Here is a 235166-nt window from a genome sequence, read left to right as displayed (position 1 = left end):
ACCACCTCTCTAGTGACAGTGATCGCATTCAGGCTCTCAACTCCTACCATCCTTCTATCTTTAATACCCAGCAAACTATTTGCATCCTCCTCCATGAAGACCGAGGCAAAAAACTTATTTAAGGCCTCAGCCATTTCCTCATCCCCCACCACTAAATCCCCCCTCTCATCCTCTAAGGGTCTAACATATTGTGTCCGCTGGTTGGCTGCGTTGGGCGTCAGTATTTTTACTGCAAAGCAACACTTGGGAACTTGCCAGTTTATTAGCTCAGGGGTGACATTTGATTTTTCTTACTACCTCGTCAGGCAACCATGGCGCTGCGCGTGGAAGGAGACATTTTGCCATCTTATGACAAGACGTGTAAATTGGTGAATCATCTTCAGTTGCAGTAAAAATCAGAAGCAGCGCAAAGCAAACAGCTGATGTGCCATTGCCCCTTTCGCACAAAGGCAAACTTACTCCCTGAGCGGCGAAACCAAATAGTTATTAAGTGAAGTGAGGCTAAAGGAATGGGGATAATTGGACTCAGGTTTGCTAACGCAATGCTGTTCGCATTTTAAAGTCTTCCAGACTGTTCTTATTGTTGCATAAAACTTCCATGTATTATTTATTGATTAAGGGGTGGTCAATTTTGGGAAGCGGTGAACTATGTCTGCTGAGGGAGCGAGAGACACAATAAACTCAAGCTAACAGCGGCTGTTTCCATAATAAATGTGGACTTAGGAATTTCTAAATTGATGCGGAACTATAACAGAATGTGACATTGTGAAGTACGATTTTACAAACAGGAAGGGTGCACAGAATCAAGATTGACCATGGAATTTTCCAGTAATTGTGCATTAATTGTTAGTCATACCTCTTTGGCTCAATGTCAGTTCTTGTCACAGAATTGTTACTGTGCAGAAGGGGGCATTTGGCCCATCGTGTCTGCGTCACCTCTTTGAATCAGCGTTCTGACTTAGCGCCATTCTCCGGGGCGGTACAGTGGTTATCACAGCGCCACGGTTCAATTCCGGCCTCGGGTCACTGTCTGTGTGGAGTTTGCACATTCTCCCCGTGTCTGGGTGGGTTTCCTCCGGGTGCTCCGGTTTCCTCCAAAGATGTGCGTGTTTGGTCGATTGGCCGCGCTAAATTGACCGTCGGGGGGGGCAACAGGATAGATATGTGGGGTTACAGGAATGGGGCCTGGGTGGGACTGTGGACGTTGCAGACCTGATGGGCCGAATGGCCTCCTTCTGCACTGTAGTGATTCTGTGATTCCTGCCTCTTCCTAGTGACCCTGCACACTGTTTCTATTCAAATAATCATCTAAAGCTCTCGTGAATGTTTTGATTGAACCTGCCTCCGTCACACTCCCAGGCAGTGCATTCCAGACCCAAATCGCTCACTCTGTGAGAAAGGCTTCTCTCATATCACATTTGCTTCTTTTGCAAATCACATTGAGCCAGTGCCCCTCTCGTTCTTGAGCTTTTGACAGTCTTCATTGTTGTGCATAGACCGCTCAGTAATGAATGCATTTCTACCTAAAACCAGGCCCAGGAAGCCAATGCATATCTAACCCTTGAATGAACTCCAATATTTGGATTCAGACGATGGTTATTGCATGCAAAGATAGTTCTTGTGGTTTGTAAAACCATCTCAATCCTTCAACCACTGTCGAGTGGCTGTTTTCTGCTGATAAAAACTGCCCGAGGCCCTTGATTAAATCTGTAATCTCAAACCCAGGTATTTATTAATCTATGCAAAACCTTTGATTAGATTACAGTTTCTAATAACAGCAATCTGCATTTACCGTATCGAAGGGACTTCACAAGAAGCAGAATCAGACAAGAATTGACACTGAGCCAAAGAAAGAGATATTAAGATTATTGACTCGAGGCTTGGTCCAAGTGGTAGGTTGTAAGAGGCTTCTTAAAAGGAGGGACATAGAGGGAGAGAGGCCTAAGGAGGGAACTCCTGAGCTAATGATCTAGACAAATGAAGGCATAACCATCCATGTTAGAGGTGGAAGCAGTGTTTGTTGCACAAGAGGCTACAGCTGGAAAAATGCAAAGATCTTGTAGGGTTGAAGGGGCTGGAGAAAGTTTAGCAATAGGAAGGGGGGGGCATTAAGGAGGCATGGTTAGTAAGTTTGCAGGTGACACTAAGATTGGTGCCATAGTGGACAATGAAGAACGTCATCTTCAGTTGCAGTAGGATCTTGATCAACTGGGCCAGTGGGCTGACAAATGGCAGATGGAGTTTACTTTAGACAAATGCGAGATGATGCGTTTTGGTAGATTGAACCAGGGCAGAACTTACTCAGTTAATGGTAGGGCGTTGGGGAGAGTTACAGAACAAAGAGATCTAGGGGTACATGTTCATAGCTCCTTGAAAGTATAGTCACAGGTGGACAGAGTGGTGGGTTTCATTGGTCAGAACATTGAATACAGGAGTTGGGACGTCTTTTTGAAGTTATACAAGACATTGCTAAGGCCACACTTGGAATACTGTGTGCAATTCTGGTTACCTTATTATAGAAAGGGTATTATTGAACTAGAAAGAGTGCAGAAAAGATTTACTAGGGTGCTACCGGGACTTGATGGTTTGAGTTATGAGGAGAGGCTGGATAGACTGGGACCTTTTTCTCTGGAGCGTAGGAAGCTGAGGGATGATCTTATAGAGGTCTATAAAATAATGAGGGGCACAGATCAGCTAGATAGTCAGTATCTTTTCCCAATATCTAATATCTTGTACAACTTCGACAAGACATCCCAACTCCTGTATTTAGTGTTCTGACCAATGAAACCAAGCATGCCGAATGCCATCTTCACCACTCTATCCACCTGTGAATCCACTTTCAAGGAGCTGTGAACCTGTACCCCTAGATCTCTTTGTTCTATAACTCTCCCCAATGCCCTACCATTAACTGAGTAAGTTCTGTCCTGGTTCGATCTACCAAAATGCATCACCTCGCTTTTATTTAAATTAAATTCCATCTGCCATTCATCAGCCCAATGGCCCAATTGATCAAGCTCCCGTTGCCATCCAGGATAATCTTCTTCACTGTCCATTATGCCACCAATCTTGGTGTCATCTGCAAACTTACTAACCATGCCTACTAAATTTTCATCCAAATCATTAATATAATTGACAAATAACAGTAGATCCAACACCAATCCCTGAGACACATCGCTGGTCACAAGCCTCCAGTTTGAAAAACAACCCCCTACAACCACCCTCAGTCTTCTGTTGCCAAGCCAATTTTGTATCCAGTTGGATACCTCACCCTAGATCCCATGAGATTTGACCTTATGCAACAACCTACCATGTGGTACCTTGTCAAAGGCACCGTGGTAAACAAGAAGCCATTGTAGATCAGTGGGCACGGGCGTGTCATTTGACCAGGGTGGTGTGGATTGGCATATGGAGGGACAACAGTGATTTGGATAATGTCAGGGTTATGGAGGGTGGAAGATGGGTATCTGGTTAGGAAAACATCAGAATAATCAGTTCAGGAGCTAACAAAAATGTGATTGAGAGTTTCAACAATGGATGGGCTAGGTGGTCATGATGTGGAGATGCCGGTGTTGGACTGGGGTAAACACAGTAAAAAGTCTCACAACACCAGGTTAAAGTCCAACCAATTTATTTGATAGTAAACTCACTAGCTGTCTGAGGCCAGAACTCTCCATTCACCTAACAAAGGGGCAAACCCCGAAAGCTTGTGAGTTTACTATCAAATAAATTGGTTGGACTTTAACCTGGTGTTGTCAGACTTCTTACTGGGTTAGGTGGAGCAGGGACTTGTGGTTATGTGAGCAAAGGTAGGTGGTCTTTATGAAGGAGGGGATATGGGATCAGAACTCAGCTCTGTCAAATTGGACACTGAGGTTGCAAACATCCTGGAGACATTGACTAGGCAGTCAGCTGACAAAGGGGCAAACTCCAAAAGCTAGTGGATTTACTATCAAATAAACTTGTTGGACTTTAACCTGGTGTTGTGAGACTTCTTACTGTGTTTACCCCAGTCCAACGCCGGCATCTCCACATCATGACAATGATTGGGGACAGGAGGGAAAGGGATGGAATCAGTTGAGCGGGAACAAGGTTTTGTGTTGTGTGCTGAAGACCATGCCTTTGGCCTTCCCAGTGTTTAACTGAATAAATCCATGTTACTCACCTCAACTACTCCCTGCAGAGTGAGTTCTATATTCTCACCACTCTGGAGAAAAGAGATTTCTTCTGAATTCCCTATCTGATTCTTGGTGACTATCTTAAAAACTCAGTGATATCTAGTTTTACTTTTCCCGACATCTTTTTCCATAATAACGGGACAAGGGTGACTTATAAAGGTATTTGGAACTTCTTCAACTTTTTTCTTGTGAGTTGCTCCTAGACAATGGTCTGGGGACCCGAGTTCCAATCCCTTATGGTGGAATTTGAATTCAATAAAAATCTGGAATTAAAGTCTAATAATGATCATTAAAATGTTGTTGATTGTCGGAAAAACTCATCCGGTTCACTACTGCCCTTTAGGAGAGGAAATCTGCCGTCCTTACCTGGTCTGGCCTACATGTGACTCCAGAGCCACAGCAATGTGGCTGACTCTTAAATGCCCTCTGAAATGGTCTTGCAAGCCACTCAGATCAAGGACAATTCCATTAGCTACGAGGAGAGGTTGGAGAAACTTGGCTTGCTTTCACTGGAACGACGGAGATTGACCTGATAGAAGTCTACAAAATTGAGGAGCATGGACAGAGTGGGTAGTCAGAAGTTCTTTCCCAGGGTGTAAGAGTCAATTTTTAGGGCGCATAGGTTTAAAGGTGCAAGGGGCAAGGTTTAAAGGAGATGTACGGGGCAAGTTTTTTACACAGAGGGTGGTGGCTGCCTGAAACTCGCTTCCAGGGGCAGTAGTGGAAGTGGATATGATAGTGACTTTTAAGGGGCGTCTCGACAAACACACGAATTGGATGTAAATAGAGGGGTATGGTCCCTGGTAAAGGTGGAGGGTTTTAGCTCGGTCGGGCAGCATGTTCGGTACAGGCTTGGAGGGCCGAAGAGCCTGTTCCTGTGCTGGAATTTTCTTCCTTCTTTGTTTGCCCTTTGTAATAAATACTAGCCCAGCCAGTGATGCCCATATCCCATCAATTAATTTTTTAAAAAGTGGTGTTACGCATCATGCCACATTTTGATATTTCTCATCAATATTTTGCCTCTTTTCAGACTGTCCGAGATTGTGGAAATGCTCAGTCAGCAAAAGATCGAGGAACATGTGAAGGGCCTAAAGTTTGAGATAGACTTCAACTCTGAAGAAGATGAAGAAGATCTTCCCCCTGTTTTCTACCAGATCCGATGAAAGCATAGGAGTTTTGGGACTTGTGCCCTGCCCCTCTCACCCAGGCACTTACCCAGTTTCTGATAACCTTATAGAAATCTCTGTGTTGTTGGCCTATCACCAATGCAAAGCTTGGATAATTTTGAATGTTAGTGGGCTTTCTGAAGGTAATAATCCAGCAAAGCACCACAGCTCACTGTCATCAGGCAGACACTTTAATAATCATCAAAAAGTGATGCAGACTGCAGACAAAGTCAGAAACCTTTAGGCTTTAGGTTGCCCTGAACTCGGGTGGCTTTTGCCAATCCCTTTTAAACATGACCCCGACTGTTGCTGTTTTCATTCCAGGACCTAAATCTGAACGCAACCCAGGCTGAGGGGATGAATCCTGGCTCGGGTCACTGTCTGTGTGGAGTTTGCACATTCTCCTCGTGTCTGCGTGGGTTTCTTCTGGGTATTCCGGTTTCCTTCCAAAGATGCGCGGGTTAGGTTGATTGGCCATGCTAAGAAATTGCCCCTTAGTGTCCAGGGATGTGTAGGTTAGAGGGATTAGTGGGTAAAATATGTAGGGATGTGGGGGTGGGGCCTGGGTGGGAATGTGTTCGGTGCAGACTCGATGGGCTGAAGGGCCTCGTTCTGCACTGTAGGGTTCTATGATTCTATGATATACCCACTGTATTTTCCTTTCTGCTCATTGCAAAGATGCCACACAGTGTGAATTGGGACAGTCATAACTCCGTTCTGATTTGGTCACCTATCAATCTTAACTCGTGTCAACCTAATTCAGTAATAATTGGTACTAAATGGCCAGGCTTGCTCCGAGGCCTTTACATTTCCACCCATTGCCTATCCACCCACCATATGAATATGGGAAACGTGACATAATCATAATGTCAAATTTATTTATTACTGATGTGGAGATGCCGGTTTTGGACTGGGGTGAGCACAGTAAGAAGTCTCACAACACCCAGGTTAAAATCCAACAGGTTTATTTGGAATCACGAGCTTTCGGAGCGCTGCACTTTCATCTGGGGAGTGGACCATCAGGTCCGCAAGCTCGTGATTCCAAATAAACCCGTTGGACTTTAACCTGGTGTTGTTGTTTATTAGTGTCACAGAAGTCAGTGTGAAAATCCCCTAGTTGCCTCACTCCGGCACTTCTCCCAGTACACTGAGTGAGAATTTTAGCGTGGCCGACGCACCTAACCAGCATGTCATTCAGACTGTGGGAGGAAGCCCACGCAGATGTGGGGAGAACGTGTGGGAATCAAACCAGGTCCTGGTGCGGTGAGGCAGCAGTGCTAACCATTGTGCTGCTCCAACTCATCCAAAATCAGGATTAAAACGTAGCTAACTTCATCTGCACCTGGTCCATGTCTGAAGAATAATTGATGTGGAGATGCCGGCGTTGGATTGGGGTAAACACAGTAATAAGTCTCACAACACCGGGTTAAAGTTCAGGTCAAAATCCAGGTTAAAATCCCACTCAGTGTGGCGACTCGGGGATTTTTACTGTAACTTCTGTGACCCTAATAAATAACGACACCAGGTTAAAATCCAATAGGTTTATTTGGAATCACGAGCTTTCAGACCTGATGGTCCACTCACCTGATAAGGGGCAGTGCTCCAAAAGCTAGTAGCTACCAAATAAACCTGTTGGACTTTAACCTGGCATTGTGAGACTTCTTACGGTGAAGAATACTTCACAGTGGAAATCAGTAGTGAAAAATGACCAATTCCTCACTACAGTTATCTTTTCCCTGTAAACTGAAACATTTTTAATACAAATGTATTAATAAATAAATGTAAGGCTTCTGACTGGAAATGGCAAAATAGCCTTTCACAATTTGGACTCAGAAATAATAACCCAACACCCGCCCCCATACTATTAACAAATGAAAAGGGAAACTGGGAATTGTTCAGCTGTAGAGAAATGTCACCCAAGGAGAAAAACAAACTCCCAAGTAGGTTTGGACCCCGAGGTTGTTTTCAGAAAAGGAATTTTATCATTTACCTGATAGATTTTAAACAAGGGAACCTTGTTGTGAAGTATGTGCCAGTGGGGAGGCCTGACTGTATTTAAACAGAGTAACCGTGCTTTTAAAAACTCCCTGTGTCGTAGCGAGTGTTAGGGATACACTCGTTACAGGTTCATTTTTACAGTACGCTGAAGCGAATGCAGCTTCAGTATCTCGTTATGTTTTGGTCTCTACTGGGAACAGCCCCTTGATTTTGGGTCACTTTCTTCTACGTGTTCAATACATCACATTTTCCGACGAGGGGAGCGATACCTTGTGGGAGCTGCATCAGTAACATTAAAGATGTGATAGGCTTTGGAATGGAGTCTGGGATTTAGTTATGTTCCCAATGGATTCACACTCCTGAATTAACACAAAGCAATTCAATGATTAACGTGACTATTCCAGGACAGGTTAAGGCTATGACAAGTTTCCACTCTTTATGAACTCTCCTCACATTTTCTGTACACTGATCCCAGTTTGCAAATAGTAATTTACACCAGCCAGGATCACAGCAACAGGTAAACCAATTCTCCCAAAAGAATTCTAAGTGTCGGATTCATGTAAAAACTGGAGTAAATTCTGCCATTTTTTTCAGTGGGAGTTTCAAAATGAATCTCCCACTCTGTGTGCTGCAGAATGCCCAAGCATGATTCGCTCCAGACACCAGTGGGCAGGGCCTATACCCACTGGAGAGGCTGGCAGCATAGCGCTGAGTGCGCTATTGCGCATGCGCCGATCTGTCAGCACCAAGGTCAGCGCATGCGCAGTGGCCCCAATTGTTGGCCAGCTGGATCACTGACCAGCCTCATGGCCAGCATTGCAGGGGCCGTGTGCCCCCCCCCCCACCAACAGCCTGATTGCAAGCTCCCTAGATGTGTCTGCATCCAGCCTTGACACCCCCTCCCCCACCCCCGCCGGCCTGCCTCAACTTCCTGCCATTTCCACCCCCCCCCACACCCCCAGGTAGCCCTGAACTCCCAATTCCCGTCAACTGGCAGTCCCGAACAACCCCCCACCCCCCCCCCCCCCCCAACCTCAGTGGCCGGTCCCAGTCATTAGTCTCCCTCCCTCCAACACCAATCCCGACAGCAGAGTGGCAGCAAGACTCCCTACCCACACCAATCATCCCCAGAGGCTCACTGCATTAGGCCCTGCCCCTTGCCCAGTGGGCAATACCAAGATGCCCCCTGGACACTGGCACTTTGCCCCTTGGGCAGTAAGGGGGGGGGGTTCAGTGAGCAGTTAGAGGGGGGTTCAGTGGGCAGTGCCAAGATGGCAATGCCCAGGTGCCAACCACCCAACTCCTGGCACTCTGGGGTCTTCGATTGCGCCCCCCCCCCCCCTTCCACTCTAGCGAGATTGGGCTCACCCGCTCCCTACAGTTGGCAGAGCTATAGTTAAACCCCACTGGAGTGAACCATACCTGGCGGGGCAGGGGAAGAGGTTAGTGGGCCTGGAGACTCCAGTCCCAGGCCGGCTAATAGGATTTAAATGGCATGTAAATGAGCTGCTGCATACATTATGCAGCTCCGCGCCATTCTCATCAGCAATCCAGCGCTGGGCGACTCGGAGGCCCGGACACCCAGCATGAATTGGCCACCACTAGATCCCCTGGCCCGCTGTGTTAAAAAAAAGCAGCACTGCGGGCCTGGAGAATCACCTCCCTCAAACACTGGAAGTAAAGAGCATTTTAACCTTTTCCCTTGCCTGGAAATCATACAGTAAATAATCGTGCCCACGGCTGCAACAGCCCACAGTTAATTGAGACAACCTTGTTTGGTAACAGATGCTAATTGTTTGCAAAGTGAGGGCCAATTGAGGTTGAGCTTTGGCTGAAGTTCTGCTTGGAATCAAACTGAAGCGTAGAGAGGGTCAGATCACAAACTAGAAAATAGTCATGAAGACAAAGTCTGCAGGGTGCATGGAAAGGACTGCACAGCCTTCATAGAATTGTGGTGATTTATCGATGCTGGAATTTGACGTCTAAATAAACAAAAAGTTGTCAAACAAAACCATTGAAGAATCTTGTGTTTATTTTAAGGCATTGTATAAAATATAAAAATGTATGTTGACAAACTACATGGCTATATACATTTTGGCTTATATCAAAAAGTGATACAAAAATGAGATTAATACGTGCCTCAAGTTAGAGGCACAGGAGTCAATGTCCATCGTGTTTACTTTAAACGTAACTAATTGTGTCCTTGCAAATAATTGGTTTCCTACTTCTGCTTTTCATCAAAGCAATAAACTTATCAAAGTCTGTTGATGCTTCATGCGTCTGGGGTAGGTTAGAGTGAGAACGATTCAGATAAGAGAGCTTTGGCATGTAATTACCCAAATTTGTCGGACAAGAGAGTCTCTTTGATAGCATGTGCGCATGGCTGCTGTCTCTGCTGCTTTGGTGCTTCGGGTCTGTGCCCTTTGACCTGTCAGACCTCGAGATGTTGGCCAGTTTGCGCCTGACGTTCCCAGAGAGGTTCAGGATGAATTCGTGAGGCTTCCCCAACCATCTGCCGGAGTGCTCCTTGGTCTTTGGTTCTGTCATCTCATCAACCTCCTCTGGTAGGTCCATCCAGTTTTCCACCAGATCTGCAAAACAGTTGTCCCCCAGTACCAGGGGCTGCCTATTCCTGCTCTGGGAGAGCAAATTCACCGTCCAGTCATTGGGATCCGTGTAATCAAAAATCTTCCAGGAGCACTGTTCCAGATAAACATCGGAAGTGGATTTTGGTCTTACTTTTTTGTTTAGTCCCAGGCCGATTTTATTCCTCAAGATCCCAGCGGGAGGGAGTCTATTCTCCCTCAAACACGGAGAGCTTCCTACCCGGGCAGCCTTTGTCAAGGTGGGGCCTGAGGCCTCTGAGTAACCAGAGTCAAACTCTAAGCTTCTCTCGCTGCTGGGTGATGCGAATACTGATGGGCTGCTTTCCTCCTCACTTCTGGGAGACACCAGGCAACATGCAGAGTCGTAGGTGTCCGATTCGGAGACATCCGAAGTAAAACTATGTGAACTCCTCCCCTTGGCGGGGGGCAAGGGCACCTCCTCCTCCTTCAGGTTCAAGCTACTGATGCTGTGGATCTGTTTTAGGTCTTGCAATGCCTGCATCATACACTGCATTTGATCTCGAAGACAAGCCCCTGCCTCTTTCATATTTATCTGGTTCAAAATACAAGAAAACAATAAGTAAATCAAATTGATTGCCAGTAATCATTTTTCTAGCATTGTTTAATACTAACTATCAAAGTATAAAATCCCTATGGGAAGGCCTCTGATTTGTTGAAAGCTAATTTCTAAATTCGGTTCACTGTCTGTATATGGCTGGGAATGTGCATAAAGGCTCATGTTATGGTGGTAACATTTTGGCAAGGATAGAAGCTTGGTTGGTTAACAGGAGACAGAGTAGGCATAAATCGGTATTTTTCCAGGTTGGCAAGATGTAACGAGTGGTGTGCCACAGGGATCAGTGCTGGAACCTCAACGTTTGCCAAATTTGCTGCAATAGGTTGAGTGGGTGGACAAGGATTTGGCAAGTGGAATATAAGGTGAGAAACTGTGAAATTGTGCATTTCGGCAGGAACAATAAAACTGTATATCAAAATGGAGAGAGATTGCAGAGCTCTGATGCAGAGGGATCTGGGTGTCCCAGTGCATGGGTGACAAAAGGCTAGTATGCAAGTAGAGCAAGTAATTAGGAAAGCTAATAGGATGTTATCATTTATTGAGAGGGGATTGAAAACCAAAGTAGGGAAGTTATGCTTCAGTTGTTAATGTCTATTTATTGGTCACAAGTAATCTTACATTAACACTGCAATTAAGTTGCTGTGAAAATCCCCTAGTCGCCACACTCCAGCACCTATTCGGGTACACGGAGGGAGAATTTGGCATGGCAAATTCACCTAATCGGCACATCTTTTGGAATGTGGGAGAATACTGGAGTACCCAGAGGAAACCCACGCAGACACAGGGAGAATGTGCCAACTCCACACAGACAGTGACCCAAGCCAGGAATCGAACCTGGGTTCCTGGCACTGTAAGGCACCAGTGCTAACCACTGTGCCACCATGCCACCCTTATAGGGTATTAGTGAGACCACCTTTACAGTACTGTGTACAGTATTGGTTACTTTATTTAAGAAAGTACGTAAACGTGTTGGAAGCAGTTCAGAGAGAATTGACACCTGGAATGGGTGGGTTGTCTTACGAGGAAAGATTTGGACAGCTAAGCTCATGTCCGCTGGAGTTTACAAGAGAAAGCGGTGACTTGACTGAAACATACAAGATCCTGAGGGATCTTGATAGGGTGGATGTGGAGAGGATGTTTCCTCTTGTGGCAGAATCTAGAATTAGGAGCTACAGTTTTAATGTAAGGGGTCAACCATTTAAGACAGAGAGGAGGCATTTTTTTTCCCACTCAGAGGGTCATGAGTCCCTGGAACTCTGTTCCTGAAAAGAAACAGTCTTTGTACATTTAAGTCAGATGTGGATAGAATCTTACTAAGCAAGTGGGTGATAGATTATCAGGGGTAGGTGAGATGCAGGTTTGAGGTTATCATCAGATCAGCCATGGTCTTATTAAATGGCAGAGCAGGCACGAGGGGTTGAATGGCCTACTGCTCCTTATTCATATGTTCACTATGAGATGTGTATTCCTCTTATGTGAATGTCTATCTCTGTACACTGTCTACATGCACTGCAAGTGTAGCACATACTTGTGTACATCTTTTGCATGTGGGTCAATGTCAGTATATATGTCAATACTTGTACCTGTGCAAACATGGAACATGAAATCAGGTGCATAAGATAGAGCAGTAACCAAGAATTCCAAATGGAAATTCAGGATAGACCCCTTTACCCAAAGAGTGGGGAGAATGAGGAACTCACTACCCCAGGGAATGGTTGACGTGAATTGGACAGATGCATTCAAGGGCAAGCTAGATAAGTATATGATGGAGAAGGGTTACGATGACAGATTGAGATAAGGAAAGATGGAAGAAGGCTTGAGAATTATATAAACACTGGCATAGACTCGTTGGGCCAAATGGCCTCTTTCTGTGCCATATATCCAATGTATGTTTCCATCTTTGTGCAAAGAGAAGTTTGAAACTGTCCCCCCATGTAAAGCAGCAGATGCTAGTTCAATAATTTAAAATCTGAGATTGAAAAATTCTTGCTAGACAATTGTATAAAAGGATATGGAACCATAGCAAATGGATCACAAATTATGGCATAGTGGCACAGTGGGTGGCACTGCTGTCTCACAATGCCAGGGACCCGGTTTCAATTCCAGCCTCAGGTGACTGTGGAGTTTGCACGTTCTCCATGTATCTACGTGGGTTCAGCCTGGGTGCTCTGGTTTCCTCCCACAGTCCAAAGATGTGCATGTTAGGGACAATTTAGCATGGCCAATCAACCTTAGTGTCAGGGGATTAGCAGGATAAATACATGGGGTTAGGGGGCTGGGACTTGAGCGGAATTGTGGACAGTGCAGGCTCGATGGGCCAAATGGCCTCCTTCTGCACTGTCAATTCTATGATCAGCCATCACCTTAGTGATCGGCTCGAGGAGTTGAACAGCCTATTCCCCTTCCAGAGTTCCTCCGTACACCTGGCATTGCCCAATTTTACTCCCATACCAATCTGCCTGCCAATTCACTAAAACCCACAATAATTACCATTACTGTCTGAGCCCCAGTATCATGACGATCTAGTTAGATCCAGACTTTGTAGTGTCCTGATGTCTGTGGGACTTCCATTGAGTGCAACCAGCTAAACAGATTATCAGCGAGCATATGCGAGTGGGCCCATTTCCTCAGCCAGGTATCAAGGGAAGGAAGGATGGAGTAAAATCTATAACACATCAAAAATAACTTTTCAGAAATATTCCCTATGAGATGGATTAAAGTGGATTTTAATCTCTTCCCCTTGTTATTATTCTTAAAATAAATATTTTGAGATTAAATTAAGAGGTGGCCATGAGCAGTTCAGCATGTCTGTGAGGCCTCAATAACACTGATTTACAAATCTAGAACTTGTATACCACCATGGACAGCACGATGGCACAGTGGTTGGCACTCTGCCTCACAGCATCAGGGATCCAGGTTCAATTCCCGGCTTGGGTCCCTGTGTAGAGTTTGCATGTTCTCCCCCTGTCTGTGTGGGATTCCTCTAGGTGCTCCAGTTTCCTCTCACAGTCCAAAGATATGCGGGTCAGGTGGATTGGTCATGCTAAATTGCCCCTTGGTGTCAGGGGGAACGAGCTAGGGTAAATGCATGAGATTATGGGGTTAGAGCCTAGGTGGGATTGTGGTACAGACTAGACGGGCCAAATGACCTCCTTCTGCACTGTAGGATTCTAAAAGCTACTCTGGGTATATAGGTGTGCCTTTTAATAAAGATGTATTGCATTCATTTAACTGCCCCCCTACACCAGCCAATATCAAATATAGAGTTAACTTCCTCTGGACTCATGCTTAATCCAGTCTAAGCCTGGGGTGCCATGTGCAGTGTGGTAGACTTGGCAAAGTGTCCACCCGGCTCCCTCTGCTGACTCAATAGGGAAATGCATTTTTGCCCTGTCGGATTGAGCCACACAGAGCAGCAAGATCCCAGCTTCCAGCCCACTCATATCCGTGCTCATTACAGTTTAATGATTTCCAGAACAGACAGCCACTCGGCCCATCACTGCTTCTAGATGACGAGCCCAAACATGATCCACACCAACCCTGATCCAACATCCAGAGCTGGAGAAAAAGAAAGTGATGGTACAATTGAGAAGATGGGGGGGGGGGGGGTGAAAGACAGAACTTTCTCCTCCCTCCCGCCAAAAGAAATCTTCCCCCAACCAATCCTGGAGAGTTAGTGTTGATCGAGGCTGTAATTGCAAATTCCCCATGAATGGGTGGACTTGGAGGTAATGATTGAGCCCTCCCCCCCCCCCCTTTCCAAAAGGCCACACGGGCACCCTCATTGTTTCCAAGAAGAGATGAGTAAGGAAAGGGTCAGAGTCTCTCCCTCTAAGACATTCCATTCTATCTGCACAGACGCTGCGGGCAGGTAAGAACATGTTAACTATGGAGAACACCTGGGCACACTTACTGCTCACCTGGCCTGCTTGGTGCTATACATTTCATAAAGGGAGACTGTGCATTCTCTCTCTCTTTAGTAACTTTCCAAATTCACCCCCACCCCCCCCAATTAAAAGGGGGAGAGGGGGGGTCCACATTGGCTTGATATGTGTAATGCCAGGGGTCAGATAAATGCTTTAATCCGCAGCCTCTCTGCCTCCTCTCCAACTCGCATTTGCCCCCTATGTATCTCTCGCTCTCTCATCGTCCGGCACCACAGCTCCTTTATAAAACCACAGAACTGAACAAAAATAAATAAAAACGTAGTTCCATGTCACTGGTGGTTAGGTGCCAGGGACTGACAAATATGCTAAAATGTCTAAAAATTACATGGAATTGGCAATAATAGAGAATTCAAAATCTGGCACAAGGGATTTTATTTTTCTTAATAATAATCATAGTTCCCAAGGACGAGACTGGATCTCTGAGCTGTGTCATCTCTTTAAACAAAACAAAAAGTAACTCTAAAAGGACGAGCTGTGAACGCTACATTCAACATTAAATCTCCGCTGAAAGTGTTCCCTTTCTTTCTCGGTAACTCACCATTTCTTTGCGGAGATGACAAATGAAATCATCCAGTTTGGCGTCCTGCATCACCGATGCCTTGTGTGTAGCCGCCCCTCTCCCAGCTCTTGTACCCTGAGTAGTCTCAGCCCTCCCCCTACATTTGGGAAAAAAAAAATTTTTTGCTGCGGCTTCGATTCTTTTCAATCCTCCCCTTGGCTTGGGCTTGTCGGATTTCTCCCTCTCAATTTTTGTTTCAAATTTTGGCATACGCTGGTGTATATTTTATACAGGGAGGGTCCCCTCCTCCTCCCCTGTTTAAGGAAAGCAACCTATCGGCACCCAGCTCCGTCTCTCGGAGTGAGACACGGGCCAATCGCCCGGCTCTGTAACCTTATCCCAGAATCTATCGCCAAGATTCACAACGTGGGGGAAAATTGGCACTCCGCCAAGTGTCACAATTAAGGGGCCCATGCACTCAATATTTGCATTCAGTAAATGCCGTTTTGTGAACGTTAATATATCATATTGTAACGTTGCAGTTAAGCGCGTTGGAACTTTTCAGCAAGTTTGCAATGATCTGCTTGCTCTTTCTGCATTTGTGAGCCTGCGTTGTAAATTACAGGGACAAATCTGCGTTGGAAAGTGGCACGATGTGGAGATGCCGGCTTTGGACGGGGGTAAACACAGTAAGAAGTCTCACAACACCAGGTTAAGGTCGAACAGGTTTATTTGGTAGCAAAAGCCACCAAATGAACTGTCAAATGCTACCAAATAAACCTGTTGGACTTTAACCTGGTGTTGTGAGACTTCTTACTGCGCCCACAGAGTTCAGCTCTTCCACAGCCCTTGATTTCGAGTAACGTGTTCTCGCTGTTAATCTGTTTTCTCAGTCTGTGGGGAGGGGAGGAGGAGGGGGATGTTTGTCCAGATTCTGGGTGAAGACCCCTCTATTTGTCACTCCCTCACTGCCCTCCGAATGGAAACCCCAGGAATGGGCGGTTGACCCTAGGAATGGAGGAAGAAATTGTATTGTTTGCACAATCTCCTTATAGTTAGGGCAATATGGTGTGCAGGGGTGTTTATAGATATTGGGGGGAGGGTGCTGAGGACTATAATTTGTCAGCAGTTGCCCTGGTTGGTATCAGTGTTGCTTCTCAAGTAAGAAGTCTCACAACACCAGGTTAAAGACAAACAGGTTTATTTGGAGTCTCAAGCTTTAGGAGCACTGCTCCTTCATCAGGTGAATCAGGTAAGTCTCCAAAAGCTTGTGATTCTAAATAACCCGGGCGGCACAGTAGCACAGTGGTTAGCACTGCTGCTTCACAGCTCCAGGGTTCCAGGTTCGATTCCTAGCTCGGGTAACTGTCTGTGTGGAGTTTGCACATTCTCCTCGTGTCTGTGTGGGTTTCCTCCGGGTACTCTGGTTTCCTCCCACAGTCCAAAGATGTGCGGGTTAGGTTGATTGGCCATGCTAAGAAATTGCCCCTTAGTGTCCAGGGATGTGTAGGTTAGAGGGATTAGTGGGTAGGGCCTGGGTAGGATTGTGTTCGGTGCAGACTTGATGGGCCAAAGGGCCTCTTTCTGCACTGTAGGGTTCTATGGTTCTGACCCTGTTGGACTGTAACCTAGTGTTGTGAGACTTCTTACTGTGCTCATCCCAGTCCAATCACGGCCTCTTAAGTGAGAAGGCATTGTGTTCAACCCACTGGGGGATTTGGTTATGCAAACCAATGAGGACTGAGGGAGTGCTGCACTGTCAGAGGTGTACTCTTTGGAATGAGGTTCATCTATCCTCTCGGCTGGATGCCAGGAAGCAGTTGAATGCTCCCGGTATCCTGGTCAATATCTATTCCTTGAACTCAGTCTTTTGGCTAACATCAAGCATCAGATCAAGCCCAAGATAGGGTGTAATGCCTTATCTTCTCAGCTTGGATGAAACTCTGATGAAGATTCATCCAGACTCGAAACCTTGGCCCTATTCTGTCTCCACAGATGTTGTTGGACCTGTTGAGACTTTCCAGTTTATCTGCTTTTGTTTTAGATTCCAGCATCCGCAGTATTTTGTCTTCAGCTTGGATCTTGTTTGTCTCTCTTGTGGGGACCATGAATTGGATTCAATTTGAATTTGAATTTGGTTTTTGGAGTAAGCAAGAAATGATTTTGAGTTTGCCCACTCCACTCTGAGCATTGCCTCTGGAACTTTAAGATTGGGGTGGCACGGTGCCAGGAACCCAGCTTCAATTGCCAGCTTGGATCACTCTCTGTGTGGAGTTTACACATTCTCCCTGTGTCTGCATGGGTTTCCTCCGGGCGCTCCGGTTTCCTCCCGCAGTTCCAAGATGTGCAGGTTAGGTTGATTGGCCATGCTAAATTGCCCCTTAGTGTCCCAGGATGTGTAGGTTAGGGGGATTAGTGGAGCAAATATGTGGGGTTACAGGGTTAGGGTCTGGCTGGGATTATTGTTGGTGCAGACTCAATGGGCCGAATGGCCTCCTTCTGCTCTGTAGGATTCTATGATGGAGTAAAAAAAAACTATTCCTTGATCAAAAGAAATTACCCAATCATTATCACATTGCTGATTGTGAGAGCTTGCTGTGCATAAATTAGCTGCCACATTTCCTCCATTACAACACTCAATCTGAAGTGAAGAGACCACACATCAAAAGTGCATCATTGGCTGTAAAGCATTTGGGGCCCCTGAGATCATGAAAGGCATTTTATAAATGCAAGATTTTCTTCATTATCTGTATTTTTTTTTAAATTTCAAGACTGGTGGGCATCCCTAACAAGGCTAGCATTTGTTGCCCATCCCTCATTGCCCTTGAACCGAGTGACTCACTCAGCCATTTCAGGGGGGACAGTTAAGAGTCAACCACATTGCTGTGAGTCTGGAGTGACATGTAGGCCAAACCAGGTCAGGTTGGCAGATTTCCTTCCCTAAAGGGGCAGTGGTGAAGTAGATGGATTTTTATAACAATGTTTTCATGGCCATCATTAGATTTTAATTCCAGATTCATACTGAATTCAATTTTCACCATCTGCCATGGTGGGATTTGAACTAGGGTCCCCAGGGCATAATCCTAGATTACTAGTGGCAATACTGCTACACCAGCACTCCCCACATATGCTGACATTCTAATAGCGTGGCCCACCAGTCAAAGCAATCCATTCAATTGAAGACAGAATACCATTGTAATTTAAAATGATAATTTTAATACATTTTATTCAATTTAATCTCCAAGGCTGATGTTAATCGATGGGAGGCTGCAGGATAGAATGGTTACTTTAAGGCTGGTTATCTGTAGCCCATTACAAACTTGAAGGCTACTGTGTCCTCAGTGCAGGAAGCTGAGGTTTAATTTGTATCTTAGTGAGATGTGCTCAGTGGAGTTATCACTGAGGATGCACAGTTTTTACTTGGTGTGAGGACTAGCCAGGCATTTGCATTGTATGTAAATCTGAACATTTGTACTGTCTTAGACAGGATTTTAGTGGTCTCATGATGCAGGAGCAGATATACTAACCAAAGCAATTTAACCAGGAACTCATGGCATGGTGGCACAGTGGTTTGCACTGCTGCCTCACAGCGCCAGAGACCCGGGTTCAATTCCAGTCTCGGGTTACTCTCTGTGTGGAGTTTGCACGTTGTCCCCGTGTCTGTGTGGGTTTCCTCCAGGTGCTCTGGTTTCCTCTCACAGTTCTAAGTTAGGTGGATATGTAAATGCTAAATGTGCGAGGTTACGGGGATTGAACAGAGGGGGGATGGGTCCTGGGTAACTGTGGGCTGAATGGCCTCCTTTTGCACTGTAGGGCTAACTTTTGGAACTGCAGCTGGAGACTTCAGGACTTGGGACTAGGGTTCGGGTTTGAATTCTAATTGTGGCAGAGGCTAATGGAATGCTCTGCTCCTCCTGCTAGTTCTGGTCATGGTTGGGGACTAAGTGGGTGACAATATCTTGGACTCAGAGCTGGGAGATCTCAGAGATAATGATTGAAACAGTGTCACATACCCTTGGTAGCAAGTGTAGAGTATGCAGCCACAGACAAGTGAAATGAATAGGTGAGTTTGATGGTGACAGACACAGACAATGTGAAAAAAATAGTTTGAGGGAATTAGCAACAACTAATTATATAGCACCTTTAATGGAGTTAAATCTCTCAGTGCAATTCACAGGAGTGTCACCAAACAAAATTTGACACCAGACTGCATAATGGATACCTGCATCTGAGGGAAGGTAGCCAAATATTTGGTCAAGGAGATGGTTCTTGAAGGAAAGAGAAGCAGAGAAATAGGCGTTAACAGAAAAGTGTCTGGAGAATTTATTGTGGCATTTCCAGGCATGCAGCCACAGGAAAGATATTTTATTTAATGCAGTAAAAAGCAATGTACTGCAGCTGCTGGAAATCTGAAATGGAAACAGTTTTGGGGCAGCACAGTGGCACAGTGGTTAGCACTGCTGCTTCACAGCACCAAGGACCCGGGTTTGATTCCAGCCTTGGGTGGATGTGAAGTCTGCACTTTCTCCCCGTATCTGTGTGGGTTTCCCCCGGGTATCTGGCTTCCTCCCACAGTCCAAAGATTACAGTGATCGACGTAGAATCTTACAGTGCAGATGGAGGCCACTCTGCCCATTGAGTCTGCACTGACCGCAACCCCATCCAGGCCCTATCCCGATAACCACTCGTATTTATCCTAGCTAGTCCCCCTGACACTAAGGGACAATTTAGCACGACCAAACCACCTAACCCGCACTGTGGGAGGAAACCGGAGCACCCGGAAGAAACTGACGCAGACACGGGGAGAACATGAAAACGCCACACAGACAGTGACCCTGTGCAGGTTAGGTGGATTGGCCATGCTCAATTGCCCCTTAGTGTCAGAGGGTAAAGACGAGGATAGGTTTGGAGAAAGGGATTGATGTCAGTGCACACTTAATGGGCCAAATGGCTTCCATGTGTACTGTAGGGATTATGTGAAAGTGCTGGAAACATTCATCAGGCTGCCAGCATCAGTGGGCAGAGAAACAAAGTTAATGTTACAAATCCCATTTGATTTCTCCAGAACTCAGCATATTTTAGATATGCCCATATCAATGTCTGTGCAAAGACATGTACATAAAATACACTGATCCATCTGCCCTAAAGCCAGGCCAAATGTGAAACAGGATTAGATAAACTATGGCATGGTGACACAGTGGTTAGCACTGCTGCCTCACAGGGCCAGGACCCTGGTTCATTTCCAGCCTTGGGTGACTGTCTGTGTAGAGTTTGCACATTCTCCCCATATCTGCGTGGGATTCCTCTGGGCGCTCGTTTCCTCCCACAGTCCAAAGGTATGAAGGTTAGGTGGATTGGCCATGCTGAATTACCCCTTAGTGTCCCAAGATGTGTAAGTTAGGGCAATTAGTAGGGTTACTGGGATAGGGTAGGATGCTGTCAGAGAGTCAGTGCAGACTTGATGGGCTAAATGGCCTCCTTCTGCACTGTAGGGATTCTATGAAGTATATACATTCTACCAGGGCACCGAGATATAATTCATTCACAGATTCTATCCTTGTTTTCATGTTTGCATGATAAATTTCTATGTCAATATTTAGCATGGAAATTGCCTATGTAAACTTGTCACGCAGTAATTACACCCCACAGTGCTGTTATTTTGGAAAATGCATGTGATCAGAAAACAACCTGTTCCCATTGCTGTCCTGAGGTGGAAATGATCTCAGTTCAGGGATTTTCCCTCAAAATGTTAACTTGTATTCTCCACCATTTATGCTAATTCCATTAGCCAGCCTATTCCCCAGGCGGGTTTCAGCAGAGCTGAGTCAGATTCAATTTGCTGGGATAAAAGCAAAGTACTAGGGATGCTGGAAATCTGAAATGAAAACAGAAAATACAAGGCTGGGGGTTTCAGCAGGTCTAGCAGCATCCATGGAGAGAGAGACAAAGTTGAGGGAAATGTTAACTGCTAAATAATAGCAAAATACTGTGGATGCTGAAATCTGAAACACAAAACATAAAATGCTGGAAAATCTCAGCAGGTCTGGCAGAAATCTGTGGAGAGAGAAACAGAGTTTGAACAGAATTAAATCAATTTATTATTGTCACATGTATTGGGATACAGTGAAAAATATTGTTTCCTGCACAGACAAAACGTACCATTCATAGAGTACATAGGGCAAAAGGAAAGGATAGGGTGCGGAATTTCGTGTTGCAGTTACAGATACGGTGAGGAGACATAATGGAAACATTAGCTCTGCTAAATAAAAGCAAAATACTACGGATGCTAGAATCTGAAACAAATACAGAAAATGCCAGAAGATTCAAAACTTTGACTCTATTCTCTCTCCGCAGATGCCGTCAGACCTGCTAAGATTTTCCAGCATTTTCTGTTTTTTTATTCATTCATGGGACATGGTCACCTCTGACTGGCCAGCATTTATTGCCCATCTCCAGTTGCCCTTGAAGGGCAGTTAAGAATCAACCACATTGCTGTGGTTTTGGAATCACATGTAGGCCAGACCGGGTAAGGGCAGCAGATTTCCTTCCCTAAAGGATATTAGTGAACCAAATGGGTTTTTCTGACAATCGACACAACACATCAGTAGATTCTTAATTCCAGATAATTGTTACTGAATTCAAATTCCACCAGCTACCATGACAGGATTCATCATAGAATCGCTACAGTGCAGAAGGAGGCCATTTGGCCCATCGAGTCTGCACAATCCCATCCAGGCCCTGTCCCCCTCACCCCACATACCCTGCTAATCCTCCTTATACTAGGGTCAATCGACCTAACACGCACATCTTTGGACTGTGGGAGGAAACCGGGGCACCCGGAGGAAACCCACGGAGACATGGGGAGGATGTGTAAACTCCACACAGACTGTCACCAGACCCTGGAATGAAAACCCTGGCGCTGTGAGGCAGCGGTGCTAACCATCCGTGCCACCCCTTTGAAGCCGGGTCCCCCAGAATATTAGCTGGAATAGTAGTCCAGTGAAAGATTCCACCAGGCCATCGCCTCCCCTTTTTGTTAATTCTGTTTGGCTCTGCTGCCAGATCTGCTTGAGTCCTCTCCACACCCCGGCCAGCCAGCAGGCATTTTCTGTTCTAATTCGCTGGGACACTTCCCCCAGATCTTGCCAACTTAGACTGCCTTAAGTCGCGTGGTCGCAGGCTGAGACACGTGCTGAGGTGGAAATGTTACAACTTGAAACTCTCATTTCGACACATTTTCACATCCCACAGCCCTGGGAGCCCCCGGGACATTTAATACTTTATTATCAGCGTTGTACCCCTTAGGGAGAGGAATGGGGAGGAGGGTTGATGCTTTTCGTCACCCTGTTCTAAGATCACACACTTATAACAATAAAGGAAAGAGAAGCTCCCTCCCCCCTAAGCCCCCAGGGGGACTTGTCTATGAGAGTCGAATTCGTACTGTTGAATGATTTCCTCATTAACGGAAGAACAGAGAGAATTTTTAACTCCGAAGGTGTAAAGTCGAACCACTTTGTGGGACTCGACCCCCGGGGCTGGGGGCAACAGCAGAGACAAGACTTTAATGTTGCTACCCCGAAATTCACCCAGTCTGCAATTTCACCCCGCGGGAGGGAACGAGCTTGATTTTTGTTTTGCAATGTTGGACCACAAATTGTTTAAACCCCCTCCCCACACACCCCGAATCCGGCCACTCATGAAGCAGCAAATTGCCACCCCCCCTCAAATCCCCATCTCTCTTTGTCTGGGGCAGTGTAAAACTGACATTCAGTTGAACTCCCAGTTATTTCAAACTCCTGTCTCTCTCTCTCTGCGTGGCACGTCGTTCTCCTCCTGCAAGCAAATTTTACGAAGAGCATCCAGACCAGATGCCCGTTTCCAATGTCGCTTGGTTTCCCCCTGGTGCCCAATCTATCTTGCTACAGGTTCTACATCATTGCTACAGGTTCAGCAGAGAGAATTTAATTGGATCTCCCCCGTGTGTAGCTTTTTCTCTTCGCCATCAGTGTTTTGAGTACAGTCTCGGAGAGGAGTACCCGTATTTGATTTCTCTTTTCTTGAAGACTTGCTTTATTATCAGACCACCCTGTTATTTTTAATTGATGGACTACTTTCTTTGTCACATTTATTGTTGACTTGGGCTATTAAGCCTTTTAACTCGACGCAGGAGTAATCCAACACCTTTGTTTTTTCAGACTAAGCGTTTATCTAGTGACATGAAATATAATCAAAATCAGATTAAAAATCGCATTGTCGGGGCGGGGTGGAATTGTGATTTAATGAGATCAGTGATCTGATCTGATATGCTGTTGTTTCAGAACCAACAACCGTGCTAAGGGGGTGTGTATTCGCTTTGCAATGTTGTCCTCGGGTCAGTAATACACAACGCCCAATCGCCCCTTTTTTTCTTAAGGTTAGGAAATAACGAGGTGTTGGAAAATATGTCCACACGAGCGTTGTCACAACGGGTTGGGGGAATCATTGCATGGGGTATTTTCACATTCTTTGCTCTCAATTTTTCTTCAACCCTTTTCTCGGTTAGGTGCATTGACCCGAACAGGCGCTGGGATGTGGTGACTAGGGGTTTTTCACAGTAACTTAATTGCAGTGTTAATGTAAGCCTTATATGTGACTAATAAACTTTTACTTTAAACCCTCTCAGCCACCCACCCCCCCAATTTTCTCCATTCCTTCATGGAAGTACTGATTGTGGGGATCCCACAACCTTCCATAGAATCCCTACAATGCAGAAGAAGGTCATTTGGCCCATTAGAAAGGATAGCAGGACTAGAGGACACAACCTCAAGATAAGAGAGGGGCAGTTTAGATCGGAGTTGAGGAGGGACTTCTTCACTCAAAGGGTGGTGAATCTCTGGAATTCTCTGCCCATTGAAGTAGTGGAGGCTACCTCGCTAAATATATTTATGTCACGGGTAGATAGGTTTCTGATAGACAGGGGGATTAAGGGTTATGGGGAGAAAGCGGGAAAGTGGAACTGATCCCCTTCAGATCAGCCATGATCTTATTGAATGGCGGGGCAGGCTCGAAGGGCTAGGTGGCCTACTCCTGCTCCTATTTCTTATGTTCTTATGAAATCTGCACCAACTCTCTGACAAGAGTATCTCATCCAGATTCTATTCCCGTAACCGTACATATTTATCCCAATTATTTCCCTAACCTATACGGGGGGGGTGTGTCATAGTAGCACAGTGGTTAGCACATCTGCTTCACAGTGCCAGGGACCGAGGTTCGATTCCCAGCTTGGGTCAATGTCTGTGTGGAGTTTGCATGTTCTCCACGTGTCTGCATGGGTTTCCTCAAGGTGCTCTGATTTCCTCCCATAATCTGAAAGATGTGCTGGCTAGGTGTATTGACCCAAACAGGCGCTGTACTGTGGCAACTAAGAGAATGTCACAATAACTTAATTGCAGTGTTAATGTAAGTCTTGTAATTAATAAATTACCTAATGGCACAGTGGTTACCACCTTCTTCCTTCAGAAAAAAGATACAGAAGTCTGAGGTCACATACCAACCAACTCAAGAACAGCTTCTTCTCTGCTGCCATCAGCCTTTTGAATGGACCTACCTTTAAGCTGATCTTTCTCTACATCTTACCTATGACTGTAACATTACATTCTGCACTATCTTCTTTCCTTCTCTAGGAACAGTATGTTTTTTCTGTATAGCGCGCACGAAACAATACTTTTCACTGTATGTTAATACATATGACAATAATGTCAAATCAAATCAAACTGCTGCCTCACAGGGTCAGGGACCCTGGTTCAATTCCCGGCTTGGGTCACCGTTTGTGTGGAGTTTGCACATTCTCCCCATGTCTGCATGGGTTTCCTCTGGGCGCTCCCACAGTCCATAAATGTTCAGGTGAGGTTGGTTGGTTGTGCTAAATTGCCCCTTAGTGTCAGGGGGATTAGCAGGGTAAATGTGTGGGATTTATGAGAATTGGGATTGTGGTCAGTGCAGACATGATGGGCCAAATGGCCTCCTTCTGCACTGTGAGGATTCTATGATTTTCCCCACCAAAAAATGTTGAAGCTAGATCAGGTAAAGATACTAGAACGGACAGATTTTTGCAAGATGAAGGTATTGAGGGACATTTCTACAGCAATAAACGAGTTAGACATTGAAGGGAGTGGGTGGGGGTGGATACGGGGGGGGAAGCATGTTAAAATGATAAGAAGCACTATATAAATGCCTGAAGCTGAAATGAGAGTTCCGTATGCACTGTTAAAGCAGCAACATGAGATGTTAATGCTTGTCTTCCTTTCGCATTATGTCAGCAGGCAGGATACAGAAGTATCAGTAAATCAGTTAGATCTCCACAAGATAAATAAAGGCAAAGAGGTCACTCAACTCATCTTTGCTCATCAGTCTAAAAAAAACTGTGCAAACTGCCCCCCCAGCCCCCCACCCCCCACCTCCCACCTCTGATTACAGCATCCAGCTGCTTCTTAAAAGATGCCAAGCCTACCAGGAAGTCTGTTCCAAGCATCGATTACTCTTTGTCTGATAATGTGTTCAAAACTTACCTTTTTGCCAGCTTGAAGCTATGTCACTGTGTCTGACTATCTTGGTCTAATTTGTTCTGGAGTTCTGGTTTTCAGTTTCTTAGCTTGTTTTACATCTATGATACATCTGTAACATTACAAAGCTGGATAGGACATCACAGCTGTCTGAGTGTAATGATGCACTTACACAAACTTCATTAGAAACACACAATGATTTGTTAATAAGAATTGAACAGCAGCCAGCATTGCTGCACCTAGTTCCCTACATGTCCACTGCCAAAGAGAGGACCCCATCCCCTGGGGTAATTACCCACACTGAGTCTCAACTGCTTATCCAGGCCATGTGAGTCTGACTCTGCTATGCTGCTCTTCAAGGGACAATCACAAATACAGAAAGAATGTTTCCAATGGTGGAGGAGTCCAGGACAAGGAGTCATAGTTCGAGGGATAAGGGATAAATCTTTTAGGACTCATGTGAGGAGGACTTTCTCCATCCAGAGAGTGGCGAATTGGTGGAATTCACTATCACAGAAAGTAGCTGAGGCCAAAATTTGCATGATTTCAAGAAGGGATTAGATATAGCTCTTGGGGCTAAAGAGATCAAGAGATGGGGGCAAGGAGACATCCTGTACAACTGTAGCAAAATTATTCTAATTTAATCTCCATTCCCCTTGCAATAAACAACAACATTCCATTTGCCTTCCTAATTGCTTGCTGTACCTGCATAGCTCACTTTTTGTGATTCCTGCAGCAGGGCGCCCAGATCCCTCTGTGCCTCAGAGTTCTACAATCTCTCATCGTTTACCCGTGCTCGATGAAGATAATATAGATCAGTGGGTTCTCAAAGTCTGGCCTGTGGGGTACTCCAGGTGCTAAATGCATGTCACTGGCACGCTCGCCACAGGCAAGGCAATGCTAGAGAACAGGCCAGAACCCTTATCCTTGACGCTGACACAATCTCCAATAATAAAACTGGCTCCCACTTGTGCAGCATTAGTCATCATTAGATTGAGCAACAACTATGTCGTTTTATAAGCAAGATTTATGCCACTGCTGATTTTGTTTGATTAATATAGATGTATGAGATTTCTCAGAAGATCATTGTGATGATTTTATTGTGCATATTAGAACATGTTCTCTTGTAGTTTTAGTGTTTAAAATATTAAAATGTCTATACTTTCATTTTGAATTGATAATTTACTGATGATATTTAATTTAAATATGAATGCATTTGCATTTATGACTTTTAGAAACAACAAGACAGTGAAATATTTCCAGTTTTCATTCATTCCAATGTGTCTTTCTGCAGTGGCAAGCAAGAGCAGGTGAGGTGGTGCCAATTAATGGCCCACAGGGTCTTTGTTACTGTCATAGAGTCATAGAGGTTTACAGCATGGAAGCAGACCCGTCGGCCCTACTTGTCCATGCCGTTCTGTCTAAGTGGTCCATGGAAAAAAAATATTTGAGAACCACAAGGCCAGGTGGACTTGTGTCTCTTGTTGTCACATTTTGTATGAAGTAATGTCTCCATTACTCGCTTTTAAGATTGGAAATCCCATGACTCTCTCTCTCTCTCTCTATTTGTTTTATTACAATCCCTCCCCCGTTAAGGATCAATCTCAAGACTCTTGTCTTCCATCACCTCAAACACTTTTATATGTCTCCCTCGCGACTCTGTGATTAAGACCGGACAAAGCACTCAATGTAACAGGGAGCGGGGCAAACAAAGAGGCAATTTCTCCTGAACCACCCCTCCAACTGAGTGCCACAATGGGCCCTGTCAGTAAGCAATAGCTACTGACAGAATGGCTGGTGGATAACTGTGCTTGGGACATAAAAAGCAGAATGGAGGTTCCTTTTTCTACTTCTTAATAGACTCTTTGAAAGGTTTTGATGAGTCAATCATTGCACAGTTAAACTTTCTCTTTAGCTGGCTATGTAGAACAGACCGCAGTAATTCCACAATCGCCTAAAGGTGCCATTAATTTAAAAGTAGTAGTGACAGTGTCGACAATATTGACAATACCAGGAATGTATTCTTCAGGTAAATCTGTATGAACTGTTCAGGATATATGAGCAGAGTGAATCATCTGATGTCAAATCTGCGCTCAGAATTAATCACAGAATAGTTACAGCAGAGAAGGAGGTCATTTAGTCCTTTGTGTTGCACTGGTTCTCCGAAGGAGCAATTCACTTAGAGTCACACCCCGGCCTTCTCCTCATAGCCCTGCACGATCTTCCATTTCAGATAATAATGCAATTGACTCTTGAAGGCCTCGATTGAACCTACATCCACCACACTCTCAAGCAGTGCATTCCAGACCTTACACACTCGCCGTGTGTAAAAGTTATTCCTCACGTTGCCACTGCTTCTGTAGCCAATGATATTAAATCTGCGCCTTGTTGTTCTCCATCCTTCCACCAATGGAAACAGCTTCTCCTAATCTACTCTGACAAGACCCCTCTGGTATACCTCAATCAAAACTCCTCTCATCCTTCTCTTCTCCGAGGAAAACATTGAAACTAGAAGCAGGAGGAGGCCATTCAGCCCTTCGAGTCTGCTCCACTATTCATTTTGATCATGGTTTATCATTTAATTCAATATCCTGATTCCCTCTTCCCCCCCATATCCCTAGATCCCTTCAGCCCAAGAACTATATCTAATTTCTTCTTGAAATCAGATAACGTTTTGGCCTCAACTACTTTCTGTGGTAGTGAATTCCACACATTCACCACCCTCTGGATGAAGAAATTTCTCCTTACCTCAGCTCTAAAAGATGTACCCCTTATCCTCAAATAATGACCCCTAGTTCTGGACTCCCCCACCATTGGGAACATTCTTTCTGAATCTACCCTGTCTAACCCTGTTAGAATTTTATAAGTTTCTATGAGATCCCCTCTCATTCTTCTAAACTCCTAACCAATTTAGTCTCTCCTCATTTGATAGACCTGCCATCCCAGGAATCAGCCTGATAAATCTTCGCTGTGCTCCCTCTATAGCAATGCCATCCTTCCTCAGATAGGGACACCAAAACTGCACACAATATTCCAGGTGTAACTTCACCAATGTCTATACAATTGCAGCAAAACATCCCCTATTCCTATACTCAAATCTTCTCGCCTGCCGTACCTGGGAACTTACTTTCAGCGACTGATGCACAAGAACTCCAAGATCTCAATGAGTGTCCATCTCTTTTAATTTACACCTGTTCAAATAATAATCTGTCTTCCAATTATTGCTACCTCACATTTATCCACATTGTTCTGCATTTGCCATGCAGACACTCACACACTCAGCCTGTCCAAATCAGCATCTCTGCATCCTCCTCACATCCTCCAAACATCCCCAATCTGTCTCCGATAATGAATGTCCCTGGAATTATTTGTGTGAGTCTTTGCTGCGCTCTCTCTAATGCCGTCACATCTAAACATGCTAAAAGCTGGGAACGGTGGCCTAATGGTTCAGTAACTGGGCCAGTAATCCAGCGGCCTGGGTTAATGTTCGAAAGAGATGGGTTCAAATCCCATCATGGCACCCTTTGGATTCCAAATTCAATTAATAAATAAAAATCCGGAATCTAAAATAATCAGTAACAGTGATCAAGAAACTACCACACTGTCAAAACCCACCTTGTTTACTAATGTCCTTCAGGGAAGAAAATCTGCCATCCTTACCCGGTCTAACCTACACGTGACTCCAGATCCAAAGGAATAGGATTCCCTAGCAAGACATGCAGTCACATTAGGGATGGGCTACAATTGTTAGTCTTGTCAGTGATTCATACATCCCATGAATGAATAAAATTTTAAAATATTCTCTGCACCAAGGATTCTCTGTATTAAAGGATCTCCATATTAGAGGGTATGAGGCAAGTTCCCTCTGACCAGAGGTTCCAGCTGCAGAAAGATGTGTGGAAATCATGGAATCCTACAGTGCAGAAAGAGGCTATTCAGCCCATTGAGTCTGTTACTGACCACAATCCCACCCAGGCCCTACCCCCATATCTCTACATATTTTACCTGCTGATCCCTCTAACCTACACATCTCAGAACACTAAGGGGCAATTTTAGCCTAACCTGCACATCAACCTAACCTGCACATCTTTGGACTGTGGGAGGAAACTGGAGCACCCAGAAAAAAGCCTTGCAGACACAGGGAGAACATGCAAACTCCACACAGACAGTGACCTGAGCCAGGAATTGAACCCAGGTCCCTGGAGCTGTGAAGCAGCAGTGCTGACCACTGTGCTATTGTGCCACCCATATGTTTATTTAAAAATTCACCGTCAGACTTTGAATATCATGCCAGTAGTACTCAAAATTATTTTTAAAAGGGCATAGGAGATTCAAAAATGCCCTATTGGAAAGCCTATTTTCCAGGGGATTATCACTGGCCTGAAAGAGGGGCCAGCTGCTTCTTTTCTCTTCCAAAAGCATCAATCTTGCTGAAGTCTGCATCCACAGGAGGCTGCAACCTCCTGATATTTCATCCAATTGACCTGAGCTGAAACTGAATATCTGCTATTCCAGCAGGAGAGGCATGGTGGCACAGTGGTTAGCACTGCTGCTTCTCAATGCCAGAAATCCGGATTCAATTCCAGCCGCGGGCCACTGTCTGTGTGGCGTTTGCACATTCTCCCCGTGTCTACGTGGGTTTCCTCTGGATGGTCCGGTTTCCTCCTACAGTCCAAAGATGTGCGGGTTAGGTTGATTGCCCGTACTAGATTGCCCCTTAGCATTAGGGGAAATACACGGGGGATAGGGCATGGTGGGATTGTTATTGGTTATGCTTGATGGGCCGAGTGGCCTCTTTCTGCACTGTAGGAACTCTATGATTCTATGAATTGAGCTCAACACTATCAAAATTCCTACTGGTGAAACCTTCAACCACATTTGCAGTGCTGTGGGCTGGTGTGGCAGTCCTCTCCTGTGCTCCCTTACTCACACAAATATAAATTCCAAATTATTTTACCATCACCTTTTACCAGTCTCCCTTAGCTCACCCTCCCCCAGTGTATTGTGTTGAAAACATTCACATTTGCAGCTCACACAGCAATGGGCATGCTTACTCTAATGGTGAAAAATCCTCATCAAAACCCCCACAACAGATCCAATCAAAATTTCAAATCAAACTGGATGGAGCTTGAGCTATCTGCAGTCTTTGTGCTTATAAAGTAAAGAACATAGAACATAGAACATTACAGCGCAGAAGAGGCCCTTCAGCCCACGATGTTGCGCCGACCAATTAAGAAAAAAGCAATGACCCTCTAACCTAAACCAATCCCTTTCCATCCATAAACCTATCCACGGATCTCTTAAACGCCCCCAAACTAGGCACATCTACAACTGCAGCAGGCAGGGCATTCCATTCCCCCACCACCCTCTGGGTAAAGAACCTACCTCTGACATCCGTCCTATAACTACCACCCCTTAATTTAAAGCTATATTGCTCAGTAGAAGCTTGTAGCCTAGACACAGACATAACTCAGTAGGTTATAAGGGAGCAGGGAATTCCTGCCTTACCACCTCCCTGAAATAACATTGGTATGGCACAACACATTGCAACATTACCAACACTACATTCTGCATCAAACCAGACATAGCAGCCAGGGTGGTCTCATTCAACTAACAGATATTCACAAGATAGAGAGGGTAGATTTAAACGCCACTGATGAGCTCCGACAGAGTCTAGGGGAGTACCATGAGAATTATGACACAAGCCTAAAACCCCTACCAGAGGAATTAAACAAGGTTTATATAAAGTTGACTATAGCCCACACAACCATCAGCAAAGCAATACAGCAAACCCAAGAGGTGAAAAGGAAAATTAAAGAAATTAAGGCCACCACATGGTGGGATAATCTTTGGAACTGGGGCCCAAACATTCAAATACATCCATTTGTTCGTCTAATGTCACACCTGACAGTATTATTGATCTTGTTCACCCAGATATCTCTCATCATCCTCACAGTCCATTTCTGCTGAAAAAGAGGATCACCTGGAGGCAGGACATAGGGTTCACCCTTGATCACGGTCCCCTCTAATTCAGTTGATCAACGTTTATAAGAAACCTGCTGGAGTGCTAATTGCACTAATGGATAACTGGAAATCTTAATATCGGAATGTACCTCAGATTTGTGAATATTTTATTGTAATGTTGTGTTTAGAATGTTTGATTGTTTGTAATTGGCTTATTGTAATGATTTTGTTTTAGAATGAGTGGTTGTTTGCAATTCATGGTTAACAGTAGAGTGTTTGCTATCTGTGGCTTCTGAAATTAAATGTGTTGTAGGGGTTTGTTATTACTGTGCATGCCAATGCCTGAGCTTTACTTGACTGTTGAGTGACTGGGAATTCCTGAAAAATATTGGACCTGAGTCTGTGATCCATAATGCTTCACGTTCAAGATCAAAAGGAGGGACTGTGGCCAAATGGGCCACCTAAAATGGCGGTTTACAAGAGCATGCTGGGATAACTGGATAAGCACTGAAACAGATAGGCTGCAGCCTCAAAATAAATTGGACAGAAATAAACAGGTTGCTGCTGTAGGCGTTGGAATACATAGGATATAGGCCATCTCAAGGACAAAGGACATTTTCTAGAACATAAAACACTACAGCACAAACAGACCCTTCGGCCCATGAGTTGCGCCGATCATATCCCTACCTACCAGGCCTATCTGTAACCCTCAATCAAATTAAATCCCATGTACTCATCCAGCAGTCTCTTAAAAGACCCCAATGAGTTCGTCTCCAACACCACCGACAGCAGCCAATTCCACTCACTCACCACCCTCTGAGTGAAAAGCTTACCCCTGACTGGGTAGTTTACCAGACGCAGGAGTGCCATAACCCCTTATTTAGGAGGGAGTATGCGACCTATGTGTTTCAGCACCTTCAGGCATGGCCACTGGGTACATGCCCAGAGATCGGTGTGGCAGCAAGATGATCAAGCCCTGATCGATTGATTGGCAATGGCCAAAAAGGGCGCGAAGCCAACAAAGTGTAAAAGGTGCTGCACAACAGAAAAATCTCTCTTTCTCTCCCCAACGAATGAACCACAATAACAATGACCATCACTAGTCATAAATAAGGCTTACATTAACACTGCAATGAAGTTACTGTGAAATTCCCTTATTTGCCACACTCCAGTCCCTGTTCAGGTCAATACACCTAACCAGCACATCTTTCAGAACATGGGAGGAAACCAGAGCATCCGGAGGAAACCCACGCAGGCACAGTGAGAATGTGCAAACTCCACACAGTGACCCAAGCTGGGAATCAAACCCAGGTCCCTAGCGCTGTGAAGCAGCAGTGCTAACCACTGTGCTGCATCATTGTGGAGGAATGGGATTCAATATGGAAGGAGATATGTAGACATGGTGGGAAGACGGTGTTTCCAGGTGCAGGATGAAATCTTGGCCCAGGAATTACCTAGTTTCTCTCTCTTCAGGTGTGGATTCCCTCACCGCTCAATCCGCCAGCATCAACCACTGCTCAAAGGATTGTCACATTCCTGCAAATTTCTTCTTTTCCTTTTCCAAAGTCCGAGAATTCATCATTGGCTCCCAAATCCCTGTCCAATTCTTCCAGAACTTGATGTTTGGATCCCTCCAACCATTGTTCTGTCCCTGTCATAATACTAAAGCGATCTTACCAAAGTTACAAATAACATCCTAAGTGACAAAGGTACATTTTTAAGCTTAGTTGTATCAAAGTAAGCTTACATCAACACTGCAATGAAGTTACTGTGGAAATCTCCTAGTTGCCACACTTCAATGCCTGTTCAGGTACACTGAGGGAAAATTTAGAATGGGCAATAGTTAGCACTGTTGCCTCACAGCGCTAGGGACATGGGCTTGACTCCTGGGCCACTGTCTGTGCGCAGTTTGCACGTTCTCCCCGTGTCTGCATAGGTTTCCTCCCACACTAGTAAATACATGTTATAAGGGGTGCAAGGAAGGGATAGCATCTCTCACAGGCAAGCTCACCACACCCTTTGAAGTAGCTCATACATCCTTGGCTGGGGTGATCTGTGTGTGGATACTAGGTGGTGATCTGATTGGGTGATGGGAGCTGTGCCTATATGTGACCGGGAGATGTCGCTGTTTGCCTCCGAAGGGCTACAGTATGGGTATTTGGGCGCGCGAGGGCGCTGCAGCGTGACTACGTGGAATGCCGGCAACATGGGCGGTCTGGCCACGCCCTCAGAGCCTCAGCCCCGCCCCCAGACACAGCTCCTCCCCTATCTCCGCCCCCGGAGCCTCGGCCGCACCCCCCAGACGCAGTTCCGCTTCTGTCAACGTTCGCACTGAGCTTCAGCCCCGCCCCTCAGACGCCGCTCCGCCCCTATCACCGCCCGCACGGAGCCTCAGCCCCACCCTCACGCGCAGCCGCGGCTCCGCCCTTCCGCAATTAGTCTCCGCCCTTGGGCTATAGCCCCGCCCTGCTGTGGGCGGCTCCGATACTCTCAGCGTCTCTCTCTGTAAAGCAGCGCCTTAACAATGTCGCACCAGACGGGGATACCTGGTAAGAGCCACCAGCAATGCCGCCAGTGCCACATGAATTTAAGGGACGATCAGTTTCTATGAGGCGTTGGGTGCGGAACGAGTGCTCGGGTTGATTTAAATTGTGACCGTTTTTTTCAGCCGTTTGTGTTGCTGGGGAAACCCGGCTCCTGAGTCCCTCAGCCCGGGCCGGAAGTTCCGCCCCTGTACCGCGCCGATTGGTGAAATGTGACTTCCGGACTGTGGGGCGGCTGCTGATTGGTCGGTTCTAACGTCAATCACAATCAGTGCCGTTGTAGTGTTCCTGGGGTGTGGGGGCAGAGGGATAGGAGCCACAGAATGGGTTTTAAACCTTAATTTACCCTCTCCTGGCTTTGTAAGGGATTAAAACACAACAACACAATAGTGTCAGGAATGCTCCCCTCACCTCAGGTCATTCCCTTGTGTGTTTGAACTTTGCTCAGTGTCTCCATTTTGATGCAAAATTAAACCCCTCTCAGATCGGATTTTACTGGGAAATTTTGATTGCAGCAGTGGCTTTTATAGACAAAGAAACCTGCAACTGGCATATCACAAGTGGTAGGATACTGGAAGTGAATATCAGATCCATCAGTGCCTGTAAAGCCCAAAGAAATGTCCCCCCTCCCCCCCCCCCCCCCGTTAGAATGGGGTGGGGGAGGGGATTGTATCATTTGTCATTAGGTTTGGAAGGACACAAAAGCTCCTTCAGAGTCGTATGTCTATGGTGCCTATTGTCCATAATAGGGAGTGTTGAGGCAAATAGTGTGGACGCATTAGAGGGCGGGGGGGGAGGTGAGTTAGATACTCATGATGGAGAAACGAATAAATGGTAATGCTGTATCAGGATTAATGAAGAGTGGGTGGGAGGAAACTCTTGTGTAACACAAATATCGACATGGACATACTGAACCAAGTGGCCTTTTTTTTGGTGCAGTCTGCTGTGATGATAGACAGTTTAGGTAACACATCATGTGCTGTTAATACACAATATTTCCCAGGTGAGTTAAACTTGTTTTAAGAATTGCAAACAATCCAACCAAATCAAACAGTCCCTGTTGTAATTTGTGCTTTTTATAAACTTTCTTTATCCCGTGGCAGCATGGAAGCTCTCTTGTTTACCCAACTGCCAGTCTACACATGGACAGCATGTATTGGCTCCAGATGTCTGAGTGTAGGTTAAAGTTCAGCCTTTTAAATAATTTGTGATAACATTCATGAACTTGTTTGTTAACTGTAGAATTTATTGAATCAAGAAAGTGTTGATGCTGCAGTGCCATTAGCAGGGTTCAGATTATGAAACTTTGAATTGAAGCTATCTAGCTTTTGTGGCTTTGACTGCAGTTTCAATTGTGTCTCCTTTCGAGTGACCTGGCTTGGTCGCACTCCACCAGTAATGTTTTCGTGTGCAGTTTGTCTTAAGGACGTATCAAAGAGAAGGTTGGTCCTTCTGGACTAAAGGACAGAAGGGAAAGAAAGAGATGTCTTTGTTGCTCTTCTGAACCGCCTGGTTAAAATGGCTAAAGTATCATTAACGGTGTGATGGAGTCACTTACAGCACAGAAGGAGACTTTTGGCCCATTGAATCCATGCTGGCTCTCCCATTCACCCTCTCTATCATGTAACCCTGCAAGTCTTTTTCCTTCAAGCGCTTATCCAGTTTCATTTTCAAATCATGAACTGTGTCTGCCACCACCAGCCCTATGAGTAGCGAGTTTCTGTCTACCCTTCTGGATGCAGATCTGGTTAACCATACTAGTATCTCAGTAGCTCATGTATTGCAGTTTTGACTCCTAGTAGTATCAAGTATTTGGTGTTCATACAGCATCCTGTTTCCACTGTGTGCAACTATATTAAAACACAATTGGAATAATCTTGTAGAGGTATCCATCAGAAACTTCAGACATCTCCAGTAATCAATGACCATCTACCTCATTATATTAAAACGGAAGGAATGATCTCGCCATAGTCATTCCACTGTGTCTGTGTTACATTGCTACGGTATGGCTGTTTTGTCAATAATGATGTGAATGTAGTTATGTGGCCTGCTGTCATATTATGCAAGGATTGAAATTAATCCCTTCACATGTATATCCCAAGCTCACGTTACCCTTTTGTTTGTACTCTGATTCCACCACGTAGAGTGTGATTAATTGCGAAAGTGGGAAGGCATCAGGTGGGTGCCGCTCGGAAGCCCTCACAAGATAGACTTTGAATAAATATTCATGAATGAGCATTATGTTACCTGTCCACAACGCAAATGGGCTCTTAGCTAAAATATTAATTATTTGATAGAATCCACTTGCTCCCCATGCAGTGTTAGTCACCAGCAGTGTGGAGCAACAGTCACCATCTTTTTTGTCATTTCCTGTTGAGAGAAACTTTCAGCAGAAGATTGCACTACATGCTGTACTTAATAATGAATAAGAAATGCAGCATGCATGAATAATACAAGGATGCAGTCGGATTTAGTGAGACTGTCAAGTTGCCTTGAAAGTGCATTAGTTCTGATTAATTTGATTATATATATTTTTTGGTTGTGGAGGGGTGGTGGTGGTTTTTTCAAACAGAAATTTGATATGCTTTTACTCATATTTTAAATCTATTTATATGGTCATTGCTTTGAAGGTTTTAAGTTTTGTTTTTAAACAATTTTTCTGTGAATTGGGTTGTGTAATCATGCTTAAAAATAAAATACTGGTTCATCAAAACAGTTGGCAATCATACACAAGATACAAAGTCAGATTTTAAAAATGTAGCAGCATCTCAGTTAATTCAGTGAAGTAATGCTGGCTTCACCTCGGGTAGAATGGTTCTTAATCAGAATTTATGGCAGGTTTGTTTTTGAAATGGAACTTAGGCAGTATTCAAAGTGTAAAAAGAATGTTAGGTTTGCCTAAAATTAAAACAGAAAATGTTGGAAATTCTTAGCAGCCTCTGTGGAGAAAAACAGTTAACATTTCAGGTTGAGGATGACTTTAAACAAGAGGAATGACCAAAAAGGGAAGGTCCGTGATAGAGTAGAGGCAGGAGAGATTAAATGACAAAGGGTTTTGTGGGAATGGATAAAGAAACTAATATTGCGTCCATAAAAGCAGATTAATGCAGATGCTGAAATCTGAAACCAAAAGAGAAAATGCTGCAAAATCTCAGCAGGTCTGTCAGCATCTGTAAGGATGTTTCGAGTCCAGATGACCCTTTGTCAAAGCTTTGAGGAGAAGATTGCACTACATGCTGTACTTAATAATGAATAAAAAATGTCTTTGACAAAGGGTCATCTTGACTTGAAAGGTCAGCTCTTTTCTTTTTTTACAGATGCTGTCAGACCAGATTTTCCAGCATTTTCTCTAATAATGTGTCCAGATGAGGTGTGAATAGCTGGATAACAGCAATCCAAATGCAAAGTGAAAGAATAAAGAAAGAAATGAGAAAAATTGAACCAACAAAATGTTGAGTCCGGAAATCTGTAGAATACCGAATTGAAAGATAACATGCTGTGAGTCAGTTCTGGTGAAACCTTTGTATCAAGTTACTCACAATACAACACATCGAATGTGAGGAACCTCAATCTGAGATCTAAAGTAGTAAAGAGTTTGAGAAATCACCAATCAATGAACAAGCAGATGGACTGACGTCCTAAATAGTGTTGTCTTGTACTGTGATTTTAAAAGTTTATTTATTAGTCACAAGTCGGCTTACATTAACACTGCAATGAACTTACTGTGAAATTTCCCTAGTCACTACACTCTGATACCTGGAGAAAGCTAGCACGAGGGGGCATAGCTTTAAATTAAGGGGTGGTAGTTATAGGACGGATGTCAGGTGTAGGTTCTTTACCCAGAGGGTGGTGAGGGATTGGAATGCCCTGCCTGCTGCAGTTGTAAATGCGCCTAGTTTGGGGGCGTTTAAGAGATCCGTGGATAGGTTTATGGATGGAAAGGGTTTGGTTTAGGTTAGAGGGTCATTGCTTTTTAACTGGTCGGCGCAACATCGTGGGCCGAAGGGCCTGTTCTGCGCTGTAATGTTCTATGGTCAGGTACACTGAGGGACAAGGCCAATGCATCTAACCAACACCTCTTTTGGGCTGTGGGAGGAAACCAGAGCACCCAGAGGAAATCTACACAGACATAGGGAGAACGTGAAAACTCCACACAGACTGACCCAGGGAATCGAACCTGGGTCCCTGATGCTATGAGGCAGCAGTGCTAACCATTGTGCCACCATGCTGCGACTTTCCTTCGGCTGGCCCTAACACAACAATAAAGGCAAGCAGAGAGAGGAAAAAAAGCACAAGACATGTTTTCGAGCTGACTATGATGTAGCTGAAGCTGAGAGGGGAGGTGTAACCATTGTCACAAGACTAAATTAGATTGTTTCCAGAGGCAGCAGGGTATTAAATTCAAAAGTGAATGTGGTTGAGTTCAGTCCTTTCAGGCACCAACTGGAGCATTACCACTTAGCGCACTTGCTCTGAAGCAAGATATCAGAGAGAAAGAATGAAGCTTCTAATTAACATGTTAACCATTTTTACTGAATGGTTTTGTACCTCAGTGAAAAAAATGACCATTTTAGTGATTTCGTTAGGGACCTAAAGAAATGCGTCAGAAGTTGCAGTATTTTGTTTTCGGAATTGGGGAATTATTGTATAGAGAGCATCTTGTATTTTCTTTTATTTAACCATGTCTTCTCAGCTCTCACTGTTAAATGATGCATATGGATGCTAGAGTGATGATTTCATACTCCGGATATGATCCAGGAAGGAGAACAAACACTGTCCACAGTGCAGTCTGCTTAATTATTAACATGTATAAAGAGCTAGCTCTCCCGATATCTTTTATGTTTGGATGTTGTAAATCAATGATACTACCTCACCAATACCAAGGATCTCTGTTTATGCAAAGTCTTGTGTTTGTTCCACCGCCAAATTGTTATCTTTATTCAAATGTTACCAGCCAGATGCAGCAAGTGGTACGGCACCTGGAAATGTCAAACTTACTGTGAAATTATACGTGAAGAACCTTAATTAACTATCAGGATTTCTCAAAGGGACTGTAGTATAAAATTTACTTGACTGGAAATAATTATTTTAATTGTTCAGTCAAGCAGTTTTTGATTTTGTTTATTCATAATATTTGCCTACTCTCGCTCTTTACAACATATTTGGAGCCATGAAATTGTAAAATCAATCTGTGTGCAAGAGGTACATTTGAAGATTAGGCTTGCTATTTTTAGTGTATGCATCACTGCTCTCTTCTTGAAAATGAGCACTTAAAGATTGCAGCACGTACACCATTTTACACTCATCATTGATAATCTGTTCATTTCTCTTACTGTGAAGCTTCTGGGTGGTCTTCTTGACAAACCGCACAGTGAGTTGCTTGTGTACCTGAGTTTTGTCCCATAATTTCAACTGAGACGTAGACATACTACTGGTTTCTAAGCCATTGGTTTCTGTGTGGGCAAATGATTTTATAAAGCCTCTAAGTTTCTCCAGTTTGTCACTGTAACTTAGACGACTGATACTAGGGATGAGCCTCCTGACTCTTATTACCACAATCCCAAAGCTTTAATGTCTCTTGTCTTATGGAGACCGAATCAGGACATATTCAAGCATTGGAGAAGGAAACAAATGGCTTAAGAAACATTCATATGGATATATTATGGAAGCCATGATGTGGAGATGCCGGTGTTGGACTGGCGTAAGCACAGTAAGAAGTCTCACAACGTCAGTAGTCCAACAGGTTTATTTGGCAGCACAAGCTTTCGGAGTCTTGCCCCTTCAGGTGAGTAAAGAGTTGTGTTCACAAACAGGGCATATATAGACACAAACTCAATTTACAAGATAATGGTTGGAATCTTTGTAGAAACTTGATGTCTGTGTCGATATGCTCAATCTTCTTGGAGATCCTCTCCACTTGGAGCTGGCAGTTTGCAGTGTTGATGGTAGCCATGATGTGGAGATGCCAGCATTGGACTGGGATAAGCACAGTAAGTCTCACAACAGCAGGTTAAAGTCCAACAAGTCCAAACCTGTTGGACTTTAATGTGGTGTTGTGAGATTTCTTACTGTTTTATGGAGGCAGGGTATAGAAGAAGTTATTGTGAAATACTATAAATTAAACTGGAAAAGATAACCAGGTTTTTAGATCAGTTGGATACTGGTCAGTGATGCAGTGTGACGCCAGGTTCAGTTCCCATACCACGTTATTCTCAACCTTGCCCCTCTCCTGAGGTTTGGTGACCCTCAGGTTAAATCACCACCGGTCATAGCCTATAAGTCATCTAGGACTGTAGCGACTTTAAAGTAACTTCACCATCAGGTTGAACAGTTCAAGAGGTGACTCATCGCCTTTGTAAGGGCATTAGACAGTAAATGTTGCCAGCCTGAAATGCCCATGCACAAAAAGTCTTTGGCAACAGCAGTTAATGTATTATTTTTCCTGTCATATGTGTAAGATTGTCATCTGCAATATTCTATTTACCCAAGAAGAAAATAATTAACTTTTACATTTTTTTTCCATCCTCAAGATATCCAAAACATGCACACCCAATGTCGTACTCCTGAAATATAGCCATTAGTATAATTTATGTAGGCTTTTTGGTTGCTATTGTTTATTGTGTTTAATGTACAATGAATGTTTTAATTCAGATTTTCTTCTTCTACTGTGGAGCAATAGTCCTGATAAGAATACAACACTTTGTACGGCTGGCCATAAGATGTTTACCTGAGAGTACAGTGCTATAAATAAGCACGATATAGGACAGTAATCATATGGTGTACATCTTTATATTTTTGTGAATCCACATTTTTGCTACGATTGTGTTCCTCCCAATTATAACAACACAATTGTAAAGGAGTGCTTAAATGTTAAGATAAGTTTGTGCTGTTGGCCCAATTGCTTGATGGAATCGCTGTCCTATTCTGTTGAGGCGTTTTTTTACTACTCTGAAATATGAATTATGTAGGCATAGTGCACTTCTGAAACTAGGAGTGGTAGTGTTTAAATTGCAGATTACAAGATTTTAAGTGTATTATCGGCATTTAGTATTGACAGTTGCAGAACAGGTGGTGTGGTTACTGACAGGGTCAATGAATACTTCTTTCAGAACAAAGCACTTTATTTACCTGTAATGTGTACATATGTGAAATTTTATATTTGTTAACAGTTTAGATATTAAATGTCCTGAGTGCAGCACAATGATGGAATGAGTTGAGCTCGCGGGCAAATTTTGCTGTTGGAGACAAGGATCCATTTAAGTTTTCAAAGAAAGGGAGAGTAAGTGAGTCGTGAATGGCACTGGACATTGTGCAATCTTCCGCAAACATCCCCACTTCTGATTTTATGGTGAAGGGAGGGTCATTAACGAAACTGATGGTTGGAGCTCAAATACTACGCTGAGGAACTCTTGGTAATGTCTCAGGGTTGAGATGATTGCCTCCAACAACCACAGTCATCTTCCTACGTGCTGTGTGTATGACTGCAACCAATAGGAGGTTTTCCCTGATTCCCACTGACTCCAGTTTAATTAGAGCTCTTTGATGCCAGTCAAATGCTGCCTTGATTTCAAGGGCAATCAGTCTCACCTCATCTCTGGAGTTAAGCTCTTCTGTCCATGTTTGGACCAGGGCTGTATTGAGGTCAGGAGCTGAGTGACATTGAGTTTGGCTTCCCCAAGTTCCGATGATAGCACTGTCTTCAACGCTTTCCACACTTTGCTAATGAGTAAGATTAGACTGATAGGGTGGTAATTAGCCATGTTAGATTTGACCTGCATTTTGCAGAGGGGACGTACCCAGGCAGTTTTCCATACCAGTGTTGTAGCTATTACCAGAACAGCTTGACTAGGGGTGCAGTTAGTTCTGGAGCACAACTCTTCGGTATTGTTATTGGAATGCAGTTGAGACCCATTGCCATTGCATATCCACTGCCTTCAGCCATTTCTTGATATCTCATAGAGTGAATCGAATTGCCTGAAAATTGACATCTGTGATACTGTGAGAACTGCTCTGGAGGAGGCTATCCAGTAGGGTAACTACTAAAAAAATTAAGTGTAATAATAAGATGTCTGTCTGCAGTTAATGTATGTACCCTGAATGTCCACTGGCCCAGATTAAGGATTATAATAATGTGCTATTTTCTATAGTAAGTAATGATACATCAACACCCTAAACAGCTTGTGAATATAAAACCAAGGGTTGTGACAGCATTAGGAATAAATGAGCTAATTGAATGCCTATTGTATGAGTGTGTTATTCTGCAGTTCCCTGTCTTGCTAGTGGCTAAATCAGATTAATGCAGAGGCTTTAGAGGCATCTACATTTATAGTTATGCTTATAGCAAAGGAAGTTGCCATGTGTCTTCTGTTCTGTGGCAAGCATGTGAAAACCCTTGTGTTGTGCAAAACCCTTACAGCCACAGAATTTTGGAATCAGCTATGTATTCCTTATTGGTTGATTCGGATCAATCTAGTTTTGTCCCTTCGTTCAAAACATACACACAATAAATATTAAAACAGATGTTTAAAAAACGAATATAACTGGCATCAGACCATAATATCAAGAAAAAGAAACAAAGCTATCACAATATATTTGCCCAAGAAGTAACTTTAATGTTAATAACTGAAGTAGCACATTTTTCTACACGTTACAGATGTGAAACAAAAGTCACACACAATTAGATACACACAAACTGTAAAATAATCAAAAACTTATTGGCCATTTCATACACAAAATGTGAAACCTTACAATTTTCTGCATTGTTTAATTTTGCTGTAAACATGATGTTCATCTCAATCATAGAATCATGGCAACAAGGTCAGGCCACCCTCAAACCTGTTCCATCCTTTAATATGATCATCCTGATCTGTATCTTAACTCCATTCATTTGTCCTGGCTCTATATTCATTGAATCCCTACAGTGCAGAAGGAGGCCATTTGGCCCATCGAGCCTGCACCAACACTTACCCAGGCTTACCCCATTACCCCATGTGTTTACTCCACTAATCCCTCTAACTCATATATCTTGGGACACTAAGGGCAATTCAGCCAATCCACCTAACCTGCACATCTTTCGACTGTGGGAGGAAATCCTTGCAGACACGGCGGGAATGTGCAAACTCCCCACAGACAGTTACCCAAGGCTGGAATTGAACCTGGCACTGAGGCAGCAGTGCTAAGCACTATGCCATCATGCCACCCAAATATTACTGTATACCTTTGCCATATCACTCACTCACTGCAAACAACCTCTCAAGACCTCATCAAAGGTTCCTGTATCAGCTGAAAGGAGAAGGGGGATAAAAGCAAATTACTGCAGATGCTGGAATCTGAAACCAAAAGAGAAAATGCTGTAAAATCTCAGCAGGTCTGACAGCATCTGTAAGAGAAAAGAGCTGATGTTTCGAGTCCAGATGACCCTTTCTCAAAGCTGATCCTTCGTCAAGGAGAAGGGAGTTTGTTGCGGGTGACTGTTTTTAATTTATTCCATTGTGGGGAATGGAGCTTATGTACCACACCCCTAGTTCCCAAACATTTTTTTGGCCACAGACTGTTATTCAGAGTTCAGCCCTTTTGCACACCCCTACAGGTACTTTCTTTTTTAACTGCTCCTGTAATGATAGCATGTAGTATAAATCATCATAATTTCACATTACAGGTAAATATATGTCTATAATTTTTTTACTTGCCATTAATAAGATGGATAGGTTTGATTGTTGGAACATTAGCACTAAAGTTGGGAGAAATGGGTGTCACAGACTGTTTTCAACACATACGTGGACACCACTTAGATTTCATTCTAATGAATGCCAGAAGTTCCCTTTCACAAAGGTACGTACATTGTGGTGAACAGCATCAAAACCCTGACAGGTGAAGTTACTCTGGACCAAAATATCTGCTTTTCTTGAAACTCTTGAAATTCTATTAGTTGTGTATCAGAGAAATTTTCATGTTCTTTTACAGCCAACTCTTATGACTTGGAAATTGCAGGAAAATTTGAGAAGGCATAGCATATCCAGTTCCTTGTGTTGTCCATCAGGAACAATGGTGGACAAAATACTTACTTAACCTCTATACCAATTTGGTGATGTGTTGCTCAATGTCACCTTTAACATTACCGTGCAAAATTAGCTAGTTGTCAGGAATTCATGCAGACTTGGAAATATTTCAGTGTAATTTTCCTTCACGCACCGAGCCCAAAATTCCAGCTTTTTATTGTGGCCTCATTTCTTTTCCTGGACATTGAATATTGTTGTATGCTGTTGGATGTACAAATACATTTAGGTCATTTAGACAAAATATCTGAACCAAGTAGCCCAGACACAAGAGCCAGGATGTGGCATGCAGACTGGCAGAGAGGGGGAATGGGTGATCCGTGAAGTGTAACATCATCTCAGTGTGTGTAGAATCTGTGATCTGCCACAATAAACTAGCAAACGTCAGGGGCAAGTTTTTCACTTGTGATTATTTATCAAACTTCGCTGGATTCCGGGGAAGTGCCGGAAGATTGGAAAACGGCTAATGTTATGCTGCTGTTTAAAAAAGGTAGCAGGCAACAGATTGATGTGTTTGTTTTCTGTTTTGTTACATATGGCACAAAAAATGTATAGTCAGAGGATGAGTATTTATAGTTAACCATTCTCACAGCCCATGAGATGGGCCTCTTGGAGTATGAGCTCCCTGATACAGGTAACGATTGCCTGCTCAATCAAGAAGTCTCACTTGTGTATATTATGAGGAGTGTCAGGTCTACTGGCACTCTGGATTCTGACCTTTTTAGCTGAAGCACCCTTAAGAGTGGAATTGAGTTTGTAAATAAAGGGAATCTGTTGAAGGGACACTGGCCTCTCAGGAGTTATTTCAGGCAGGCAGGGTTCTTAGTGGTAAGTGCCTCCCTGCATATCAGCAATGCACCCACAATGTATTTGAGGCAATGTAAAACAGAAAATGCAGGAAAAAAACTCAGCAGGTCCAGCAGCACCTGTGGAGAGAGAAACAGAGTTAATGTTTTGCATCCATCTACCTTTTTAAGAGCTAACTAAAATGCTATGTGTTTTGAGAAAATGAAATGGAGGAGAGTGGGAAGAAGAACGACCTTGAGGTCTGGGTCCATAGGACTCTTAAATCGGCCTCGCAGGTGGAGGATGTGGTCAAGAAGGTCTATGGTGTACTAGCCTTCATTAATCAAGGGATTGAGTTTAGGAGTCAGGAGATAATGCTGCAACTTTATAAGACCCTTGTCAGACCCCACTTGGAGTACTGTGCACAGTTCTGGTTGCCTTACAAGATGATGAATGGGATGGATAGGATAGAGGTGGAGAGACTCTTCCCGCTCAAAAAAGACAGTAGGACTAGGGGGCACAGCCTCAAGATAAAGGGGGGGCGGTTTAGAACGGAGTTGAGGAGGAACTTCTTCACTCAAAGGGTGGTGAATCTCTGGAATTCTCTGCCCGTTGAAGTGGTGGAGGCTGCCTCGCTAAATATTTTTAAGAAGCGGGTTGATGGGTTTTTGATAAGAGAGGGGATTAAGGGTTATGGGGAGAGGGCGGGAAAGTGGAACTGAGCCACGACAGATCAGCCATGATCTTATTGAATGGCGGGGCAGGCTCGAAGGGCCAGATGGCCTACTCCTGCTCCTATTTCTTATGTTCTTATGTTCTTATGTAGAAGGATGTGGAAGCTATTGAAAGGGTGTAGAGGAGATTTACAAGGATGTTGCCTGGATAGGGTGGCATACTTATGAGGAGAGGTTGAGGGAGCTAGGTCTTTTCTCCCTGGAAAGACGAAGGATGAGCAGTGACCTGATAGAGGTTTATAAGATGTTGAGAGGTATCGATAGGGTGGATTCTCAGAGGCTGTTTTCCAGGGCTGAAATGGTCGCTATGAGAGGACACAGGTTTAAGGTGCTGGGTAGTAGGTACAGAGATGTCAGGGGCAAGTTTTTCACTTTCACAAACTTCGCTGGATTCCGGGGAAGTGCCGGAAGATTGGAAAACGGCTAATGTTACACTGCTCTAAAAAAGGTAGCAGGCAAAAGGCAGGGAATTATAGGCCAGTTAGTTTAACGTCTTGTTGGAAAAATGCTTGAATCCGTCATCAAAGAAGAAATAGCGAGGCACCTTGAGAAGAATTGTTTGATAGAGCAGATGCAGCACGGATTCGTTAAGGGGAAGTCGTGTTTGACAAATTTATTGGAATTCTATGAGGCTGTGACTAGTGCGGTAGACAGAGGGGAACCGGTGAATGTAGTGTTTCTCGATTTTCAAAAGGCGTTAGATAAGGTGCCGCACAAAAGGTTGCTTCAGAAGGTTAGGGGGCATGGAGTTGGGGGTAAGGTGTTAGCGTGGATAGAGGATTGGTTGCCTAATAGGAGGCAGAGAGTTGGTATCAATGGGTGCTATTCTGATTGGCAGTTGGTAACTAGTGGAGTGCCGCAGGGATCGGTGCTGGGGCCTCAGCTATTTACCATTTATATAGATGATCTGGAGGAGGGGGCTGAGTGTAGGGTGACGAAATTTGCTGATGACACAAAGATGAGTGGAAAAGCAAATTGTGCGGAGGGTGTGGAAAGTCTGCAGAGGGATCTGGATAGGCTAAGCGAGTGGGCGAGGACCTGGCAGATGGAGTACAATGTTAGCAAGTGTGAGGTTATCCACTTTGGCAAGAATAATAGTCGGAGGGATTACTATTTAAAGGGCGAAAAGCTGCAGCATGCTACGGTGCAGAGGGACCTGGGGGTCCTTGTGCATGAGTCGCAAAAACCCAGTCTGCAGGTGCAGTAGGTGATCAAGAAAGCAAATGGAATGCTGGCCTTTATAGCGAGGGGGATAGAATATAAAAGCAGAGAGGTCTTGCTGCAACTGTACAGGGCACTGGTGAGGCCACAGCTGGAGTACTGTGTGCAGTTTTCGTTGCTGCACTTGCGCAAGGATATTTTGGCCTTGGAGGGAGTGCAGAGGACGTTCACTAGGCTGATACCAGAGATGAGGGGGTTGGACTATGAAGAGAGATTAAATAGACTGGGTCTGAACTCGTTGGAGTTTCGAAGGATGAGGGGGGATCTATGGAGACATATAAGATAATGAAAGGGATGGACAGGGTAGAGGTAAAGAGATTCTTCCCACTCAGAAAGGACAGCAGGACTAGAGGGCACAGCCTCCAGATAAGGGAGGGGCAGTTTAGAACGGAGTTGAGGAGGGACTTCTTCACTCAAAGGGTGGTGAATCTCTGGAATTCTCTGCCCGTTGAAGTGGTGGAGGCTACCTCGCTAAATATATTTAAGACACGGGTAGATAGGTTTTTGGTAGGCAAGGGAATTAAGGGATATGGGGAGAAAGCAGGAAAGTGGAACTGAGCCACTTCAGATCAGCCATGATCTTATTGAATGGCGGGGCAGGCTCGAAGGACTAGATGGCCTACTCCTGCTCCTAATAAGAGAGAGAAAAAGGATAAAAAATACAAACTAACAAAGAAAACTATCACAAAATGGCAGCAGAGATTGCAATCTAAAATTGGTGAGCGAGTGTTGAATCCAGAAGATTGAAATGTCAGTTTGGAAGATGAGCTGCTGTTCTGCAAACTTACGTTGAGCTTCAGAATCGTATAGTAATTTTGGCCTATCGAGTCTGCACCAACCACAATCACATCTAAGCTCTATTTCCATAACCCCATTCATTTATCCTGCTCGTCCCCCTGACACTAAGGGGCAATTTAGCATGGCCAATCCACCCAACCTATGCTTTGGACTGTGGGAGGAAACCCATGCAGACACAGGGAGAATGTGAAAACTCCGCGCAACAGTGATCCAACCTGGGAATCGAAACAGGGTCCCTGGTGCTGTTAGGCAGAAGTGCTGACCATTGTGCCACCATGCAGCCCCTTCACTGGAACACTGCAGAAGGCCAAGGGAAGAAAGATCAGAGTAGGAATAAGGTGGAGAATTAAAATAACAGATGACAATAACAGAATACAAGCTCATGCTTGCAGACCGAACAGAGTTTTTCTGCAAATGGTTACCCAATTGCATTTGGTCTCCCCTCCCCAAGCAGAGGAAACCACATTGATTACAGTATATTAAACTGAAAGATGTACAAGTAAATTGCTGTTTCACCTGGAAGAATGTTTGGGACCTTGGAGAATGGTGAATCAGCGCTCAATTGGAGGAAGCTCTGAGGGGTGATGAGGGCACAGAATGTTCTTAGGGTGGGGGACTTCAATGTCCATCACTAAGAGTAGCTCAGTGGTACCACTGCTGACCAAGCTGGCTGAGTCTTGAAGGACACAGCTGCAAGACTGGTTCTATGGCAGGTGATGAGGTAATCAACAAGAGGAAAAAACGTACTTTGTCTCATCCTCACCAATTTACCTTTCACAGGTGCATCTGCCCACGACAATAGAGGTAGGATTGATTGCCACACAACCTCTTGGTTACAAATTCCCATCTTCACATCGAGGGTAACCTCCAACATGTGTGGTACTATCAACATGCCAAATGGGATAAATGTCAAGCAAATCTAGCAGCTCAAAGCTGAGCATCCATAAGGCACCGTGGGCCATCAGCAGCAGGAGAATTGTCTTCAACCACAGTCTGTAACCTATGGCCTGCTGTATCCTCCACTCTCCCATTACCATGAAGCCAGGGAATCAACTCTGGTTCAGTGAAGACTGCAGGAGGGCATGTGAGGAGCATCACCCGGCATACCTAAAAATAAGGTATCAACCTGGTGAAGCTGCAGCACATGATTTCTTGCATTCCAAACATTGGAAGTAGTATGCAGTGAAGTGAGAATGACTGTCCTTTACTTCAAGGCTGTATTTGGCTCGGTATAGTATCAAGGAGCTCTGAAGTCAGTGGAAATCAATGGGTGGCCCAGTGGTTAGCACTGTTGCCTCTCAGCGCCAGGGTCTTAGGTTCATTTCAGGCCTTGGGTCATTGTCTCTGTGGAGTTTGCACATTCTCCCCGTCTGTGCGTGGATTTTCTCCGAATGCTCTGGTTTCCTCCCACAGTCCAAACGTGCATGGGTTAGGTTGATTGGTCGTGCTAAGTTGATTCTAGTGTCAAGGCGCTTAGCAGGGTAAATGCTTGAGGTCGCAGGAATAGGGCTTGGTGGGATTGTGATCGGTGCTGACTCAATGGGTCGAATGGCCTCCTTCTGTACTGTAAGAATTCTATGATTCTATGAATCAGAGGTACATCTCTCTGCTGGTTGGAGTCATAGCTGGCACAAAAGAAGATGGTTTTAGCTATTTGAGGTTGATCATCTCAGTCCCAGGACATCACTGCAGGATTTCCTCAGAGTAATTGATGTCCAATGCCCAACCATCTTTAGCTGTTTCATCACTTATCTTCCCCCTCTCATAAGTTCAGAAGTCAGAACTTTTGCTGAATATCGATGAGACAACTGAACACTTAGAAAATGTCAACCAGATTGGACGTGGATTTATGAAAGGGAAATGTTGACAAACCAGTTGGAGTTTTTTGAGGACGTAACTAGTAGAACAGACAAAGGTGAACTAGTGGATGTGGTGTATTTGGATTTTCAGAAAACTTTTGATAAAGTCCCACACAACAGGTTAGTGTGAAAAATGAAAGAGCATTGGATTCAGGATTTAGCATGGATTGGGAATTGGTTAACAGACAGGAAGCAGAAAATAGCAATAAATGGGTATTTTTCAAAGTGGCTGGCAGTGACTGGTGGATTCCTGCAAGAATCAGTGCTAGGACCTCAGCTTTTCACAATATACATCAATGATTTAGACGAGGGAACCAAATGTAATATTTCCAAGTTGGCTGACAACACAAAACTTAGTGTGAATGTGAGTGGTGACGAGGATATTAAGAGGCTTCAAGGTGACAAGTTAAATAAGTGGGCAAATAAATGACAAATGCAGTATAATGGGAATAAATGTGAAGTTACCCACTTCAGATGCAGAATGGTCTATTCCTGCTCCTATTTTCTATGTTTCTATGCTGCACTGCAGCAACACCCCAAGGCAACTTTGACAGTACCTTCCAAACCACCAGCCTCCAACATCTAGAAGGACAAGTGCATGCAAACAACAACACCTGCAAGTTCCCCTCTAAGTCACAAAACATCCTGATTTGGAAATATATGTTCCTTCATGTTACTGGGTCAAAATCAGTGACACTCCCTTCCTAACAGGTGGTATAGTGGTTGGCACTGCTGCCTCAGTGCCAGGAACCCAAGTTTGATTCTGGCCTTGGGTGACTGTAAGTAGTTTGCATATTCTCCCTATGTCTGTGTGGGTTTCCTCTGGGTGCTCCTGTTTCCCCTCTCAGTCCAAAGATGTGTCAGTTAAGTGGATTGGCCATGCTAAATGGCCTCTTCTGATTAGGAAATCTAGAACAAGGGGACACACTTTCAGGATAAGAGACTGATCATTTAGGGCTGAAATGAGAAATTTCTTAGCTTGGATTGTAGGTACACCATCATTGAATATATTTAGGCCTGTGATAGACAGATTTTTGGTTCTTCAGGAAATCGAAGGATATGAGGAGAAGACAGAAAAGTAATGTTGAAGCCCAAGATCAGTCATAATTGTATTGAACAGTGGAGCAGACTCAATGGGCCGTTTGGTCTTCTCTTGCTCCTATTTATTATGTTCTTGTGCAGTGAAATAAAAATGCCTATTTATATCTCTGATTCATCAGTGGAAATTGTTTTTTTGAAAAGCCTTAACAACTTGGGAAGAAGACAAATAAATTGCCAGTCAGTGTTACATGATAACATTACTGGTTCAAAAGGTAATTTAAATCCCTGACGCACTCTGCCAGAATCTCGTCCCCCCACCACCCCTCCCCCCCAACCTTTAGTAACCCCAGTTCATCCAAAGCTCTGGTGTTTGTGACCTATCCCACACCATGTCCCATTCACACATCAGCCCCATGCTTACAGATCTACATTAGCTCACAGTCCCCCAAAGACTCAAATTTAAAATTCTCATCCTTCTGTTCAGATCACGTCAAGGCCACATCACTATCCATCATCATTCTGACCTCCAGTCTCACACCCCTTTTGAGAGCTCTGCATTCTTCTAATTCTGTCCTCTTGTATACCCAAAAATTTATTTGCCCAATCGTTGAGAGTCATCTTGGCTGTCTGCTCTGGAGTGCTTTCCCTAGCCTCTGTCTCAGTATCACCCTTTCCTTCTTTAAGACCTACCTTGAACCCTCTTCCTTGACCAAGCTTTAAGTTGTATTTCCTAATTTTTTTTTGTCTTGGTGTCAATTTTTATCTCTTTATCCTTCCATGAAGCACCTTGGATTTTTTTTTCAACCTGGAAAGTAGTATTTAAATGCAGGTTGTTGCAAGAGTTATGTTTCTTATGTTTTCTAATTAAAATAAAGAGAATCCTGAAAGAGCTGCATGCTGCACAGCTAGGTGAAATATATATATATATCATAAATGATCACTCAAGCTCTTCCATTGGCCTTGCCATTCCCAGCTAAATTTGGGGATTATGTTCACCCATGTTGGTGTCAGGTTCTGCTGATCACATGCACACACAGTATCTAATACTGGAGTCTTACAGAACATCAGTGCTTTCTGTGTACTTCACAGTTTCCACAACGCAGACTGACGTAGCATAGTACTCTCTGTCAAGCTTAGCTTGGTTGTCAAGTTTTGCTGCAGTTTGTGGAGTTTTGTTTAATCAACATGTTTCTGGTTCTCCTAGCCACCAGGGAATTGAAGGACTTCTTTGCAAAGGCCCGCAATGGATCTATTCGCATTATGAAGGTTATCATCAAAGATGGTAAGTTTTGTCTCAGACTGTGAGTTTTTATTTGTTATTCCTACTATACTGTGGTCAAATGTTCATTTGTAATTAAAATGGGGGTATGTGTATTCTTTGTGGAAAGAATCTGCACAGCTGCTATATTTATATAGACGGGGATATTGTATACAAAGTACAGTAAGAGACGGAGCTCGTGCTGAAGTTTTAAAAAAAAGCTACTGTGTTGGCCTTTGAGTCAAGTTTACAACAACAATAATGTATTTTTGAGTTGCATTTAACAGCAATTTAATATACATTTTTAAAGTGTGTCCCCCCCTCACCCCCTCCATTTCTCACTTATCAGACATTTTATATTACTCTTGCCTAAACCTTCAGTCTGCTGATAGCTTTTCACAGTTTTCCCGACTGGCTACTTTATGACACAGTATCTGTAAGTTTTCTCGCTCCACTGCAGAAACTCCTTTGAATCTTAAGTATGAAGTGAGCTTGTGACCCTCCATCCCCAGTTACATAAAATCTTGGTTACTCTAGAAGTTGTTGATTAACATGACTGGCTGAGACGAGAACCTGTATTCATATCTAGTAGACAGTTGGAATTGACATTGTCTCTGTAAATGTGTTTGAGCACTGTAACCCACACCCACGATAAGTTGCAGCTTACATGATAAAACTCTCACAATTAGACTATAAATGGAAACAAATGGTCAGTCTCATTTCAGATGGCTGATGTACCGGTGCAAGAGGGAATGTTGCTCTGACAATAATGTAAAGGCACATTGGATATGGTGCACAAAGGGTGGTTTAGCCAAGACCTGTCTAACTTATGTTAAATTTAGATTACGAATACTTGATCTGACATCCACAACGCAATCAACACAAAATATTTACTTTTAAAGAATACATCTGATTTCTTAAAGAACTTCATTTTCAAATGTTGCAATGCTCCCATTTAACACCCATTTTCTCTCGTTTTGTGATGGGGTTTGTGAGTTTTGATGATGATGAGGAGGAGTTCAGCAAATAAAATGGCAATTGAATTTAATATCTGGCGTATCATTATCCCTTATTACACCAGAAATCATAGAAGCAGAATTAAGTCCATCGAGTCTGCTCCGCCATTCAGTCATGGCTGATTTTTTTTTCATCCCCATTCTCCTGCCTTTTTCCCATAACCCCTGATCATATCAGGTACATGAAGGTCAAATTCTATTTGTTGACTTTTGAGGGAGGCGGGGTGTTGGAATTCATAGTTACTTGTCCTCGTCTTAAAAAGTTGTACCAAATGGTGTAACATATTTCCCACTGTGCTGTGCATGAAAAGTCAGGATGTGGATTTGCAATTTTCCAAACATTCAGATTGGATTGATCATGCACAGAACTGCTTACGATCAGCCACCTACCCAAATCGTCCTGGATTGCCTGTGCCATCACTTGGTGAGTAGAGTGGCATTGACAGATGCCCTAACTAGTTCATCAGTCTAAATTTCATCTAAGGGATTGTATAGTACAGGGCAAAGTCTAATAAGGAGGGAATCAAAGTCTGATATTTCTTGCTTTAAAATGTATTCCTCTCTTCTGTTCACTTATCTGGTCTGATATTTTTGATTTGTTTTATATACACATAACCTGGACAGATTATCTGATTATAACAGTCAGAATATTCTACAGGATTTTTTTTCATCAATGCCTAGCTTCTTGTTACGTAGAAAACATAGACTCAGAACAGAATGTGCTTCGCTGGGATTTATTTCCTGTATGGTGAAATGTCTGTATGAGGTAACTCAGAATTAGGTATGGGGGGGGAGCGGGGGAGATTGGGAGGAGAGGGTTGGGAAGGAGCGTGTGTGAATATATAGTGATGTCAGTCGACTTCAGCAACATGATGGGACCTGTCACTTTGCTCTGAAAGTGATGACAGCTGCAGGCTGTGCTTAAAATAGTGCATCCAGCCAATGGGTATGGCTGGACTGGACTCAGCTGATGGAACAACATCATGAGTTGCTGCAAAGAATGAAAACATGCTACTGGTACTGAAGATGTTACACTGTAAATATGAAAAGCATGGATAAAGTATCAGTTACAGATTTCCGTGCACATACAACATGTCATGGGATGCATCCAGAGACAGTTGTCTTGTTTAGTATCAAAATCTCTTCTTCACTATCATAATATTGTTCTCAGGAGTCCAGCATTTTGTGCACCCATCAGCTTGAAAATTCAGGGCTACGATATCATTTTGGCATCTCATCTTGTTGCCTCCATTATAAAGATGTGCAGGTTAGGTGGATTAGCCATGCTAACTTGTCCCTTAGTGTCCCAAGGTGTTAGGTTAGGGGGATTTGTGGGGTAAATGTGTAGGGTTACAGCGGTGGGACAGGGGTTGCACCTGGGTGGGATGTTTTGTCAGTCAGTGTAGACTTGATGAGCCAAATGGCCTCCTGCACTGTAGGTTTTTATGACTCTGTATACCTCTGGAACCTGTTATTGTCTACTGTTGTCTTGAAAATCTTCAGAGCTATTGACAGGGCCTGGAATGTTGGTGTAGCACCACCATGACATCTCGCCAAAACTGTGTTACTGGCTGTTTCTTCTTCTTCCATTGCTCTATCTATGTTGTATTTGCTGACTCATCCTTTGGCTCCTTATCCACAAATTCATTGATTCCTAAAGGTCCCAATTCTCTCATCACCAATCTCCAGTATATCCATCCTCTTTCTGATAGATTCACTCCAAATTCGTCATCTTATTTTGGATCAACAACCTTTTCAAAGTTTAACGCCTTTAGTCCTTTCATAATGCCATGGCAAAATCACAAGCCTGTAGCTTTCTCTGCACTCAGCAGCTGACCAGTCTGGTTCCTTTTGATGCTTCTGAGACATGGGACTGTGTGTGTGGTGGTAGGGTTATGTATAATCGGGTTGGTGCCCACCCCAACACATTCTTCTACACCCTTGAGCTCACCCCCTCATATGGGAACGAGGGAGTTATGGGGGGTTGTTGATGGGCTGGTGCCAAATTCAGCAGCCCGTCCACCATATTTAAGTAAATAATTGCAGGTTAATTAGGCTTATTCTCAAGCTAGTTGACCCCAATAATGTGCTGTCCATGTCTCTGAATGTTGGCTTGGGCAGTCAGGCAGAAGTGGGCAGCTAGTTATTTTAAACAAATTCTTCAGAGTAAAAAGGAGGGGGCGGGAGGTTCTATATGCAGGTTGTAGGATGTCTCCCCTTTCTTCCTACCTGCCTGCTGCTTTAAATCCATCACCTTTCCCAAGCCCCTGAACTAACTCTGTTTCCACTGTTACATCTGGCATAAATTATTGGGTGACCACAACTCAAGGGGGAGGGAGATGCGACTTGTTCCTTTTAACTTTTGTTTTCTGAACTCTCAATGCACCATTCTACACTTTCATCCTCTCCCTCACTTGGTCACTGTGTTGGATTACCATCAGTCCCAAGTGGCAAACTGTTCAAAATAGTAGAAGCACTTGTGATGCAAGGGAAAATGTAAGTTGGATCCAAAGTTGGCTCATTGATAAGGAGCACAGGTCAAAGTAATGCACTACAGGCATTTTTGTAGTTAGAGGTGTGTTTTTAGTAGAGATCTTCAGGTAATTGGTTCATTGTTGCTCATGGCATTTTCAATGATTTAAGCTAAAATGAAGGAGCATAATTAAGAAGTTTGCAGATGATGCAAAAAATTGACTGTGTGGTTGATGGTGAGGAAGAAAGCTGTGGACTGCAATGTCAGATAGGTAGAAAAGTAGCAAATGGAGTTCAGTCTGGCGAAATGTAAGGGATTGCATTTGGGAGAGCAGACAAGGCAAGGAAATGCACATTAAATTGTAGGATGCTGAGAAGAGAACAGAGGTACTTTGGAACCCTGAAGGTAGCAGGACAGGTACAGAAGTTGGCTCTGAAGGCATGCAGGCAACTTTATTGGTCAAGGCATAGATTATAAGAACAAGGAGGTTATGCTAGAATTGTACAAAATGTTAGTTAAGCTGGAGTAGTTTGTACAATTTTTGTCACCACGTTATAGAAAGAACGTGGTTCCACGAGAGAGGGTACAGAGAAGGTTTACAAGCAGGACTGGAGAATTTTAATCAGAAGGACAGATTAAATGGTCTGGAGTTGTTTTCTTTGGATCAGATGAAGCTGAGGGGAGATTTGAGTGAAGTCTATTAAATTATAAAGGACTTAAATGGACTGGAAGGACCTATTTCCCTTAGCAGATAAATCTATAAGTTGAATAGAAGTAAAGTAATTGGCCTTAGCCACCAGTCTAGAATGCAAAGAAATAAATATTTGTATTCATATAGTATCTTTCACAATCTCCAAACATTTCAAAGCACTTTACAACCAATGAAATATTGTTTGAAGTATAGTCATAGTGGTGCTGTTGGAAATGCAGCATGATGTGGATGTGCTGGCGTTGGACTGGGGTAAACACAGTAAAAAGTCTGACAACACCAGGTTTTAGTCCAACCGATTTATTTGATAGTAAACTCACAAGCTTTCAAGGGGACTCTCTCTTCGAAAGCTTGTGAGCTTACGAAATGCAGCAGCCAGTTTGCATGCAGCAAGCTCCCAGAAACAGCAATCTGATAATGAGTGGAGAATTTGTTTTAATGATATTGATTGAGGAATAAGTATTGAGCAGCACACCTGGATGAAATTCCCTGATGCTCTCCATATAGTGCCACAAAATCTTTTCATCCATCTGAAAGGGGTGATTGGGCCTCATCACAAAGTTGGCAACTCTGATAATGCAGCATTCCCTCACTTCTACACTCGTTGATCTTGGTAACTGGTCACGTGGTATCTTTTTATGCAATGTGCTGCCTGGAAGCTGGACAAAAAGTATTTCATTGTATTTAAATCTGATTTAGTTTCCATGATTGAGTGAACTTTGTCTACGTTCACCATAAAGGTTTTGGGCTCAGGTTTTCTAGTTTTGAATATGTAAGTATTCAATTAAATACTTGTTTAAATATCAGCCAGCTTTTCCTATTTGGATTTGAGAGAAATTGCCAAGAAATGCTATATTATTAAGCTGTGTGTTCACCCACTAGTTTGCATAACAGCACCAGCACCATATTAAACTGTGCACATCCACTAATCTAACAGCACCATGTTAAGCATTGTTTATCCATTGGTCTGTAACAGAACTATGCATTTGCTAACATCAACCATGACATACTTAATCTATGAAGAGAATCCACATTTTGTTGGTTGCATTGAGTGAGGTATCTAGTATTATAAGTTAAAAGTAAAGTTTATTTATTAGTCACAAGTAAGGCTTACATTAACACTGTAATGAAGTTACTGTGAAATTCCTCTAGTCGCCAAGCTCCAGTGCCTATTTGGGTCAATGCACCTAATCATTATGTGATCAAACGGAAAATAAAATATCTTTGTCTTACAGATTGGAAAACCAGACCGATCTGGTTTTTAATGGCATCCTCCCTGCACTTAATATTGGTGTCATTTCTGATAACAATCACAATACCACAGAAAGGCATTCAAAATTCTCTGAACTATAACTAAAGCTTGGGCTTTAAAGCACGCACAAAATTCTCTGAGTTCTTTTTACCTAGATGGTAACTAGGATACTATAAAATTGGGAAATTCTAATTTTAGTCACAGTCTCACGGGGGAAAATGGGCATGAATTTTGGAACAACATCAAGTTCAGAACTCACCAATCAGGTTACCTACTCACCACATCAGTGAAACAGCCATTATCAGAGTCAGAAATGATATCCAATCCAATGATCCAAATATGCAATTTCTAAGTAAATGTATATAAAATTTATTTATTTAGTGTCACAAGTAGGCTTACATTAACACTGCAATGAAGTTATTATGAAAATCCCCTTGTTGCTACACTCCAGCGCCTGTTTTGAGTACACTGAGGGAGAATTTAGCATGGCTAACGCACCTAACCAGCATGTCTTTCAGACTGTAGGTGGAACACTGGGAAGAAACCCACGTAGACACGGGGAGAACATGCAGACTCCGCACAGAATAATCCAAACTGGGAATTGAATCTGGGTCTCTGGTGCTGTGAGGCAGCAGTGCTAACCACTGTGCCACCATGCTGCCCAAAATAAGATATTGATTCACTAAATTCAACTGTATATAGTATATAACAACCATATTATCAGCTTTTAATGAAAGGTATACTTTGAATATACTGGCTTCTGATGCCAGATTTTGGATAGCTCCTGGTTCCACTCCAATGAGATTTCATTAGTTGAGGCTATTTGTCTTGGTCTTGTGCCTGCAGAAAGCATTGGAAAATGTTAATGTGCATGAGCAGTTAACATCATGTTGAATTCATAGAACCATTGAATCATAGAATCCCCACAGTGCAGAAGGAGGCCATTCGACCTATCAAGCCTGCACCGACAACAATTCCACTCAGGCCCTATTGCCATAATCCCACCTATTTACCCTGCTAGTGTCCCTGACACTAAGGAGCAATTTAGCATGGCCAATCAACACAACCTGGACTGTTAGAGATTATATAGAACATAGAACATTACAGCGCAGAACAGGCCCTTCGGCCCACGATGTTGCGCCGACCAGTTTTTTTAAAAAAAAAACACTGACCCACTAATCTAAACCAATCCCTTTTCGTCCATAAACCTATCCATAGATCTCTTAAACGCCCCCAAACTAGGCGCATTTACAACCGCAGCAGGCAGGGCATTCCAATCCCTCACCACCCTCTGGGTAAAGAACCTACCCCTGACATCCGTCCTATAACTACCACCCCTTAATTTAAAGCCATGCCCCCTCGTGCTAGCATTCTCCATCCGAGGAAAAAGGCTATCACTATCCACCCTATCTAAACCTCTAATAATCTTATATGTTTCAATAAGATCCCCTCTTAGCCTCCTTCTTTCCAGCGAAAACAACCCCAAATCCCTCAGTCTCTCCTCATATGACCTCCCCTCCATACCAGGCAACATCCTGGTAAACCTCCTCTGCACCCTCTCCAAAGCCTCAACATCCTTCCTGTAATGTGGGGACCAGAACTGCACACAGTACTCCAAGTGCGGCCGCACCAGAGTTGTGTACAGTTGCAACATGACGCTGCGACTCCTAAATTCAATCCCCCTACCAATAAACGCCAAGACACCGTATGCCTTCTTAACTACCTTATCTACTTGATTCCCAACCTTCAGGGATCTATGTACACATACACGTAGATCCCTCTGCTCCTCCACACTATTCAAAGTCCTCCCGTTAGCCCTATACTGAACACATCTGTTACTCCTACCGAAATGAATTACCTCACACTTCTCCACATTAAACTCCATCCGCCACCTCGCGGCCCAGCTCTGCAACCTGTCTAAGTCACCCTGCAAACTATGACACCCTTCCTCACAGTCTACCACACCACCGACTTTGGTGTCATCAGCAAACGTACTAATCCACCCAACTATACCCTCATCCAGATCATTAATAAAAATTACAAACAGCAGTGGCCCCAAAACAGATCCCCTGATTTGGAAACAAATGAAACACAATGAAAAACTGGTTTCCTTTATACCTGTTCACTTTGGTTTTGAAGATTTCGGTGGTAGTTAGTTGCATATGAAGGACCACAAAATTTCAAAGTCAGCTTGTTTGTGACTTGCTAGTTCAGCAGTTTAGCCTTCTAAGGTTATTTGTAAGGAGGGCATGATTCCAACTGTGTTTGAGATGGGCAAGTTCTAATGAGAACAATCTGTTTCTTTCTTTGAACAAGCTCTTCTAAAATGGCGGTCATTTTCAAAAAAATGATAAAGGTCAGATTAATTCTTCCTCTTGTATCTTATGCTGATGATCCAAATTTGTGAACTTGTAGCAGAACCTCAGGACTTGAACACACACAAGTAGGTAGTTGTTCCAATTGGATTTCAGGGTTAAACTTGAGTCTCTTTCTTGTCTGATCATTAATATTTCTCTGGTACTCCTCAATCTTCTCTGCTCTAAGGAGAACAATTCCAACTTCTCAAACCTCTCCACGTAACTGAATTATTTCATTCCTTGTATCTCTTCTGTATGCTGTCCAAAGCTTTGACATCCTTCCTATGTCTTGCTCAGAATTGAACATATTATCCGTACTCAATTGCACCTTAAATATTGTTGTTATAAATGTTTAGAATAACTTTCTTGCTTTTCTACTCCATGCCTAAAGATTCTATGTGTTTCTTAACTTTTAAGTTTTAGTTTGTTTATTAGTGTCAAGTAGGCTTACATTAGCACTGCAATGAAGTTACTGTGAAAATCTCCTAGTCACCACACTCCTGTGCCTGATCGAGTATGTTGAGGGAAAATTTAGCATGTCCAATGCATCTAACCAGCACAGCTTTCGGATTCAATTAAATATTTGTTTAAATATTTTTAACTTAATCAAACATTCACAGCAGCTTCTGACAAAAACCTGTCAGTTCATTAATTTAAATTGTATACATATAAATGAAACAGTGATAATCTCCTGAAGGTTCAGGAATTTTTAGATACTCTTTTAGGCAATTGACTTTAAAGTTTATGCTTACAACAAGCTGACAACAGCTTTCCCAAGCAAGTTCTTGTTACCGTGTGGAATCTGTTTTCTATAATTTTGAAATGCAGCCTGTCTGGACCTAAGATGGTGATATAGAATTTGCTTTGACGTCTGGTTATGGTGATGATGATGTGCTGCTAACATGTCAAATCTCGAGACAAGAAGGTGAACAGGCGATCAGTTACTTTGCCTTGCAAGCAGTCACTATTTAAAAAAAAATGATGGCAATTGATACTCAAGCAACCTGATAGAATTGTAGAATGATACAACATGGAAGGTGGCCATTCAGCCTCTGAAGCTAATTTGATGGAGGTGACCAATTGATTCCACTCCCCTGCTTCATCCCCATAGCCTTATAATCTTTCTTTCCTTGTAAAATTTATTCAGTTTCCCCTTTCAAAGGTTACTATTGAATCTGCTTCCACCACTCTTTCAGGCAATGCCTTCCAAATCACAACTTGCTGTGTCTGCCACGAGAAATAGCTTCTCCATATTCACTCTACCAAATCCATTCATAATTTTATACACCTCTATCAAATCTCCTTTTAATCTTTGTTAGGGTGCCAGATCAAAAACCCCAAGGTATATTGTGAAGTCAGACTAGATCCCAACAATTTTCTGTTTCGGCATAAATGTGAGGAAAGGATGTTTTACACTTGGAGTAATTCCACTGACAAATTAGGGATCTTGTTAATAGAGCATGCTTTATTCATAAAACAGTTTAAGAATAACCTCTAACAAAATGAAACAGTTTAATAATTCAAATTGAAACAGTTTAAACAGTTCTTAACTATTTAACAATGTTTAATTGTGAAAGGAAACAACTCTTAACTTATTTCTATTCAATTCCACTTCAGCAATATTTATCTTACAAACTTAAACCCCACTTTTAAAAATAGTTAGCAAATCCAGGTGTACTTGCTTTAAGTTTTGTTAACACTGCTCTGCATTAAATTTTATCTGCCATATTTATCTGTCCATTTCAGAAGTTCCTGTGCTCCTGAAGTCTGTTATCATTTGCCTCATTGTTTGCAACATGTGCCTGTTTAGTTTCATATGTTGTCATTTTCAATTGTGCCTGTATATCTAAATCCAGATCTTTAAAATATATATATGTAATATTGAAAAGAGCAGTGATCTTAATAGCAACAATGGGAATGCCACTGACAATAGCCAATTTTGTGTCTATGCTGCCACTGTTCCATTACTCATGGGCTTTAATTTTTCCAACAACCCAATTCTGTGGTATTGGTCAAACACCATTAGAAAGTCCATATACGCAAAATAGAGTTTTAAAGTTTATTTATTAGTGCCACAAGTCAGCTTACATTAACACTGCAGTAAGGTTACTATGAAAATCCCTTAGTTGCCACACTCTGGTGCCTGTCCAGGTACACTGAATGGGAATTTAGCATGGCCAATGCAGTCTTTCAGACTGTGGGAGGAAACTGGAGCACCCGGAGGAAACCTACACAGACACGGAGAATGTGCAGACTCCGCGCAGACAGTAACCCAAGCTGGGAATCAGTGTGTAGATTTGGTCATCGCACTTACGCAAGGATATTTTGGCCTTGGAGGGAGTGCAGAGGAGGTTTACTAGGCTGATACCGGAGTTGAGGGCGTTGAACTATGAGGAGAGGCCGAATAAACTAGGCTTGTACTCGTTAGTGTTTAGAAGAATGAGGGGAGATCTCATTGAGACGTATAAGATGATGAATGGGATGGATAGGATAGAGGTGGAGAGGCTCTTCCTGCTCAGAAAGGACAGTAGGACTAGAGGGCACAGCCCCAAGATAGGGGGGGGGCGGTTTACAACGGAGTTGAGGAGGAACTTCTTCACTCAAAGGGTGGTGAATCTCTGGAATTCTCTGCCCGTTGAAGTGGTGGAGGCTGCCTCGCTAAATATATTTAAGACGCGGGTAGATAGGTTTTTGATAGGCAAGGGGATTAAGGGTTATGGGGAGAAGGCGGGAAAGTGGAACTGAGCCACAACAGATCAGCCATGATCTTATTGAATGGCGGGGCAGGCTCGAAGGGCTAGATGGCCTACTCCTGCTCCTATTTCTTATGTTCTTATGAATCGAAACCGCGACCCCGGTGCTGTGAGGCAGCAGTGCTAAGCACTGTGCCATTGTATCATCAGCCATCTCCATTAATTCTTCAAGGAATTAGATCAAGTTAGTGAAATTTATTAGCCCATATCTTGCCACATGCCAATTAACTTTGTCCCACGTTGTTGTATTTCCCAACACAAATATTGGGCTGACTGTTGTTAATAGATTCACTCCCTCCACTTTTCTAAACAATTCATATAGTTGAAACCTCCAAGTACATGCAAATACTTTGAAAGGGGAAAATACTTCTTTGATCCAAAGGTTCCACCTCTTTCGCTTGGGCAGTTCCTCGGGATCGAGACTGTCTTGCTTCCATTCTGATTCCTTGGGTTCAGAGATGGCTGATTAGTCCTGGAGTAACTTGCAGACTTTGTCACTTGTAGGACAGGTGGTGTTTAAAGAGTTGGCTAGGTGGCCATTATTGACAAATATATTTATAACACACAGCCCATCTCGCTTAATAAATAATGGTAGCTGGTAACTGACATTTTAAAAAGCAGATGATATATTTGGTCTCTAATGCCTTGACTTTGCCTCTACACATCCCTGACAAAATCTGTTGATGTGTTTAGTACCTTTCTGAATGAGTCCTCTCTGTCTTAGTCAGTTGAGTCGACTTGGATGTTTGACCTCTTCAGCAATAGTTTGAGGGCATCCACCATTGGATGGTGAACATTCTTGCTAATCATTTTAAAATTAGGTATGCAATTGCCAGAGTGATAATGGAGGTAGTTTCCTTCCCCTTTACTTCATTCAAATAAGCATGCTTCTTCTCCCATTTCACCAATTGGTTCATACTGATCCTTTTTTTTTCTCTCCAGTTCATGTTTTCTCCTCTTCTTTCTCGAAAGCAAACAGGCATTCTTTCTGACAACACCCCCTTCTCAAACCCCTTGCTTTTTCTTTCACCTCCTTCCAGTTCATGGTGGGAATTTCTCCCACCCACTCAGTTCAGCCTCGCCATTTTCAATCTAGTGCCACATCCAACACCTATCATCTGCAGTCTTGGGAATACCACTGTATGGTGTGAGGGGGAACTCCTAATTTCCTGAGAATTCCCACTTTGTTCAATTAGAAAGCTGCAACAGATCATGACAACTGGTGAGCTGTGCTAGGGGTTCTGTTAAAAGTAGGTAGTGGAAACAATGTTGAGAGATGGAGCAAGGATCAAAACTGATTTCAATCCACCAACCCCAAATTGTCAGTAAAATACAACTGTTGACATGCTCAGCAATGTATTTCAATCTCCAATGATTCCAAAAGAAATTATGGATGGAATCTGACCAAAAATGGCAGTGTTGTTTCAGGCAAGAAAACTGGCATGTTTCTCTGGAGAGAAACAGGCCACTTTCTCTCCACATCTCACAACACTGCTTAAAAAAAAATCAAGGGGACCTCATGCAGGGACATGGGTCCTCAACATGCCGGCAAAACCTAGCTGCACTGAGATCAGGGTGCAATCTTTAAAGGAAGCCCTTGTCAGAACAGCAATAAATCTCCCTCTCAGCCCACCCGGAGACCCCCGCTTCCTCCCCCCAAATCAGAGCCCTGGCCCACCTCCACATATGAAAAGGCCCCACTCCCATGAGGCTCCCACTGGGGTCAGCCTCTGGCACTGCCCCTTGACACAGGTTGGCACTACGAGGATAGTACTCTGCAGTATTCTCCAATCTTGTTCATTCCTGCCCCGCTGCAAGCAAAAATGGGGAATTTGGCACTCCAGCTAAAACTCCATTTACTTCAATGGCACCAGAGAATCCCAGCCACGGGCAAGGTTGGGGGTTTTCAGTTTATATGTTGAATGATAAACCTTCATTGAAGAAGTTAGAACATGAGCTATAAAGTAATTTCACAATATAATGCATGCAAATGGGTTAGTAGTTTACATTATCTTAAATATTAAATGTTTTATCTCAATTGTTTATTGATGTATGAACATAAATGTTATTTTTGATTTAAGTTGGCTAGCAAGAATATGCATAATATATAGCTGCACACAAACTATATTAATATAATTTTCACCAATTCTTACTAGTATTTAAAATGCGCTACGGGTGTTTGGAAAGGATCCAACTTCATTGTAGATGCAATCCTAACTAATCCCTCTTTTAGAAGAATATAAAAAGTGAAGCACGTTGTTAGGAAGGGTCAATTAGATAACAGCCTAAATACTAAAACAGGAAAATCCATCAAAATTTTAAAAAAGCAAATATTTCTTCATGCAGCAAGCAGATTCACTAAATTACATGTAGCAACAACTGAAACAATTTTATTCTAGTGCAAACCATTGAAATGATAAACTCTAGACAGTCTTGTCTATACCTTGTTGTTCTACCAGTTTGATTCCTATACTCGCTCTCTAACTACTAATTCACCTTTAAACTGCTGACAAAAAGCATTAAGCAAGCTAATGATATAGTATAGAACCTCTTCTAATGAGAGGTTGTTAGACTTCTCAGTATTTCTAAACAAAGGTTAATCTCCTAAAATTCCCTTCTGCAGTTTAAATCTTCCTGAAATCAAAATAGCCTTCCATTGTAGGCTGTGCTGCTTTTTAGTTAACATGCAGAATTATTTAAGACATCATTATTATATCAATCATTGCTCATGTTTCAGAAGGCTCCTGTAAATTTCTTAGTAGGTAAGAGCTTTGCTGTGTACATATACTGGGATCCTGCAATGTAATCTGAACTCTGCAGATCATATTCACATGGATAATTAGTGAAGCTTCCCTCAACAGACTGCCTGAGTATACGAGGGAAGCTGCACACACTATATTTTTTTGGTAGCGGGGAAGGGAAGAGGTTGCCTATCTTTGCATGTGCACACATTGCAGAGGGGTGTCGAATTATTTTTATACCGTGACAGCAGCTGATAGGGAGTTTTGCAGGGTGGCTTCAGTGCACAATATAGGGAGGGATTTGGTGAGTGCTATGTGGGATTTGTCATGCATCCTAATTAGTATTGAGGTAAAAACATTTACTAAGATTATTCATTTTAATGCCAGATCTGATTTTACACATACTATTGATATCATGTTGAGTCCTTTGTTCCCAATTTAATCTTTCCTGATTCAAATCTGTATTGTAGTTATCTTGCATCTAACAAGACTGTTATTTCTAAATCTTTTGGCTTTTACCAGATATGTCTGTTGTGTTCAAATTAAAGCCCACTCAGCCCTCAATTACTCCAAGTCGCCATGTACAATATCTGGTATTGTAGTTTTACATAGTGGTGTAAAAGAAACTCTTTTACAGTATTTAGTTTTCTGAACATGACCCATGATGTCATTGGCTTTGGCTAGTTGAAAGATAACCCTACCAGACCAGAATTTAGGTATAAATTATTGAACAAACTTTTTGAGCTATTCGCTATGAAGTGCCAAAGTGCAATATAAAAGCTTGCTATGTTTTAACAGAAGCTTTAATTCACTCCTTCCTCTGGTTCAAAAATAACAATAGATACAGGATTTCATTAACCCTACTGGCAATGCTAATCTTGGTCCGAAATCCATATCTTAACACTTAAGCATTGCAAATACCTTTTCTTAACGGAACTACCTTCACAAAAGCTGTGGCCTGATGAATCACGAATAGCTGTCTAACAGGTAGATTACATCAGATAGACCTTTGTATGGTCATGGAGCTGTAAACCAACTGTCCGCAGTCCTAGAACCATTGTGACGTGATGATGTTTATGGATCAATAATCCTAAAAATTGGGTGGGACATATACCAGGCATTAGATGGACAACCACCTGTTTCATTACTTGTGCTGAAGTTGAAAGTCAACCCTTATTGGACTTCTTATTGGACTTATAGGGCAGCACAGTGGTTAGCACTGCTGCCTCTCAGTGCCATGGACACGGGTTCAGTTCCTGGCTTGGGTCACTGTCTGTGCGGAGTCTGCATGTGTTTCCTCCTAGTACTCTGGTTTCTTCCCACAGTCGAAAAGACGTGCTGGTTAAGTGAATTAGCCATGCTAAATTCTCCCTCAGTGCACCCGAACAGGCGCTGGAGTGTAGCAACTGGGGATTTTCACAGTAACTTCATTGCAGTGTGAATGTAACCTATTTGTGGCACGAATAAATAAGCTTTACTTTTACTTCTCGCTATCACAATAAGTGGGTCACTTCAGTTTCAGTCTTTCATCTTGTTTAAAAAGTAAATTCAAATATATATGAATCTATACTTGTATAAGGTGGCCCAGAATTTAAAATGCACAGGATGCCAGCTGATCAGGGATCACATTTCCTCATTTCTAGTGACCCAAAATCAAATGCTGTTTTCATACCTGGAACATTTGGGATCTCATCCAGATTGTTTTCCATTTATACACATACCCACCCCCATGATTTTTCTATCCACTGGAATGTATAAGAGAAAGATTATCAAAGTGGAAAAACTCGACTCTTCCTTTGTTGAACAACTATGTCAATTACTTTTCGACAAAGCCAATAGTGCTTATTTGGTTTTATATCTTTCTTTAACGATTTTGTCCTCAATGTATTTCCCAAACAAGAACAGCAGTCTCTGCCTCCTGGTGTTGAGTGTACGTCTTCAACAAGATTGACAGTTGTAGTAAGATGAATTAGATGTGGCCAGTTACTGCTATGGACAGAAAATAAAACATAGACTTGCTTATGATTTGAAATCTGGTTAAAATCTCCTATTTTTCATGACACACAACTGCAGTCAATTTTGCTACACATCTGAAGGTGAACAGCAGATGTTTTCAAGGTGATCTGTCCTCATTTTTAAATCCTTTTCTGATTCAGATCAAATTTATCCTTTAGATGCTGTCTCTTGCCATTCTTAGTGGTATATATGACATATTGTGGGATAAAGTTAGAGAGAACCCAGCAAAAAGCAATAAAATATTAATTTAGAGAAAGCATTAGTTAGTTTCCTCTTTGATCTGCCCTCAGGGAAGGTCAAATTTGCTATGATCGATTCTAATTTCTGTATTTGGATTCCTCACACTTCATGTCTCGTATTACATTAACTTATAGACATCAGCAACTGGAGATTTAAATTGAACCGTTTGCATCAGTTCAAACCCATTACTTCATAGCCAGCTTTAAACATGCATTACACTAGTTTTGTTTTGAGGGAGAGAGAACACTGATATTATTTTCATTCCTTTATACATACCACGCCTTCCACACACCTGACGAAGGAACACTGTTTCCAAAAGCTTGTGGGATTACTATCAAATAAACTGGTTGGACTTAAACCTGGTTTTGTGAGACTTCTTACTTTTAAACATTGACATGGAGTTAATTGTTCCATAGCATTCTTTTTAGTTATGCATCTAGGGCACTGATGTGGTGACATGATATCAGTACATTGATATTATTCTGTAACTGAGAAGCAGAATTTGTTTGTTGGATCACGTTTGTGTTTGGCACATGAAAACATTGTGCTGTGAATAAAAAGCTAATCTAAATCTATTCTCTGGTCATCATTCCGTTGAAACTTAAGTGGTGCAAAGCCAGAACAGAATTAGGCCCTGAATCTTAATAGCCTTGCATCAAAGCAGTCAATGACTAAAAATAACATAACTTTAAACAATTTTCCGAGCTATGGTGCGCAGTTAGCTTCAGTGCATTTAAGGAGATTGTGGCAACTAGATAAACATTTTAGATGCCTCTATAAATTGGTAATTTTAAGGTCCTGTAAACTGGTACTTAAACGACTTGCTGATCTGGTAAACGGAAGTATGTGGTTCACGGCAATACGTGTTTAGTAAAAGCAATCTTCTAGTACTTCAGGCAATTCCCATTTTTCTTAAAATGAACATTTGCAGGCTTTTAAGACGGTGCTTGAAACATGCCCCTGCCTATATCAATGGGGATGAAATGAAAATGGTTGAGTTTCAAATTTCTAGGTGTCCAATCGCCAACAACCTGTCCTGTTCTCTCCACATCAATGCTATAGTTAAAGTCCACCAACATCTCTACTTTCTCAGGAGACTGAGGAAATTTGGCATGTCTGTTAGGATTCACCAACTTTTACAGATGCACCATAGAAAGCATTCCTTCTGGTTGTATGGCTCCTACTCTGACCAAGACCTCAAGAAACTACAAAGAGTTGTGAACGAAGCATAGTCTGTCACGCAAACCAGCCTCCTATCCGTTAATCCTGGGCACACTTCCTGCTGCCTCAGAAAAGCAGCTAGCATAATCAAGGATTCCATGCACCGTGGACATTCTTTCTTTCACCACCTTCCATCGGGTGAAAGATACAAGAATCTGAGCTCACATTCCAACCGACTCAAGAACAGCCTCTTCTCTGCTACCACCAGGGTTTTAAATGGGGCCTACCTTGTATTCAGTTAACCTTTCTCTACACCCCAGCTATGATTGTAACATTACATCCTGCACTTTCTCCTTTCCTTCGCCATGTACGGCATACAAGAAACAACAATTTTCACCCAATATGCCAATACATGTGACAAATCAAACCAAAAACCTGTTTTGACCTTTCTTGTAGACTCTGTTTATGCAATTTAATGTACAAGAGAATGTCCCATCATAGAATGCCTACAGCGCAGAAAGAAGGCATTCGGCCCATCGGATCTGCACCTGCTCCCCGACAGAACAACTAAGCATTGGGAAGATCAAAGCTTCAACGTTTGATGCAAACTCTGTTCCCTCACTGATGAAGGTTCTAGCAGCTGAGGTGAGGTGGGGAAAGTCAGTGATGTTGCAGAGGTGAAAGAAGAAGGCAGTTTTGTTGATGGAACTGATATGTGGCCAGAAGTTCATTTCTGGGTCAAATATGACACTTGAGGTTACAAATGGCCTGGTTCAATCTCAGGTACTTTCTGAGGTGGAGCAATGGAATCACTGGCTCAGGATTGGGATTTGTGACAGGGACAAAAGACTGGTCTTCCCAGTATTTCATTGGAGAAAATTTCTGCTCCGTAAAAATTATCTCATTAGTCATGTTTTTAGTTGCTCGTTCAAACTTCTTCTGTAGCTCAGTGCCAAGTTTGGTCTGACTATGCTTCTATATAGAAACTTATGTTGTCCTACCTTAAACTTTTTAAATGCAAGCTTTTATTCTTGCTATTTTCATTAATTGCTGCAGCAAAGAGGTGGCAGTGATAAATGGCTTTCTCCTATATTGACGAAATGATTTCCATTTTGCACATTCAGTAGGATGATTAATTTACAGAGAGATTATGGTCCATTGTGAAAATAAAATTCTTCAATTCCAATTTTCAGTTCTGCAAATATTGATTGTTCACATGATGTGGTATATTCAGCATTTATTAATTTAATGGTTTTCATTAATAAAGGTTACATTTTTAGTATTGGCTATCAGTCGGTATCAATCGCACATAATTGGAATGAATTAAATTTAAGCAAAGAAAACAGTATCTAGCATCTACGTGGACTTAGAGATGTAATGGGGAAATGGAAAATCATACTGTAAAATGATTAATTTATTTTGGCCAATTTTCTTAGTTTTGTTTATCAGGTTTTTTGCTCCTTCTGTTTGGACTTGCCTCATCAGTCACCACCATCTTCTTAACACCCATTACATCGGCATCATCTAAGCCTGTTTTATCTCTTGAGAAAATTCAAAATCTAGCCAAACTAGAATTCTGTGCAATGCAACCACGATTATACCTGTTTGAATTGTGTATTTCTGCAGTGGGCATTTTGATATCGAACAGCGTAATTAGGAACCCAAACTAATGAATAGTAGGTTTTGCTGTTTTCTCCCCTTGTACCAGTGTAGGGAATTATATTATGATACACTAAATGCAGCATTTTTTCAGAAAATATTCATCGTCATCAAAAGTATTTTCAAATTAACAAAATCATTTTGTTTGTATTATAGTTAAAAGAAGGAAAATCCTATGTTCTTCTGCTAAGTGTACAAGGTCCATTTAATCCCTATCCAGCCTCAAACAAGATATGCAGTAACCTGTAGCTACTGAGAGCTAAGAGACTGTAGCTAAGAGACTGATTAGTATTGAGAGGCTGTGTGAGATTTAAACTAACATTAAAAATTCAGTTCAATGAAAACCATCAGGAGAAGATCTTAATATTTTACTACAGGATCCCTTGGAGCTACTCTTGTATCTGAATTCTTGTCATGCTTGTGTTCACTTGGATTTATACCTTGACTAAGAGCTATCACTTTCCTTAAAAGCCAAGATTATAACATGATTTAAGAGACATAGGCAGACGTGCACTTGTATTTCAGACAGTTTAATTTGTCTTGTTTCCACATCCACAGCAAATAGAATTGTCAACATCATTTCACAAATGATGTGCTAAAAGTAATCACATCTCTTCCCTTATTAATTATTAGTGTTGTGTAGTTGCAGAGATGGAACTCCTTTTAAATCATTTAAATTATATTGGGACTGCTATGAATAAAAAATATTATACAGAGCGCAGTTAGTTTTTTATTGTACTGTTTCTTGCAAAAAGTGTTGTAAATCTGAATGTAGAAGGTTTTTACTCTGCTGAGCATTCAGTTAGTTTCCTAAATACTTGTCATTTAACATTATCTTCTGAGGTTCACACTTAGTGATGTATTATTGTCGCTCTCATTTGCCTCACTGTTATAGAATACCTCTTCAAGTATCTAATGTTGCTCTGCATTTATTCCTTGAACCTCGTGCATGATCTGAGGTAGGATACAAGAGAAAGTCATTGTTCCCATGCATTTATGAGGCTTTTCATCTCGGCTGCATATAATAGAAATGATTGAGTAATTCCCCTGTCAATTAGGCCCTGGGAGTACATATTTGTAGGTAATTATCCTCCAGTCACATCCCTAACTCATTGGCTAACGTGGCTGTGTCAATGGACACCCCGGTTATGGTTCAAAAATATCCAAGAGAAGGTCATCTCACCACTTCATTCATCCGGAAATGGTACAACCGTAAGAAAGCTTAAAATGGCTGGATAAAAATTTCTGCATTCAGCGAATTGTAACTTGGTTATGATGATATTATAATCTACATTGAACTTTTGGATCATCTGTAATCTGAAGACAAGAATTGATTTGCCATTCAGCAGTGGTGACTATATTGGCCAATATATCAAAATAGTGTAAGATTCCCTTAAATTCTAATTTATCTTCTTTGAGGAAGTTTAGAGAATGCATTCTGTTTGAAATAGTTTATTGTCTACTTTAAAGCATACTGTCACCAATTGTTGGAAGAAATGCTTGTTTTGTAGCATATTTTTGGGTACATGGAATCCAACTATTTCAGGTGTCTGCTTCCTGAGCTGTTTTAGAAATGTACTTTGTAAAGTTAATCCACAAGTGCCCTGGCTGGAATGACTCACACTGATGGAGGTGTCCAATCCACCATCACCACCAGCCCCACCACGCCACATTCAAGAGTCTGTTAAATTCTATATCAGTTGCAAACTTTGCTGTTCAAATCTTTTGAGTTCCTCTAGGATGTGTACATACTCCATTGCATCATCAGAGTGCGTTCATAGTAGAGTAAACATAAACTATGTAAATTGAAGCAGTCCATATCTAAATACAGCAAACATAGAACACTACAGCACAAACAGGCCCTTCGGCCCACGAGTTGCGCCGATCACATCAACACCTACCAACCTACAGACCTATCTATAACCCTCAATCTCATTAAACCCCATATACTCATCCAGAAGTCTTTTAAAAGACCCCAGCGAGTTCGCCTCCACCACCACTGACGGCAGCCGATTCCATTCACTCACCACCCTCTGAGTGAAAAACTTACCCCTAACATCACTTCTGAACTTCCCTCCTTGCACCTTAAATCTGTGTCCTCTCGTAGCAACCATTTCAACCCGGGGAAATAGCCTCTGAGAGTCCACCCTATCTATTCCTCTCAACATTTTGTAAACCTCTATCAGGTCGCCTCTCAACCTTCGTCTCTCCAGGGAAAAGAGTCCCAGCTCCCTCAACCTAACTTCATAAGGCATGCCTCCCAGTCCAGGCAACATCCTTGTAAATCTCCTCTGTACCCTCTCAATAGCTTCTACATCTTTCCTATAGTGAGGCGACCAGAACTGCGCACAATACTCCAAATGAGGCCTGACAAGGGTCTTATAAAGTTGCAGCATTACCTCCCGACTCCTAAACTCAAACCCTCGATTAATGAAGGCCAGTACGCCTTCTTGACCACCACCTCCACCTGCGAGGCCGATTTAAGAGTCCTGTGGACCCGGACCCCTAGATCCTTCTGCTCTTCAGCACTACTCAGACTTCTGCCCTTGATAGTGTACTCGTTCATCCCGTTGGTTCTGCCAAAATGGACGACTACACATTTATCCGCGTTGAAGTCCATCTGCCACTTCTCCGCCCAGTCCTGCATCCTATCTATGTCCTGCTGCAACATTTGCCATCCTTCCAGACCATCCACAACACCACCGACCTTAGTGTCATCAGCGAACTAACTTACCCATCCCTCCACTTCCTCATCCAGGTCATTTATGAAAATGACAAACAACAAGGGTCCCAGAACAGATCCTTGAGGCACACCGCTGGTGACTGACCTCCATTCAGAAAAAGCCCCATCCACAACCACTCTCTGCCTTCTGCAGGCAAGCCAGTTCTGGATCCACAAGGCCAAAGGCCCTTGGATCCCATGCCCTCTCACCTTCTCAAGAAGTCTTGCATGGGGGACCTTATCAAACGCCTTGCTGAAGTCCATGTACACTATGTCCACGGCACTTCCTTCGTCAATGTGTTCAGTCACATTATCGAAGAACTCAACTAGGCTTGTAAGGCACAACCTGCCCTTGACAAATCCATGCTGACTATTCCTGATCATGTCAAACCTCTCCAAATGTTCGTAAATCTTGTCCCTCAGAAGCCTCTCCATCAGCTTACCAACTACTGAGGTCAGACTCACCGGTCGGTAATTTCCCGGGCTGTCCCTGTTCCCTTTCTTGAAAATAGGAACTACATCCACAATCCTCCAATCCTCCGGAACCTCTCCCGTCTCCATTGACGACGCAAAGATCATCGCCAGGAGCTCTGCAATCTCTTCCCTCGCCTCCCACAGTATCCTGGGGTACATCCCATCTGGTCCAGGCGACTTATCTACCTTGATAGAATTCAAAAGTTCCAACACATCCTCTTCCTTAATATTCACGTACTCAATCTTTTCCATCTGCTGCAAATCCATAACAAAATCTCCCAGATCAGCTTCCACTGTGAATACTGAGGCGAAGTACTCGTTAAGCACCTCTGCCATTTCTTCTGGTTCCACACAAACCTTTCCCCCCTCATCTTTTATAGGTCCTATCCCTTCTCTTCTTATCCTTTTACCTTTCACATATTTATAGAAGGCCTTGGGATTCTCCTTAATCTTACCCGCCAAGGTCTTCTCATGACCCCTTCTGGCTCTCCTAATTTCCCTTTTAAGTTCCTTCCTACAGTCCTTATACTCCTCAAGATCTTTAACCTCTCCTAATTCCCTGAACCTCTTATACACCTTCCCTTTCCTCCTGACTAGGTTCAACACAGCCTTTGTGCACCACGGTTCCCGCGACCTACCAAAACCCCCTTGTCTCATCGGAATGTTGTCATTCAGAGCTCCAGACACACATTCCTTGAATATCTGCCACCTTCCTTTGGTACTTTTCCCTAAGAACGCCTCCTTCCAGTTTATTTGTCCAAGTATCTTCCTGACTTCTTCGTATCTCCCCTTACCCCAGACAAACACCTTCCTAGCCTGCCTGATCCTATCTCGTTCCAATGCAATCCTGGACACTATCCAGGATTGGCCTGACACGTGGTAAGTGCAAGGCAATGACCATCTCCAACAAGAGAATCTAACCATCACCCTTTGATATCCAATGGCATTAGCATCGCTGAATCCCCCACTGTCAACATCTTCCGTAGGTAATTTTCTCAGGGGCAAGATTGGGGCAGAAGGGCTACCCGCTTGTAAGAAATAGCTAGCCAATTAAACTAGTCTTAAATTTAGTTTAATTGGCTAGCCGTTATCAGCAGCCAACTGGAATATTCCAGTTAACTTGCACATCCCATATAGGAAATGGCAATCTGCATGGAGACAGCATCCCAAATGGCAGCACTCCAGGCAGGTTTTGAGGCTCTCAGTGGTGACTAGGCAGCTGTGGCCATGTTCTAATTTAATTTTTTTTAAATCATAGAATCCCTACAGTGCAGAAGAGGCTATTCAGCCTGCACCAACTCTCTGACTGAGCAACTTACCCAGGCCCCACCCAAACTCTTTAACCCCACACATTTAGCATGACTAATCCATCTAACCTATATATCTTGGAACACTAAGGGACACTAACCCACACTTCTTTGGACTGTGGGAGCTAACTGGTGCATCTGGAGGAAACCCAAGCAGACATGGGCAGAATGTGCAAACTCCACACATAGAACATAGAACATTACAGCACGGTACAGGCCCTTCGGCCCTCGATGTTGCGCCAACCAGTGGAACCAATCTAATGACCCTCTAACCTAAACTATTCCAATGTTATCCATATGCCTATCCACTACCTATACACAGACAGTGACCGAAGCCAGGAATTGAACCTTGGTCCCTGGAGCTGTGGCAGCAAGGCTAACCACTGTCACTGTGCCACCCTTAAATTTGCCAAGAGGGCCACCTAAAGATGGAGGTCTTTACTCTCTCAATTACCTGCAGTCAAGGCCACCCTCCGCCCCTTACAGCTTCAAGAGCTAGCTGGCACCTTTAATTGGATGGTGAGCATGGCCTCAGGCCATTACTTGGCAAGTCAAGAAAAATCACTGACAGGTGACTGTTTCCAATACAGTGTAGGATCAGGACTCCCATTTGATCCTGCCATTGCGTCTAGACCCAGACCCAAAATCCTGCCCCATGTAGAAAGTAACTCATTCCTGGCTAACTACTTAAGGTGATAGATTCCAAGAACTGACTATGTGGTTGTATTCGAATTCAGTTGACTGGTTTGTGGCTGTGGATTCCATAGCTTATGGAATTATTCATTTGTTGATTTGGTGTCTGGATGGTTGCAAAAGTTTATTATTCTCCCACTTCAGCAATACAGATTAAATTAATTATAGCACCAGGTAACTTGGATCCAGTGATACTGCTTGCAATTGAGGTTAAAATCCATGTCAGAGATTGTCCTTAACTATGGTTCTTTACCACTCTGTAAACAGGAAATCATTTTCAACCACACGGAAAGCCAGAGCTGAGATTGCATCACTGTCTTTAAATCAAAACAGACTATCTTTTATACTAATATGCATGGTTTTATTTAGCCTTGAGTCACTTCTGGAAAACTTACTCAAATGCAATGATAGAACCATAGAAGTTTACAGCACAGAAGGAAACCATTTGAGCCATCATATCTCCCAGCTGTTAAAGCAATCCAAAATTAATACAACTGCCTACTCTCTTCCCATTGCTCTGTATTTAACCAGTTTTCCCTTAGAATATGTGATGGATGGATTTGATCCAAAGCTCTAAATCATTGCATTCAAACAATCGAAACTAACAAATTGATTCCAGAAATGAAATCCAGTCATTTGGAGGACAGCTTGTTCTGACCTCTCTGTCGTCAAGTCAAATCCTCCCAAGTGTCACATATCCAGTTAGTCCAGCCGCTTCGGAGTCCAAGGCTGGTCAATGATCAGACTGTTGCTTATCAGGGATTTTCACAGCAACTTCATTGCAGTGTTAATGTAAACCTACTTGTGACGCTAATAAATAAAATAAGTAGAGTAAGATTATAATGTACAAATTCTTTTTATTTTCATTCTTCAATGGTTTGTCATCAGTATAGAAATTATTTGCAGTTTACATTTTACTGGAGACATTACATAGGTGTCATAGAATCACTACAGTGCAGAAGGAGGCCATTCAGCCCATAGAACCTGCACTGACAATAATCCCACCCAGACCCTATCCCTGTAATCCCCATATTTACCCTGCTAACGGTGCCCCCCCCCCCCCCCCCCCCCCCCCGGACACTATGGGGCAATTTAGCATGCCAATCAACTGAACCCGCATGTCTTTGGACCAAGGGAGGAAACCAGAGTACCTGGAGGAAACCCACACAGACAAGGGGAGAATGTGCAAACTCTGCACAGACAGTGACCCACAGCTGATATTGAACCTGGGTCCCTGGCACTGTAAGGGAGCAGTGCTAACCACTGTACCACCATGCTGCCATGCATCATTCTTCCTGAAACAGTTATACAATATAAACTTTAAATTCCAGAGCTCAGATCACAACTCTAGGTCCGAGAATAAACCAAAAATTGGATTAAGATTATGTAAATCTTGTTTATTGGAATTTTGAGAGTGTAGCCAGAGATATTTTTAATGTTGTCAATAAATGTGAGATGGCACAATATTGTTGTGCAGTTCATTTCCGTCATCTCAGATCTGATTTTTAAATTGGAGCTCACACTGAAAGGGTGAAGTCTTTTTGTTTCTGTTGTTGATTGAGCAAACCTGTTAATGAGTAAATCGACAGAAGATCAGTGGGTGGTGTTCTAAAGAGAATTTAATGTGGTACAGAACTTGTTATTATCCCTAAAGGGCAATCATTCTACTTGTATCAGTGGTGGGCAAGGTTTTGGATTCTTCAGTTGGGCAAATGGAATCAACAGCACTTGGAAGTGTTTGAGTTATCTAAGGAGAGCCAGCATCGATTTGTAAATTACAGATCGTGCTTGGCTAATTGAACTCTTTGGAGGGAATGAATGGATTTTGGTTGTATGAATTTTAAGAAAGTGTTTGACATGGTCCCACATAAAAGGCTGGTTAATAAAATTGAGGTTTATGGAATAGAAGGGCCAGTGTTCCACTGGGTAAAAAAATTGGCTTATGGACAGAAAGCAGCAAGTCATGATAGATGACTGATTTCAGACTTGAGGTTGGTAGTCAGTGATGTTCTCCAGGACTTCTGGTTTCTTGTGCTAGATATAAATTACTCTGATCTTGGAATACAGAATAAAATGTCAAAACTTGACAATGATGCCAAACTTGAAGGAGTGGCAAACATTGAGGATATTCTGAATTGCCTGCAACTGATCATAGATAGGCTAACAGAATGGGCAGACAAGTGGTAGATGGAATTTAATAGAGAAGTGTAAGGTGATAACTTCTGGCAGACAGGATGGGGAGAATCAATATGGACACAATTAGTGTGCAGGAACAGAGTTACCTGGTGTGCATGTGTATCGGTCTTTGAAGTTGGCAGGACATATTCAGAGGATAGTTAGCAAAGCATATGGGACCTTGGGTTTCATAATTAGAGGCATTGACTACAAAAGCAGGGAAATATATGTTCAACAGGAAAATGCTGAATCTATATAAAGCTCTGGTTATGTCCCAACTGAAGTATTGCATCCAATTCTGGTCACTGCACTTGAGGAAAGGCCCTCGAGAGGGGATTCACCAGAATGGATCGGGGGGGTGGGATTTATTAAAAGATTGAGTTGGAAAGGCTGAGGTTATTCTGCTTGGAACAAAGATGATTGAGGCAAGGTTTAATAAAAGTGTGCAAGATTATGACAGGCTTAGAGAAAGAAGCCAGAAAAACTCTTCCTATTATTTGATGGGAGAAGGAAGTTGGATCACGGACTTAAGACTTTCTGCAAGAGATGCAGGGAAATGCAGGAAGAACTTTTTAAGCAGCGAGTGTTAATGACCTGGAACTCAATGCCCATGAGGATTTGGAAGTGGAAACAATCAATGATTTCAAAAGGACAGTGTATGGACACTTGGAAGAAGTAAGCTTGCAGTGATGCAGGAACCAAGCAGGGGTTCGGGTTGACTGGACTGGAAACAGGCATGGATTCAGTGTATCAAATGGCCACATTCTGTGACTGTGACCGATGCAACCAGTGATGAAATTCATGAGCTTCTGGAAAGGAGAAAAGAATGGAAATGAAATCGCATGTTCATAACTGTAGTTCTTGAATTTGTTTCATTTTCCTGTCAGTAGAGAAAATAAATATTATTAGAACTGTATAACTGAGATAAGGTAAGGAGAATTTATCTCCTGTGGCATTGCACTGATATACGGGCAGCTAAATAAAATCTGGTGATTAAGGAGGCTAAATATGGGGAGTTGTACTGCCCGCAATAGTTGGACATGGGTTTTCAGCCAAATTTGTGATCTCATGAGTCACCTTGTTGGGGGACATGCAAAGTGGCATGTTGGCTTTGAATCAAGATGGTTTAGAATATTCAGGCTTGCAGGTGCCACTTGGCAGATGAATAGAGATTTATACTCAATTACTCAGATGTCCTGATGTGGAATGCTGTTGAATGGAGGCTTGGAACTTTTCCACAGTGGAAAGGACAAAACAGGGAAACAGATAAGCCTAGTCGGCTCCAGCCCACCATCTGACGCCCAGTTATACAGCAGTATTGGCAAAGTTACGGAATACCCTTAAGCTAGGGAAATGGTAAGGCACAGAAAGAGGTCAGTGAAGAAAATGTTGTTTAAAAGTTAAAATTCTGGTTGCAAATGCTCAGACATGTAACATTGATGCCCCTTGAGTGCCAGACAATGACAATCTCCAACAAGAGGGAATCTAACCATTTTCCTTGACAGTTCAACAGCATTACTATCACAGAATACCCCACGTCAAACATCAAAATCCGGAATGTTAATATTGACCATAAATTTAACTGGACCAGCTGTGGTTGCAAAAGCAGTTCAGAGGCTGGGAATCTTACAGCGAGGAATTCACACACACCCCACCCCCGCACACACCACCACCACCACCCCCCCCCCCCCCCCCCCCCCGCTCCAGTTCCCAGAGCCTGTGCACTATATACAAGGCACAAATCAAGTGTGTACCTGGATAAGTACAGTTCCAACAACATTCAAAAAGCCCAACACCATTCAGGGTAAAACAATCTACTTGGCCAACTCTCCATCGACCACCTTTAACATTTATTTCCTCCAACATCCAAAGTAGCAGCTGTGTGAGCCCTGTACAGGATGCATTGCAGCAACTTGCCAAGCCCCCTTCAACAGCATCTTTCAAACCTGTAAGTTGTACCACCTTGAAGGAGAAAAGCTGTAGTCACATGTACATGTCATGTGAATGAATGAGTTTGCTAAAATTGCCACAGTGTTTGTGAAACAAAAAAAAACCCTTGAGTACAAAACAAAAACAAGATGACACTGGTTTCCTTATTTTATTTGGAAATAGAGTTTACAAATTTGTGTTGTAGCTTTAATTTACAGTGTTAACAGGCCACTATATCATTGCACAAATGGAAAGATGGCTTTACACCTTTGCTGATCTATTTCAAATCTGGAGATGGAACTTAGCCGCACAATGCGGATATATCTGCTTTTTAATCAGTTCCGATTTAGCCAATGGACATTCCAAAAGAGTGGATGTATGTGGCAGTGGTATTCAACTTGCTGTAAACTGCATATTTTATAACTTACTGCAGTATTTCAATAGTATAGTCTCAAGATCTCTGCTGTAACTGCAAGACTGGGTGGAGAAGTGGCAGATGGACTTCAACGCGGATAAATGTGTAGTGGTCCATTTTGGCAGGACCAATGGGATGCAAGAGTACGATATCAAGGGTAGGAGTCTTAGCTGGGTTGAAGAGCAGAAGGATCTTGGGGTCCGGGTCCATAGGACTCTTAAATCGGCCTCACAGGTGGAGGATGTGGTCAAGAAGGCGTATGGTGTACTGGCCTACATTAATCGAGGGATTGAGTTTAGGAGTCGGGAGGTAATGCTGCAACTTTATAGGACCCTTGTCAGACCCCACTTGGAGTACTGTGCGCAGTTCTGGTCGCCTCACTACAGAAAGGATGTGGAAGCTATTGAGAGGGTGCAGAGGAGATTTACAAGAATGTTGCCTGGATTGGGAGGCATGCCTTATGAAGATAGGTTGAGGGAGCTAGGTCTCTTCTCCCTGGAGAGACGAAGGTTGAGAGGCGACCTGATAGAGGTTTATAAAATGTTGAGAGGAATAGATAGGGTGGATTCTCGGAGGCTATTTCCCAGGGCTGAAATGGTCGCTACGAGAGGACACAGGTTTAAGGGCTGGGAAGCAAGTACAGAGGAGATGTTAGGGGTAAGTTTTTCACTCTGAGGGTGGTGAGTGAGTGGAATTGGCTGCCGTCGGTGGTGGTAGAGGCGAACTTGCTGGGGTCTTTTAAAAGACTTCTGGATGAGTATATGGGATCTAATGGTATTGGAAGTTACAGATAGTTCTATGGCTTGGTAGGTATAGATGTGATCGATGCAACTTGTGGGCCGAAGGGCCTGTTTGTGCTGTAGTGTTCTATGTTCTAACATTATTCATTTTGTAAAAATTAATGGCATGATAAATCTTGACATTTGGTCACTTGCTTCTAACAACAAGGATCTACTTGTATTTACTTCACTGACTTGCAGATATCTGTCAATTAAAAAAGTCAGTTCCATTTGTGGAGCTAATGGAACTAAAACCCCGATTGTGGGTTTTGTTTTGCTGTTTTTGTAACCAGGATAAGGATGGTAGAGTATCGAGCAATTTCCATTTTGGTGTCAGCATCAAATATTCTCAAGTCTGGTTTGTGACAATTCTGCTTAAAGCATTTATCCATTGCTGATTTATGTCATTCTGCATCAAGAGTAGATGGACTCACAACTGTGCAGCATCTGCTAGACCTGTCACGAGCTACTCTGGGGTGCAAACAAGTGGCTCCAGATTTACTCAAGCTGTGGTACTGTTTGTTTAAAACAAGTGCCTCCTTTCAAGTCACTACCTGACTCTGTGGCTATGATGTGGTATGATGTATTCTTTTACACTGGTCACACTGTTAAACAAAGAAAATTACAATACTTTATTTGAATGTGTATTGTGTTACTCAGCTACATCTTCTACATCTTTTAAAAAATATAAAATAGGAATTTTCAGCTTATAGTTTTGGTTACCTTGCTATTAATACTTGAACCATCTGAACACAAGAGAATTTTAAAATGTGAAATTGACTATGTTTGTACTTCTCTTCTAGAGCAATTAGTGTTGGGGATGTACAAGGAGCCATCACAGGCATGGGACAGAGATTACGACGATTTAATCCTTCCCCTTCTGGAGGACATGCAGCCGTGCTACATCCTTTATCGTCTTGACAGCCAGAATGCACAGGGCTATGAATGGCTCTTTATTTCCTGGTCACCTGATCATTCCCCCGTAAGTTGTGCATGATCTTTATTCAACAGACCTAACATTAGGAATATTAAGAGGTTAGTCAAATATTGAAAGGGGGGAAGATAGATTAAACTGGAAAACAAGACCTGGATGACATTCAGACTTGGACTAATGTGTAGTGCAAATGTTAGTTATCACTTAAGTGGTAGGCAATGATTATCAACAATAGGAGAGAATGTAACTATTTCCCCTTGACATTCAATGGCACTACCATTGCTGAATCCACCACCACCAACATTCTGGGAGTTATAATTGACTGGTCTTGTAAATACTCTGCCTACAAGAGCAAGTTAAATGCTAGGAATTCTGTGGCAAATTCCTGACTCCTAAAGATACAAGTCAGAAGTGTGATAGAGTACTCTCCATTTGTCTAGATGAATGCAGCTCCAACAACATTCAAGAAGCTCAACACCATCCAGGTTGCAATTTGATTGACACACCATCTACCATCTTCAACATCCACCTGCTCTCCCGCCAATAGTGGCAGCAATGTGTACCATCTAAAGATGTAGTGCAGCAACTCAACAAAACTCCTTCAAAAACACCTGCCAAACCCGCAACCTCTATCATCAGAAGGAAAAGGGCAGCCACCATCTCCAAATTTCCTTCCGAACCCCACATTATGCGGTCTTGAAACCATATCCTTGATCGTTCTCTGTCATTGGGTCAAAATTCTGAAACTCACTTCCGAGCAGCACCTTGGGTGCACCTCTGCTATCTAGACTGCAGCGGTTCAAAAAGATATCTCACCACCAACTTCTCAAGGACCATTAGGTATGGGAAGTAAATGCTAATCTAGCCAGTGATGCCCACATCCCACGAAAAAATTTTAAAAATCACCTACGACCAGTGACCCTTTATTTGCTTCAATTTTTAAAATATCAAATCTGCATTGAAATAGTTAACACTGTAACCAATTTAGCACCTTTCCTGTGTGAATTAATGTACAGACTCTGCTTCAACGTTTGTGAGCCAGATCATTTGCAGTTTTAGATACATGAGCCTATCTGAAAATGTTTTACAGAAAACTGTCCCTTTGATTTTTCTGCTTTCTGAAGTTAGTCATGAAAATGAAACAATGTATAGCAAGCAGGGTGGTATTCTATGTCTTCTCATTAATTTTTCATTACCTCAACATGGGAAATTTAAACCAGTTTTTATTCAGCTAAGCTGTCTCTTGGGGAGTATTTTTGATCTATGGAAGTATTTGATCTTCATTGTCAGTGAATAATGGTAAATAGTATATGATACTGCACACCTCAATTATTAATGTTCATTTTTTAATTATAAGATGCCCCCCACACTGAACCCTTTAAGGCAAAAAAAAATGTGCTGCATATAAGTTATGCCAGCAGTCTCCAGGTTTACCAGAGTAGGAAAAAATTGTTCTGCTGCATGTTAACTGTCCTTTAACAGAGAATCCTGAAGGAACACGAGTGGAACTGGGCCAAGTTGGTGGCTGTGCTTCCTGAATGAGTGCAATTCTGTCTTCACTATAACTCTCCCATATAGGGCAAACAATTTTCAATTCCAAAACAATGCTGTGAATTAACCATGAATGCTATCACTGTCTGAGAGTCCAGAATGCACAGAGCAACAGGAGCAATCATACTCAGCTAGAATGTACCACAGTGACTGGGTTTATAGTACAACCTTCACAGAGTCATCTAAATTGCTAATCCCGTGCACTGCCACAATTGGCAGGCTTGCTGTCCCTGGCATCCACAGCAATGCCTCATACAGGAAGCAAACCCCCAATTTCAGCTCCCAACAATGATTTATATGTGCAATGTACTGTAAAATCAATTAAATATGAATGTAAATGAATCGAGCCATAGTTCATTTTATTCCCCTCATTACAAATTCCAGATTTTGTTTCCTTTTTCACGTATTGCTGGCTGATTGCCTTCATTTTCAGAAAAGGCTGTGCATTCATTTTAGTTACTGGTCTTCCGTTCCACAGTCACTTGCTTTCTGCAAGTAATAGTTGCACCTTTTGTTTTGCAAGGGAGAAGTGTTTGAACTGTAGTACAAAGTCCACAGGAGAAGCATTGCATTATCAAACAAACATTAGCTACAGCTTGTAGGCCCTTATCAGCTTGCTGCCGGTTACACTGATGGATGGAGCAGGAAGCCGCTGAATACTGACCAGTGCCTCTTTGCTGCTAAGAAAACAGATTTGAGCTTTAGGCTAACCTTTATTTAACATGCTGCAATTTGACAAGAGGAACATTTCTGAAGCTAGAATAATGCAGCACTTTCAAACTAGTTTAAACAAAAGGAAGGCAAACATTTTTTCCAATATGAAGTTTGTTTTCAGTCAAGTTCATTCAAAATGTGGGGGGGAAAAAAGCTTCAGTTTGAACATTATCCTGAACCACAGAATGTGGCCTGCAATTATATTCAATGCTGTGACTGCATGAAATCGCTTTACTGTACCTAGTTTTCTCAGTATGAACTTTTAACAGGCCTTCTAAGGCTTGAAGGGCAGAAGGCAGGCTGCTCCCATGATTCACTACACCATTCCTACGCAAAGAGCAGACTAGTTCATAGTTTCCTTCACTTGATCACGACCTCCACTCAGTTCCACCCCACAGTAGAGAGACTCAGGTCCCAAGCTCTCTGGAGTGTGGGATCAATCTGCATCCCTGTATTCCATGGCAGATTTAGATGTGAAATTATCAGCATTTTCAACATAATGGTCAATTAAAATTTTATGTTATAAATGCAATTATTTTTCTTTCTTCAAAAAAGTGCCCCCAAAAGGGGTGGCACAGTGGTTAGCACTGCTGCCTCACAGCGCCAGGGACCCGGGTTCAATTCCCAGCTTGGGTCACTATCTGTGCGGTGTTTGCACATTCTCCCCATGTCTGTGCGGGTTTCCACCGGGGATCTGGTTTCCTTCCACAGTCCAAAGATTTGCAGTTTAGGTGGACCAACCATTCTAAATTGCCCCATAGCTGGGTCCCCTGACACTAGGGTAAATGCGTGGGGTTATGGGGATAAGAACTGGATGGGATTGTGGTTGGTGCAGACTCGATGGGCTGAATGCCTCCTTCTGCACTATAGAGATTCTATGAAATGTTATGCGTATTGAACCAGTTGGATGCACAAAGCTCCAGTAAATGAATTAGTGTGCTGGAGACAGTTCAGAATGTAAGAAGAGCTGTCTTGTCCAATGCCCCAAATCTGCTTCCATGGCTCTGCTGAAATCCTGTCAGCAGTTTCTTCCAACACTGTTAAATGTTTCCAACTATCTCACCAAAAACATTAACCTCCTGGTTTATTTGATGCCTCCTTTTGGTGTTTGAATATGCACATTTGTCCTCAATCTTCGTAATTTCTGTGGCAGATTTGCACTGCAAAATGTTGCAGTTAAAGTAAGCTGCTGGCAAAACAACTCCCAGATGCATAGTGTTTAATGTTTCTTTGAAAAGCCTTCAGCATGACAAAATTTGAATTTGTCCACCAAAATTCATTGATACTCATCTCTCCAAACTTGCAACATTAGGTTTTTATGATCAGTGAATTGAGTTGCTGCTTCTATTGCTCAGCAAGTTTTCCTAGTCTCTATTTTAAACTTGTGCTCCTCCAGCCTGTCCACGTACAGTGGCCAAAGTAATGAAGAGAAAAACGTCTACATAAGGTTATGGAAAGTTCAGTCATGGTGTCAGGATCTTTCTCTCTAGATGCTGCTCTCAAAAGCCAGCCATAGGCTGAATAGAATAAGTTGAGAGGAAAAGCTGGAAATCAGGAATGGAATTGTAAACCCCTGCAAATACTCAGCAAGCCCGTTCTAATGAAAGGTACATAACTGAAGCATTTTTTTTACTTGACAGATGCTGACTGATCTGTGTTCTTTTAGTTTCAACCACTTCTCTTTCAAAGACTAAATATGGCAGTTATTGGAGTTGGCAGGTACAAATATGATAGCCTGTTGGCCTAAACACTGGACTGGAAATCCAGAAGTCTTCAGTTTAAAATGTTTTTTTTTATTAGTTCACGCAATCATTACTGGCTAGGCCAGCATTTATTGCCAACCCCATTTATTGCCCTTGAGAAGCTGATGGTGCACAGTCTTCTTGAACCATTGAAGTCAATGTAGGTACACCCACAATGCTGTCAGGAAGTGAGTTCCAGGATTTTGACTCAGTTACAGCGAACGGATGGTGATATATTTCCAAGTTGGTATAGTGAGTGGCTTGGAGGAGAACATCCAGGTGGTGGAGTTCCCATATGCCTGCTGTTCATGAGAGAAGCCATAAGTTTGGAAGGTGCTGTCTCAGGATGATCATCTCTTGATGATTTGCTGCATGGAATCATACAGTGCAGCATGGTGGCACAGTGGTTAGCACTGCTGTCTCAGCACCAGGGACCCAGGTTCAGTTCCCGGCTTGGGTAGCTGTCTGTGTATTCTCCCTGTGTCTGCATGGGTTTCCTCGGTAGCACTCCAGTTTCCTCCCATAGTCTGAAAGACGTGCTGGTTAGGTGCATTGGCCATGCTGAATTCTCCCTAAGTATACCCAAACAGGCACCAGAATGTGGCGACGGGGGCATTTTCACATTAACTTCATTGCACTGTTAATGCAAGCCTACTTGTGACACTAATAAATAAACTTAAAAGGCCCTTCAGACCATCAAGTCTGCACCAACACACTAGAAATACCTGAACTCCCACCTAATCTCATCTACCAGCACTTGGCCCATAGTCTTGAATGTTGTAACGGGCCAAGTGCTCATCCAGGTATATTTTAAAGGATGTGAGGCAACCTCCATATACTACCCTCCCAGCAGTGCATTTACCTCATGTCCTCCAAAACCTCCCGCCCCTCATGACTGACCTTTCAACTAGGGAATGGCTGCTGTCTGTCCACTCTGTCCAGGCCCCTCATAACCTTGTACGCCTCAATCAGGTCATCTCTCAGTCTTCCCTGCTCCAAAGAAAACAATCCAAGCCTATCCAACTTTTCTTCATAAATTAAATGTTCCATCCATGCAGCATCCTGGTGAATCTCATCTCCATTCCCTCCGGTGCTGCAGTACATCTTGTAGATAGTACACACTGCTGTCACTGTGCATCAGTGGTGGAGGGAATGAATGTTTGCAGATGGGGTGCCAATCAAAAGGACTGTTTTGTCCTGGGTAGTGCCATGCATCTTGAATGCTGTTGGAGCTGCACTCATCCAGGCAATGGGGAGTATTCCTTCACACTCCTGACTTGGGCCTTGTAGGTGATGGACACCCTTCAGGACCCAGGAGGTGAGTTACTCAATTTATAGCTGCTGAGCCGCTCTTGTAGCCACAATGGTGTTAGCGTGGATAGAGGACTGGTTGTCAAATAGGAGGCAGAGAGTGGGGGTCAATGGGTGCTATTTGGATTGGCGGATGGTGACTAGTGGAGTGCCCCAGGGGTCGGTGCTGGGGCCTCAGCTATTTACCATTTATATAGATGATCTGGAGGAGGGAACCGAGTGTAGGGTGTCGAAATTTGCTGATGACACCAAAATTGGTGGAAAGGCAAATTGTGCGGAGGGTGGAGAGAGTCTACAGAAGGATCTAGATAGGCTGGGCGATTGGGCCAGGAAATGGCAAATGGAATTTAATGTTGGCAAGTGCGAGGTGGTCCACTTTGGTAGGAATAATGGTAGGAAGGATTATTACTTACGTGGAGAAAAACTGCAGCAGGCGACGGTGCAGAGGGACCTCGGGGTCCTTGTGCATGAGTCGCAAAAACCCAGCTTGCAGGTGCAGCAGGTGGTCAGGAAGGCGAATGGGATGCTGGCCTTCATTGCGAGGGGGATTGAATATAAAAGTAGGGAGGTCTTGCTGCAGCTGTATAGGGCATTGGTGAGGCCGCAGCTGGAGTACTGTGTGCAGTTTTGGGCGCCGTACTTACGCAAGGATATTTTAGCCTTGGAGGGAGTGCAGAGGAGGTTTACTAGGCTGATGCCGGAGTTGAGGGGGTTGAGCTATGAGGAGAGGCTGAATAGATTAGGCTTGTACTCGTTAGAGTTTAGAAGAATGAGGGGAGATCTCATTGAGACGTATAAGATGATGAATGGGATGGATAGGATAGAGGTGGAGAGACTCTTCCCGCTCAGAAAGGATAGTAGGACTAGGGGGCATAGCCTCAAGATAAAGGGGGGGCGGTTTAGAACAGAGTTGAGGAGGAACTTCTTCGCTCAAAGGGTGGTGAATCTCTGGAATTCTCTGCCCGTTGAAGTGGTGGAGGCTGCCTCGCTAAATATTTTTAAGATGCGGGTTGATGGGTTTTTGATGAGAGAAGGGATTAAGGGTTATGGGGAGAGGGCAGGAATGTGGAACTGAGCCACGACAGATCAGCCATGATCTTATTGAATGGCGGGGCAGGCTCAAAGGGCTAGTTGGCCTACTCCTGCTCCTATTTCTTATGTTCTTATGTTCTTATATTTATTTGGCTAGTTCAGTTTCTGGTGAATGGTAAGCCCCAAGACATAGGCAACGAGGGATTCAGCAATAGTAATGCTCTTGAATGTCAAGCAGAATGATTAGATCTCTTGTTGGAGATGATCACTGCCTGGCAATTGTATGGAGTGAATGTTACTTACCACTTGTCAGCCCAACTTGGCAAGTTGTGAAATTGGATTCAAAAATGTCTGGACATTTCTGTGCCAATACCATAAAATGTAACAATTCTACTCCGTCTGTCTGATAGAAGATGTTTAGAAAGATCTTGTGAACAGTAACTTTAATCACTTTAGAAATATGCATGATAAAAGAAAACTGTATATGAAAACATAATTAATATTGTTTCAATGATATGCTGTTCTAATGATGCTGAAACTTATTGAAAATGGCGACTAAAGAAAAGCAAATACGGCTGGTGACAGTCTGAAATGAGCTGCCTGGGAGGGTGGTAGAGACGGGTTGCCTCACATCCTTTAAAAAGTACCTAGATGAGCACTTGGCATGTGATGGTATTCAAGGCTATGGGCCAAGTGCTAGTCAATGGGATGGGATTAGGTGAGAGATCAGGTGTTTCTCACGTGCCAGTGCAGACTCAATGGGCCAAAGGGCCTCTTCTGCAGTGTATGATTCTATGATTTATGGCTTGCTCCTATCATTTGTACATCTGAAGTTGTTGAAGTTTAAATTTGCAATAGGATTTTATAAACACCCTGAATATAATTCCATGTCACACTCCTTTTCTCCACCTTAAAGCAGCCACAAGAAAAATTGCCTTGCTAGGTGTCCCTGAGAATATCTTGAGGATCTTTTTAAAAGCTTGTCAGACCAGAAAGCAAATTCTGCTGATTCTAAGCTCTTGCTAGCATTAGCAAGGGCATGACTTTCAGCTTGAATGCACAGTGGTGCGTAGTCTGTTTCCTTTTATTGAGACTTCACCACAACAATGTTTGCTGTTGCAGTCAAATGCTTTCATAGAAACGTGGTCGTAATGGAAAAGTATGTTGCAAGGGACCTAATGACAGAGGTATGCAAAATGGTTGTTACATTACAAATTGCATTTGGTGATTATTTAGTTTAAACAAAGGTCAGATTGCAAAATGGATCTTCATCGCATGTTCATAAGAAGCTATTTAAGGAATTCAATTTATGACCAAAGACTTTAATATGGCAATGCTGAAATTTTTTCAAGTATGTTTCTTTCACCATTTTTCAATCATTTACTGGTATTCTGACTCCCAAAATTTCCTCTTTTACCTTTTACTTACTTCCTGGCTGAAGTCAGGACCACATGAAGAAATCTTAGTTGTAATCCCACAATTAGCACCCATTCTTACGGCCAGTATTCCAGAGCATATAATGCAAAGCATTGGCAGTAATTGGTGGCATAGTGCACTGCTGCTTCACAGCTCCAGGGACCTGGATTCAGTTTCCAGCTTGGATCACTGCCTGTGCAGAGTGTGCATGTTTTCCCTGTGACTGCGTGGGTTTCCTCCGGGTGCTCCGGTTTCCTCCCACAGTTCAAAGATGTGCTGGTTAAGTGCATTGGCCATGCTAAATTCTCCCTCAGTGTACCCAAACGGGCACCAGAGTGTGGTGACTAGGGGATTTTCACAATAATTTCATTGCAGTAATAATGTAAGACTACTTGATACACTAATAAATAAACTTTAAACTTTAATCCTTTAAACTAAAGGAACTGTGGGGGCAATTTTGAGCCTGCACTCTTCATCTGTGGGAATGGTGGCTTGTGCACAAATCTGGAGAGCACAGTTCACGCTGATGAGTTTCCGAGTTCTGAGCTTACCGTCCCCTTGCCAGTGGAGACGCCCAGCGACCCCGGCTGAATTCTTGCCGATCCTCTTCCCGTTAGGTTCCCAGGAGTTACCCTGTTCTTCTCCATGGGAATGGAGGGGCAGCTGGAGTGAGATCCAGAAGTTCCGCCGTCCTCTGGCGCTGACGCTCGTGGATTCCAGCCATGCATTCAAAGCCCTACGTCATGGTGCGTATATCTCCTGACATGGAGTGCACGTCCTGCACCAGTGTCTCCACTGCGGATGCCAACCTCTCGGTGCGCTGCAGTGAAGGCACCATCTCACTGGATAGAAGGTGATGGGACTCCAACAATTGGCCTTGCACTGCAAGGAGGGCTGCTGTCATCTCTTTCTGATGCTCACAACTCTATCTTTGCAGCTCCAGCAGCTGTGGGATGACCGGACCCAGGGGCAAATCATCAGCAATGGGCTCAGTCCTGGGATCCGGCATCCCTCCTAGTGTCAGTTCCCTGGGACAACTCTGCCTCCGCCTGCTGTGGATCTTTTGCTGTGAAATGTTCACCAGTGAGTGACCAGAAGCCTTCCTACCTATTAGACCCCATGAAGTGTGAGCAACTGCATTGGTGCTGGGTGAAATATAAAAATATAAAAAATAGGTGCAGGAGTAGGCCATATGACCCTTCCAGCCTGCACCACCATTCAATATGATCATGGTTGATCATGCACTTTCAGTATCCCACTCCCGCTTTCTCTCCATGCCTCTTGATCCCTTTAGCCACCAGGGCCATGTCCAGCTCTTTTTTGAACATATCTACCAAACTGGCCCCAACAGCTTTCTGTGATAGAGAATTCCATGGGTTCACAACTCTGAGTAAAGAAGTTCTTCCTCATCTTAGTGCTGAATGGCTTACCCCTTATTCTTAGACTGTGACCCCTAGTTCTGCACTTCCCCAACATCAGGAATGTTCTTCCCGCATCAAGCCTGCCCAGTCGCATCAGGATTTTATATGTTTCTATGAGATCTCCTCTCATAGAAATTCCAGTGAGTACAAGCCCAGTCAATGCAGTGTGGCTTCATATATTAGTCCTACCATTCCAGGAATCAGTCTGGTGAACTTTTGCTAGACTTCCTCAATAGCAAGAATGTCCTCCCTTAGACTAGAAGACAAAAACTGCACACAATATTCAAGATTTGGCCTCACTAAGGCCCCGTATAACTGCAGCAAGACATTCTTACTCCTATACTCAAGTCGTCTTCGCATGAAGGCCAGCATGCCATTAGCTTTCCTCCCTACTGAGGGGGATTTCATAGTAACTTCATTGCAGTGTTAATGTAAGCCTTACTTGTGACACTAATAAATAAACTTAAACTTATCTGTGTGCCAACCTTCAATGATGGTTCCACCATGACACAAGTCACATTGCACTTCCCTTTTTCCTAAATTGCCACCATTCAGACAACCATCTTTCCTGTTGTATTGTATTTGCCCACTCAACCAGCCTATCCAAGTCACCCTGCAGCCTCTTAGCATCCTCCTCACAGCAAACGCTGCCACCCAGCTTTGTGTCTTCTGCAAATTTGGAGATATTGCATTCAATTCCTTTATCCAAATCATTAATGTATGTTGTGAATAGCTGCAGTATCCCTCCAGTCACTGTCTGCCACTCTGAAAGGACCCGTTTAATCCCATTCTCTGCTTCCTGTCTGCCAACCGATTCTCCATCCATATTAATACATTACCCCCCACTATTATGAGCTTCAATTTTGCTCACTAATCTCTTGTGTGGGACCTTGTCAAAAGCCTTTTGAAAATCTAGATACAGAACATCCACTGGTTCACTTTTCCACTCAACTGGTCACATCCATAAAAAATTCCAGAAGATCTGTCAAGTACGATTTCTGTTGCTGACTTGAATCGATCCTGTCACTGCTTACCGAATGCTCAGTTATTGCACCCTTAATAACTGACTCCAGCATTTTCCCCACCACTGATGCAAGGCTAACTATAATTCCTCATTTTCTCTCCCTCTTTTTTTCAAAAAGTAGAGTTACTTTACTTTATCTACTCTGCAATCCACTGGAACTCTTCCAGAGTCCATGGAATGCTGGAAAATGATCACCAATGTGTCCACTATTTCTAGGGCCGCTTCCTTGAGTAATTTGGGGTGCAGAGCATCAGGCCCTGGGAATTTATCAGGTTTTAATCTCATCAATTTCCCCAATACAATTTCCTGATTATTAAGGATTTCCTTCAGTTCCTCCTTCATGCTAGACTCTCTGTCCTCAATATTTCTGGAAGGTTATTTGTGTCATCCTTAGTGAAGACAGATCCAAAGCATTTGCTCAGCTGGTTTGCTATCTCTTTGCCCATTATGAATTCACCTGATTCTTACTGTAAGGGACCTATATTTGTCTTCACCAGATTTTTCTTTTCACATAGAAGCTTTTGCAGTCAATTTTTATGTTTTTTGCAAGTCTATTCTCATTCTATTTTCTCCTTCCGAATTAAACCTTTTGTCCTCCTCTGCTGGATTTTAAAGTTCTCTCAGTCCTCAGGTTTGCTGCTTTTTCTGGCCAATTTAAATGCCTCCTCTTTGATTTTAACACTATTCCTGATTTCCCGAGTTAGCCATGGATGAGCCATCTTCCTCATTTTACTTTTACACTAGGCAGGGATGTCCAGTTGTCAAAGTTCATCCATGTGTTCTTTAAATGTCTGCCATTGCCTATCCACTGTCAACCGCTTAATTATCCTTTGCCAGCTTATCCTAGTCAATGCACGTCTCATACCATCAAAGTTAGCTTTCCTCAAGTTGACCCTAGTCTCAGACTTAACTGTGTCACTCTCCATCTTTTTGAAGAATTGCACCATATTATGGTCACTCTACCCCAAAGAATCTCACACCACATGGTTGCTAATTAATCCTCTCTTGTTACACAATACCCAGTCTAGGATGGCCTGTTCTCTCGTTGGCTTCTCGACACGTTGGTCAAGAAAACCATCCCTTATACATTCCAAGAAATCTTCCTCCATCACGTTGCTACCAGTTTGGTGAGCCCAATCAATATGCAGATTGAAGTCATTCATAATAACTGCTGTATATATCTCAAATTTCCTGCTTGATGCCATCCCCAACCTCTCTTGGTCTGTACGCAACTCTCATTAGCGTTTTTTGATTTTTGGTGTTCTGCAGCTCTACCAATACAGAATTGTCCGATAACAAAAACAGTACACATCATCCAGGCCAATGTCCTTCCTTACAATTGCATTAATCTCCTCTTTAACCAGCAATGCTACCCATCCCCTTTTCTTACCATCTATCTTTCCTGAACATTGAATACCCCTGGATGTTGAGTTCCTATCCCTGGTCACCCTGGAACCAGGTTCCATGATCCCAATTACATCATATCCGTTAATGATTGTCTGCACATTTAATTAATCCACCTTAATACAGACACTCTTCATATTGGGACACACAGCCTTCAGACTTTTGTTTTGTCATTTATTGCCCTCTTTGAATTACGATGTACTGTGGTGTGGTCCCGTTTGAGTTTTGTCTTTGGTTTCTCTGCCTTCGACTTTTCCCCTTACTGCCTTTTGTTTCTGTCCCCACTTCCCTCTGACTTGCTGCGTTGGTTCCCAATCCCTGCCATGTTAGTTTAAACCCTCCCTAACAGCACTAGCAAACACTCCCCCAGGACATTGGTTCCTGTCCTGCCCAGGTGCAGACCATCTGCTTTGTACTGGTCCCACCTCCCCAGAACCAATTCCAATGTCCCGGGAGTTTGAATCCTTCCCTCTTGCACCCTCAAGCCACATATTCATCTTGGCTATCCTGACATTCCCGCCCTGATTAGTATGTGGCACTGGTTGCAATCCTGAGATTATTACCTTTGAGATCCTACTTTTTAGTTTAACTCCTAACTCCCTAAATTCAGCTTGTAGGATCTCATCCCATTTTTTACTTATATTGATGGTGCCTGCATGCACCAAGACAGCTGGCTGTTCACCCTTCCCTTCCAGAATGTCCTGCAGCCACTCCGAGACATCCTTGACTCTTGCACCAAGAAGGCAGCATACCATCCTGGAGTCTCGTTTGCGTTTGCAGAAAAGCCTGTCCATTCCCCTTCTAATTAAATCCCCTCTCGCTATAGCTCTGCCACTCTTTTTCCTGCCCTCCTGTGTAGCAGAGCCAACCATGGTGGCATGAACTTGGATGTGGGTGAGAGCTGTGACTCTTCATCAGTGGTGGGGTTGGAGAAGTCCCCCTCGGAGCTGCTGGACTTGGGTCGGGCCAGGGGGTGCCAGGACAGTGCAGCCTATTCCAGTGGCTGACCTGCATGAGAAAGGAGATGGCAGCAGTGCATTACAGGGGATATGGAGGAAACACTTGAGGAATAACAGCAAATGTGCTAAAGATTCTCGCGTCTCTCTGCTGTCCCCCCTTCACCAGCAGCACAAGCACGCTCTTGCTTCTGCGCGGCCAGGTCGAGGGCTCGGTCCTCAAAACGTATGATGGTTCTCCGTTCAGGTGTGAGTCCAGCTGATTGTGCCCACTGATGCCTGTTTTGGTTGGGCTGGTCCTACAGTGTCACAGAGAGGAAGGACGTAAGTGTGTGTGTTGACATTTGAGATGGTGATGAGGTATGGCAGGCTTGGGGCTTAGGTGGAAACTGCTGTGTGAGGAGCATGGCAACTACTGGGCGCATATGGTGATTGTGGGAGGGAGGGGGAACCTGGTGCTTGGTGTTGGCAAAGTCTTTGGTGGCTGAGTGAAAGGGCTAGGGGTGTGAGGGGTTCCACTAAGAGACTGAGGGTGGTTTACTTATTTTCATTGAGCAAAGAAGATCATTCATCATCTTCTGACGCTGTTTCATTTTTTTGGAGTGCACTTGCACTGACCAGGGCTGCCATTGTATCCCAGGCTGGGTGGTGAGCACACACAAAAATCACTGAGAATGAGTTGTAAGATTTGGCCCAAAGACACCCCAATGCCCTCGATGGGAAACACTGCCATCTTTTGATAAGATTTCACCCAGGCCAACAGTACCATTTCTCAGTTCATGAATAACTACTGCCATCTGCTGACAGAGTTCATCAACAGGCACAACAGCTAAGATGTGAAGCAATCAGAAATTAGAGTTAAGTTATCCCTCCAATGAAAATCTGGTACAGGTGCATTGCGAAATGAGTATTAACGTGTTTATGTGGCATGTCTTGTTTCCTTCAAAACTGTCAATTTATTAAAATCCAGTGCAATAATTACCAATTACCTGTTTTATAATGCAAAATATGTAGAATAATTTGTGTTGTTATTTATTTTAAAGGAACTTTGGTTTTGAAATCATCTTTGCACCTAAATTGTGGCGAGATTCAAACTCCTCAATGTTATTCTTTTTATTCATCTTGTATATTTACCTGTGGTGGCTGTACCTTTGAGCTGCCTGAGCTCTGAAATTCTCTCCCTATACTAAACCTCCCTACTCCTTTACCCCTCTGATCTCCTATCCAGCACTCCTTAAAACCTAACTGTTTGACCAAGCTTTTAGTCATCGGTCCTAATATCTCTATGTGGCTAGGCGTTAAATTTTGTTTGGCAGTGTTTTGCCGCAGAAGGCTGTGGAGGCCAGGTCATTGAGTCTCTTTAAGACAGAGATAGATAGGTTTTTGATTAATATGGGGATCAGGGGTTATGGAGAAAATATCAGCCGATTGAATAGGAGAGTAGACTCGATGGGCAGAGTGGCCTTATTCTGCTCCTATGTCTTATGGTCTTCTGGTCTTTTGTCAAGTATTTTGGGTCCTTTCACTATATAAATGTTAGTAGTTGTTCCTCTTTGTAATTGCAACGCAGAGATTTCCTCACCTGCAGTGAATTCTACATAGAACATAGAACACCACAGCACAAACAGGCCCTTTGGCCCACAAGTTGCGCCGATCATATCCATACCTACCAGGCCATAGAACTACCTATAACTTCCAATCCCATTAAATCCCATATACTCATCCAGAAGTCTTTTAAAAAGACCCCAGCGAGTTTGCCTCTACTACCACCGACGGCAGCTGATTCCACTCACTCACCACCCTCTGAGTGAAAAACATACACCTAACATCTCCTCTGTACCTGCTCCCCAGCACCTTAAACCTGTGTCCTTCGTAGCAACCATTTCAGCCTGGGAAATAGCCTCTGAGAATCCACCCTATCTATACCCCTCAACGTTTTATAAATCTCTACCAGGTTGCCCCTCAACCTTTGTCTCTCCAGGGAGAAGAGACCTAGCTCCCTCAACCTATCTTCATAAGGCATGCCTCTCAATCCAGGCAACATCCTTGTAAATCTCCTCTGCACCCTCTCAATAGCTTCCACATCCTTCCTGTAGTGAGGTGACCAGAACTGCGCACAGTACTCCAAGTGGGGTCCGACAAGGGTCTTATAAAGTTGCAGCATTACCTCCTGACTCCTAAACTCAATCCCTTGATTAATGAAGGCCAGTACACCATACGCCTTCCTGACCACATCCTCCACCTGCGAGGCCAATTTAAGTGTCCCCTGGACCCGGACCCCAAGGTCCTTCTGCTCTTCAACGCTGCCAAGAGTCCTACCCTTGATATTGTACTTCATCCCATTGGACCTGCCAAAATGGACCACTACACATTTATCTGCGTTGAAGTCCATCTGCCACTTTTCCGCCCAGTCTTGCATCCTATCTATGTCACGCTGCAACTTCTGACATCCCTCCAGACTATCTAAAACACCACGAACCTTCGTCTCATTGGCGAGCTTACTAACCCATACCTCCACTTCCTCATCCAGGTCATTTGTGAAAATGACAAACAGCAAGGGTCCTAGAACAGATCCCTGGGGTACTCTTAAGGATAGGATGTTTATGCATTTGGAGCGTTGCGATCTGATTAGGGATACATAGCATGGCTTTGTTAAGGGGAGGTCTTGCCTTACGAATCTGGTAGAATTTTTTGAGGACGTGACAAAAACGGTTGACGAAGGACAAGCCATTGATGTCGTCTATATGGATTTCAGTAAGGCGTTTGACGAAGTCCCTCATGGTAGGTTGGTTGAAAAGGTTAAGGCTCATGGGATACAGGGACAGGTATCTAGATGGATTGAAAACTGGCTAGGTAACAGGAGACAGAGTAGTAGTGGAAGGGTCCTTTTCTAGCTGGAGGTCTGTCACCAGTGGTGTATGCAGGGCTCAGTACTGGGACCTCTTCTATTCATAATATATATAAATGACTTGGAAGAGGGCGTATGTGGTACGATCAGCAAGTTTGCAGATGACACAAAGATGGCAGGATTGGTGCTCAGTGAGGAGGAGTGTCAGGCAAGACAGCAGGATATAGATAGGCTGTTATATTGGGCAGATAAATGGCAGATGGAATTTAATCCTGATTAAATGCGAGGTGATGCATTTTGGAAGGAATAATGTAGAGGGGAGTTACATGATAAAGGGTAGACCTATTAAGAGTATAAAAATGTCCCTAAATTATTCTCCCCTTAATCTGGTTTCCAATGGGGGTACCATAAGCATAGACATGGGTCAAGGGTGGAGGAGGAAAAACACATTGTTAAGATGGCAGCGCAGGCTCTTTGGGCCGAAGGGCACGTTTCCTGTGCTGTGTTGTTCTTTGTTCTTTGTACTCCACTGGTGACCAACTCCATGCAGAAAAAGACCTATCCACAACCACTCTCCGCCTTCTGCAGGCAAGCCAGTTCTGGATCCACAAAGCCAAAACCCCTTGGATCCCATGCCCTCTCACGTTCTCAAGAAGCCTTGCAAGGGGGACCTTATCAAACGCCTTGCTGAAGTCCATGTAAACCACATCCACTGCTCTTCCTTTGTCAATGTGTTCAGTCACATTTTCAAAGAACTCAACCAGGCTCGTAAGGCACGACCTGCCCTTGACAAAGCCGAATTCTGATGGACAAATGCCTCACATCTCCACCACAATAGCGCAAAGGTCCGTTGCACTTTGGATGCGATGCTGTCTTGTACATTCATAAGACCGTAAGACATAGGAGCGGAATTAGGCCACTCAACCCATGAAGTCTGCTCCGCCATTCAATCATGGCTGACATTTTTCTTATCCCAATTTCCCTGCCTTTCCCATAACCCCTGATCCCCTTGTTAATTAAGAAGTTATCTATCTCTGTCTTAAAGACACTCAATAACCTGGCCTCCGTAGCCTTCTGCAGCAAAGAGTTCCACAGATTCACCACTTTCTGGCTGAAGAAATTCCTCCTCGTCTCTGTTTTAAAGGATCGTCCCTTTAGTCTGAGGCTGTTCCCTCTGGTTCCAGTTTTTCCTACTCGTGGAAACACCCTCTTCACGTCCATTCTATCCAGGCCTCGTGGTATCCTGTAAGTTTCAATAAGATCCCCCCTTATCCTTCTAAACTCCAACAGACCCAGAATCCTCAACCATTCCTCATACAACAAGCTCTTCATTCCAGGGATCATTCTTCTGAACATCTGGACCCTTTCCAAGGCCAGCACACCCATTCTTAGATGTGGGGCCCAAAAGTGCTCACAATACTCCAAATGGGGTCTGACCAGAACCTTATACTGCCTCAGAAGTACATCCCTGCTTTTGTATTTTAGCCTTCTTGACATGAATGCTAACATTGCATTTGCCTTCCTAACTGCCGACTAAACCTGCACTTGAGAGAATCTTGAACAATGACTCCCAAGTCCCTTTGTGTTTCTGATTTCTTAAGCATTTTCCTATTTGGAAAATAGTCTATGCCTCCATTCCTCCTTCCAAAGTGCATAACCTCACACTTTTCCACATTGTATTCCATCTGCCACTTCTTTGCCCACTCTCCTAATCTGTCCAAGTGTTTCTGCAGCTCCCCTGCTTCCTCAATACTATCTGTCCCTCTACATATCTTTGTATCATCTTTAAACTTAGCAACGGTGCCTTCAGTTCCTCCTTCCAAATCGTTAATGTATATTGTGAAACGTTGTGGTCCCAGCACTGACCCTGGGGCACACCTGTCACCAGCTGCCATCCTGAAAAAGACCCCTTTATCAGCACTCTCTGCTTTCTGCCAGTCAGCCAATCCTTTATCCATGCCAGGATGTTACCTTAACACCATAGGCTCATTACTTATTTGACTCCTGTGTGGCAACTTGTCAAAGGTCTTCTGGAAATCTAAATAAATCAAGTCCACTGGTTCTCCTTTAACAAGAAAATGTCCCACTTCTAGGAAGAATGAAAAAAGATCTACCTGCCTCATTGTTATCCAGCCACTGCAAGTTTTCTAGTGTGATGGCCAGGGATAGCACTGGGTTCATTTTAACAGCCCCAATGACCCAATACCTAACTCACTCTCATTTAATATCCAAATTGTACGTGAAGAATGATCACATTGCCAAAGGATCACTGTCTGCTTCACTGTATCACATGCAGTACAACTATCAGGGGGAGGAATAAAGGGAGACAATTAGAAAAGGAATAGAAAATGGATCTTATCAGCATGGTTTAGCAGACAGTATTTGGGTAGCGTCATTAACCACAAACTGAGTTCCAGCTTGGGGTTTTGGGGCAGTGGTTTGTGATCAGCGGGGGGTGGGTGGCGGGGGCGATCAGTCAGGGAGGCCAGCAATCGCTGTGGGGGAGGCAGGTGATATCCAGGGGACGGAGGTGACTGACAGATCTCCCTGTTCTGTTGCAATTGTGCCCGCTATTGTGAGCTGTCTGCTTTCTGGCGAGCTTGGTCTCTGCCCCCTTACCTTACTGGCAGGAAACAGATTATGCTTCATTTTTCCAACAGTTGTGAAAGATTGTATTTTTTAACACGCCCAAAAAAAGGAACTGAAACTCTCCTGTTTTCATGCTTGTATGGCACTTCGAATTTTATTGGTAAGATTGCCCTCTGTGTGTTTGTATGTGTGTATTATGCTCAAACATTGATTGCTAATGCCATTCACTTGGCTGGTAGGTGCCACTAAAGCCAATATTCAGCTGAAGTTCCATGAATATCATTTTATTCACATATATGTTCCCCAGGACTTGCATTTGAACTGTCTGATTTATTTGTTGTTAAGTCTAATCTTATCTATGATATAATTTCTATCCAAAAAGGTTAATGTAAGAACAAAACAAAATATTGTTAACATAAATGGTGATTTTTAATTAAATCTATTCTGTAGCAGGATAAGAATTCCTAATTAAGGTCAATCCATACTATAAAAGATGAGGGCAACATTCTTCAGGGTGATTGCCAATTGCCCACCTTTTTGAATTGTTTTTTGTGTAGAAGGAGGTTTTAACTCCTCATTTATAATTGTTCACTCCCACTGAGGAAATCTGCTTTCCTGCATGCTCTTCCAAGTTGCATACACATTTTAACCCCATTGTGTTTTACACAGGTCAGACAGAAGATGCTGTATGCTGCAACTCGAGCTACTGTGAAAAAAGAATTTGGTGGAGGACACATTAAGGATGAATTATTTGGAACAATGAAGGTACTGTGATACTCAATTTTAATGGATGAATATTACAGGAAATGATCTGTTAATTTCATGTTAAACTTTGGAAAATGTAATGCCTAGCGTACAAATCTATTCTTTGCAACTGATCTAGCTTTTAGTCATCTTATTCTAAACTTACATTCCCTTGTTCTGGATCCACTTTCTAGAGATGCGTAATTCCCAAACAGTGTTAATTCCCACTGTTATCTTAAACTTTCACCCTTAGATCAAAACACAAAATGTTGGAAATACACAGCACATCAGGTAGGATGTGTGGAGAAAGAAAGCAAGTTAACGTTTTAAGTAATTTTAGTCCTTAAGTTGCTCAGCTCCAAGTTCGGATTGGCGGATGGTGACTAGTGGAGTGCCCCAGGGGTCGGTGCTGGGGCCTCAGCTTTTTACCATTTATATAGATGATCTGGAGGAGGGAACCGAGTGTAGGGTGTCGAAATTTGCTGATGACACCAAGATAGGGGGAACGGCAAATTGTGCAGAGGGTGTGGAGAGTCTGCAGAAGGATCTAGATAGGCTGGGCGAATGGGCCAGGAAATGGCAAATGGAATTTAATGTTGGCAAGTGTGAGGTGGTCCACTTTGGTAGGAAGAATGGTAGGAAGGACTATTACTTACGTGGCGAAAAACTGCAGCAGGCGACGGTGCAGAGGGACCTCGGGGTCCTTGTGCATGAGTCGCAAAAACCCAGCTTGCAGGTGCAGCAGGTGGTCAGGAAGGCGAATGGGATGCTGGCCTTCATAGCGAGGGGGATTGAATATAAAAGTAGGGAGGTCTTGCTGCGGCTGTATAGGGCATTGGTGAGGCCGCAGCTGGAGTACTGTGTGCAGTTTTGGGCACCGCACCTGCGCAAAGATATTTTGGCCTTGGAGGGAGTGCAGAGGAGGTTTACTAGGCTGATACCGGAGTTGAGGGGGTTGAGCTATGAGGAGAGGCTGAATAAGAACATAAGAAATAGGAGCAGGAGTAGGCCATCTGGCCCTTCGAGCCTGCCCCGCCATTCAATAAGATCATGGCTGATCTGTCGTGGCTCAGTTCCACTTTCCGGCCCTCTCCCCATAACCCTTAATCCCCTCTCTTATCAAAAACCCATCAACCCGCTTCTTGAAAATATGTAGCGAGGCAGCCTCCACCACTTCAACGGGTAGAGAATTCCAGAGATTCACCACCCTTTGAGTGAAGAAGTTCCTCCTCAACTCCGTTCTAAAACGCCCCCCCCCTTTATCTTGAGGCTGTGCCCCCTAGTCCTATCCATCTAGTCCTCTATCCTATCCATCCCATTCATCATCTTATACGTCTCAATGAGATCTCCCCTCATTCTTCTAAACTCCAACGAGTACAAGCCTAGTTTATTCAGCCTCTCCTCATAGCTCAATCCCCTCAACTCCGGTATCAGCCTAGTAAACCTCCTCTGCACTCCCTCCAAGGCCAAAATATCTTTGCGCAGGTGCGGCGCCCAAAACTGCACACAGTACTCCAGCTGCAGCCTCACCAATGCCCTATACAGCTGCAGCAAGACCTCCCTACTTTTATATTCAATCCCCCTCGCTATGAAGGCCAGCATCCCATTCGCTATGAAGGCCAGCATCCCATTTGCCTTCCTGACCACCTGCAAGCTGGGTTTTTGCGACTCATGCACAAGGACCCCGAGGTCCCTCTGCACCGTCGCCTGCTGCAGTTTTTCGCCACGTAAGTAATAGTCCTTCCTACCATTCTTCCTACCAAAGTGGACCACCTCACACTTGCCAACATTAAATTCCATTTGCCATTTCCTGGCCCATTCGCCCAGCCTATCTAGATCCTTCTGCAGACTCTCCGCACCCTCCGCACAATTTGCCGTTCCCCCAATCTTGGTGTCATCCGCAAATTTCGACACCCTACACTCGGTTCCCTCCTCCAGATCATCTATATAAATGGTAAAAAGCTGAGGCCCCAGCACCGACCCCTGGGGCACTCCACTAGTCACCATCCGCCAATCCGAATAGCACCCGTTGACCCCCACTCTCTGCCTCCTATTTGACAACCAATCCTCTATCCACGCTAACACCCTACCCCCAACTCCAAGTCCCCTGACCTTCTGCAATAACCTCTTGTGAGGTACTTTGTCAAACGCCTTCTGAAAATCCAGAAAGACCACATCCACCGGCTCTCCTCTATTGACCGCCCTAGACACATCCTCATAGAACTCCAGTAAATTTGTCAGACACGACTTCCCTTTAATGAAACCGTGCTGCGTCTGCTCTATCAAGCAATTCCCTTCAAGATGCCTCGCAATTTCCTCCTTAATGACGGATTCTAACATTTTACCTACCACAGACGTTAAACTAACCGCCCTATAATTCCCTGCCTTTTGCCTGGCACCCTTCTTAAACAACGGCGTAACATTAGCCGTTTTCCAATCCTCCGGCACTTCCCCGGAATCCAGCGACGTCTGGAAAATAACCACCAATGCATCCACTATAACCTCCGCCATTTCTTTCAGAACCCTCGGATGCATTCCATCCGGTCCTGGGGACTTGTTCACAATCAGCCCCTCCAGTCTGTCGAGCACCGCCTCTCTAGTAACAGTAATGTCATTAAGACCCTCCAGTCCTACCACCTTTCCATTGCTAACACCCGGCAAATTATTCACATCCTCCTCCGTGAAGACAGAAACAAAAAAGTTATTCAATACCTTAGCCATATCCCTATCCCCTACCACTAGGTCCCCTTTCTCATCCTCTAAAGGACCAACGTTCACCCTAGCCAGCCTCTTCCTTTTTATATATTTATAAAAACTCTTGCTATCCTTTTTTATATTAAGCGCTAGCCCAGCTTCATAGTTTCTCCTACCCTCCTTTATCAGCTTCTTTGTCAATCTTTGTTGACATTTAAACCTCTCGCAATCCTCTTCTCGCCCACTACTCTTAGCTACTCTAAATTCCTCCGCTTTTAATTTAACACTTTCCTTCACCTCCTTCATTATCCACGGCTTATTACCTCTCCTCCTACAGTCCTTTTTGACCATCGGAATAAATTTCTGCTGAGCACCAAGAAAGATCTCCTTAAAGATCCTCCACTGCTCCTCAGCAGACCCTCCCTCCAATGCACTCCCCCAGTCCACATTCGCCAATTCTTCTCTCATCCTACCGTACTCCCCTCTATTCAAACAAAGGACGCGTGTCCGGGAACCCACTTTCTCCTCCTCCATCTGCACCAGAAACTCCACCATACAATGATCACTCTCTCCAAGAGGATCCTTCACCGCAATAAACTGGGCTTGTACTCGTTAGAGTTTAGAAGAATGAGGGGGATCTCATTGAGACTTATAAGATGATGAATGGGATGGATAGGATAGAGGTGGAGAGACTCTTCCCGCTCAAAAAAGACAGTAGGACTAGGGGGCACAGCCTCAAGATAAAAGGGGGGCGGTTTAGAACGGAGTTGAGGAGGAACTTCTTCACTCAAAGGGTGGTGAATCTCTGGAATTCTCTGCCCGTTGAAGTGGTGGAGGCTGCCTCGCTAAATATTTTTAAGACGCGGGTTGATGGGTTTTTGATAAGAGAGGGGATTAAGGGTTATGGGGAGAAAGCGGGAAAGTGGAACTGAGCAGCGATAGATCAGCCATGATCTTATTGAATGGCGGGGCAGGCTCGAAGGGCTGGATGGCCTACTCCTGCTCCTATTTCTTATGTTCTTATGATACAAACTGCATTTACCAAAGTCTCTTCATCACAAATACCATCATCCCGTGAATCTCGTATTTTCTCCAGAAACAGCGTAGCTTCCTCAAACTAAAATCATTAATTCCATACAGCTCTGACCTTTTTATAACTGTGCCATGAATTTTACCTTTATCAAATCTTTTCTGATGAAATGTGGCATTTCATTTATCTTTCTGATTGTATTAGCATTTACAAGCTGGTTTTTCGTGATTTATGTATCTGAACCCATAAATCGTGTTGTTCGCTTACTCCTGAACTGCTATCTATTTCCGTAGTTAAATTATACTCCCATCTGTCATTCTAATGTCCAGTGTTGCTTTAAATTGCCTTTACAATTTTCTGTTCTATGTGCAATTGCTTTTAACTCAAACATTTGCCTCCTATTTTCCTCTCCATTCCATAAGGTTATAACACAGCTCCAAATATACTCAATTTTTTGATACACTAGGATGGAAACAATCTAAGCCCAGAAATTTATCCTCAATCTCGTTATGTTGGCCATAATCCTGTTGTTTTATTCATTACATTTTTCAATTGTTTGTGTGAACTCATGTAAAATCTTCCCCATCTCTAATCTTCCCTCTACCTCTGGTATTATATCCTCCCCACTATACAACTGCAAGGGAAAATAAATAAATTAGCACATTTATCACATCCTTATCCTTTAACATTGTCAACTTCACTCTGTTTTGAGTGGGTCTATTTATTTATAGCTATTATTAACCTATTTATTAACACTGCAATTAAATTACTGTAAAATTTCGCTAGTCACCACACTCCGATGCCTGTTCAGGTACACTGAGGGAGAATTTAGCATGGTCAATGCACCTAACCAGCACATCTTTCAGACTGTGGGAGGAAACCCATGCAGACATGGGGAAAATGTGCAAACTCCACACAGGCAGTGACCCAAGCTGGGAATCAAACCCGGGTCCTTGGCACTGTGAGGCAGCAGTGCTGACCAATGTGCCACCTTTTACCACATCTTTCTATATCCTTATTTATAAAAGCCTTCAATAGTGCCTGGATCCTACCTGCAGTATTTTTTTTAGACTCCCTTATGATAGAAACTTGAGATATAATTTTCTCCTGCATAGATTCCTTATGATCTTCACAGGCAACATTCTCTGCATATGAAGACAGTCCATTTTAAATATTAGTCACGCTGTTAATCTGTGCAGATGATCTTGCCAACTGAATTGCTTGCCCCAATAAGAATTTAGTGCAACAAAAACAGAAAATACTGGAAAATCTCAGCAGGTCTGACAGCATCTGTGGAGAGAGAATAGAGCCAGCGTTTCAAGTCAGAATGACCCTGCGTCAGTTCCAATTTAGTGCAATTTGCCTGAACTCACCCTGCTGGTAATATATATTCTGGTAACGTTTGTTATAATATTCTAATATTGAAAGTGTCTATATTTCTCCCAACAGGAAGATGTCTGTTTGAGTGGCTATCAAAAACATGTCCTGTCCTGCTTGGGACCAGCACCACTTACAGCAGCTGAGGAGGAGCTGAAGCAGATTAAGATTAATGAGGTAACAAAGCCACCAATTCTGCATTATTATCTGCTTTTCTGTGGTTAGTTTTGCTCAACAATTCTTACAGTCTGGCTCTGCAGGGATCTTAGAGTTTTACAGCACAAAATGAATTCTAGGAATAAGCAAATGTTTTCTGTTTGATTTGCTGGGTGCAGTGAAGACACTATTAAATTACTTAAATTGAGAAAAATGTGCAGTTTTTTTATGAATGGGCTGCAGAAAACTTAATTATCGCCATTAAAGATGTTATTTGATAATACAGCAATGATAAGCCTGATCTATGAGACTGCCATTGAAAAAATAACGCCAAATATTCTGTTGGATAGACTTATTTAAATTAGATACCTTGTATAGCCACTTGTAGGTCAATATGTCTGTTGATGGATATTTAATTGCCTTCCGGTTGCTCGTGTACAGAATCCTTCCACGGATGCCACAATGAGATTTTTTTTAAAAATCTGTGAAGCATTGAATTCACTTTTGTCACAAAGAGGTTTGCTGTGTAGGTTAATCAGCCATGAATAATGGAAACCTTGTCTCCTATGAGACAAAAAGGCCTTCTTTTAAAAACAAAACATGTTAACCTGATTGTCACAAAAAGCATTTCTGTAGCACTGGGTTGATATTACTCTCTTTTGCAGAATAAGGTGATCCAGGTAAGTACTTAAACATTTTCTGCCATTTGCATTATCTTGTGTCTTTTTGGAGTGAGCTTGACAAAGCTATGAATTTTGCATAGTGAATGGAATAAGCAGTACCAGAGTACAATAAAATGTGGTCTTTCATTCGTGTCTATTGAGATCAGAAAAAAATAGATTTTAAAGGGAAGGTGTTACCATGATAAATTTCCTTCTAAGATGTTTTATCATATTTGTAGTCCAGGAAGGGCTGTAGCAGTGTGCAACATGATAATAATACCACATTAGAAATTGCAGATTACACATTTAGATCGTCACAAATAAGAATTAAGCTGAGGGTCAAAAAAGTGGATTTGCAAATGTTGCTGTTGTGTGGCAATCATTTGCGTTGATGTAGCAGTCTCTGTAAACTCTACATAGTAGGATCAAGGGCACTCAATTCTGACTGCTCCAAGAATGAAGCTCCCACCAATGTTCTCCAGCATGATAGCACCACCCTTATATAGCGCAGTCAGTTTTAAAAGCATACTTCACACAGCACTGACTCAAGTTACTGCTGGGTTGCACGAGCAGAAATGCAGTGTTTTTGAACTGAAAATGTGATGCATGTCAAATCCTTGTGCGCTAATTAGAAATCGAGTGTAAAGCTTGATCATTCCATCCCTCACCAATAAATCCAGGTGAAATCTTTCAGCTTGAATAAAGTACAAGTATATTTATTAGTCACAAGTAAGGCTTACATTAACACTGTAATAATATTACTGTGAAATTCCCCCAGTCGCCATGTTCCGGCGCTTGTTCGGGCCAATGCACCTAACCACATCTTTTAGACTGTGGGAGGAAACTGCAGCACCCAGAGGAAACCCACGAAGACAGGGGAAGAATGTGCAAGCTCCACACAGACAGTGACCCAAACCGGGAATCGAACCTGGGTTCCGGAGCTGTGAGGCAGCAGTGCTAACCGCTGTGCTGCCCCAATAATGCCATGTGTTTATCAGATGCCGAAATGTGACCTGCTAGATGGGTACAGTACATTCTAACAGCTGCCTAGTTTCCAATGTTAGAAGTTCCTGCCAACTTTGCTTTCATGCTGCAAGGGTGTACCATTGGAATTTTTTTTATGTTTGTTTATTAGTGTTACAAATAGGTTTAAATTAAAAAAGTCAAGGGTTAGTCACATGAGGAATTGTGTGCATTAGGTTTCCAGTAAACTAGAAACTAGTTATTTATTTATTCCAGAAACTAGAATGTACACTTAAGTAGTGACAGTGATCTGGAACACTATATAATCCTTACCAGTGCCTCAGAACACTCCTTGTATCTCATATTTTATGCCCCAGGAAAGTCTGGAGATAAAGGACTCATTGGAATTTATCCAACCAGCACCTCTAGCTACCTGGAGTAGAACTTGTCATAACAGTTCACAATTCCTGATGATGTTACAACTATGGGCATTTCTGGCCACAGTTCCAGTGGCAGAAAGGTCCTGGTAATTTTGAGGCGTTATTTAAATTTGGCAGGCGCATTCCATGGAACCAAACAGATCCTTCCAGTGTAACATGCTAAATTGAAGTCTCAAAATTGACCCCAGAAAGATGATTTGCTATGCCAACTTAAGGGGTGTGGAGGTATGAGGCAGAGGGGTGATAAAACAAGTGACTGGAGGAAGAACAAGAAAGAAAAAATAACACTTATCTGATGGGCCTCTTTACTTACAGTTGAAGTGATTAGGTGGTTAGAGTATGCCCAGCCCTCACTCCAGCTGATCGAACGCTGGTTCAGTTAATGTCATTGCACTCTAATTTCCATTATAAAAGTGGCCTGAAACAAGCAAGCATTTTGCACAGCTAGCAGTAAGCCCCTTTCAAAATGGAGCCAGCCACATTGTGGCATTGCAAGGTATTTGATCCTTGGCAGTGAAAATCAACCTCAAACTGCATCTATTCTTGGGTTGCTTCTGCAGTTATCTACACAAGAATAGGGACAATTATGAGTGTGTCTTTATTGACAGAAATGTAAGAAATCTTGTTTGTGCTGTGTGTTTATGTGTGTCTGCCTGCCTTTGATTTTGCAATTTATTTTGCTTCCAAAAGTTCTGACTGCAGTGTGGTGAACTGTGCATGTCTGAAGTTGTTGCTTTTCTAATACTACTTTGTGTTGTGCAATGATTGCGTTCAGCTTTTGATAAGAAAACAGTTGCATTTATACGTGTGTGTGTGTGTTAATATATAACATATGTATATAAATTCTAAATAAAAATAAAACTCAATCATTGCAACTCTTCAGAAAGGATTGGCTACCCCTGGGTCACCATCATGAGCTTACTATCATGAGAACAGCCTACCAGCCTTTTACTACAAGCCTTAGAAATTGTGCTGAGCACAAAAATACAGAGAATAGAGAGCGAGGAAAAATTGCATGGAATAGGTGCTCTCAAAAGCTGGCTCTAAACTCCACATCTGTCGCAGGGTCTTTCCCTCAATGTTTATTAGTCGTTTTCTGAAAAGTAATTCAGGCTGTTACCTCCCCTCTGGCTATCAGCAAATTTGTGCGAACCTCGATGATGAGCAGTGCCAGGCTACTTAATACACCCGATTTGTCTGTCCTGTCTTTCCCCAACATCCTCACCTGTGTGTTTTATACTACAGACTGCTGGATAGTGATCAGGAAAGGAACTGACTGAATTTTGTTCCTCTCTCCTCTGCCCTGTCCCCTTCCTAAGGCTAATGTGTAGATATTTTTACTGCAGTTATGATCAGGTAACTGAAACTGAATACAAATGGAATCTGGTTTGCTTGGTGTGATATTTGCATCAGGTTAACCAGACAACATTTTAACAAATTCACATATTTAAATGACAGAGTTCCATTGTGTTAATTTCTTCAATTTCATTTTTACTTTATGCCCTTCCCCCGGATTGGTTTGAATTGGATTTAATGGTCTAATCTTTGTCGTGATTTTCTGTGTGCGACTAAGAATAAGTAAGAACTGTAAATTAACAATGTAGTTGATAAATTATGTGTATCGTGAGGCCAATTTTCAGTTCTTTTGCATTGTTACAAGATTATTTTCAATTTACAGCATTATTCTAATGTGACCTAAATATTTACTTTTGACTACTAGATTGAATTTTCAATGCAAAAAGCATACAATTTTTCACCCACAGAAATATCAATGGCAAACAAATACAGTATATTTAAAAAATTCTGAACACAATGAGTGGAATTTTATGAGAATGATTTTGTGTCCAGCTAGCATGAAAATGGGAAAGTTCCTGATCCATTTTTTGGACGAGTTTTCACGGCCTGTCTTGTGTACATAGTGCATGGAAAAATGGTCTGGACTGTTTCTAGCTGCTGCACGCAATAGGTTGGGCTTAATTCACAGTCAGCCTGCATATATGCAATAGCAACTACAGAGGGAGTTATTGTGCATGTGCAGACCTCTGATTTGCACATGCACAATTCTAACAGCAGAGGTCTGACAGACAGACAGCGAGCTATCAGGCCCCTGTTATTGCAGGCAGCCTGAATAAACTCTACCACTCTACCCCCCCACCCCCACACAACAATCATGGGAGCCCACGGCTAATCACAAACCTTACACTGCCCAGAATGCAGCCACCATCACCTGATCGTGACTCAAAACAGGCTTCCCCTCCCCTCTCTGATCCAATCGCAGGCAGAGTGGCAGTGTCCCCACCCCACGATCCGATCACAGAGAGAGTAACAACGGGCCGCCCCGCCGGGCAATGCTAGAGGGCCACTCCCCTTGCTGTCAGCCTCCCCAGGGGATGGCTCGATAGCTTCTGGTTCTGCTGGCAAGGCCAACACGACTAATTCCCATTCATGGGGAGCAGGTGTTTTCCTCGCTGGAGAAAACTCTCCAGTCAAGGCCATGAAGGCAAGCAAGTCCGGATGATTGAGTACCAGGCTCACTAAACACATGTAGATTAACATTTAAGTGATTTATTCAGTCCCTCCCCCATTCCTGGCGAGAGGCTGACCTCGCCAGAAATCCAGCTCGCGTAAGATCAGGAAAACCAAGAAATCGGACATGAGTCTGATTAATCGACTCTCACGCAATTTTACCAGCTCGCTCCACCCATCAACGGGCGGGGTGAACCGGTAAAATCCCAGTCAATATCTCTGTGCTTTTATAGCAATAAATGTGAAACAATCGCACAGTTGACAAAATGGTATTTCCCAATATCAAAAGTACTTTCTGTCCGCAATGCCTGGTGATCAAAAGCACATGTTCCAAAATTAATTCTTGTGGGTTTTTTTATACTATTACTTATGAATTTCTGTAATTCTTCGCTGATTCTAAATTTGCTTGTCTCCCTTTTTGAATAATGCTCCTTACAGTTACATAACTGCCATTCCATTACACTGAAATTGTCACGTTACATGTTTTCAAAGATGACGGAATTTTGAAAATTGGCCTTCTGGTTAGTAATCAGTTCATATGTGTTTTATCATGTCTGGAAGGAGTGTTTAAAGTTGTGCAGGAATTCACTGTGGAATATTCATCAGAATGGTACAGGTTGTTGTTTTGTTCTGTGCAATGTGTAGTTGCCCTTCAACTTTGTTACATGTATGTGGAATGTTACCTGCGTACGTCTGTGTATGTGTTTTTTAACAACGCATATCCCTCGGATATAAATTGTATTCAGCTTCAACCTAGCCATGCCTACAATTGTATACTGACAATAAACAACATTAAAACTAAACTAAATTTTTATCACTTTTTTTTTAAAAAGTCAAAAATACATTTGATTGAAACTGAGAGCTTGTTCCAAAATCTGGAACAAGGTGAGGGGCAGAGTTTTAGCTGCAGCTGAATGTCTATCCATCTGAGTAAACAACTAACATTACAGTTTGTCATGGAAAGGGATCCAAATTGACTTGGCTAGGCAGCTTCATTGGTACAAAATAAAAGAGCTTGCAGTGTTGAAACTGCCATGAGATGTCACTGCCGCCCACTTCAGAATTATTCTGTTATATCAATTTGCATATCCTGCTGAAAACATACAGGACTAAGAGGTTATCATAGTACACACTTTATCTCTCCTTTTACTGGATTATGTTACAGTGAATAGACTGACTGACTAATCAGGGCTGACTGACCTTAACCTCCAGAGCTACACACCGTGGTCAGGGATTTGAGCCCTAATGGACTGGAACAGAGGCAGGCTGGAGCTAAACGTAGCCCCTTGGGCCAGCATGCTAGTTTCCCAGCTCCATCCCACACCCTCTTTCCCCACAGTGGTTTTTGCAGCCATGTAATGCTGTCAGGTGGCCCTGCAAAAAATGCAGGTAGCAGCCAACACCACCAATTAAGGTCAATTCAAGGAAGCCAACTACAGTTTTCTGGTCAGCTTCCAGGTTCGCAGGTGTAGTGACCAGTTTAGGTGACTGGAGGTGGCCTCCCAAAAACAGATGGGTTGGGTGGTGAGGGTAGTTTCAGTAATCCATGTGGATCTAGAGGCCAGAGGTTGCCTTTGCAGGAGCTCCCCCCACTCTCCACCATCCCCACCCGCCCAAAATGGTGACCTAGCTTCTGTGACACTTATGTGACATTAAAAGCATTGGAGAGAGATTTAAGCACTCTTTTTTTTCTTAAGTGTCTTTGCAGCACCTTTTCAAACTGGAAGGCCTCTTTTTTTTTTCATTTATTCGTTCATGAGATGTGGGTGTCGCTGGTGGCCAGCATTTATTGCCCATCCCTATTTTCCTTGAACTGAGTGATTTGCTAGGCCATTTCGGAGTGTATGTAAGAGTCAGCTACATTGCTCTGGACCTGGAGTCACATGTAGGCCGGGCTAGGTAAAGGCAGCAGATTTCCTTCCATAGAGGACATTAGTGAACCAGATGGTTCACTAACAATGGTTTCATGGTCATCATTAGACTTTCAATCCCAGATTTATTTTAAATTCAAATTTCGCAATCTGGCGTGGTGGGATTTGAACCTGCGATTCACCCTGAATCTCTGGATCACTAGCCCAGTGACAAAACTCTGAGATTACCCTAAGTCTCTGGATTACTAATCCAGTGACAATACCATTACCTCCCCTGATAGGCTGTCCAGTTTTGAAACCCCACCTATCATCCTTAATTGGATAGCAAGTCTACGTTCTGGCCATTAATTGGCCACCCTGGGGAGCATTACAACAAGCGGGAGTTTCCCACACTGTACAGGTCTTTAACTCACACTTCAGCCTGACGGTGAGGATTAGGTGCCTGCAGAAAAGGTCCCGACCCACATCTTTGCCAGGCAACTTGAATATTCAGCAATCCAATTACAATAATGGCAGTCAGTTCTTATTTTCCATACCCCTATGAAATCAGCATGGGACGGTCAGCATGGGATTGTCAGAACAGAATCTCCACAGTCAGAAGTTAATTTCCGTGGCTTGGTATTCTTTTATAGCATGTCAAATAATTAACTGTTCAACTGAATGGAAATTTATAGAAAATGTTAATCAACCACACGTTGAAATAAAGTTCACCTTCAAGACCATGGTCAATGGCCAGTTAAACAAATCTTACCTGACACTGGCAGCATGGTGACGCTGCTGCCTCATAGCACCAGAATCCAGGTTCACTGTCTGTGTGGAGTTTGCATGTTCTCCCTGTGTTTGTGTGGATTTCCTCTGGGTGCTCCAGTTTCCCCTCGCAGTCCAAAAATGTGCAGGTTAGGTTGATTGGCCTTGCTAAAATTGACCCTAATGTCCGCGGGATTAGCAGTGTAAATGTGTGGGGTTACGGGAATAAGGCCTGGATGCAATGTGGGTGGTACAGACTCGATGGGCCGAATGGCTGCCTCCTACACTGTAGGGATTCTATTCTATAATGATAATGACTGTAAATTATACCTGTGACGAACGAAATGTGTACATTTTAAGTGGTCATGTATTATCTTGTTTCAACTTGACTTTTTGACTTGAGAGGTTCTCATTTCAGAACCATTTCATACTCATAAGCAAATCAATTGACAAAGCTTCCATTACTGTTACTCATGGACAATTGCTGATAATTACTGCAGATCAAAACAAAGACAGCCTTTGTGTTTCCCGTACCTAATTATTACAAAGCTTTGCTATCATGTTTTTACTTTCTGCTGCATTTTTTCTGCCCTTTTACATGCCTTCAGAAGTGTAGCGGCACAATGGTAGGCCTTCAGTTCTTCATGTTTGTTTTTGTTGCTTTATCTGTTCACTACCTACAGCAGTACCAATGATTAAAGAGGATTGAGTTCCTCCTAACTAGTAAAGCTATCAAAAATGTTATGCTCTGACTAGCCTGGAAACGGATTAAAGGCTTACTATTTTCAATGTTTTACTTTAAAAAAAAATCTGAGGCTATAAATCTAGATCTCCTGCCTGGCATGTTTGTCATCCCTTTGTTAACGGTGAATTTTATTATTTTGTATTTGATTAATTAGATAATGTGAACATATTTCATTATGATGAATATTTGACTTTTTTTAAATGTGACTGCAAAAGAAGTAAGTGGATCAGGACACTGTTTACATATGCAAAGAAGTGGAAAAATGAAAACTAAACTTTATTTATAGATGGGCGTTCTTTCCTTTCCAACTCAAAATGACCTGACCCTTCTCCATCTCTAGGTTTTATTTAATAGCTCTACTGAGACAGCAAAGCATGATTGCCAACATAATGGCATCTGAATGGACTTTCTGAAGTAGGCTATTTCAGGGTATGATCCAGTTTAAAATTTCCCTCGTATAACAACAACTGTTGGGAATAGTCAAAATAAAAAGGAAAGAAAAGAACATAAGACTTGCATGGGTGGAAATGAATCAAATAGTCTGGATCAACCATTTCCAATCCAGGCCATTGTTAAGACCCCTACTGATGTTACTTGCAAGAGTGTCTCAAAATCCTCAGAGGATAACTGGAAACACTGGTTCTTTGTGATGTTTATTTGTTTGGAATAATGTGATGAACCATGTACATCCCAGTGAGGAACCAGTTCAGTCATTGTATAAACAATTAATAAAGAGTAAAAGAAAAACACACAAGAAAGATTAATGTACACAATGACACTTAAAACAGTATTTAGTTATTAATATTATCTAAAATTACTGCTAGCTCCCAAAATATGCTAACATTCCCAAAACATGCTAACATTCCCAAAACATACTGTGACACCATTTTTCCCAAACCACATCCAGTTTAGTGACTCTGAGTCAAATCCAGTTCATAGTTACCACAAGATAGCCTTCTCCTCTTTATCACAGCACCACTTAGATCCCAGTAGCATACAAGCCATCTCTAAACCTCGTAAGTGTTTGGTATATCCCTATAATCACTAATCCCATTCCCAGCTGAATATCTATACAGTTTTTTTGAAAGAGATAATTACATGTATTGTATTTAGTGGGAATGACCTCTGCATGTCATTGTTGGGGAAATGATTTTGTAAATTGCTAGTCTCACTGAAGCTTATGGAATTTAAATTAGTGCCCTCAAACTCTGTGCTCATATCTCAAGGCAGCCCACTACCAAACCACTACAGATACTGTACTCAAACAAAATGCACACTAAGACGTGCATGACCTGCATGTACATAGTGCCTTTCAAGACCTAAAGAAATCCCAAAGCACTTTATTGGGCTGAAGTACCACTCTGATGCATGTTGTAACTACGTGACCAAAGATGTGTGGGTTAGAATGATTGACGGTGCTAAATTGACCATAGTGTCGGGGGATTAGCGGGAATAGGGCCTGGGTGGGGTTGTGGTCAGTACAGACTCAATGGGCCAAATGGCCTCCTTCTGTACTGTAGGGATTCTATTCTATGACATGGCAAACTGCAATTCAATCTTCAGGAAAGAAATCTGATCAGATAGACTTTGAGACTCATTAAGCTTTCGATCTAATAGCAACATCCTAAATGGCACATGCAATTCAAAACAAACCCAACTCATACCCTGGTTAAAATAATCAGTACCAATTTCAGAACTTCACCAGTAAATTTATGAGTCTCAGACGTTCTCAACTGGAAGTTTACATTCCCCTAGGGATTTGCAAGAATATTTCAAGTGGTCCACCAAAAAGAAACGATTAACCTCATTTCATCTTTTGTCTCAAACCGCAGCCCTCCTGATCCAAAAGCTTTGTTTATTCTGTCATTCTGAGTTAGCTGTGGCCAATCTAGTTGTTTGGCTCTTTTGGCCCTTTGGACAAGCGGTACAAAGCCAACAAGTGCAACAATTACAGGTGGGACAGAGTCAGGGAACATAATTTTTATTCAGCCAATGTGATGCAGGGGTGATCTGGTTCAGAGAAAGAGGCAACAACAATGGGCCAACAGGCAGTACATTGAGGCTGTCACCAGTAGCATCAAAAAACACTGTATTTCCTCAATTAATTCAGTAAGAAGCAGCAGGTGGTGAATAATAAGTGACAATCGAGTCATCAGGGAGATCTTCCTCTTTAGATCCACCCACTGGATGCCCACAGTAGTGTGATTTAGGACCTGTTTCAGCTTGCATCTTGCCTCTTTGACTAGAATAGTGGAAAAATTTGCCTCTGACTAGAATAGTGGAAAATTAAAATTGCACCTAATTTCCAGTTATCAAACTAAAGGAGGTGGACTTATGACTGGGTTTTAAGTTACTATGCAATAAATAGATTTAACAACTGCATGTATTAAAAATAGATTTGCTCTGCCACAGATATAACCCTAAATATTACAAGCATTGTGCAATTCTTTCATACCTGTGAAAGAACTTGTTGAATGCTCCAATGCTGATGCATTAGTTCAAGCTTTAAGTTAATCAGACCCTAAACAACATTAAAATCTTCCAAATTAAATGTTAATTCCATAATCTCAGAGTATCCAACATGATATTATGGAAGACACTATTGAGAACATCTTCAGCAACAACTTGCATTTATTTAGCATCTTTGATAACAATCCTTTACAAGAGCATTATAAAGCAAAATGTGACATCAAGCCACATAAAACAATGTCAGGGTAGGTACCCAAAAGCTTTGTTGAAGATGAAGGGTTTAAGGAGACACTTAAAACAGGAAAGAGAGGCTGAGAGGTTTACTGAGGGAATTCCAGAGCTTAGGATCTTGACAGATGAAGTGCGGCCACCAAATGTTGGCATTTTCAAATTGTTAGACAAAAGTTTCATATTATGTCTTTCAAATGGAATTTGAACCTAGAACCTTCTGGCACAGAGGCATGAGGACACACCCACTGCACTTAGCTGTCACCTGAACACCTTAGCACAGGATAGTGTGCTGAAGTACCACTCTGACTGATGCATGTGGTAATGACCAATCCAAAGGTTAGGTGGATTGGCCATGCTAAATTGACCCTAGTGTCGGGGGATAAGCAGGGTAAATGTGTGGGGTTACGGGTATAGGGCCTGGGTGGGATGTGGCCGGTACAGACGTGAAGGGTTGACTGGCCCCTTGTACTGCAGGGATTCTGTGATTCTATTCTATGACACAGCAGACTACAATTCAGTCTTCAGGAAGGAAATCTGATCAGATAAACTTTGAGGTTCACTCAGTATTCAATCTAATAGCTGCATCCTAAATGGCACTTGCAATTCTAAACAAACCTAACTCTTACCCTGATGATTAGAACAAGCAGTATCAGTTTCAGAACTGCACCAGTGAATTCATGAGCTACTTGAATCAGTAACATATGGCAGAGGCTTTCAACTGGAAGTTCAAGGGATTTGCAAGAATATTTCAAAGGGTCCACCAAAAATAGCCGATAACCTCATTTCGTCTTTTGTCTCAAACCACAGCCCTCCTGATCCAAAAGCTTTGTTTGTTCTGTCATTCTGAGTTAGCTGTGGCCAATCTAGTTCTTTGGTTCTTTTGGCCCTTTGGACAAGCAATTCAAAGCCTACAGGTGGGACAGAGTCAGGGAACATAATTTTTATTCAGCCTTCGTGATACAGGGGTGATCTGGCTCAGAGAAAGAGGCAACAACAATGGGCCAACAGGCAGTACATTGAGGCTGTCACCAGTAGCATCAAAAAGACACTGTATTTCCTCAACTAATTCAGTAAGAAGCAGCAGGTGCTGAAAAATAAGTGACAATTGAGTCATCGGAGAGATCTTCCTCTTTAGATCCACCCACTGGATGCCCACACTAGTGTGATTTAGGACCTGTTTCAGCTTGCATCTTGCCTCTTTGTCTCTGACTAGAATAGTGGAAAAATAAAATTGCATCTAATTTCCAGTTATCAAACTAAAGGAGGTGGACTTATGACTGGGTTTTAAGTCACTATGCAATGAATAGATTTAACAACTGCATATATTAAAAATAGATTTGCTCTGCCACAGATATAACCCTAAATATTACAAGCATTGTGCAATTCTTTCATACCTTTGAAAGAACTTGTTGAATGCTCCAATGCTGATGCATTAGTTCAAGCTTTAAGTTAATCAGACCCTAAACAACATTAAAATCTTCCAAATTAAATGTTAATTCCATAATCTCAGAGTATCCAACATGATATTATGGAAGACACTATTGAGAACATCTTCAGCAACAACTTGCATTTATTTAGCATCTTTGATAACAATCCTTTACAAGAGCATTATAAAGCAAAATGTGACATCAAGCCACATAAAGCAGGTGTCCAAAGGGTTTAAGGAGCCTCTTAAAAGAGGAACGAGAAGCTGAGAGGTTTATTGAGGGAATTCCAGAGCTTAGGACCTAGGCAGCTGAGACACAGCCACCAATGGTGGAGCAACAAAATCAGAGATGTTCTAGGGACTAGAATTAGACAAGGGCAGATATCTCAGTGGACTGTGCGGATAGTGATGATGACAGAAGAAGGGAGAGGTGAGACCAAAGAAGGATTTGAAAACAAGGAAGAGAATTTTAAAATCACAGTGTTTCTTTATAAGCACCTAGTGCAAGTCAGCAAACATAGTGGTGATGAGTGAATGGCACTTGGGCTGAGTAAGGACGTGGGCAGCAGAGTTTTGAATGGTGTCAAGTTTACAGAGGATAGAATGTGGGTAGCCAAGCAGAAGTGCACTGGAATACTTAAGTTTAGGAGTAGAAAGGCATGGATGAGTGTTTCAGCAGAAGATGAGCAGTGGCAATGGCAGAGTCAGGTGATGTTACAGAGGTAGAAATAGGTAGTCTTACTGCCAGAAGTTCATCATTCATTTCGTATCACGTTTCCAAACTTGCTCAATGCAGCACTCGCTCATTACAGCCCTGTGCAATTTACAATCAATCCTCTGGTCATACTGAGTAAATTAATACATATGTTTAATTGTGTGACTAATTTTTATACAGAAGAAATACTTTTGTTACTGGGGGTCTGTAGAATTTTTATAACATTGGGGGCAAGAGGTTCCTCAGAAACAAAAAAAATTAAGAACCTCTGAAGTATTTGCTAGCAATAAGTAAGGAACCACTGACTTCATCATCAGGGACTCTTTTCTTCTATTTTTAAATTTGCCCTTTGTCAATTCATTCTTATCAAGTCTGTTTTGTTTTTTCTTTGCGTGACAGAAAAATGGAGTCAGTATCAGTAGGAGTTAGACCAAAAAAAATCACCTTTGATTCTTCCAAGAGTTTTTAGAAAGTTGTGTGGGTCTGTTGTAAATTTTGTAATTTAATTCATTATTTTAAACTTTCCACAAATTAAAACAAAACAACAACGGTTAGGTGAACTTTGCACACCTAACTCTGTAGCATATTTGCAGAATAGAAACTTGCAGAGGAAAAACTTTGTTTTTTTACACACAAAGGCAACTTCCTTTTTTTCGTGTTACTACTTACTCATTCGCACAAGGCTGACATTTGTTGCCCTAATTGCCCTTTAGAAAGCAGAGGTGAGCCATTTAAGCAACTTGCAGGCGATACAATAATGGTTAAAGTGATAATGGTTAATAGTGAGAGCTTAGTGATTTTAGAATTAGCAGATCAGATCTAAGCTGTGCAGGAGTTCCTCAGAGCAATGTCCTAAGCCCAACCATCTTCAGCTTCCCTCCATCATAAGGTCAGAAGTGGGGATGTTTGCCAATGACTGACAAGTTCAGCACCATTTGCAACTTCTCCAATAATGAAGCAGTCCATGTTCAAAGGCAGCAAGACCTGGACAATATCCAGGCTTAGGCTGACAAGTGGCAAGTAACATTCATGCCATGCAAGTGCCTGGCAAAGATGATCGCCAACAAGAGCAAATTTAACCTCCAAATGTTGACCCTTGATATTCAATGGCATTGCCATCACTGAATCCCCCATGATCAAGGCTTACCATTGACCAGAACCTAAACTGGACCAACCGTACAAATACTGTGCCTGAAAGAGCCGGGCAGAATCGGAGAATTCTGTGGCAAGTAACTTGCCATCTGGCTCCCCAAAGCCTGTCCTTCATCTGTAAAATAGAAGTCAGGAGTGTGATGGAATACTCACCGCTGGCAAGCTCTCACAATTGTCAAGAAGATGAATGCCATCCAGGACAAAGCAGACTGTTTGATTGGCACCCCTTCGATAAATATTCACTCCCACCACCACCAACAAACAGTTTGTACCATCCACAAGATGCACTAAAGGAACTCACCAAAGCTCCTTAGGTAGCAACTTCCAAACCCACAACCATCACTACCTAGAAAAACATGAGCAGCATTCACATAGGAAAACCATCACAAGCCACTTCCAACCCTGGCTTGGGAATATATTGCTGTTCCTTCACTGTCACTAGATCAAAATCCTGGAATTCCCTTGTGAACAGCAGTGTGGGTGTACCTACACCACAGGGTCTGCAGTGGTTCAAGAAGGCAGCTCACCACCACCTTCTCAAGAGCAACTAGAGATGGCCAATAAATACTGGCCTACCCAGCGACACCCACATCCTGTAAACAATTTTTTGTTCAAATTCTATCCTGCCTGTAAAGTATTCACTCATGCTGCTTATCCTTTTAAATTGTACGTTGTTTGCTCATTATCCAAATATTGGCAAGTTATTTGCCCATTGGCAGTCAGCACACCCAAGTCTGATCATGTTCTCACTTGATGGTTCAACATATACACTGGAATCCTGAAGTACTTTCAAAGTGTAGGAAACACAGCAGCCAATATGCGCATGACAAACTCCCACAGAAACTTGTGGTATTGATTGAGGGGTAAGTATCAGCCAGAACACCAGTGATAAGGCTCCTGCTTGTCTCTGAAATAATACTGTGGAATCTTTCACGTCCACCTCTGGAAGCAGATGGGACCTCAGTTTAACAGCTCACTGAAAGACAGAACTGCGTCCAACTTGATTTTCATACTAGGCCCTGAAGATGGACTTGAAACCAAAACCTTATGACTGAGGCAGAAGTGCTACCAACTGAGCCCTGGCTGATATATAAATCTTGACTGGTTTCATTTATCCACAATAAATTTACTTTTCTCCTCTTCTCTCCTGGCATTTTCAACTTTAATGCTATCCTACAATTTGTTGCAGCCACTCACATAGATTTTAAAGAATTAACAAAAAGGATCAGTGCTTGATCTGAAATATGAACTAATGACAATTGTACAATGCCATTGTTACAAAAGAGAATGAGTCTATTTTGTACATTTGTGCATATAGAATAACAAATTGGTCACAAAATAGTAGTAGATTCAACGGGCGAGATAAGTTGCAGGACAGAAATTATCCATGGGTGTAGTGAAGGCTAGATTCAGTATATTTGTTTTTTAATTATTGTGGAGACTGGAGCACTCTACAGTGTGCAATCGAGGGTATGTTGGAGAGTTTTAATTTTTGGAGGTTAAGCTTCATGTGAAGATGAACTTGCAACTTCAGTAAAATAGGCAATGTCAGATTGGCTGCTTGCCTCCTTTAGGCCCAAAGTCAAAATTATCCATATATATTTAATTCTCACTCACATTGTCATATACACAATAATAAGGAAGCACTTATGTAAAGAAATGCATCAGATCCTGTCAACAAAGGCAGAAGACAGCAATGAAACAAGACAGAGGCATTGCAGGCAGCTATTCTTCAAAGTTTGTAAGGGTCAGTGGCGGTTAATTTACTGAAGAACCATTTTTCAACCACACAAGAAATAAACACTGACGTTCTTCTGCTATTTTAACAAAGGTATTAACCAGTTAAAAATAAATGGGGTAATCTCTGTTTTAAAATAGAATGCCACCATAATTTCTCCATGATCAAAACTATAGTGTTACCATAACAAACAGCATATTATTTTGTTAATACATTAGAAGAATGTACAAGATTCCTTGTTAATACACTACAAACCAAGGGGTTAGTGAGGGGTATTCTCTGATGAAATGGTGCGCATCTTTTTAAAAAAGAGCGCACTGAAAAATCTAGTCTGGTAATGTTGGAAAATTCACCAAACTAAATAGGCAAATTTTCTGTTGGGACACAATTGCAAACTTCCTATCCACTTAATAGAAAACCTATAAGAAGTCAGAGAACATAAAGATTGTTCCTTCAAAACTTCTACTGGTGTTTGAGTAGTTACAAATAAATACTTATGTATTTGTAACCCACGTAAGATGGATTCAGTCCTGAAATCAGCACTGGCTGTCCATCCAGTTGGTCTTAGTTGATCAATATTGGCATAACGATTAAGGATCGTGATTAGGTTCATCTGAAATTAATTGCAGTTCACTAGCAGGAAGTTTAGTGGTGTTTAATGAGCACGCAAATTGAAAACAGATATGAAAAGCTAAATTTCAAGTTTGTGAAAATAATTTCACAAGTGACTTTTAAAGCTTAAATATTCTCTAATCACTGCTTATTTCTAGACTTTCATTTTATTCATCACAAATAGCAATGAACTTAGAACATTCCTTCCAGTCTGTCACTTACTGTGGTTAGCAGGAGGTAAAATATTAAATCCAATGTAAAGTGTGAAGAGAGAGGAAAAAATCATCTACAATGGAGGAAAAGATTCCACTAGAAGTGTATTTGGATATTTGATTTGATCTATTCTTGTCACATGTATTACCATATAGTGAAAAGTATTGTTTCTTGTGTGCTATACAGACAAAGTGTACCGTTCATAGAGAAGGAAAGGAGGGAGTGCAGAATGTAGTCAAAACAGTCATAGCTAGGGTGTAGCAAAAGATCAACTTAATGCACAGTAGATCCATTCAAAAGTCTGCTGGCAGCAGGAAAGAAGCTGTGCTTGAGTACGTTGGTACATGACCTCAAACTTCTGTATCTTTTTTCTGATAGAAGAAGATAGAAGACAGAATGTCCTGGGTGCATGGGGTCCTTAATTATGCTGGCTGCTTTGCTGATATAATGAGCTTACCCCTGCCTGATTCAGGCAGTGCTAAAATTCCATGTTGTTAACCCTACAATTGGGAAAGGAAAAGTAAAAACAATGGAAAAACTCATTGTATTATGGAGAAATCAGATAAGTTTAGTTCCATGTTTGTATTGAGCCAGTTCTTGGGTATTCTTTTCCTGATTCTTTAAAATGGCCAGTCCTGTCCCATCTCTGCTTCTGGGTTCTATTTATTCTTTCACACATCAAATATATGACATGATTTCAGAAAATTCTGAAGCTTTTTGCATTTTTTTTTGTTTGTTTTTTTTAGTGTTGTTTGCTCTCTTCTGACCAGAAGGATGCAGTGGGGCTGATGGAAGATACCTTTATAGTTGCCAAGAGGCTAATCTCTCTGGGTTTTTTATTTTCCTCTCACTTTGTGGAATGTCTGGAATTCTTTTCACCCCCTCCATTTTCTCCATCTTAATTATCTTCTCTGGGAAATCATGGCTGCAAGCCAGTGGCTTTTCACATGATCGTGTAGAATACATTGGGGCTCCAGAATGCTGCAGTGACATGACACAAAGTGCTAAAAATTGTTCCTTTTAAAATTTGTGTTTCAGCTGTTTCCTGTTCAGTACCTCGGGGCATTTGTAAGCAAGTTTGAACTTCACTGGAATACCCTGGGATAAATAATTTTTGGTCCATCACTAGGCTGTCACTGTCTGAATACAATGATTTGTTGACCCTTTAGGCAAGCAATCCATGCAGTACAGAAGGCCAATCAGTCCCATCCTGACCATGCCAGCCCTGTGTAAGAATTATCCAGTTTTTATCCCCTGTTCTTTCTTAGAATCATACAACATCTACAGTACAGAAGGAGGCCATTTGGCCTATCGACTCTGTACTGACCACGTCCCACTCAGGCCCCTTTCCCATAACCCCACACATTTACCCTGCTAATCCCTCTGACACTAGGGTCAATTTGGCATGGCCAATCAATCTAACATGCACATCTTTGGATTGTGGGAAGAAACCAGAGCACCCGGAGAGAACATGCAAACTTCACACAGTTGGTGACCAGAGGCCGAAATTGAACCCATGTCCCTGGTGCTGTAAGGCAATTGTGCTAACAACTGTGCCACCCTAATTCCCAATAACCTTTCAGTTATTTTTCCCTTTCCAAATACATATCAAGTTTCTTTTAGAAAGTTAGTATTGAATCTGCTGCCACCACCCCTTCAAGAAGCATTCCAGATCATAACTTGCTGCGAAAAGAAAATACTCCTCAACTCTCCTGCACTCTTTTTGGTAACTAATTTAAATCCATTTATCGACCCTCTGGCCAGTGTAAATTGTTTCTTCTCCTTTATTCCATCAAAGTCCTTCATAATTTCAAACACATCTATTAAATCTCCACTAATCTTTCTCTGATTGAAATAGCAAATCCCAGCTTTTAAAATCATCCCACATAACTGAATCTCTCATCCCTGGAGAATCTGTTCTGCATCTGCTCCTTCCAAAGATGTAATGCCCAGAATTGACTTAGTACTTCAATATTCAAACTGAGGCTAAACCAGAGGTTCTGCATAATTGAAGTTGCTTTTGTACTCTGTGCCCCAATTTGTAAAATTAGGGATCATGTGTGGTTCTTTAATGGCCTTTTTAACTGCCATCAATAATTTATAGTATGTAAACCCCCAAATGTCTCTTTAATGCTGTCAGCTGATTTTCTTATAGCAGCCTCTGTGTATTTTTGCAGACAGAAGTTAGCAACATTTTAATTTGAAGAAAGTGCACAAGGGTATCGATGCCCTTAAGTTTCTGTAGTAAAATTCCAATCGTATTACAATTTTCCTGGGCTTGCTGCGCCTCTTGTTAAACTGTGTCCTTGGGTTGAGTTATGTTGGTGTTATGTGACAGGTGAGGAAGGTGCCTATTGTGGAATGATTATGTGGTAATTTCATGTTTTGCCATTCCAGGTAAAGACTGAGATCAGTGTCCAAAGTAAGCACCAGACACTGCAAGGTATTGCGTTTCCAATTCAGGAAAGTGCCATTGCGGCCCTTCTCTTACTTAAAGAGAAGAAGATAAATTACATCCAGCTGGTATGTAATTCCATTTTCATTCAATGTAAACTGAATTAATTTCAGCTTTGTAAGGCCACGTGTAACGAAATATATTGGTTCTGCATGTATCCCAGCGAACACTACGAGATTAATATATAATGGGATGCTTCCCTTGGGACAATTTAATTATACTTTAACACAACTGATGTTATCTATTAACTGGGTGCAGAGTAATAAAATACGTTTAGATTCAGGTAACCTGCTTGAGTGAAAGGAAAAGGGTTATAGTCACCATTAAAATTAAAAGAAAAGTTTCATGCTGTTATTCTACTTGGGTCTCCTTAATTTTATAATACTGCTGAAATACTATTCAGGTTTGCACTGGTGCAGTCTAGGCTACACGGATAGTAGTTTCTTATCTATGACATGTCTTTATTTGGACATTATGCAAATATCTAATGCTAATATTCCAAGAGTTGTTTTATCCAGGGACTTCATATATTTAGTTGAACAAGCAGTCACATTGCATGAGTGTAATCGCACACATCCTGCATGTAACCATGTAGATGTAAAGTATAAGTATTAGGACAGAGGTGAGGAGACATTCCTTCACCCAAAGAGTGGTGAACCTGTGAAATTCATTACTACAGTAAGTAGTTGATGCCAAAACTTTGAAATATATTGAAGAGGTGGCTTGATATAGCACTTGGTACAAATGGGATTAAAGGTCATGGGGAAAAAGCAGGATTAGGCTATTGAGTTGGATGATCAGCCACGATCATAACAAATGGCGGAGCAGGCTCGAAGGCCAAATGGCCTCCGCTTGCTCCTATTTTCTATGATTCTATAATGAACAGATCTTTTCTAACTGAAGGGAAGGTGATAGCCTAGTGTATTATCACTAGATTATTAATCCAAAAACTCAGCTAATGTTCTAGGGACCCAAGTTTGAATCCTGCCACAGCAGATAGTTTATATTGAATTCAAATTCCACTATCTGGAATTCAGAATCTACTGATAACCAAGAAACCATGGTCGATTGTCAGAAAAACCCATCTGGTTCACTAATACCTTTTAGGGAAGGAAATCTGCCTTCCTTACCTGATCTGGCCTACATGTGACTCCAGAGCCACAACAATGTTGTTGACTCTCTACTGCCCCCCAAGGGCAACTAGGGGTGGGCAATAAATGCTAGCCATTCAACAACGCCCATGTCCTACAAATGAATTTAAAAAAAGACTTTTGCTTTGATGGCCATATATCACAAAAATAGAAGAGTTATCACGTTCTCACTTACAGCAATACATTTGTTAACATACTGCTTCCTGGTGTTTTCCTATGATATGTACAGACATAACTTGTAATAAATACAAAAAATGCTAGAAATGTGAGATTGAACAGAGATGTTCTGCAAAGTAATCACCCGGTCTGCATTTGATCTCCCCAGTGTAAAGGACACCACATCATGAACAATGAATGCAAAGTACAGCTATACTATAAAGTATAGAAGTAGAGCTGTAAATTGCTATTTCACCTGGAAAAAGTGTTTGGAGCCCTAGACAGTGGAAAGAGAGGAGGTAAATGAGTAGCTGTCACATCTCCTGTATTCGCATAGGAAGGTGACACGGAATGGGAAGTGAGTGCTTAGATGTCAGTTGAGGAAAAGGGAAGACATTGCAGGAGTACTGGTATGAAGAGTGGTATAGTTGGAATAGATGCAACAGAGACAGAGGAGCCTGGAGAATGGAATAAAATCCTTGTAGGATACATTTGGGAGGAAATGTAATGAGGGTAGCTATGGAATCAGTGGATTGGTTACTTCTTTCAATGCAGTATTCTGTATTCACTGCGCACACTGCCCTGCAGTCTTTCCATTAAATGTCAATGAGAAAAGGGCTGGGATAGCAGGACAAGTTCAGTAGGCTGAGTGATCTCCTGTGCTCTGTCATTCTTTGCTACTATGCTCAGTTGCTTAGGATATGTTGAGAAAACGGGCTTATTTTATGTACCCTTCACAGAACTTTTTACAAGATATTCTGTTATAAAGTATGTGTTTAGCTGGACCAATTGCTAACTTTTTTACATTTCTTTCTCCTCCACTCCTCAGAAATTGGATATAGAGAAGGAAACTATCAACTTGGTTCACACAGATGTCACTGACATCCTTGATTTGCCAAAGAGAATCCCAAGTAACGCTGCTCGCTATCATTTCTTCCTCTATAAGCACTCACATGAGGGGGACTACTTAGAGTCTGTTGGTAAGCTCAGAAATGTATAACTGAAACATTCTGGGTTTTTCTGGTTTTTATTTACTTGCTGCTCTTCCCTCCTCTCATAGTAATCTCTACTCTCTCACCCAAAGTGCCTGCCCGTGCTTCATAAACAAACTGAGACAAAGTGGGTGGCACAATGGCCAGCGGTTAGTACTGATGCTTCACAGCAACAGGGACCTGGGTTTGATTCCTGGCTTGTGTCACTGTGAGGAGTCTGCACGTTCTCCCATGTCTGTGTGGGTTTCCTCCGAGTGCTCTAGTTTCCTCCCACTGTCCAAAGATGTGCCGGTTAGGTTGATTGGTCATGCTAAATTGCCTCTTAGTGTCCCGGGATGTGTAGGTTAGAGTGATTAGAGGGGTAAATGTGTAGAGTTGTTGGGATAGGGCCTGGAATGGGATTGTTAATAAGAAAATAAGAAATAGGAGCAGGAGTAGGCCATCCAGCCCTTCAAGCCTTCATGGCTGATCTGAAGTGGATCAGTTCCACTTTCCCGCTTTCTCCCCATAACCCTTAATTCCCCTGTCCGTCAAAAACCTATCTACCCGTGACTTAAATATATTTAGTGAGGAAGCCTCCGCCTCTTCAACGGGCAGAGAATTCCAGAAATTCACCAACCTTTGACTGAAGAAGTTCCTCCTCAACTCTGATCTAAACTGCTCCCCCACTTACCTTGAGGCTGTTCCCTCGAGTCCTGCTATCCTTTCTAAGCGGGAAGAATCTCTCTACCTCTACTCTATCCATCCCCATCGTTATCTTATACGTCTCTATAAGACCCCCCTCATCCTTCTAAACTCCAACGAGTACAGACCTAGTCTATTTAGTCTCTCTTCATCGTCCAACCCCCTCATCTCCAGTATCAGCCTGGTGAACCTCCTCTGCACTCCCTTCAAGGAGGGAGTTGTTGTCAGTGCAGACTTAATGGGCCAAATGGCCTCCTCCTGCACTGTCAGGATTCTATGAGTCAGCATTGGCAAATGATTCAACCTTGGGATAGGGGCATCACTTCCCAGCCTATCTGCACCTTGCAATTGCTGTTTAGCAGGTACTCCGGTGGTTAACATACCTGATTTTCCTCTCTTGCTAGTGGGTACTGAGGTCATTCCAACCCTTACCCAGATGAGATTCCCCTGTCCAGATGGTTCAGAAGGACAACAAGAAGTGAAATCAACCTGCTCAACCATTGCTGATGGTTTAAAAAATGTTAATTACAGTTTACCTGCTCCCTGCCCCCCCCCCGACATTTACGCTGTACTTCTTCATCTGCATTAATATTATCCAGCAACTATTAAATACCAATCTTAACTCAGTGACAGAGCCTACATTTCATACAGTTTACTATACAGAAAATTAATGCATTTTTGTGTATCTATGTACAATGTAAAGTGAATTGTAATGAATCACTGTATTCAAAAGGTTTAAATTATCACTGTCGCTGGGTCAAAATCCTTAAACTCCATCCCTACAGCAGTGTGGGTATACCTACACCACGTGGACTACAAGGGTTGAAGAAGGCATCTCACTACCACCTTCTCAAAGGCAATTAGGGATGGGCAATAAATGCTGAACTAGCCAGCGACATCCCATGAATGATTTTTTTTTAAAAAAACCGTAAATTGCCAAATCTGCTCCTGGAAGTGAGCTGAAATATTGAATGAAATTGCAGTCTGTTAATGCCAGCCAGATGCAACAGTGCATCTATATGGTATATTCTTCCATTGAAACATAAAGCTTTCTTTCATTGTTCACTTTCCCTGTCCATTTTACCCACCACATCCACTATTAGAAATAGCTTCAACTATGCCTTGTCCTAACACCTCTCAGAAAAGCAAAAATACAGGATTGTATAAAATTGTTCATGTTCAGTGAGGGAGCTATAGTGGGCAGAAATGGGACATAACTCCAGGCTGGCGCACATCTACAACTCACCTGTTATGGGTTGAATTTATTATTTTTCTTCCCACAGTATTTATCTACTCCATGCCAGGATACAAATGTGGTATTAAAGATCGCATGCTGTACTCCAGCTGTAAGGGACCGCTACTAGACGTGGCAGAACAACAGCTACAACTGAAAGTTGTCAAAAAGGTATCCACGTACATGTGTGTCTGCAGATACCGGGGGGTGATTTTTTTTTTTTTATTTTGTGCTGGGAAACAGGAGCTGATCTTCTTCCAGGCCCCCTCCCAGGGGGAAACAGTCACTGACCTGGGATTCTTACAAAGGCTGCTTCTTAATTGCACGGAGGACAAACGTTCTGTATCGAATTAAGGATAGTGGCTCTCAATGCTGGAGGACCTATCGGAGGCCTTCCTGCTTATGAGGAACAGCAGGCTGTGATAGAGGGTACCAAAAGGGTACTTCACCAACCTTTGTAAAATTTTAAACAAACAGAAATGACAGCCAGGTGCCACTTTGAGGGCAACAAGGAGGAATTCCTTTACAGGACAGCCTTTGCTTGTACCGCCACGCAAGAAGGAAAGAGTGGTCTGTAGGCCTGCCAGGAATGCTGCCCAGCTCCTTGCCTGGCATATCACTGGGCAAATACTTTGGAGTTTGCTGCTAGTTGGGTGTAGGCAGAGGTCAAGAAAGTTATGTTACAGAAGTAACACACAGTGGACTTTAAGTTGGAGAGAATGTGGGTCGAAAGATACCAAGAAAGGTGACAAAGTTGAGCTTCAAGATTAGTTTACTATTTTAAAACCAGTCTGAATAGTCAATTTAAATGCTTTTCAAATTTTTGTGTGGTACTGTAAGCACAGATTGCTCGGTTCACAATGCAACTGGTTAGCACAGTGGTTAATACTGCTGCTTCACAACGCCAGGAACCCAGGTTCGATTCCTGGCTTGAGTCACTGTCTGTGCAGAGTCTGCACGTTCCCCTCGTGTCTGCGTGAGTTTCTTCCGGGTGCTCCGGTTTCTTCCCACATTCTGAAAGACGTGCTATTAGGTGCGTTGACCTGAACAGGTGCCAGACTGTGGCGACTAGGGGAATTTCACAGGAACTTCATTGCAGCGATAATGTTAAGCCTTACTTGTGACTAATAAATAAACTTTAATTTTGAATAAGACGGCCATTTTGAAATTGTACTTTTACAGATCGAGATAGATAATGGTGAAGAGCTAACACCTGACTTTCTTTATGAAGAAGTCCACCCTAAACAGCATGCCTTCAAACAAGCGTTTGCAAAGCCCAAGGGACCTGCCGGAAAGCGTGGGATGAAGCGGATTATCAAAGGAGGTGGCGATGCGGAAAACGGAGAGGATGTTTAGAAATAAAGACCGCCAGGCATAAGGGACTTTGAACTTTCTACTTTTTAACAGTGAATTTAAAATTTACATTAGAATATCAATTTATGAGTTGAACCTCATTTCTTTTTTGCCCTTTTTTTTCCCAAAATACACAAAGCACCTTTTTGAGTTTTAATTGTTTGCTGACAGCTTTTCACAGAATATTTGTGAGAGTTTTTGATTTGTACAAGGTCTGTCATGTTGTCATCCGAGAAACACACAATAATTGGCACAGTTTCGTAGCAGCCGTAAGTCACTGGCTGCTTTACATGACAACAACACAAACCAGTTGCATATCTCACTTACAGATGGGATCCGGTTCAGTTGGGAACCATATGACCTCCCCACTACCAAACACACTACAATTATCCCTATCCCAAGGGACACAACTGACACTCTATCAGGTTCCCACCTGGATGGGGTGGGGGTGAATCTAGTGTGGTGCTTTTCAAGATGTGACCAAAAGAAACGAAAATTAATCACTAATTTGAATGACAATAAGTGGGGGAAACTGAAACTATTTTCTTACAAACACTACATGCTGTTCGAGTTCAGAAGTGCGTCCAAAATTTGCATTATCTGTGGTAGTAATTGATTTTGAAAATCTCCAAATAAAGGTTCCTCCAAATACGTCGGCAACTTCAAAAGGCTAGTGTGCAAATCAGCAATAGGCCATTGGGAAGCCAATCTACAGTGCCAGTGATTCTGATACTTAACCCCTGCGACAACCTGATAGGGGGTTAAATCCATCACCTCCTGCTTGACCTCCCACTCCTCAGATTTGCTGGTGTACACTCACCACAAGGAATTAAACTCATACTCTTCCAGCAGGTTGTGAGGGAGCTGGAATACATAACGTGGAAAATGGGCACAGACACCATCACCAGAAAGCAAATGTTTGCATGAAAACAGTGGTCTGTGGAGTTGCTCCCAGCTCTGTTTTACTCTTTACCCTTTGCTGTACACGTGAAGTTTTGGTTAGAGTGGAAAATAACTTCCTGTTTTATTTTCAAAGGGACAGGTGCCCAGTGTAGGCCAGTTTGGCATGTCATCCATATTTACCTATTGTATATTAGAGTTCTGTACACTAGGGGAGCAGGAATTTGGATCACAGTGTTCACTGGAATCTGATTCAAACCTCTCCCCCGATTCTTTGTTTGTATTTTTTTTTGTTGTTGGAGGAGTGTAAGTTTTTACTCATGTTGTGGTACTGTAAGTTAATTCACAAAATGCACTTTGCTTTGATATAGCTATAGATAGGGAATATATCTGAATTTATAGCTGTGGTGTCTGTGGGACGAGAACCATAGCACTGGAACTAATTGATTGAAGTTAATCCAAAGGTGAATTTAGGTTGCAATCGATGAAATGGTGTACATCAGTGAGGCCGTGTCTGCGCCTTTCACCGGCAGTTCTTTATAATGTAGAATTCTGACCATTTCTAAAAGATAATAAATGAATTTTAACTTGTGTAAATCACATCAGCTTTAAAATCTGTAATACTCATTAGTTGCTCCAGGCAGAATATCTGCCTAGGTGTGTGGGCAAGTCTTTAGTGTGTTACGCTGTTTAAGTATCCATTGAAATACAGTCGGTCACATATTGATTAAGAACACCGATCCTATTGTCCAGTGGAATTGTATTGATGTGAAAGTGGGGATTTGCCACTTCGACCATAAGACAAGGAGCAGAATTAGGCAACTCGACCCATCGAGTCTGCTCTGCCATTCAATCGTGGCTGATATTTTTCTCATCCCAGTTCTCCTGCCTTTTCCCATAACCTCTGATCCCCTTTTTAATCAAAAACCTATCTGTCTCTGTCTTAACCATACTCAATGACCTGGCCTCCACAGCCTTCTGCGGCAAAGAGTTCCACAGATTCACCACTCTGGCTGAAGAAATTCCTCGTCATCTCTGTTTTGAAGGATTGTCCTTTTAGCCTGAAGTTGTGCCCTCTGGTTCCAGTCTTTCCTACCAGTGGAAACATCCTCTCCATGTCCACTTTATCCAGGCCTTGCAGTATCCTGTAAGTTTCAGTAAGATCTTCCTTCATCCTTCTAAACGCCAATGAGTACAGAATTAATGAGATCTTTTATAAGGTGTTGCAAGAACATTAACTTGTGTCACCTGAACTCCCAGTGGTAAATATGAATGTTTTTTTAAAAATCATAAAATGTATTTGGAATAAGACTGGGGAATTAAGAGTACTCCAGCCAAACCATCATAATTGTCCACAAAGTGATAGAAGTGTAATCAACAGTATTATTAAATTGTAGTTACTCATCAATAATATGTTTACTAATGGTCAGTTTGGGTTTCTTCATACCCACTCAGCTCTAGATCTCATCACAAACATGGACAAAAGAGCTGGATTCCAGAGGTGAGGTGAGAATGACCCCCCTGCTCCCCCTAACATCAAGGCAGCATTTGACTGTAACATCAAGGAGCCCTTGGAAAATTGAAGTCAATGAGAATCAGGGGGAAATTTGGAGTCGTACTTAAAACAAAGATAGATTTTTAGTTGTTGGAGGCCAACTGTCTCAGCCCAGGACATCATTGCAGGACTTCCTCAGAGCAGTGCTCTAGGCGGAACTGTCATCAGCTGCTGCTTCAGTGGTCTTCTCTCCCAAGATGAGGTCAGAAATGGGAATGTTTGCAAATACCAGGTTCTGACCATCTTCAACAAGTCAGAGTAACCATATTCCCATGACACTCAATGGCATTATCATCGCTGAAACCTCAACATCATCCTGATGGTCACAACTGACCAGAAACTTTACCAGGCATATAAATACCATGGCAACAGGTATTTGCTTCTCCAAGAGAAACTCCAAACAATTGTCAAGTCCCTTGACATATTCCAAACTGAAGCAGCCCACTTTATTGGCACGCCATCCAGCATCTTAAACATTTACTCCTTCCATCACTGACATACTATGGCTGTAGTGTGTGCTACCTATAAAATGTGGTGCAGTTTCTCACCAAGGCTCCTTCAACAGCACATTGCAAACCTCAGACTTCTGACACCAGTAGAACAAGGCATATAGGAACACCACAATCTGCAATTTCCCCAAGTCTCACACCATTCTGACTTGGAAATATTTCATGATTGGGTCAAAATATTGGAACACCCTACCTAATAGCGCTGACCACATCGACTACAGAAGTTTAAGAAGGCATTTTAGCACCATCTTCTCTAAAGTAATTAGCGATGGAAAGAAATTGGATGCCCACACCCCAGGATTGTAAAATAATCTTGCAATATCTTCTTTGGTTGAGAAACATTTGGTTGAGACCAAATGGAAATATCTCTTTCATTAGATTATCATTTATCAAGTTTCAGCTTCCAATAGGCAATTCACCAGATCAAGAGCCCTCAAAATGTCTCCTACTCTTGAGTTAGAGTCAGAAATTTCAGGGGATTCTGACTCGCATACTTGGATAATTATCCAGGAAAAGTTAGACTGAAAAGAACCAATTCTAACTCCTTCGGGGATAACTATACAATTGATCCCTCCCCCATCAAACCCTCAAGCCTCCAGCCTGACATCCAACTATCCCCAACTCTCTAAATCCCCTCCCTGAACCTAACCTGACTTGGCCTTACTGGACCTCACCACTTTGCCACCCCTACCCAGCTGCTACTGCCTTGCCACCATACCCACATATCTCAGTCATTAATACAGAAAAGCTGTGCAATGTCCCAAAGCCTTTCACTGTGTTAATGAACAAAGACTTCCAAAAATATGGCAGCTATTGCAGTAAAAAGGGATAATAATTTATTGGCTTTCCTTTAATAATCCTGTCCTACAAAGGATTCCCAGAACAAGTACGGTCTGCGTTTATGAAAAGGCCCAATTTGGAGATTTGGGCCAGAAGTGTGGAACCAGCAGAAAGGCATGATCTGACAGCAGATTCAGCACATGGTATTATTGTGCTTTCTCTTGTTTATTGCCATACACTAGTTATTTGGCAGGATAGCAAGATATGCATTTCCTTCACATAATCCCCATGCAGTCCTATCCTTTGTGCATGTGCTTTGACAGTCTCAGGGTGAGACAAAGCCATCCTTTAGGCTGCTCTTGGGTATTCCCAAGTGGTCAGTTACAGCAACAAGTTGTTTGCCCAGCCTCTCATCCGAGGTAGTTTACAAGGAATCTTCAGAGAGTGGGATGTCATAAAAATACCAACATTACTGGGCTTTCTGGGAGGGCGTGCTCATGATGAGAGGACACAGAAGCTGAGCTACTACATTTGATCGTGAGTGGATTGCATTTATTATCACACTGGCTGATGATAATACCCATTTATTCAAATATTTACATCTTAAACCTGTTCATTTATATATCAACATGTTTTCTGTTCAAATATTTGGGGAACAAATAATTCGATGACTCAATTGCTATAAAGTAGGCTGCATTTGGATATTTAAAAATCTGTTGGCACAATAAGTCTTCTGAATGATGGAGGGTTGGTGCAGAAAAAAAATTGACATTCAGCCCAGGTCACTCCGAAGCCTCTGAATTCTTCTCTCTTTGTTTAATACCTGTGGTGACATCTATATCAATTTCACTGTGCTACCTATCTGAGTTGACACCTCAACTGACTGTCATTCATTTAATTTTTTAACTTCTCATTATACTTTAACATTGATACAGTCTTATTCTATTAATTCACTTACTATTGTACGACAATATATTCAGAATACTTGTAAAATGGTATTTTTTCAATTGAAATATCATTTCTCATCAGTTGCCAATTCAGCGTCAAACTCATCTCTTCTACCATGTGACACAAGGCCACTTGGCAAAACACAGCCATCACATCAGTGGCAGCAAAATCCAAAAGGTTAAAGAAAAGTTTGAAAATGGTAAAACGCCTACAAATTGGGGCGGCACAGACTTAGCACTACTGTCTCACCGTGCCAGGGACCTGGTTTTAATTCCTGGCTTGGATCACTGTTTGTGCTGCGTCTGCACGTTCTCCCCGTGTCTGTGTGGGTTTCTTCCAGCTGCTCCTGTTTCCTCCCACAGTCTGAAAGACATGCCGATTAGGTGCATTGGCCATGCTAAATTCTCCCGCGGTGCACCCAAACAGGAGTGTGATGATTCGGGGATTTTCACAGTAACTTCATTGCAGTGATAATGTAAGCCTATTTGTGACACTAATAAATAAACTTTGTGTTATTAAAAATAAGTATCTGAAGCTTCTGTAGCATTTTCTTTAACCTCCTGTCATACAGTCAGTGGAAGATCAGCAGAAACCCTGGAAAAATGGAATATGCCATTTGTGGGATTATTATGGCAGGGGATCAAGGAACCTAGAAATCCTTATCCTGTTGTTTGCAGTACTTTCTTATACTTCTGACAAAGTAGTTTGATAAATATGTGGACAGCGTTGATTTGATTTTTTTCACAGTACATTACTGAATTCAGAGAATGCAAAATCTTACTTCTCCATCCCATTATTCAATATAAATGGTCAGACAATTTGAATATGTATATATCATGGCTTTTCATCAATAGGAGGTCAGTGATATTGTAAAGATTATATGAAACTTAAATGTAAATGAACCGATTTCTTTATATGACCTAATTAGTTTCATTTTCAGTTATTCTTCTCTGAAGGAACTTTTACTTGATATTTTCTCTCAGTCTCTCAAATGTAGTTTATTTTCATTTTTTTTATTATTAGTTTTTACATCTACACGGAGAACACCCAGCTTGATCTCACCACTATCTCTCTCAACTCCTCCTCTGCTGCTAAATTAGCAGACTACTTACCTGACTTCTATACTGGATGAGCAGAAAGTTCCTCCAATTAAGGATTGGGAAGGCTAAAGCCATTGTTCTTAGCCTCCACTCCAAACTCCCTTTCCTAACTACTATCTGTCTTTGGCAATAATCTGAGATTAAGTCAATCTGATCACAATTTTGTGTCACGTGACCTTCAAGATCATCTTCTAGCCTCAGAATTGAGCCATCATTAAACTGCCCATTTACACCTCCATAATGTTACCAGACCCTGATCCTAGTCACAGCTCATCTGCTGCTGAAACTTTTAATTCCTGCTTTCATTATCTCATCTTGACAATTCCAATGCACTCAAGTCTGGCCTCCCACATTCTACCCGCCATAACCCGGTCATGTAAAACTCAGTTGCCATGTCTAAACATGATTCAGTTCCCCTGCCACTCCTGTGTTCATTGACCTACATTGCCTCCCAGTCAAACAGTATCTTGATTTTAAAATTCTTATCTTTGTTCTCAAAAACCCTCCCAGTCCTTGTCCTCTCTATCTCTGTAATTTCCTTCAGCCCCAAAACCTTAAGTTATGTTCATTCCTTTAATTACTCAATCATTCGTGGCCGTGCCTTCAGTTGCCTAGTCCCCGAGTACTAGAATACTCTTCCCTGCACCTCTTGGCCTTGCTACCTTGCTTTTTTCCTTAAAGATACACATTAAACCTACCCCATGACCATCTTTTGGTTGTATGTGGCTTGGTATCATACTTGTTTTTTAATATCCCTGTAAAGCACCTTTGGGACATTTTATGTTAATGGTATATATATATATATATATAAAGTTGTTTATGTTGTTTCAAATATATGCCATTCTCAAACAGCTTATTTCATGACCCAGGATAGTTTAATGCCACATTATGGTCAATGCACCAGGAAGGTTGCTCACCTATCCATACATACACTTGCACACACAATTGATGAAACTCACTGTCCAAGGTGAACTAGAAACTCAGCCGCACATTACAATTGAACTTCCAGATTACTTCTAAAAAATACCCTACTTGCCCTCTTCTGGTTTGTCCTTTCAAGCAGGACCTATATAACATTCTCTCAGAAATTTTAAATTGTAAACAGCTCTTGTGTATGGTAATCTGTGGAGTTATAGTAACTTTGCTTGCTTTTTATTTGTTTCCAATTTCTTAACCTTGAAAGGATATCCAACTTTACCCAAAAGCAGCAAGCAGATAATGTTGATTTCAACACTAATCAGGCTTTCTGCATGTGCCCTCTTGTACAATGTGTTTCAGTTACTGTTGTAAATCATTTCTTCCAAATGCTAAAGGAAGCATCAGTGAATAGATAGTTTTGTGATGTTCCTTGGCCTGCCTCTGTTGAAGATGTTCTGTAGTTGAGTTACGCAAGTCAACTTTCAAGGAAAAGTTACCTCTGGTCTTGCTGTGAGATCTGAGAGGTTGCATTTCCTCTTGGTTGATCGATTTACATTGAAAGGAATTGCACAAACTCATGCTTATATAATAAATGTTTCTACAAGTTTTAGTTCATCTTCTGTCTTCAGTCAAAGTGAATGAGTACTTGTGGCTTATTTCCAACAATTAATTTACATCTTTCCATAACCACTGGCATCATTGCTATAATCTTATTTTATCTGTTCCTGATAAAGGTCGTTATTCCTTGAAATCCAACTCACTCCAGAACCTAGCTCAAATCACCTGATGAGTTGAGCATTAACATATTATTCTATTTCGAGGTTATTGCAGTTGATTTAACCCTCACATTTGCACACTTCCACTTGAAGGGTCATTTGACAGCAATATGAGGGAGAAATAAAGATCACTTCCCTGATCCTAGTCAAAAGTTGTTACCGAATATTTGTAGCTCCGCCAATGTTCCCAGCCGAGATTAGCTGACTCCGAGATTCTCCCAGTTTTTGACTCCGAGACTCCTCTTCCATATTATCAAAAATCCACCGTAATTTTAACTGCTGCCGTACTTACGCAAGGATATTTTGGCCTTGGAGGGAGTGCAGAGGAGGTTTACTAGGCTGATGCCGGAGTTGAGGGGGTTGAGCTATGAGGAGAGGCTGAATAAACTAGGCTTATACTCGTTAGAGTTTAGAAGAATGAGGGGAGATCTCATTGAGACGTATAAGATGATGAATGGGATGGATAGGATAGAGGTGGAGAGACTCTTCCCGCTCAGAAAGGACAGTAGGACTAGGGGGCACAGCCTCAAGATAAAGGGGGGACGGTTTAGAACGGAGTTGAGGAAGAACTTCTTCACTCAAAGGGTGGTGAATCTCTGGAATTCTCTGCCCGTTGAAGTGGTGGAGGCTACCTCGCTAAATATTTTTAAGACGCGGGTTGATGGGTTTTTGATAAGAGAGGGGATTAAGGGTTATGGGGAGAAAGCGGGAAAGTGGAACTGCACACAGTACTCCAGCTGCGACTTGCAACACCTCACTTACTGTCCTGTCTGGAGGCAAAACACATCTCTTTAACCCATGCTTAATTCTATCTCCACTCACATTGTCTGCACCTTTAAGTCTTGAATAGCAGATTAGCTGTAAAGACTTGCATTCTAATCAGTATTCTGTAAACTGTGTGTGCCTTTATATGCCCTGTTTATGAGCAGAACTCTCACCTGACGAAGGAGCAGCACTCCTTCAGCTAGTGGCATTTACTACCAAATAAACTGGTGTTGTGAGATTTCTTACTGTGCTTACTCTCAGCAATGCCAGAACTCAACAGTGGGTGCTGCTAGAACCACAAGCATCTCCATGGACAAAAGCAATGGATCCCAGAAAGAGATAAGCAAGTCCTGGGCTATTAGGGCAGGAAGGGATCCGCCAACCTAGGGAGGGATTGAGGGGATATGAGGGGCTTTGGCAGCCTCATGGGGAAGAATAAGTGGAGATGGTGTCACATCGTGGTGGGAAAGGAATGCCCCAACATGTACAGCTCTCCAACCCTCCCAATTGATATCACCCCACCCCCCACACTTGCCTTCCTGCCTTTCAAAGGCGCCATTTCAAAATTGGCCTCTCTACTTTGACCCACCCGCCATTCTTTTTGGAAAAAAAAACAAACTGAGGGCGAAAGCAAGAAGGGCAATCCCTTAAAAGGGGGAACCAGCCAAAACAAACCCGAAGCATAAATGAAACTTAAAGCATTAACTAATTAAAGTGGGTCAATAACACACCCTGAGTCCCTGAGCTGACCCACCCGGCACTGCCCACCAGTTTTTAGCAGTGGAGGCAGATTGATTATCACGTTTTGTGGGAGGTTGCTGTGCGTAAACTGGCTGCCTACTTTCCTGCATTACATCAGTGACTGCATTTTGAAAGTTCATAATTGCTTCTGAAGTACTTTTCAACGCTCTGGGATTGCGAAATGAACTCTAGAAATGCATGTCTTTCTAACAAAATTAACTTTTATGGAAATTATGTTGCAATTTGCGTTTTAAGAATGCAGAACATTTTGTTTTGTCCCAATGACCTTTTGGACTATTGCCTGGTTATGAGGACAGGAGGCAGTCTGCTCTACGGTATCCATTGCTGATTTCCTCGGCTATTCTCTGTGAGTTTATAAATATTTCCTTGACACCTAAAGAAAATGCAGATGCACGGGATTGAGGGTGATTTAGCAGTTTGGATCAGGCATTGGCTAGCTGATAGAAGACAGAGGGTGGTGATTGATGGGAAACATTCAACCTGGAGTTCAGTTACAAGTGGTGTACCTCAGGGATCTGTTTTGGGGCCACTGCTGTTTGTCACTTTTATAAATGACCTAGATGAGGGTGTAGAAGGATGGGTTAGTAAATTTGCTGACGACACCAAAGTCGGAGGAGTTGTAGACAGTGAGGATGGATGTTACTGTTTGCAGAGGGACATAGATAAGCTGCAGAGCTGGGCCGAGAGGTGCAAATGGAGTTTAATGCGGAAAAGTGTGAGGTGATTCACTTTGGTAAGAGTAACAGGAGTACAGAATATAGGGCTAATGGAAGGACTCTTGGTAGTGTCGACGAGCAGAGAGATCTCGGTGTACATGTGCATAGATCCCTGAAAGTTGGCACCCAGGTTGATAAGGTTGTTAAGAAGGCGTACGGTGTGTTAGCTTTTATTGGTAGAGGGATTGAATTTCGGAGCCGTGAGGTCATGTTGCAACTGTACAAAATTCTGGTGCAGCCGCGCTTGGAGTATTGCGTACAGTTCTGGTTGCCGCGTTATAAGAAGGATGTGGAGGCTTTGGAAAGGGTGCAGAGGAGGTTTACCAGGATGTTGCCTGGTATGGTGGAAAGGTCTTATGAGGAAAGGCTGAGAGACTTGAGGTTGTTTTCATCAGAAAGAAGGAGGTTGAGAGGTGACCTAATTGAGGCATACAAGATGATCAGAGGGATAGATAGGGTGGATAGTGAGAGCCTTTTTCCTCGGATGGTGATGGCTAACACGAGGGGACATAGCTTTAAATTAAGGGGTGGTAATTATAGGACAGATGTCAGAGATAAGTTCTTTACTCAGAGGGTAGTAAGGGCGTGGAATGCCCTGCCTGCAGCAGTTGTGGACTCGCCAACTTTAAGGGCGTTCAAACATAAGAACATAAGAACATAAGAAATAGGAGCAGGAGTAGGCCATCTGGCCCTTCGAGCCTGCCCCGCCATTCAATAAGATCATGGCTGATCTGTCGTGGCTCAGTTCCACTTTCCCGCCCTCTCCCCATAACCCTTAATCCCCTCTCTTATCAAAAACCCATCAACCCGCTTCTTAAAAATATTTAGCGAGGCAGCCTCCACCACTTCAACGGGCAGAGAATTCCAGAGATTCACCACCCTTTGAGTGAAGAAGTTCCTCCTCAACTCCGTTCTGAACCGCCCCCCCTTTATCTTGAGGCTGTGCCCCCTAGTCCTACTGTCTTTTTTGAGCGGGAAGAGTCTTTCCACCTCTATCCTATCCATCCCATTCATCATCTTATACGTCTCAATGAGATCTCCCCTCATTCTTCTAAACTCTAACGAGTACAAGCCTAGTTTATTCAGCCTCTCCTCATAGCTCAACCCCCTCAACTCCGGTATCAGCCTAGTAAACCTCCTCTGCACTCCCTCCAAGGCCAAAATATCCTTGCGCAGGTGCGGCGCCCAAAACTGCACACAGTACTCCAGCTAGGCATATGGATAACATTGGAATAGTTTAGGTTAGAGGGCCATTAGATTGGTTCCACTGGTCGGCGCAACATCGAGGGCCGAAGGGCCTGTACTGCGCTGCAGTGTTCTATGTTCTGTGTTCTAAAGCATCAAATCTGAATCCGTTGTGAGTTTTGCAGTTCAGCCAAGCATTCATAATGAGACCATCTGGAAAATTAGATGTCTGGCCATTTGCTAAGCCTACTTTTGTTGATAACAGTTACATAGTGAGCAAGTGGATATGAAGGGGACATGGGGGGGGATTAAGGGTGAGGGGTAGAAGGCTAACAACGTAGAATTGGGTCAATGTCCCAGTAAGTGAAGGCAGGCCTTCTGACGTGCTGGTCCAATATCCACCGCCCACCTCCATTGTCACTTTGTACCTGCCTTAGGAGACTTCAACTTGCACCCAATTTGATTTGATTTGATTTATTATTGTCACACGTATTAGCATACAGTGAAAAGTATTGTTTCTTGGTGCTATACAGAGCATACCATTCACGGAGATGGAAACAAGAGGATGCAGAATGCAGTGTTACAGTCATAGCTAGGGTGTAGAGAAAGATCAACCTAATGCAAGATAGGTCCATTCAAAAGTCTGACGGCAGCAGGGAAAAAGCTGTTCTTGAGTCGGTTGGTATGTGACTTCAGACATTTGTACCTTTTTCCCAACAGAAGAAGATAGAAGAGAGAATGTCTGGGGCGTGTGGGGTGCTTAATTATGCTGGCTGCTTTGCAGAGGCAGCAGGAAGCGTAGACAGAGTTAATGGATGGGAATCTGGTTTGCGTGATGGATTGGATTACATTCACGACCTTTTGTAGTTCCTTGCAGTCCTGGCAGAGCAGGAGCCCATACCAAGCTGTGATACAACCAGAAAGAATGCTTTCAATGGCACATCTGTAAAAGTTGGTGAGAGTCGTAGCTGACATGCCAACTTTCCTTAGTCTTCTGAGAAAGTGGAGACGATGGTCCCAGAAACAAATATTTTATGGAATTGTGATGCCTTTTAGAAGTTGGGAATACAAAGATGCAAATTGCCCAATATGCAGTTTCCAAACTGAAGATAAAAATCTGGCCCTAATTATCATAGATTTAATTTATAAAATCATCTGCAGATCTTTTGGGCAGATCGAGGCAGTTTGTTACAACATTTTTCATGGGATGTAGCTAACTTTGCTTGAGAAGGTGGTGGTGAGAAGCTGCCTTCTTGAACTGCTGCAGTCCATCTGATCTAGGCACACACGGTGCTGTTAGGAAGGAAATCTCAGGATTTAATCCAGTTGCAATGAATGAATGGTGATGTCTGCTGCCCTTGTCCCCTTTAGGTGACGAATATTGCAGAAAACTATTTCCCCTTGATATTCATTGGTGTTACTATTGTAGAATCCTTTGCTATCAACTAGGTGGTAGAAGTCACAGGCTTGGAAGGTGCAGTTAAAGTAAGTTTGGTGAGTTGCTGCAATTCATTTTGTGGATGGTACGTACTGTGGCCACTGTTCATCAATGGTGCAGGGATTGAACATTTAGGGTGGTAGATGGGGTGCCAATCAAGCAGATCACTTTGTCCTGGATGGTGCCAAATCTCTTGAGTGTTGTTGGAGGCTGCATTCAGCTAGACAAGTGGAGAGTATTCCATCACCGTTATGAAGGGGAGGTTGATCTCTCTGGGAGCTAAACTGAGCTCGGACTTGATTCTATTCCTGTAGTGGTTTGGGACAACTGAGTGGCTTGCTAGTCCTTTTAACAGGGTCAGTAAGAGTCAACCACATTGATCTTGTCCACTACCTCCGATCTTGACGAAAGAAAACGTTTCCAAAACCAAAGATTGTCAAAGACAGCAAGACAGTCCAATAATCCACAATGCCATAGGCTCGAAGAATCAAGATGACAATGTGCTTATGTTGTACTACAAAGTGTTTCCATGGCAGCTGAACCACAAACAGAATTGAGGTCATTTTGTGGTAGGGTGTTTCTGCAGGCCAAAGAAAACAACCTGATAAAAATATTTTCAGACGGATTATTTGGCAACTGGTGTGGTCCTGGGCTGCAGTAAATAGGAAGGTGCCCGATTTTGTGCCAGCGTTCGATATGTTTCCACCCTGGACAGCAACTGAGATGTGAGTAGAAGTTACAGCACTGAAAGAGGCCATTCTACCCAACTCGTCTATGCTCGCGCTTTTGAATCAGGCTACCCGCCTCCTTCATCTAACCCTATCAGTTACAGCCGGCTGCAAGGAGGGATCCGCACCTCCCAACAGTGTAACACCAGTCCTGCACAGGAGCCAGGCTTGACAACTGTACTCAGGCCCTGGAGTTTGAACCTAGTGACTCAGATGCAAACATACGACCAGCTCAGTCCCAGCTGATACACAGCATGCAGTGCTTAAATATAGAAACTAACTCAGCAGTAGTACGCACTTTCTGTTTGACATTAGCAAGTCTCCCTGCTTATGAGCAATTTTCACTGTGACTATGTTTGGCAGATAAATCAGAATTGAATGTCAGAACTAATCTTATTAACTGTTTATGTTTAATTGAGGTTGTGATCTGTTAAAATTGCAAAATGCCACTGATGTGTTAAGTTCTTGTAATATTCCCACAATGTTTTGCAGTGTTCCAAGTTATGCCATGTATGAAATTCATGGCCCTTTGGACAGTGTGAGAGAGACAAAGAGAAGTAAATGAACAGATTTGAGTAGAACTTGACTCCAAGGTTTTATTTCAATGGTTTTGGGAGTAACGGAAACAAAGGTACCTTTCAAAAGGGAATTGAATAAAGGGGAGAGAATTGCAGGGCCTTGGGGAAAAGAGCAGGCCAGTGGGGTGAATTTGACTGTTCTTTCATAGTGCCAGCACAGGCGTGATGGGTTAAATGGCCTCCTTTTGTGCTGTAAGATTTAACAACTCACCTTGCTCCCTTTTGGGAGCACAGTATCGGAAACCAAAAGTTACAAGAAAGCAAGACATAGGGGCAGAAGTAGGCCATTCGGCCCATCGAATCTGCTCCACCGCTCAGTGAGATCATGAGAGGTCTCATTGGCTTTCAGAAAGTTCGGACCCAATTGAAGATCTCTTGGATATTACCAGGAAACGCTAAGGGAGTAGGTGACCTAAACTTACGCTGGCAACACCACTGTGACCATTTGCTGTTAAAATTAATTTCAGTCTTACTCAGGCAGAATTGCAGCAAGCAAAAATACAGGTTCTCCAGCCAAGTGCACAATGTTAGCTGTGACTGTAACACTACATTCTGCACTCTTTCCTTTCCTGCTCTATGAACGGTATGCTTTGTCTGTATAATGCGCAAGAAACAAAACTTTTCACGATTTGTTAATATATGTGATAATAAAAAACCAAATCAAATCAAAAGCAAGCACAAAGACAGCAGCTTTTTATTAACAATAATCCTCAACTCCACTTTGCCGTCTTATCCCCAGAACCTTTGATTCCCTTTAATGGGTTAATAATCTGTGTATCTTGACGTGGTAATTTAGTTGAGATCATCATACAGTCATATTGTTGGAAGGTTTCACTTTACAAATTAACATGACTTACCTAGTTTCGGATTCCTAATGAAAGGACCCTGTAAATGAGTATTGAAGTTCCAACAACTGTTATAACTTTCACCTTTAAAATCCCTAATCTTTCATGGATAAATAATTCTAGAATTGCAAAACTGAATTAAAGTGCAGTCTCAAGTGCCAGTGGCTTCGTTGTCAAAATTCTCAGGATTGGTACTCCCCTGGATTGCCCCGATAATAAATCTGCTTTTACAAATAAAGGAGCAGGAGGCCATTCAGCCCTTCGAGTCTCCCCCATCCTCCAATAAGATCATGGGTGATCTGATAGTAACCTCAAATCTGCACCCCTGATAACCCATCTCCCACTTGCTTACCAAGAATCTATCCACCTCTGCCTTTAAAAAAACTTGGATGCCCTGAAATTTTTAGTCAGGCTAATTATTTCACTGACACCACTGGGTCTTCAAAGATGGTAAGAAGTTGCACAACACCAGGTTAAAGTCCAACAGGTTTATTTGGTAGCAAAAGCCACTAGCTTTCGGGCCTCTGACCGGTGTGCTGAGACTTCTTACTGTGCTTAGCCCAGTCCAACGACGGCATCTCCACATCATGACCTTCAAAGATGAAGAGCCCATCTTTGAGAGCTGCCAACAATCCAGCAGCTCTTCATGTGCAGCACTGCCACTGGGACTGGTGGCCACTGCTAGTACTGCAGGAAGGGGTTGAAGCAGCAACTCTGGAGGAGGGTCCAAAAGAGCTTTGATTGATTCCTGGCAGCAACAAGACCCCTTTTCATTCTTGCCATGTTTTATTGGTGGGTGTGACCTGGTGGATTCCTGTCCGAGTTCTGCTTGATTCCATGCCTTGTGAACAGGTAAGTGTTCATTTTCTTTTGGAGAAACCCTGCCTTTTAGTCAACTATGCTCTATGCTCCCCTCCCCCGCCCCCCCCACCGCTCATCCTGGACAATAACCAAAGCCCTCACTCAATAATTGCATCACCTCCTCCCCAGCCACCTGCCCCCCACCTCCCCCCCCCAAACTATTCAACAGGAAATCTGCCAAGGACGGCACAGTGGTTAGTGCTGCTGTCCCCACAGCTCCAGGGAACCGGGTTCGATTCCCGGCTTGCGTCACTGTCTGTGTGAAGGCTGCACGTTCTCCCCGTGTCTGCGTGGGTTTCCTCCCGTTGCTCCGGTTTCCTCCCACTGTCAAAAAGATGTGATGGTTAGAAGCACTGGCCATGCTAAATTCTCCCTCAGTGTACCCGAACAGCATCAGAATGTGGCAACTAGGGGATTTTCACAGTAACTTTATTGCAGTGTTAACGTAAGCTTACTTGTGACACTAATAAATAAATAAACTTGTAAAATCTTTAAGCTCAACAATTCACCTACTCCCCCACATTTTGACTCTGGGGTCACATGAAGTCTGAGATATTAAAACAGGGTCTCACAGGGTAAAGGTTTGGAAGGCACTGATCTAAAACATTGTCAGAAAATTACTAGTATCTACAATTAAAAATATGGTGACTAATCACCTTGAGTATTTTCAGCTGATCAGAGAGAAGCATCATGAATTTTAAAAAGTCATGCCTGACTAATCTCATTGAATTTTCTTTGACAGATGACCAAAGCATCAGATGGGAGAATGTCTCAGCATGTTATTTATATGGACTTCCAAAGAAGTCCATATAATCATAAGTCATTTAACCACAAACACATCTCTTTTACAAGAGACACTTAGCTACAGTTGAAACTCATGAAATGGAGGGACTGTTTTCTTTATTCTTTCACAGGATTTTTTATTTATTCATTCATAAGACATGGTGCCACTGGCAGGCCAGCATTTACTGCCCATCCCTATTTACTCTTGGCTAGGTATTTCCAAGGGCAATTGAGAGTCAACCACATTGCTGTGGCTCTGAAGTCACATGTAGGCCAGACTGGGTAAGGATGGCAGATTTCTTTCCCTAAAGGACATTAGTGAACTAGATGGGTTTTTCTGCCAATAGTTTCATGGTCATCAGTAGATTCTTAATTCCAGATACTTTTTATTGAATTCAAATTCCATCATCTCCCATGGTGGGATTCAAAGCTGGGTCCCCGGAACATCAGCTGAGTTTCTGGATTAATAGTCTAGCGAAAATACTGCTAGGCCATCACCCCCCTTCCATGAGGGTGTGCATGTCCGTGGCAAGGCCAGCATTTGTTGCCCATCCCGAACTGTCCTGAAATAATTGGCTTGCTAGGCCATTTCAGAGGGCATTTCAGAGTCAACCACATTGCTGTGGCTCTGGAGTCACGTGTAGGCCAGACTGGGGTAAGGATGGCAGATTTCCTTCCCTTACTGAATCAGATGGGTTTTTACAACAATTGTTCATGATCACCATTACTGAGACTAGCTTTCAATTCCAGGTGGGATTTGAACCCATGTCCCCAGAGCATTAGCCTGGACTTCTGGATTACATAAGAACATAAGAAATAGGAGCAGGAGTAGGCCATCTAGCCCTTCGAGCCTGCCCCGCCATTCAATGAGATCATGGCTGATCTGTCGTGGCTCAGTTCCACATTCCCACCCTCTCCCCATAACCCTTAATCCCCTCTCTTATCAAAAACCCATCAACCCGCGTCTTAAAAATATTTAGCGAGGCAGCCTCCACCACTTCAACGGGCAGAGAATTCCAGAGATTCACCACCCTTTGAGTGAAGAAGTTCTTCCTCAACTCCGTTCTAAACCGCCCCCCCTTTATCTTGAGGCTATGCCCCCTAGTCCTACTGTCCTTTCTGAGCAGGAAGAGTCTCTCCACCTCTATCCTATCCATCCCATTCATCATCTTATATGTCTCAATGAGATCTCCCCTCATTCTTCTAAACTCTAACGAGTACAAGCCTAGTTTATTCAGCCTCTCCTCATAGCTCAACCCCCTCAACTCCGGCATCAGCCTAGTAAACCTCCTCTGCACTCCCTCCAAGGCCAAAATATCCTTGCGTAAGTACGGCGCCCAAAACTGCACACAGTACTCCAGCTGCGGCCTCACCAATGCCCTATACAGCCGCAGCAAGACCTCCCTACTTTTATATTCAATCCCCCTCGCTATGAAGGCCAGCATCCCATTCGCCTTCCTGACCACCTGCTGCACCTGCAGGCTGGGTTTTTGCGACTCATGCACAAGGACCCCGAGGTCCCTCTGCACCGTCGCCTGCTGCAGTTTTTCGCCACGTAAGTAATAGTCCTTCCTACCATTATTCCTACCAAAGTGGACCACCTCGCACGTGCCAACATTAAATTCCATTTGGCCAGCGAGTCCTGTGATATTACCACTGTGCCACCCGGTAAGGGAAGTGCCTGTGAGCGGCAGGAGACAAAATTGTGCCGGCACATTTTCGCAGGGGAGAAGCAGAGGCAACTGTAATAAGGCTGAGATGAGAATACATTTGTTTGTACAGTGACTTGTCCTGATCTGGACTGCATGACCTGAAAGCCTAATGGAAGCAGATTCAATTGTAGCTTTCAAAAGAGAATAGGGTATATAGGGGAGGCAGTAGTAATCCAGAGGCCCAGGGTAATGCTCTGGAGATGATTCAAATCCCACCACGGCAGATGGCGAAATTTGCATTCAATAACAATCTGGAATTGGAAGTCTAATGATGACCATGAAACTGTTGTCGATTGTTGTATAAACCCATCTGGTTCATTAATGTTCTTTAGGGAAGGAAATCTGCTTTCCTCACCTGGTCTGGAGTACATGTGACTCCAGACCCACAGCAATGTAGTTGACTCTTAACTGTCCTCTGAAAAAGCCTGGCAAACCATTCAGTTCAAAAGCAATTAGGGATGGCTAATTTGTCCTGCCAACAAAACCCACATCTCATGAATAAATAGGGGAAACAAATGCTTGAAGGAAGAATTTCAGGTCTTTGAATGGGCAGAAATGGTAGCACAGCGGTTAGCACCCTCCACCCCAGGTACCCGATATAATTGGGGGGGGGTGGGGGGAGACATCCCTCTGTAGAGGGACCCCCCACTGGGGCGCAGGACTGTGTGAGTTTCACAGTAACTTCATTTGCAGTGTTAATGTGAGCCAACTGAGATGAATGAACGAACTTAAAAAGCATCCAATTAAGTTTTACCAAAGGGGCTGAAAAGCCTCCTTTTTTTTAACTGCAGGTGCTGACTCTTGAGTGGGTGAAATTAGACTGGGCCCTGTAATTGGGCGCTGAGTCTGTGTTTCTCAGGTTTACACAGCGCTGCTGCAAGCATTGAAAACTCAGCGCTGACCGCGGGGTGGGAGGAACTTCCTCACTTGCTTCAGGAGGGCTCTGGAGAGGCTCGCAGCGATTTCACCCCTACAAATGCAACCTCTCCCTGTTAGGACAAGTTTCTCCGCACCGTGTTAGCCTGGACCGGGAGAGGACAAAAACTGGGAGAGAGAAGAGGGGAAAGAGAAGATTACTAATTGCTTTGATTAAAACCCGCAGCGCAGGCATGTTGAAGAGGCTGAGGAGAAGGACTGCGCCCGTGGCCAGGAGCTGCCAGCCCTCCACCGCTCCCCACCCGGAGCCCACACACAACATGTACTGCCGGCCGCACTTTCTGCACCAAAACCCCGCAGAACAGAGTCAGAACGGGGATCAGAGGGACAGACCGATCCTGCTTCCTCCCAGGAACAAGAAACTGCCTTGGAACACAGGCTACGCTGAGTGAGTTTCGACAGGAAATAACTTGTGTGCTCAAAAAATAATGAAACTTTGAGCCCTCTGTTTTGTTTTGTTTTGTTTTGGTTTGTTTTGTTTGTGTGTGATCGGGACAGTTGCTGGCCTCTATCAAACAAAACTGTTACTAAATAACCTGCCCTTGAGCTGAGATAAACAAATTTGCACACGGTTGCTTTTCAAAACAGAAAAAAAAAGAACACGCTTTGCGGTCTTTGCCTTCTTCGAAACGATGTTTTTGAGAATCGTACAACAAAAGAGAAGGCCATTCGGCTGGCAGAGCCAACATTTGTTCCCTTGAACTGAGTCAGCCACATTGCTGAGGTTCTGGAATCTCCTGTAGGCCAGGCCAGATTTCCCTTCCCTAAAAGAAGGAATAGTTTGGCCATTAGTGCCAAACTTATGGTACTAAAGGCCATTAGTGAACTAGATGGGTTTTTTACAACAATGGTTTTGAGGTCATCATTAGACTTTTAGCCCCAGGTTTTTATTTTTGTATTTGTATTGAATTTTTTGCCATCTGCCATAGTGGGATTCAAATTTGAGACCCAAGTCTGTCACCCTCTGGATTACTAGTCTAGTGACAATACCACTATGCTGTCAGCTCCCTCTTGATATGAGTCCCTCTCCCCAGCTCTTTCATAAGAGATTGGAGTAGACTATTTGCCCTTGAGCCTGCTCCACCATGCAGTAGGGTCAGAACTGATCTGACGCCACTTTCCCTTCAATCCTTGATAGTTTAAGAATGTCTATTTCCGTCGGGAATATATTCAATAACCCGGATTTCTGCAGCAGAAAATCTGAGATTCACAATTCTTTGAGATAAGTTTATTAGTGTCACCGTAACACTGCAATTAAATTACTGCCATACGAGGAACGGTTGAGGATTCTGGGTCTGTTCTCGGAGTTTAGAAGGGATCTTATTGAAACTTGCAGGATTCTGCGAGGCCTGTATAGAGTGGACATGGAGAGGATGTTTTCACAAGTAGGAAAAACTAGAACCAGAGGGCACAACTTCAGACTAGAGCAATGATATATTAAAACAGATGAGGAGGAATTTCTTCAGCCAGAGAGTGGTGAATCTGTGGAAGTCTTTGCCACAGAAGGCCGTGGAGGCCAGGTCATTGAGTGTCTTCAAGACGGAGATAGATAAGTTCTTGATAAATAAGGGGATCAGAGGTTATGGGGAAAAGGCAAGAGCAGACTCGATGGGCCGAGTGGCCTAATTTTGTTCCTACGTCTTATGGTCTTATGAAAATCTCCTAGTCACCACACTCTGGTCCCTGTTTGGATACACTGAGGGAGAATTTAGTATGGCCAATGCACCTAGCCAGCACATCTTTTGGACTGTGGGAGGAAACCAGAGCATGTGGAGGAAACCCATTCAGACATGGGGAGAATGTGCAGAATCTGCACAGAAAGTGACCCAAGCCAGGAATTGAACCCAGATCCCTGGCATATGAGGCAGCAATGCTAATCACTGTGCCACCGTGCTGCCCACATCCTCCACATCTCCGTCTTAAACGGACAACACTTTCTTCTGAAACTATGTCCTCTAGTTTATATTCTTCCCCAAGGGGAAACATCATGTCAGCATCTACCCTATGCAACCCACTCAGAATCTTTTTTTTAATAAGATCACTAGCCATTTTTCTAAACTCTGATCAGACAGACCCAAGCTGCTCGACGTTTCCTCATAGATGCCCCTTCATCCCAGGAATCAGCCTAATGAACTTCTCTAAACTGCCTCCAATTCAAGTATATCCACCTTTTAACTAATGGGATCAAAACACCACACAATACTCTAGGTATGGTTTCACCAAGGCCCTGTAATGTTTTGACAAGACTTTCCTACTTTAATGTTCCAACGTCCTTGCAACAGAGGTCAACATTCCATTTGTATTGCTAATTGCTTGCTGTACCTGCATTTTGTGATTCACGGCTGAGAATATACAGATCCCTGATGTATTGCAGCATTCTGTAGCCTCCTCCTATTTAATTAATATTTTGTTTTTCTATTCTTATTACCAGTGGATAACCTCAAGCTTCCGATTGTCTGCCCAACAACTAACCTATTTTTATCCCTGATGGGCTCTTGTACCCCGCTTACAGCCTACTGTCCCATCTAGCTTTGTATTGTCAATAAATTTGGATGGATTGCATTAAAATAAATCAGAAGTAGTTGAGACCCCAGCATTGATCTCTATTCCTTGTTCCCTTTTGCTTCGAGTTTTATTGGGGTGATTTTTAGCATCTTCTGCCGTGAAGACTGATGTAAAATATCTGCTCGAAGTTTTATTTCCTTGTTTCCCATTATTAACTCACATTTGTTTCCTTTTTGAGTGTATCCAGCTTCCTTTAGAAAGTAACTATTGAATCTGCTTCTCCAGGAAGTGCCTTCCAGATCCTAACCTCAGGTTCCAAGGAACTGTCATATTTGACTCAAAAGATTAACTCTTTTTTTGTCCCCTCTCTACAAATGCAGCCAGACCTGCTGAGTATTTCCAGCACTTGTTGGTTATGTTGCATAACTTGTTGATTGAAACAGCTTTTCCTCGTGCTCACTCCCCTCTTACATTCTGTTGTGCAATCCTAGTAGCCAGCAAGATTTAAAGGTGCATTTGGGAGCTTTGAGTTTGATTCTTGTTTTAAATTGATTTATTGTCACATGTACCAAGATACAGAGAGAAGTATTGTTTTGCATGTTATCATAGAATCCTACAGTGCAGAAGGAGGTCATTTGGCCCATCGAGTCTGCACTGATCACAGTCCCACCCAGGCCCTATCCCCATAGCCCCATGCATCTACCCTAGCTAGTCCCCCTAACACTGAGGAGCAATTTATCATGGCCAATTTACCCGCAAATCTCGAGTGGCATGGTGGTTAGAACATAAGAACATAAGAAATAGGAGCAGGAGTAGGCCATCCAGCCCTTCGAGCCTGCCCCGCCACTCAACAAGATCACGGCTGATCTGAAGTGGATCAGTTCCACTTTCCCGCTTTCTCCCCATAACCCTTAATCCCCTTGCCTACCAAAAACCTATCTACCCGTGTCTTAAATATATTTAGCGAGGTAGCCTCCACCACATCAACGGGCAGAGAATTCCAGAGATTCACCACCCTTTGAAGAAGTTCCTCCTCAACTCCATTCTAAACTGCCCCCCGCCCCCCTTATCTTGAGGCTGTGCCCTCTAGTCCTGCTGTCCTTTGAGCGGGAAGAATCTCTCTACGTCTACCCTATCCATCCCCTTCATTAACTTGTACATCTCTGTAAGATCCCCCCTCATCCTTCTAAACTCCCAATGAGTACAGACCCAGTCTATTCAGCCTCTCTTCATAGTCCAACCTCCTCATCTCCGGTATCAGCCTAGTGAACCTCCTCTGCACTCCCTCCAAGGCCAAAATATCCTTGCGCAAGTGCGGCAACCAAAACTACACACTGTACTCCAGCTGCGGCCTCACCAGTGCCCTATACAGCTGCAGCAAGACCTCCCTGCTTTTGTATTCTATCCCCCTCGCTATGAAGGCCAGCATCCCATTTGCCTTCCTGATCACCTGCTGCACCTGCAGACTGGGTTTTTGCGACTCATGCACAAGGACCCCGAGGTCCCTCTGCACCGTAGCATGCTGCAGCTTTTTGCCCTTTAAATAGTAATCCCTCCTACTATTTTTCCTGCCAAAGTGGATAACCTCACACTTGCTAACATTGTACTCCATCTGCCAGGTCCTCGCCCACTCGCTCAGCCTATCTAGATCTCTCTGCAGACTTTCCACACCCTCTGCACAATTTGCTTTTCCACTTCGTGTCATCAGCAAATTTCGACACCCTACAGTCAGCCCCCTCCTCCAGATCATCTATATAAATGGTAAATAGCTGAGGCCCCAGCACCGATCCCTGGGGCACTCCACTAGTCACCAACTGCCAATCAGAATAGCACTCATTGATACCAACTCTCTGCGTCCTATTAGACAACCAATCCTCTATCCACGCTAACACCTTACCCCCAACTCCATGCCTCCTAACCTTCTGAAGCAACCTCTTGTGCGGCACCTTATCTAACGCCTTCTGAAAATCGAGAAACACTACATCCCCTCTGTCTACAGCACTAGTCACATCCTCAGAATTCCAATAAATTTGTCAGACACGACTTCCTCTTAATGAATCCGTGCTGTGCCTGCTCTATCAAACAATTCTTCTCAAGGTGCCTCGCTATTTCTTATTTGATGACGGATTCAAGCATTTTTCCTACAACAGACGTTAAACTAACCGGCCTATAATTCCCTGCCTTTTGCCTGCTACCCTTTTTAAGTGGCATAACGTTAGCAGTTTTCCAATCTTCCGGCACTTCCCCGGAATCCAGCGAGGTTTGGTAAATAATCACTAAGGCATCCACTATCACCTCTGCCATTTCCTTCAACCCTGGGATGCATTCCATCCGGTCCTGGGGACTTGTCCACCATCAGTCCCGCTAGTCTGTCGAGCACCACCTCTCTAGTGACAGTGATCGCATTCAGGCCCTCAACTCCTACCATCCTTCTATCTTTAATACCCAGCAAACTATTCGCGTCCTCCTCCGTGAAGACCGAGGCAAAAAACTTATTTAAGGCCTCAGCCATTTCCTCATCCCCCACCACTAAATCCCCCCTCTCATCCTCTAAGGGTCCAACATTCACTCTAGCCAGCCTCCTCCTCTTTATATACTTACAAAAACTCTTACTATCCTTTCTTATATTTAGTGCTAGTTTAGCTTCATAGTCTATCCTTCCTTTCTTTATCATCTTCTTCATCAATCTTTGTTGATTTTTAAACCTCTCCCAATCTTCTACTCGCCCGCTCACTTTTAGCCACTCTAAACGCATCAGCTTTTAATTTAATACTTTCCTTTAATTCCTTCGATAACCACGGCTGATTATCCCTTCTCCTACGATCCTTCTTTACCATCGGAATAAATTTCTGCTGAGCACCGAAGAAGATCTCCTTAAAGATCCTCCACTGTTCCTCAGCAGTCCTACCAACCAATCTGTGCCCCCAATCTATACATTTGCCAATTCCTCTCTCATCCTATCGTACTCCCCTCTGTTCAAACAGAGGACACAGGTCTGGGACCCTACTTTCTCATCCTCCATCTGTACCAAAAACTGAACCATACAATGATCGCTCATCCCAAGAGGATCCCTCACAACAAGGTCCCTAATTCTACCTGCCTCGTTACATAACATCAGATCTAAGATAGCTCGCTCCCTTGTTGGTTCCGTCACACACTGTTCAAGGAAATTATCCCAGCAGCATTCCAAGAACTCTTCCTCAAGCCCACCGCGTCCGACATGGGTCAACCAATCAATATGTAGATTGAAATCCCCCATAATTATCGCCGTTCCATTTCTGCACACATCATTTATTTGCGTGTTTATAGCCCGCCCCACCTCCAAGTTATTATTTGGGGGCCTATAGACCACACCCACCAGAGTCTTCCTCCCCTTACTGTTCCTTATCTCCACGCATAACGATTCCACGTTCTGCTCTTTGGAGCCTATATCTTCCCTTACTACCGCCCTGATATTACCCTTAATCAGCAGAGCTATCCCTCCCCCTTTTTCCTCCTGTCTATCCTTCCTAAACACTTGATACCCCTGGACATTCAGCTCCCAGTCCCTGTCACCCTGCAACCACGTTTCCGTAATGGCCACCAGATCATATCCATTTGTGCTGATCTGCGCCACCAGCTCATTCACTTTGTTCCGAATGCTTCATGCTTTCAGATAAAGTGTCTTTACCCCAGCCTTTATCTGGACCCTATTTGAAGGAACGCTACCAACCTTTCTCGTGCCCCCAACTCCTTTAATTATTGGGACATCCTTGACCTTTTCCCGTACCTTTTCCCGCAGTTAGCACTGCTGTCTCTCAGCACCAGGGACCCAGGTTCTATTCCCGGCTTGGACTGCTGTCTGTGTGGAGTTTGCACGTTCTCCCTGTGTCTGCATGGGTTTCCTCCGGGTGCTCTGGTTTCCTCCCACAGTCCGAAAGATGTGCTGGTTAGGTGCATTGATCCGAGCAGGTGCCAGATTGTGGCAACTAGGGGAATTTCACAGTAACTTCATTGCAGTGTTAATGTAAGCCTTACCTGTGACTGATAAATAAGCTTTAAAAAAATCTTTGCTTTAAAATCTGTGGAGTGTGGAAGGAAACTGGCGCACCTGGAGAAAATGTGGAGATGCCAGCATTGGACTGGGGTAAACACAGTAAGAAGTCTGACAACACCAGGTTTAAGTCCAACTGATAGGCAAATAAATCGGTTGGACTTAAACCTGGTGTTTTCAGACTTCTTACTGTGTACACTTGGACAAAACCCACGTAGACACGGGGAGAATGTGCAAACTCCACACAGATAGTGACCCAAGCCAGGATTTGAACCTAGATCCCTGGCACTGTGAGGCAGCAGTGCTAACCACTGCGCTACCTTGCTATCTGTAATCATATCATCCTTTGTTCCTTTTCAATACTTGACCTTTAATTTCAGTCTCGTTGGAAATTTATGACAAATTAATTTCATAGAACATTACAGCACAGTACAGGCCCTTCGGCCCTCGATGTTGCGCCGACCAGTGGAACCAGTCTAATGACCCTCTAACCTAAACTATTCCAATGTTATCCATATGCCTATCCACTGACCATTTGAACGCCCTTAAAGTTGGTGAGTCCACAACTGCTGCAGGCAGGGCATTCCACACCCTTACTACCCTCTGAGTAAAGAACTTGCCTCTGACATCCGTCCTAAAACTACCACCCCTTAATTTAAAGCTATGTCCCCTCGTGTTAGCCATCACCATCCGAGGAAAAAGGCTCTCACTGTCCGCCCTATCTAACCCTCTGATCTTTCAGTTGTGTTAATGTTTGTGGATCCATAGTCGAAGGAACAAAATTGTTTATTGTTAAATGAAGGAGCTCGATTTATAAGTGTCTGACACCTAAAGTTTAAAAAAAGGGAAGGGGAAGTTAAATCCAGCAGTAACCATTAAGTAATAGCAAGCTTGGAGTTTAACCATCAGTTCCCTTATTTCCATTGTCAGTTTTCTCCGGCCTTCACATTCTGTTCAGGCACTTTTCTTAATGTTAAAATTGAGGTATAAATGCAAATTATGGTTGCTAAAATTAGAAAACTGAATAAATTACAGGTTATTGGGTAAAAAGCTACATAAATTTCAAATCTGGAGTTTGAGTTAAGGGCAGTGTTCCCCAGGCCTGCAGCAATTAGCAACTCGAGAAGTAAACAAATGAGTTAGCGGAACTCACTTGTACAGAAAGCATACCATTCACAGGCTGTTATTGATTCACATTGAATTTCTTCTTTGATTTTTCTCTCCTACCCCCTTCACTCATTGTAGGCACAGTTCCTGTCCTTTTGTTCCAATATCTTTTACGCATGAAAACACTTGCTGTGTGGAGATTGATAAACATGAGACTTTGTACCAAAATCAGGGTCGGATGTTTACGAAGGCTACTGATATTGGCGTGAAGCACGTTTACCTGATGCTGCTTTGCTTTATGAAGAGTGTTGATTTTTAACATCTTAGCACACCTCAGCTTGCCAAGAAGAGGGTCCAGGGTTAGTAGAGGACCAGTGAATTGTGCACCTTCTTAGCCGAGTTTTCAAGAGTAGGGAAGTAATCTCAGCTCTTGGCCAAGATTTAAGTGTAGTATCGACACACTGTACTTGGTTATTAAGTCATTAAATTACATTTTAGCTTAATTTGAAGCAATTTTTAAAAGTGGCATCTCGGCCTTTTGGCTAAGATGCAAATGAGTTCAAGCCTTGGAGGAGGATCAGCTCATGTAGATCCAATCAGCTCATGTAGATCAAGCCCAAGACAGGAGGTGAGAGTCCTGTCTTGTCAGCTTGGATCAGGAATGTCTCAACTTGTTGGGACTCTGAATTGGACTTGATTGGATTGAATTGGAATAAAAATTTTTAAAAAACTGTACAAGGTACCAGCAAGACCACATCTGGAGCATTGTGAGCAGGTTTGGTCCCCTTAGAATCATAGAACAGTACAGGCCCTTCAGCCCTCGATGTTGCGCCGACCAGTGGAACCAATCTAATGACCCTCTAACCTAAACTATTCCAGTGTTATCCATATGCCTATCCACTGACCATTTGAATGCCCTTAAAGTTGGCAAGTCCACAACTGCTGCAGGCAGGACATTCCACACCCTTACTACCCTCTGAGTGAAGAACCTACCTCTGACATCCGTCCTATAATTACCACCCCTTAATTTAAAGCTATGTCCCCTTGTGTTAGCCATCACCATCCAAGGAAAAAGGCTCTCACTATCCACCCTATCTAACCCTCTGATCATGTTGTATGCCTCAATCAGGTCACCTCTCAACCTTCTCTCTAACGAAAACAACCTCAAGTCCCTCAGCCTTTCCTCATAAGACCTTCCCACCATACCAGGCAACATCCTGGTGAACCTCCTCTGCACCCTTTCCAATGCCTCCACATCCTCCTTATAACGCAGCGACCAGAACTGTACACAATACTCCGAAATCACAGAATTCCTGCAGTGCAGAAGGAGGCCATTTAGCTCATCGAGCCTGCACTGGCAACAATCCCATCCAGGCCCTATCCCCATAACCCCACATGTTTACCCTGCTCAATCCCCCTGATGCTGATGGACAATTTATCATGGCTAATCCACCTAACTCGCATGTTTGAGGAAAGATATTATCTCACGGAGGCAGTTCAGGGTCACCAGGATGATCCCCGGTGTGGAGGGATTGCCTTCTGAAGAAAGGTTGAACAAGTTGGGGCACTACTCATTGGAATTTAGCAAGAATGAGAGGTGATCTAATTGAAACGTTCAGGATTCTTAAAGAGCTTGACAAGATAAGTGCTAAGAGGATGTTTCCCTTCATGGGTAAGTCTAGGAACAGAGGGCATAGTCTCAGATTAAAGGTGAGCCAATTTAAGATTCCATAGCCTGGGGCATGGCTCCTCCCTTTGTGACTGGATCCTAGACTTCTTAACCCACAGACTGCAATCAGTAAGGAGAGACAACAACACCACCTCCATAATCATCCTTAACATCAGTACCTTACAAGGCTGCGTCCTCAGCCTTTTACTATACTCCTTATACATCTGTGGGTGTATGACCAAATTCCCCTCCAACCCGATTTTCAAGTTTGCTGACAATATCGCCATAGTGGGTCAGATCTCAAACAATGACAGAGTACAGGAATGAGAGAGAGAATCTGGTGACCTAGAGCGGCGACAATAATCTCTTCCTCAAATGTCATCAAAACAAAGAAGATGGTCATTGACTTCAGGAAGCACAGTGGAGGACTTGCCTCCGTCTACATCATCAGTGATGAAGGGGAAATTGTCGAGTGCTTCAATTTTCTAGATGTCCAAATCACCAACAACCTGACTTGCACCCTCCACACTGAAGCTACAGTTAGGAAAGCCCACCAACTCCTCTACTTTCTCAGGAGTCTAAGGAAATTTGGCATGTCTGCTACAACTCTCTAACTTTTACAGATGTACCCATAGAAATCTTTCCTTCTGGTTGAATCACAGCTTGGTACACTCTGACCAAGAACACAAGAAACTACAAAGGGTCATGAATGAAGTCCAGTCCTTCACGCAAACCAACCTCCCATCCATTGACTCTATCCACACTTCCCACTACCTCGGAAAAGTAGCCAGCAGAATCGAGGACCTCACGCACGCACAGGGACGTTCTCTCTTCCACCACCTTCCTTTGGGAAAGAGATACAAAAGTCTGAGGTCACGTACCAGCCGACTCAAGAACAGCCTCTTCTCTGCTGCCCTCAGACTTTTGAATGCACTTACCTTGTATTAAGTTCATCTTTCTCTACACCCCAGCTATGAGTGTAACACTACATTCTGCACACTCTCTCCTTCTCTATGTACGATATGCTTTGTCTGACTAGCGCACAAGAAAGCAATACTTTCACTGTATGCTAATACATGTGATAATAAATCAAACCAAAGAGATGAGGAGGAATTTCTTCTGAGAGTTGAGAGGTTTTGGTACGCCTTGCTAAGGAAAGACGTGGGAGCAGTGTCCTTGTGTATATTTAAGGCTGAGGTAGATTATTGATCAGTAAGGGAATCAAGAGCTGTGAGGAAAGGCGGGGAAGTGGATGAGAGGAATGTTGGATTAACCATGATACTATTTTTTGTGTATGTGGTGTCTGTCACTTTAAGATCTGGTGTTGTGAGACTTCTTACTTTATGACAGTGCAGCAGATGTGAGTCATCTGACTTGAGGGACCGATGAAAACTGAGCATGAGTCATCACACCAGAGGGTGTTGTCTTCCCAGGAAAATCTTTAGTAAGCATGTAGAATTGGGACAATGCCCCAGGACAGCCTTTTGTGTTGCAAAACTCTGAAGTTCCTCATTATCAACTCTGACTTTCCTTGGTCCAAACAATGACTGAAGGCAAAACATGGTGGCACAGCGATTAGTGTCGCTGCCTCGCAGCGCCAGGGATGTGGATTCGATTCCCGGCTTGGGTCACTGTCTGTGCGGAGTCTGCAAGTTCTTCCCGTTTTCCCCCGGGTTCTCCGGTTTCCTCCCACAGTCCAAAGATGCGTTGGGTGGATTGGCCATGCTAAATTGCTCCATCGTATCAGAGGGACTAGCTAGGGTAAATGTATAGGCCTGGGTGGGATTGTGGTTGGTGCAGACTTGATGGGCTGAATGGCCTCTTGCACTGTAAGATTCTATAGCTTTACGTAACACAATTGAATGGTGTTGCAGGCTAGTGGGACCGAATGGCCTACTTCTGTTCCTACTTCTTATGATCTCACAATCCTCTGGTTCAGGTGATGTTATAAACTGGTCGCCACAGGGTAAACAGAAGGTCAGAGTTCAGCCTATCTGACCCAAAAATGATGGACAGAATGACAATTACAAACTAGTTGCAGAAAAACAGGCCATTCGGCCCAATAGGCCCGTGCTGGTACTTGTGCTCCTCACAAACCTCCTGTTTTTCTTTAAGTAACCCCATCAACATTGAATTTTTTTGTCAGAAATAATAGTAGGAGGGATTACTATTTAAAGGGCAAAAAGCTGCAGCATGCTACGATGCAGAGGGACCTGGGGGTCCTTCTGCATGAGTCGCAAAAACCCAGTCTGCAGGTGCAGCAGGTGATCAAGAAGGCGAATGGGTCACTGGCCTTTATAGCGAGGGGGATTGAATACAAAAGTAGGGAGGTCTTGCTGCAACTGTACAGGGCACTGGTGAGGCCACAGCTGGAGTACTGTGTGCAGTTTTGGTCGCCGCACTTGTGCAAGGATATTTTGGCCTTGGAGGGAGTGCAGAGGAGGTTCACTAGGCAGATACTGGAGATGAGGGGGTTAGACTGTGAAGAGAGACTAAATAGACTGGGTCTGTACTCGTTGGAGTTGAGAAGGATGAGGGGGGATCTTATAGAGACGAATAAGATAATGAAGGGGATGGATAGGGTAGAGGTAGAGAGATTCTTCCTGCTCAGAAAGGACAGCAGGACTAGAGGGCACAGCCTCAAGATAAGGTGGGGGGGGGGACGGTTTAGAATAGAGGAGGAACTTCTTCACTCAAAGGGTGGTGAATCTCTGGAATTCTCTGCCCGTTGAAGTGGTGGAGGCTGCCTCGCTGAATATATTTAAGACACGGGTAGATAGGTTTTTGACAGACAAGGGAATTAAGGGTTATGGGGGGGGAAAAAGCGGGAAAGTGGAACTGATCCACTTCAGATCAGCCATGATCTTATTGAATGGCAGGGCAGGCTCGAAGGGCTAGATGGCCGACTCCTGTTCCTACTACTTATGTTCTTAAGGTTTGCTTGTGGTTTTCCAGCTTCCACTTTATCAATGCCTTGTCTCATGTATTGGTATACAGTGAAAAGTATTGTTTCTTGTGTGCTATACAGACAAAACATAGAGGGAGAAGGAAAGGAGAGGGGGGGCTCGGTGGCACAGTGGTTAGCACTGCTGCCTCTCAGTGCCAGGGACCCCCAGGTTCAGTTCTAGCCTCGAGTCACTGACTGTGTGGAGTTTGTGCTTTCTGCTTGTGTCTGCGTGGGTGTCTTCTGGGTGCTCCCACGCTCCAAAGATGTGCGAGTTAGCTTGATTGACCATACTAAATTGATCCTACTGTCGGTGGGGGGGGCTGGTTAGCAGGGTAAGTGTGTGGGGTTACAGGAATAGGGCCTGGGTGGGTTTGTGGTTTGTACAAACTCGATGGGCCAAATGGCCTCCTTCTGTACTGTAGGGATTCAATGAGAGGGTGTAGAATATAGTGTTGCAGTCACAGCGTGAGTGTAGAGAATGACCAGCTTAAGTTATAGTTAGGCCCATTCAAAAGTCTGATGACAGCAGGAAAGAAACAGTTCTCGAGTTAGTCACTAAGTGGTCTCAGTTTCTCCCCAGGGCTCACTCTGCCACTGTCTGCCCCCCAAAGCTTAGAAGGGTGAATGCTTGAGCCGTTTCCATGGCATCAAGCTGGGCCCCAAAACAACCCTGAGTCAGTGAGGCACCATCGCTTTGGCTTTGGCAGACAATAAACCAAGTTGGGTGAACATTGGCGCACAATGTTGTGCACTGCCAGATCTCATGTAGACCCTAGGGACAGCCTGGTGGCACAGTGGTTTGCACTGCTGCATCACAGCACCAGGGACCCGGGTTCAATTCCAGCCTCCGGTCACTGTCGGTGTGGAATTTGCATGTTCTCCCCATGTCTGTGTGGGTTTCCTTCCACAGTTGTGCAGGTTGAGTTGATTGGCCATGTTAAATTGACCCTTGGGGTCAGGAGGATTAGCATGGTTAAATTTACGGGGTTATAGGGATAGGGCCTGAGTGGGATTGTGGTCGGTGCAGACACGATGGGCCAAATGGCCTCCTTTTGCACTGTAGGGGATTCCATGATTCTACCCTGCTGATATAGCAAATATTCCTAGCTCTTCATAGGGCCACATTAATCATGTTTTAGGCAGCAAAATATAAATAACACAACTGAAAATTCAAGGTTTAGAAACTATACAGACTTGACCCAATGAGGAAGAGAATCTCATTTCTTAAATTTGTTGGGTAAGGATCTCGTTGTAGTGTTGAACATGTGGTCAGGTGCTGATTCTTCATGTGACTCTGGTTTGTGATGTGGGTATGCCGGCGTTGGACTGGCGTAAACACAGTAAAAAGTCTGACAACACCAGGTTTTAGTCCAACCTATTTATTTGATAATATTCTCACTAGCTTTCGAGGGGACAGCCTCTTTGTCAGGTGAATGGAGAGTTCTGGCCTCAGACAGAGCATATAAAGCACAGACAGTTTAGAGATTACTGATTAAAATGCGAATCCTTACACCTAACCTGCTGTTCAAGACCTGAATGTCAGCCACTTCAGGTCTTGAACAGCAGGTTAGGTGTAAGGATTCGCATTTTAATCAGTAATCTCTAAACTGTCTGTGCTTTATATGCTCTGTCTGAGGCCAGAACTCTCCATTCACCTGACAAAGAGGCTGTCCCCTCGAAAGCTAGTGAGAATATTATCAAATAAATAGGTTGGACTAAAACCTGGTGTTGTCAGACTTTTTACTCTGGTTTGTGACAGAGGGTTACTTTAGATGATTGGTAATTGCAAAGTCTACAAAGTGGTTCTCAACAGACCAGTGCAGAATGAATACCTGGCAGCTGATCCCCTCCACATATATTGTGGTTGACAGTGTGGTGTGAAGAATGCTGAATCGTTAGACACTCTTGTGACACTTGGTTTATAGAATCCTTACAGTGCAGAAGGAGGCCACTTGGCTGATCGAGTCTGCACTGACCACACTCCCACCCAGGCCCCGTTCCTGCAACCCCTCATATTTACCCTGCTAATCCCCTGACACTAGGGGCGATTTAGCATCTCCAGTTAACCTAACCTGCACTTTGGACTGTGGGAGGAAAACAGAGGAAACCCACGTAGACATGGGGGGAGTGTACAGACTCCGCATAGATGGTGACCCAAGGCCAGAATCTAACCTGGGTCTCTGGTGCTGTGAGGCAACAGTGCTAACCACCGTGCCACCCCCCCCCCCCCCCCAAATTATTTTTTTAACTGATATGATACGTCAGTCATTGTTCCCAAAGCACATAACCACGCGCAGGTGTGAAAGATTTCCTTTGCTGACCACCACTCCAGCCATACCGAACTGAGTGAATGCTGCCTGTAGGACTTGGTGTCTATTGTAAAGCTGTGAAATTCGCCACCAGGGTGAGTAGTGGTCTAGGCAGAAACTAGAGCCTAGATTTTTGTTCCTAAGGTGGGTAGCATGAGATGGGTAGGGTGGAGTCAGGTTCATCCACAACCTGTTAACTCAGTAGGGAGATCCTAAGTTCATAATTTTATTGACAGCTCAAAGAGGTTAAATGATTAGCTATAATTGATGGGGAGTTATGAATACAAGCTCGCTTGTTTTTGTTTTAAATAAGGGATTAAGCACTTGAGAAGATTTAAACATTTTGAATGGGTTCTCTTACGTGCGAGTACTTTTTTAACTATCGTAAAGCCTGTAACAGGTATTTAAATCTTTATTTTATTCCATCACAGCAAGGCTCCTGATTTGGCTCCCTCACCCACATTCCTCACCACCCGTGCCTTCTTGCCATGCCCCATCATCTTTAACATACCCCCATCCACACCCACCCTCATGGTTCCCTTAAAGCCCCAGTGCCAACCCATTACCCTTTGCTTTTACATATTTCATGCCAACTCACCTAGTATCCACCTCAGGAGCCATGCTGTGATGGAATAAAATAAAGATTTAAATACCTGTTACAGGCTTTACAATAATTAAAAAAAAGTACTTGCATGTAAGCGAACCCATTCAAAATGTTTAAATCTCCTCAAGTACTTAATCCCTTATTTAAAAAACAAGCGAGCTTCTATTCATAACTCCCCATCAATTATAGCTAATCATTTCACTCTTTGAGCTGTCAATAAAATTATGAACTTAGGATCTCCCTACTGAGTTAATAGGTTGTGGAAGGGAGCCAATGTTAATAATGATATCTCTTGGGCAGTGTCAACAAACAGCTATTGTAACTGCGAGAACAGAGTTTTTGTCAACTCTCTCTGATGTAGGCAGCCTATATTTTAAAGGTCTTAGAATTTAAATTACTCTAACAGCATGATATTTTACACAGGCAAGCTTTTTATTGTCAAAGAGCTGGGAATTTAAATAGCTTCACACCGCTTGACAGTTTCTGGACCTTATCCACCCTTCAAGAACATTTATGACTCCTGTAAAAATGTATAACTCCCACACTGTGTTAAGACCCTTGCTACAGTGAAAATGGAGTTTGCTTGAACTCAATGAATTGAAATGGCCTTGCTGAATTTGGATTTCCCTGGCTTGAGTTGTGCACTGTCCTCTTACCCCAAGCAGCGAAAATGGGGTGAAACTTTTGAATCCAGCTCCCTGCTAATTTTAAAGGTGCACAGAATCTCCCACCACTTGTGAAAGTCCAGGATTGTATCAACATTACAACAACTGGGTAGATTTGGGAACAGGGGTTGAAAGAATCTGGGAGTAGATTGGTTAAATGACACTGGAACCAGTTACTCAAGTGGAGAGCATACACCAACTTGGGCATTCCTCACCACCCCCACTTTCTTGCCATGCCCCATCCATTCTAACATGCCAACTCTTGCCTCCCTACCACCCTCATAACCCTTGTGTCAACCTACCACCCTTGCATCTTTCATGCCAGCTCACCCTGTATCCACCTCTGGAGCCATGCTGTGAAGGAATGAGGAGATTTAATCACGTCGTTTCCATGCTGTAAAGTCTACACGTTTCCGTACATCTTATGCCAAGGCGCTTTGCAACAGGTTGCTCAGGAACCCATGACCGTATCTGCAATCTTAGCTTCAAACGGCCGTGGAAGTGTCAGATACTAAGAGGCTCACCTTTGATTTTGTGTACACGTTTTGCTTTAGTGAAAAATAAGAATTCTGGCTTCGTGATGTGGGATGTCATTGGGTTGTGAAGCTGTCGACACACAACAGACATGATCACCAACGAGCGCTCTCAATTCTTCCCGCATTAATTACCATGCCTTGACCTGTCTAAAGAGTGAGATGTTAACGTGACCTCAGGATTTTATACATTGAAAGACTTTTACTTCTGTTGTGCCTTTCGTAGCTTCAGGGAGCCCCAGAGCAATCCAACAACAAATAGTTATCTGTTTGAGAACTGTGCCAACCAACTGGTGTGATAAGGATCTGCAAAGATAAATGCCCAATGAATCTATTTTGATGGTGTTGATTTGAGGGATGGATGTTTGTTAGAAATATAGAAACTAGAAGCAGGAGTAGGCCATTCGGCCCCTCAAGCCTGCTTTCCCGTTAATTTTGATTATGGCTGATCATCAATTTAAATATCCTGATTCCACCTTCTCCCTGTAACCCTAGATCCCTTTTGCTCCAAAAGCTATATCTAATTCCCCCTTAAACTCTCACATTTTGACCTCAGCTGCGCTCTGATAGTGAATTCCACACATTCACCCACCTTCTGGGTGAAGAGATTTCTCCTCCACCCCCACCTCCAATCCTAAAGGTTTACCCTTTATCCCCAAACTAAGACCCCTAGTTCTGGACTCCCCCGTCATTGGGAATACTTTTTTTCTAAATTTGTCTTGTTAGAATTGTATAAGTTTCTATGATATCCCCTCTCACTCTTCTAAACTCCAATGAATATAAAGTTTATTTATTAGTCACATATAGGCTTGCATTAACGGGGAAGTCACTGTGAAAATCCCCTAATTGTCATACTTCAGCGCCTATTTGGGTGCACTGAGGGAGAATTTAGCTTGTCTAATGAATGTAACCAGACAGTGGGAGGAAGCGCGCGCGCGCGCGCGCACACACACACACACACACACACACACACACACACACACACACACACACACACACACACACACACACACACACACACACGGGGAAAATGTGCGGGGTCTGCACAATGATCGAAGCCGGGGATTGAACCTGGGTCCCTGGCGCTGTGAGGCAGCAGTGCTAACCACTGTGCCACCAGAGTCACGTGAAGAATCAGTACCTAACCCCACATTCAATACTGTGATCAAGACGATAGGATTAGGTGGGAGTTTAGGTGCTTTCTAATGTGTGGATGCAGACTCGATGGGCTGAGGGGTCTCTTCTATGATGTATGATTCTATGTTGGTCTTCGAGTCAAGCTTCCTCTGAGTTTAAAAAATATGTTTGTTCTGCTTTTCCTTTCCATCTGGCAAATCAGGAACTTGAGCTTGGATGAAGGGTTTTCATTCTGCTGACTCTGCGTGTATAGAGCTTCAAATAAAAGATTTTCGAAGGGCTTCTTGACACTGTTAGCACTGCTGCCTCTCAGTGCCAGGGACCTGGGTTCAATTCCGGCCTTGGGTGACTGTCTGTGTGACTGCCTGAGTCCCCCCCCCACTCCAAAGATATGCAGATAGAAAATTAAAGTAATTCTGAAAATATAAACTTTGCAAAGGTAAAATGACTCAGTTTTTAAAGCGTAACCGAATTGATTTATTTAAAACTATTAAAACATAGAAGAATCAAACAAGTCATACAGAGCAGTAACCTTGGCCAAAGGGAGACCTCCGATGTGCCAAGTAGTACTAGAAGGAACCGCAGAGCTTTCTCAAAGATTTTTGTGCCAAAATTCAATGCAATTATACTTTTCTGTAATCTTTAGTTCATCTCATTCATTAGCTAAATGTGATTTCATTTATCATTAATATGTTTATGATAAGATTGCTTCAATCAATTACAATCTACCAACTTAAATAATGGATTTTCCATCAGTTCATTTCCAATTTGCGGAAGTCCACCTCTTGGCGTGGGTTACTTCCTTGTGACTAGGATGCTCAGGAAACTATTTTTTTTTGTCTAGCTCAGCACTGGCTAAATGCCGAGGCTTGATGTAACACCAGAAGTGGAGCCCAACACCTGGCATCTGTCCAAGTCTGGACAGCTTGATTCTTATACAGTGCATCATTGAATGTGCTCATTTTCAAGATGTGTTTTGAATATATCTGTTTGCAGTCTTTGCTTTTCTGTACATATGGTTACATATAGTCCATCAGATGTTGCCAAATCTGCATTCTTTCATTAATGTTACTAATTCTTTGGCCATTCTGTTGAAAATTTGCTAGTTTGCTTTTTACAAGCTTGATTAACGCTATACAATGGATTATTTCAAAATCACTTTAATTGATTTTGTTCACATTAAGCGTGTAGATCATAATTCAATTTCATTACAAACTCTGTCACATATAATCAACCGCTTAAAATCGTGTTGGGTAAGATTGATTTATTTAACTCTCTCTCTTTCCTAATTGTTAACTGCTAATGTCCATTTAACTCTGTCTGATATAGAATTCCATTCCATGGGGCGGAGGGGGGCGGTGTGGTTAGTGAGGTAAATACATGGGGCTACGGGGATAGGCAAGATGCTCTTCAGTGCACACTTGATGGGCCGAATGGCTTCCTTCTGTACTGTAGGTATTTTAATAGGCGATCTGTCAGGAGCATAGGTGCAATTAGGGAGGGAATTTCAAAGGTAGTACCTTTTGGCTGAAGGTGTGCTCACTAATGGTGAGTCAGATGGAGGGTAGAATGCAAAAGACACGAGGGAGAGCAATGGAGAACGTGCACAGGGAGTGGGATTTGTCTTATTACTGAAGAAGGTTACGAATGGAGGAAGGTGAATACAAGAATAAGAACTTTAAATGTGAGGTGTTGGTTTAGCGCATTCTCTGCTCTCCACCAATCTCCGTCAGCCCTTCCCCTTCCCCTCTGAGCCTCACATTCCTGGCCTGAAGCCCCCACATTTGCCTGGTCCTGAACATCCTGCCAGGCCCTCTGAGCGAGGTCTGGGCCATCAGAAAAAAGTCAAGATAGATGAAAACAAAAAAAAAAGTGAGCCAACATTACTGTTTAACGTTTTTATTATTTAACAAATGATTTACTCACCTCTTTCTAATTATTGAAGAAAAATCTAGCTCTCGTGCTGTGCCACAGTTGATGCTAAGCATGGTGAGATCAGTCAAACATGCTTGTCCCGCAGTCAAACAATGTTTATTAGTCACAAGTAAGGCTTACATTAACACTGCAATGAAGTTACTGTGAAATTCCCCTCGTCGCCTCACTCTGGCGCCTGTTTGGGTCAATGCACCTAACCAGCACGTCTTTCAGACTGATAGTTCTTTATTGCTTCAACATGTTGAAGGTGCCTGAAGCGGACTCCTGACAAAAATACACAATGCGATGGTGATATTGGGAAAGGCCCCAGGGAATCCAAGTTTCAATGTTTCTTGAAGCAATTTCCTTTGGCTCGCAACCCAGAGATGAGTGTTTCCACTCTTGGCACTTTAATACTGAAAAACTATCCAGTTACAAAGAGTGCAAACGAATAGTACAACTTCAACAGTATGGCAGCTCTGCTGTCTTACTGTTTAAATATACTTGCTCCCCCCAACACACCAGGTAGGATAGATTGTGCAGACTTGATTTATTATTGTCACATTGTCATGTGAAGAACGGTTAAGGACTGTGGGTCATTGAAGTTTAGAAGGATGAGGGGGGGATCTTATTGAAACTTACAGGATACTGTGAGGCCTGGATAGAGTGGACATGGAGAGAATGTTTCCACTAGTAGAATAAACTAGAACCAGAGGGCACAAATCCAGGCTAAAGGGTGATCCCTTAAAACGGAGATGAGGAGGAATTTTTTCAGCCAGAGAGTGGTGAATCTGTTTAACTTTTTGCCGCAAAGGGCTGTAGAGGCCAGATTACTGAGTCTCTAAGACAGAGATAGATAGGTTCTTAATTAATAAGGAGATCAGGGGTTATAGGGAAAAGGTAGGAGAAAGAGGTTGAGGAAAATATCAGCAGACGCAATAGGCTGAGTAGCCTAATTCTGCTCCTATATCTTATGGTCTTGCGTATTGGTTTGCAGTGAGAAGTATTGTTTCTTGGGTGCTTTACAGACAAAGCATACCGTTCATGGAGAAGGAAAAGGAGTGAGTGCAGAATATAGTGTTACAGACGTAGCTAGGGTGTCGAGAAACTTAGTGCAAGGTTGGTTCATTTCAGAAGTCTGATGGCAGTAGGAAAGAAGCTACTCTGCAAGATTTTACCCTGCATTTTATCTGTGCCCTTGAGCGATACATTCTTGTCCTGTTTGATTTGGAGAAAATGTTAAGCCCTATCATACTGCTCTTGAGAGAGAGAACTATGTCAATAGGAATAACTGAAGCACAGTAGATTAGCACTTATGTGCATCGAACAAAAATGAGAACGAATAACTTCCTTTAGAGGTCGCCTGTCATGTTAAAGATTATATATGCAAGTTTTGGCACTTCTTGCTGTTTCTTTATTTTCACTTTACAAAAAGAGTCCCCTTCTATAAACAGATTGCCTATAAAAGATACAGAGACACAATTTGATAAACAACAGACATGATTTATATATAGTACGATGCATTTGTTATGGAGGCTAAATTTAGGTCTGATAACTGTACACAATGTCTAACTTAAACATGAGGTGTTTTTAAAGTGAGAATTGGAAAATTATGGCCCACTTCTTGAGTAATAAAGGATGAATATACCCATCAACTTCCATTCTTATGATAAGAGCATCCAAATCGAAATGTTGGCTCTACTGTTCCTCCACAAATGCAGTCACACCCTTTGATGGGGGTTTTCTCACAAGGCTATGTATTACCAAACTTTAGCTAACACAGAGACATTGGTCCCAGTTTTACCATTGCATCACACCCGTTTTCGGGCGTGAAAACGTGGGAAAATCGGGTCCGAGGCCATTAATGTGATCCGCGTCCGTCCAGATGGCCACCTTACCAAACCTTGGGAATGGCAGCAATCTGCTTTGCAGCCAAAACGGGCGCAGTGGCGATTTAAATGCATTTGCATCATTGAAATTGAATTAATGAACTGCCCGCCCAACTCTATCAGCATTTCCCCCTTTACCACCGTGTTTGCCCACGGGCCTGCTTAATAAATGTCTGAATCGGGCACTCGGGTCGCTGAAGAGCGCGGTCAGTGTTCCCAATGGCTCTCTGACTCAGATCAGTGATAGGGGGGAGGGGGGGGGGGTCAGATCATTCTCTGGTGAGGGGGGAGGGGAGTTGAGGTGAGTTAGATGTTTCTCTGGTGGGAGAGGGAGAGCTGATTGCCCTCTGAGAAGAGGGGGGCAAGGGCTGATTGTTGTCTAGTGATGGAGGGGAGGTGGGCTGATTGGTGGAGAGGGAGGAGGAGGCGGGTCAGATGTTCCCCTGGTGGGGGGGGGGGGTGGGGGATGAGTGAGGCCAGTTTGTTGTCTGGGGTGGGTGGGGGGCAGTGAGGCCAGACCATTCTGGGGGGCGGGGGGAGAGGAATTGACGAGGCCAGATCATTGTGTGAAGGGGAGGAGAGCGGCGGTTAAGATGTATCTCTGGTGGGGGGGACACAGATGGATCTCTGGTGGGGCGGGGGGGACAGTGGGGTCCGCTGCTACTCTGCGGGCGATCGGTGGGGTGTGGAGGGGGCGGGGAGTGGTGATCGGTCTGCGTGGCGGAATGGAGTTGATAAGGGGGACAGTGACGTCTGTGGGTAGTGCGGGGGGGGGGAACGACCGTGGATAAGAGGGATTCCGATCTGACGCGGGCGCGCTTTCTCAAATTTTTTTTTCTACCTGTGCGGGCGCAGTTCAGAGCTCCAATCGTTTTGGGTGAGCTCAGCCCCACCCACAGCGCGAATGGGACCTGGTGATTTTATTTTCAGGCCCAGTGCGTATGGTACGGTGGTGCCTGAAAGCAGATCTCCAAGTCGGATCTGAATTACACCCAGATTCAGCACTTGGAATGAAAATGGTAAAATCGGGCCCGTGGTGTACTGATTTTAAGACATTACTTTATTAACCAAACAATTGAATGATATAAATTAGTCCAGTACTCAATATTATATGTGGGCAACCCAAAAACGCACTGGAAAACAGTGCCTCCGTGAGGGCAGTTACATATTTCCCACTTTTCTGGTGGGCATTATCCAGGAAACATTAATACAAATCAGTCAGTAATCATCACTGCCATTAACTCCAGCCAATAACAATATACATCCTGACCTCTTGGGATCTCATTTGTCATTAATTATGACCATTACCTCCCTTCTGTTGCCCAGCGACACAGGGACACTGGACATGGGAGAAATTCCCACTGACTGGAATCCATGTGACAATCATCCAACCCTGAGAAATCCCTTCTGTCTGCCTTGTACCTTTGTTATCAGCTTGGAACTGTATATTTCCATTCATCAAACTGGCGTTGGTAGCCATCTTGTCCCCGACAACTGATAAATTTAGCTGCACTCAGTGAAGCCATTGTCCTCTGGAATGCAGGCTCCGTCATCCCATCAAGCCCTAATGTATCTTGCCATTGACTGAAGTTTCACAAAATGTATCTTAAAAGCAAACTACATTCATTTATTTTCTAAATTCAAAATGCATGTTTTAAATGAGGGATGCTTGTTGTTCATATATCGCTGTTGTCTATAATGACAGCCTTTTTGTCAATGCTGTCCATAGCCTCAGATCATTCCCTCTTCAGCCAGTATTGTGTTAGTGTTTGAATTGGCCTAATTTAGCCTCCCCCTACACCACAGCTGCATTGTCCACCCTTGTGATCTCGGAGAAGCAAAGAAATAATTCAAAATGTTGTGGATTTCCTGAATCTAATTGTGTTAAATTCTGGAAGTCCACACGTCAGACGTTCAAGAAACAACGCTCACACAACCCGTTGTACCAAGTACGTAGAAATAAACTGGAAGCGGGACATCAACAGATAGATAGTTACGGCAGCACAGAAGTTATTATCACTGCGCTAGTAATCCAGAGGCCAGGGCTAATGATCCCGATATGGGATCTCACTTGGATAATTAAAAATCAGTAAAGTACACATTTGAAATGACGGTAGTGATGGTGACCATGAAACTGTTGTAAATACCGAACAGGTTCATGAATGCCCTTTAGAGAAGGAAATCTGTTGGCCTATATGGGGCCTCAGACCCTCAGCAATGAGGTGACTCCTAAACCGAGTGGCTGGCAAGTGCGGTTACCAAAACAGCTCCGAAATTCTGTAATCCGTGGGGCTGCAGTAGTTCAGGAAGGGTCTCTCCATCACCTTGGGTGGGCAGTTACTGATGGGCAATAAATGCTAGTGATGCACAAATCCTGTGAATTATTTATTTTTCCATGAAGCTGGAGAAATGGAGAAGAAAAAATTGTAGAGGAGAAGGAGAGTTAGAAACTAGAAGCAGGAGTAGGTCATTCGGTGATTATCAAATTCAATATCCTGATCCCCTTTCTTCCCTATCCCTTGATCCCTTTAGCCCCAAGAGCCAAATCTAATTTCTTCTTGAAATCACAACATTTTGGCCTCAACTACATTCTGTGGTAGTGAATTCCACACATTCACCACTTTCCGGGTGAAGAAATTTCTCCTCGCTTCAGTTCTAAAAGGTTTATCCCTTATCCCCAAACAATGACCCCTAGTTCTGGATTCCCCCACCATCGGGGGCGTTCTTTCTGAATGTACCGTGTCTAACCTTGTTGGAATTTTTTGAGATCCCCTCTTCTAAACTCCAATACAATCCTAACCGACTTAATCTCTCCTCATATGATAGATGTGCCATCCCAGGAATCAGCCTGGTTAGAGAAAGTCATTGAGCGAAGTGAGTGGAAGATAATGTGGTTAACTGTTCATTTCTTGTTCAACAGGGTTATAAATGCCGGTAAAAGTATCGTCAATGAAGATCAGGCAACCTGTCGACCACTGTTCCTCAGAAAAACAATGGACATTGAAGAAGAGTGGGTCCTTTTGTGCCCCGATGAAAAACCTGTACGTACCACACAAAGCAACATCGGTTTAACTGAACTGTTTTGTGTAATGAATGGTAATAGACAGGTCAGACAGACTGAGCACAGCCACACGCTCTTTTAGACAGATCCGTGGAGTCAAGAATGATTTACTTCCACATTTTAAAATGAGTTCTTGGATGATTCAGGAGTCCAATGCATGACTCAGTCTCTGCCACAGGTGTTAGGAGCCCATATAAGTTGTCATTGGAAGAGATGTAGTTTATTCCGTGTAGGGAAATTCCTCTCCCGTTATTATTGGCTTTCATGTGAACTATTACTGGGGAAATGAAAAAGAGGAAAAAAAAACCTGAGGTTCATTTCTAAGAACAAATCTCAAGGAAATTTCTCCCAAACTAAATAAAGCAAATGAGCAATAGTACATCAAAATCCTTAACTTCTTGGAAGAAATGTAGGCTGTAAATGGCCAGAAAGTACCCATAGCCTGATCCGAGGGGTAACTTCCCACTTCTTAATTCATTAAGACGCTAGGGGCGCGGGCGTTACTTGCATTTATTGCCCATCCCTAGTTGCCCTTGAGAAGGTGGTGGTGAGCTGCCTTCTTGAATCGCTGCAGTCCATGTGCTGTGGGTTGACCCACAATGCCGTTAGGGAGGGAATTCCAGGGTTTTGACCCAGCGACGTCAAAGGAACGGCGACATATTTCCAAGTCAGGATGGTGTGTGGTTTGGAGGGGAACTTGCAGTTGGTGGTGTTCCCATGTATCTACTGCCCTTGAACTTCTAGATGGTTGTGGGTTTGGAAGGTGATGTCTTAAGGATTTTTGGTGAATTGCTGCAGCGCATCTTGTAGATAGTACACACTGCTGCTACAGAGCGTCAGTGGTAGAGGGAGTGGATGTTTGTAGATGTGGTGCCAATCAAGCGGAGCTGCTTTGTCCTGGATGGGGAGTCAAGTTTCTTGAGTGTTGTTGGAGCTGCACCCAGCCAGGCAAATGGGGAGTATTCCATCACACTCCTGACTTGCGGTGGATAGGCTCTGGGGAGCCAGGAGGTGAGTTGTTCACCGCAGTATTCCTACCTCTGACTATGGTTATGGTAACAGCAGAATTTGCAGGGCAAGGTGACTTTTTTTTTAAGTCAGTTTTAAAATCTTTTGTTGAACCTTCAACTAAAAAACAAACCAGTGGAAGACGATCTCAGCTAGTGAGAGATCCTCCTTCATCTCAGTGGGCTGCAAGGTTGAAATTGGGCTTGTTCACTAACCATGTCCCCATGAATAAGATTAAATACACACTGAATATGTTAGAATAAGTTATAGAAAATGTTTAATCAATTACATACTAATAGAACCATCATCAATTTCAAACGATAAAAACAAAAGAAATGTTGACACAATGGACACAGAGAGCACGGCTCTCACAGACAGTGTTGTGTATAATCAGCACACATTCACTTCACTTGCCCTCGCTTTCCATGCGAAACACTTCAATTGTATAGCATCCATAGAATCCCTACAGTACAGAAGGAGGCCATTTGGCCCATTGAGTCTGCACTGCCGACAACCCCACTCTATCCCTGCAGCCAATATACCGGTAGGGAAAAAAAAAACCTACCTGGATGGAACTCAATGGAATGTGGAGAACGGTCAATAAAATGTCATGTGGGCTGTATTCTGAACCCAGATATGTGGCCCCCCCAGGTTGCCTACCACTGAATTAGACACAGAGCAGGGGGGCTTTAAACCTATAGCTGTGACAGACTCTGTTCTCGGCCTTTACCCCCTCTGCTCTATGACAATAGTCAAGAATTGACACCATCCAGAACAAAGCAGCCCGCTTAATTGCCACACCTTTCACATTGAGACAAAAATGTATTGGATACGAAATGGAGAAGAAAGTTGTTGAACTCCGTGTTGGAGGCCTGAAGGCTGTACCGTGCCTGATCAGAAGATGAGGTGCTGTTTCTCCAGTTTGCCTTGGGCATCAGTGGAACTTGGAGGGAGGGCCAACGACAGGCACGAGAATGAGAAGCTGAGTTAGCAACAGGAAGTTTGGGGTTATGCTTGCGGACTGAGCAAAGGTGTTCCTCAAAGCGGTTACCCAGGTTGCATTTAATCTCCCCAGTGTAGAGACCCATTTACTTGAGCCGGTTTCCTCTTTTAATAAAATTGCCTTGCGTTAGTCAGCTCTCTTTAGGCTAAATAATTTGGTGAAGGTTTAGTGGAAAATCCAAATTATTGACATTCACTGAAAAGGAATTTAGTTTGAGAAGTGTCATGTTCTCATTCTCCGTCCTTCAGAAGGTGATCCCGTCACAGAAAGGGTTTAACAAGGGTTATATGGTTCAGGGACACACAATTTTTCAACTCCGTGTTGGTAAAAGAATGGTTTGGTTTTATACCCTCACTTGTATGTTTGGAAACAAATGAAAAATTTGCCTCAGTCGATGTCCCTTTTTTTTATACCAGTTTTCCTGCATTCATCACAGAATCATTGCTGGAGGCCATTTGGTCCTTCGCTTCTGCTTTGACGCTCCAAGGTGACCATCATGCCATTCCCCTGTCTTTTCCCCGTACCCCAGCACATTGTTTCAATAGAAACAATCATCTAACGCCCTCTTGAATGCCTCGATTGCACCTGCCTCCACCACATGTCCAGGCAGTAATGTTCTAGACCCCAATCACTCGCTGTGTGAAAAAGTTTTCCCTCACATCATAGAATCATAAAATCCCTACAGTGCAGGAGGAGGCCATTCGGCCCATCAAGTCTGCACCAACCACAATCCCATCCAGGCCCTCTTCCCGTAACCCTACACATTTACCCTGCTAATCCCCCTGACACTAGGGTCAATTTAGCATGGCCATTCAACTCAACCTGCACATCTTTGGACTATGTGAGGAAACCCACGCAGACATGTGGTTAGCACTGCTGTTTCACAGCACCAGAGACCTAGGTTCAATTCCCAGTTTGGGTCACTGTCTATGTGGAGTTTGCACATTCTCCCTGTGTCTGCGTGGGTTTCCTCCGGGTGCTCCGGTTTCCTCCCACATTCTGAAAGACGTGCTGGTTGGGTGCATTGACCTGAACAGGCGCCGGAATGTGGCAACTAGGGGAATTTCACAGTAACTTCATTGCAGTGTTAACGTAAGCCTTACTTGTGACTAATAAATTAACTTTAACGCGCAAACTCCATACAGAGGCACTTGCTTGTTTTGCAAATCGCTTTAAATCTGTGCCCTTGATCCTTTTGCGAGTGGGAACGGTTTCTCCCTATATGCTCTGTCCAACTCCCTCGTGACTTTGAACATCTCACTTAGCCACCAGTCCCAATGCGGAACTCGGGCTCCCAACGCAGAGTTCCAGCCCAGCCTAACATTGTTGGAAGCTTGTGAAGGTCAGGCTGAGCGACAAAGCACTTTGGTTCCAAAATTCTTCTCTTCTCCCACAGCCGGACCAAGGCCTGGTAGCCACCTACTGGGGATTGTTTGATGGTCACAATGGTCCGTTGGCTGCCATTCTGGCGTCTGAAAAATTGCATCACTGCGTCAGGGAGCAGCTGGAGGAAATCCTGGATGTTATCAGCGGCCCGTGTAACGTCCCGCCCCCTTTGCGTCTTGCGATGGACAACGGGGCGCGAACTGAAATAAGCTACGGAGTGGAGAAAGATATTTGCGTCGAGAACCTGGTGAAAGGGGCGTTGGAGACGGCCTTCAAAAACTGCGTGAGTATGTGACACAGGCGGCCTGATTCCAGTTCACCCACAACGCTCGCCGACCAAGTCGCCTGCTAGTGAAGCAACATCTCGGTTTTAATATTGTCATCTGTGTTTTTTCTATTCCCTCTGCGGCCCCGCCCCTTCCCATTTACTTCAGCCTTTCAATGGCCATCCCACCCCCCCACCCCCCACTCCTTTTTATTTCAGACCTCTTGCATATCCCTGATTTCAACTCCTCCGCCATTGGCTGCTGTGCCTTCAGCTGACTAGGCCCTAAGCCTTGGATTCCCTCCTTTTTAAACCTTTCTAATCTCCTCTGAGGCCCCCCTGAAAACCCAACTCTTTTTGACCAAGTCTTTGGGCATTTGCTTGTATACCTTGTCGTGTGATCAGATGCCAAATTTTGTTTCCCGGTGCTCGTTGTGTAGGGTCCTCTTCCCTTTTAAAGGTGCCATGTAAATGCAATTTGTTGTTATTGATAGTAATTCATTTTCTGACAGTATATCTGGCTCCCTTTACCCAACTTGTCTTACGGATGTCTCCACAGGTAAGAGGTACAATTTCTCATTGAGGAACTTGGGTGTCAGCTGTAGCTTCCTCGCTGCTCTGATTCCGAGTGTTATGTGTTCACGGTCCACTCCGGGATTTGTGGGCACAGTCTGCATTGACCTCTGGGCGGTACTGGAGGGGTTGCTGCATTGTCAGAGGTGCCATTTTTCAGACAGGGTGTTAAGCTAAAGCCCTGAATTGCGCGCTCAGGCAGACATAAAACATCTCATTTTGTATTTGGAAGTAGAGCAGGGAAGTTCTCCCGAATGTCCGGGCCAGTATTCGCCCCTCAATCACATCAGTGAAACATGAATCATGGAATCCCCGGAGTGCAGAAGAAGCCATTCAGCCCATCGAGTTTGCACCAACTCTCTGACGGAGTAACTGCCCTCTGTTCCGCCCTATCGCTGTAACCCCATACGTTTCCCACGGCCAATAGAAAGACTGCAGTGCAGAAAGAGGCCATTTGGCCCATCAAGTCTGCACCGACTACAATTCATCCCAGGCCCTACCCCCACATGTTTACCCACTAATCCCTCTCACCTACACCTCTCAGGACACCTAAGGGGCAATTTTTGCATGGCCAACCAACCTATCCCGCACACCTTTGGACTGTGGGAGGAATCCGGAGCACCCGGAGGAAACCCACGCAAACAAGGGGAGGACGTACAAACTCCACACATACTAGAATCAAACCTGGGTTCCCTCATTAACTCATTGCTATTTGTGGGATCTTGCTGTGTGGAAATTGGCTGCTGTGTTTCCTACCTTTACAAGAGTGTCTACACCTTCAAAAGTACGTCATTGGTTTTAAAGCGACCTGGGACACCCTGAGGCCTTTAAAGGTGCTATAGAAATGCAAGGAGGAGGGAAAACCCCTGCAATAGGGGAGATATTGGAGTCACAGAAGGCAATATTTACTGTAGCAGTTTAGAACATCCAGACATTTGACTAAGACAATTCCAAATGTTCTCAATACTGGATCAGATGGAAACATTAAAGTCTCACAACACCAGGTTAAAGTCCAACAAGTTTATTTGGTAGCACAAGCCACTAGCTTTTGGAGCGCTGCCCCTTTGTCAGGTAAGTGGGAGTTCTGCTAACATTGCAAACTGGTAAAATTGTAAACTGTGTGCCTTTTATATGCCCTGTTTGTGATCAGAACTCCCCACTCACCTGACGAAGGAGCAGCGCTCCGAAAGCTAGTGGCGTTTACTGCCAAATAAACCTGTTGGACTTTAACTTGGGTGTTGTGAGACTTCTTACTGTGTGTACCCCAGTCCAACGCCGGCATCTCCACATCATGGCTGTCAGCCAGGACAGAGAATGACTCTGCAGTGGGACTGGAGAATCCCGCTGGCTGGAAAATTCCGCCCTATTTCTTTTGATGTGAGACTCTGTTGCTTTCAGGCAAACACGGAAACCAATTTATCCATAGTGAGGCTACAATAAGAGAACTGACCTTCTGTTTTATTGGTGTTGCTCGTGAATTCTGTTCACAAAAATAACTGCGAGAGCCTCTCCTCCTCTGCTATTGCTCGAACTGTGCTACTGAGATCTAGATGGGACAGCACAGTGAGTAGCACTGCTGCCTCACAGCACCGAGGACCCAGGTTCGATTCCCAAGCTTGGGTCACTGTCTGTGCGGAGTCTGCATGTTCTCCCCATGTCTGAATGGGTTTCCTCCAGGTGCTCTGATTTCCCCCCACATTCTGAAAAGACGTGTTGGTTAGCTATTGACCCAAAAAGGCTCGAGTGTGGCAACTAGGGGAATTTCGCAGCAAGTTTATTAGTGTTAATGTAAGCCTTACTTGTGACTAATAAATGAACTTTAAAGACAGATTCTTGGTTTAACATCTGATCTATTAGTAGAAGACAGGATGAGATAAATGGAGGAACTGGTGATGTCAAGCTTGGGTTCTTGAATGTTTGCAGATTGAAAGGAGAAGGGACCAGTGAGGGCAATGTGGAGCCGAGTTAATTGAAAGAAAGGCATGCATTGTTATAGCGCCTTTCACAGCCGCGAGATGTCCCAAAGTGCTTTGCAGCCAAGTGAGTTCCTTTGAAAATGTGGCAGACAATTTAAACACCCAAGAGTTTGTGCAAACGTCAGTGTGATCATGAATTTTCTTTGTGATGCCAGTTGAGGGAAAAATGTTGGCAGGACACCAGGGATAACTCCCCTGCTTGTCTTCAGAATACAGGCAGCGGAGATTTGCCTGAGAGAGCAGACAGAGCCTCAGTTTAATGTCTCATCTGAAAGATGGCAGCACTCCATAAGACAATAAACGTAGGAGCAGAATTAGGCCACTCGGCCCATCGAGTCTGCTCCACCATTCAATCATGGCTGATATTTTTCTCATCCCTATCCTCCTGCCTTTTCTCCATGACCCCTGATCCCTTTGTTAATCAACCACCTATTTATCTCTGTCTTAAAGACACTCAGTGACCTGGCCTCCACAGCCTTCTGCAGCAAAGAGTTCCACACATTGACCACTCTCTGGCTGAAGAAATTCCTCCTCATCTCTGTTTTAAAAGATCGTCCCTTTAGCCTGAGGTTGCGCCCTCTGGTTCCAGTTTTTCCTACTAGTGGAAACCTTCTCTTAACGTCCACTCTATCTAGGCCTCTCAGCATCCTGTAAATTTCAGTAAGATCCCACACTCCTCATCCTTCTAAACTCCAACGAGTACAGACCCAGAGCCTTTAACCGTTCCTCATACGACAAGCTCTTCATTCCAGGGATCACTCGTGCAAACCTCCTCTGACCCCTTTCCAAGGCCAGCACATCCTTCCTTAGATACCGGCCCCAAGCACACTCCTTTTGGTGCTACACTCGAGTGTCAGCCTAGATCGGGGGTCTCCAAACTATGGCCCGCAGGGGGCCGCATCCGGAGTAGAGTTTGGAGATCGCTGGCCTAGACCCTTGTACTCCAATGATTGGAATTAACCAACAAGCTTCTGACTTGAAGACAAGCGCGTGCTACCAACTGATCCACACGTGATGCTTCCTTATTTAACCACCAAGCTTTCTATTTGCTTTCTTTTCCTACCCGCCCCCCCCCCCACCCTACTCAGGATGAATTGATCGAACATGACCAGGCATTACACAATCAAGCAGGAGGTTGTACGGTTCTGGTTGTCCTTCGCTTGCAGGGGAAGTTGTATGTGGCCAATGCTGGAGACAGCAGGTTAGTAGGGGAACAGACTGATCTCCTCAGCATTGCATCTTCCTTTGTGACGCCTCCTTTAGGCTGACTGGTGCTGGTTTACTTGTCTTTATCTTCACTAAGTATTCCCTCTTCCTCTTTTACGTTCCTGTTTCACTGCTCAATAACAGGCCAGCCTTATCCTAAGATAGTTTTCTGCTGTTCTTGGTTATTTTTGTGGTTAGATCCAGGCAGCTCTGGAACAGGCCATCTGGAATACACACTTTGATGGAGTTTAGTACAAAACAAATCTTTTTTTTATATTCTAATACACGTGATCTGGAGTGCCTCACAGCGCCAGGGACCCAGGTTCGATTCCCGGTTTGGGCCACTGTCTGTGTGGAATCTGCACATTCTTGTTGTTAAATTAGATTGGATTGGATTAGAATAAAGTTTTTAAAAAAATCTTTTGGCTAAGATCAAGTGTAGTACCGACATGTTACACTTGGTTGAAGTCATTGGGTTATATTTTAGCTTCATTTGAAGCAATTTTTAAAAGTGGCATCTCGGCCTTTTGGCTAAGATGCAAATGAGATCAAGCCTTGGAGGAGGAGCTATGCCTACTCCAATCAGCTTGGATCATGTAGGTCAAGCCCAAGACAGGAGGTGAGATCCCTGTCTTGTCAGCTTGGATTGGGAATGTCCCAACTTGTTGAGACTCTAAATTGGACTTCATTGAATTGGATTTAAGAACAAAAAAAACTTTACACCTCAGTTTGTCTTCAGTTTCCCTCTGCCTGTCGCTGTTCATTCATCTATCTTACATTATGATTATTAAAGCTTTGCTTGCAACGTCCCCTTAGCATGACTATTGTGTTGTCTAGAAAGTTATTCCCCACAGGACACAAAAGTGATGAATGTTAACTTTCTCCTTTTTTTTTTTACCCCTTTTGAAGAGCAATTATAGTGCGCAAGACTGATGTTCTACAGCTGTCCAATGAATTCACAGCTGTGACGGAGAGACAAAGGATTCAATATCTGGTAAAATACAACATCTTCATCTTAGTCCTACCTAACTCTTGAAGACTCAGTGCATGTTAATTTAGCAGATTTCTAAAGCAATTATTAATCAGTTAAATTTTACATTTTCCCTTCTAGATTAGAGTCTAATAGGGTTTGGGTTAGTCTCTATGGACTTGAGGGATAAGAATTTTAAATTGGAGACATTAGGGAAAGGGGAGATAGTGACATGGGTCATTGGGTAAGACAAATGTAAGCCAAAAATATGGGGGATGATCTTCCCAGCCTGCTGTGCTGCTTTTGCGGAGACTCAAATCTCCAGCACCATCAGCTCTGTGCCAGAGATCCGTGCAGAGCAGTATACTATATTCAAATACTCATTTTGATCTAATTAGCGGGCCCAGAGACTTCAGTCCCGCTCTTCCCAGGGAGATCTGGACTGCCGGGGGGGACGGATCGGAACTGCAAGGAGGTGGGAGGAGAGGGGCTTGTTGGACACGTCCAGGTAACCAACAGTTGGGGCATGGGGAGAGGGGGGGAGGATCAGCGGGGCAGTGATGCGGGGTGGCGGGGCAGTGATGTGAGGTTGGCCAGCGACTGGGAGACCAGCAGTGCGGGCCACTGCGCATGTGCTGATCTTGGCACTGATAGATCAGCACATGCGCAGTGGCCCATTCAGCTCTATGCTGCCGGCCTCTCCAGCGGGAATAGGCCTTACTCCCCTGAATTTTAACGAGATTCAAACTAGGGCGCTCTGCAGTGCACAGAGTGTAGGAGATTCATTTTGAAAATACCCCTGAAAGAAACAGCGGGTTTACTCCAGTTTTTATGGGAATTCAGCACTTGAAATACTTTTGGGAGAATTCCACCCATACATTTTGGGTGGATTGGCCGTGCTAAACTGCCCCTTTAGTGTTTTGGTGGATTAGCCATGGTAAATGTATGGGATCACAGGAATAGGGTGGAGAGGAGGTGCTGGGTAGAATGCTCTTTCAGGGAGCCAGTACAGATTTGATGGGCCAAATGGCCTCTTTCTGTACTGTAGTGATTCTGTGGTTCTAAGTGTGGCAGAGGGCAATTCTTCCCAAATACATTACAGCGTTATTTCCCTGTGAAGCCCGGTGTGTAAACACATGTTTCTGGCTCAATCAGTAGACGGCAATAAATTGCATTTGGATGGCACCTTAAACAACTGGGTGCTTTGCAGGAACATTATCAAAGTTTGTCATGTGGAGATAGGGAAGTAGATGGCCAAATGATTGGTCAGAGATGTAGGCAGCGTCTTAAAAGAGGAGGGAGAGGTGATAATGTTTAAAGGACGGACTTCTATCGTTATTGCACTGCTGACACGGTCAGCATTTATTGTCCTTGAGAAGGTGATGATGGTGGTGGATCCTTGTCCTTTTAGGTAGAGGTTGTGAGCTTGGAAAGTATTGTTGAAGGAATCTTGATGAGTTGTTGCAATGCATCTTGCCCCTCCCCCCAATCCCTGATTTCCAGAGATTTCCCTAGAGCTCCTCCTTGCTACACTTGGTCAAACACTGCTTTGCTATCAAGGGCAGTCATTCTCTTATCTTGGAGCTTGTTGCCTAGGCAACTGAAAAGGTCAAGAAATAGCTGCCAGTGAAGGAGTGATGAACATTATGGAGGGAATTTCAGAATTTGGGGAGGGAACGGCACGGTGGCACAGTGGTTAGCACTGCTGCCTCACAACGCCAGGGACCCAGTTTCGATTCTGGCCTCGGATCACTGAGCGGAGTTTGCACATTCTCCCCATTTCTCCGTGGGTTTCCTCTGGGTGCTCCCCTTTCCTCCCCATAGTCCAAAGGTGTGCAGGTTAGGCGCATTGGCTGTGCTAAATTGCCCCTTAGTGTCAAGGGGATTAGCAGGATAAATATGTGGGGTTATGGGAATATGGCCTGGGTGGGATTGTTGTCGGTGCAGACTCGATGGGCTGAATGGCCTCCTTTTGCACTGTAGGGGTTCTATATGTGAATTAAAATCATTTTTTTTAATGACTCACCGTTTTCTTCTAGGCCTACCTGAAGCCTGAGTTGCTTGGTGATGTGTTTTCAAGGCACGAGGTTCCTCGCAGGGTGAAAAGGAGTGATATTGGAGAAAAAATCTTATACCGTGATTACTTTATGTCTGGCTGGTGAGTATTTAATGTTTTGAGTTATAAAGTTTATTCATTTAGTCAAAAGTAGGCTTACATTAACACTGCGATGAAGTTACTGTGAAAATCCCACAACCGCCGCACTCCGGCACCTGTTCAGGTACACTGAGGGAGAATTTAGCACGGCCAATCCATCTAACCAGCACATCTTTCAGACTCTGGGAGGAAACACACGCAGACACGGGGAGAACATGCAGACTCCACACAGATGGTCACCAAGGCAGGAATTGAACCCATGTAACTTTGTTAAACCATTTACGTTCCTGGAAAATCGATCATCCACATTTTAAAAATAATATTTGCTGGTCTTCCTCTACTTATTGTATTACTTTAGTTTTCTTTCCTGTTCCCTCTACTCTTTGTATACAGGGAAGGATTCTGCAGCCGAATGTAGGCCAGCAGTCCAGTTAATATTGCTGTTGATTTATTGGAGGAAAGTGAAAATGGTATTCTTCCTTTTCAGTTCCATTTGTGAGTGAGTGCCAGTCCCCTGTCCAGTGTTGATCTTTTCACTTCGAATGTTTTGCCCTAGTTTGTGTTCATAGTTAATGGGCATCAAGACATCACCTTGCCAAGTGTGGGGGAGGGGCAGAGCATGGAAAGGTCTATTGGCCTTGGGGGGGATTTTATGGTTTTGAGATGAAAAGGGCTGACCATTAAACAGTTACACTTTATTGCTACACATGGTTTAAATCCAAAGTGTGCTCAAAATTTCACTGGCAACCAATTCAAGATTATCAGTCAGGCTCGCAGTGCGGCTCAGCTAGAAGCTGCATATTCATGCACAAAGCCGCAACTCTGCAAACAAAAAGAACCTGTCCAGGCATTGCGCCTTTTCCCACCAAACAAAGGCCTGAAGGACTATTGTTCCCTGGTGTGTCTGGCCGGCAATGGCCTATGGAATTATCGCTGGACTATTAATCCAGAAACTCGGCTAATGTCCTGGGGATCAGGATTCAAATCCCGCCACAGCAGATGGTGGAATTTAAGTAAAAGGTATCTGGAATTAAGAATATAATGATGATCGTGAAACTGTTGTCGATTGTGAGGAAAAACCCATCTGGTTCACTAATATCCTTTAGGGAAGGAAATCTGTCTGGCTTACACGTGACTCCAGAGCCACAGCAATGTGGTTAACTCTTAATTGCCCTCTGAAATAATCTGGCAAGCAGTCAGTTCTAGGGCAGCTAGGAATGGGCAATAAATGCTGGTCAACCAATGACCCCCATGTCCCACGAATAAATAAAAAATCAATTTGCTTGGTTTGAAAGGCATTCTTCATGGTAATGGCTGTTCCAATCAGAGTTCACTTGCTAAGCAGTATCCTTTTCTCATGCAGTATGAATTTGTTGTTCCCTTTTCAAATTTGGTGTTCGTGTCTGTCCTGGTAAATGCAAGATGAAAAGCTTCAACAGTATGTCCCTTTTGTTTTTAGCAGAATTCATATTTTTCCAATTATTATCCAAATTTGATTTATTATTGTCACACGTATTAGTAGACAGTGAAAAGTATTGTTTCTTGCACACTATACATTCAAGGTATGCCGTACATGGAGAAGGAGAGAGTGCAGAATGTAATGTTACAGTCATAGCTAGGGTGTGGAGAAAGATCAATTAATGCGAGATAGATCCACTCAAAAGTCTGATGGCAGCAGGGAAGAAGCTGTTTTTGAGATGGTTAGTACGTGACCTTAGACTTTTGTATAAAATCTCGTTTATGTAGCATTTTTCGTGACCTCCAGACATCCTAACACACTTTACAGCCAATGAAATATTTTTGAAATGTGGTCACAACTGTAATGTAGGAAAAGCAGCAACTAAAGGGGGCCAGGTTTCAGCCAGGGCTCACCTGCTGCCCTTCAAGATAGTATCATGGGATCTACTCTGAGAAGTGGGGCATCCAGAATGGGACCTGAACCCACAATCTTGACACTGAGGGAAGGGCGTTACCGCAGATGATGTAGGTTTATTCTGAAGCTCTGTAATGTGATACTTAACATTCTTACCACAAACAACTTTTCTCATGTCAGAGAGAGGGGCTGACACCTCCCCTCTTTATAAACCCACGCTGGTTTAAAGTCATTACTCTCAGTCTTGTGTCTGTTTTCAGGGGATACAAAACCGCACAAGAAGATGACCTCAAGTACCCTGTGGTGCATGGAGATGGAAGACAGGTACAGCTTTGAAAGTTCACTCTACAAACTGTCCTAGATTGTGCAATATTGAAGAGACAGCATTGCCCTGATGTCCATGGAGCAGCGATGGGCAGCCTAGGCTAGTGAGTGGGGACATGGTTGGCCCTCTTGCATCTCAGGTGGACCGCATAACCGAAATCAGTCTTGGTCGCTAACCATAACCCCATGAACAAGATTAAATACATTTAATATATGCCAAATATTTCAAAAGATATAGAAAATACTTAGTTCTACTAATATACAAATAACTATTATCAACTTTGTGGGAGGTATAGGAGGGATGTCCGAGGTAGGTTCTTTACTCAGAGTGATTGGGGTGTGGAATGCACTGCCTGCTGTGATAGTGGAGTGGGACACTTGGGGAACTTTCAAGTGGTTGTTAGATAGGCACATGGAACACGGCAGGATGATAGGGAGTGGGATAGCTTGATCTTGGGTTTGGACATAGCTTGGCACAGCATTGAGGGCCGAAGGGTTTGTACTGTGCTGTACTGTTCAATGTTTCTATGTTCATATGGTAAAAAGGATGCAGAGAGAGTGCACGGCTCTCCACAGTCAACATTGGTGAGCCTTCAGCACACACCTCACTTACCCTTGCTTTACATGCATGTCAGTTCTGTCATACTGATAGGGGGAAAAAAAAACTTCACGGATGGAAATCAGCAGAATGTGGCAACCCTGCACATGGCCAACAGTCAACAAAATGTCTCCTAGGCCGCACTCAGAGCCAAGATGGACAGGATCTGCAGCAGCAGAAGCATTGGGCTGAACTTTACCAATGTTCAACCCAATATAGGCCAATCACACACTCAAGCCTTCTTGGCCATTCAATTGGGTGATAGCCAATCTACTGTATTTATCCACCTCTGGTCCACGTCCTTTGACACTGTCACTGAAGACAGGTTTCACAGTGTGCTGGCTGAAGGTCCTTTGCAGTTGAACATCATGGCATAGGCTACTTTGAGCAGGCCAGTATCACAGACCTTTGACACAAGGACGTGGTTTCGTCTGTAGCGATCCTTCACATAGCGGGTTTCCATTTTTGGGGTGAACCAGAGCGAGCACTCTGTTTGCTGGAACCTTCCACACACTTGACAAAGGAACACCGTTTCCAAAAGCTTGTGGGATTACTATCAAATAAACTGGTTGGACTTAAACCTGGTGTTGTGAGACTTCTTATTGTGCTGGAGTGAAAGTCAGAGGGATTAGATTCCCTGCTATGTTTATGTTCTGATGTGGAGATACCGGCGTTGGACTGGGGTAAACACAGTAAGAAGTGTCACAACACAAGGTTAAAGTCCAACAGGTTTATTTGTAGCGAATGCCACTAGCTTTCAGAACTGGCTGTTCCTTCATCAGGTGGGTGAGAGTTCTCCACCCAGTTCACCAGCAGCACACTCCAGGCTATTAATTGCTAGATCGCTGCTTTATTCCCAGTCACCTCAGTGGGAGCAGAATAGTTACCATTACATGGGGAAGTGGGAGTGACTGCCAAAATGTCAGGATGTTTGCAGCTCTGTGGAACGCAGTGTTGGGCTTGGTTACAATTTCTGTTCCTCTTTCATAAGAACATAAGAAATAGGAGCAGGAGTAGGCCATCTAGCCCTTCGAGCCTGTCCCGCCATTCAATAAGATCATGGCTGATCTGTCGTGGCTCAGTTCCACATTCCCGCCCTCTCCCCATAACCCTTAATCCCCTTGCCTATCAAAAACCCATCAACCCGTGTCTTAAAAATATTTAGCGAGGTAGCCTCCACCACTTCAACGGGCAGAGAATTCCAGAGATTCACCACCCTTTGAGTGAAGAAGTTCCTCCTCAACTCCGTTCTAAACCGCCCCCCTTTTATCTTGAGGCTGTGCCCCCTAGTCCTACTGTCCTTTCTGAGCGGGATGAGTCTCTCCACCTCTATCCTATCCATCCCATTCATCATCTTATACGTCTCAATGAGATCTCCCCTCATTCTTCTAAACTCTAACGAGTACAAGCCTAGTTTATTCAGCCTCTTCTCATAGCTCAACCTCCTCAACTCTGGTATCAGCCTAGTAAACCTCCTCTGCACTCCCTCCAAGGCCAAAATATCCTTTCACTCGGTCTCGTCCACCAACTACCTTTTCTTATTCTTTCAGCATTTCTCTCCAGATGGGCCTTGATGTGAATTCATTTCTCTCAATTCCTGCCAGTCATTTCACCTGACAAATAATTTGCCTTCCCTTTCAGACTCGTATAATGGGGACGATCGCAGTCACACGAGGTTTTGGAGATCATGGGTTGAAGGTCTATGACACTGACCTCCATGTAAAGCCATTTTTATCCTGTATTCCCGAGGTAGGTACAGCGAAGGAACAGTAATGGCTTTTACCACACGTAAATCGGTCCCTGTAGTGTTCCTGGCGATGGGTGGGTTTAAGTTGAAGATTCTTCACTCATTGTGTTTATATTACCAATATTATTTGCTGTAATTACAGCATTCTATTTTCAAACAATTAAGTGAGTGGGACTCACTGTTGCCAGTGAGGCTGAGGATGCACAAGGAGTAAATTTAGAGGCAATGGTGTCTTGGCAGTGATGTCAACAGGTTAATGCTTGAACTGCAAAAGCCTCTTTCTCCCTGATACAGACCCAGCTCTGCACATTAACCACATCATCATCTCTTAGGCTGATTGTTGTAACAAATTGTCCCTAAATTAGTCTTCCCTCAATCTTCCCCAATAGGCACAGACAAAGGTCATAGGTAGAGGAGGGCACTCATAATGTTAAAATGGCGGCGTGGGCTCGTTGGGCCGAAGGGCCTGTTTCCCGTGTTATGTTGTTTGTTCTTTGTTCTATGACCCAGAAAATCCCAGGGGAACCTAAGTAAACAAAAGTCCATTCATTTTCCTTAAAATAAACACTTGCAAGGCTGGAATGTGTAATTATCCTGCTGCCCCAGCATCTGAACTGCATTGTTTCCAAACATACTGAATCCTGTAAAAACACCTCAGATGGAATATTGTGTACAGTTCTGGGTGCCACATTATGGGAAGGATGTGAATGTGATGGAGAGAGTACAGGAGACATTTGCAAGAATGGCTCTAGGCATGAGAAACTTCAGTTATGTGGAGGGATTGGAAAAGTTGGTGCTGTTCTCCTTGGGGAGAAGAAGCTTAAGAGGAGATTTGATAGAGCTGGACAGAGTAAATAGTGAGAAATTGTTCCTGCTTGTAAAGGATCGAGAGCGAGAGGGCACAGATTTGAAGTGATTGACAAAAGAAGCAAACGTGACGTGTGGGCAAACATTTTCATGCCCAGAGCGTTTCTGGAATGCACTGCCTGGAAGTTCAGTGGAGGCAGATTCAATCGAGGCATTCAAGAGGACATTGTTTCTATTCAAGCAATCATTTACTGTACAGGGGAATGGTACTGAGTCATGTGCTCATTTGGACAGCTAGTGCAGACGTGATGGGGTCAAATGGCCGCACCGTAACAATTCTGTGATTTTGTGATAATGACTTGCACAGACCGAGTATCTGCTGTCATCTCGAATTTTGGATCATTTTAGATTTGTAGCGCATGCAGACAAAACAACTAGACTTCATTGGCTAAAGGTCAGGAGCGGTTGGCACAGTTCATGTCCTCTCGGGTCAGGGACTTCCCATGCTAAAGGTTATCAAAAATGTGGATTTTAGATGTGTTTGGATTTCAGATTTACTGACCTGGAATCTGTTCTTTAATGTTGATTGAGGGACGTGTACGTGGTATTCTCACAGTACACGAGGGATGTGTACATGGTCTTCTCACAGTGCACGAGGGATATGTACATGAAGCTAAGTGCCAAAAAAAAACCTCTTGCATTTAAAATAATTCAATAAGTTTGTCAGTAACCAGAATCATAAATGTCAGATGTATCTTCAAGGCTTCTTCCTACTTTTTTTTTGGAAAAGGTGACAATCTTTGACCTGGGACGACAAGAATTTGAGCAAAATGATGTTCTCATTATGGCCACTGATGGATTGTGGGATGTCATGTCTAATAAGGAAGTGGCAGACACCAGCCAGAGGTTTTTGGAAGATGAGAAACATAATCCACGCAGGTAAAGGATGTTCCTTGTCTGTTCGTTCCGTTTTCCTCACCTTGCGTGCTATGGTCACCCTCGTGCGATGTATTTAATAAATGGCGATGTGAAAGATGATGCGTGCTGTCAAACTCCGAGATCTGCCATGAGTTCACATTATTGCTGCTCCAATGCGTCTGTTGATTTAAAGGCACTGCGTCCAGTACAGACCAGAAGGCCCAAAGTTCAGTTCCCTGTCCATACTAGACTAGCAGAAGGGTGGCACTGGTGTTAACTGATATCTATCCGAGATACAGAGGGGAAAATCAGCTGGAGTGTTATTTCTGATTACTTATTCACTGAAACCTCCCGAAAGTATCCAAAGAACAAAGAAAATTACAGCACAGGAACAGACCCTTCAGCCCACCAAGCCTGCACCAACCATGCCGCCCAATTTAACTAGAACCCCCCTACCCTTCCGGGGTCCATATCCCAGTGAGTGTCTGAAACACACTGTCAGAGGTAGTAGTACAGGCGGGTACAATGTTGTCCTTTACTTGGTTAAGATGGGCGTAGAGGGATCTGGGCCAAATTCAGGCAGTTGGGATTAGCTTAGGGGTTTTAAAAAAAAAAGGAAGGCATGGACAAGTTGGGCTGAAGGGCCTGTTTCCATGATGTAAACCTCTACGACTCTCCATTCCCGTTCTATTCATGTATTTGTCAAGATGCCCCGCAGCTGAGGCTTAGCTTGGGGGTCAGTTTGGCTCAGTTGGCTGGACAGCTGGTTCGTGATGCAGAATGATGCCAACAGCATGGGTTCAATTCCTGTACCGGCTGAGATTATTCACGTAGACCCCACCTTCTCAACCTTGCCCCTCACCCGAGGTGTGGCAATCCTCACCACCTATCACAGCCTGGGGCTTTACCTTGCCATAGAATCTATAGAACCATATAATCTCTACAATGCAGAAAGAGGCTATTTGGCCCATTGAGTCCACACCCACTCTCCAACAGAGCATCTTACCACCCACCCCACCTGTGCATTTACCATGGTTAATCCATCTCATCTACACACTAAGGGGCAATTTAGCAACACCAAATCCACCTAACCTGCACATCTTTGGATACTAGGGAACAATTTAGCGAGGCCAATCAACCCATCCTGCACACCTTTTGGAGTGTGGGAGGAAACTGGAGCACCCGGAGGAAACCCTCACGGACACGGGGAGAACATGCAAACTCCACACTGTCACCCAAGGTCAGAATCGAACCCAAGTCTTTGGAGTTGAGAGGCAGCAGTGTTAACTTAATCGTATGTGTACCCCAAGTTGGTCAGATATCACCAGTGATGACTGGTAATTACACTGAAGAAATGGTGGCTGAATGAAGGAAAGGAAATTTCTAAGTTGTACATAACCCATCTTGATTTCTCTAGGTACACCATGCTGGCCCAGTGCCTTGTAAATAAGGCAAAAGGAACGCTACAAGACAACGAATGGAAACTGGAAGATGGCAACTATGCTTCTTTCGATGACATATCGGTATTTGTGATACCGTTGCTTAATGTAGCAGACATGGTGTAAGACTTGGTTCAAAAAGGGCCACCCAGCTTCCCACCAACCCAGAGTGTTCCGAGCTCAGAGCTGCATCCAAGGTGGAATCGAGAATTGCCGCAGGTCGAAGTGGGAAACGATCGTGCGAGTGGACCCATGTTACCAACAACTACTTCTCACCCTGAACAATTCCACAAGTTAAATGGACGGGAAGTTGCACCAGAGAAGTGACCAGTTCCGTTCATCCATTTAATGTTCCTGCACCAAGCGAGGAGCTTTTTCCTTTTTACAAAATGCTCCTTCAGGTGAGGGAGCGGTTTGTGTGGTAAGTATTCGGGTTTTCACCCACCGATGTGTACTATTCCCAACCTAAAAGAGACAAACATCTCACTGCAATCCTGCACATCTACTGGTTGCCAACACAAGCCCCATTTTGGGTGGCCTCTCCCCCTAGGTGTCAGTTTATGCCGTTGACCAACTTGAGCGAGGTTAAGCAACGTGAGGGTCAATGAGTCCCCTAGCCTTCCTTTCTCTCATTGTGGCGTTGTACAGTAAGTCTCAATTACTGTAAAGTCCAACAGGTTTATTTGGTCCAATGCCTGCATCTCCACATCATGTGATATTGTGACAGAGCACATGGGACTTCCAGTTACTGAATATCAACTAAAATACAAAATGAGGACTTTTTTCAAATAAAGACATTGCTAATTGACACACATTGAAGGGTTACAGAGATATTGGTATCGAAGATTAAACATATATACTTGGAAATACCCAGGCCTGGGGAAAGAGTATATTAATGTGTTGATGAGGGGACAAAAGTTTTGCCATTTTCATATCTCCAACCCTGTGCCACCTTCTCATATCCGTCTTTGGTTCCGTGTACAAATATTGATGGGCAGTTGATGTTCTTGAGTTTTTATTTAACAAAAAGGACTGAAGCAGAAGTGTTTACAATTATAATGAGACTTTAAAAATCCGTCGACCCACGGAGCCATTGTCGAATGCTTGAACTGATCTAAACATCAAAGGCATCAAAAATCTACAGAAGACATCTCAACTTTGCTGGTTCTGGAGCTGTTGCGGGCAAAGATTTTTCTGACTAACTGGTGTCATTTAGAAACATTGAGACATTTCATTGAGCTGTTAGCACTTTATAAATCGAAATATTCCAGCAGGAATCGGAAAGAGGGAAAGGCTGAGTTTCTGCAGAGATTCTCTCCATCTGTCATAACTGTGCCACAGCGGCCGTGCTGACCCAGTTGTGGAGATGGGACGTATGCAGTTTTGGGGATCTCTGCCACTTTTTTTTTTACAAACATTCCAGAGAACATGTGAGAGAATCCCAGGGGAGTTGGAGCGGTACAGTGGTCAGTTAGCATTGCTGTCTCACAGCATCAGGGACCCAGGTTCGATTCCCGGCTTGGGTCACTTTCTGTGCAGAGTCTGCATGTTCTCGCTGTGTCCGCATCGATTTTCTCCGGTTTCCTCCCACAGTCCAAAAGACGTGTTGGTTAGGTGCATTGGCCATGCTGAATTCTCCCTCGGTGCGCCCAAACAGGTATCAGAGTGTGGTACTAGGAGATTTTCACAGTAACTTCATTGCCGTGTTAATGTAAGCCTACTTATGACACTGAAAGTTTTAAAGTTTATTTATTCAAGGGCGGCTTTTGAAGGTTTACTAAATCTCAGCCTCATAAATGTACTCAACTTATCTGGATTTGTATCGTATTCTTCAATAAATACAAAAGCATTTTCCTTCTCTGGTGGGTATCGAATTTACTATGGTGCATCCTTGGAGTTGAGACCTATAGAATGTAACTCCAGAAACTCACTGTACCACACTTAAGCTGAGAGTACTTGCCTCTAACTTTCAGATGCCATACGATAGAATATTCTAATGCCATTTGTAAATGTTTTAATTGTGTATGGGGTTTATAATTAAATAAGTTGAATTTAAAAAAACTTGGGATTTGGTAATAAAATGTAAGTTGGACCTCTGGAATGTGCTAGGTAAAATCCTCTCCTTTTGATGTGCTCTTTGGCGAAGATTTTGCAGAGTTGTACTGATATCCCCTTAGGTGGTTTTGCGGTGTTTTCCTTGTGTTAAAGAAACTCTTGTATATAGGGGAGCAAATTGATTTGATTTATTATTGTCACATGCATTAGTTGACAGTGAAAAGTATTGTTTCTTGTGCAGTATACAGACAAAGCATTACTGTACATAGAGAAGGAAAGGAGAGAGTGCACATGTAGTGTTACAGTCAAAGCTAGGGTGTAGAGAAAGATCAACTTAATGCAAGGTAGGTCCATTCAAAAGTCTGATGGCAGCAGGGAAGAAGCTGTTCTTGAGTCGGTTGGTACATGACTTCAGACTTTCATATCTTTTTCCCGATGAAAGAAGGTGGAAGAGAGAGTGCCTGGGGTGCCGTAGAGTCCTTGATTTATGCTTTTGGCTTTTCTGAGGCAGGGGAAATGTAGATAGTGAAAATGGGTGGGAGACTGGCCTCAGTGATGGGCTGGGTTTCATTCATGACCGTTTGTAGTTCTGTGCAGCCTTGGGCAGAGCAGGAGCCCATACCAAGCTGTGATACAACCAGAAAGAATGCTTTCTTTGGTGCATCTGTAAAAGTTAGTGAGAGTCATAGCAGACATGCTAAATTTCCTTGGTCTTTTGAGAAAGTAGAGGCATTGGTGGGCTTTTTTATCTATAGTGTTGGCATGGAGGGGGGGACCAGGACAGGTGGTTGATCTGGACACCTAAAAATGTGAACCTCTTGACCATTTCTACTTTGTCCCTATTGATGTAGACAGGGGCATGTCCTCCACAACACTTCCTGAAGTTGATGACTATCCTCTTTTTTGTTTTGATGACATTGAGGGAGATATTATTGTGGTCGCACCAGTTCACTGGATTCCCTATCTCTTTCCTGTACTGCTGTACAATTGGAAGGAATCTTTGATCTCGTTCCCACCCCCTCCTCTCTCCCCGGCTGCCAGTGAGAACAGAGAGTTTGGCAGTCCAGCCTACGCTCCATTCACTACAGCAAAATCCCAGCCAAGGTCAAAGGTTCCAGGTGAATATTTCCCCCTTGACACTCAATGGTATCACCAACACTGAATCCCCCACTATCAACATCATCCTGGGGGTTACCAATGACCAGAAACCGAATTGAACAGCCACATAAATACTGTGGCTACCAGAGCAGGTCAGAGGTTGGGAACTCTGCAGCGAGTAGCTTACCTCCTAACCATCCACCACCCCCCAAACCTGTCTGTTATCTACAAGGCACGTGTCAGGAGTGTGATGGAATACTCTCCGATTTACCTGGATGAGTGCATCTCCAACAACACTCAAAGCTCAAAATCTTCCAGGGAAAAAGCAGCCCATTTGATTGGTACACATACACCACCCTAAACAGTGACTTGCCCCGCCACTGCCACACAATGGCCGCAGTGTGTACTGTCCACAAGATACACCGCAGCAACTCACCAAAGCTCCGACTACTTCCACCTAGAAGGACAAGGGCAGCAGAAACATGATCTTATTGAATGGCGGGGCAGGCTCGAAGGGCTAGATGGCCTACTCCTGCTCCTATTTCTTATGTTCTTAAGTTCCCCTCAGGAAGGAAATGTGTTGTCCACACACACAGCCTGGCCTCTCTGTCTTGACCCTTCATTGCACTATGAATTCAATGTTCATGGAATATAATTCAAGGAATACCGGGTTCATGGTGGGAGATATAGGAGGGATGTCCGAGGTAGATTCTTTACTCAGAGTTGGGGTGTGGAATGGACCGCCTGCTGTGATAGTGGAGTCGGACATTTTAGGAACTTTCAAGTGGTTATTGAATAGGCACATGGAGCACTCCAGAATTATAGGGAGGGAAGAACTTGATCTTGGGGTTGGACATAGCTCAGCACAACGTTGAGGGCCGAAGGGCCTGTACTGTGCTGTAATGTTCTGTGTCTATGAATCAGCCTACCAAAAGATCTCTTCTCAAGAAAGTGTCTCAACACCACCACCTGCTGGGCAGATTAGGGATGGGCAATAAATGCTGGCTTTACCAATAGCCCATTAATAGATGTACTGATTCTGGGACATTCTGATGCTCTTGATTGTGACACAAAGGAGCTCGCAGAACAAGAATGACATCCTTCCCAAGCGTAAAGGGAAAAGTTACACAATTTGCTGAGATAGTGATGAATGCGAAACTGCATCGAGGTACGTAAAATTGAGGGAATCAATAAATCTTACACTGTGCATATATATATATATATATATATATATATATATATGCATAATCTATGTGGACATTAACTTAAAATACTCTTATTTGTTAATATTGCTCCTGTGAAGATTTTGATTTATTAATGTCACATGTATTGGGATACAGTGAAAAGTATTGTTTCTTGTGTGCCTTCATAGAGTACAGAGGAGAAGGAAAGGAGAGGGTGCAGGAGAGGAGAGTAATGTAGAAGACATTTCCCCGCTTGCTTCTAGATTTCCTACATTAAATTTTGATAATTACTGAAAGCATTTCCGAACTCTTCCCTCCTGTCCTAACGCTTTCGGAGTTTTTATATAGTCAGCATTTTCTTATTCTGGTTGTACGGCACCACCTGGTGCTCATTGTATACATTACAACTTTACAAAAAAAGAGCAAAAGAACAAAAACAGCCCGGGAAACAGGCCCTTTGGCCTGACGAGCCCGCACCGCCATTTTAACACCACCAGTCCCTGACCACCCCCCCCCCCCCCCCATAACCCTTATCTATTGTTTTATGGCCATCCACATTGAGGGAAACTGATTTAGGGACAATTTATTACTGCCAATCAGCCTAAGAGCACATCTTTGGGGTGTGGGAGGAAACCGGAGCACCCGGAGAAAACCCACGCCAGCACGGGGAGAATGTGCAAACTCCCACAGACACCGGCCCAAATCCATGTGTCTGCACAGCAATCAGCGATAGTCACTGAGCTGTCGTCTTGCCCAGTATCTGGTCCAGTTTAGGCACACACTAACGACATGAAGCACTAGGCCAATCTCGAACAACCAAGAGCAGCCCAAGTACGACCCATCGTGTGTATGCCCCTCGTTGGACACGAGGTGGACCGACTTAAAACCTGTGAATGAAAAGAGAAAAAACATTATTATCATACCATATCCATTTGCCTTACCAGGGATGCCCCAATGCTAATGAACCTTATTTAAAACAATCTCCTATATCCACCCATCTCCAACCCACTCATGTGCCTAAGTTACTCTTAAACAACTCTAGTGTGTTTGCCTCCACCTCCTTACTTGGCAGAGCATTCCATACCCTCACTACCCTCTGTGTGGAAAAACCTCCCTCTAATATCTGTGTTATACCTCTTCCCCCCTCACCTTAAGCCCATGGCCCCTCGTACTATGTGTCTCTATCATAGGAAATAGCTTACCTCTGTTAACTCTATCTATATCCATCATAATCTTAAATACCTCTATTAGATCCCCCCTCAGTCGCCGTCTTTCAAGGGAAAAGAGCCCCAATTTGCTCAATCTTTCCTCATAACCCAGTCCTTCCATACCAGGCAACATCCTGGCAAACCTCCTCTGCACTCTCTCCAGAGTCTCCACGTCCTTCCGGTAGTAAGGCGACCAGAACTGGACGCAGTACTCCAAATGTGGCCTAACCAACGTTTTATACAACTGCAACATTAGACTCCAGCTCTTATAAACCACAGCCGCAAAAAAAACAGGGGGTGGTGAGGTTCAGAGAAATAAATCCCACAGAGTGAAGTCAAAGTGGCTGAAGGCACTGCCGTCAGTATTCAAATCAAAATCCTGGTACCCCTCTACAGGCTTGGTAATGGTATGGTAAGTTATGGGGAGGGCACAGAGGCTGAAAACAGTTATTGGATAGGTTAGGTGAGTGGCAAATGGAACATAACATGAAGTATTTGATTTAATTTATTATTGTCACATTTATTCGCATGTAATGAAAAGTATTGTTTCTTGCGCACTATATAAACAAAACATACCATTCATAGAGTACATGTGGAAAAGGAAAGGAGATTTGACTTGATTTCTTATTGCCACACGTATTAACATAAAGTGTTGTTTCTTGCGCACTATACAGATAAAGCATACCAGCCATAGAGAAGGAAATGAGACAGCGTAGAATGTAGTGTTACAGTCATAGGGTGTAGAGAAAGATCAACTTAATGCAAGGTAGATCCATTCAAAAATCTGACAGCATCAGGGAAGAAGCTGTTCTTGAGTCAGTTGGTACGTGACCTCAGACTTTTGTATCTTTTCCCCAACTGAAGAAGGTGGAAGAGAGAATGTCTGGGATGCGTGGAGCCCTTAATTAAGCTGGCTGCTTTTCTAAGCAGCGGAAAGAGTAGACAGAGTCGATAGGTGGGAGTCTGGTTTGCGTGACGGGACTAGGCTACATTCACAACCCTGTGTAGTTCCTTGCAGTAAGAAGTCTCACAACACCAGGTTAAAGGCCAACAGATTTATTTGGTAGTAAATGTCACTAGCTTTCAGGGCTCTGCCCCTTCGCCAGGTGAGTGGGGAGTTCTGATCGCAAACAGGGCATATAAAGTCACACACTCAGTTTACAGAATACTGATTAGAATGCGAGTCTTTACAGCTATTCAAGTCTTAAAGGTACAGACAATGTGAGGGGGGTCTGCATTGACACTGGCTTATGTGTAGGCGCTGGAGATCACTGGATAGAAGCAGGAGAACGTGCAAGGTGGAAGTTGCAAACACGAGGGTTGATAGGGAGAGGGAAGGTCGGGGGGTAGCACAGGGTTGAGGGGTCTGGAACAGGAAAGGACGAGTGAGTGGGCTACATGAGTGGCCCTCCTGCATTACAATGGCCTGTAAGATTGAAATTGGATTTGTTCACAAACCAGGAATAAGATTGAATACAATTATTACATGCCAAATATTACATCACCAGTTAGAAAAGGCTTAACCAATCTTGTTTTTAATTCATTCGTGGAACATTAGTGTTGCTGGTTGGTCGGCATTCCCAGTTGCCTGAGGGCAGTTGAGAGTCAACCACATTGCTGTGGCTCTGGAGTCACATATAGTCCAGACCAGGTAAGGATGGTAGATTTCCTTCCCTGAAAGACATTAGTGAACCAGATAGTTTTTTTTTCAACAATTAACAATGGTTTCATGGTCATCAGTAGTTTGATAATTCCAGATATTTTGTATTAAATTCAAATTTCACTGCCTGCCATGGCAGGATTCGAACCCAGGTCCTCAAAACGTTAGCTGAGTTTCCTGGAATAGTGATAATACCACTAGGCCATCGCAATTTCAAATGGTAAAAATTAATTGAATACTTAAATACAGGGGGGATCAAGTAGTGGCCAAGACCACAAACTGGAGAGTTTTGGGTGAAGGAGAGGGTCACAGAAACCAGAGACCACAAGCTGGAAAGTTTGGGGTGAGAGGGGAGGCTGTGAACTGAAGGGGGTGGAGTGTTGGGGGAGGGGAGCAGAGCAGGGGGGGAGAATAGGGAGTGGCAGATGTCTCTCCAACATGGCAATCTGGTTATGCAGTCTTGCATTAGATCCAGAATTAATTTACTTCAAAATGAAACAGTATCAATTGTCAGAAAAACCCATCTGGTTCATGAATGTCCTTTAGGGAAGGAAATCTACCATTCTTACCTGGTCTGGCCTACATGTGACACTGGAGACATAGCGATGTGGTTGACTCTCAACTGTGCTGAGGCAACTGGGGATGGGCACTCTGTGAACAGATGGGCTACAGGCACAGGCTTGGTAGACCGAAGCGCCTGTTCCTGTGCTGTATTGTTCTATATTAACTGCTTAATGTTAAAGCATCAATTTAAATCACAATAAGTAGTCTCACAACACCAGGTTGAAATCCGACAGGTTTATTTGGTAGCACAAACTTTTGGAACATTGCCCCTTCAACAGGTGAGTGATCAAGCTCGTGCTACCAAATAAACCTGTCGGACTTTAACCTGGTGTTGAGATTACTTACTGTGCTTACCCCAGTCCAACGCCGGCAACTCCACATCATAACTTAACCCAGAGCAATTTAAAACAGGGATTTACTGTAAAAGAGAATTTTTTAGTAATCATTCTTGGAGTATAAAGTGCAGACTTAATAGAAGATGGTAAAGTGTGATTAATTAAATATGTTTTGTGTTTTTACCCTGATGCCATTGTATTTCTCATGCATCTCCCAATGTGTGAAGGCCAGCTGGTTGCAGCACACTGTGCAATGATTGCTCACTGTAGGTGCACAGATTAAGTTTGACTTCAACCTGTCCATTAAACATGAGCCAAATAAATCCTTTGGGGGAGGGAAACAAAGGCAGCAAAACATTCCCCGCCTTGAAGCAAGATCTGGAGCCATCTGCTGGCCAACAAAATGGTGTTGATCTTAAACCCCTCCTCAAATGCTACTGAATACAGAAAAAAGCTCCAGCGCACAGCACAACACCTATGATTTAAGATTACATCCTTTTACTTCCTGTCCCTTCAAAGACAAGTGCAAATTTTAAGCAGATTTTTTTTTTAAATTGTTAAACCATTTTTGCATGGGCAGTAAGTCACAGAAGGACACCATAGACCAAGGTTTCCAGTTAAGGGTTTAACTAGCAATTGTCCAGAAGGACTAACTTCTATGGACAGCGCAGTGGCACAATGGCTAGCGTTGCTGCCTCACAACGCCAGTGACCCAGGTTCCATTCCTGGCTTGAGAGAGAGATTGTCTGTGTGGCGTTTGCATGTTTTTTCCATGTCTGCATGGATTTCCTCCAGGTGCTCCGGTTTCCTCCCACAGTCTGAAAGACGTGCCGGTTAGGTGAATTGGCTATGCTAAATTCTCCCTCAGTGTAACCCAAACAGGCACTGGAGTGTGGTGACTAGGGGATTTTTCACAGTAACTTCATTGCAGTGTTAATGTATACCTACTTGTGACGCCAATAAATAAGCTTTAAAAAACATCTCCTGGAGAATTGCGCTGGGCTAGTAACCATCTGACAAAGTGACTAAAGTCATTAACTTTCGATGATTTTGCCAGATTTACACCAATAGTTACTCTGAAAATATAAAAGAAACAAAGCAACTTACACCTTCAGCATTAACTGTTTTAAACACCCAAGCCAAGCCCAGCACGAGAAACCCTGCAACAGAATATTCCTAACCCCCCACTGGATGCCCCCCTACGTCCAAGTTGCAAGCCTGAATCCCCAAACCCGACCCACCAAATCTCAACCATGCCAACTTTCTCCCTGGCCTGTGTGCTATTGATATATTTCATGTCTGGGGGTGGGTGGGGGGGGGGGGGGGGGGGGGGTGGTGTGGAAACTGCTTTAAAATGCAGTGTTTTGTTACAAGCAGTCAGTTAGTTTGGAAGGAACGAAGCAGATGCTGGAAAGCAGAATAATTACTCATTTTGGGCATGTTTATTTAGCAGAAGGGTTAATGAGTTTTTGTTTATCAAAGAGGACTATCCTTGGAGTGTTCTCTTGATTAAGGTAATGAAAAGGTGCATTAGGTATACAGGGTCATATAGTCCTGTGATATTAGAAACGGGAGGAGCTAGATCTGTAACTAAGAAAAACAATTTTGAGTTCAGCCTAAAACCTACAAGCAGATCTCCCACGCTTGACAAAATCTGTCAGGAAGCTCTAAAACTGCCAACGAAAAGTGAAAGTAAGTATGCCTAGATATGCTACCAAGTAGGGGTTAAGTCTATAAGAGAACTATTGCTTAGTTGGAATAGATTAGTTATAAGTTAGCAGTTACATGTTTGATTCTTTTCATGTTTGGAGCAGCATGGCGGTGGTATTTTAGCACTGCTGCCCCATGGCACCAGGGGCCCAGGTTCAGTTCCAGTTTCAGGTCACTCACTGTGTGGAGTTTGCATATTCTCCCCATGTCTGTGTGGGTTTTCTCCAGGTGCTCCAGTTTCCTCCCACACTCCTCGGATGTATGGGTTAGGTTGATTGACTATGCTAAATGGCTCCTGAGGGATAGGGCCTGGGTGGGGTTGTTGTTGACACAGACTCAATGGATAAACGGCCTCCTTCTGGACTGTAGGGATTCCATGATTCTATGTTTAAATATCCAACAGTTGCATTAAACTGTTTCATTTTGTTAGAGATATATTTAAACTGCGATGTTTTGATTTTCCAAAATTAAAAATTTGTTGGGTCCAGTCTGGCTTTATAACGTAGCTTAGGAGGGGCTGAAATCTTGAAGTGCATCCAGGAGAGTTCTTTGAGCCATCACATAGAAAGTTGTACAAGAGAGAGGGCTGTACTTTACCTAATTTTAGGAAATTAAGTTGGACAGGTGGTAGATGAGAGTGGAGGTGCATTGTGGTGATATAAAGTCTAAAGCCATAAAGATGAAGGATGGGACCAAAAAGTCCAGAGTATCTTGGATGTTAAGGGAAATACAGGATTGGATAAGGAAAAAAGGCTTATAGCAGTCACAGGATACTGAAAACAGTTGATGCTCCAGAGAATAGGAATTGGAGGAATTAGGAACAAAGAAATTAGGAGCAAAAAGGGGTCCGTGAAATAACTGAACACATTAGCATTAAGGGAAAGGAAGTCTTGGTGCTTTTAGCGGGACTAAAATTGGATAAAACCCCAGGCCCAGCTGAAAGATTACAGGAGGTCTGACGCTAATTTTCAAATTCCCTCTGAGCACAAGGAATGTGATACCATTATTCAAGAATGGGAGTAAGGAAAAACCATGTAATAATAGGCCAGTTACTGTAACAATTAGCAGTAGGGAAATTAGAAAAATTCTGAGGGACAGAATTAAGGACAGTCAACATGACTTTGCCAAGGGCAAATCATGTCAAACAAATTTGATTAAATTTTGTGAGGTGACCAAGTGTGTAAATGAGGGCGGTGCAGTTGAAGAAGTCTATAAGGAATTCAAGTAAGGCTTTTGACAAAATCCCACATGGTAACCCATGGGATCCAGGATAATTTTGTCGTGTACATTAATAATCTACAACTTTGGAGTTGGTGGGGCCGGGGGCGGGGGGCAGCAGTGAAGGTGGAAAAGAATGATCAGCAAATTTGCAGATGACAGAAAAATTGGTGTGCTAAATAGCAAGGAGAAAAGCCTTAGATTACCTGGCAATATAGACAGGCTGGTCAGTGAAAGTGGAATTTAACCCTGAAAAACATTATGCAGCATTTTGGGAGGACTAACAGGGCAAGGGATTGCACAATGAATGCAGGATGCTAGGATGTATAGCAATCCAGGATCCATGTCCATAGATTCCTGAAGGCAGCAGGTAGATGTGGTTGTTAAAAAGTCTTTATTAACCGAGGCATAGATCATAAGAGCAGGGAGGTTATGATGGTACTGCATCCAGTTCTGGTCACTTTACTACTGGAAGGACGTGGAGACCCTGGAGAGAGTGCAGAGGAGGTTTACCAGGCTGCTGCCTAGTATGGAAGGACTGAGTTATGAGGAAAGATTGGAAAAACTGGGGCTCTTCTCCTTAGAAAGACGGAAGTTAAGGGGGGGGGGGTTCTGATACAGGTGTATAAAATGAAGGGAATAGATAGAGTCAGCGGTGCCTAGATTGGAGACATAAGAACTAGGAGCAGGGGTAGGCCCTCTAGCCCCTTGAACCTGCCCCGCCATTCAATAAGATCATGGCTGATCTGTCGTGGCTCAGTTCCACTTTCCCGCCCTCTCCCCATAACCCTTAATCCCCTTGCCTATCAACCCGTGTCTTAAAAATATTTAGCGAGGCAGCCTCCACCACTTCAACAGGCAGAGAATTCCAGAGATTCACCACCCTTTGAGTGAAGAAGTTCCTCCTCAACTCCGTTCTAAACTGCCCCCCCCCCCTTTATCTTGAGGCTGTGCCCTCTAGTCCTACTGTCCTTTGAGCGGGAAGAGCCTCTCCACCTCTATCCTATCCATCATCTTATATGTCTCTTATTGGGACAACTATTACAAGAGGTCACAATCGAAGGGTGAGGGGGGAGAAGTATAATTTGGATACTAGAGGAAGGTTTTTCACACAGAGGGTCGTTGGGGTATGGAATGTGCTACCAAGTAAGGTGGTGGAGGCAGGCACGTTGGACTCGTTTAAGGTTTACTTAGATAGACATGAGTGAAACAGGGATGGAAGGTTATAGAAGACGGTATTAAAAAGGGTCAGAGCCTTGGGACAACACTGGAAATGTAATATTACATGTTAATGTTTTGTCTCTTTTAATCCACAGGTGTCGGTCCACCTTGTTGTCAAATGAGGGGCATGCACACGGTGGGTCGTGCGTGGGCTGCTCTTGGAGGTGTCGAGAGTGGCCTAGTACTTCGTGTTGTTGTGTGCACTTAATCCTGGACCAGCAGACGGGCACAACAGCTCAGTGACTATCACTGCTAGCTGTGCAGATACATGGATTTGGGCCTGTGTCTGTCGGAGTTTGCACATTCTCCCTGTGGTTGTGTGGGTTTCCTCCGGGTGCTCCGGTTTCCTCCCACACCCCAAAGATGTGCTCTTAGGCTGATTGGTGTACCAAATTGACCCTATTCTCCCCTGGATCTGGCTACATTAGGGGTACCATTCACATACACATGGGGCAGGGCAGATGTAGGAAAATGCTTTGTTGAAATGGCAGCGTGGGCTTGTTGGGCCGAAGGGCCTGTTTCCCATGCTGGGTTGTTCTTTGAAGCTGTATGAAACATTCATTAGGCCACAGCTAGAGTACCATGAGCAGTTCTGATTGTCACACTGTAGGAAGAATATGATTGCATTCAAAAGGGCACACAGCAAATTCACCAAAGATGTTGCCTGGACTGGAGCATTTCAGTTATAAAGAGAGGCTGGGTTTGTTCTCCTTGAAATTGAGAAGGCGGAGGGTGGGACCTGATAGACATGTACAAAATTATGAAGAATAAGTAGGGTAAGAAAGAGATTTTTCCCCTTACAGGGGTCAGTAAACAGGTGCATAGATTTATAGTAACAATATTTAGAGGGGATTTGAGGAAAAATGTTTTCACCCGCTTGGTGGGAATCTTAAACTCAGTCTGAAAGAGTGGTGGGGGGTGGTGGTGGAAACCCTCAACATTTAAATGAGCATTTGGAACACCATAACATACGAAGCTATGGACCAAGTGCCAAAAAATGGGATTACAATAGAAAGGTGCTTGATGGCCAATGCAGACGCGAAGGGCCTCTTTCTGTGTGGACTCTATGACTATCATAGCACCATGTTATGGCAGCAAACATGGGTTTGCGATCCAACTCCTGAACACAATCCAGTTGAAATACACACACTGAATGGGTAAAGAAAACCCTCATAGCTCAATCGTCTGAATGTTATTATTCAGGATCAGCTTTGACATAAGTTGGGACAAGTTCTACAGGGCAGTGACGCCAAGCAACCCAGGAGAACATTTGTTTTTTAAAGAAATCTTCCTCACATATTTACACTCACACTCACCTCCCTTCTAATGATGAGTTTAGAAATTTTTAAGCCATCTGCATGTAAATGGGACAATTTCAGCTATTTATTTCAAATATTCGTCCTGCTCATTTACATTAATTGGTATTTAAAAATTTGAAGAGGGCATCTATACCGATGAAATGTCAGTTTATTTTACCACAGTTTACAAGAGATTCAAGCAAGTCTTCTCTCATCTATACACAAGCAATATGCAACAGCTTCATACAAAATCTTGCAAACCAACAGCTTTTATAGTTAAATGAGGACAACTTCATATTCAAGAAGTTACAAGTCACTGCTTAAAAATCCTCAGTGCTCAAATTTTTAAAAAAATTAAAAGGCTTTGCTACTTTTTGAATGTCCCTTCTGGTAGGTACTCAGTGCTGAGAGAGAGAGAGAGAGAGAGAGAGAGAGAAAAACAGTAGAATGATAGCTAATGCCAAGAACTTGACAGGAAGATGTGAGGATATGCCTGCCAACATTTCTTGGAAGCAGGTGGGCAGCCACCAGATTCTCTACCAGTACGAAACTATATTTTTACACTCAAAATGGCACAATGCACTGCTGCTTTTTCCCTTAAAAAAAATACACCGCTATTCAAACAGAACAGTATAAAATGTTAAATATACCACAGGCCATACAAAATAACGAGACCACTACAGAGAATTAAACTACAGAAGCTTGCTGGCTACAGCATTTGCAGAAATATGATTAGCTCTGAAATGACCAGATTAAATATCACACATTAATACTGACCTTTATTTAATTACTATAGGTACTATATACATTAAATACAATTTATTGCAAGGACATGTGAAATATCACATTTAATGTGCCAGAAATCAATTCCTGCTTTTCGGGCAGCGCTGGGACTCAAGTACTGCTGCACATTAGTACTTACATGATATGCCTCATAATTATTTAATATTAATGATATAAAGAATACCCCGTAAGGAGATACCGAATCTATTTCAGGAATTGTGGTCATGATGTTGTACATGATTAGCTGCCACTCTGGTTATCATGTGGTCCAAGAGCTCAGATACTGAATGCTGCAGTTTGTAAAGCAGAATACAAGTCAGGACATTCTCAGGAGTCAAGCCAGCAAGGTACTTTCTGATTGTCTTTGGAGATTCTATATCTGCCTCAGCTGCCCAGATCAACACGAATTCCAATACCGTCAGTCTATTATTTAACGTAGACTAATTGCGCAGAATGCACTTGCTTGTTGGTCAATGCAGCGGATGGATCAGCTGAAGGCTTACTATGTGCCTAAAGTCATTTGTATTTTACACTGTCTTGGGAGGAGACAGGGAACAGAAGGTTATTTCTTTGACCATTAAAAAAAAAATCAATTGACCACTAAACAAAGCATAACTTAAAAATGTTGAGTTTGAGAAATCAAAAAATACAAAACACATTTAACTTCACCACATCACTTTGGCAGAACATTTATCCACAAATTAACTTGCCCATCAGACACAAAAACAGGTTAACACTTTAGGTGTCACTATCTTATCCTAGAATTGCTTTGGTAAATTAAAATCACCAGACTTCACAAGTTATTGGTTCCCTTTAATTATATCCTGTCCACAATATTTTGTCTGAACAGAAATACTGTATTTACAAGTCTGCGCGTTTAAAAAGCTCAAAAAAAATCACAACCTCTAGCATTATACTAAAGAGCTTTGTCAACACTATGCTAGCCAAGATTGTATTGCAGTCCATAACTTTCAAGATAAAAGCTCAACTCACAAAGAGCAGGTGGCGATTTTTATACTTAAAAGTCTAATTCTTCACTACAAATTTCCATCAGGATAAATGGTCAAAATTGAGACACTCACTTGAAACTTAGGAGTTGAAAATTGATAATGTAACATCTATGCTTGTGACGGACAATAGAACATGTCGCAGCACTAAAAATCACTGGAGGTAAAACTGCATTTTTCAAATAACCTGACGTAAAATTATTTTCCCACCTCCACACAAAAGAAAATCCATGCCAAAAGCTGAAAGTTTGATCAGGAAGTTGTAATAATCCAGGCCATTAATATTTCTGTGGGGCAGTCAACATCATTTCTCAGTCAATTTGCCAAGAGACTCAACTGAACAGTAACATTTTTATCCTTACTTCTCTCCCCTTCCTACTTAACTCCTGAAAGAATTGAACATGAATGGTATTTTATGCGAGATAGTGGTCCTAACTGCAGCTTGCTGAACCTCAATGTATTTCCACTCCCCCCCACCCCCAGGTGGGGGACTCTTTGTAAAAGATGAATGTCGCAATTTATTCTGTTTTAACTTCCACCCACAACGAAAAATAATAATAATCCCACCAACCTCCTCTGGGAGGAAAGCTGTTTTAGCTATCGAACACAATGAATCAGGTTTTGCATTGTAAACAATACTTTCCTGGTTGTGGCAAAAATGTATCTTTGGCACATCAAAACAACCAAACCACAGAAGCAGATTTAAATTTAAGTTGCAGAACAGGACTCACCACAACACATTTTCCAGCGATTTTCTTTTAAAATTGTAGAACAATTTGATACCTCAAAATAGCGATGAAGGAAAGAGGGGGAAAAAAGAAAAACACTGCAAATTCTATAAGTGTGTGTGTGTTTAGTGTGATTTCAGAGCTTGGCAAATTCAGATACCTTGTGTCAGAACAGTGAAAAAAATGTAAAAACCACAATCACCCCATTGTATTTACATAAAATATATCTCAAGAACATTTTGAAGAATGGAAACTACATTTTGAACTGTACAAATATACAATATAATAACAGGGATATATTTCTGATCAAGACTTAAGCAAGGGAAAAGCTCGGTTTACCAATGGTAAATCATTCAACTCCGTTCACAAAAGTTCAATAATGCAGGTGCTGGAATTCTCTGGAACAGTTAACATTTCAGGTTGATGATAGTTTTGATGAAAAGTCTGCAGCCTGAAACTTGCCCGTGTTACTCTCTCCACAGATGCTGCCTGGCCCAGCTGAATGTCTTGTCAGTTTCTTTCACTCTGATGCAATCAAGATTTTCTTCACATGTCGGCATCTATCAGAATGGAAGCACTTTCTTCAGTTTTTTCACAAACTGAATAAATAGCATATTTTTTGGCTGGGATATGAAATGAAATCTCAGCCACACTAGCCCCAATATTTTGCAGATAGCACTGCATTCACATTCCTGCGCAACTTGCATGGTCTCAATGAAAAGAAATCCCAGCATATTCAATTACTTTTAAATGGAGTTGGCACATTCCCAAGGAAAAAACTGATGTTGGAGGGATGAATCAAAATCTGCAGCCCACATAACGGTGAGTAGGAAGAGTGGGCAAAAAAAAAAAGACCGTCTTTACTTTTACTTCCTCTGAGAATTCCACAGAAAATATTTGTAACCATCACCATGACTGATGATGCCCAAGCATAAAGATCTGACTCGCCAGCCTGTAATCAAGTTCAAATCAGTCTCTGTAGAAAGAGACCCAGAGAAGTCTGGAGGTCCACCTTTCTGCATTCAGTCCATTACTGATTTCAGTCGATTAAAAACTATCCCAATTCTCTCTCTTCAGTCATCAATCGTAGGTAGCCAAAATGCCTGTGAAGAAATTAAAACACTTCAGAAACTTTCGAGTGAGTAAAACATGTTACACCAAAGTGAAAAAATGCATTGCTGTACAGTCTAACCCTATGGTGAATAATGCTGCTAGGAGCAGTTAGACTAAGAATTTTCAAACTTTGCCTGTGGGTCCCAGCAAATATTGATACATCCAGATCCCTTACGGAGCAGCACGGTGGTTAGCACTCAGTTTCATAGCGCCAGGGACCCGGGTTCGATTCCTGGCTTGGGTCATTGTCTGTGCGGAATCTGCACGCTCTCCCCGTTTGTGTGGGTTTCCTCTGGGTGTTCCTGTTTCCTCCCACAGTCCAAAGATGCGCTGGTTAGGTGGATTGGCTCGGCTAAATTTTCCCTCCATGCACCCAAACAGAGGCAGGAACGCAGCAATTAGAGGATTTTTACAGAAATCTCATTGCAGTGTTAATGTAAGCCTACTTTGTAACTAATAAACTTTATTTTTATTTATATTTCTGAAAGATTGCCTTAACTGAGAAGGAGAGGAAACTATTGGACAGAAAATTAGTTTAATGCATAACACAAAAAAAAACCAGGAAACCTTTGAACAATTAATAAGAGGATAAAAATATGACTATACAAATAAAGAACCTTAGTAATCTCCCTCTGGGTTAATAGCCCGTAGACTGAAAAATCAATCTGCATAGACTTGTTAATTCTATTACAAAACAATGCACACATGGTTTATTACATAAAATAAGTTATATAGGATCATGTTGTTTGCAAATTGACTTCCCTTTGCGCAACCAAGTAGAAAATAAAGTTGCATACACTAATAATTAATTGCTGCCAAAAAGCAAATTTGTTGATGGTTTGCAGGGCAGCCTGTTCATTACAATTTTGTGTGGTTGATAACACTCGACAGTCAGGAAGACATGGGAAAGAGGACTTCTTTTGTGTCGATTTGTCACCTGGTCAATTCAGCAAATGCACTCCAGTGTCATACTCGAGACCAGGAAGGTTTCAAGGATTATTGCTGAGTTAGCTGATGGGTCAGCAACTGAGGAACTATAGAGGGGCCTGGATTCTTTACTCAGAGGGTAGTAAGGGCATGGAATGTCCTGCCTGCAGCAGTTGTGGGCCTGCCAACTTTAAGGGCGTTCAAATGGTCAGTGGATAGGCATATGGATAACATTGGAATAGTTTAGGTTAGAGGGTCATTAGATTGGTTCCACTGGTCGGCGCAACATTGAGGGCCAAAGGGCCTGTACTGCGCTGTAATGTTCTATAATCCTAATCTTAAAAATGCACACAAGTAGTTGTGGCAGCCTAACTTATTCTAACAAATGGCTATACATACTCACCATGTTTGAACATGCACTGGCAAATGTCATAAACTTGGGATTAAACTGAAGACAAGAAACAGGACCTGTATGCTTCCCATCCAAAACAGCCACCTTTAATCCGCTTTCTGCATTCCACACATGAACTTTACCATCTTCAGATCCTGCAAACCAAAACATAAATTGTGCAATTTAATGTTCCAACAATTTAATGACCAAATTTTAAAAAATAATTTCAACTCAAAACAACATTTCCCAAATTCATGTTAAGTCATGTGGGGGGGCGGGGGGGGGGCGGTTTAGAGAAAAATTGAGTCTGTTAAACCCTCAGAGAAACAATTTGATTGCACTGGGCCTTTCACCATTAACAGCACTATTATACAATAGATTTGCACGGAGGATAATTGAAAGAGCTAAATTACCTTCAATCACATCTAATAAATCACAGTACAGCATACATGGTAACCCAAGGCCACCTTTGCCATTGTGAAAAAGGACATTGGTTTCAATTTGTCCCTTTCATCCCTCCCCTTCATGAGGGAGAGAAAAGCAATTTGACTCCATTGTTACTGGAACTTCTGGGGCAGGGAACTTAATTTCTGGATTTTAAATAAAACCATCTTAATTTCAGGAAAAAGGCCAAAGGTTGTTCCAAATTCCTGCATTGCCCCAGATGGGATCCACACAGCAATCCACACTCTATGAACTTTGTTTTAAGACAAGCTGCTTACAGTACCACTTGCAAGTGCCAACTTTTTGGTATCTTGCCACAGTAGCGATTTCATCTGTGCAAGTCAGGACACAACATGTGTGCTATTCAGGTATTTGCAGAAAGGAGAGTGGGTGACTGTGCCAAGAGATTGCTGTTCACATTTGCAGAAGTGGTTACATGATAGCAATCATTAATAGCAAGCAGCTTTGCACCATACTGCATGAACAGCATTTGAACGGAGTTTTAGGAGCATGTGAACAGAAATCTGCCACTATGCTCCTTTAGTGAAGTCTCACATTCTTTCCGATTTGACTCCTGCAATTTTAAGACAGCCTCTCGTTTATAGATTTCCACATCAAAGAACACAGTTTACCTTTATCTAGGTTATCAAATCTATTCATCATTTTTGATCTGTCAATTAGACTACCCCTCAACTTTCAAAACTCAAGGGAATACAAATTAACTTACTGTAAATGTTGTACCTCACTATGCCTCCCAGTGTCATCGCAAACCATGTACAGCACTATTCCTTCATCTAAGCCACTGAAGCACGTGACAAAAAGTGGAGGGCCCAGAACTATTCCTTGTGAGACGTCACCCATCACATCCCAATCTGACTATAATTGTTCATCCCTCCTGTGTCTTGGGCAGCATGGTGGCACAGTGGTTAGCACTGCAGCCTCTCAGCACCACGGATCTGGATTCAATTCCCAACTTGGGTCACTGTCTGTGCAGTCTGCACGTTCTCCCCATGTTTGCGTGGGTTTCCTCCAGGTGCTCCAGTTTCCTCAATCTGAAAGACGTGCTGATTTGGTGAATTAACCATGCTAAATTCTCTGTGTATCCAAGCAGGTGCTGGAGTGTGGTAACTATGGGATATTCACAGTACCTTCATTGTAGTGTTAATGTAAGCCTATTTGTCACTAATAAACTTAAGACACCTCCCAACCCATGTTATAAGGTTGTATGCCCATTCAGCTAAAACTCCTCAGGCTGTTGTCCATAAAATAAAATGAACAAGTGTTCACGAGGGCATCCAGTTATATTTGATTATGTTGGAATAGCAATTCTAGTGAAGTTTAATGAGCGCACACAATATAATTTAGTTTTGTAGGGAAGAAAGGATAAAAAAACTTAGACACTAATGAAATGTCAAATCCAACACTATAATACTGGAGTATTTTACAGAGGTAAAAGCTGCTTCAACTGGTAATTCTCAGGCTTACCTATCATCACAAACTGAGAATCTGGTGTGAATGATGCTTCCAAACTAATACCTTTGTTGTTGTTGTATCCCTAAAACATCAAACAAGAAACTTCAGCATAAAGTCATCATTCTGCCAACTAAGAAATTAAAGCACAGTATTTAGTTTTAAACTAATAAAATCTCCTTCAGAACAGCACCCAGAGTTAGGATCTGCTTTGCTTTGTCACTTATTGGACAACAGTTATTTCCCACCACTTACAATTGCAAGTAGTAACTAAAAGTGAATGAGCCACTATGCCATTTTCATAAAGCCTCTTCAACACTTTCTTGTGCTCCAAGGGAAAAGAACCACCACCTGGGGTAACTACAGATCAAATTAGGCTAATGGCCATTAGGTGGCAGCCATGTTGGAGTTGCCAGCATTGGACTGGGGTAGGCACAATAATTAGTAGTACCGGGTTAAAAGCCCGAGCTTTCGGAACGCTGCTCCTTCATCAGGCAATTCACCTGAAGAGGCAGTGCTCCAAAAGCTCATGCTACCAAATAAACCTGTTGGACTTTAACCTGATTTTGAGAGACTACTTACTGCACCTACCCCAGTCCACATCATGGCCATCACCAACACCACAAACTGCTGGTTCAAAGCAGAGAGAATCTCCAAGCAGATCGCGCATATCGACAGACTCATCTGATGAAGGGGCATCGCTCGTGCTACCAATAAACCTATTGGACTTCAATCTGGTACTGCAGGACTACTTCTTGGGCCATTATGTAATTATGGGAAAAGTCTCAAAATATATTAAAAATAGAGCTGGTGAGTATGAAACAGCTAAAGATTTGCTAATGCATCATGTTTAACAGAGTTAACAGGTTTTTTATTAGAAAGCATCCAATTGGAAAACTGCCTTACAAGAGCTTATCACCAGAGGTCCAGTCTCTGGTATGAAAGAATTGCAGCAGCATCAACAGTTGGGAAAGAAGGGTTAGGTTTAATGGACTTTGCCTTGGGAATGATCTGGAAGCAATGCATCAGAGGGCCAGTTCTGGGTCCACCATGATTCTTGGGACACAGATGACTTGGAGCTATCGTGATTTGAAATTTTGTTCATGACTACATTAGGGGAGTAAAGAAAAATGTAAAATCCTTGGAGGACAGAGAGAGAGTGGTATGATGGACTGAGAAAATAAACAAATAGCATTTAATGCAAATAAATGTGAAGCAATACATTTTGGCAAAAGCAAGGAATTGGATTACACACTTGTGGGAAAATGCTGAGGTGTGGATGAGCAGAAATGTTGGCATTTGAAAGTACACACACAGCCATAAAAGAAAAGGCCAATATTAATTTGAGTTTTATAAAACAGGCATAGATAAAGGTGCAAGGTAGATTTGTCAAGTGCGGCCAAGGGGGCAAGGATTTGAGATAGTTGACTGGAAGAGGAGCTCAAAGGAATTTTTTCTTAAAAACAGAGCTTTTTTAAAAACATAAGGCTTTTGCAATGTGAGAAGGGAAAGACTACTTCCTCGTTTTGAAGTATAGGTGACAAATGGTCACCAACCTTTTTTTTTAAAAAGCCTGATTCTTGGAGCGAGGAATATTTTGTCACAAGATTTAAGCAGATAACAATGCATCTTTTAAGGCAATATAGAAGATATGGGACTATGGGAGAACAAAGCAGTGAGATTGCTAGAGCAAACTGGTGGCAGGAACGTTAGGCTTCCTCTTGTTGTTATACATCTCCAGCATTCTAAAGGTCTACTGTAGGTATCAATTTCCTGTTGTGCTAAATACCTTTTTTGAAAAACCTTTTAACCAAGCAAAAACTTTACTTTCTGCTCACAAGAATTCCACCTACCCCAAATGTTTGCAGTACTGCTCCTTTAAAAGCATCGATGAGCCTGACCATGCCACCATTTGTAGACACCAGCATCAGTTTTCCATCGTTGCTGAATTTCAATCCTGTCCACTCACAGGTCCGCTCATACTGCATCTTAAATGTGGCAAAAGGACCCTAACAAAACATGTTAGAAAATCCTTTCAGTTTCTAGTTTAATTTTAAATCTTACTGGATAAGGGTGGCAGGATGACACAGTGGTTAGCACTGCTGCCTCTCAGCGTCAGGAGTTCGATTCCTGACTTGGGTGACTGTGTGGAGTCTGCAGAGGTTTCCTCCAGGTGCTCCTGTTTCCTCCCACAGAAAGACATGCTAAATTCTCCTCAGTGCACCTGAAAAAGCACTGGAGTGTGGAGACTAGGGGATTTTCAGAATAACTTCATTGCAGTGTTAACATAATCCTACTTGTGTCACCAAGTAAAAAAAACTTCAAACTTAACCTTGTGATTCCCGAGTTCATCATCACTCCTCTGTCTGCTCAAGGGACACTTTACTCCCAGGCTTTCCCCAAGCTGTTTTGTCACTGACAAGTACATATATATATACACACACCATTGACTCAGCAGCAATTCAATCTTCTTCTACCCATGAAGCAGCATATTTTATCAGCTCATCATCTTCGCTCACTCCAAGTGGGCACCATGAGGAAATAATTGTTGCAAGTGCATGTTCCACAACTGCAAACCTCACACGCCAATAATTTGCTGTCAGTTAAGAGTCTCACATCAATGACAGTATAACGTTGCCAAACATAATTGAAAAGGATGCTACTTTTTGTTGGAGGAACTAAGATGCAGTTTACCATATAGAGTACAAAGTACCATCTTAATTTTCAAATGATACAGGACTATATGATGCCTTTCTTATTAGAGATGCTGAGTGGAAGCTAACTGGATTCAAGAGGAGAGAATTGGAATACATGCTTATTGCCAACAAGTGTCTAAATGCAGATCAGCTATACACACACACACAAACCAAGATATACATCCTTTAAAAGCAGTCATTAGCTGCATACCTCTCAAAGAAAGTATAATTTTGATAAGTATAAGGGAGCAGGGATCCAGCCCATTATTTTCTCTTAGTTCACAAATTATATGCTAGTAAAGTCACACATAAGCAACTTGCTTCCAAGATGATGGCAAATATATTACAACTACTAAAGGGTAGGTTGAAGCAATTTTGATTCTCTAAGCGTAAGCAGCAACATACATTATCTGCTGGCACAGTAAAACTGGTTACATACATTTGAACTTAATCTTAGAAGACACTGCACCACAGAAATTGCTGGAACTCAAAAGCAAAATTTGGTTAAGAGACTCTACCTTGTCGAATGACCGTAGATCATAAAGCTTAATTATTTCAGAATTCACACCAGCTGCAAATATAAGTCCCTCAGGATCAAATGAACACGTTGGCCTCCCCTGAAGATGCATTAAGCCCTGGCAAATTATAAAAGCAACAAATGAGTACCAGCAGGTAACAAAATTAAAAGCAAATTATAAACAAATCCATTACTCCTCCCATTAAAGGTCAAAGTTCAATTTCATCTTCCCCATTCTATTTTTTAAATCTGTTTTGTGTGTCAAGAGAGCTGATGATTGGCTGTCATGTCTCCTCTTAAATCAGGCAATGGGGGCTGGGTGCGGGCACATGGGGGGAGGATGGGGATGCTCCAGCCATTTCTTCACATTAGCTCTTCCACTGCAGTACTGCTAAACATGCTGTGCGGCAGAGCTGCCAGAGCAAAGACTCAACCAGATCATTCAGTACAATTTATACAAATTAAAAACGGGCAACACAGTGGCATCGTGGTTAGCACTGCTGCTTCAAAGCATCAAGGATCTGGGTTCGATTCCCTGCTTGGGTCACTGTCTGTCTGCTCACCATTCAGTGTCTGAATGGATTTTCTTCAGGTGCTCCTGTTTCCTCCCACAGTCTGAAAGACATGGTTAGGTGGATAATTGGCCGTGCTAAATTCTCCCCCAGTGTACCCAAACAGATGGAGACTGGCAACTAGGGGATTTTTGCAGTAATTTCATTGCAGTGTTAACGTAAGGCTACTTGTGACACTAATAAATTTAAATCTTAAATTCTCTTTTATAAGCAGAACAATTTCAAAGACAGGTTTGTTTTTGAGTACAGAATTTCAAACAACCCCAAAACATGTTCAGTAAAGATGTGTGTGTAAGGGGTGAAAAAGGAGCAACTGGCAACTTCATATATCCTTCTTCACTTAGTGTACAGCCAAAGGGAATGAATACGACTTAACAAATGCAAGCACAGCTCTGCCAGGCTAACATTCTGTATGGTAAATGTTTTATCCCCATTGTGTATAAATAGCTGCAAATCAAGATTCCCTGTTTTCTAAAACACATGGGAAGGAATAAGCAAAATTAAAAAGCAAATCAATTTGTTGATGATACAGACGTTACAACAAACGTGAAGTTTTTATTCCACCAGACGAGCTTCTATTGGCATTGCACATGATCGGAGATTTGTTTCACGACGTTGAACAAATATCCAACATTTGTGGCATCACGCAGTCACAAAAGGTTCTGTTCAAGTCCTTATGTCCGGTTCTACTAGCTGTAAAAGGGATTAGCTTGAGAAAATCTTGCCACTGTGGGACAGTGCATGATCCAACTGTACCTTTATGATGAAGGGGCTGAAACTCATGGGGCTGCAGTTTGGCATGCACCGAAATTTTAAGTATGCTACATGATAAGGCTGCATACTGTGGTACCAACAACCGGAAACATGACTGTTGTTGGATGATTGGTCACAATTTTTCAAATATCATGACTATGTGGACAGACTCTTTCGTGACTTGTCATTTTAGTATGTTTAGATTTAAGATATGAGGTGCAACGGGGTGTTAGTTTTTTTCAAAGTGACATTAAATGCACTATTTTCTGTATTTATTGCAGAAACTGCAGTTACCCAGAATTGCAGACTTCAAATAGTTTATTCCCCAGTGCTTTTGACTTGGAGATAATACAAACATTAGAGTGATATTGTGCTTTAATTGAAGTGTGATGCTAGTGTAACTTTAAAGAAATGTTTTTTTTTTAAATCATGTTCTCTGCAGTTTGTAAGCAGGCCTTTTGATTTTCATCATTGATTAACAGGATTAAACCTCCCTGATTAACAGGAAGGTTCAAGAAGAGGGCAATTTTGTAAAAATTTTTACAAAATTTTCAAATTGTCAGGGGCTTTTTTGGCCACGCCTGGAATTATTCATTTTCTGTTCGCTCTCTCACATCATTTCAATATGGTAATAAATATAGCTTATCAATTAATCTTGTATTGCTGATGCTGTTATATAACCTATTTTTATTCTTTATTAGGATGAGCTCAAATTCTAACTGTCAACAAATAAACTTTGAATGCAGAAAATCTGAAATAAAAGCAAAAATGCCAACAGATCAAGCACATGAGGAATAAGTCAGCAATACGTAATATATTCTTCAACAGAAAGCTTCCCCTAAAAATGTTAACCTTTTTGTCTATCAAATATTGTGGTTGAACAGTTTTACACAGTTTGTCTTACAGCAACGGTACTGCCAGGTAATGACCATGTGTGACAGGCATTTATTTGCCTACTCACCAAAACAAGTTATTTTGATAATAAGGGAGGAACCCTTAATTGCACAGTCAAAAAGCTTTAAATAAACACTGGTAAAATTGAGCGAAGTGGCAGGGCTTATCCAGTCCCCTCATTTATTTTTAACTTGGGGCTGAAAGTTTCCTTAAACAACGTCTTTGTAGAGACAGGAAATATGTAAAGTATAAGGAATTCTCAGTAGTCGTGCCATAGTACATAATTTCAGCATTGCTGAAAGACATGAAGTTTTTTGTCTTTCACTCGTCAGGACAATTCACAAGAATATCAAATGTAAAGGGAATAACAATTTATACATCAAGAGATAGGAGAGTACTTATTGGCTGGCAAGTGACTGATTGTTAAAGGCAGTGCCAAGGAGAATGCAATTATCTGAGGACAGGTAACTACAAAGCTTAGCTTAAAGTTAAACCAGGCAGGCTGACTGATTGGTTCATTCCTTAAGGTAATGCCTTGACCAAAGAATGGTTGATGACAATTGTGTGTACATGTTCTGTCTTTTTTTTGTTTTTATTCCAATTCAATCAAATCAAGTCCAATTCAGAGTCTCAAGTTGAGACATCCCCGATCCAAGCTGACAAGACAGGACTCTCACCTCCTGTCTTGGGCTTGATCTACATGATTCGAGCCAATTGCAGTAGGCATAGCTTTTCCTCCAAGGCTTGATCTCATTTACATCTTAGCCAAAAGGCCAAGACGTTGCTTTTAAAAATTGCTTTAAATGAAGCTAAAAGGTAACCCTAATGATTTCAACCAAGCACAGCATGTCGATACGCCACCTGATCTTAGCCAAAGGGCAGAGTTCTGTCTGCAAAGAACAGAACCCTGAGTATTAATGTGTAGCTTCTAGCATGCGCAAGTACACCACCCTGTGAGCCTGACTGATAATCTTGGATTGGCTGTCAGTGTAATTCTTAGCACACTTGAATGTTTAGCAAATGTTGCCCAATCACGATTCACATCTAATGTTGAACACCATGTTTTGAGTTTTGCAAACATGGGCAGGTTGGGTACTATCAGTACTTTGCCTGTTCTGAACAGATGAAGGGACATGCTGTTTGATATGATCTGCCAGTCTCTGGGACGTACAGCTATCATGCAGTAGTAACACTAAGCAGTATTTGCCACAAACAAGATGCCACCATCAAGCCAAAAAGCCAGTCTGCCTATCACACACGTGAGATGCTATGCATGTCAGCCATATGTTCCAAAGACTGGTGGATCAGATCAAACAGCAGCTATTCGTAACAGGTAAAGTACCAACTGTACCCAAGGTAAGGAATTTGGCAGGCCAAAAAATGCAAGGATTATAAGGGGGAAGAGAGGAAATGAGACACTTTGGAGTGAACAACTTCAGGTCCCTGAAGATGGCAGGATGGATCGATAAGGCAGTTAAGACATATGGAATGCTTTCCTTTATTCCACGAGGTATAGAATACAAAAGCAGGGATACAATGCTGCAAAGGTATAAAACACTGGTTAGGCCACAGTTGGAGTTGTGTACAGTTCTGGTCACATTACAGGAAGGATGTAATTTCTCTGGAGAGCATGCAGAGAGGATTTACAAGACTGCTGCCAAGACTTGAAAATTGCAAAGGTTAGGTAGGCTGGGGTTATTTTCCCTTAAAACAGAGAATAACAAAGGGTGATTGATTGAGGTATACAAAATTATGCGAGACCTAGATAGAGGGAAGACATGTTTCCCCTTGCAATTATCAGTGCACATACTTAAGGTGACTGGTAGAAGGGTTAGAGGGGACATTAGGAAAACTTTTTCACACAGAGATAGGTGTTTGGAATTCACTGGCCGAACTGGTGGTCAAGGCAGAAACAATTCATTTAAAAAGGTACCTGGATTTGTATTTCAAATGTGTTTCAATCCACATCTAAAGTGCTGTAACCTACAAGGCTACAAACTGGGTGCTGGAAGGTGGGATTAAAATGGATAGCTAAGCCAAACATGATAGGCTGAAGGGGTTCTTTCAGTGCCATAATATTTATGTGGTTTTAATTACACTAACAACCAATTTAAGATTAGCAGTTGGGCTTGGCGTGTGGTATAGTTGTGTGAGAGAGGCTACATGTGTCAGTATACAGGATCCTGTTGTTTGCAGACAATAAGAACGCACACATTGAATCTGTTTCAACTAAACAAAATCAGTTTCAACTTGCCTGATTTGAATTTAAATCAAGCTTGGCAGTTAACCAGTGTATTCTCCATGGCGGTGCATCTAACAATCAAGAGCCCACTTGTCAACCACTTTATGAAGTGTAAATTTTTCCCTTCACATCTGATATTTTCTTAAATTGTCCTGATGAGTGCAAGACAAAAAGCTGTGACAATATGTCTTTTCCCTGACATTTTCAAATTCAGTACTGAATTGATAAAAAAAGCTCTTCACATAGTACTGTGGAACCTCTCAATCTAAACAGAGGTGTGATTTTAAAAGCATCAGCCTATTTAATACACTGAAACAATGGCCTAGATTGCATGCTCAAATTTTGGGCAAAGTTTGAACCAATTACCTCCTCACTCAGAGTTAAGAGTCCAGATCCAAGGCAACACTACATTAATTACTACTACTTGCCCACCCTCAAAGCTGATAATTATCACCGCTCATTTAGATAGGAGACAAATAAAACATACTTGACAATTGGGTGATCTGAGGTCCCACAGTCTGATAGTTTTATCCAAGGAACTGGACATGAAGGTATCATCCACAGGAGACATACATAACGCTACAACTCTAAAGCATGCAAAAGAAAACAAGCGCAACATTAGGAGCTTCAGGACGATTTCCCACATCTCAATACAGTGCAATGTAACATTTACTCTATTGCAAAACATATCTGAATAAGTACTGGCTACGAACAGCGTCGAAATGTGCAAATACTTTCATGGTTTTCAAAAGGATTGTGTAGCAGTTGACACTTGGAACGGGAGGTGGGGACAGTGCTTAGCAATCCCCACTGAAACAAAGTACACATGAATGGACATTAAGTGAGGATGGAACCCAGCTTGGCAGTGATAGCTCTATGGTCCAACACTGCTACATCTGAAAGTCCAAACTCATGAGTAAAGAACGGGCCAAGTACCGAAAAGGCTGTTAGAACTTTTGAAAAGAGAAACAAGATAACCCCCCACCTAACGGAGGCACAAAAAAGACATCCTACACATTCAACATGTTATGATTCAGTCCAACTCACACAATGTTGTGGGGTATGTTCATTTATTATCATGGCTTATAAGGGACATAACTCTAAATGGGGATTTAAATTTTATTACATTATGCACATTCAGCCCAGAACATTATCTGATAATATTACTAATGAAGCGAGGCCCATGGAAAAAGCCAAAACAGAGCTGACAAATACAAATAATTCACTTACCTCTTGCTGTGACCATGGAAGTATCTAATGTACTTGTTGTCATGAAGTGACAAGTATCGGATAGTATCTAAAAATAAACAAGGTAGGATGTATATAATTGAAATCACTTTATATTCTAGCTTGTGCATTGATAACTAAGTGAAAAATTAAGAAATTTGCAAACTTTTTGTTATGAGAGCATGACATTCCTTGTCTGTTTGATGCACTGTATCATTGAATAGTTTGAGGGGCCAAATGTCACTTCTGCTCCTATTTCATGTTTGACAGAATGTACTGTACTTTCAGGCTTATTCTTCAGCATGAGGAACTCTGCAGAAGTGAGGACTTTAATGGAGTGGTGCTACATTTGAACTTATTCAGCCCTTGCTTATTTCAGTGAGTTATGGTTACAAAGGAGTCACTCCATCCTGCTTGCCATTTGTCCTCCATTATCTATCATTCCACAATCACCATGTGGCATTCCAAGTTAGAATCACAGAACCCCTACACAGCAAAGGTGGCTGTTCAGCCCATCAATCCCACACTAACCTTGTAACCCCATGCATTTTAGCCTGCTAATCCCCCAAAACTATGGTCTATTTAGCATGGCCAGTCAACTTAACCCATACACCTTTGACCCTAGGAGGAACCTGGAGCACCCAGATGGAACCCACAGCACCCAGATGGAACCCACATAGGCACAGGGAGAATGTGCAAACTCCATACAAACAGCTGCCCAGACCAGGAATCAAACACAGGTCCCTAGCACTATGATGGAGCAGTGCCAATCACTGTGCCATGTCACCCTTGTCTATGGTTGTGATATCAGTATATATTGACAGAAAGGACAATGGCTGTGATTGCAGCGTCCGTCACAGAGAATGGGTCTAGTTTCACAACAATGCCGAATGCCTTGGAGTTTATAACATCGCTTGATCCTAAAGGCAGCATTTAATCTAGAAGTGGTGGCACAGGTGGGAAGTTATTTGCAGAATACAATTTGTTCTTTTTGAAGCAGTCAATTGCTGAAAGCATTTGAAGCAAAAAGTTACTGGGCATTCTTCATTACAGTTGGGGATTCATCTTTGCACTTACACAGCAGCAGTGTCAAAATATCCAAAATGCTTCACACAATTATACTGGGGAGTGCAGTGACGATTTAGATAAGCAAACAAAAAGACACGCTGGATCCTGAAGAGTCAAGGTTGTTACTTTGGACAGTTTCCAGTTTCTGCGGCCCTATAAACTGTAGGCCTGTTTACATTTGGAATGGAGCGGACAGAAAACCTTCGATTTCCATTTACAACCATAAATTATACAGGGATAGCACATAAAGTGTCAGTTCTAGGTGGAATCAATCTCCCTTTGAAGCATTTTGAGTTGCAGTCAAATACATGTTTTAAGAATCATGAACCTCCCAAATTGAGATAGTGTTTTCAACGCTCAAGTTACATTTGGCCACCAGCACTGATAGCAAGGCTAATCAATTATCTATCCCACAGTTAATCAAACATTTTATTGGAACAAGTTTCTGAAGAAAGTAAAAATGTAAGCTATCATTACTTTATAAAGGAATGCCAGCTTTGCATGATTCAACAATTGTTAAAATACTAATTTTTGTAATGAAACATTTAATTTACAAGCTAAATCAAACAAGCTAACTCAAAAAAAACTTTGTACAACTTTAAAGAGTGAATTCTTTAATCATCTGAAGATGGCAGATTCATCCAAGCAGTAGCTCCTGGTCCCTTCTGGGTGATGCTGGTCTCTGGCCCAGGCAAGGCAGTGGCTTGTACAGTTATCTCCATCAACCGGGTGGTGTCACATACCCTCAAACTGTACAAACAACTACCTCTGCACGGGCACAGGCAGGAATAGTATGTGGACGTCGGAGGCACTCGGTGATCGCACAGGGACAAGTTTACGAATACCACCACCGAACTGCAAATATAAAACAGCTACAACAAGTTTCTTAGCCAATTTTCAAAAACTATGACATTCACGGGTCACAAAGTTGCTTTAATGGTGCCTATTAATCAAGTTTATCAATTCAAAAGGCAACACGAAGCTTTGATATTGCTCCATCAACTTAATACTGATCCAGAGTACAAATAAATCAAACTTAGGACATAAAGTTAAGTTTATTTATTGGTCACAAGTAGGCTTACATTCACATTGCAATCAAGTTACTGTGAAAATTCCTAGTTGTCACACACTGGCATCTGTTCAGTTACAGAGGGAGAATTTAACATGGCTAATCAGACCAAATCGGTACATCTTTTGGACTGTGGGAGGAAACCAGAGCACCCGGAGGAAACCCATGCAGACACAGGGAGAATGTGCAGACTCCACACAGTGATCCAGGCCCAGAATTGAACACAGGCCCCTAGTGCGGTGAGGCAGCAGTGCTAACCACTGTGCCACCCATTATACATAATGAATATGCCATTAACACTGAATTAAAAATCTTCATAACTTAGGAGGTTGGTGGAGTAACTATTGTTTGCTGCAGAAAGATCGTGATTTTACACTGATATGCTACTTGACTTAAAAGGTTATGTTATACAAGTATACTTGATTTTTTAATTTTACAGATACAAGTCCAGGGGACATTGTCACTACACCTTCTCTCCCTGAATTAGCAATGACAGGAAAACAGGACACTGTAAAAGTCTGGGTTTAATTCGTGTCAAGATTTAAAATTTCATAAATTAAAACAGAAAAATCAGCCTAAGATCTAATTCACCAATCAGTTTCAGTAATCTTATATTCATAACACACATTAGTAGCTCTGAAAAATAGTGCAACAGAGCAAGGCAGTCTCAGGTTTCCCACAGCAAGCTTTTGATATGAAAAAAGCCCCAACCAAATACAAAAGCTCAATTTGTGATGCAGGGCGAATTTAATTTGTATATCAAAACAGTACTTTAAAACAGAGAGCCATGGAACACATTTTTAAAAATGTGATGATTTTGCCTTAAATTATAAATTTATGTGTACTGAATGCAGCAACCATCATTTAATTTATACTGGGTGAAACACACAGTATTTCTACCAAACACTGCAGTCAGAACCTCTGACTCAAAACAAAGTAACAGCTGTAAGTTAACTCTAGCTATCACTGCATGTCTGCAAGTTACTAATTTGTGGAGCTAGAGAGATTTGCATTACAGCTTGAACATTTAAGTTTTTTTTAAAAAACAGGAAGCAGAGAGAAAATCTACTCTTATTAAACTAGACTTTATTATGGCTTATTTGCACATGTACATAGTGATACCCATACAACTGGGCAGTATTTGTTAACCATCCTTAGAGGTGATGGTAATCTGCAGTTCATCCAGTGTAGGTAAACGCAGTGCTGCAAGGGAGTTCAAGGATTTTGCCCAAGCAACAGCGATACTTTTCCTAGTCAGATGGTGCTCGGCTTGGAGGGGAACTTGCAGTTGGTAACCTTCCAATGTGCTTACTGATCTTGCCCTCCAAGGTGGTAGAAGTTGCAGGCTTAGAAGTGTTGCTGTCAAAGAAACTTCAAAATATTGTCCCAACGTATCTTGTAGGATGGTACACATTACAAGCACTGTACTGGGTGGTTCAGGGAATTAACGTTTAAGGTAGTCATTGTATTTATAGGGCTGATCCAGTTAAGATTCTGGTTAACGGTGCCCTACTAGAATATTGATGGTGGGAGATTCAGGTTCATCAATGTCATTAAGTGCCATGGGGAGGTGGTTCAACTCATTTGTTGCAGATTGTAATTATCTGGCAATTGTGTGGTAAATGTTATTTGTAACTTATCAGCCCAAACTTGAATCTTGGGATATGCCTTACTGCATGTGGGGTCAGACCTTTCATTGCCTGACAAGTCACAAACAATACTGGATACTTTAACAAAAAAAATCCCCTTATGCTGGGAGGAAGATGAAGCTTTAAGATGTTTGGCTTCCAATAACCTTTGCCACATGCGAGCTATGGTTCTAGCCAGAATTTTGTCCCCTAGATTCACACCAACTTCAATTTCACTAGGATTACTCAATTCCATGCTAGGTCAAATGCTGCCTTGATGACAAAGGCACTCTCACTTCATCTTTGTTCAGCCTGAGGCTGTTACGAGGGGAGGCTGTTATGAGGTCTACAGTGGAGTGGCAGAACCCAAACTGACCAATAAGCATACAAGTTCATAGAATAGAATCACTACAGTGCGGAAGGAGGCCATTCAACCATTGAGCCTGCACCAACAACAATCCCATCCAGGCCCTATTCCCCTAACCCCATGCATTTACCTTGCTAACCCCCTGACATTAAGGAGAAATTTATCATGGCCAAACAACTTAACCTGCACATCTTTGGACTGAGAGGAGTGGGGGGGGGGGGGGGACCAGGGCACCCGGAGGAAACCCATGTTAACATGGGGTAAATGTGCAACCTGAGGTGTGAGGCAGCAGTGTTAACGACTGTACCACCATGCCACCCAATAAACCATTGGTTATTGGTGAACAAGTGCTATCTGACAACACTGATGTTGCTACCACCCATAACTTTGCTGGTGACCGAAATTTGGCTATTGGGATTGCAACTGTTTGGATTAGATTTGCCCTGTTTTATTGGGCAATTTTCCACTTTCCCAGGTAACTGCAGTGTTGCAGTTGCTTCTCAAAGTTATAGGTATCAATGTATTTTGCATGCATTTTTAAACTTTTAATCATAAGTCCTACTTAATGGTCCAATAAAATGTTGCACATTTACATTAATCAGTACTTATTTCTGCAGCAGATATCTTTATCCAAGTTGAACTGGTTTGGGGTTAAGCAGAAACAAATTAAAAATAAAACAGCTATACTACATAAATGTAGAGTGACCTATGAATATTTCTTGGATATTTTTAATTTAATTTCCAAACACCAATAAAACGTGGGGTTGGTGTAATCCAGCTTCATCATTCATGAGCTGCAACAAGGCTACACTGCTCTGCAGTCTCCTTCATTAGAGTCTCATTAAAGCATTGCTATGGCGTTTTATTGTAAAAAATTTGACCTAGGTAAGCATGTGGGTAACGAAAACTAAATTACTTAAAGCAATTATAAAGCAGTATAATATTTCATGTTTCAGAACAATTCCAATAATCAATGCTAACAGTTTGTTCTCAAGGACAATTACATACATGCGAGGACTTGCACTCAAATCCAAGCACTATGGTGCTGCAGTACTGTAGACTAATACAGCGTGAATACCATTTATTTCAACAAATGTAACTAATTAGTGGAAGTTTTTTCCACTGCAAGCACCTCCCTTTAAACCACATTATCCTCAAGGGTTGCACTACAGAGCAGCACAACAAAAAGAAATCAACATCATTCACTTGACAATCAAACAAGGTGCTTCAGGTTCAATAAGTGACGTCCCGTTTCTCACATGGTTAGGTTCAGTAACTCATCCAAAGCAGTACTTGGTGTTTCATTAGAATTTGGTTAAACAGAAACATATACAATGTCAAGGAAAACAAAATGTTTAGATTTATCATTTTTTTCTTCTCTAAAATGAGTATTGAAAACACTTGCAATTTGAACAAAGACGGAATCAGAGTGAGTTACACCCTCCAAGGCAACAGAATTGTACATTTCACCTTGGGAGTACCCATTAGCCATCTCAAAATTTAGATTCCTGATGATTTCAGAAAGGTTATAAAAAAGTTCTGAACAAAATATTTTCACTAACGTGCATGATTTCATTCTCTGCCTTTGCTTAGGAAGCTAACCCCAGCCAGTGAAACATAAGGATGCACAACTGACTGTCACCCCCTCGATGTAGAAGGCTTTGGCAGGAAGGACAAAACGCAAGAGTAAAATCTGGTTCTATTTCTACTTGTATAACACGGGGTTATAGTCACCACCGCTGAAAGCGTCCATGTTTAGCCAACAAGGAGCAAAACAGCTAAATTGGCCAGGTTCAGCTGCATAAAAGCAAATTACTGCAGATACTGGAATGTGAAACCAAAAGAGAAAATGCTGGAAAATCTCAGCATACCAGGCAGCATCTGTGAGGAGAGAAAAGAGCTGACATTGAGTCCAGATGATCCTTTGTCAAAAGGCATAGAAAATGGAAGATATTTATACTGCAGGGTGAGGAAAACCATAGCCACAGAAACCAGTTGAAAAGACTGCTAATAACTGTCCACAGAGAGAATAAAGAGCGTGAATGGCCAAACGGCAGAGAGGCTAAAATGAAGATGCTGGGGAAGGGGGAAGGAAAATGGATGGGACAGAGGCAAGAAAAGGAGAAGCAAAGGGCGAGAAAAGGTAAGGGGGATTACGTAAGGGAAAAGGGTATGGGGGGGAAGAAGAAAAATGAAGACAGACGGTAAAGAAATAAAAGGTAGAGAATAGTAAAAAAAAGGATGAAAACAAAAGGGTTGAGGAGGGGTACAGCAAATCATCTGAAGTTTAACAGTTTAATTTTTTTTTTACAGTTCTCTACCTTTTATTTCTTTGTCTTTCTTCATTTTTCTTTCCTCCCCGAACTCTTTCCCCCTGCTTTATCCCCATTCCCTTACCTCTGTCCCATCCATTTTCCTCCCCCCTACCCCCCACCTTCATTTTAGCTTCTCTGCCATTTGGCCATTCACATCCTTTATTTGTTAAGTGCAAGCTTATAAGCAGCCTTTTCCCCTGGTTTCTGTGGCTATGACTCATCTTTCATTCCCTCACCCTGCAGTATAAATATCTCTCATTTTCAGTGCCTTTTAGCTTTGACAAAGGGTTGTCCGGACTTGAAATGTCAGTTCTTTTCTCTCCTTACAGATGCTGCCAGACCTGCTGAGATTTTCCAGCATTTTCTCTTCTGGTTTCAGGTTCAGCTGCAATTGCCTAAATCCCTGCTAGCCCTCCGTCACCTCCAAAGAAAGTGATGTAGTTTGGTAACAAAGCCTTTGTAAAAATGCCATTCCTGGGTCAGGGATTAACTGAACTCCTTTGAACCCAATCCAGTCAGGAATCACAACTTCCAAAGTGGAGAAGGAAAAAACATTTTGCCCAAAAGATCATCACCTCTTTTTTCCTTACTACAGTCACTTGTTCCCTCCTCAATGTTGATCAATTCAATGCATCTGTTAATCCACATTTCAAATCCCCACTTTGTTCCATATATTAAACTCAATTTAGTGGATAATTTGATTTAGTTCAAAAACAATAAGACCATACTGATTTACAAAAGCAGATTTCAAAACCACATGCTTGGTTTTCTTCCATTAGTTATACAGTTTGGGCTCGGGCAAAAATTTCAGTATAAAAATTACCAAAACAAAGCTGTACCCAAAATTATGGGAAAATGAAACCAACATATTTAACATTATGTGGCTTTCAAACAACTGAATCACTAAGTTTTTCTTAAATATGAAAGAACTGAACATGCAATACATAAATCTTAAAAATATTTAATACAATAGCTAATAAACTTTACACTATGGCAATTGACTTTGATGCCCCAGTCCTCAAGAAGTTCACAGAAAGAGAAACCAAACCAGAGATGTGCATGACAGTGGCTAACTTACCATCGATTTTGTTAGAGCTGTAAACCACTGTGTTTGCTGCATGTGTGTATCTGATCAGGTCTACCCCATACTTCTTACTGTACAGTGTTCTCTTTGGTCTGACAGACAAGAAAGATTTATATTAAGTGACGTTAAGTGCAAGCTTAAAAACAAATTCCAAACAAAGGGCCAAAAACCAAATTCTGAGAATCCTCCCCAACTATTGCTCCTTTGGTCAGGATTCAAAGGAAACCATAAATTTGGCACATCTTAGTCACGTGGACTTCTGCCACAATAAAATCCAAAGAAAAGCAGATCATCCAAGCCATCAATCACAATGAATTGTAAGGCAAGGTATTTGTACGAGTCCACAAACATTGACACTGAAATGGACCCCCACCCCTGCTCCCAGCCAACCAGCTGCTCCCCTAGTCCATGCAAGATTTATTTTTACTATCTCAACCATGTCTCTTGTCCGAAACGAAATTTTCCCTCCCCGTTGCCAATCCACCCAAAATAGTTTCTCCAGACAAGGGACTCCCCACTCGTTCCAATTCAGGTTATTATTTTTATCTCCACCCTTCCCCACCACTAACCAGCTACACAAGCAAGTCTTTTTCCAGTTGTGTTGCACCCAGTCTTTCTAAAGCCATTCAAGATCATGCAGTGCATCAGCCTCTCAAAAGCTAAACTGGGGGAAATATTTGGGTATTACTGAATAATGAAGTACACCTTTTGACTGAATGGGACCACATCATTATCTTAGTCAAAGGTGCAGAGATTGAAACCTGCTGTGGTTGTCACTGCAAGCGAACTTCAAATTTTGGGTTGATATCCAGCTGAAATATCTGATGGGTGAGTCCAGAAACTACCCACCCCACCACACACACCGCGTAGAGCTAACAACTCTGTCAGCAGGCAAAATTATTATGGCTATGAAAAGAGTGAGCATATCGCAGCTCGGCAAGACTGTTCACCAGCCCCCATTCCCTTCCACTGTCTCAAACAAATGGAAAATGACAAAAGCATACAATAACCAATTAGGAAGGAAGGGAGGGGGAAAAAATGAATGGGGAAGAAAATTTGACAGACTTGATCAACTTACAGCAAGTTTTATCAAAAGAATTTAACTTCAACACTGAAAGAGCAATGGTACGCGCAGTGGTCTATACATCAGTTGTCACACACTGTAATCTCACTGGTATCCACTTTGAAGACTTCTGATGTCCAAATATCAGAAAGGATATTAACAAAAAACTTAAATACAACCTGTTCACAAGTTCCAAGTATGAATTTGTATGTCAACAATTTAGCTACTGCCATATAATGCTACTGTTCATTAAAGCAGTCAAGTGTTTTCTTAATACCACAAGATAAACAAAGTCGGCTAAAAAGCACTCTCTGTAGCTGTTACAGTGACATTCTACGATTTATTGGCCAACCTTGTTTGCAACAATGGAGACAGCAAATGAATATCACAATCCACAGTAAAATAAAACCTGAAGAATTGCAAAGTATCACTTGCTTGGCGTGTACGGCACTGAGCATCATGACAAGAAATGTGGAAGCCTTATTAGGGGATCAACCAGTTCAATACTGCATTTTAAAATCAAGCTTAAATATCCTGATAACTCTATGACCCCCTCTGTCGGAGTAACATTATTTTGAGTTGAGATACCTGACCTAATATAGGGTTGCATATCCGCTTTACAGAATTAGCTGTAGCACAGGCTGGAAATCGGCAGGTAGCAACAACAAGAACAGATGCAACTGTGGCTGCTTCTGCTACTGTGGAATAACCTGCCAGCACCTAACGTTAGGATTCACGCATGAATAATAACTTGTGACAATAGAATTGTGGAAGTGACATCAATAGGGAGAAAAATGAGAAGGGAAAAAAAGAACAATTCTCTGTAAAGACATTTTTTAAAGAAATCTTATGAAGAGGGCACACAGTATGACCTAGATGCACTTAACTCTGGAAGGCCTCCAATGCAGTTACCATTCTATGGCCTTGTCCCTTCCATCTCTATAATTTATTCCAGCTGTACAACTCTCCATGCAGGATTCTTCCTACACTGACCACTTGTGTAAATCCCACTCCCTCCATCAGTATGGGAGGAGCCTTCAGTCATCTCAGCCCTAAACTCTGGAATTTCCTCCATAAAGTTCTCACTCCCTTTAAGCCCCAGCTCTGTGGCTATGCCTTTAGAAGCCCTATTAAGTGCTCATCAATTAACTCTTGGGGGATCTGAATGCACTTTAGAGCACACAGGAAATACTTTCTACATGCAAGGTGGTTGCCTCAACTGGTCCATCGCCAAGCTAAAATATTTGTATATTTTAACTGCTCATATGATTCTCAGCTTCCCTTACTGGCAGACTGCAAAACTGGGGAAGTGAACCCTGCAACCAACCACAAGCTGTACTTTAAACCCAGGTTTCACAGGACCACAGATAAACTTTTAAGATTATCGCACGCAGAGGAAATGGAAGAACAAAAATGTGATATTGAACCCCTGGTCTTAAACTGGGGTTCAAAAGTGAGCTGAGGAGAAACCATCAATGGTGGCACAGTTGTTAGCACTGCTACCTCAACACCAGGGGCCAATGTTCAATCCCAGCCTCGGGTGACTCTGCAGAGTCTGCACCTTCACCCCATGTCTGCATGGGTTTTCCCCTAGTTTCCTCCCACATTCCAAAAATGTGCAGGTTAGATTGATTGGCCATGCTAAATTGCCCCATGTTAGAGGACTAACAGGTAAATACATGGGGTTACGGGAATCGGACCTGGATGGGATTGTTGTTGGCACAGGCTGGGTGAACCAAACTGCCTCCTCCTACACTGTAGGGATTCTGTGATTGAACTTCTCTCAAAAGTTGTGAAGCTGTGGAACTCACCCCTCCTCCAAGAGTGCAGAGGAGGCAGAACCAGTCAACAAATTGGAGAAAGTGATGGATATATTGCTGATGAAAATGGGATAAAAGGGCCATGGAGAGAAGGCAACAAAGTGGAGTTGAGACCAGGATAAAGATCAGCCACGATCATGGGAAATGATCTCGAAAAGCCGAATTGCCTATTCCTGCTTTTAATTCCTACGTTCAACCACGATATCATGGCACCATTTCCCGCCCTACGTCCAAAGTGTGACTACCCCCTTTTTAAAAAAAAATCACTAGAGTAAGAGAAGGCGACTGATTACAATTTGCCAGGCTTTCACTCTCCTCTCGCCATTGCCTGGAGTCTGGCCTCCTCTTTCTGCCCGCCACGAGGAACAGATTGGGAGGGCACTGTGAAAATCGAGGCCGGGGCTTGCAGGCCTCACCGCCCCTCCGAGGCTGGCCTTTAAACCCAAGGAGAGCGGCTAGAAGTGGGGGAAAGAAGAGGCGGGTTGCTTCACTCACTTCCCCTCCTGACAGTCGTACAGGACGATGGAGTCGTCGTCGCTGCTGGAGATGAGCGTCTCCCCGTTGGGCGAGAAGTCGAAGCAGTTGATCTTGTCTGTGTTCTCCCGGAACACCTTGGCCACTCGGAAGCTGCGCAGCACGTTATCCGTCAGCTTCATCTCCTCTCTGTGCCCGGGAGGGGGAAAGAAAGAAAGAAAAAAATCGGACGGTTAAAACGCCGCTTCCGCGGTGGATTGTTCCCTCCCCTCGCTATTTAAAAGTAAAGCGGCCAGCCGGTGGCAGCAGTTAAAATGGCGGCGGCGCACGGCCGCGCACAGGGTCTGCAGTCACTCTCCCCTCCCCCCGCCACCACCGCGGGGCATTCTGGATCCCGAGCCGCTGTTGGCGGGAACATAACCCATAATACTCAACACCTGGTTGTCAGGGAGACGGGAGGGGAGTACGGTCTCTGCGGGCGTCCGTCCCACGAACCGAGGATGACGTTCGCCGGCTTCATGATTGGCTGGGCACCGTTACCCCATAATACTAACCGCACATGCCCCGCCCTGGTTGTCAGGGAGATAGATGCACAGGAGGGCGTGGTCTCGCCGCGGTCCGTCCGTCCGTCCCTCGAGCCGAAGATGTCCCTGTTCGTCATTACCCATAATACCCACCACGCCCCGCCCTGGTTGTCAGGGAGACGAAAGGGGTGCGGCGTCTTTCTTCGTCATCGTCTGTCCGTCGAGCCGAAGATGACCTTCACCCTGCTCCTTGATTAACCATAGTACTCAGCTTCTGGTTGTCATGATTCTGCTCTTCCATTTTACACCTCCTACACTTCTTTTTACTACTCCCATTACCACATTAATGTTGTTTTTATTATATTTTATTATTTTTTATTATATTTTTAAGATTATTTTATTGCTTATTCCCTGTTGCTGTCACCTCAGTAAGAAGTCTCACAACACCAGGTTGCTCACACCTCAGCCAGCTACTATTTTGTGGAGGAATCTGTTGTTTCATGTTTAAAATTTGTCAGCCTTGCTTCTGTGTCCTCATTTTCAAGTTCTGGCGCAGAAAGAGGCCATTCAGCCCATTCTGTCTATGTCAGCCAAAAAAAGGAAACAAACTGTGCATTTTCATCCCATTTTCCAGCACCTGGCAGTAGTTTTGGAGGTTACAGCAATTCAGATGCAGATGCAGGTACCTTAAAATTTATTTATCAGTCACAACTAGGTTTACATTAACACGGCAATGAAGTTACTTGATAATCCCATAGTCATCACACTATGGCACCTGTTCAGGTACACTGAGGGAGAATTTAGCAAGGCCGATGTACCTAACCAGCATGCTTTTTGGATGTGGGAGGAAACCAGACCACCCGAGGAAACCCACACAGACACAAGGAGAACGTGCAGACTCTGCACAGATAATGACCCAAACTGGGAATCAAACCCATGTCCCTGGTGCTGCAAGGCAGCAGTGCCAGTCCTCTTAAATAATTTGAGCATTTCAGCCTTAACAACTAATTTAGGTAGTGAATGCCAAACTACTTATTTTAATTCTCCACTCCCATTCTAACCTCTGTTTCCTACACTGTTCCATTTCCCAAATGATACCAATGGCATCCATTTGGCTGGAAAAAGTATGTACTTTGTTCTTTCTATGAAGATTAACTAATGTAAGCGAGTGGTATAGCATCTCATCTTTCCATTAGGCACTTTACAGCTTTCAGGACTAAATCCTGGCTTCATCAATGTTAGAGTATAACTTCAGCTCCCATTTGTTTTTGGAAAGCAGCTGTTGGTGGTGATTCTGCATTTTCCTACTTACAGCTCCGCTAGATATATCTATTGTATCTTTGCTTGTCCTATTACTATCATTTTGCCTGGCATCATGACCTCTTTTGTCATTTAATCTCTCTTGCCTTCTACCTCATTTAAAACCTTTGTTTTAGCCGTTCCTTCCCCTTTGCCCTGCCTTTGTGATTGCCTATTAAAACCTGTGCTGGCACTCATTTTTCAGGTTCTGATGAAAGGTCACTAATTTCAAACATAATTGTTTCCTTCTCCACAGTATATGCCTGTCCTGCTGAGTATTTCAATGTTCTGTTTTTACCGCACCTAGTGCTTCATAGAATCAAATGTATTTACAGTACAGAAGGAAAGCATTCAGCCCATCGTGCTTGTTCTAGCTTTTTGAAAGAACAGCTCCACTTAGTTCCATCCCATCCCACACCAGCCCGTGCTTTTTATCTGTCCTGCAAGTTCTTCATCAAGAATCTGACCGAAACCCTTTTTAAACTTATTGTTGAAATCAGCTTCCACCACCTTTTCAAATAAAGGATTCTAGATCCCACCACTGTTCTGAGTGAAAAACATTCTCCACATCACCACTCTAAATCTTTGTCAATGATTCTAAATTTGTGATCTGTTCTCAGTGATTCACTAGAGGGAATAATTTTTCTCTATCTACTCTATCAAAACTTCTCAGCACCTTGAACTTCATAATACTTAATTGTATGTAGAATTTACAGAAACTGGTCATATTAGAAGACTGGGATACAGGTTACAGGGTTAGGGACTGGGTAAGATACTTTGTCGAAGAGTCGTTGCAGACTTGATGGGCCAAATGGCTGTCTTCTGCACTGTAAGGATTCCATGACTCTCTGAAGACTGGTTGTTTGTGATTTGGTCTCCACACAGAATAGTATTTGGATCTCTCATCGGGAACTTGTAGCCTAATCAATATTAGGAAGGGTCCCTTGACTCATGGATGACTCATGTCCAACTCAGTTAAGTTTCTTCAAAACCATGTTATTTGTACTATGTACATAATAAGATTGCAGGTAAGTACCTTTCTAATGTACAGACTTAATCATAGAATAGAATTCCCGTAGGCCATTCAGTGCATTGAGTCTGCACCAGCTCTCCAACAGAGCATCTTACCCAAGCCCTATTCCATTACCTGACATATTTATCCCATTAATCCCTTTAACCTGGTGGCACAGTGGTTAGCACTACTGCCTCACAGTGCCACAGACCCGGGTTCGATTCTAGCCTTGGGTCACTATCTTTTTGGAGTCTGTGCCTTCTTCCCATGTCTGCGTGGGTTTCCTCCGGATGCTCCAGTTTCTTCCCACACTCCAAAGACGTGTGGGTTAGGTGGATTGGCCATGCTAAATTGACCACAGTGTCAGGGGGATTAGCAGGGTAAATATGTGGGATGGTGGGACTGTGATCAGTGCAGACTCGATGAGCCGAATGGCCTCTTTCAGCACTGTGGGGATTTTATGATTTATGAACCACAAGATGGTTAAAACACAGGATACCATTCAGCCTGTCGCGTTTGTGCTGGCCCTCTGAAGGAGCAATTTGCCTGGTGCCATTCCTTTCGCCTTTGCCCGGTAGCTCTGCTAATTCTTTCT

General features: G+C 43.0%; 5 protein-coding genes across 10 annotated transcripts in view; 3 read left to right on the top strand and 2 right to left on the bottom strand.

Annotated features, from left to right (window-relative positions):
- The window catches only part of LOC145341333 (ubiquitin-like modifier-activating enzyme 1), a 261826-nt gene extending 255952 nt beyond the window's left edge, over positions 1-5874 (top strand). Inside the window, exon 25 of the mRNA XM_080186247.1 lies at positions 5206-5874. Coding sequence (XP_080042373.1) covers positions 5206-5338 — 133 coding nt within the window. The 3' untranslated portion in view covers positions 5339-5874. The remainder of the gene's footprint in view (positions 1-5205) is intronic.
- A 3475-nt stretch (positions 5875-9349) lies between these two features.
- On the bottom strand, positions 9350-15224 carry inka1a (inka box actin regulator 1a). 2 transcript variants are annotated; one of them, XM_080186246.1, is made up of 3 exons: positions 15008-15224; positions 13013-13187; positions 9350-10498 (listed from the first exon to the last, which is right to left on the bottom strand). In XM_080186246.1, exons 2-3 carry the CDS (start codon positions 13013-13015, stop codon positions 9521-9523), a joined length of 981 nt encoding a protein of 326 aa, XP_080042372.1. In that variant the 5' UTR covers positions 13016-13187; positions 15008-15224; the 3' UTR covers positions 9350-9520. The 2 variants fall into 2 exon arrangements, with proteins under 2 accessions (XP_080042372.1, XP_080042371.1); XM_080186245.1 differs by lacking the exon at positions 13013-13187.
- Positions 15225-33929: 18705 nt separating this feature from the next.
- twf2 (twinfilin actin binding protein 2) lies at positions 33930-137437 on the top strand. Of its 3 annotated transcripts, none has more exons than XM_080181352.1 (10): positions 33930-34022; positions 51715-51792; positions 81443-81621; positions 100251-100346; positions 105499-105603; positions 113400-113417; positions 124490-124615; positions 126684-126834; positions 128814-128935; positions 129947-137437. In XM_080181352.1, the coding sequence occupies exons 1-10, from the start codon at positions 33998-34000 to the stop codon at positions 130118-130120; spliced, it is 1074 nt and encodes a 357-aa protein (XP_080037478.1). In that variant the 5' UTR covers positions 33930-33997; the 3' UTR covers positions 130121-137437. The 3 variants fall into 3 exon arrangements, with proteins under 3 accessions (XP_080037478.1, XP_080037487.1, XP_080037495.1); XM_080181361.1 differs by lacking the exon at positions 113400-113417 and adding an exon at positions 106248-106262; XM_080181369.1 differs by lacking the exon at positions 113400-113417.
- A 1989-nt stretch (positions 137438-139426) lies between these two features.
- On the top strand, positions 139427-193542 carry LOC145335535 (protein phosphatase 1M-like). Of its 3 annotated transcripts, none has more exons than XM_080181341.1 (10): positions 139427-139476; positions 173145-173265; positions 176693-176965; positions 180585-180697; positions 181612-181696; positions 183712-183830; positions 185961-186024; positions 188264-188371; positions 189967-190115; positions 191512-193542. In XM_080181341.1, exons 2-10 carry the CDS (start codon positions 173218-173220, stop codon positions 191657-191659), a joined length of 1107 nt encoding a protein of 368 aa, XP_080037467.1. In that variant the 5' UTR covers positions 139427-139476; positions 173145-173217; the 3' UTR covers positions 191660-193542. The 3 variants fall into 3 exon arrangements, with proteins under 3 accessions (XP_080037467.1, XP_080037464.1, XP_080037456.1); XM_080181338.1 differs by lacking the exon at positions 139427-139476 and adding an exon at positions 143680-143828; XM_080181330.1 differs by lacking the exon at positions 139427-139476 and adding an exon at positions 148788-149300.
- Positions 193543-205235: 11693 nt separating this feature from the next.
- wdr82 (WD repeat domain 82) lies at positions 205236-232092 on the bottom strand. Its single transcript, XM_080218965.1, has 9 exons — positions 231758-232092; positions 228374-228471; positions 220852-220918; positions 220109-220208; positions 215162-215278; positions 213801-213956; positions 211963-212032; positions 210046-210188; positions 205236-208705 (listed from the first exon to the last, which is right to left on the bottom strand). Exons 1-9 carry the CDS (start codon positions 231916-231918, stop codon positions 208676-208678), a joined length of 942 nt encoding a protein of 313 aa, XP_080075091.1. The 5' UTR covers positions 231919-232092; the 3' UTR covers positions 205236-208675.
- Between the last annotated feature and the right edge of the window lie 3074 nt (positions 232093-235166).

This window comes from Carcharhinus amblyrhynchos, chromosome 3, assembly GCF_965287045.1.
Source record: "Carcharhinus amblyrhynchos chromosome 3, sCarAmb.v2.hapA, whole genome shotgun sequence".
NCBI lineage: Eukaryota > Metazoa > Chordata > Chondrichthyes > Carcharhiniformes > Carcharhinidae > Carcharhinus > Carcharhinus amblyrhynchos.
This window is presented reverse-complemented; position numbering and strand designations above follow the sequence as displayed.

Bases quoted from the DNA above. Each gene is read 5' to 3' on its own strand.
- inka1a (XM_080186245.1), bottom strand. From the start codon at position 15,058: ATGCAGGACGCCAAACTGGATGATTTCATTTGTCATCTCCGCAAAGAA. The intron at 10,499-15,007 runs GTGAGTTACCGA...ATTTTGAACCAG, and splicing joins GTCATCTCCGCAAAGAAATG to ATAAATATGAAAGAGGCAGG.
- twf2 (XM_080181352.1), top strand. From the start codon at position 33,998: ATGTCGCACCAGACGGGGATACCTG. The intron at 100,347-105,498 runs GTACTGTGATAC...TTCTCCCAACAG, and splicing joins AATTATTTGGAACAATGAAG to GAAGATGTCTGTTTGAGTGG. The intron at 124,616-126,683 runs GTATGTAATTCC...TCCACTCCTCAG, and splicing joins AGATAAATTACATCCAGCTG to AAATTGGATATAGAGAAGGA.
- LOC145335535 (XM_080181330.1), top strand. From the start codon at position 149,086: ATGTTGAAGAGGCTGAGGAGAAGGACTGCGCCCGTGGCCAGGAGCTGC. The intron at 183,831-185,960 runs GTGAGTATTTAA...GTCTGTTTTCAG, and splicing joins GATTACTTTATGTCTGGCTG to GGGATACAAAACCGCACAAG. The intron at 188,372-189,966 runs GTAGGTACAGCG...TTTTTGGAAAAG, and splicing joins TTTTATCCTGTATTCCCGAG to GTGACAATCTTTGACCTGGG.
- wdr82 (XM_080218965.1), bottom strand. From the start codon at position 231,918: ATGAAGCTGACGGATAACGTGCTGCGCAGCTTCCGAGTGGCCAAGGTG. The intron at 228,472-231,757 runs GTGAGTGAAGCA...CTTGTCTGTCAG, and splicing joins TACGACTGTCAGGAGGGGAA to ACCAAAGAGAACACTGTACA. The intron at 212,033-213,800 runs GTAGGTGGAATT...TTGATGTTTTAG, and splicing joins CAGTACTGCAAACATTTGGG to GGATACAACAACAACAAAGG.